The 263,490-nt window shown below is 49.3% G+C and overlaps 36 protein-coding genes across 43 annotated transcripts in view; 19 read left to right on the top strand and 17 right to left on the bottom strand.

Annotated features, from left to right (window-relative positions):
• The window catches only part of LOC128279024 (sodium channel protein 60E-like), a 110,721-nt gene extending 108,266 nt beyond the window's left edge, over window positions 1-2,455 (top strand). The window contains exons 28-32 of the mRNA XM_053017745.1: window positions 1-647; window positions 714-1,013; window positions 1,068-1,375; window positions 1,445-1,600; window positions 2,073-2,455. The exon at window positions 1-647 is cut by the window's left edge and continues 189 nt beyond it. Of these exons, the coding sequence (XP_052873705.1) occupies window positions 1-647; window positions 714-1,013; window positions 1,068-1,375; window positions 1,445-1,600; window positions 2,073-2,455 (1,794 nt within the window). The remainder of the gene's footprint in view (window positions 648-713; window positions 1,014-1,067; window positions 1,376-1,444; window positions 1,601-2,072) is intronic.
• A 6,647-nt stretch (window positions 2,456-9,102) lies between these two features.
• LOC128268432 (peptidyl-prolyl cis-trans isomerase 5) lies at window positions 9,103-11,091 on the bottom strand. Of its 2 annotated transcripts, XM_053005523.1 has the most exons (4): window positions 10,914-11,091; window positions 10,773-10,824; window positions 10,275-10,402; window positions 9,103-9,829 (listed from the first exon to the last, which is right to left on the bottom strand). In XM_053005523.1, exons 2-4 carry the CDS (start codon window positions 10,803-10,805, stop codon window positions 9,427-9,429), a joined length of 564 nt encoding a protein of 187 aa, XP_052861483.1. In that variant the 5' UTR covers window positions 10,806-10,824; window positions 10,914-11,091; the 3' UTR covers window positions 9,103-9,426. The 2 variants fall into 2 exon arrangements, with proteins under 2 accessions (XP_052861483.1, XP_052861482.1); XM_053005522.1 differs by having other exon boundaries at window positions 10,773-11,091.
• Window positions 11,092-13,062: 1,971 nt separating this feature from the next.
• On the top strand, window positions 13,063-13,888 carry LOC128268000 (collagenase-like). The gene has a single exon (XM_053004985.1). The coding sequence runs from the start codon at window positions 13,076-13,078 to the stop codon at window positions 13,847-13,849; it is 774 nt and encodes a 257-aa protein (XP_052860945.1). The 5' UTR covers window positions 13,063-13,075; the 3' UTR covers window positions 13,850-13,888.
• A 1,810-nt stretch (window positions 13,889-15,698) lies between these two features.
• On the bottom strand, window positions 15,699-18,217 carry LOC128279023 (ankyrin repeat and KH domain-containing protein mask). Its single transcript, XM_053017744.1, has 6 exons — window positions 18,111-18,217; window positions 17,922-18,038; window positions 17,658-17,855; window positions 17,390-17,596; window positions 16,460-17,319; window positions 15,699-16,338 (listed from the first exon to the last, which is right to left on the bottom strand). Exons 1-6 carry the CDS (start codon window positions 18,204-18,206, stop codon window positions 15,699-15,701), a joined length of 2,118 nt encoding a protein of 705 aa, XP_052873704.1. The 5' UTR covers window positions 18,207-18,217.
• Window positions 18,218-19,363: 1,146 nt separating this feature from the next.
• LOC128268351 (1-acyl-sn-glycerol-3-phosphate acyltransferase gamma-like) lies at window positions 19,364-26,271 on the top strand. Of its 2 annotated transcripts, none has more exons than XM_053005407.1 (5): window positions 19,364-19,885; window positions 22,683-23,346; window positions 23,418-23,950; window positions 24,030-24,387; window positions 24,465-26,271. In XM_053005407.1, the coding sequence occupies exons 2-5, from the start codon at window positions 23,163-23,165 to the stop codon at window positions 24,614-24,616; spliced, it is 1,227 nt and encodes a 408-aa protein (XP_052861367.1). In that variant the 5' UTR covers window positions 19,364-19,885; window positions 22,683-23,162; the 3' UTR covers window positions 24,617-26,271. The 2 variants fall into 2 exon arrangements, with proteins under 2 accessions (XP_052861367.1, XP_052861368.1); XM_053005408.1 differs by having other exon boundaries at window positions 19,375-19,464.
• Window positions 26,272-37,027: 10,756 nt separating this feature from the next.
• LOC128279022 (hornerin-like) lies at window positions 37,028-44,785 on the bottom strand. The gene is made up of 6 exons (XM_053017743.1): window positions 44,624-44,785; window positions 39,976-42,426; window positions 38,656-39,699; window positions 38,176-38,550; window positions 37,557-38,102; window positions 37,028-37,462 (listed from the first exon to the last, which is right to left on the bottom strand). Exons 1-6 carry the CDS (start codon window positions 44,783-44,785, stop codon window positions 37,028-37,030), a joined length of 5,013 nt encoding a protein of 1,670 aa, XP_052873703.1.
• A 29,423-nt stretch (window positions 44,786-74,208) lies between these two features.
• On the top strand, window positions 74,209-75,931 carry LOC128267713 (carnosine N-methyltransferase). Its single transcript, XM_053004604.1, has 7 exons — window positions 74,209-74,429; window positions 74,521-74,782; window positions 74,859-74,977; window positions 75,052-75,192; window positions 75,263-75,425; window positions 75,482-75,715; window positions 75,784-75,931. Exons 1-7 carry the CDS (start codon window positions 74,296-74,298, stop codon window positions 75,886-75,888), a joined length of 1,158 nt encoding a protein of 385 aa, XP_052860564.1. The 5' UTR covers window positions 74,209-74,295; the 3' UTR covers window positions 75,889-75,931.
• Window positions 75,932-76,193: 262 nt separating this feature from the next.
• Window positions 76,194-77,117, top strand: LOC128267576 (uncharacterized). The gene has a single exon (XM_053004446.1). It carries the CDS (start codon window positions 76,341-76,343, stop codon window positions 76,707-76,709), a length of 369 nt encoding a protein of 122 aa, XP_052860406.1. The 5' UTR covers window positions 76,194-76,340; the 3' UTR covers window positions 76,710-77,117.
• A 780-nt stretch (window positions 77,118-77,897) lies between these two features.
• Window positions 77,898-79,675, top strand: LOC128267310 (CCR4-NOT transcription complex subunit 11). 2 transcript variants are annotated; one of them, XM_053004116.1, is made up of 5 exons: window positions 77,898-77,981; window positions 78,054-78,154; window positions 78,231-78,475; window positions 78,549-79,079; window positions 79,152-79,675. In XM_053004116.1, exons 1-5 carry the CDS (start codon window positions 77,956-77,958, stop codon window positions 79,590-79,592), a joined length of 1,344 nt encoding a protein of 447 aa, XP_052860076.1. In that variant the 5' UTR covers window positions 77,898-77,955; the 3' UTR covers window positions 79,593-79,675. The 2 variants fall into 2 exon arrangements, with proteins under 2 accessions (XP_052860076.1, XP_052860077.1); XM_053004117.1 differs by having other exon boundaries at window positions 77,958-77,981; window positions 78,263-78,475.
• Window positions 79,676-79,758: 83 nt separating this feature from the next.
• LOC128279021 (uncharacterized) lies at window positions 79,759-87,427 on the bottom strand. The gene is made up of 3 exons (XM_053017742.1): window positions 83,404-87,427; window positions 82,559-83,343; window positions 79,759-82,491 (listed from the first exon to the last, which is right to left on the bottom strand). Exons 1-3 carry the CDS (start codon window positions 87,425-87,427, stop codon window positions 81,277-81,279), a joined length of 6,024 nt encoding a protein of 2,007 aa, XP_052873702.1. The 3' UTR covers window positions 79,759-81,276.
• Window positions 87,428-88,801: 1,374 nt separating this feature from the next.
• On the bottom strand, window positions 88,802-90,996 carry LOC128277659 (sideroflexin-2). The gene is made up of 6 exons (XM_053016151.1): window positions 90,841-90,996; window positions 90,084-90,252; window positions 89,850-90,020; window positions 89,430-89,781; window positions 89,223-89,362; window positions 88,802-89,133 (listed from the first exon to the last, which is right to left on the bottom strand). The coding sequence occupies exons 2-6, from the start codon at window positions 90,230-90,232 to the stop codon at window positions 88,977-88,979; spliced, it is 969 nt and encodes a 322-aa protein (XP_052872111.1). The 5' UTR covers window positions 90,233-90,252; window positions 90,841-90,996; the 3' UTR covers window positions 88,802-88,976.
• Window positions 90,997-91,673: 677 nt separating this feature from the next.
• On the top strand, window positions 91,674-106,450 carry LOC128277362 (transcription-associated protein 1). Of its 2 annotated transcripts, none has more exons than XM_053015810.1 (21): window positions 91,674-91,871; window positions 91,957-92,343; window positions 92,407-92,573; window positions 92,643-92,878; window positions 92,943-93,318; window positions 93,379-93,784; window positions 93,860-94,477; window positions 94,556-95,755; window positions 95,832-96,030; window positions 96,108-96,403; window positions 96,476-96,805; window positions 96,871-97,257; window positions 97,337-98,015; window positions 99,179-99,585; window positions 99,709-100,519; window positions 100,616-101,274; window positions 101,344-102,951; window positions 103,555-104,230; window positions 104,369-104,695; window positions 104,777-105,002; window positions 105,088-106,450. In XM_053015810.1, the coding sequence occupies exons 1-21, from the start codon at window positions 91,686-91,688 to the stop codon at window positions 106,448-106,450; spliced, it is 11,544 nt and encodes a 3,847-aa protein (XP_052871770.1). In that variant the 5' UTR covers window positions 91,674-91,685. The 2 variants fall into 2 exon arrangements, with proteins under 2 accessions (XP_052871770.1, XP_052871771.1); XM_053015811.1 differs by having other exon boundaries at window positions 99,179-99,646; window positions 99,989-100,519.
• A 614-nt stretch (window positions 106,451-107,064) lies between these two features.
• On the bottom strand, window positions 107,065-108,443 carry LOC128267230 (dehydrogenase/reductase SDR family protein 7-like). Its single transcript, XM_053004031.1, has 4 exons — window positions 108,237-108,443; window positions 108,014-108,157; window positions 107,488-107,953; window positions 107,065-107,423 (listed from the first exon to the last, which is right to left on the bottom strand). Exons 1-4 carry the CDS (start codon window positions 108,393-108,395, stop codon window positions 107,230-107,232), a joined length of 963 nt encoding a protein of 320 aa, XP_052859991.1. The 5' UTR covers window positions 108,396-108,443; the 3' UTR covers window positions 107,065-107,229.
• A 498-nt stretch (window positions 108,444-108,941) lies between these two features.
• On the top strand, window positions 108,942-112,291 carry LOC128277672 (programmed cell death 6-interacting protein). Its single transcript, XM_053016167.1, has 4 exons — window positions 108,942-109,451; window positions 109,521-110,560; window positions 110,808-111,852; window positions 111,925-112,291. The coding sequence occupies exons 1-4, from the start codon at window positions 109,124-109,126 to the stop codon at window positions 112,056-112,058; spliced, it is 2,547 nt and encodes an 848-aa protein (XP_052872127.1). The 5' UTR covers window positions 108,942-109,123; the 3' UTR covers window positions 112,059-112,291.
• A 636-nt stretch (window positions 112,292-112,927) lies between these two features.
• LOC128267885 (beta-alanine transporter) lies at window positions 112,928-115,180 on the top strand. Its single transcript, XM_053004833.1, has 7 exons — window positions 112,928-113,040; window positions 113,110-113,205; window positions 113,428-113,638; window positions 113,725-113,983; window positions 114,065-114,682; window positions 114,742-114,920; window positions 114,981-115,180. The coding sequence occupies exons 1-7, from the start codon at window positions 112,928-112,930 to the stop codon at window positions 115,170-115,172; spliced, it is 1,668 nt and encodes a 555-aa protein (XP_052860793.1). The 3' UTR covers window positions 115,173-115,180.
• Window positions 115,181-115,385: 205 nt separating this feature from the next.
• Window positions 115,386-116,719, bottom strand: LOC128267388 (synaptobrevin homolog YKT6). Its single transcript, XM_053004213.1, has one exon. The coding sequence runs from the start codon at window positions 116,390-116,392 to the stop codon at window positions 115,790-115,792; it is 603 nt and encodes a 200-aa protein (XP_052860173.1). The 5' UTR covers window positions 116,393-116,719; the 3' UTR covers window positions 115,386-115,789.
• A 164-nt stretch (window positions 116,720-116,883) lies between these two features.
• Window positions 116,884-120,677, bottom strand: LOC128268775 (protein lifeguard 1-like). 3 transcript variants are annotated; one of them, XM_053005987.1, is made up of 6 exons: window positions 120,630-120,677; window positions 120,206-120,246; window positions 119,672-119,793; window positions 118,760-119,133; window positions 118,422-118,670; window positions 116,884-118,344 (listed from the first exon to the last, which is right to left on the bottom strand). In XM_053005987.1, the coding sequence occupies exons 3-6, from the start codon at window positions 119,697-119,699 to the stop codon at window positions 117,985-117,987; spliced, it is 1,011 nt and encodes a 336-aa protein (XP_052861947.1). In that variant the 5' UTR covers window positions 119,700-119,793; window positions 120,206-120,246; window positions 120,630-120,677; the 3' UTR covers window positions 116,884-117,984. The 3 variants fall into 3 exon arrangements, with proteins under 3 accessions (XP_052861947.1, XP_052861949.1, XP_052861948.1); XM_053005989.1 differs by lacking the exon at window positions 119,672-119,793 and having other exon boundaries at window positions 120,630-120,670; XM_053005988.1 differs by lacking the exon at window positions 120,630-120,677 and having other exon boundaries at window positions 120,206-120,311.
• Window positions 120,678-120,854: 177 nt separating this feature from the next.
• On the bottom strand, window positions 120,855-122,452 carry LOC128269314 (protein lifeguard 1-like). The gene is made up of 4 exons (XM_053006749.1): window positions 122,331-122,452; window positions 121,902-122,146; window positions 121,576-121,824; window positions 120,855-121,506 (listed from the first exon to the last, which is right to left on the bottom strand). The coding sequence occupies exons 1-4, from the start codon at window positions 122,335-122,337 to the stop codon at window positions 121,147-121,149; spliced, it is 861 nt and encodes a 286-aa protein (XP_052862709.1). The 5' UTR covers window positions 122,338-122,452; the 3' UTR covers window positions 120,855-121,146.
• Window positions 122,453-123,806: 1,354 nt separating this feature from the next.
• On the top strand, window positions 123,807-130,341 carry LOC128279020 (uncharacterized). The gene is made up of 16 exons (XM_053017740.1): window positions 123,807-124,436; window positions 124,504-124,581; window positions 124,647-124,786; window positions 124,866-126,034; window positions 126,077-126,329; window positions 126,394-126,740; window positions 126,820-127,069; window positions 127,145-127,347; window positions 127,413-127,626; window positions 127,694-127,944; window positions 128,026-128,219; window positions 128,300-128,433; window positions 128,501-128,635; window positions 128,708-129,134; window positions 129,254-129,324; window positions 129,438-130,341. The coding sequence occupies exons 1-16, from the start codon at window positions 123,807-123,809 to the stop codon at window positions 130,339-130,341; spliced, it is 5,400 nt and encodes a 1,799-aa protein (XP_052873700.1).
• A 3,282-nt stretch (window positions 130,342-133,623) lies between these two features.
• Window positions 133,624-149,394, top strand: LOC128276437 (cubilin homolog). Its single transcript, XM_053014901.1, has 16 exons — window positions 133,624-133,703; window positions 134,170-134,451; window positions 134,516-135,197; window positions 135,268-135,498; window positions 135,568-135,966; window positions 136,041-137,634; window positions 138,733-139,982; window positions 140,028-140,175; window positions 140,251-140,594; window positions 140,677-141,037; window positions 141,111-141,443; window positions 141,515-141,705; window positions 142,936-145,999; window positions 146,900-148,212; window positions 148,280-148,360; window positions 148,429-149,394. Exons 1-16 carry the CDS (start codon window positions 133,624-133,626, stop codon window positions 149,302-149,304), a joined length of 11,229 nt encoding a protein of 3,742 aa, XP_052870861.1. The 3' UTR covers window positions 149,305-149,394.
• A 101-nt stretch (window positions 149,395-149,495) lies between these two features.
• On the bottom strand, window positions 149,496-152,252 carry LOC128279019 (uncharacterized). Its single transcript, XM_053017739.1, has 4 exons — window positions 152,010-152,252; window positions 151,582-151,945; window positions 151,054-151,520; window positions 149,496-150,986 (listed from the first exon to the last, which is right to left on the bottom strand). Exons 1-4 carry the CDS (start codon window positions 152,250-152,252, stop codon window positions 149,496-149,498), a joined length of 2,565 nt encoding a protein of 854 aa, XP_052873699.1.
• Window positions 152,253-152,514: 262 nt separating this feature from the next.
• On the top strand, window positions 152,515-153,895 carry LOC128277393 (WD repeat-containing protein 89; the record flags this gene model as incomplete). Its single annotated transcript, XM_053015845.1, has 3 exons — window positions 152,515-153,455; window positions 153,535-153,640; window positions 153,755-153,895. Coding segments are annotated over 3 exons (1,188 nt in total), but the record flags the coding sequence as incomplete, so codon positions are not given.
• Window positions 153,896-153,899: 4 nt separating this feature from the next.
• Window positions 153,900-154,886, top strand: LOC128277394 (calcium and integrin-binding family member 2-like). The gene is made up of 4 exons (XM_053015846.1): window positions 153,900-154,299; window positions 154,369-154,516; window positions 154,573-154,682; window positions 154,746-154,886. The coding sequence occupies exons 1-4, from the start codon at window positions 154,114-154,116 to the stop codon at window positions 154,854-154,856; spliced, it is 555 nt and encodes a 184-aa protein (XP_052871806.1). The 5' UTR covers window positions 153,900-154,113; the 3' UTR covers window positions 154,857-154,886.
• A 1-nt stretch (window position 154,887) lies between these two features.
• On the bottom strand, window positions 154,888-155,917 carry LOC128277392 (small nuclear ribonucleoprotein-associated protein B-like). The gene is made up of 2 exons (XM_053015844.1): window positions 155,783-155,917; window positions 154,888-155,640 (listed from the first exon to the last, which is right to left on the bottom strand). Exons 1-2 carry the CDS (start codon window positions 155,783-155,785, stop codon window positions 155,029-155,031), a joined length of 615 nt encoding a protein of 204 aa, XP_052871804.1. The 5' UTR covers window positions 155,786-155,917; the 3' UTR covers window positions 154,888-155,028.
• Window positions 155,918-156,127: 210 nt separating this feature from the next.
• LOC128267871 (transcription initiation factor TFIID subunit 11) lies at window positions 156,128-156,886 on the bottom strand. The gene is made up of 2 exons (XM_053004820.1): window positions 156,540-156,886; window positions 156,128-156,465 (listed from the first exon to the last, which is right to left on the bottom strand). The coding sequence occupies exons 1-2, from the start codon at window positions 156,848-156,850 to the stop codon at window positions 156,141-156,143; spliced, it is 636 nt and encodes a 211-aa protein (XP_052860780.1). The 5' UTR covers window positions 156,851-156,886; the 3' UTR covers window positions 156,128-156,140.
• A 461-nt stretch (window positions 156,887-157,347) lies between these two features.
• LOC128269090 (serine/threonine-protein kinase tricornered) lies at window positions 157,348-162,706 on the top strand. 2 transcript variants are annotated; one of them, XM_053006443.1, is made up of 5 exons: window positions 157,348-157,372; window positions 158,799-159,359; window positions 159,430-160,067; window positions 160,146-160,309; window positions 160,397-162,706. In XM_053006443.1, the coding sequence occupies exons 2-5, from the start codon at window positions 158,895-158,897 to the stop codon at window positions 160,504-160,506; spliced, it is 1,377 nt and encodes a 458-aa protein (XP_052862403.1). In that variant the 5' UTR covers window positions 157,348-157,372; window positions 158,799-158,894; the 3' UTR covers window positions 160,507-162,706. The 2 variants fall into 2 exon arrangements, with proteins under 2 accessions (XP_052862403.1, XP_052862402.1); XM_053006442.1 differs by having other exon boundaries at window positions 157,369-157,645.
• A 1,433-nt stretch (window positions 162,707-164,139) lies between these two features.
• LOC128277985 (plasma membrane ascorbate-dependent reductase CYBRD1) lies at window positions 164,140-169,421 on the top strand. The gene is made up of 5 exons (XM_053016605.1): window positions 164,140-164,273; window positions 168,069-168,291; window positions 168,350-168,561; window positions 168,627-168,781; window positions 168,858-169,421. The coding sequence occupies exons 2-5, from the start codon at window positions 168,081-168,083 to the stop codon at window positions 169,030-169,032; spliced, it is 753 nt and encodes a 250-aa protein (XP_052872565.1). The 5' UTR covers window positions 164,140-164,273; window positions 168,069-168,080; the 3' UTR covers window positions 169,033-169,421.
• Window positions 169,422-169,626: 205 nt separating this feature from the next.
• On the bottom strand, window positions 169,627-171,087 carry LOC128279018 (uncharacterized). Its single transcript, XM_053017738.1, has 2 exons — window positions 171,017-171,087; window positions 169,627-170,941 (listed from the first exon to the last, which is right to left on the bottom strand). Exons 1-2 carry the CDS (start codon window positions 171,085-171,087, stop codon window positions 169,627-169,629), a joined length of 1,386 nt encoding a protein of 461 aa, XP_052873698.1.
• A 648-nt stretch (window positions 171,088-171,735) lies between these two features.
• LOC128278018 (FMRFamide-related peptides) lies at window positions 171,736-178,223 on the bottom strand. Its single transcript, XM_053016647.1, has 2 exons — window positions 178,088-178,223; window positions 171,736-173,519 (listed from the first exon to the last, which is right to left on the bottom strand). Exons 1-2 carry the CDS (start codon window positions 178,101-178,103, stop codon window positions 172,516-172,518), a joined length of 1,020 nt encoding a protein of 339 aa, XP_052872607.1. The 5' UTR covers window positions 178,104-178,223; the 3' UTR covers window positions 171,736-172,515.
• Window positions 178,224-192,230: 14,007 nt separating this feature from the next.
• Window positions 192,231-195,059, top strand: LOC128279016 (uncharacterized). Its single transcript, XM_053017737.1, has 5 exons — window positions 192,231-192,427; window positions 192,495-192,767; window positions 192,844-192,949; window positions 193,194-193,376; window positions 195,045-195,059. The coding sequence occupies exons 1-5, from the start codon at window positions 192,231-192,233 to the stop codon at window positions 195,057-195,059; spliced, it is 774 nt and encodes a 257-aa protein (XP_052873697.1).
• An 894-nt stretch (window positions 195,060-195,953) lies between these two features.
• Window positions 195,954-204,311, top strand: LOC128267985 (putative fatty acyl-CoA reductase CG5065). The gene is made up of 10 exons (XM_053004967.1): window positions 195,954-196,050; window positions 200,617-200,778; window positions 200,850-200,943; window positions 202,182-202,436; window positions 202,506-202,651; window positions 202,729-203,031; window positions 203,099-203,341; window positions 203,408-203,559; window positions 203,629-203,734; window positions 203,806-204,311. The coding sequence occupies exons 2-10, from the start codon at window positions 200,660-200,662 to the stop codon at window positions 203,906-203,908; spliced, it is 1,521 nt and encodes a 506-aa protein (XP_052860927.1). The 5' UTR covers window positions 195,954-196,050; window positions 200,617-200,659; the 3' UTR covers window positions 203,909-204,311.
• A 157-nt stretch (window positions 204,312-204,468) lies between these two features.
• On the top strand, window positions 204,469-206,368 carry LOC128279015 (uncharacterized). The gene is made up of 7 exons (XM_053017736.1): window positions 204,469-204,754; window positions 204,837-204,966; window positions 205,035-205,481; window positions 205,556-205,750; window positions 205,822-206,020; window positions 206,083-206,169; window positions 206,234-206,368. The coding sequence occupies exons 1-7, from the start codon at window positions 204,469-204,471 to the stop codon at window positions 206,366-206,368; spliced, it is 1,479 nt and encodes a 492-aa protein (XP_052873696.1).
• A 495-nt stretch (window positions 206,369-206,863) lies between these two features.
• On the top strand, window positions 206,864-239,574 carry LOC128268725 (oxysterol-binding protein-related protein 9). Its single transcript, XM_053005920.1, has 16 exons — window positions 206,864-206,971; window positions 226,133-226,261; window positions 226,347-226,455; window positions 226,522-226,637; window positions 226,722-226,805; window positions 226,888-226,938; window positions 227,016-227,127; window positions 227,195-227,275; window positions 229,407-229,503; window positions 235,699-236,291; window positions 236,363-236,470; window positions 236,564-236,738; window positions 236,809-236,944; window positions 237,023-237,240; window positions 237,329-237,434; window positions 237,505-239,574. Exons 1-16 carry the CDS (start codon window positions 206,864-206,866, stop codon window positions 237,592-237,594), a joined length of 2,313 nt encoding a protein of 770 aa, XP_052861880.1. The 3' UTR covers window positions 237,595-239,574.
• Window positions 207,540-212,013, bottom strand: LOC128268728 (elongation of very long chain fatty acids protein 1-like). The gene is made up of 5 exons (XM_053005922.1): window positions 211,519-212,013; window positions 209,425-209,521; window positions 209,146-209,239; window positions 208,816-209,062; window positions 207,540-208,745 (listed from the first exon to the last, which is right to left on the bottom strand). The coding sequence occupies exons 1-5, from the start codon at window positions 211,586-211,588 to the stop codon at window positions 208,435-208,437; spliced, it is 819 nt and encodes a 272-aa protein (XP_052861882.1). The 5' UTR covers window positions 211,589-212,013; the 3' UTR covers window positions 207,540-208,434.
• On the bottom strand, window positions 218,399-220,093 carry LOC128268726 (elongation of very long chain fatty acids protein 4-like). The gene is made up of 4 exons (XM_053005921.1): window positions 219,730-220,093; window positions 219,279-219,616; window positions 219,038-219,177; window positions 218,399-218,970 (listed from the first exon to the last, which is right to left on the bottom strand). Exons 1-4 carry the CDS (start codon window positions 219,924-219,926, stop codon window positions 218,743-218,745), a joined length of 903 nt encoding a protein of 300 aa, XP_052861881.1. The 5' UTR covers window positions 219,927-220,093; the 3' UTR covers window positions 218,399-218,742.
• A 190-nt stretch (window positions 239,575-239,764) lies between the features above and the next one.
• LOC128277555 (probable Ufm1-specific protease 1) lies at window positions 239,765-249,693 on the bottom strand. The gene is made up of 2 exons (XM_053016030.1): window positions 249,186-249,693; window positions 239,765-241,630 (listed from the first exon to the last, which is right to left on the bottom strand). Exons 1-2 carry the CDS (start codon window positions 249,312-249,314, stop codon window positions 241,082-241,084), a joined length of 678 nt encoding a protein of 225 aa, XP_052871990.1. The 5' UTR covers window positions 249,315-249,693; the 3' UTR covers window positions 239,765-241,081.
• Between the last annotated feature and the right edge of the window lie 13,797 nt (window positions 249,694-263,490).

Raw genomic sequence — 263,490 nt, 5'->3', positions numbered from 1 at the left:
CAGCTCCTGTTCCGCCTGATGACGTCGGCCGGGTGGAACGATGTGCTCGAGTCGCTCATGATACAACCGCCCGACTGTGAACTGGCGCTTGACTTCTCCATCAACGGCGATTGCGGTCACCCACTGCTGGCCATCACGTACTTTACCAGCTTCATCATCATCAGCTACATGATCGTGATTAACATGTACATCGCGATCATCCTGGAGAACTTCAACCAGGCGCACCAGGAGGAGGAGATCGGCATCGTCGAGGACGATCTGGAGATGTTCTACATCCGCTGGTCCAAGTACGATCCGCACGCGGGCCAGTTCATTCACTTCAACCAGCTGTCGGACTTTATTGCCTCGCTCGACCCACCGCTCGGGATACCGAAACCGAACTCGGTGGCCCTGGTGTCATTCAATCTGCCCATCTCGAAGGGCAACAAGATCCACTGTCTCGACATCCTGCACGCGCTGGTGAAGCACGTGCTGGGCCACGTGGAGGAGACCGACAACTTCAAGCAACTGCAGGACCAGATGGACCAAAAGTTCAAGAAGCAGTTCCCGACGCGCAAGGAGCTGGAGATCGTGTCGTCCACGCGCATCTGGAAGCGCCAGGAGAAGGCGGCCAAAACCATTCAGACGTCGTGGCGCGAGTATTTGAGGTTAGGAACGCTGGGCGCGTCTAGTGAGCGGTCACTGATCCTTGTCTATTGTACCTCGAATTGTAGGTTAAAGCGCGAACGCGAGCGATCGCCGATGTCGCTGGACGAGGAAAACACTCAGAATTCCAGCCCCGGCGGATGGCAGAGCAAACTGTCGGCCCTGAACTTCCTGCACCTGCAGGTGCACCGTCGTGGAACGGCCACCTCCAGTCGCGCCTCGTCACGCAAATCGTCCCGAGCTTCGGATGCGTCGGACCTGAGTGAACTGGCTGGGCCGTGGCTAAACCTGCCGCTCATGCTGGTGTCCGGTACGAGCGACATGGTGAAGGACGTGAAGCAGCAGCACGCCAACGGGGTCGAGTTGAAGTAAGCAGAATCCGCCCCGTCGTCTGACCCGCATTCACCCGGTTTCTCCCACAGGGACACCACACCGGACATCAAGGGCCAGGGCCGGCGCAAGTCGTTCTACAACTTCCCGTTCTTCCTGCGCCATCAGGATGCGGTCGAAGAATCGGCCACGGCATCACCGCAACCGGTCAAACGGCCGCTCAAGGACAGCGAGACGAACCTATCGCTCAACGGGTCGGTGGACAGTGCCCCGGCACCGGTGCCGCCCCCTGTCACACCCAAGTCCAAGCGGGCCACCAGCTTCGTGAAGAAGAAACCTCCGCTGGAGCGAGGCTTCTCCGCCCAAAGTGCGCTCCGGTTGAATCGCAACGCGGTCGTGCGTAAGTATCCCTGGTAGCGTATCGTCTAAAACTGTGGGACTTACCCCCCGGGCTGGATCCTTCTTTTAGCCGACGACACACTGTCCACGTCGAACGCGGATGTCAGCATTCTGGTCACGGAGCCCTCGCCCGATATTCCGCCGGGCACGGCACCGGGCGAGACCCTTGTCCACGTGCTGGTGCACCGCGAAAGCGAAGAGTATCAGTCGGAGCTGGATGACAAAGGTATGGATGGCAAGGTGACCGACGCCGTGACCCCGCAGGACTCGGCACACAGAGGTTGCGTTATCCAGTTTGGATGCTTCAGCACCCACCACCGCTGTAGATCTGTGTCTCTGTGTGTGTTCCACGCAATTACACTTGTACCTGAATTCCTGGACACCAAAGCCTCCCTTCTACCACGCCCCCCAAGCATCTTACGTGAAAACGAGCACCTTCGGTTTCCGTCTTAAAAATGGTTTCTTTTTTCTTATTTTGTCTCTCCTTTCTCTTTCTCTCGACCCTCTGCCCTGGCTTGCGTTGTGCGTTGTTGTCCCCACGTGTGTGTATTGTCGTGTGTGTTTGTCTCTTGAATGTTAAATGTTCCCCCCCGCACGTTGGCCAGACGAACCAAAGCCGGCCAAGGAGCCCCGGGATCCGTCCCGTGCCGCTGACATCAAGCTTTCACCGGGCACGAACGTTGACTATCAAATTCTAGGTGGCCTTGAGGGGGATCCGCGCCCCGTCGTGACGATCTGCGTCGAAAGCCCGCTGGAGTCGCCGGAGCAGGACATCGGGGCAGCCGCCGAAAAGCCACCGCCGCCGCCGGAGCACTCGGTAGCCATCCCGATCGATCCGGAACCGATCGACGTGAATCTGCCGCGCGATACGAGCAACATCTTTTACGACTACGATGACGACACCCCGGAGGCGTGCCGCGCGGAGAAGTCCGGAGCGGAGAGCACGGCAGCAGCAGCAGTCGTTGAGGTGCCGATTGATTTGGACAAGATCGAGTACGTGGCCTCAACGGAGTCGGCAGCGCCGGGCCACCAAGAAGATGCTCAGCAGTCTTGCGAAACCACGCGACAGGCTTCGAGCTGACCACCGGAGCGGCAGCGTGACGGGGACACCATGACACCGTCGCCACCGGATGCCCCCAACAAACCGACGGCCACCGGCAGTTGACAATCTCCGTTCTGAGTAGCTGTGACCCTACTCTACGCCCGCTGGGTGGGTCACTCTGGTTGGCCGATCTGTTGGCATATCCGGCCCTGGTGTAGCATGTAGTTGAGGTTATGGATCAGCAGATCACTTCTGTATTGCAATTGAGGCTCCTTGGATGAGTGTTTTAGGTTATGTTTGCTAGATTAACTGTGTTGCTGCCCTCTTCCACCTAGCATTTGACACTCGGCGACCGCCACGCCCGATTCTTCATTGGGGCGAGATTAAAATTATATACGACACGATGAGATCGTCCGAATAGGGCGACCACGAACACCTTTGAAAGTACATCCTTACATATCAGTTTGTGATTGACGACACACGCACACACACTATCAGTGATCGGAAGCAAGTTTACGAAACCATTTCGTAATATAGTATATTTTCGTACCGTAATAATTTATTTAAATTGACGATAAGTAGTGACAGACAGTCAGCAGTTATGCAGTTATCAACCAGGTACAACAGGACGACAAAACGAGATAATCAACGAGAAGCAGCAGATCGCAGAGAGAGAGACTATATTTTTTCGGCGCTACGCCATCTTCGATCGTTACTTTCTCCTTCAACTCCAACTCCGGCGCGAGTATTTAGTTAGCTCTGTGATTGTGAAACAATCGAGGAATCGCGGAAGGAATGATGTTATAATAAATAAACAAACACACAAAGAGATATAGGACGTAAGAAGCGAACCATCAATCGAATTTACGGTAGTAACAACCTAACCCCTTTTAGTATCCGCGTCCGTGCTCTTCTTCGGGTGCATTATGATCGGGTTGGGCAGCGCGAACGCAAGAATAGTTATATTGATTGTCTAAATCGTCTCCTATTATTAAACATCTCAATCGGCAGGTAAAGTGAATATTCTAATGCAAAGTTGCGAAGGGTTGCGCGATCGAGGCTGTCTGGGTCTATTGGAAGATTTCGGTGACAACCGATCTGTGTCTGCGGTTCACTTTCAAACAATATGTATCAATCGCCAAAAACTTTCGCTACTACTTTCTACGCCCAGGGCTCATTCTAGTTTCTAGAATGTTCTAGTAATGCCGATAGAAGGGAGCAGGGCTTGCATTCACTAAAGGCTCCCGCTCCCGATAAGTCGTTCACGGTAGTTAAGTTTAAATGATGATGTACAAAGGAACCAACCACCCCCCCAAAAAAAACAAAACCCAAGGAACTGGCGTCAAGGTGAAGGGTTAGGTGAGCAAACGTGTATATAGGGGCCAAAACCCGCTAAACTCCCGAACCAAAGCCCACTTCCTTGACCTGTATGTATACAAAAGAGCTCAGTCAGATTACGGCTGTTTAATGAACAATTACATTCAGTTACACCTGGCGCCAGACCCACAAACCACGGGTACAGGCGCCACGGTTGTACTAGGACCTAAGTGAAGCGTAGCGTTTAAGGAAGTGTGTCTGTGTGTAGAGGACTCTGGAGGAGTGTTTACCAAGGGTACTGGCACCACCGGGAAGCCGGTGTGTGACCGCGTATGCCTCTCCAAATCGCAGCTTCCACTGTTGTTAGATATGATAGACAGAATCTGTAACCGGGTGGAGTCGCCAACGGAGCTGAGCCTCAACAGAGTGTAGGCCTCAGCGGGACTTCGACTTCGAGAGAGGGCGGGACGGACGTGTACAAAAGAGCGTTAGCGTAACGAACAATCTGCGGTTCGCGGATTGCAGGCGCAGTATCGATAGTTAAGTCGGAAACAACATTAAATTAACCACGTTACTCACGTTATGAAACAAGCAACAAGAATACCAAATACTCACGCAGTACACACACACACACACCGGTGGTAGATCGTGAGGAATTTAGAGGGCGTAGAAGGTAGCAACAGAACATGCCCCAGTAACAGTTATCTTTAATGGAGTTCCAAACCAACGTTACCCAAAACAAAAAAAGTATGCTAAACGATTCAGCCACGAAGGCAACAAATGTAAAGCTTCAAACACATTAAGCAAAGTAAGAACGAAAAGACAACAATAATATTATTAAATGAAACAATAATGTTGTTTAAAAATAACTAAGTAGCGCCGTTGGAAAGCTACGACCATGTGGTTCCGCGTTGCACCCGTTGTTCGGTCGGTTAAGTTACTTAAATTTAAATCTGGCCACAGTGCGGCAGGTGTAACAGGAGTAGTGGAGGGCGACCGAGCGTAAAAACCGGAAGCTGCCGGAATGCTGTTGATTGCACATTTTTATTCGACCCAAAACCTAAATATTGAAAATTGAATTGATGATGGAACGTAAACAAAATTCGAACACTACTAAAATACAGCCCAAAAGAAACCTACTCCCGAAACCCCGGTGCAGTTACGTTCGGCCGCGTTGTTCCGTTCCGTAGATGTGGTTTTGTACTTTTGGTTCAACTGATTGTCACGCTTTGTCACGAGCGATCGCGAAAGAAGATCCCCCGGAATGACAAAGTGGTTAAGAGTTATACACCAACAACAGAAAAATAAGCAAACAAACAAACGATTCAAGTGTGAAAGAGAAAGAAAATTCACTACAACGAGCGAGGTGAAAAATTTGTGTACATAGAAAAACGGATAGGGCGCCCCCGAGGGTTCAGACATTTGTAAGGCTAAATTGTAATGCTTCGTAATACGCAGATAGTAATCGAAAAACTACAAATTCGACATTGTAACCCTCACGCACAGCTACCGCTTGCGCCACAGCTGCTACCCACATCAAATCCCCTTTCGTTTTCGGCTTACCTTTCGAACTTCGCGGGGTCCAAGAGGTTCCATCTTCAACACCGCATAACTGACTCCCACTGATCGTCGTCACTACTCCTTTGAGCTGCGCTCGGCACGCCGCACAACTCCTCTTATGCCATTAAAGTGAGATTAAGTCAAACGGTTGATGATCACAGATAACGCAACGAAGCAATAAATGACAATAGCACGTACTACACGGCCCCCCTCCTACACCTCCAACGCGACGACCCGGCGCAGCGTTCGCTGATCTTCGCGTACCTTCCCACACACGTTAAAATGCGCATAATCCCTTCCCTTTGGCCGAGAACGCAATCCGCTTCTTGCACGAAAGATGATTCAATCAGGGAACCGCCACCACCACCGCCACCAACTCGTGCCCGAACAGGCTCCCGTACCAAAGAGCAGAGATTGCACATAACCTCATTTTCCTCGATCCCTCGAGCCACGGGGGCGGCCGCGGGTGTCTCTTACAGCTCTGATTGGCTTCAATTGCCATCCCATACGGAGACGATCTCGAGGCGGGCGCGATCTGCAGAAGCGATCAGACCGCATACACGGCGCACTCGCAGACGCTACCGAAATTGCCTGATTGGGACTGGGACAGGAAGCTCAAATCCCACGCAGCTCGTTTACCGGTGCGCCAAGCGGCTATTAAATCACCTCGGCAAAATGAAAGTAACCTGAAGGCATTTGAATTTTGACCAATTCCTTTCTGCATTTCTGGCATCAATCTGAGCTTTAGAACGTGCGATGCGATGCAATAACATTTAAAAAAGATGCGACAACATTTAAATTTAGATCGCCGGTTCGATAACGGACTGCTTTACGGCCATTGCGAACCGATAGAGTCAATTAAGTGTGTTATTGTAACAAAACTTACCAAGCCTGACACGACTTACGGAACACATTCCGCGTGGTCGGTGAGAAAGAAATCGCTTCCGATCGCTCTCGATCGCACTTTTGCAACGCACGTCAAGTCACATTGTGGTGAATACGTTTGCTTCGACTTCGATCCCTTCGGCCCACAGAAACACGACAAAAATGAATCCTTATTAACTCAATCGAAGCAACCAATAGCGCTGCTGGTAACGGTGAAATGTGCAGTACGCAAGTGTGCGCTAACAAATACTCAATCAACTTAAACGAACCCACGAACGACGAAGGAGGCCCTGTCGAAGGGTATGGTTGTCCCTACTCCCCGAAAGATTGTTAGCAATAAATCGTAGCAACTAGCGAAACAAATAAAGCATGCCTCCAGCAAACGTTCCACAAAATGTGCTTGTACCAAACAACAGTAAATTAAACATGATATCTAGTTATAACAGTATAATACCAAACAGTTGACTAGTTAGCCGTTTAACGCGAGAGAGAAAAAAAAAGTTGCAAAATTAAAATGGACAACCCCAAAAAAATGTTAAAAAAACGAGAAAGAAAACCGAAAAAACTATCGGCGCAAATGGAGCAAACTCGGCGTGTAGTTGTTGAAATAGTTGTAACAATATCGTTCTGTTTTTTCCGCTTGTTATGTAGTTAATAAATTTTTGCAACAATTGATAAGGGCGCGCGCCATTCAAGTAACGCGCGGAGTGGCGCCAATTAGTGAGAACTGGATATCCAGAAACCCGGTGGGACAAGTTGTAGAACCGGGTTGTACGTATTTGAACGAAAGCAAGATAGAATTATGGAGAAACTGTAAAGTTGATGGCATTTGGAGAAGTTTTAAGGAAATACATACAATCAATACGTTTCTCCCATAAGGATTTTTCCCGTTTCTTTCCTTCTCCAGTCTTTTGAAAATTTACTATTTTGTAGGGCTAAACCCCGATTGTAATCGATAGTGTCTATAGGGGTTTAAGACCATGATGGAGGGACGCCGATAAGGATGGTCGCGCCTTCAATCCACAATTCAATTTCGAAACTTACAAAATACGAATTTCTATTATTATGGTCAGCTGAATTCATCCAATTGCCGTTTCTGCGATCTGAGAGTATCAGTAGACTAGTTTAGCGGGATAAGTAGAAACAGTTTTGCAAACATTTTGACATGACCCTTTTTCTCTGCAATCAGTTCTACTTCGTCGTGCAAATAAATTGGGTATCGGAAAATGGCGCCGCTAAAAGGAAGCATTAACATGCAATACAACCCCATGAACAGAATAAGATCCGGAACGCGACCGGACGAAACAACAAACGAGAAAAGAAAGAAATACAAGCAAAAGAAGTGTACGTTTAAACAACAACAACAACAGAAAAGGATAATCTCAAAACGACAAACAATAAATGGGAAACGCAAGCAACAACAAGAACATTAACAATTAGTATATAACATTCACAGCAAAGTAATAATGTAACGAATCACACGTTGAGGCACGATCGGGATGGATCGCACGCCCGATCGGCTGATGGAAACCAATTACAACAGTACTAGATGTAGAAAGTTAGTTAGAATTTTGTTAAATTATATACCTAAGCTCGTCCTCGAAGAACGAACTAATACAAGGTCAAGGAAACAGCATAAAACACACACACACAGAGGAATACAACATACATCCGCATTAAACGAAAAATACGAGAGCAAACGCAAAACTTATAGCACAACACAAACCAAAACCAAACCCCTAAAACAAATAACAAATGAAACTGAGACAAATTATGAAAATTTATAGAAACAGATTTGAAGGTTGTGTAATTATTTAGAAGAAAAACATGAAACAAAATAATTATATTATATATAGATATATATACATATAGCAGAGCAGAACAAAGTGACGAACGTGACGAGAGGATGAGCAAGTAAAAGTATAAAGGAACTATTCTGTAAGAGTTTGCGTAGCTTGAATGACAACGTGAATGCGGATAGAACAGTTTCATAGAAAACCAAACCAAGCCCCATAAATTGGTGTTTTGGGCCGTCAGCAGTTTAAACATCAAAGAACGTGTACATAAAGAGAGTAATAAAACCACAGACTTATTTAAAAGTATAAATGCTTAAACTTGGTTGTTCGCGTCGCAGCACATGCCGTGTTGTGATTTGGGTTGCTAATTAGTTTCGAATTTAAATCCGAAAAGGGCCTCACCGTCCACAGAGGGCGGCGCCCTAGGGGGTTAGTTTCCCGATGGGCGGAAGGTCTAGACAACACGTCGTCGTCGTCACCCAGAAAAGCCCTGACCTAGACCATGCGATAAATGTTTACCAACGCGCTGGGGGTGGAGGACAGCAAACAAGCAGCAGGCGTTGGCTGGGTAACTAGGGCAGCGAACGGTACAGAGCGTTGTTTTTCCGCGCGGAAAATACACCGCGATTCTGTCACATCCGTTCTTCTCGGAGTAGCATAATTAAGCACAAAATGCGTAAAGTGGTAGCTTCACAATGTAGCCCGAATATTAGGGGAGCGGCCAACAATGCTGACAACCAGAGCCATATTGTTTCGCTCTGACAACGACCCGATAGAGTGTGTAGAATCGTTGCACTATTGTTTTATCATTCTTTTGTGGCTTCCATATTCTTTTCACTTCCGATTGCTGGGACCAACATGGTTCTCTTTCATTTTATTACATACACGCTGCGTGGTTTTGTAAGATGGAGCAGATTATTATTAATCACTGCTCGCAAACCGGTGATCGAGCACTGGCTAATGAACGGACCGGTCATCAGTAATTATCGATACGTATGGTCGAGAGAGTCTAGCTTCATCGGCATGATCGGCGTTTAATTAGCTAAAATCCCCAACCGTTTTAAAGTCATCGTTCAGTAATTGTCATCGCTACACGTGAGAATATTATCGCATCCTTCACCGGAAGTGTCTTTTTCATAAAAATACAATCTTCTCTTTTATTTACCGAATATATTGTGTGTTCAGCGTGATATCTTTTGCACATTATCAACCATCATTTCCGTCCTCGTGTTGTCCTTGACGACAGCCTATCGTTCCCGCCGTCGGAAGTCCATTTAAAATGCATTTTTTTTTATCTTCATTCGGACGACGGATGACGGGCCCGACGCAGATGATCTCGGAAAACAGAGGATGAGAGGGCCAAGGATGTGTGCCGATGGTGGCGAATGATGCAAGTACGGAAGAGCCTCCGTGAAAACGAGGCTCGTTCACACAGGTGCGGCGGTGGTTACTTTATTCGGTGGAATCGCTCTTCTCGACGGAAAACGGTTCGTCGACCGGTAGGGAGCCGCTGTCCGCAATGACGACATCGCTCGTCGGCCGATCGCGCCCATCGGTGGCGGTCTTCTCGATCTTACGCACCACATTCATACCCTCCAGCACCTTGCCGAACACGACGTGCCGGCCGTCGAGCCAGCTGGTTTGCTTGACCGTGATGAAAAACTGCGAACCGTTCGTGTCCTTGCCGGCGTTTGCCATCGACAGCCAGCCCGCTCCGTAATGCTTCAGCTTGAAGTTCTCGTCGGCGAAGCGCTCGCCGTAGATCGAGCGACCTCCGGTGCCATCGCCCTTGGTGAAGTCACCGCCCTGGAGCATGAAGTCGCGGATCACGCGATGGAACTTGCTGCCCTTGTATCTGTGTGTGTGTGTGAGGTGTGGAGAGTAAGCAAACACAACGATGATCAGTTAATTGGGATCGGATGGGAAGAACACGCAAACGCAGCCCCCGCAGCTGTTCTTGCGATCAATGGGTTGAGTGGTCGAAAACCGGTTAAGAAAGTGATCGATGGCTCACTGGTCAAATATAAACAAGTAGATAAAACATCCCCAAAGCAAACAGCGAGCTCAAACGGAGAGGCGTGAATGAAATGATAAAAGCTAAAATAAACACCAGCCCTTGAAATGCTATCAATTCGTTCCTTGGGCGTGCACTCAGAAGGCTTACGCAGGGCCTGAGAAAAACATTGCCCCCACCAGATCAACGCATCGCAACGGCGGTTGCACGCTGTACGGAGTGTGATAATTGAATTATGCAAATGACCGGTCGACCACACCAACACTAAGTAACCGTAGCTACTTACCCTTCGCCGACGGTCGTCTTCTCCGCTAGCTCCTTGAAGTTGCGTGTCGTCTTCGGAACGGTTCCCCCGAACAGCCCGATCACGACGCGTCCCTCCGGTTTGCCACCGATCGTGATGTCAAAGAACACCTAACCAAACAAAGAATAATTGATGAAGAGTAAAATTTTGCAAGTCATAGGAGGCCGCCCCAAAATAGGCTACTGTAATCGAATTTGTTTCTGTCCCGACTACTTTGTTAAAAATAAAGCTTAATATTGAGGGGCCCGGTGGTATCAGATCACAAAACAAGCACAATCAAAGCAAGCTCTTTTCGCTAAGAATAGGCAAGCTATCAAGGAATGTGGACACGTAGCCATTTCTATCGTCGGAGATTTCGTAACACGCCGACACGCGAGATAACATATCAGCGGAGAAACAACCACATATGAAATCAACAAAAGTGGAAGCCTTTATCCAGCATAGGAAAAGAAGGCGGCGTGCGGCGTCGTCACCACTTACCTTATCCGTCACTTTTGGTCCATCGCCGGCCATTGCGCTAGCCACCAGAACACTGAAAACAACCAGGAACTTCATTTTATTTTTCCCTTCTACCACCCAATGCTACTATGTTCAGGAACTAGTAAACGAAAAGTACGGCACCGGGAATCAGCTGAGGATACTGGAGAGAAACTTGCGTGATTTTCCGACCCAAGCCCGGCGGACGGTGATCAGCGAATGATGAATCAGTGAATCAGTGAAAGATGCCGAGCGGTCGTCTGCAACACACGCAGTCAGTTCTGGACACGCAGAATAAAGAACGCGTTTTCAACTGGGCACGCGGGAACTGGGAACAAACTGGGAGAAAAATTGTGACATATCGCCAACGAAAATGCGTTCGAAAATGCGTTGTGCGTTTATACTGGGGTAATTGGTTTCAAACCGAGTTTGACATTTTCTTCGAAATTGTAAGTTTTGTTTAATGCCGCCAGAAAAACGCGATTAAAAGCAAAAATAATAATTTTCATTGATCCAATGAATATAGTAACATCAATGTACCATCTGTGCAAATAATAAGACGTACCGAAATGGTGAAAGAATTGAACATGCACATATAAACGAAAAGATTTTCCCGTCTGCTTTGAAAAATAACCTCGTTTGGGTACAAAATATTAATGCACGAAATTTATTAAATTTCAGTTATTCAGATTAAAAGAAGTCCTAAATCCTGCGACTAAATTCAATGTATGCAAACGCCAAGTTAATTTTTCGTACGAATCCTAAAAGAAAATCGATCTTGAATTTGCGGCGAAATATTGCCTACCGTAAATGCCGGCAGAAGGCGCTGCAAAATGTGCGTTTGAAACATTTGAGTTTGAACCGAAAAGGCCTTCCTCGGGCAGTTATCCACAGCAAGATAAAAACGAAAAGAGCTACGATACAATTGAGAATGGTTTAAGTAGTTAGCGTGGAGCAGACATTAGAATATCATATGATAAATAAAGTTCAATAACGTATAGTATAATATACTAAAACTAGTCGAACTTAAGTGTTTTTGCGGGGAGTACTTTCTCATTGCTGCTTGCACCGCAGAAAAAAAGGATTCTTGTACCGAATCTTCACTGGTGATTAAAAGGGGAGTAAGTACAATAATCCTAGACGCAAAAAGCCCTGGATACAGCTTTGTGAAACATGTCCACCGCAACCAAAGCGAAATATTCTTTGCGCAACGGTTATTCTGTGCCTGTGGTGGGATATGAAAGGTGTAGTGTACTTTGAGCTTTAAAAACCTAATGAAATTATTGATGACAAACCCTATCGACAACAATTAATGTGTTTGAAGCATGCTTTGGCCATAAAACGACCAGACAATGACAATGCACGACCCCACATCGCAAAACCGTTCAAAACCTATCTCGAAAATGTCGGATGGGAACTGTTAACGTCCCTCCTGTATTTTCCAGATCTCCAGTTGCTCTTTCGGAATAGTATTTGGTCGGTTACATGAGTAAAGATTTACCAGCACAGCGGTTCACTTCTTATGAAAGTATCGAAAAATATATCTCTCAGTGGATCGCTTCTAAACATGGGAAGCTCTATCGACACGGAATCTGGGAATTGCGCGAAAGATGGGAGAAAGTAGTAGCTAACGACAGACAATACCTTCATTAAAGTAGTCATATGTTTTATTGTTGCAATTAGGCCACAATTGTCGAATAAAAGCGGCATTAATTAATTAAAACTCATAATACTTACCAGTTTAAGCTTCATGCCGCAGTGCAATGAAGGAATTACCGCAACACAAGAAACAGTTGACGGGAATCACTAACCAAAGGGGCTCGATTAGACGATGCCTACATGCCCTACGGGCTGGCCAGAAATTGTGTCGTTGCTAAAAATAGGCTTCAAACCACTCCTGATTATCAGGTGCCATTGAAGAATCGTAGTGAAATTCTCAGAAATCCCGTTAATGAACTGAGCACAAGACCTTGGCAGTGCTACGAGCTCACTTCCGTTTGTATGCTGATTGTAGACACTACATTCAGTGAGCCACTTGAGCCACATTATGGCCAAGTACTTGTACGAATCCAGTAAAACGTGGTAAAACCACCGTTTGTGTCCCACCCATTGGGTCAATGATCAATAAACAAAGCTCTTCATGTGGCGGAATTGTCGAACTCAAGTGTCCCGCACCACGGGTGCTAATCTCCATCCGCAGAAGATCCTGCGTTGGGGACCCTTTACCGAGATAAACTATCAACCGAATATAAAAGCAAGGCGCGCTTGGCGAACCGACAGAACTCAACCACATTACCTGCGTCGAGATGCAACCGTTCGCCTGTATTACCTTGCTGCTGGCCGCACTCGGTCTGGCCCAGGCCGCCCCGGGAGTTCGTGTCGTGAACGGTGAAACAGCAGAGCTGGGTCAGTTTCCGTACCAAGTGCGCCTCACGCTGAATCTGCCGTTTGGCAAGCGTGCCGTTTGTGGCGGAAGCCTGCTCAGCGACGAGTGGGTCCTAACGGCAGCTCACTGTCTGCAGGGCGTTGAATCGGTCGAGGTGCACCTGGGAGCGGTCGATTTTAACGACAACACCGACGACGGCCGACTGGTGCTGGTGTCCGAGAGTTTCTTCCATCACGATCGCTACAACCCGATCTTCGTCGTGAACGACGTCGGACTGGTGCGCCTGCCGGAGAAGGTCCCGTTCAGTGAGCGTGTCCAGCCGGTTCGTCGTGCGACCGGGCAGGAAGACTTTACTGGCCGTCCCGCCGTGCTCAGTGGCTGGGGACTGCAGGAGAACGGGGGCAATGTGGCTGAGAAGCTTCAGTACGCCACGCTGAACGTGATTTCGAACAAGGAGTGCGCCAAAACCTACGGTCCGCTGCTGGTGAAGAAGACTACGCTGTGTGCGCGCGGTGAACAGAAGGAATCGCCCTGCAACGGAGACTCCGGTGGTCCGCTGGTGCTGGTCGACGACAACACGCTGGTCGGTGTGGTTAGCTTTGGGCACGCGACGGGATGCGAACGCGGGCTTCCGGGGGCGTTCGCGCGTGTTACGGCCTTCAACGATTGGATCAACGAGAAAACGGGACTGTAAACGGGCTACAACTAGACTGTGACAAAATCAAATAAATTCGCCAGCAGAAGATTTAGTAGAAAAATTGAAATGCATCCGTTTATTTGCTTACTCGCTAATGTCCCTCCAATGCTTGAAGGCTGTCGGTTCCGCTCCTATGCTATGCACCATGCACTGGCATACCGTGGTGTGGCGGCCACCGTGACACAGTAACCCAGGCACACGATTTTGAGCACTACTCGGAGTCCGTGCCACCGTCACGGTAAGAGAAATCCTATCTTTCCTACTACCACTAGAAGCACGGTATTTACAATGGTTAGTATAGCCGAACAGGTCATCCCGAATTTCTGTACATTTTTTTCACGCCTCGCACGCCAGTTTTATGGGTACCTCGCATATAATTACCAACCAACTGTCTGTTTGTCCATTGCGCAATCCGAACCGTTCTGACGGTTGATAACTGCGGGAACTAAGAATGAGAAGCAGACGGGGACACAGACGGAGAACTAATGGAGCACGTAGCCCCACCGATCGGTCTAGGACCGACGGTATGAAAACTAGGAACGAAAGATTTGCGTGATGAGAATCCTCTGGACTTCTAGTTCGTCAAGTTCGACACTATACATACGTCTTCTTCCCCTTTATTTTTGGGGGGAAAATCATTGCGAAATGCTTATTGTACTTATGAGTCAGTGTGTGTTTATCCTTATATAGCTAGAATTCGCTTGGGTCTAAAAGTAACATTTGCAATCTTAATTCATTTCAAATTTCAGGACTTGCGTAACCTTAGAGCGCGCCGAGAGCGTAGACATTCCTGTCTTCGATCTTTCTACTGTTTTGATTGCTTGTTCTTGTTTCCGTCCCCACGCACTGTTAATTATTATCTTCCTTTTTAAAGTATCTTAAGACAAACGAGCTAATTTTTGTTAGTTGCTAACAATCGAAAGCGGTTATCCCGAACAAGAAACAAATCCAAACAACAAATAGATTGGAAAACAAGTTTTTCTGCCTATTCCCCCATCGTTGTTATCGTTAGTTTTTTTTTTGTTCAATTCTTCATGCACACTTCTAACAAAAAAATTAAATGGCAGAGAAGTTTGCTTTAACATTGCACCACCGGATGTCGACCGGGGGTGCGGAACCGGATGGTGAAAAGGATGATCTTTATCGGCTATCTACATTGCTGTGCTGCCCCCCACGGTTTGTTCTTTTCTAGTTTCTGGTCGTTCCAAGACTGTATACAGTAATATTTGTTTTTATCTCAAAAAGATTTGAGGTACAATGAGGCACCCCGAGGTATGTTCCAGAATAGGTCGCTATTGTTGCACTGGGTAGAATTTTTTTTGTTACATTCACACCGTTGAGAAATGTTGACTTAAGAAAAGGAAGATAAACTATGTTCCGAAATCACACTGGTCACTGGTGGATTGGGTTTGCAAACGCTGTGTGGCAACGTTTGTGTGGGCCAAGCCACGAAAACTGATCATACGGCACACAGCCACGGCACTGAAACGAACAGAAAGATTGCAAAAGAACAAAAACGTTCGACGGAACCAATGCGACCCCCCGGTTCGTTACACTACGAGGTCCGAGGTCGTCCTCGTCCTCTCACTACCGCCTACTAAATTGTACGTTTCTCCGACTCTCGCTTTCTCGGGCTCTCTATCTTTTTGTCTCTCCACCCGGCTACAGCTTGTTTGGAGGTCACCGTTTTAATGTGTAGTCTAAAGGAAGCGCTGTTCGTAATATTATGTGTGTGTGTGTGTGTATGTTAACGGATTTGTTACTGGTTTTTAACTATTTTTCCCCCTTTTTACCATAAGGCCATCAGCGAAACTGTAAATAAATAATCTCAATCGATCGGAATCGATCAGTCGGACCGGATGATCTCGATGAAACTGTTCCCGTTGCTGCTTTGCTGCTTCAGTGTCCGCAGCTCCTTCTCGAGCTTCTCGACACGGGCCCGGTACTCCTCGTTCTGTTTCTGCGAAAGCTCGAACTGCTTCCGCAGATCCTCGATGAGTTTCTTCAGTTCCACCATCTGCCGCTCGAGTACCTCCACTATTAGGCCGGTGGCGTTGTTACTCGTGACGGTGGTGCCGGCGGCAACAGGAACGTGATTGTTTATCGCTATTCGCTGATGTGGCCTACTGACCGTGCGGGTGGTACCGGTTTCCACCGATACGGTCGTATCCTGGGGCAGTTTGGTGGGTAGAGTGGAAATGATCTCCATACCGGTTGCGGTCCGCAGCCGTTTGACGCCGTCGGCCGAGGTAATGATGTGCCGGCTGGGTTGGGCACCACCGACCGTCGAGGACAGTCCGTTGACACCGCTACTCGTGGCAAGCTTGGCTTTCACTAAATCTTCCGAGGCACGAGCGGATATCACGTTCATTCCGGCGGTCGTCGTCAACGGAATCCGTTGACCACTCTTCGTCATGACGTATTTGCCCACCTGTTTCGACGTGGTGCTTGTGCTCAGTATCTGCGGTCGGCCACCGACGGGGATCCTTCGGGAAGAAGGTAAAAAATGATACAAATGTTACATTGTTCAGTTGTGATCAGAAAGCGATCACCAGGCGATCACCAGGCGATCACTTAGTACGGCCAAAAGTGAAGTGAAATATTTACCTCACCGAGGTCGATGGAAGCGCTTTTTTGTACTCTGCCGACGGTGCTCGCTTCATGATGCCAACATCGCCACTACAAATTTGCTTAAACTCCTCCGGAGACAGTACCTTGAGCACCTGGTTCGTCCGGATAGTTGCCGTCGGACCGGCATTCATGACGTGCACCGGTTGCGCCGTCTGCTGGCGCTGTTGCTGGACGTGATGCACCTGTTGATTCTGTGTCGTTGGGTACGAACCGGTGGTCGAAGTGGTTTTTTTGATAATTTTGAGAGTCTTCGGTTTGTTTCCCGTTAAAGTCACCGTGTGCACTGCCGGGGAATGATGGTGCACCTTCGTTGGATGGGTTCGTGGCTGCGACTGTGGCTGTGGCGGCGTAGACGTAATCGATTTCGTCTGGGGTTGCTGCTGAAGGTTTCGCGTTTCGTTGAGCGCAAACTTGCCCGCTTCCGAGAGCACGATCTTACGACCACTCTGGATGGCGGATGTGATAAGGCTGCCGGTATCGTCGGATGGTATCAGTGCGATACCATGTTCCTTCAGCATCTGCAGGGTACCGGAATCGAGATTTTTCGGATCCGTATCGGTGCTCTGCTCCAGGTTCGTCATTGCATCGCTCATACTGTCCTCCCGTTCAATCAAATGGTCCGCATCGTCCCGTGAATCATCGGCACCGTTTTGTTGCTCCGTCAGGCGGCTGCTACTGTCGCTGCTCAGATCCATCGTAATGTTGTCCTCCACATCGTCATCATCGCCACCAACGCCACCGCCAGATTTCGAGTCCACTCCGTCGGCTGGTGGCCCTCGATGTCGCTCTTTGTGCTGCTGCAGCTCGTACATTAAACTATCCGTTGCGTCTTGCACCTATGGCCGTGGGAACAATCGTGTCATGATTCACGAACGACGGCTCGGCACCGTGTTGACGGTTACTTACTCCAACCTGTTCGCTGCTTGCCGCTCGCATCTGATTCGCTAGCAACATCACTTGCCACAGCTCGCCCTGGCCCGACTCCAACGCCAGCTGGATGGGAGTCTTGTCGAACTTTGAGACCACATTCGGATCGGCACCGTTTTGCAGGAGCATCTCGACGATCTTACTGTGCTTCTGATTTACCGCCCAGTGCAGCGCCGTCATTTTGAGCTACAAATAAATGGGTTCATCGTTGAGGCTGATCCAAACGGGTGGCCGCCACGAAACTTACCATATCCTTTGCATCGACTTCACAGTTGTTGCTCAGCAGCAGTTCTACGATTTCGATATGGCCATGAAAAACGGCCAAGTGGAGCGGCGTCCGGTCGACCTTGGTTTTGGAGTCCTTGCTTATACCGGCACGCAGGAGCATCTTGCACGTTTCGACGTGATTGTATCGTGCGGCCAAATGGAGCGGTGTCGTTCCAAGCTGGCGAAAGCAAACGACACATCTTATCTATTCTTTCTATGATCGTTCGTTCGTTCAAATACTCACCCAATCCGCCGTAAATGGTGCCCCGCGACTCATGAGCTCGTGTACCTTTTCTGTACAGCCTACTTTAGCGGCTTGTAGAAGCCCCTTTCCGAGGTCCGTTATCACCGCTTGGAACTTCTACAAGGATACAAGGGAACGTGTGCTACGTGAGAACCAGTAACCGGATCGACAAAGAATCGCCGCACGTACCGCACCACCGGGCGTCAGCTTCTCGATCGATTCCTCCGAATCATTACTCGTTATCATATCCATGCTGAGGTTGCCGAAAAACTTCTCCGCAAACATGATCCTCTTCGTGGCCGCGCGGTATCTCGGGCTGTGGCGTGTTAATGTTTTCCCTCCGTTCGCCGCGGCGATGGGCACCGGGCGGATATCGCGGAATCTTGGCGCGATTCACCGGAAATAAACTAAAGCAAGCTGCAAGAGCGAAAGTCGGAAGAAACCACAAATCAAATCGGTTGCAATGTCGGTGGCTGTGCTGTCCCTTTCTCTCGCTAGACGAGCATCCGCGTTCGATCCGCACGCCAATTCCAGTTTTCCAAAGCCCTAGGGGCTACCCTCTGCGGACCTTTAGAGCCAACTTTCACCGTGGGAGGAAAGAATATACTGCCTCTTCACTTCCCACAGCGGTCCACGGAGCACAGTTTAGCCGGTCCTGAGGAGGGGGGCGGACCGTATTGTGGGGCGCCAGCGAGGTCATTGCGGCCAGCTCCGGGCCAAAACAATGCACCACACGACGATATGGAGGTATTTCCATTGACCATTCCGCCCCACATCGTCAGCGCGGTGGAGTCGGAACTCGGAACGGAAGTGACTTTGGGCTAACTTTTCGGAACATTACCGCACGGGATGCCAGTGGATTCATTGGTGGGGGCCTTCGTCAGGCTCTGGCCAGTGCCAGGAAAGCAACACGCGGGCAAAGAACAACTTGTTTACCACTAAGAAAAAGAATTTCTACGCACAGTTCGCGGTTGGCGTTCATCGAAGATTTTATTTTGTATCCTTCACTGGCGGTGAGCATATTTTGACAGCTAGTGAGTTGGTTGTGAGTTTGATGTGTGAGGTGGCATTCTTTCTCACTTTCGCACTTGCGGCCGGCCGGAATGCGCCTCCTTTTCACTCCTACAGCACAAAATTCGACCAAACGTGCCCAGGGGTTGGGTATCGCTCTGTAGATGGGGAACGGCTTACTTGCCAAAGCAACCGTGTTTACCAGCTGAAGAAACCAGCAACCGAGTCAGAGGCAACTTAGATTAATTTTTTTCCCCCTTACGGAAATATTGGCAAACATTGCACACTACCAACTTCCTACCATTCTCACTTTTTCATGTTACTCGTGGCCATTCGGTAATCCCGTGTCCCGTGAGCACCATTGGGCACACGGAGGATGTCAACGCAACACACCCGATCGGATCTCGTAGTTCGGTCGCACTTATCATCATTCGCTCGTTAATGCTGCTCGGACCGTGATCGTGAGGTGGAAAACGAAAGAAACGGAGAGATTGGGTTTCACCCGACGTTGCTTTTCCGCGAACCGCGTACCGTAAGTGCCAATCCGCCACAGAAAACTGGTTTTCGCGTACGTCCGTGCGCGGATATCCGCGGTCGCATCACGCTCAATCGCTGCCGATGCAATTGTGTTGTAATCCGACTGTCGAGCAAACACCGTCCCACCGTCTCCTCGTGAAGTGTCTGTGCGATAAGTGAGGTGTTAATTCCTAATACTGCTTGTGACGTGCCGGATTGTTGGATGATCGGTTGGGGAATCGACCCTTTCGCACCGGCACGAAAAGGCAAAAGTAATACGGACCTTTTTGAACGAAAGCCCCCGGCACCGCGTGTTTACAGCGCACTTTCCAGCTAAGAAACCGTAACGCACACGGAATCAGAACGGAACGAACACCGCTAGCCGGGAGATTAGCCGAACAGCGAGCTTCAAGGGCACCGATACCGGAAGAGCAACGGTAACACAAAACGGATCCTTCACAGCGGTTGTGTTTACTTATTTTCTTCTCGTTTTTGCGTCGTACCATCTACCGGGGTGTCTACCGGTTGTGCATATTAATCTCCGTGCACAACACGCCCTTCAAGTATAGTTTGATCCGAATTCTCATTAGCTGCACTTGCACTTCCCGATCTGGTGGTCTAATCGGTTTCCGTTCCTTATGCGACGTAGATTACCTGAGCTGCACGCCTTGAGCTGTATGCACTTGTTGCAGTGTTGCGGCATCATAATCAGCCTGTGGAGGGGCTGTGTCCATTGGCCTTTGTCCTGTTCCCGTTACGTCATGCCAACCGGCGGTGGAGACTTCTGAACTTTGAGCGAGTTTCGAGTTCATTCTAGATACTGTTTTCTGTTTTGCGTTTCACACGAGACCAAGCCCGAACCAAAGTTGCTTCGCAAGGTGCCACCCTAAGTGAGGAATACCTATTGAACGGCATCAAGTTTCTCCTCTATTGAACATCACAACCTTCACACAAAGGCATTAACCTGTTGAGCAAAGGTTACTATGTTGTTGTCATGGCGAAAGTAACCGAGGGAAAGGAGTTTGACGGATGATTAGTACACGCAAAAGGCATGCCGTGCCCATCAAAGTACGGCCCCGCTAAGGGACAGTGTATGGATGACAAATCTGTATCGCAATCTTGACAAAGCCAGTCTCGGAATGGGGACAGTGAGCGCTATTTTGAATGATTGATTGATGGACGCCGGACGGATGAGTTTGATCTATCGCCGGAAACGATCATTTTACTGTTTTCTGTGAAACACCTTTTTGTTTAAATCATAACAAAAATACGAAGCATACGCAGCATATCTTGAAATAATAAAGTATTTTCAGCGAAACTAACAGTAAAATCGAATGCCAGCTCTTTTTGAAATTGAATTTTCCAAAGCTATCAACTGATTCGTCACAATGTATGGGGCGCTACCTGGCAGCTGGCCATAAACACTCGGCGGTGCTCGGCGCTGTGAGCCCTTTCCGGTTGGCGTTGATAATCGCTGACAGTCAGCTAACAAACCGATTGCGATACTGTCCACACGGATTCGTCACATTTTTAATGAACCCCCCACCCTATCTGATCGTACCGATACAATCAACTGCGTCGACCGGCAAAGGTTCAAAGTTCCGTACCAGGTGGACTACAGATTACGCGCCCAAATGTCCCGCGGTGCGGTGCACATGGTTGGATCCTTGTTGTGTTTTTATCACTTATCAGGGAGGCGCATCAGAAAAAATTAGATATGATTGCGGTGGTTTTGATCAGTAAATCAGTCTTTTTTGTTTTCAATTTTTTTACCATAATTTGGTGGCAATTGCACGGTTCAGTGCAACCCTCCACTGCGCACGGTTCAGTGAACCACCTAAATGGGTGTACTCTAAAAAGGCAACTACGGGCGATTAAAAGGCTAGGTTGTTTTTTTTTTCAATGGATAGTGTTACTTTAAAAATAGCCTTGCGAAGCTAGTGATCGTATTCTTAGTTTTGCCACTAAACATAGATGACTGCACCGTGGAAAGCGATCGTTCCGTTGTTTGCTCGGATGCTGCAGTGTATCGGTTCTAATCATCAATACCCTCTAACTATTAAATGGTGATTATGCTAAAAAGGATATGCGTCTTTCTTGGATTTAGTGTATATCGTCTATCTGTCTGATATTCTTCGTGCCGTAATTACAGTTAAGAAAAATAATCCGATCGTTCCTAGTCGATAGTTTAACGGCACAAAAAAAATATAACAGCTGGCCACAATAAATTCACCTTTCTGCCCTTGGCCGGTAACTATAACATTACGAGTGATCCGAAAATCACAACCGACACGAAGGCACGGTGAAAGCTATCATCCCTTTCGTGATAAGAAGCATGCCTGGCGTAACGTAAGTCAACGACTGGCCGGACTGGTTCGAGTTTGTTTTTTCGCACACCACTGCTGATTATCAGCACGCGTTTGCCGTAGAACGACCTAGGCCGATTGCCGGGGCAAACAATCAGTTTGCGAGGAAATATTCTGCCAATTGGCTTGAAAGACAAATACAATAATTTTGTGTGAAAAGTGGGATACAATTAACAACATCGCACAGTCTAAAAGTAATCTCTGGGGTCGTATTTTCATCAAACCTTTGGCGTGAACCTTAATCTTTGATCCTTCGCTGCTATCATCATGTTCCTTCGTTTATCATACGCACAAGAGAATTGTTGATACGGTGCCCAACCCGTCTGTAGCCGGTTTAAACCGCGACTGGGGACGAGGAATGTTTTAGATTAACGGTCGTTAATCCCCACCGAACCACGCGTGGTGTCTCGTGACTCGCAGGATGTTAGATTTTTTTGCTTTCTCCTGTTATCACTTTCGTACACCGTGTGATTTCGACCCCCCAACGCTGGTTTCATCTGTCTGCTAACAATGACGTAGGTCGGTAGCTGGATTAGTTTATATCGGTGCAATGCGCGAACTTTGCCCTGAGATTATGTTGAACACTTATCATTATCTTGTCGTGAGGGGTTTATTGTTATCTGATTTTTGTAACTTGTTGCTCGAGTGTGTCGATGAAGCAACGCGCGTGCTAAAAAGGAGAAACAATACGGATAATGGTTAAGTTATGATTTTAGGGATCATTTCTGAGACAACTTCTCATGAAAAGTGTTTCCAAAAATAAATTGGGATCTGAATTATAATCGCCAATTTTGTTATCCTCTTTAAAACGATCATTTGTTCGAACACTTTGTTATTTAATCTCTTTTCGTTTCTGATACATTTTCAGATCTGGAGCCCGCGCTTTGAACTGCCTTAAAACGATGAAAAAACGAGGATAAATCAGAAGACCTAGGCAACCACAGAGTGATTCCGGATTTTGTTTTTATAAACCCTCTTCCCAATGAGTTGTTATCGGGGGTTGACGAAAGCAGAAGGTTACTTACCGTGGCTCAAATTATGATGGTTTAATGTACGGGCGCACAATAGAATACTTGGTAGTTGTTTGTTCACGACACGCGTTAACTGTAGCGATACCGTAGAGCTGTTTGTTTCGCGCTTTAGTTAATCGATTTTGAGTTTTTCATGGTTTAGTAGTGAACCTCGCGTCAGGTTCGCGGTTCTGTTTGCGTCACGCGGCCACAAACACTGACTGCGTTACTCCATCGAAAGCGCAACGGTAGATTCTGTGAGGTGCGGGTTTTCAGTTAGTATAAAAACTAAAATTAAAAAAGGCCGCTGTAATAATAGAAGCACAAATCTCGTTATCATGGCGGGCTTTCTGGGAAGAATGAAACAGTCGACCCTGGTCCATCTTTGTTTCGCGATATCGTTCTTCACCTCCGGGCTAATCATCAACACGATGCAGTGCATACTGTACGTCGGACTGAAGCCATTCAATAAGCGCTTGTACCGAACGATTGGCTATTACCTGTGCTACTCGTTTTACTCGCGTAAGTTGTGGGCCCTCTGTTTACCTCCCCAAGTTCCCTTCATTGACATAGAACCGCTGTTTGTTCTTCAGAGCTCGTGTTTTTGGCCGACTGGTGGTCGGATACGACGCTGAACGTATACATTAGCGACGAGGATATGAAGTACTGTGGCACGGAGCACGTTCTGCTGCTGATGAACCACACGTACGAGGTCGACTGGCTGATCGGATGGATGCTGTGCGAGAAGGTCGGCGTGCTGGGTAATTGTAAGGCGTACGCAAAAAAGGTCATCCAGTATATCCCCACGATCGGTTGGGCGTGGAAGTTTGCCGAGTTTGTGTTTCTCGAGCGATCGTTCGAGAAGGACCGTGAAATCATCGGACGGCAGATCAACGAAATCCTGGACTATCCCGACCCGGTGTGGTTACTACTGAACGCCGAGGGCACCCGCTTCACCGAGTCCAAGCACGCCGCATCGGTAAAGTTCGCCGAAGAGAAGGGTATGGTGCCGCTAAAGCATCACCTCATTCCGCGCACCAAAGGCTTCACGGCCAGCCTGCCGTATCTGCGTGAAAAGTGCCCGTCGACGTTGGACATTCAGCTTGCGATGAGCAAGGACTCGTCGGTAAGGAAGCGTCACGTACTCTGAGAGAGATATAACGGTCGAACGGCTAGTTGCTAATCGTTGTGTCATCGGATTACAGGTTAAACCGACCATTTTCAACATTCTCAACGGTAAGCCGCTGACGGCGCACATGTGTGTTCGCCGTTTTCCCATCAAATCGTTGCCGCAGGACGAAAAAGAGGCAGCCGAATGGATGCAGAATCTGTTCCGCGAGAAGGACCGCATGCAGGACAGCTTCCATCGGACGGGTAGCTTCTTTACCGATTCTGGCATTGCCGAGCGGCCAAAGATAACGCTACAGCGTCGCCCAATGACCCTGCTCAACACGGTGTTCTGGGCGGTGGCCACCCTAACGCCAATGCTCTACTATCTAATGAAGCTGCTGTTTAGCGGAGAGATTCTATACTTTTCGATCGGTGCCGGGATCATTTTTGCGTGTAAGTAGCACCGGGTAGCCCCGCACGGTGAGACTGTTGGGCACTAATTTAGTTTGTTTGTTTACATCTCCACATAGTCTACATGCTGATGGTGAAAGCGATCGGTATGTCGAAGATCAGCAAAGCCTCGTCGTACGGTGGTGGTGCGTTGAAGAAAAATGGCCATGACCAGGACGGAGGCGCGCCGGATGCCACGTCGCTGTCCTCGGAATCGGATAAAATGAAGTAGACCAAAGGAAAAGAAAGGCGCGTCGCGCGAACCTTTGTACTTTTGGCACAGAAAGAACCACAAAACAGGCAACACCCAGGATAAGATGTTTACACTTGAGATCTATTTACACGCGTCACGGATATTAGTTGATTGGAAATGAGATCAAAAGAGGATCAAGAAATACCCCGGTGCGCCCAATCGCCAGGAGCCTAGTAGTTTCCTTTCGAAGAATGCACAAACCTCTAGTGTGTGTGTTGTGGAAAGTGGCACAAATCGAGATGTTGAATTGCTGGATGACGCAGGTCAAACGTCTTTTTGTGGATGATATATACATATACACCGAAACAAATACCAATATATACATATATTTAAAAGGGATTTTGAAGCAAACAGGAGACGCGCTGCACGCACACAGAACAAAGAAGAGGCCAAATGCGCCGATCGAAGTCAGATCGTGAGAAGCTTTTTTTTCTTTCTATGCAGCAAACAAATATTACCGTTGCACGCAGAGCCGCATCGAGGTTCTAGCACCGGTTTGGCGCAATAACGAATACATTATTTTATAACAGTTTATTTATGGCAAAGCGCAAATTAATACTTAGTAGCAAACATGAAAAGCACCTTTTGATGATCTACCCGTGTGGGGGGCTCCTTACGAGAAGAAGGAGCCCGAACTATTACTAAATTTACAGATTTATGAAAAGAGCGGAGAGAAGTTTTGGATTGGACAGTTTTTGGGTGAACTATTAATCGAAACTTAATCGAACACACATACTAAGAATCGAATACGAATGGTTAGGGATCTTTTTTTAAATATATTCGAACCTCTCAAATGCTCGTTTATGTTTTAAAAAGCGTTCAAATTAGGGATCAAATAACCAACAAGAGACACGAGCGCGACTGCCGTCAGTTTCAGTGTGTGTCTTCCTGAAAAGCAATTGAGTGGAAAATTAAACTTTCCATGCCAGTTAGCGTTCTTGGCATCGCGCATCGCACAAAGTTTGTAGCAAAGCTCAATCCATGCCGATGAATAGTGTAGCTCCATCCGTTCCTTATAAGTCGTACAACAGAGAGTTAAACGCTAAATGGAGGGGAAAACGACACTAAAAAAAACTTACTAATCCTCTTCTTCCTGTCCACGAGAAAGCAAAATCCAGAAATTTAACTGACGGAAGCTACGCTCACCTATCTTCCAAAGTGTGGCCCACTTTTGGCGCACCAAATGCAAACCAAAACCCTGTGCGAAGCGCCGTAGGCCCGTAGACTGTGCAAACATGTCACCTTCCGTGTAGCTAGCCACCCTTTCGAAAGGGGGCCCCCTAACCGTAGTGCGTGTCTGTCTCTGCTTTTGCTGGATTCAATCGAGCAAAACTGTTAATGGTTTATCGGAAAGTCCAGAAGCTAGTGTGTTATAGGTTAGTGTGTAAGCACGTGTTTTCTTTCGTTTTGCTTTGGATCGTGTAACATCAATCTGTGTTTCGTCGTGGGTGTCGTTTTAACTTTGTTTCTACGTTACTAATTAGCTACTACTAACCAGTGAGACGCCGGATCCGGAGGGCGTTCCGGTGGGGTTTCGAAGACGACAGTGATCGGTAAACGGATGCACCACCGCCATCACCACCAACTCCTTTACCCTTGATAGAAGTGAATAAAAGCTGTGCAAAAACATAAACTGAAAACTGAAAAACTTGCAGTATTGTTTTGGTTTTCTCATTTATTTATCGCCTTCGTCACGCGAACGCACACTTGTCTGCGTAATCGCGCGCTTCAATTGTGGAATCTTCTTGATTAATGTAATCAAACGTTTTTTTCTTGTTTTTACCAATTAGCTGCTATGTTTTGCGGGTTAGTTTGTTTGGTTTACCACTTTGCTACTTTTACACATCCTCCTCAATGGATCGGCTGCTGTGTATAGGTTTAGACTTGGTTTCGGTTTAGTATTTAGTGCTGTATTGGCCACCCGAAAGCGATCGATCGTTTTCAAAACTCTTTCTAATGTGTCGATCATTTAGCTTTACTCATTATATCAGACAATTTTCTTGTTAACATTCACTTTTCGCGCCCACCTACGTGTGGCGCGGTGGCGCAGTTCGTTGACCCGAGAGGGGTCAAGCTTTTGTTTAGTTTGTTTCATTAGCTCCTTAGTTCGACTACTGTAAGGTTCTTCTACAGACTGGAGAATTGTATCCTACACAACTAAAACTGTCCAGGAGGTCAAACAAAGCTAGTTTTGCCGATCTCTTCTACAGTTCCTACGTGCACTGTTCGCAATCGGATATTGCAACCCCCAATTGGCCCAGTCTTGAACCAGTTGAACGGTTTGGTTTTATATTACATTAATTCTGTCCGGTTTAGCTGAAGAGGTGTAGTTGTACCTCTCGATTGACTAAATGGTTCGTTCGCTACGAGTTTTGATTGTTTTTTCCTTCTGTTTGTATCTGAAAGTTCGTTGCATAGGCCACTCAAAGTAATGAAGTATTAGAAACAGTGTCGCACTATAGCTTGCGCTTCTCTGACAATCACTAAACAATGGTGAGTAAATGTAAAACATTTTGATATCGCATCGGCTCAATCTGTTTGTGTAACACTGTGGTCTAACGTTCTGGGAAGGTTGAGAGAGCAAAAAACATGTTCCATAATGGACCATAATGACTATCCTTAGTCAAGACTTTTCAATTCGGTTGCTTCCAAACCTAAACCATTAACCAAACCGGTTTGGAAAACAATTGCACTGGCCCTTCCATCGTTGCACGGGATAGCGAAACCAGTAAGAACCATTTGTCTTTTAATTTCTGCATTACATCCAGAAAAGGTCCGGAAACACAATTAAATGATCTCTCTTTCTCTCTCCCTCTCTCGCTCTCTTCTTCTCTCTATCTTTCTTTCTCCCTCTCTCTGTACTCAACAACCCGGCGGCCCACATCAACGTGCCACGTGTCGCGATTGCGAATGCAATATTCTAATATTTTGTCGTCTGCCCGGACGTGCTCCGCTGGTTTGTTTCGCATGCCGAATCAGCAATAAATTACAATAATCTTTCAGTAAAAGTACTCAAATGGTGTACGCATTTTGAAACAAATGCTCTCACGATTAATACGTTTGTCTGTTCACATCGGTGCCTGATGGCGAGCAAGGATATAAGCCCGGACACCGTAGTCGCCGGAACACTATTCCGTAGGGTGCACCACGTTTTTTTTTTGTCTAATTTTTTTTGTATCATTTTACCACTTTTACTGCGTTCCGGTTTGCTTTTTACATTCTCACGCAAGGAATTGATAAATTGCATTCAATAAAGTGTTTATCTTTGTTTCGTTTTATTCTTTTTTCTTTAGTTTTAATCCTTCTTCTATTACTTCGGCCGATCGCTCGACATAGTTTTTTTTAAGTATTTGCTTGTTTCTTGAATGTTGATAGTTGTTTAACACATCGAAACAATTCTATAAACAGCTCAAAATATCGTTACCAAGTTTCTAATGACCTTGTTGCGAAACTTTATCCATACTCTTCAATGTTTTGGTGTGCTTAAGTTGGTATACCGGTCCTTCATCTTTTTTTCTCATTTGCAGATCATAAATAATATTTCATTGGGTTGAAAAGTTTACAGAAGACGTAGATTGATAAACGTGTCTTCAGCAGTATTTTTTTTCTTTATCGTCCTTTTTGTTTATCATTATGAATCACCCATCGTGCCAAAAGTTGGAAGCTGCGCTATTTCGGTAATAGTCGACAAAATTCCAGCAATTATACCTAGCAGTAGAGAACCATTAACTATTAGGTGCCCCTTCGCGGGCCCAAACACACCAACGTAACAACGTAACGGACAGAGTATGGAGAACCTATTGACTTGGAAGTTGGAAAAAGGACAGCATCAGGCAAAAAGTTAACAGGCCCATGTCCGTCGGTCGGTTAAGCAAAACGGTTAATTTTAACGACTAGTTGAGATTTTTGTCTGTTTTTAGTAGATAACAGTTGTTTTTGTTTTTAATTTAACTTTGAGACTTACACGTTAGGATGGCTCGCGTTTTGTTAGGTTAGGTTTTTGCTTTAGTTAGAGGGAGTTCAAGATAAGAGCGTAAAAAACATGGAATACAGTGGCGATGTGAGGCAAACGTTTTGTAGTAAAGTACGTGATCAGGAGCACAAAACTTCTTGGGCTCGTGTTAGATAATAATCTCCCGGCACCGTAGTTGCTATGGCAACGCTTCGCAAACGGCTACGCTACTAACTATTGACCATTGCCCTTCGCGGTAAATTACGCATCCCGAGTGCACGCTGTCACGGATTGCGGCGGTGTGCCTCGAAATTCTTCCTCTAAATATACTCATTCTTGTAAATGTTTAAGCTTAAAAATGTAAATATGATAAATATTGATTTAAATTTCGGGATGTTGTTTGTTGCAAGTTGTTTCGTCCCTCCGTCTTCAGCCTCAGCCATTACTACCATTATGTTTCCCCCTTGATTTAGCGAATGTTTGTTGCAATGTTATCTCAATGTTTGCTTCTATTCTTTTACTTCCCTTACACACTGCACAAGAGAATGCGGTTCGTCGTCAAGTATGCAAATTTATTTGTTGTAAAATTTATGTTTTAGTTGTTATTAATGTTTAGTTTGTTTTCTTTTCTTTTTTTCGCTTTCGTTTATTTTAAACGCATTTTCGTACTATTTTGTTTAACAATCATTTCAATTGAATCAAAATCCATTTACGGCTCACGGCAATATAGGGTAGTTAAGCGTGGGAAAGTTTAAATGGTTTTTTCATTTGCTTTCATTTGTTGGTTTTGTTGGTTGGCTGTAATCTGTAACCATTCGTCTTCCTTTTATCTTCATACCTCACGCGCGCGCACACATCTTCCTCCTTTCTCTGTATTGCAATAGTTTTGTTTTACGTTGCTCCATTCACTTCACTTTGTATACAAAATAGCAGGGGAAACTGTAAAAATGTTAACTAATGTTTATTTTTCCTCATCTCGTCTAATATTACGTGTATGCCCTTCGCTGCACTCGATTGCCACACTTTCTCCTGGGCCCGTGGTGTATGATAAATGTTCTCGGAATATATCGTTTCAGGATGCTACCTTTTTGGGGGGGTCATGTTGGGAACTGCAGGTTACTACAGCATTACTCCGTGTTTGCCGCCGTTACTATTGCTACTTGCGTTTCTAGGATCAATCCATTTCCTTGGATTGCTGTGATTTTTGTCAGTTGCACACACACACCTGCCCTTGTTAGCGCGCTCAAGCTAAACACTATACTATTCGCTCACGTGTTACTTCCCACTATATATGTAGTATATTTATTTTTTGTTTATCGTTAAATGTTAATTGTTAGTGTCTGTTTTATAATATTTGCCCTCTACGAGCCCATTTTACTAGTTTCGTACCGTTTATATGATTGGTTGGTTAGCTTGGTTCAACATTTGTAATTTGGGATATTAGGTCCTGTCGTGTGTGTTAGGGGTACATGCACGTGGATATATTTTAGTATGTATAGCTTGAACTTGGTTGTCTTTTTGGCTTCTTTCTTCTGATGTGTGGCCGCCGGTTACATCCTCAGGACAGCGCCTCCTTAACCACTTAAAAAGTATGATGCCACCTTCCATTAAACTGGAGGATCAGCGAATGTTAACTCTAAATTTCACATCACAAGTTCGAAGGAAATAATTTCTCTTTCTACCCACCACTGCTGCTCTACTTGATTTTAGAGAGCTGCACATGGCGGGTTCATTTGGAGCTGCTGTTCAAAGTGATTTCGATTGAAGTTATCCGGAAGAAAGGGCTTCCGAACACTTCGGGACTCCAGTGTTTAGTCGGTCAGTGTAGAGTGTTTGAACGGGGATTAACACTGTACTATCTCACTGTCTCTACTTTACCATGAGGCTGACTTCTTGTGCCCAGAAAATCGTACAGGAATACAGGCAACCAAACGTAAATGTTACTTCACAAATATTACGAACGTTCTTCAAAAATCGGTGTACTCAAGAATTTTATCTTAAAACATGAACCGCGATATAAGGGAATTGTAATAAAGAGACTAACCTCGAAACATATCACAACTGGTTCGGGCATGGCTTTGTGGTAAATCCTTGAAGCACTTCGACAGTATTCTTAATGCTAACACTAATTAGCATACAACACAGGGAACCATAGTGGTGTTTAGCTAAGAGGAACGGGGAAAACAGCGTGCTATCAGCATTGTTAACAAGTGTGCAGCAACAATGAGACCATGGTTGTAGCAGACTAAACACAATCTAACTTGTGGCCAAAATAGGAGACGGCGACTAGGGCTGCTACTTAGTTCGATTGTGTAGTTGCTTGTATTGCAGATTTCTTTTTTTTCTATTTTACTACAAAACACATTAAGCCGTCACCCTACAGTTACATCTGATCTATGAAACAGGTTTGTCGAACAAGTTGATTATTTCGGCGTAAGTTGTATATAGCGCACGTGAAAGTTAACTACAGTATTGAAAAGGCACTTTTACTCTAGTAGCAAAACGGAATACAGGTTGGTTGGTGTGTTGCTGTATGGTTTTGGTATTTTAATGTCGAGTGTTCATAGCATTCTAGAGAGGGCCTTATCATTGGGAGGATTTTCATACACAAAACGATGCCCGTCCCGGGAAAACCGTGGAAAAACGAATGGTAAATGTTCAACTAGTTAGTTATGTAATGAAAGACAATATAAGAAAACTTAACACCTGTGAAGAAATCGCCTGGGGCCATCAGATTGCCTGTAAGCAGCACGTACTTCATTGGTTTCTTTCTAATTCTTCCTACTTTTAGCTAGACACCGTAAATTGTGATATAGTTTGTTCCGTACGCCCCTCTAGCATCTTACAGTGGACAAAGTTGGTCATTTTACTGTTTTGTTGCTTATATTCACCGAGACCACTAGCTTCGCTAACGTTGGCCATACGTTGGTTTTCTTTTTCTGTATCTGTGTTTTTTTTTCTACGCTGTATAGAAAAATTTAACAAAGAACAATAAGTATCAAGCCTATACACTTTACTATGATGTACCATTTGATGTGTGTATGATTAGGTTTAGTTGGTTGAGTTTGTTGCAGTTTCTTTTCCTGTTTCGTTACATTTCTGGTATGTTTCATTATTTTGTTTTTGATCTATTTTCTTTTGCAATTTCCTCTACGCTTATCGCAAACACTTACGATTTAACTATTCGATACGAATGTTGCCGTTGAATGGTTCAAACAAACGGTTAGCCGGGGCCCGGCACGCACGTGGCGTACGCTGTCCAAAACAGAAGTATTTGCTCCAAACCGAAGTTCGATTATTATTCTTCTCTTGTTGTTTTTCAATATATGCTCGATACAAGCAAGATTAAATAACCGTGTTGCTCGCCACGCCTAGTCGCCAATAGACAAGAGTCTGTGTTTTGTCGGCAATTTCTCATAAATTATAAAAAAAACAAAAATAAGCGCCATACACAAAAATGAAAGAACAAAGAAATGTGATATTTAAAAGAAAGCTAGAAAAAATGGAAGAACATAAAGGGAAAATAATAAAACCTAAATAAAAACACAAAACTAAACAATTTCAACACCAGTAGTTCTTGTATTTTCGTCAAATTAATTAATCGGTAAACCAGTTTTGCAGCAAAACGCAAAACTCTGTCGCGTAGCATACCATCAGCATTGTCTTCTTCTTTCCTCTTCCTCAGCCCTATCATTTTGCTATCTCTATGTCTCTCTCTCTCTCATTGCGCCCTTCATTGTCTAGATAAACGATAACAAGAAAAAAACTAATATCGAGATACACGCTACGCTTTTGAAAACGAGATTGTCGCAAGCGTTGGCCAAACATTCTTACTGCAGAAGAATATACCCATCAAGGGGCCAGTAGCGTTTATAAGTTAACCATTTCACAAGATTGAAACAATAGAACGATATAGTATGTATGTATGTGTGTGAATTGAATTAAGAAAAAAGCATAGCAAGCAATAACTGTGTATAAGCGTGACGCAGACGAGAATTTCTCATCGAGTCCGGTAATATATAAACAATTTATCTTTTTTAAGTTATCATATGGTTATAAAACAGTTGATCAACATTAAACGTGAACGGAGAGCATAGAACAAACGGTACAAATGTTTACGCTGTGCTGCAACGAGCAGCATGTATTTGAGCTAACGGATTTTACCGTTTAAGATAAATAGCGAAGCAGAAACAGAAGAAAAACCGTACTAAATTACTATACCGGTAAATACGAACGTAGTAAGCTTGGCGTCAACATTTAATGTTGTTTCAGTAACGTTGCCCATCATCGGGGTTTCACCACTGTGGCTTCATTGGATCGAGCGTGTCAATCTATCAATCGCCATTCGTGTATATTATTTAGAGATGGTAGAGAGAGTCCCGATAAAAAAACCCAAACCAAAAAGAAAAATTAATGAACAAATAGCCATATACGCTACCGATAGCATATGTGAGAGAAAATATGAGAGTATGTATATAGCAACTGGTAACTTACTGCATTAACAAACGTGCAGATTATTAAACGCCGTCGTGCCCCTAACATGGTAAGAGCCAAACATGAAAGTGATGCCCTTGACTGCCAACTTTTGAAACTCAAACTTCGTGCACGCCATTTTTGTGTTTCTTCATGTTATGTGCACGCACTTTTGAAAACGTTGTTCCTACATGCAACGTTTGGTTTTCGTAGGAATTATTACTTGTCTCCAGTCGTTACCTTATACAGTTTCTTAGCCATCATCAAACTTTATATATGGATTTTTTCCTTGTGAATATTAAAAATATAACTATATATATGTTTTTCCATATATGTTTTTATAGATATTTATATATATTTATACATATATATATATGTATGTATATATATATATGTATATTAAATGTTAACTCTGTTTCTTCCATTTACCATCATTTATGCCCTCTTTAGCGCCTGCCATGTATAGGGTTGCATATATATATAAACGGTTTAGGTGTTCTGTGTCATATTTTTGTTTTTTGTTTTTCATTCGCTCGCTTTCGGTCGAGTGCTCGAATTTGTCTGTTTTTTTCTGTGTCTATTTGTGTGTGTGTGTCTGTTTTTGCGCTTTCGCAAAGCGATGATTGTTCGAAAAGATTTGTGGCTTTCGTTTCGCATGCATCATATTCTACGATGCCTTTCCGACGCTTGCGCACCTTCCTTAACTTTGCTAGCAAAAGCCTGCTGTGGTACTCTTTCTACCGAATTTCTACTGACGTACCCTCCTTCTGGTTAGTAAACTACTATTGAAGCTAAATCATCTAAACACTATCTACATCGCTTTATGTGCTGCTGCTGTTGCCATTACTGTCGTATGTCGGTTTTGAATGCTAGTAATCTAGCTGTCGAGTGCACGATCCACACACGGGCAACATCGCCCCATCGTACAGTGCGATTCAATTGTTCTTCTTTAACTATTGCCACTTATGCCATATTTAATTTTATTAACCCCGTTTTTTATATGCTGCTCTTTCTCATCCAATCGTTGCTGGAATCATTAAATTGATTCAAATTGCATGCTCTTATAACAAAAAAAACCACGACGGGATCTGTGGGTCTCCCGACCGAACCGGAAAAAAGGTGTAGCAGACTATGTTGCTATTTTTCCCTGACAATCTCTTTTAACTATAATAAATATAGATATATTTATATATGTTTTTTTTTTGTTTGACGAATGTATACCATTCACGATGAACCCATTGGGTTTAGAAAACAAAATTGCACCACCCTTTCGCGTTCGACAAACCGAACGACTCAATTCGCCACTTGATAGTTGAACATCACCGGTCTAACGGCAAAGGACAGCTTTATAAAAGCCCCAATCGTTCAACTGACCAAAGCGAAACCAACGACGATCGAGCTCATCGACCGCAAAGAGGGTACTGCTATTTTACAGCCTGAAAATGTATAGTAAATGTACGTAGGTCGCCATAATCCAGAACGGAGCCCCTGGTCTGATCATGAAGATTTGTTTTCAAGCTGTCCTCGTAGTATCGTAGCTTTTAAGCATGCCTACGCGAGACTTTTTTATCGCTTCTCCCACGCGCTAATGCAACTATCGTGGGGCCAATCAAGTAGCATGAAAAGGTCTCACAGCGCAGATCGGATCGGCTCGATCACTGTCCCATGACGGTCGTAATGTCTTTCTTGTGTGTACAGTGTGTGTACTTCATTCGCTACTAAATCATTTGTTTCGTTTCGTCATTTGCAATATTGATTCATTTGCATTTTCGCCAGTTGACCACGAAAAATTGTTTCGGGTAGACTCGCCGGCATACGCCCCGTTAAGAAGAAAGAGGTGGGTTTTGGCTATGCGCCCTTCGAAGCGCAGCGTCTTTTTTGTCTCTAGTTCCTTACGTTGTGTAAAACCACAAAATAAGGGAGATGTTAGCGGAAACCCTTACCCTGCGGGTTACCGGATCAAGCTAATGGCGCAATGCAGTGCTTTAGCTAAAGAACCGATGGCGCACCGATCTCTAAAGCGTGGACAGATTGGACGTGTTTGAGTGTATCTGGGTTTACAATTTTACTAATCCTCCTACTAATATAAAAAAAACACACCCGTATCCCATTAGAAAACCAAAAACCATTCGAATCAATTTAAGAAATAGTTTTAAATACGCATTTCTGCGAACGTTCCGCGGCTTGCTCCGTACTTAGTGCGTCGCTGGGACAAAAAAGCGACTAAAAATTAACTAATTATCGATTACAGGCACGCCACTGTAGTACACATAAGAGAGGGGTTTAGTAAATTTTCTAACTTGCGATCTCGAGTAGAGTATTATTTTGCTAAATTGCAACATTCATAAGCAAAAACCCAAACGTTGTTTTGCTAGCAGTGTGGGGCAGGGAGAGGTTTCGCTACCTTTTTACATGCTTTAACTAACTATACGTAAATATAAAAGAGTAACAATATGTTTATCCGTGTTCGTTTGTCTTAACATTCTGTTTTGCTGGCGGTGCATGGGAGTAGGTCGAATGCCACTCTTCGTTAAGCGCATCCGGTGCTTGGCTCTTCGCGTGTGTGATAAAATAGTAATAAAATTATCGATTCCAGACCATGTACTAATCCTACGGCTAAAAGCTTTAGAAGCGATTGATAATATAGTTAAAAAAAGAAAACATTAAACAAACAATGAATGCGGCGACCCGCCGAACGTGATTAAACAACACTATCGTATTATCAGCACAATAATATGTTTTTCTGTGCTCCCTTTGCACGAATCTACAGAAACAACGAAGAGCACACGGTGTAAATGCCCTCTTCGTGTCACAGATGTCACAGTGGCGTCGAATCAACATCATCCCAACCCATTGGGGTCGCCGCTAAAGGTAGTTAAGTTTTAACAATAATAAAACATTCGGTTAATTGAGCTAAAGATAGCTAAATGTTAAATAAGAATGCTTAGCATTGCATCTGGATCATCTCATCGTATCGTTCCCTTCTCGTTTATCTTCGGAGCTCAGGATCAGTTTTCTGCCACCGTTGCAAACCAACATTGACTATGCAAAAAAGACAATCCACCACCGAAAATACACTCGCTATTAACATTCACACAGCACTTGTGTGCGAAAAGCATAGGTTACAAACTCTTAACGCTAAACAACTTATATCAACACTAATATGTCAACCGCTACAGGAAGCGGTACAAGCAGCAGGAAGAGGTATCGTCACGGAGAAAATTCTGGCTGCAGCCGCGGTCTATGGTTTGTGTGGTGCTCCGTATCGATACCCCTCCCTGCCGCGAGACGTTAAAACGAAGCCAAACGTTAGGTGCATTAGTTCGATTCCGCGCGCGTTCGTTTTGTCGCTTAAGTTGCTGCATATCATAAACGTACTAACAAACAAATCGGTTTTTGTACCCTAAACGTTCCCGGAACGTTGTTATACATTTTCTCCGTTCACTTCCTTCTCCGCACCATCAGAGTGCATTTCTCCGAAAGAGCATTTACTAAGAATCTCTAAAACCGCACAGCAGAAGTCGAATGTTTAAACACATTTCCTGTTATTGCGACGTGGCGCACAAATTGTTCCTCTTTTGTTTCGTACGGAAAAACCAAGCGGAGGTTTCAAATTCCTTGTGGAAGGAGCAACTTTACACACCGCCGCTCAGCATAGACGTGAGCCAACGTTTTGCGTAACTACTACAGTATAAATTGAGACGGTTAATAATCGACTGCAGAATAAAGCATAATAATAATAGTAAATAAAAAAACAGTACCCATACAACAATAAGCTGTACTCGACAAACCCATTAACCATTTCGGTGCCGTTAGTTCGATCGCACGTGATCGTATCGGTCAAGGGCTAGGCCCTGTGTATCCCTTCCTCTCTCTCTCTTTCTGCACTACTACTATTGACCGCGCTTTCTACGCTTCGATTAAATCATACAATTCGCCCACAAACCACCTGGCTGCATCCAGCATTATATACCGTTCTCGTCGAGCTGCAGCTCTGTCTCGAGTCTTAGCTCCAACTCGCGCATATCATCCGCAATACCCGCTTCGTACGAATCTTCACAGCTACCGTTGCCCGTGCTGTTGTTACTGCTAACACCGATGTGCGTGCCACCACCGCCATTATCGCAGGCTCCCGCCGAACCACCACCGACGGTGTCTACTACCGCACCGAGCGCTGGCGATGAACCACCTCCCGTCAGTCCCGCCGGTTTCAGGCTGGACAAATCCAGCAGGTTGTTCCACATTGAGGCGGCAGCGACCGTTGTTGGATCGATGTGCAGGTTGAGGCTGCCACCACTGGCCGGTGCCGTCGTACAGGAGGAGGCTGCTGAAGGCGAGGACGATGAGGCCGATGTCACCGACGCTAGCATGACGGTCGTCGGGTTAGTGCGTGGCTGGCCCTACAAGGCATGGGACGATGGGATGAGATGGAGGCAAACAACGATTAGCGAACAACCCTTGAGCGATCGTCGCGCCACAAACCCGAAAACTTACACGAAGATCAGTCAGATCCTTGTATGCGTTGGCTTTGCGTTGCTCCTCGTTGCCTGGGGACGTCGGTTGGCTGCTGGCAGTGGTCGTTACATTCAGCATCTCATGAAGTCGTCCCATTTCACCGTTACCATTGCACCGACCCCCACCATCGTGATGCTGCTGTTGCTGCAGACCAATGCCGAGCGCGGCGTAGCTATGGGGCAGCTGCTGCTGATGATCGCTTGCTACTTCTCCTGGCCCTCTTAGCATACCACCAGCGGCAGACGACGGATTGCCGTACATTGCCTTGCTGCTGCTGCTGCCCATGAAAGTGTCCATCATCGTCTGAAGCTTAAAGGGTGTGCCGCTACCGTTGTTGCACCCAGCGTTACTGCCTTCCACCAGCTCCATTTGATCTCCACCGGTCGATGGTTTGAGACTGGATAGATCGAGCAGATTGTTCCACATGCTGCCCGGTGTCGGTGCGCCCGATGATACCTCCCCGGCGACAATCGACGAAGTTGACAGCATCATTCCCGGTGCTGGTGACTGCATTCCTGACGCCAGCTGTAGAGGAATAAGAATGGGATACTCTGATCTGTTCTAAACTTTGTTCCTCCCCCGGGGGCGATGTATTTACCTTCATGTCGCCAATCTTACGATGCTCGTCGATGTTGGTACGATCGGCAGCGGCAAGTACTGGCGACGAGCAATGGTCCGGCTTGATCGACTCACCGCCGTCCGGGGACGCGTACGGATGCGTTGTGTACGGTCTCATGGCAGGCGAGCTGCCGACGAGCGATTGCAGCAGGAAGCCAGTTTGCTCACCCGGAGCAACCATTGGGCCGGCCGGCGGCTGCAGTGTATCGACACCGCCCGAAGGATCACCGCCACAGCAATCAGCCGATCCCGCACCCGTCGGATGATCATCGTAATCGAGCACCCCCTTCTTCTCCACCGCACGCAGATCGTAGTCGAGCGTGTTGTTGTTCGGTTCCAGTGGCGGCGGGAGTCCCTTTCCACCAACGAGAGCCGACGACGACGCCGGTTGCTGATGCTGCTGCGCTTGCGACGGGTTGCTGCTGTGGTACGGATGATGATGGTGACGGTGATGGTGCGCCGACGACGTCGATGGATGCTTGTGGTGTTGCGCTGTGGCCACGTTGCCACCGGTGGTGGTGCCGGTACTTCCCGTGCCGTGATAGAATGGCGACGAAGCTGCCGAACTGCTGTTGGTTGGCGAATGTTCACCGATCGAAACGGAACTAGCCCACCAGTCGCGCCCCCCGATGCCGGCGGTGGTGCTTCTCGGTGTTCCAGGCGGCCGAGGCGTCAGTCCTAGATCGATACGCTCCGTACCGATCGGATTCATGCGCGAGATCGGGCCGTACTGGGCGGCAGAGCCAAAGTCCTGCTCCGCCACCAGCAGCGCATCATCGTCCGCCAGCAGCGAGTCGGAGCGAATGAACGTGTCCGGTTTAACCGGAATGGTGCCACCGCTGCCGGGTGCGTTCGGTGCCAGACCGAGATCGCTGAAGTGCTGATTGAGAAGTTGCTGCGTGAAGGAAGGCTTCTTGCCCGCCGGCGCTCCATCGAACAGCATCTTCGGGAAAGCGTACCCCGCGTCCGGTGGTGGTGGTGCGCCGCCACCGCCCCGTTGATACTGCAGAGGCATCGGGTGGAAGATACCGCCTGCAGCACCGTTGTTGCGTGACCCCGGACCGGCTCCATTCGAGACCGTTGGATCGCCGGGATAGTGCGCATGAGCTGGTGGTGGTGCTCCCGTCACACCATTACGACCCGCACCCGCAGTATACGCCGACATGGGTCCCGCCGCCGCTGCCGCATGGCTGGCTGGTGGCCCCACCATGCGACCAACGGCACCGTTGTGATGCTTGTCTTTATAATCGGTGCGCGCTGGATGCTGCGGAGGTAGCTTGTGAGGGTGCGGGTGATAGTGTTGACTATGATGATGCATCATAGGTCCAGAACCCGCACCGCTGGCACCGTACTTGGAAACCATCCCCGTGGGAACTCCGTGGGGAGACACCGAGCTGGCAGTCGCTGGCGTGTTGGCGATGGGCGCGCCACCGCCTCCCGGTTGGCCACTCTTGCCGAACGGTGGCGCCATCAGAGGATAGCTTCCCTGCGGCGTTGGCGACGGCTGCGAGTGGGGCGAGGAACCGGACAAATGGGGACCACCGACGATGGGAGGGTGCTGCAGTGACCCACCCGGAGATGATACGGGGGCCGCACCGGCACCTTCCCATCCACCGAAACCTGCTGCTCCGCGGCGTTGCTGCTGCTGATGTTGTTGGCCGCCCTGGTGCAGGCCAGCCTGGTGCTGCTGCTGGTGGTGCTGCTGATGGTGCTGCTGATGGTGATGGTGCGACGACGGGTGGTGATGTTGATCGGTGAGGTGCTTCTCCGAACCGGAAGCTCCGTGGAAGTCCGTTCCGCCATGTTGCGCCATGCTTTGGCCACCGTGGAACGGTGCATGGTGCAAAGAGGTAGCTGGTGGAGGTGGCGGCGGTAGCGGGGGGCCATGATGTTGCTCCAGACCGGAGTGCTGCCCCGGTGCGCCGCTCGGTGGTGGTTGTTGCGGTGCTGTTGGCGGATAACCGGAACCACCGGAAGCGCCCGCCGGGAGATGATGGTGGTGGTGATGGTTACTATTGGCTCCGTAGTGATGGGGAAGCATGCCCGGGTGAGGGGGGCCTCCCAGGTAGCCACTGCTGCCTCCGCTACCACCTCCAGTGGCGGGCCCTCCGCCCGACACCATGTGATGGGGCGGACGGTAACGCATCGAAGCGGCGTTGTGATGGTGCCCAACGCCCTGAGACTGTCCCGGAGGGCCATGGTGAGGTGGACGAGCGAGGTGATAGTTCATTCCGCTGCCTCCTCCCGACGTTCCTCCATGTTGCTGCTGCTGCTGCTGATGACCGTACCCGGTTCGACCGCCGTTCATCGTCGATCCGGATTGATTCGCCGAACCGCCGCCGAGCGCGTGAATGGACACACCACCTCCTCCTCCACCCATATGGTGTCCCGGGCCGTTACTGCCACCACTGGCCCCACTCCCGAGCGGGGTCTTGTCCACCATCCGGTGGTGGTGACCCATCGGTGGTTTTTGATAGCGAACCGGAGACGCTTCCTCACCCGACGAATGGTACCCGTGCGAGGAGGACGAACTCTGATGCATCGCTCCACCACCACCATCGCCACCGTAGTCCATCAGGCGGTCCGATCGCGGTCGGTTAACCGCCGTCGCCGTACCACCGGCCTCTTTTCCGTTCGCCAACGGAGGGCGCAGCGCGGCGCCATGGTTCTTGCGCAACTTCGTCCGGTACTTCTCCAGCTCCTCTTCCGAGTGGGCAAAGGTACAGTTCGGTCCGCGGGGGCACGTGCCGCGGTGGTTCAGGTCGCGGCACAGGCTAATCTTGTAGTTTCGGTTGTGCGCCAGGTGGCCCGCTTCCTGTAGCTTCCGGTTGCCGTGGTGCTGCACAAACTCCACCAGTCCGGCCACGACCCGCTTGACGGCCTGCAGCGCGGCGGAGCACTCCGACCAGCTCGGGATGTGGTTCTCCGCGTTCCAGTCGATCCCGGCCAGGTGCTTCAGGTTGCCCCGGAGCGGCGACAGGTTGGCCGGATCGCCCGTGCGCTGGAGCGCGATGATGAGCTCCTGCACGGACTGTACGAACGACTGCGGTGTCTGCAGCTTATCGTTGATGCTCTGCATGTGCGACTTGTGCGCGGTGTCCCCGTAAAGCAGCGAGGACCACTGATCGGGCGCGATCCGGAGGCCCGCCTCCGTCGCGATCTGCACGATCTGCGCATCGTGCTCGCGCCGCAGGGCGTCGTACGTGCGGAACTCCTCCTTCAGCTGCATCAGCGATGAGTCGCCCTCCCGCTTGGACACCTTGAAGCAACTGGCACGGTACAGCAGCTGCACCACGTGCCCGATGCTCGTCTTGGAGGCCTGCGAAAAGTGCGGCTCCAGGCGCTGCACCACGAACATCACGAGCACCTTCCGCGAGAGGGCCGACCCGTCCTCGAGCGCCAGCAGCACCAGCTTCAGCACCTCTTCCTGCATGGCCGGGCCGAGAAACTGGCAGCCGCGGGCCCGCACCGCCGCCCACAGGTTCGTGCTGAGCTGCTGCGGGTTCTGGTGGTGCAGGATCAGCTCCATGACCGTGCGCTCGCCAAGCGAGCGCGCGGCACGCAGCGACCGTGCCCGGCCCTCGTCCTCGATCAGCTGGCAGTTCACCAGGATCACCAGCTTCCGCTGCATCTGGCGGGACAGCAAACTAGCACCGCCGCCGCCGCCACCATTGCTTCCGCCACTCAGTCCCGCTGTCGAGCTACCGCCACCGCCGCCGCCACTCGTGGCCAGCGACGTCGCCGGGCATGGTTTCAGGTAGAGTGCCAGCTGCTCGATGCAGGACTTGGCAGTCTTGTAGCATTGCAGATCGTCCGCGTTCAAGCTCTGGACACTGGTGGAGCTCAGATCCGGGTCCGCCGCCGGGCCACTCTTGAGGCTGCCCCCCGGGGAAGCGGTACTACAGTTGCTGCTCGCACTACCATCGGAGCTGCTGTTGCTGCTACTACTGCTGGTGCTGCTGCTGCTACTAGCGCTACTGGTGCTGCTGCCATTACTGCTGCTGGTGGTGCTATTGTTTCGGCTCCCACAGACCGCTCCCTGAGAGCTCGCCCCCGGCGATGAGGTGCCACCATTGGCGAGCGCAGCAGCAGCACCAAGCGCAGCACCACCCCCTCCGTTTCCTTTGCTGCCATACGTGGACGACGAGGACGGCGGGACCACCGGAGTGCTGACTAGCTGCAGCAGTGCATTGTTGATCGGTAGATAGTCTAAATCAGTCGATATAACAGTCTGCAAAGAGGGGAAAAATAAGGAAAATTGTAAGTTTACGGTTGCGGTTGACAAAGTGTTTGGAATAAGTGGAACAAAAGTAACAATAATCTCTTTCGATAATTGAGAATACTGGGAAAAACATCGTTCAAAGCGGAGAGCAGAACCAAGTGCTTACAAATAAAAGACGTTCAAAAATGTGGTCCAACAACTAAAAGTACCTCAAAATATAGTGCTTGAATCGAAACATTAATTTTGGGTGTAACATCGAACATGTAACGAATTGGATGTAACATCGTCGTTATGCAAAACATAGTAGACAGAGAAAATTCAAGAAAATCACAGAAAATGCAAGATTGTTTTCCTATTCATTGACCATGCATTGCTCTCATGAGATCTTCATCACAATTAATTCTTTAAGGGCCGTTTACACGTTGCGATATATCGCTGCAATGCCTTGTATCGATTAATCGCAGTGATATATCGCAGCCAAGGTGGAGCGTCTACACGCCACGATGTACCGTTGCGATTTGCAATCGCAGATCTCAGTGTCATGGAAACAGCCATGGAAGAAACACTGTGCTTGTCTGCCTTTGGATTGTGCGTTTCGGTTACAAAGCAAAAAATAGAACGTACCAAGAGTACTAATCGGTCACGGTGGTCAAGGGAATGGCTTTTAAAGCGAGGCAATTATTCTCACGTTAAGCCCCGTTTACACGTAGCGATATATCGCAGCAATGCCTTGTATGAAACCAATTGCCACGATATATCGCTACGTGTAGACAGCAAAAAAGGAACAAATTGCTTGTATACGACCAGATTGGCAGATCAAAAAATTGAATGCGCCGAGCATCAATTTCGGTCCAATCTCCAAACGTCGCTTTTCGTTCTCTCCATAATATTTGCTGGCCTTATATTGGTTCATTCACTAGTTTCAAGAACTAATTGAAATATGTTTCATCCTTTTTAGCACCGTCGAATAGGAAGCAACGACCATTTTAAAACTGGCCAACAATAGTGACTCCATCGTGCTATCGTCGCTTAAAATAAATCGCTAAGCCCTGAAGGCTTTTTCCAGAGAATGTTAAAAAACTAAACGCGACTTTTTAAGCAGAACCAACTCAAAGGTTTGCGCTCAGGTTGATACAGTGTTTCGAAAGCCCAAATTATAACAAATTATACGGTTCACCACGATTGCTTGGCAGTAGCCCATTCGGTCGACCTATTTTTGAGTACATTTTCGATTGTATCTGGTCCTATTTCGGCAATAGCAACTTGAATTTGGGTCTTGAGGTTGTCAATAGTTGCTGCTTTGTTCGCATAAAATAAATATCGATTCTGACTGTCGCTGTATGGCACGTAGCGCCGTCCTGTTGAAAGCAAATGCCGTCCAAGTTCTCAGCTTCAATTTCACCGAAGAACCAATCAGTCAAAATCCGCACCAAACAGTCACTCGTTGGAGGTGCATTGGCTTCTCTTGCACGATATGTGGGGTTTTCGAACCACAATACTGTTTATTAACGTAGCCACCGAGATGGAAATTGCTTCAATGAAATGTGCTTTTGACGAATGAGTTGACGACCTACAACTTTGGAAATAAATGTTTCCTATTTCCAATTTTCTGCAATCAAAATTGTATTTGATACATAAATTGCATGAATTAACCTTTCAAATAAAATTTCAAGCATCGAACAATACTGAGCCGTTTTTTCATAACCAAATGAAAAAGTGCACGCTTGTTTGACTACCCTGATATTTGATATTATGGAACCTTAACATTTACTTTTGTTTTTGTAAGGCCAGTTTCGTTGGCCAGCATAGACACATCTGCGAACGTCGACTCTATCATCAAAATCAACCATAGTTCAACAGATCTGTTTCAGTGCTACAAGATGACTGTCAAAGTGACACGTAATTAACAACCGGAACCGACCGGACACAGTGGTATGAGTAAAAAAGAAGAGACAGTACGGTACTGATCCTTCCGGTAAAAACGTAAAGTAATACAACAAAAAGTTCGAAATTCTTAATATGGAAGAAGATACAAAAAGAATCGACACAACTCTCCAAAATCGTTATGAAAAGCATCAGCGAAAAGGCAACGAAAACTTCAATAAAATTAATTCCATAATCCTTCGGCACAGTAATTGTACCACGAACAGATTGAGATACTTCTGGAACCTGCAATATACAAAAAACCAACCATTCTAGGACTCACCTGATCGAAGGGGCACTGTCTGTGGTGGAGCGTGGCCAGACAGGTGCGACAGATGGTGTGTCCGCACCCTAGACTGATCGGTGGGCGCGAGTTCGCCGCAAACTCGTTGCAGCAAACGGGACAGCTGAGAAACTCTGTCCATTGGGGCGCCTGTATTGGCATTCTGAAACGAAACGGAAACGGAATTCGACGTAAAAATCAGATCACATTTTTATTGGCGACGGTCAAAAAGCGGCGTGAAAGCGGCGAATGGCCGCCAGTCAGCCGGCCATATCACGTAGGTGGTTTGAAGAAATACGTTCCAAAATACGAACGACGCTTAACACGCTGAAACGTGGCGGCCTCGGGTTGGGCCACCGTCGAAAAAAGAGACAAGGTCGTCCACAACCACCAGCGAAAAGCCGGATGCAGTTTAAACCGGATGGGCCGGAACAAATTAAAGCAGACCAGGCCAGGCCGGGACGGTAGGGCTTAAGCAACCGCGCGAGAGAAAGCATCATCTCACGTCGGGCCACGAATGTATGCGTGGCGACTTGCTTGCCCCCGGAAAGCTCAATCTCGACCATCTAAATGTCACGTATGTGTGGTGCGTCGTGTCCGGGTTGTGTAAAAGTGAGCAGCAGTTTGAGCAGACAGTCGAGCTGGCTTGGCTGGTTAAACCGGCCGCCGAAGGATTTGGCAGCGGTGTTTAATACGTATCGCGAAGTACTTCGTGAATGGCAACTGCTGATGGTTGACGTATAATTTTGGCCACGAGTGCAGGGCGCGTGTCTCACTCGATAGCGAACGCAAATTTATATGTTGTTGATTTGGAAGTTGATATTAAGAAGAGAAGGATCCGAAAATGTCACTTGCAGTCGTTGGTGACCTTAAAGCTCGGCTCAGTCAAAAGCGCAAATGTCAGCTTTTGAACATTTGCGTTCCCCTTTAAGTCCTGTACGGGATTGCCGGCGGGGGGAGACAGAGATGTGGTCTGGCCGACTCATCTCGTACCGTGCTATTCACAGTCAGCTACTCCAGCACGATGTTTGAAGTCATTAACCGTGCAGCCAGTCACTTCCAAAAAAATCCGATCTCCTTCACTCACACATGGCGCGATCTTCTTCCCCAGATACATTTTGCAGAAAGTCTTTCTCTCTCTCTGTCTCTCTCTATTCGTAATTCATACCGTCTCGGAGGCGGCCACCAAGGTGTCCGCTCCTTGTCCGCTGTCTATTGGCTCCCTACAAGTCGTGTGCACATAAAATCTACGCCACACTTCATCGCCCAATTTCATTTTCATTTCTCCCACCGATTCGCTTTCTACCAAACGGGAGGTCCGTGCCCGATCGCCCGGCCCCCTCGGGCACTCGGGTGTGCAGCGGAGCCCATGAGACCATGTAGCCCCCCTCCGCGGGCCAATATGCTGTCGATCTCTCGCCAGACCGGACGGCCTTGGGCAGCCACTGGCGATGGGGTAGCTGACTCGTTTTGTGACAATCCGCGCTCTCTAATGTTTCGGTAGCGCGCAATCAGATGGCAGCTCCGGCCTGTGTGGTGGTGGTGGTGGCTGCTGGCGATAATCGAATTTTCTACCCAACACACTTATCGCCGCTGCTTCTGTGAGAAAGCAATAGCCACTGAGATGATTCACTTTCGGCGATGAAGACGTTTGGCACGCCGTTCAAGTAAATAGTAGATGTCGTTAACAACGATCACCTTGGTGCTGAAGACGAGCACCTAGCGAACAAGAATGGATGAAATTTGAAGAGATAAAAAGGCAGAAAACCGAAGGAAACCAAAGACGGACACCAATATAGGCAAACACAACCGCACACCATTCCCCGGGAATCGAGAAAACAACGACCCACACCCAATTTGAATGGAACGTCGGGGTGGGATAGATTTGCGCTAATAATGATGTGCTCTTGCAGCAACGTGACACATTTTCCACCCTCAAAAACCATCAAAGCATGCGGCGGCGGGGCGACACACCAAGCAGACCCCACTCCGCTCTCTCTCGCATGATGAGGGTGATTTTTTCGTGATTAAAAATAGCCCCAACTGCGAGCATCAATGGCGACCGACCGACTGAGGGGCCGCGCGCAGGATGTAGCGGCGGCGTGTGCTACGGTGTTCTACATTCCACACTTCAGAACGAACTGTCGAAGCGCCCGGTGTGTCCCGTCCGGCCCGGACCTTGTTGCGGACGGATCGACCGACCACCATTCACCGATTCACGAACCATTTCGGGGCGGGCGGCCACTTCATTCGCTTCGATCGTGTTACATCAAAAAAAGAAATGTGAGCGCGTGACAAGATGGGACTTTTGGGTTCCATTACTTTCGGAACCATCGAACGCAACAACCACGAAGGACCTTTTCTCCTATGTAACTTTAAAAATGGTGCAATGTTTAGTTAAAAAACATTCCGCTCGCTCAGCGCTCCACTCTATCGGGCAACATTCTACATCTCAATGCCGACTTATATTTTTCACAATACTCGCATCTCGTACGAGATAAAAAACAGACCAAAAGATAGAGACTATCATCGTGGTGCTCCGAGTGTGTGCTTGTGTAAAAATAAAGTCACAGCGAGCCGCCTACCCTAAACAGAGGCCAGTCAACCAACACGACGCCCCACAACCGACCACAAACTTGTAGTAGTAGAGCAAAAAAAATAATAATAACAAAGTAGGATACATTTTTACAAACCTGATTCCACGAGGAGACATTACCAAGCACCTCACAACACACCCCACGCAATAGAGCGGTGTGTCGTTGGACGGCAACAAAGTTGCTATGCTTGCATGACAATCCCAAGCACACACACACACGGCCGTAGGCAAGGGATGTCACCGCACACACTATCGATTGCCTGGTGCGACGAGTGGTTTGAACTCGTTAACATGGCAACACATTAAAAAAAGGAAAAAAGAAAGCTCCTTCTATTGGGAGGTCCACTGGGCCAATGCGAGCTGGGGGGTTGTACAGCGCCACCACCACTGGCGTATGTTTTATGTTGGGGTGCTCATGTTTGGTACTCCGGTTGTTTTTTTAATAATTTGCCATCCGACGGCCCACCCGATGAAAATGGCCATAGAAAAACCGGTCCACCGATGACGACGACGACGACGACGATGTGACAATCCGTCAATAAAACCGGGCTTCTAGGATCGTCGGCAATGCGGCGGGGAGTCGTTGTACTTGTCACGCAGCCCACGATAGTCCACGGCCACCAAAAACTCGTTGTTCTCGTTTATCCTAAACCGAAACCCCCCCCCTGGCGCAGGTTGCTTTGATATTTGCCCAGCACATTCATTTGCTTTCGTTTACTTTATTTCGTGTCCCTTTTTTTATCCCTTTCGAAAGCACAAGGCTGTCTCACTCTCTGTTGGTAACATAACTTCTAATTGTTTGTACATGTTGCCAGTCCACATAATCAAGTCTAGTGCGGAGTGCACACTCTATAGTGAACATGAACTTGGTTCAAATGGCAATTAAACAATCAACATCCAATGTAGCGACCGACAGTGAAACTCACAACAATAGTCCTTTTTGTTATTAGTGTCAACTACAGAAAGTTCAATTAAGAATGCCACTGTGGGCAAAATGCTCCCAAACTAACTTCCAGTCAATACATCAGACTGAATAAAATTCTCAAAATGATCCTTAATTTATACTGGAGAACACCAACGAATCTTGTTCTAAAACTTGCTGGCGCGCATAGACTATCGTTAGAAATTAACAAACTAAAAAAGCCCTAATGAAAAGATGCAATAATTCCACAGATCCGACAATTCGAGAGCTAATTATTTGAAGCTTTTGAAGCTGAATAGTTGTAAGTTGTAGTTAAGTTGTTAAGTAAGAAAAAAATGACTCAATGCCACGTGGCATAACATACAAGTATAATTTAAATAGATTTAAATCGAAACATTTTCATTTCAAAATTTTGAGACCTTGGATTTATCAAATAGCTGCAATCCTAATGTGGAATATCTCTGTACTCTCATGTAATCAAGCATTTTTGTCTAATAAAGAACCAACTTTAAACATTAAAAAAAATTAAGAATGCCAAAGAAGTTTCATTTTCTATTTCAGGAACTCTAACGACGGCATTCGGCGTGTTCTGCATTGCAAACTGCCAACCTGGCCCCTTTTATGTAAAAAATCTAAATTACTCTTTGTGATGGAGTTCTGATGAAAGAAATGCATCGGTAAAGGATAGGAAAAATGCAATTCTTATACCTCTTTCGCTTTGATATTCTTAGGTTACCATTCTTTGGTGTTAAACGAGTTTCAAGGGGTCAACCGGAGTTGGAAAAACGGAAATAATTAAAATACTCCTGACCACAAAAACCAAACGAATGCCTCAAAGCAACAATACGTCCCGCGGCTTGAGGTCGGTCGTCACTTGTTTGGAAAGCTTTTTGCGATCTCTACATTTTGCGTGCCCTTACTTAGGAGGAAAAAGCGGAAAATTAAATCCTACTTTGTGGCGGGCGGGACATTTTATCGCACACACACACACGCAGAGTGCTCACAGCATAAACATGTATATTTATTTGTGAGTTCCATGCAAAAAGGAAACTTCTAATAAAGTGTAGAACCTAACGGGTTCCATACGCGACAGCAGCTCCCAGAGGCGCACATTCTCTTCACGGCCACGGCCAGCTTCGAGCCGTCACAGAACGGCTCGGCCGCTCCTACCGAACGTTTCCGAGCGATGAGTGAAAAATTAAATTAAAGCGTTTGAAGCGAGGCACAGCAATATAGCCAAAAAAGCATCGCCGCCGCCGAAACTAATTACCGAGAGCACGAAAGTTTGCTAACGTCCGCGAGAAGGAAAAAGGGGGCCCCATCATCGTGTGGAGGAAAGCGGCCAAAGTTAGTAATGTTTTCAACCGAACCTGCCAAGCTGGGCGCGGCGGCGGAAGGAAAATGTACGATGGAAAAACTTTTCCCCAACCCGGGGCCAATTAAGGAACCTTAGCGTCCGGACCCTGAAAGGGTCGAGTTATCACTTTCGCGCGAGATGCGCGCTCCATGCCATGGGAAAGAAAATTTGCACACCAGAACCACCGTAACACCGTCGGGCCCCCGGAATGCTAAGGAGTGACCGTTCTTAGTGGCGTGAGCACCGGCAGGGGTTCAGCAAACTTCTACCCACTATCAACCTATCAACTGCTACTGCACCGTTCAAGAAGCACTGCCTAGCACGGAGCACGTGCGGCAATCAAATCGCGAAAAGTGCGCGACACGTGAGCCGCCGAGGGTCCGGAAGCGAGGACCGGAGCCGGCCAGGCCAGGCCAGCGCGCGCAATCGATCGGGAAGAAAAGCTTCATTTTCAATGAACCCAATTTTCCGCACAATTAACTCCGCATCTTCCCGTCTTCTTCCGGCGCAACGGTGTGGTGCAGACTCTTGCTTCTGCACCCGCGGGATGGGGAGACGATTTCCTTCCGGTCTCTCTTTTTTTGTGGCGGAGTCTTTTTCCAGTCCTTCCTTCCGATGCCCTCGAAGAAGCGAAGGTAGCGCGCGCCAGGCGTTTTTGTGCTCGAGTGGCGGAGTGACGCGTGTTAGAAACGCCGTCGGTGCGCGGTTCACCCACGACAAGAATGGCGCGGCTAAAAGTACGGAATGATGAAATGATTAAGAATTCACGTGCTGGCGTTCCCGGCGGTGGCTCATTTGATAGTTTACCGATTATGTATTGTACGTACTTTCTTTCTTCTTCTTGGACCACATCTTTTGATCTATTTAATTTCATTTCACGTCGAATACACTGATGAATAAAGCGAAAGCATCGTGAATAAAGTGAGGAATAAATTTACCTAACACACCTTTGAAATATTGAATTATCGTAGAAAATCTTCGTCGAACTACTTTTTGTGAGACAAAGTGATCAGAGACTTGTAGAGAAATTAACAAAAAGTATTTATTTACTATTTTCTCTTTTTGCCTACATTGTGTTTCTACTTCTCCGGTCGTTTTGGGACAATGTTTGTCCACCGACGCGGGCGCAGTCAGAATCTTACACGCAAGGCGCAAGTTTCAGTGCCTGATTCCACGCCGGCGAGGATGTCCAGTGTTATTATTCATGGGGTTACGACCACAGAAACCCAACGATGCCGGGCCAATGGTCAGGGGCTTTATCAGAAGTTGGCTCTTACCGCACGCAACTTTGGCCCCATAAGATACCAGGTACCAGAGCATTCCATTTTCGGGGGTCTCTCTTGGGGCCGAAGCCCCAGCCTGCCTGCCTCTCATCTTATCGGTGATTGGGTGAATGGAGAAAATTACGATAACACGCACCAGAGACCACCATCGGTAGGGCTAAGTTTGTGTAAGTAATAGATTTTCTCGACAAAACAGCCATCAAATAGGAGCCTTGTACCAATCACCACTTCTTCGATGGAGATCGAATCAATATTTATCATTTTTCCTATTAGAGGTGGTGACCCAACACAGGAAGGCCGTCATGCGTGTTCACGATGAGCTTCTAGTTCCATTGCGACTGTTTGAAATAGTTTTGCCGGCACGGCAAAGTTTGTGGACAAATGTTGGACAGTCCTCTTGTCGGTGGCGAAATTGCATACCCCAAAAGGGCCATACATTACATGCCGAACACAGCTCTTCCGGAGGGAGTTCCCGCTAACGTAAGGGCATATCTGCTTGCATTAGTGTGTGGAACTAACACTTTCCCCGAAAGTGTCTAGGATACACCACAAAGAGTGAGTTGAACGGAGTCGAGTTCCGCCCGGAAGCGGATCTGGCCACAGAACAACAGCGCGCCAGTCAACCCTCGCTACTAGTACTATTATTACGGCATAATGTTTTGCGCGCCACCTCCGGAACTACCCCGGATATGTCCTCTCCTGCCCCGGGGGTTGGTGGTTCTCGCTCTCTCTCTCTCTAATGGACAAAACCTAATCGCTACCGTGAGTGGCAGCAGCGGCGAAGAAGAGTTTATCGGCCAATCTTTGACCGTCTAATGAAAGTGTTTCGCAAAGCAGTGCACATCATAAAACCGGAAGAAGATGGGCTCCGGCGCGTTAACTGCACACCACCACAACCACCACCACACCACCATCATGCCATAGGACTCTACTCTTCTGATCTACGGGCCTCGAATGGGTGCCACCGAAAGGAGCGCCACTGCGAAGGATCCCGTGGGTTGGCCAAACAAATTCCAAACTTTTCCACCCGCCACTTGCTTCCGCCTTCACGTGCCACCCTTCTTGGCCACAGCAGGGCCTCGGTGGGGAGTAGTAGGTGGTTCGATAAGTGTCCACGGTGTCGATCCCAGGATTGGGAGTATCTCAGGCAAGAGAGTGCCGTAATTGTGTCTAAACTAAGGTCACTTCAAATGGTAGCATTCACGCTCATATTTTACAGAAATATTTACACAATTTTGATATGCAGCAATCGGGCCAAAAGTTGCAAAGTGGCAAGAAAGTTTTTAGCAATAAGTTATCAATATCGATATCGATAGTTTTTTTCAGGTAAAAATTTAGTTTCATTGTAAAAAAATATCTTGAAACGGTTCGAAAAACCATGAGCACTTTGTGAATAACCCGCAATATATTGACACGTTTCCTGACCGGGGTTTGGGGGCCGAAAAAGCATCCGGAATCCGGTGTGGTCGGTCGATATGGCCGCTGTTCGCAAGCGACAGCGTGCGCTAACAGCGAGAAGCAGACCAAACTTTCACCTCAAAATTCGTCTCAGCATAAAAGCTACTGCCGGTGGGCGCTATTACTGAATTCCGGAACGGTCCCCGTCACAACCCGCGGCCCCCCCACCAAAAGCAACCAAAAGTGTCCGCCCCAAAAAACACGGTGAAACGCCGCCAGTAAGCACTATTCATCGCGTGTGTCCTTCTCTGCCGCCGGCCCGGGCTTCCGCTTGTGCTTGTGGCTGGTTATGGGGTGTCTTTGGGACTCAGAAAAGTTCTTGCACACCTGGAGCGCCGCCCACGGAGGACCCCACAAATTTGCTCCGAAGTTGCGAACGCAGTTTGGTCCTAAATATTTCCGTGGAGAGCCAATAAAAAACATTTCCGCATGCTGTCGTTGACGCCTCGGAGGGGAAGCATTTTTCACGCAGCTGCCAACATTAAACGGTCCGAACGGTAAAGAACTTCACAAAACAACCAACGGCCAGCCCAGCAGAGGCGCGAGTTTACTGAAGAACAAGTGAAGAATTTATCGTGGCCCAGCAGGAGGCCCAGCGAGAGGGATTGTGAAAAACGGACCAATTTCAAGGCCGGTCCACTGGAAGGTGGTGTGTCTTCAGCTGGATGCAAGATCCTACCAATTCAAAGAATAGGGCCTTATCTTCCGGGGGCTCTCTGAAGCCCGTCGTTTTCTAGGCCGGCTATTACCTGGAGCCGTTTATCTTGGCCGCCGCCTTTGGTTTAGGACTCGGAAAACAACTCACGGAAGTCGGTTGGGTCGGGCTTTCAAAACACAGTTCGGTCACGTAAAGCCCAGCAATAAAACGGAATTTTCCATCAATTCTGGGGCCTCGATTTTCCGGTGATCCAATTTTGGGATTTCCAAGGTTGACAGGCGGGTGCACGCCACAAGCACAGGTGCCCAGCTCGGTTCGCCGGTTGGCCGGTCACTTTGGGGTGTCGATTTTATCGTTGTTAACCAACCCCCGGACGCCATCGACCGGCGAAATTTCGTGTCTGCGGGCTTTATCTGTATCTACACGCGAGGCCGCCGCTACTGTTCCGTTCCGTTTCTGGTGTCCTCCCGATCCAATTCCCAAAAACCCATCCCGTACACTGTGCATAGCAAATATCGAGAGCAAATCAGCAAACTAATTCAAATTCGAAAGCCCCGAGGGCGAGGAAGCAGCATCCTGTCTTTACAAACCTGGAACAGTTTATCTTGGTGCGGTGTGCGCAATCCAGCCACCAAATTACAAAATAACAAAACGCTCAACAAACGCTGCGGTCGTCGAAATCAATCACAAATTGCTCAATGGAGTGCCACGGGAATGGAGAACCGCGGGAGCAAATGGTGGGGAAAAAACAACAACCAACCAACCAACGAAAAAACAACCCCGGAAGCAATTTCCATATTTAGTGTCACAGACGAAAGGGGTTGCTGTTGTTTCAATGTCCCGTAATTGGATCTCCCCGAACACGGAATTGATTTGAATTTCCCAAAGGATCTGTTGATTCGGAATCTTTTGCTTTTCAATTTGTGTTGCTAGTGTTTGTGGCAGAACAATAGGAGCATTTCTTCCACCGCAATCGAGTTTTGTTTTTCAAACTTTGGTAGTTTCTATAAAATCGATTCATGTAGTTTTACTTCTCCCTGTCACGAGATTGATAAAGCAACGGTCATCAAATGCAACGATTATGAAACACGATTTTAATCACGAAAACACTTGTTTATTGCATTAAAAAGAAAAACTCTACTGTATTCAAAGTATGTGACATAGCTAGCTATACATTTTTCCATCATTCTGGCAATTTCTGGGGAAACCACGTCAAAAATTTATTCTTCTTGTGCAGCACCAACTCTTCAAACCATTTTACTACATTTTCGTAAGAACTGAAGGGCCAGGACGTGGCCCAGCGATATGAACAGGTCCTAGCCTGGTCTGGTGAGTAAGCCGCATGTGAAAGTAATTCCCAACGAAATGATTTAATTCTTTCCCTGATCGGTTTTCCATCATGGACGGATGAACCGTTGTCATGCAACAAATATCAATGTGTCAACAAATATCAAAGCTTTCTTTCATCCAAACCATCCTTCAAAAGAGTCTATTAATGTTGGTAGCGTTGCATAGCAACCGTTTGACTTGGTTCAAGTAGCTCATAGTAATTTAAGCCCTTTTGATCCCAGCAAACACAGAGCATTGTTTTCTGTCCATAGTTTTCGTCATAGTCCTTTGGGATTCATCACCAGTCACAACACGATGGATGGAAATGATTTCCTTTTCTGCCTAGCGAGCAGTATTTCATTTGGTTTGGTTTAGCGAGCACCATTTAGTTTTAGACTGAGCGAACTCAGTCCATGTGGACCCCATTTCCCGATCTCCTGAAGCTTTCCCATGGCCTTAGAAAACGAAGGGATATGGCTTCTTGAGCCACAGTCAACTGATCCGCGGGTTGTTGCTGCCTTTTGTGTGTTATCTGCGTCGAAACGTTAGTTGCCGACTAAAACTTGTTTTGTTTATGGTGGAAATCCTTTGCCAGATGTCAAAAGAAGGCAGTGTTTCCTGTAAAGGTAGATGATAAGGGCTAAATTGACAGCTAGAGCAGTAATTGGTAAAATCTTGTTTCATAATTTTACTTCACAATTGTACATCTGATAATCTTCTCGCAAACGAATCAATTTAATTGTACAAAGATTTATATTCACCACGAATGTGCTCTAAATTAGCTCTTGCACATTTTTTATCTTGCTTTTGCTTGCCTATCAATCGGTAATTTTGTAACGTAATGTTTTATTGTAAATACACAACCATTCAACAGTAACTTTCTAACAGTCTGGTCTGTCTAAAAATAGTCCAAGAGTTTAGTCTAATTATACACATAAAATCGATTTCACCTTTACTTTTTCTATATCATTTTTCTATCCATCATTTATTTATTTGTTTCCTTTTCCTATTGGGAACCATTCACTTGCGTTCACCGTTCGTAACGGGTTATCCAAATTCCGGGAACTGACGGACATGATTGCCATCATCGTTACGAAGTGATCCATATTTGGGAACCATTTGCGAGTGATTTATTGGACACTGTCCCGTGGGCCACCCATCGTGATATGCTTCCGCCACCGATATGCAAAACAATGTTGGGCGCTCTATTTGTTTTGAATCACACGGCACATCATCGTTTAAAAAATAACACTCCGTAGGATTTATCGCGCGGAGCTGCCTCTTTGTATCGCCGTCGCCGTCTGGGAAAATCCGTCGTTGGATAACCAAAAGCCGGGCGGACCCCGAAAAGCACGCGCCCCGCACACACGGATTTCGTCTGTCACTGTGGCCGCTGCTCTCCTGCCAAGACGCTTGCCGTCGTGATCGCTTTCACGATGATTGTTTGCCATAAGCGTGTGTTTCGTTTTCATTGGGCTTTTTCTCCCAAGGAACCCACCGCGCCTCTCTGTGGCCCCCGCCACCGTGGAAACTGATTTTCTTTTGACCATTTTTTTCTTCTTTCCGTTGGTCTTTGCTTGAATTTCCTCTTCCACCTCCAGTACGGGACAAAAATGTGCGTTTGTGTTTTTCGCGTTTGGATCGAATCATCATTTCGTAACACCGTAACACACTTTCGTTTCCACGTTCCGCCACCACCACCCCTCAACCCCACGCGCGTCCGCCCGCTGCGGCTGTCTGTTTTACTTCGTGTGGCCGCAATCTTCCGCTCTGTCTGTGTTATGCTTTCGTGTCACGTAATCAGTAACAAACGGCAGCCCCGACGACGACTACCGCTAACCACTTCCCGCCCGGCCCCCAACCTGCGGGGCTGCGGGGTTGTTATAGCTTCTGTGGCAAGGGTTTTTTTTCAGCGGTTTCGGTTTTCCTCGGTCTTCAGGTCTTCTGCGCCACTGGGCGCAGGGTGGTGTGGAATTATGTTCAAAAATTCCATTTCCTACGAATGCCACGAAGGCGCAGGAAGGGAGTGTTCTTTTTCTGTTCCGTATTCCGGTTTCGGTGGGAAAAATAGGGACAAAGTCAAACCTAGGGCGGTTTGATGCCACCACACCACACCGAAAGCACACCGGCGCGCATTGAATGTAAAGGAACATTGTAAAAATTGCGAAACACCCAAAGCTTGAGCAAACACACTAAATGTCACCCGTGCTCCGTGAGCCAACCCGGAGCGAGAGGCAGTGCGAGGTGCGCGCCCGGGTGCGTTTCACATTATCATTTTCTTCCGACGTTTCCCATTCAACGTTTACTTGGCGGTGATGGGGTTTTTCACACCGAACACCGAAAATGGCTTAACAGCAGCGTGGCTCCTCCTTCCGGACCCGGGGCGGTCAAACAAAAAAGAAACCGAAACTATGCCCTCCTTTCTACACGCTATCAAAAATCCTTTGGGTCCGGTTTGCCCAAATGGTGGTCCGAAATTGAATTGGGGCGGGTTGTTTCGGGGGTCCACCATCCATTTCTTGGACTCACGCGGATCGCCGGTCCTGAGAGAACGCATCGCATCTTGTGGACGGACGGAAAATCTCATAAAGTCCCCGGTGGCACTCATTGCTTCGTAAATGAGGCGGCAAGTGATGCCGATCCGTGCGCGGCCAGGGAGAGTGCGGGAAATATCGCATTTTCCGAGGAAAGTGAAAGCATCGGTAGCTGGAAGAAGACAAGGACAGCAAAAGTTGTCATTTTCGTATGATAATGTGGAAACCGGGCGGCCCTTTCGAGGGTTCCTCGTTCCTATAATAATCGAGACATAACCTATAACCGGACGGGCTGGTTCTCGTCCTGCCCGTGAAACCCCTTCGCTTCTTTTCGTTCCTTTTTTATGTTTTTTCTTCGCAGATTCGGTGATCAAAATAGAGCCATTTTCAACCGTAACCGGAGAACCGCCAGTGGTACCGGGACCGAGGACCAGGACCTACAACGTTCCGAGCGATTTAACAACGATCATCATTTCGGTACACATTCCGCCGGCTTCTCGCCGTAAAGCAATTTGCAGTACACAACCTCTGGTCTGTGAGACGGGTGGGTATTTTCCCCCGTTTTCTTCGAACCTTAAACGAAACAAAGAATATTATTAAATTCTCTGAAAGTACCACCGAAACGTACCATACTATTGCACGATGGTGTTCACAGTTGTATAAACATTTCAGTTCCTTAAGAGAGGCAATTAAACGGAACTGTGTGCCTTGTGTTCGGAACAAGCGGGGTGGCACAAACCCAAAGGTGTCCGCACGAAGGGCACGTAGCGGAACGCTAATTAGAAACCGGAAACGATTAACCGGGTACCAAAAGTTCGGCAGCTCAGCCGCCGGGAGTTGGTGTCCCGATACAGGCAACCATCGGCGACCTCACTGATGCCCTCTTTGGCCGGGGGTTAAGTTCCGATTGCGGTCCAGATTTCAGCACTCAATGGCTTCATCCTCTTGACTCGGGCTGGGCTCCCGGTGGGTCTTTAGGGAGGGCCCTACAATTTCCTGGGGTCATTTAATTTGCGGCCAAGTAGCAATTTCATCCGCGAGCTTGACAGAGATAGAGAGAGAAAGAGAAAGAGAAAGAGAGAGCGAAGGTGGCCCCCAAAGCCATTAGGATGCGGTTCAATAAGACACGGGGAGGATAGGTTCGTCGAGGGCCGGCCAACGCGAAAGTGCAAAATTTGAACCGTGTTGTGATGGACAGGCCAAAACGCTCCGAACGCCTCAACTTTGCCGGCGGGGGCCACTGGGAAGCAGTGGAATAATTTTCGAAATTAAATTGAGAAAAAGACGCCCCAACCGGCGGCATTCCGGGGTTTACAGGCGGTGGCCTGATCCGCGTCGTCGGATACGGGAGGGTGTTACTTCATCCAGTAAAGGTAAGTAACTGATGCTAGAAGGGCCAAACACGTAAACGAAAAAGTTATAGAATGTTAAAAGTTAAAGAATGGTCAACAGAGGGTCTTTGACATCGAAGTTCCGGATTTCGCCGTCCACTAACAGTACTAGGTGTGTGCGTTGAGAAACGAACTTTTAAAAAGATGGATGTACCTGCCGATTGGGACTTCCCAGTTTAGCGGTTTATTCATCATTACCTTGTTTTGACATCAGGTAATGGATTTCAGGTCGAAAAAAAAATATTTCGTTTTGCAACCCATCTTTGAAAGGGTTAAACTATGTCAATTTTTGTGCCTGAAAATGAAGTTTTGCGGGGATTATTATTTTTCTGCCCCTGTTGAAGAAAACTACTTCGGAATCGCACCAAATGCTTGTCGAGACTTGTATTTGGAAGATCACAGTGCTTTAAGTGGTTTAAAAAATTCCAAAATGGCGATTTTGACTTTACAAAAAAAGCGTCGAAGGACTCCAAAAAACGGACTTTTTGATGGGACAGAAAGCTGTGGTGTTTCACAAGCTCCTAAAACCTGATGGAAACGTTAATTCCGATCGCTACTGACAACAAATGATCAATTTGAACAATGCATTGATCGAAAAACGACCAAAATGCAATTCCAATGGGGGCGCCTGGTGGCCCGTGGCAACAAGCACCAGGCGCACCAAAAAACAAAACTGTTTCAGGATACTATCAAATCACTTGGATGGGAGCTGCTAACCCTTCCCGCGTTATTCACCAGACTTGGTTCTTTCCGAATACCATTCATTTTCCTCGATGGGACACGTATTGGCTGAACAGCCCATCGTTTTTCTACGAGAAAGTCGAAATGGAATGACTAATTAGTTTACTTAAAAAGTCGAAGAATTCTTTCGCCTGGGAATCCACGATTTAGCAGAGAGATAGGAGAAATGTATAGCTAACGATGGCACATACTTCGAATAAAATAGAAATTTGCATAAAAAATTTATAAACATTTTTTTGTGTGTTAAAAAAGTTCGTTTCTCAACGCACACACCTAGTATTCTCGGCAGCTTTGGTAGCGTTTTTGTTTTTTTTTATAGTGAAAAAGCATCACACGGCGTATTTCCTCAATTTTTTTTACTTATTTTCAAATCGATGGATTTTTTTACACTATCCACGAATCTGGGATCCCTAATTCATAAACGTTAGACACAATCACGTCAGTATGGCTCATATATCGGGCATCTAGTCATCCTGTGGAAACTTTTTGGTACGGCTCAGTGATGAGATGATGAGCGATGATGAGTGATGAGAAATGATAAATAAATGTGATGAGATATAAATGTAGCCATATCTTATCGGATGACAAGATCCATTTGAAAGAGGAAGAACGTATCTTTCAAACTATGTTTCTAACTAATAAATACGGATGCATTGATATGTACTTTGTATTAAAATTTCGTTATGTATCGAACAAACTGTGTACTTTGGTAAGACTCACTTTCTGGCTCACTACGAGCCCACTCATTCGGCATTCAGCAGACATCTCATTTCACTCTCACCAGCTCGCAGCAACCACTGTCCGCCATTTACCCATTGGACAATGGTTGCTGTGATCGAAAGTTGCTATAAGTTAAATCAAAATCGTTCAAACGAAAAAAAAATGTAATTGCAGTCGTCTATTTCTCAAGATAAAATGGACTAAAATTAATTGGCCATTTGCAGTCATTCCCAAGTGCTGCTGCGGCTCCGCGCCAAAAGTTTTCCATTCCACTCCGTTCGACACCATTACACGGCCGGGCCGTGACGGATAGCAGGTGCGCGCTGTTTGCACTAATTATGCGCCACCCAAGAGCCCTCGGAGCATAGTGACAAAACCTCAAAGGCTGGTGCAACACGCGCGTCATGTCATCATTTAAATTTTGAACACGAAAAAGTGACCCCTTCTTCGAAAGGGGGCGCGGGCGCGCACACAAACAATGAACATCGCGCATCGCGCAAGCTAGTGGTGATGGTGGTGGTTGTGCCAGAATAACATCACGGAGCAGCGAAAGGACATGGTACGTCCCAAACATGGGTCCAATCCCCACGGGGGATACGACGCGGAACCGTCCGTTTCCGTTTTGTTCCCCACACGTGTGTGTGTGTTTGAAAAACATGGACCCAAACATTTCGGAACCTACCTTCCCGCGGCAACCGCTACCCGATTCGGGGGCACCGTCAGGCGAGCTATTTTTGTTTTTAATTTTAAGTAAGTGAAAAGTACCGACGGTTTCCGAAAAGTTTTCCCTTAAAACTCGTTATTGTTTCACTGCACACTACAGCCAGACCAGAGAAAAGGTAAAAGCAAATCCAAACGACTTTGTTTCATTTAGTTTTTAATTTTGTTAGCTCCCCAAATAATCACGGCCACACGACACGGTGCACCAACCAGCGAGGCGCTTGCACCGGCCATGGTGAAATTAAATTTTCGTCACAAAACGGGACCCCGGGAAAACACGTGGCCAGATGCATGCACCAATGCCGTATGGCGTGCCGTCCCGCGTGCTGGAACCGATGAAAGGGAAAAATCACAGATCCGGCTGGGGCTGTGCAAGATGAAAATGTTGTTCTCGTTTGCCGACAGGGCGCAGTGCGCCATGCTGCTGCCGCCTGCTTTCGTGACACAGAAAACGGGGGTCTTCTTTATGGCCTCTTCTCTCTGTCCTTCGCTCTGAGGAACACGGTGCGTCCCACGCGGACGACATTCTGCCCGGTGAACGAACGCCCGCCGTTCGTTGAGACACGGTGGCCACAAACTCATCAACTCGCTGCTGCTCGCGCTCGCACAGCACTCGTGTCCGGCCACTAATAAAAACTAAAACTAAAATATAAGCAAGAAAAGATCAAAAAATTAATGAGTCACAGCGCCATTCACAGCAAGCGAGCATTGGGTGGGAAACTTTCTGCAGCACCAATCGTGCCGCAGATGGTGTGTACTCGCCCCGTTCCCTCTTCAGAAAAGCCCTTTTTTAATCATTATTTTATTTTTGGTGAGGTTCAACGAGACAAGCTTGAGCAATTAGAACTACAGTACAATCCATTGTGGGTTGATAAATAAACAAGAGAGTAAAAATAAACCTATTTGAAAATACACAAAATTGAAATGTTGGCAATAAAGGGTACCAATTAAATTGCTACACTCGGATCACCGAATTCGGAATCATTACGTTACGGCATCAAAGTGTTGTTATCCAATTTTACGGACCGTACACTATGCTCAACATACTATAAAAAAACTAAAAATTGTATTTTTATTTCACTTTTATAATCATGCTTTATGCAACCGGGAGACGTGAAACAAATTATTGCCGGTGACGATAAATTGGATCTCGAACAGACCAAACAAACAATTACTAATGTACGTGATGTCGACACGTTTTGAGAAACGTTTGATCGCCAGAAGTCATCAAATAAGATCGAACGTGATGACTTATCAATCGTAACCGCCATCTTTAATTATCAGCAGAGCTCTCAGGATGTTAGGATTTTTATACGCATTATATTTATGTTCCAAAAAGTTGAATTCAGCGAGTTCCAAGACCCTTCGCTGTAAAACCCTTCGTTGGTGTGATGTAACATCGCTAAATTCAAATGTTTAAGTGACCAAGTATGGTGACCCGTTAAACCTATAATTCCAAACCGCACTAATTACCCAAAAATTTAACACCCAAGAATCGTTCTTTTCGCAAACTGCAGGAATATTCAAGACTCTTGTACCACGTCGGGAGTGAACGGTTTGAGCATTGAAATACTAGTGTGTTCAATAAGTTCGTATGGTCGGTAACAAGGGACGCTGCTACGAACCTAATTTTTTTGTTATATTGGTACACTCTTCAAATGAACGTATGTGAAGTTTCATTTCTATCGGTCACTTAGTTTTTTTTACAAGTTATTTAGTGTCGACATGTCACAGTATTTTTTACAATGAAAAAAATCAAGTATCGTCTAGTGATTTAATTTTTATTTTTGAAAGGTTTAAAAGCAAAGGAAAATTTTGAACGAATGTTGAAAGTGTAAAGGACTCTTCGCCTTCAATTAGGGGGTTAAAAGGGGGTTTTCTGAGTTTAAACGTGGTCGTACTAGCTTTCAAGACGATCCATGTCAAAAATGTCGAAAAACAGACACAACACCTGAAATCGTAAAAAAATACAGGAAATCGTATTGGAAAATTGTCGAATCATCGAAACAGATTTAGTATAAGGCCTAAACATCTCATTAAGCAAGGAACAATGCACCAGGTCTCAAGAGCAATTTGAAAATGGCAAAAATCCATGATATAAAGTTCAAGTTGTTGAAGTCCCTATCCAACCTATTTACTAGATTTGGCCCCTAGCGACTTCCATCTATTTTAAGATAAAAAAAATCATGCGTGAAAAGCATTTTTCATCAAATGACGACGTTATAACTGTGGAACTGTGGAAGCGTATTTTAAAGCCTTTTCAGATTCTCACTTCAAGGATGGAATATTATAAATTGGAGCCTCTCCGGAACAAGTGTATTGATAAGGAAGGCCATACTGAAAAATTAAGCATATTTCAAACCATAAAAATATGTTTTCTTATCGACCATACGAACTTATTGAACAGCCTAGTAGTGTAAGTAGCTCGAATGTGTCACAGTCCCAAACCTTATTATTCGCGCTGCGTGCGTGTCGCAAGCATTAGTCGTCACAAATCACACGTGGCCAAACGGAGGGTACCAAAACCCTTCGTGTGTGTATAAATATATTTATTGCTCTCATAAACCCAGTCACACCACTCGATTGGTCTTCTCTGTTAAAACAATCCAGATGATGCCGTAACTGGCCGAGAAAGAGTGAGACGACGACGGCCAAGTCGGAACACTATGCCGCCTGTTGAATGCCTGTGGCTTCTTGGGAGCCAGTTACCAGTTACAGCACTGCACCATCCCAAACAACGACGACGACGACGACGACGGTGGCGAAGATGGCGAATTGCAGCAGGTCAGCTTCCGTGCGCCAGCGCACCAACTGCAGGACGCGCGCTCGTAGTGCAAGGCAAAAGTGCATCCGTCTCGCAACCGGTAATGGTCTGATTACGTGCCAACCTGGCAACGACGTGGTCGCTCCGTCCGTCGCTGGTGGTGTCGGTGGTTCCCGGTAACACTAATTAGTGCCCACGGCACACACGCACTGGTCTCACATATGGGAGGCAGTTGGCCGCTAGCTACTAGAGCTCTCTAGGGTTTTCATTTGTGGTCGTTGGTTATGTGCTGCTTCTGCCCAGCCAGCTCGGAACGCCGGAGGCTCGCTTGGGCTGGGCTTCCGCCAAGATGGTGCGCGAGCGCCCGCCTCCGAATGGGCCTCTAACCACTTTTCATTTCAACGAGTGACAAATGGAGCGTAAAACCTCCTCATGGCGCAACAACAAGGCCCGCTTGCGCCAATATGGATGTGCATCAACGTCGCACACACTGACTCTAGCCCCGGTACTTTCCAGCGACCCAAAGAGCTCGGACCCGTGGTGGTAGCGCATCATCGCCGGTCGCTGCGCTACTGATTGAGCAACGTGGGCTTTTTCGTAAGATAATGTACTATTGAAACTCCTTTTAAAAGATGAGACGAAGGCAAGGGACCGTGTCGATACGAAACAGGTGTCCGAAAAAGGAAATCACTTCATCCATCACATCACGGCAATCGGATTGCACCGAAAGTGATCCTCGGCCACGAGCCGGTCCCCAAAACCTTGTCGAATAGAAAAAAACCAGACCCAACCCTGATGCTTTCCGTAGTTTTAAGGTCGCTCTCTAGAGAGGTCAACAAATTGGCCTGTTGGCGACGACATTTGTGAAATCGTCTCGAGTGCGCCGGGGCTTCTGGCGCCACCGTCGAAAGGTCGTACTCGAAACATTAGTTGCACCTCTTCGCCATGGATACATAAAACTTTTGAAAGTGAGTCCAAATATTACTTTGCTGTCTGCGATTCCACGCCGTTGGCAAGGAAACCTCTGACCTATCGGGAGAAGCCTTGGCACGTGTTGGAGCGCGCCTCGCCAGAAGACCGAGACTCTACCGAGAGAAGGGCCGAGAGTTTGTGCGTAATCGCTTCCGTGTCAGAAACATTCTTCAGGAGAAAAGGCTTCCAAGAAAGATGCCCGCCGGCTGCGCAAAATGATTCGAGGCGTACATTTGAAAAATGTTATGACTAGAAGCCACAGGCAGCCAATGGTAAGGTGTAACAGACCACGTTTTTGTGAAAAAAGGAACCCAAGACAAGTTGTAGTGAAGCAGCCTCTAGTGTACCCTCCAATGGGCAACATTAATCATTTTCGAAAAGGGGAGGCCCTTAAAATGGGGTGCAATTTTGTCTGAAAATAAAGAAAAACTGTGGCGTCAATCGGCTCTCTATTAGTCCTCTAAGCTCACAGTAAATCCACCTTCAGCTCTTAACTTGTTCATTATTTTGATTTATTGCCTACCCCGCAATGCGAATTTCACGGTAATGTAGGTTAAAAACTGCCAAAGTCAGCCAAAGCCAAAGCCGTCCCAAAGCTCAAAAAAGAACTGGCTAGCCTTTTAGCCAAACTTCGTTTCGCCCAATGCGGACATTTTGAAAATAAAAGGAAACTTTCATTAGGAAACTATCGTGAACTAACGAAGTAATTTGTAAAATTGTAAAACGTCAACACAGTTTAATTTCAACAATGTAGGCCTGGGTTTAACGGTATGCTTTTAGATAGTTAGTCCATCTAGCAACCATTGGCAAATTGTGCAACGCAATTCCAAGTACTGACAGTTTTCAAGCTAGACAGTTTCGTATTTTCCAAAAGTCAGGCATTTAAAGCTGTACACAAATCGCGCCACCTTGTTTTACACAACAATTGTGATAAAGTTTCACGCGTTCGCACCATAAACCGTGAGAAAAGTGTGTGGCATCACCTTAAAAGATGATGAAGACGTGAACACAAAACATGCAAAACCATTAAAGCAAACTGGGAAACGGAAGGTAATAAAAGGTTTACTTCTGGGCAGCAATTTGAATGGGGGCCGCGCCACATCAGCATCACCATCTTGCGAAGATCTGCGCCGCCTTCAAAGCGCGTAGGGAGAAAATGTGACAAAAAAAGTCCCACCACCCCTGGCTCTCTTCCGGTGGGCAGTGTCACAGCCACTGTTGGAACACAATTTCAATCACCGTAAAATAGGAAATCAACGGTGGCAAAGCGAACGAGCGAAGAAAATTACCCCACGATCCAGCGGGACGACGAGAGAAAGTAGGAAAAAGAACGAGACGGAAACTCGGTGCCGCCGAGGAAAGCGAACTGCGAATCTGAAGGCGCCGGAGGAATGCCAGCAGAAGAGGTGTGTGTGAGGGAGAGAGAGAAATAGAAAGAGAAAAAGCATGTATGGGAAGGTGGTTGATGAAAGCTTTTACTTCCCCCTATTGTGCAACAACGGCGGACGTCATTTTCACTTTCTCGACCGAAGGCACGGGACGGGGCGAAATAGGGTGGTGGAGCCCGATAAATGAAAGGGTAAGAAAAATGGCAAAGCAGAACGAGAAAGAGATAGAGAGAGAGAGAGAGACAGAGAACGAAAAAGAAAGAGAGAGAGTTAGAAAATTCGGCAAAAGAAATCCTTCCTGCGTTGCGTTGTGCTGCCGACACAAAGATGGCGTCGAATGAAAACGAAACGAGGATCGTGTGGGGCTCTGCTCGAAAGTCTTTATGACGCGTCGCGTCGAGCGCGATCAGCAGCGCGAACCAATCGCAAGCGGCTTCGGCCAATTCCGTGAAGAGATGGATTAAAGGCACGCACCACCGAGACGGAGAGCAAAAAAGAATGGAATTTAGACAGGCCCCCCCTCCGTCGGTCGCGTCTGACACACCAATGGAACCGGAGGATGATGCCGATGATCTAACCTAGAAAATTGGCGATTAAAAGCGCGCAGACGTGCCCGGCCTTGCCATTCGCGCTCTGGCATGCATTTTTTTTGTTGCGTGCCGCTCTTTTTTTTCGTGTTTCAAGGCGATTTTCCCGTTTCATCATGGAGAGGAAAAAGAAAATACCGGAAGCTTTGGACCGACCAGAAAACAATGGAGCATCAAATGGTGGTACAGATGGTGGTTGTTGCACCATTTTGTGCTACCCCGTTGCTAGGATATTTTAAAAATTTGGACGAAGTGTGCTCTGGTGTTTAAAAATTATGTTAAGAAAGAGTCAGCTAATGTCGGCGTACGAATTTCAATGCATTATATAATACAATCATTACCCGATTTATTGTTCGCAGCACATACTGCTGTGGCCAAAAAATATTAGAAACTCGGTTATACCTCAAAAAATATTTTTTTATTCCTCTAAATTTATCTCATAACTATTAAAATAATCCCTACTCTATGCATCTATGTCTACATTGATTGCAATTTTCGAAACGATCTGAAAAATTATGTTTTGGAATAATCTAAAATAAAGCTCCAACGCCTTCTTCGTTTCGGCTCCCATCTCAACTATTTTGACTGTAAAAGGTGTTCACGGAGCGGTTGATGCAAAAACTACCTCGCGAATGGACCGACACAACAATAATCAAAGAAAACTGTCTCCCGTTTCCTGGTTTTAGTCACAGTAGTATTAGTTCCGCTACTCCATACCATTGATTTCTTCTTTGCCCAAGGAATAGTAGATGCAGAATGCAACGAATTGACAGGTATTTACAATTTCTTGAATTAAGCTCGGCCCTCAATCTCCACAGAATACTCGCAGCCAGTGGCAGACAACGGCATCATTGAAACTGACAGTTCCAAGAAGCAGTGCTCAATTCGATTTCGGAAAAATTAAAAATTAGGTTAGATTGCAATTCTATCTCATCAGGAGCAGGTGGAGGTCAGAACCAAGAAACCGAACCGGAACTGGCTGGCTGGCTGGCATACAATTGGCGCGGGAAATGGGCGTTAGCAGGAAACCTCAAAGAAAAACCGATTACCGGCTTATCCGTCTCGGGGGAAATTATCAGCTTCGGGCAGGCATTACTCCGGTGCGCGCTCCGTTGCGCGTCCCGGGGAAAACCAAATTCTTCCTTCGCCCGTCTATCAATTTCAATTTGCAATTATCTCTCCGAGCGATTTCGGAATTCCCATAAATAATTACTCACGACCCAACGACTGTTGTGCGCTCTCGACAGGTCAGAGAAGGGACGACGAGTCCTCTCCCCCACACTCCGGAGCGTGCAAGAACCATTCCCTGCCCCCCCGATCGCCATCCGTGGACCGCAGCCAGAAGCACGCAATTTATCTGCAACTTTTCCACAAACCGTGCCACCGTGGTTCTAGATACAGTCCCGGTTACGGACAGCAAGAATGGATTGTGATGGGTTGCTCGTGGAGACCCTGGCTGGCTGGCGTGTTACTAGAGGGTTGCCTCTACCGGTTCGTTCCATTAATTTGAAGCGATTTAAAGTAAAACCACACTCACAAAAAGGACACGCAACCGCCGGCCGGTCATCAGAGAGGATAGATTTCTTTTCGTTCCCGTTGGCCCCCTATTTATGGTTCCCCGGGGGGAGGCTACAGTGACAAATACACTTCCTTGGAACCTTGGTTCACACGGTGAGCGAGTGAAACGCGACACCAGGGCAACGACGATGAGGAGAGAAAGATTAATCCTAATGTCCTTTCCGGGAGCTCTGTGTCCGTTCGCTTCATCACGCCAAATAACTTTTCATCCCGGTGACCGCAGCCATTTCAGAGTTGTGGAAACAAAAACCCTTCTGTGCCGAAAGTAATTTCCTCTGGTCTTCCTAATTACTGTACAATCGACCTCGTGGCGGGGTAATTCACAGGCAGCTGGGTACGAGTAAGAGCCACAGCACGGAAAAAAACGAAGCATCCTCTCGGTGGTGAGAGGGAAAGTTGCTGATGTCAAAACCGGAAAAAGCCGTGAAAATGAGGCTCGATGGGCGTTGAAAATATGGCAGCTCGGTGTAATCATGCATCACAATGCAAACCACGCCGCTTCGCCCGCAACAACAAGGAGCCCATCCAACCGACGGACGGGGTATCATTTTCATTCCTTATAATTGGGTTCCGTCCGTGGCTGCCGCCCCCCAAAAAGTCCTGGGCATAACAGGCCCGCAGGCCATCGTAAAGGACTCCAACTCCAACTACGTACGGGGCATCTTTTTTCCCATGCGGCCGCATTCTGGGGCCTAAAAAATAGAGAAGACACCGCAGTTAACCGACGGGCATAAAAGTGCGAAGCCGAAGTTTAGTGAGCTGTGCGCGGCCAACCGGGCTTTACGGCGGGCGGATATGACGTGGCGGAGTTTACAGTGGAGTTTAGATGACACCGGCACCCGGAACGAAGGAGTGACTCTCCGAGGAGAATGCACTAACGCCGCGCGCCCACCGTTAATGTGTTCCTCATCATGACTGAAAATGGTTATGTGTGTTGATTATTTTTATGCTGATAGGTGTGTGTGTTCCTCCGTATACGCCGCTGGGTGCGCTGCGTGTTACGTGGGGTTGCTTTTGCCGCCACCCCCCATGGCCCACGGTGCCGTTCTCCACCATCATTATGTGGCTCCACAACATACGGTACAAGGAAGAAGGAACCGAAAGGAGAAGGCTTTAGCCCAGCAGGTATTACAAGATAATACACACCCGGTTGGAAAGGGGGCCGCCAAGTAGGATTTTAGCGGCTGGTGGGCTGCGGATGGATTGTGGCTCAAAAACAACCAGAAACACCGGAAGTTAATCGCATTGTCATGAATAGTAATCGTGGCGCGTGGATTTCGATCGTTGATCGGCCTCCGGCCGGTGAAAAGGGGCGCCATACTAGATTAATACACTTTTTATGACCCATTGCGTGGGGCATTATTAAATGTCAATTTTTAAACCCCTCGCGAGACAACAAAAACCGAAGGACATTCACGGCACGTAATATGTGGTTAAAAATAATTGAATTAACCACAAGCCATAGCGTGCGTCGTACACGGCACAGCAAAAAAAATCGATTCCTCTAATGCCAGAGCGCGGCACGGAAACAACTGGCCAGCAGCGGAAAATCCGGCGTGCCGGTGTGTGGCCTGTTAATTGAAATGGGAATGTATCATCGTCCCATGGTCACACCAGCACTCGCTCGGAGTGTGCTGTGCTGAGTTTTCGCTTTCATTATCATTTTTGTTACGATCTCGGAGTGCTGCATTAGGATAATTTGCATTGTCAACAGTCCACACCACCACCACGAGCAGTCCACCCGGGATGGGAAATTTCCGGAAATGTTTGGATAGCATCGCTTGCAGAGCAGGTTGCTTGGATTATTATTTACCGAACAGATGGCTCACTGGCGACGTACACACACACTAGGATGGTGTGCAGCTCGCACACTTCTTTGCCCGCGCATATGTTTGAATATGTGAACCAAAAGAAAGGCCTGCTCCGTTCGTTTGTCCGTCCGGGGCGGCGAGACGATGGGACATCATTAGAGGCACACGTATATTTGTCTTGCGCATTTAATTGCTTTCTTCATTTTCAAACCATTTGCAAAACCGGGACAGCCAGTGTGTCTGTGCGACGATGCGCCCGGGTGCAAATTGCATTCCAGCAATGACGCACACCTAATGACGTCGGCCAATCGAAAGGACACACCATAACGAACGATCGACGGGACTGCATCATCGGACCCAACTCGGACCTTTTGCGGAACGCACAACCCGGGTGACGTCATAGGGAACGCAGTGTGTTGGGTACGTGTACAAACATGTTCCCACACGTTTGATGTCGGAACCCCAGATTGCTGTCAGGGATAATCATATTTCGCCGTTCGTCACTATAATTACAATTGAAAGCACCACATTTCGATGGCGGACGGAACACTCACCTTGTGTGTTAGCATCCAAACACATCACATTTCCTTCCGCACACATACACACACACGCACACGATACACGTCACGACATCGACAGGGAGAAATGTCGCAGCCTCTCAAGCCACAGCGCCGCGGATGATGCTGCCAGCTGGCATATCGGTGGTTGTCGCCCGGTGCGATGATTCGCGCTGATCGCAGCAACCCGGTCGAGCTCCGGTGATGAGCTGCGAGCGAGCGAGCGAGCGAGCGAAGCGAGATCAGGTGATTTGGTACCGCGCACGGTGAGAGAGTTTGATCAGCTCGCGCTTCGATCAAGTGTGCGGGGCTTTCGCTCCTCCTCCTCTTCACTTGGTACTGAGGGTGACGTTCGCACAGATGACAGCGCGCACTTACACACCCGTCTCACTTGTACCGCGCACTAGCAATCAATCACAGAAGCAGCTTTTCCGGAGACAAACGGGCTGTTTCCTCCTGGAACAGGATCAAAAAGCATAAGCATGGGTGAGATTTTCCCCTCTAAACAACAACCCCTTCCCATTCGACACGGCACGGCGCACACGGGGACCTATCCTTTGGAACCTTGGCTTCCTTTCTTCCCCATTCGATCGCCGCACACTCGCCACCGAGAGCCTACTAAACTTTCCGGTCGTGCGCCGGAACTTTCTCACGTACTTCGATCGCCGCGGCTCGACTCTCTCACTCACTCACTCACTCGTGTCGTTGGCTATCTTTCTCACATACACACACTCGACGCGAGCGCGCCCGCACTAAACCCCAAGTGGGTGCTGGGTGGACTTTTCCCAATCACCGCACCGCGATGTTGTGCTGTGCTGTGTTGATGATACTGTTGGTTGAATAACTACAAAAATTTACCGTCACAACACGGTCGGTTGGCTGTTACCCCTCGCGCCTTGGGGCCGCCGTCCACCTACCACCACTCCACCGCCTGTGCCACCACCGGACTGTGCCTTTCGCTTTTTCTACACCGTTCCGTTCACCGATACCCTTCATCGCCTACTCTGCCACAGCAACCAGCCAGCGGGCAACCACCACTCTCACTGGTTGCTGTTGAATTCGGTGGCCAAAGCTCACTCTTCTACTTTCTTCTCCGCCACCGTAGCCTGCTGATGCGGGGTAGGCTTCTTATTTTGGGAAAAACTAACCCATTTTCCCCACACAGTGCTGCTGGAATGAATGAATGAATGATGACCATTGTGTCGTAGAGTGCTAACGAACCAAACCAAAAAAAAAACAAAGTATGCCTTTTGACCGACAAAAAGGTCTCGTGCCTATAAGAAGGCACGCAACGGAGCTATTTCTTTTGCCTCCATTGCTCGGCGCCTAATCTCGGAGCCCCCCCCGGTGACCGACAGTAAAATCGGTACATTTTTATCACTCTGCCGACACGGGGCCATTAAAAGTACGCACCGAAACGCAGAGCGTGATCGATGCCAAAACCAAAAGGGCAAGTTTTCCCCCGGAAAAGAAGACAACCTATTTCCTATAAATTGACGGCTTCACGGCTGCCACATCCGCGACATGGTTTATCACTCGTCAACGTTTTTTTTTTTTGGTTGGTGGATTTGAAAAGTTACCTCCCGGTTGGCCGCCACTGTGATGCAGCAATTTCAATGCAGCAACACAACACAACGCACACCAAAACGGACACACCACTACCAACAGGCCCGCGGGCGCGCGACACATCATCACCATACCAACAATACTCACGGCCAGCGACGATTGGCAATTCGACGTGCAGGAGCTTTAAAAAATCCTTTTTCCGCCTGCTTAGTCGGAAAATGGTCCCTGGTTCGCACACCGCAGCTCACGAACTCACGGATGGTGAGGAAAATGCCTTAAACATTCATTCATCTATCCAGATGGTCGTCGGGCGATTGAAGCAATAAATTCCTTCCCAATTCCGCTTTACTCAACTACCATCCAAGCAGACCTAAATGTTGCTAATAAAACGCACCACATTAATGGTGACGGCCTAGTGTCCTATGTCTCTGGCGGAAGCTCCTCCAAACCGTCGGAGCCATTATTTTCGGATTCCGTCGAGACAAAAACTATTAGCGCGCGGGGCGGAGAAAATGATTGACGAAATGAGAAACAAGTCTCGCGCCGTGGCGGCCTTTCACCGAACGGGTTTTCCGTTCGGCCTCCACCGTAGCTTTTGCTTTCCTTCGCCCAACTCTCGCACGGGGGGCTAGGCAAAAAGAAAAACACAAATGTCAACCACTGTTGAGCCACGAACCAATAAACACAGGCAAAGCCACTCGCTCGCTCGCTCGCACGCACGCACACACACGCAAGCAAAATTGGCATGTGTAACGTCATCAGCTGTCTCCGCATGACCTTTTCTTCGCCACTTGTGCTGTGCGGAAAGGAGAAAACGGAGACGGAGACAGAGACATTGAACTGCAGAGAAATTGTCCCCGCGAGTGTGTCAATCTGAGCATCGAACCGTGTTTCCGGTTCGTGGCGGAAAAGAAAAGGCAAAAAAGGTACGCACAAAGCGCGGAGCTTAATCGTGAACGTTGAAGTTGAACGGTGACGGATGACAGAAGATGACGTTTGATCACACACGGCAAGACACAGTGGCTCAGGGCAGGAAAACTTGGGGGCAAACGGGCACTCAAACACACCTACAGTGGGGTTTGTGCGTGTGCTGGCACACAATCTTCACCAACCCAAATTCCCCCCACCCACAAAGGAGTCGCGGACGCACCGTAGGTCCTTCTCGCACACTCGCAAAGACGCCGAAAGTGATCGTTTCTACGCAACGCATTTTGCAGTGTCACAACCATTTATACACCCAACGACTGGGCTGATGATGATAAAATGATGATGATGATGATGACCACGGTCATAACAACAACGAAGGCGACGACGACGGTGGTTGTGTGTCGGGCCTTTCACAATGTTGTCCTCGCATGGTTAATCTCGCCGTTCGCTTCCGTGATTGTGGTGGACATTAAAGAGCACTGTCTGCAAAATGATTCATTGGAATTTTTGCAGCCCCATCAGCGGGCAACAATATGGGCAAACTAGCTGAATCTGGACACACACACGCACACACCAGCAGCGGTACTACATCCGGTTTAACTTCTTCAGGTGTTGGCGCAGAGCAGAATAGGGGGGTCGTCACTGGGAGGACTTGTAGGGTGGCGCATTCACACGAAAGGCAACGAAACAACCAAAAACCCACCGAGTTCGAGAAGCATCCGTGCCGACCAGCGACGGTGCGTGCGCGTTTAGATAAGGGAAAACCGTTTTCACGATCGTTACATTCCGTCCACTCGCTCTTGAGCACTTTCGTTCGTGGTTTTCCGTAACAGACTGAACTGCGAAATCAACTGCGAGCTGGCGAGCTGCGGACGAAAGTTTCACTTTTGACAACTCACTTTTCACTTTTGCCCACCGCAACAGCTTGTGCTCACTACTCGCTCACGCTCACACTCGTGAGAAAGTGTGCTCCGACCAGGTGGGGTGGGGTGGAAACTGGGAGCGCAAACAGCCACCTGTGATTGCGTAGTGCTGAAAGGGTGGCGATGGAATTTTAGTAGCAATGTAACACACAACGTAGACGGCAAACCGTGACACTACGATGTGCCATTATGCTAGCTGTGTGCGCAGCAGTTCCGTAGTGCTTTTGGTGGTAAGCTGCGAGTAGAACAAACTGTCAATGCGTGTACGCCGATTGGTCTTTCGCAATGTTTCGCTCGTGGCCAGTGCAATCTCACGGTCGAGTGAGATGAGAACAGTGCTCAAAGCAGGTTCAACAGCTGTCAAACGGAGTGGTTGAGCTAATCTGGACGACAAATGGCTTTTGAAACCGGGGGTCAGATAAGTGCCCGGGAGACTGTTTACGCTCACGCAGCAGTCCCACAGAATAAAGTACTAAATTTTAATTCACCAAAACCCTACAATCACCTACAGCAGTCAACAATTCTAATAAAAATTGTACAGAAAAGGACATTGTTTTGATTGTACGCAGTCTGAGCAACTTTTTGACAATCTGAAAATGTCAAATGTGTGCTCATTCTGTGCAAGTTTTGATTCGGAAAACTGAAAACGACTTACGGCAGCTAAATTCAATGCAATAGAAGCAGCAGTTTCACTTGTGAATTGTTTTGCCAAGAAGGAAAATGGTTTAAACTTTCCTTCCATGTTCAATTGTTTCTTGGGAGCCTGGTCTAGCCGGTTTTCGTTTGTCGTTTGCTGTCAGACCATCACTGCGTGGTTTGTTTTGATCGGCAACCGTGCACATTGCGCTCACGCCACAAACCGGTTGTAACGCGAAACGCAAAGCACCGCCATGGATGATGTCCCTGCGTCGTCCCTCGGAAATGGGGCGGAAGCTGGAACAGCTGACAATGGAGTTGCACTGGACGATATGGAGGAAGAGCGCAAAAACTTCTTCAAAATAATCGCAGCTTTCAAGTACTACAGGTGAGTAGCGTTGCGTGAAGCAGTCACAGTCCCAGCAAGAATCCGCACGTGCATTGAAACGAATGATCACACATCGTTTTTTCCGTTACAGGCATAGTTCGGTGGTCGAGTTGAAGCGTAAAGAAGGCTTCCTGCAAACCCTACCCCAGACACATCAAAGTATGCTGCAGAACTATCAGGAGCATTTGCGAAATCTTAAGTGCTGTATCGACGTTAACGCACAGGTGATCAAGCAGATAATACAGGATGCCAACTGCCTGTTTCAAAATGCGGATCACAACATCGAGCCAGGACTCCCGCAGCCGTCCGATGGGCGTGACGGCGTGAAAATTCGTTATCAAGACTTTCAAAAGGTTGCCTTGTCTTTGTGCTTTGGTCTCTGAAGCGCAGGTTGAACTCGACATTGATTGTATATGGCCACTTCCACAGGTGCAAATTACACTGAAGCAGATATTTCGAGACTGGAGCGAGCACGGCAAACTCGAGCGTGACCAGTGTTACCGGCCGATAGTGGAAGAAATCACAAAATTTTTCGATCCCTCCAAATAGTAAGCTTGTCATTTTCGTCTTATAATCGCTCATATATGACAAATTTATTTACTGTTTTCATCACGCCGTGTAGCGAGCTTTCCAAGGTGAAAATCCTCGTGCCAGGTGCCGGCCTCGGGCGACTGATCTACGAACTTGCCTGTCAGGGGTTTTACTGCGAAGGCAACGAGTTCTCTCTATTCATGTTGATCGCATCGAACTTTGTTCTAAACAGGTTAGTCCCGACCGTCAATGTTTGGTTGGACTGTACCAAACTGTCTCCGATTCTTTAAACCCTTTCGCAGGTGCGTAATTGAAAAGCAGTGTACAATCTACCCATGGGTTCACCAGTTTGTGAACAACCTTAGCCTGGAGCATCAGCTGGAACCAGTTTCGTTCCCTGATGTCAGCCCAACCAAGTTTCCACCAAAAGGCACGATGAATATGGTGGCAGGTGACTTTTTGCAGGTAAGAGACTGGTCCGGTTAGGTTCGGCATGCTTAACATCTGACCTTTTCCCACAGGTTTACCGCGATGAGGACTACTGGGACTGTATAGCGACGTGCTTTTTCATCGATTGCGCCAACAACATCATCGAGTTTGTGGAGGTGATTAAGAAAATCCTGAAACCGGGCGGCATCTGGGTGAACCTTGGTCCGTTGCTGTACCACTTCTCGGATGTGCCACACGAAGGTAGCATAGAGCCGTCGTATGAGGATTTGTTACAGATTATACGCTCTCTTGGTTTTACCATCCTGGTGAGTGCAACCCGTTCCTTGTTGTACCCCCTTGTAGCTCTGTTAGTAACCATGAATGGAAATTGCAGAAAAATGAAACGGATATCGTGACCACCTACTCCCAAAACCCCAATTCAATGCACCAAAGCCATTACAACAGCATCTATTTGGTGTGCCAGAAGCCCATCAATTGACCAGAGTCGCACATTTTGCGCACCGTTTTTTCGCAGGGTTTTACAAAATATATAGACAAATATAAATATTCCTTGTGTTTTTGTCATGCTGGTTATTGTTGTTTCGCGCCAGAAAACGGCGAAAATTGGGAAGACGAATGAGACGTGATAAGTAACGATAACCGAGCACTCGAGCAGTTGGCTCCATTCGAGCAGTTCATCTCTCCGTTTATCTCTCTCTCTTTGCTCTCTCTCGTGGCAGCTGTCAAGCGCGCCCTGACGACGGCAGAAAACTCTCTTTCTGCACCTTGCCGTTGAATCACGCTTTTTATTGATCCACGAACTCCAGCTGAAGAACTGTGCATTCGTAACAGCCGAACGACTCCAGCGAGACTTGGTGTGAAAGTAACGGACCTCGTAGCCACGCTTCAGATTTCTAATTTTGGAACAGTTGCTTCCCCGTCGGAAACGTTATGTCGTCTAACTTCAACGTAGGTGTGGCCGCCGAGGCTAAACCGTCAAGCCGCGTGCTGAAGCCTCCGGGCGGTGGCCATTCCGACATTTTTGGTGAGTCTAACGTGCGACATAACCCGCCGCGGCCGAAAAACAACCAGCAGAATTCATCCAACATGAACGCTGTCATGGGCACTACGGATCCCAACGAATCGTTCGATTCCAAACCCGGGGCAAGTCCAGCAGCAATGGGCCAGAATGGGCCTCACTCAGCGTCCAACGGCAGCAGTGGAGGCGCGTCTGCGGCGGACACGGCCAAGCAGCAGGCATCGTCCGACAACCAGCGGGTACGTGTGCCTCCGGGAGGCCATTCGGCTGGCTTCTGGTGATTTCTTTCGCCTACCGCTTCCGCCAGCCTGTCCGCTCCCTTCATCCGGGAGTACAAGGGAACCAAACACTGCGTGTGTGACGACGAAAGTGGCCCATCAGTCGCCCGATCTCTAACCCTGTCTGACTGTCTCGATTTACGTGCGTAGAGCGGGCTATGGAGGGCGCAGCTAGCAGCATTTGTTTATTACCTCGTGTACCTTCTGTTTCTGACGCTCGATAGCTTTTTACCATCTACCTACTCTTAGGCTCCCTTGCGTTCGAACGGACGCCGTGAGCTAGCTATACTGCCAAAAACGAACAACACAAAGCCCCTATCCTTCAATTGTATTTGCTTGCGGTATTATTACTTCCAAAGTGTGGCCCGCGCGCCGTATCTTAACACAAATAATGGAACAAAATAAATTATACACCAGCTTACTGACTCGCGTTAAATTGGTTTTCCGAAATGTGGTGGTGTAGGAAAAGAAAGTAAAAGAGAGGGTTGGTTTACCGAAGGGTTCGGCAATTGGAAACCATTTTCCGTTGTGTCGGTTGCTACATCGCAGTAAACGTAGCACGCAAACAAGCTGTCGCTAGAAATTAAGGGTTTGTTTGCACAAATCATGCAGTAACTAGGCGTTGCGCAAAGAAAATTCGTATTTAACGATCTTTCTGTGTTCCGCCTTTGCCCTGCCCTTGCCCCTTCTGCCGACAACCTAGCGATTCGCTATACTCATCGACGGAATTGCTACAATACAATAAGATAAGGTAAAGTTTCCGTGCTCATTTAGCTCTTCTTTCTGAGTTTCATTGCTCACTACAGAAACGGGTGGTTACTGTGATAAATTAAAATGAAATTATCTTGGAAAGTAGCGTCCCACTGTGGGTAATTTGTATGAGATGGACGGACATATTTGATTTTAGAAAAAATCTACAAACTTTTCGACGTTTTTGTTCTCTTTGCATGTGTTTTGAATATTTGACATTTTCATATGAAAGAAGGATCCATTACCTTTCAAATGATGTATAATGCAGATACATTGCTAAAACTTTCGGATTCGGAAATTCGGAAAATCCTCATTTTTTAAAGCTGGTTTATGACCTCCTTTTCCCCATAGTGCGTCCATTTGGAGTTTATAACTGTGCTGTCAAATTGATACGAATTGTTTTCTTCTGCACCATCTGCCATTCGTTGTTCCGCTTCGCGGTTCACCGTATCCCGGATCGAAAGCAGGCACGTTTACGGATGCAGCATCGTCAACGGCGATGGCCAGCATCCGGGAGCTGTACGAGTGAGTACGACGACCCAAGCAAGCGGTGATAGTTGCCCTCAACCCCACTTAAACATCTCGTCCTCGCCACAGCTTGCTGTTCTCGTCTCTGAAGAACATTGAAAATCAAACGTTCGAAACGTTGTCGGCGATCGTTCAGAAGCGATTCATCAACCCGGCCACTTGGTTCCAAGGTAACTGAGCCAGAGGCTGCTACGAGCTGCGTTCCCAAAGATTCAAAGATTTAATGCCAATTTCGCTCGACAATAGTCGGATCAACGCTTGCTTTGCTGCTCCTGCAGGACGATATAGGGCTGCCCGTGCACCGGTTGGCTGCAATCTACGTGCTGCACGATATCCGCCGGAAGGAGCAACCAGAATCACCGTTCTACCTGTTTCTAGCCCGCTTCCTCGACCCACTAGGAGCCTCACCTACTGCGCCGCCCATCACAAATCCAGCTCGATCGATTGAACTAAAGTTTATTCACCTGCTGCTCTCGAATGGAGATCCAGAGGTGGGCCAGTGCGCCGGAGAGGAAACTATAAGAGCCACGCAATTTACTGTACCACGTGTCGTTTGATTTGTAGATCGAGAAAAAATCTGCCCGCATGTTCTATCAGCTTCACATCAACCATCCAGCTATCGGACCGGCCGAGTACGGTTTCATCAAAGCGAAGGTGACCGAAAAACTGAAGGAACTGCCGCTGACGGTGCGTTCCAACATCTTGAACGTAATTCCCGCCTTAACGATGATGCCGGGCCGCGAGCAGACACATAAAAATCACACCGGTGCCGCCATGGAGGAGCTGTTCACCGACATGATACTCCATCCAGCTAATCCGCTCACGAACGCACTGGCGCCGACATTTATGTCGGTTGCTCCCCCGCTGCTGTCGTGTGAGGACGAGCTAATATGGCTCGATCTCGGGAGTCCTTCGTACCACAAGCCGGTCTACAATAGCTGCAGCGATGCGGAACCCACGCCTGACAAGTGTCTCCGTACGCTGCTGATGCAATCGTTCCGCCAGGCGCTCAGCATTGCCGATCAGCAGACGTTGCAGAACGAGTTGGAAAAGGACACCCAGCAGACGCATCTTACGTGTGTTACCCCGGAAAAGGTCAGTAGCGACGGTTGAAGCGACGGGCACTCTTGTTTTTGCTTCCGACTAAAACCCACCGACTCTTCGCAGCTTCCCAATCTGATCGAGTACAATCCGCTGATCGCAATCGAGATTCTGATGAAAATGCTGAAAACGCGACACATTAACGCGTATCTGGACGAAATCGTCGGCATGGAGCTCTCGCTGCACTCGATGGAGGTGGTGAACCGCCTGACGACGTCCGTCGATCTCCCGGCACAATTTGTGCACCTCTACATCGTCAACAGCATTGCGACCTGCTCGACGATCAAGGATAAGTACATGCAGAACCGGTTGGTGCGGCTGGTGTGCGTGTTTCTGCAGAGTTTGATACGGAACAAAATCATCGACGTGAAACAGCTGTACATCGAGATCGAAGCGTTCTGTATCGAGTTTAGCCGAATCCGAGAAGCGGCCGCTCTCTACCGGTTACTGAAACAGCTCGAGCAGGACCAGGGTACGAGCGGTGCACAAACGCAAAAGGACGTTTGAATGGTTGCTTGTGAGGGCACTTAGAATACTTACGATTGGCCAATTCTGCACTTTAAGAACAGATCCATTGGTTGAACCAATAAAACGGGGAACGGAAAAGCAACTTTGCACACGTTGTTGGATTATTTTTTCACACATTTATTTACACACATATTGGTGGTTTTGTGGTTTGATTTGTTTCCTCCCGTTGTTTTAGGTTTAAACTGCTGAATGGCCTATATCTGTTTGCTTAAATTGCACGCTGCTTAAATGTTCGCAAAACACATCCGCCGAATCCGGCGGAACAACTAAAACGCAGGGTTCACAAGAAACGTCCTCCTTTCCCCTGTCGGATTTGCAGCAAACCAGCCGAAAAAGGATGTCAATTCGTTCGGCTGTGTCCTGCGGTGAATGCCGCCGGTTCCTTCCTAACTGTGGCTACGGCCACGGTTTCGTTCTCTCTTCGCGCCATACGCTCCAAAGCAAACTTCTTTCACCATCAACCGCGGCTCCAGGCTTTGGTTTAGTTGTGAATATCGTCGCGCGTAAGATCATCGTGCGCAGTCCTCCCCTCCGATCGCCGGACAACAAGCCACCCTGCCTGCCAGTGTGCGTATCTCATCGATGGCGATTTGTGGTTTTAGTTGTCTCTAGGACCTCCCTAGCCATCGTTTTAGTGTGTCTCTGGCCGTCACGGACGTGGTTCGGTGTGTCGGTTTGAGTTTCTTTTTTTACTAAAATTTAAATATTCTTTCGGTACCCTGCTGCTGCTGCTCAACCACCGTGTAGTAATATTATTTTATCCCATTTAAAAAAGAAAACGAAAAACCAGCCTTGTTCCAATTTTCTAAGGTTTTTAGGTAATATATATGATATATGTATGTAAAGGTATAGGTGTAAATGTATAGGTATATCTATATAGTATATGCTCCATCTAGTTATGCAATAATTTAGTTATGGGTTTTCTTTAGGGTTCATATTCCTGCTCGGGGACAAACAAACATGACAAACATGCCACACATACAATGCCCAACACACATACAGCAGTGACATTCATAAACGTAAAATCGTGTCTCGCATAGTTCGTCATCGTTTCTTGTGTTAATAAGTTGTGTAAAATCCTATCAGAACTTTGCTAGTATTCCCTTGTTTAGTTTTTTGTTTGTTGGTTTGTTTGTTGGTTTGTTTGTTTTGTTGCTCTTCTGCTGTGGAACTCGAAGGTTTCACGTTGTCTTGGTTGTTGTGTTTGCGCGCTGTGTTTATCGTGTGTATTTTCTTCTTCTAATTATGATTTACGCAAGTGTTTTGTTCAATCCTCTGCTACTTCAAATGGTGTCGTCCACTTTCTCCATCGGCCCGCGCGTCTTGTTGAACTACAAAAATTCCAAATCCATGCTCAGGTGTTTGTTACGCTTAAACTGTTCGAGAGTTGTTTGCTCAGATCAATCATATCTTTCATTTTCTTTTCCTTACTCAATTGTTTGTTGTTACTGCTTATCTTTCGCTTATTTGTTTAACCATTTCCTTTCTACTTCTTTCTTTGGTATTCCTTCTCGACAGTATCGCTTTTGCCACCTAATAACACTCAAACACACACTACACTAGAGATTGTTTACTTGCACGTTCCCAAAAACCGCCCGAACCACCATTACTGCTAGACTTTGTACCGTTCAACCTGCACCTGTCCCTTAATTGCTTTCCTGGCTTAAGCTGGCTCTTCGCGCGTCAACTTCTCCAAGTACAGACACAGCGCCCGATGGATCAGCTCGTACTGTTCCGAGTTCTGCACCATGCCCCCCCGTTGTAGTCGTAGATTGCACACGATGCCTAGTATGTCGACTTGGCCAGACTCGCGCTGCAAGCTACCACCGCCACCGCCACAACGACGTCCACTCGGTACCGGTGGCAGTGGGATTGACTTTTCGAGCTCAGACTCTTCCTCTGAGTGGATGGCATCGGTAGTGTCCTGAACCGCTTGTGCCGGCGCCGGCACATCATCCGAAGGGTTTCTGGTCTTTTCTGGCGCTAGCTGAACTTCCTGTTCGATTTCGGAACCGTCCGCGATCGGGAGTACTGGTGACAGCAGTGCTTCCGGCTGGTGCTGCTTGTGGACGTTCCTACGGTGGGCGAGCACTGAAAGGCGTAACTGGCGCAACCCATTCAAGATGGCAATCAGACAGCCGGTCCTGCCGATACCGGCGGAACAGTGGATGATCGGCAACACCACACCGGGGGCCACTGAATCCCCCTTGCCGACGCACGGTGTTTCCGGTGGATCCGCTCGCGGAAGAGCATCGTCCGAATGCGTCCGTGTGTGCTCCGTAGTCCCCAGGACATCAAGGCTTAGGTCCAGCAGCACATTAATATCGTTCGGTGACCGATGGTCGGGCCAATCGGGAAACCAGTAGTGTTGAGCCCGAAAGTGGCTCAGTTCAAAGTCAGCCAATCCCTCTTCGCCCTCTTCTTCGGCAGCGGCATCTTTCGTCCTCGGGCAGCAGCGCAACCCGCGGGTCACTGCCAGTGTCCGCACCGTGTAACCGTTCCGCTGCTCGATGCCAATGTTTTGCACGAGAAAAAAGCAGCTCGTACACCGGACTCGAACCTTCGCCGAACGGGCGGTGGTGTCGGCCGCCGCAATATCACCCCTTGCCTCGAGCACACCGCTTACGTCAACATCGGCCGTACAGCCAAACGCCAGCCAGTCGGCCTCGTCCTGCGGGAAATAGATGGCACACTTTTGGCGCCCGTTTTCGACAAAGTTGGTCAACATAACGATCTTTTGCTCGAGCCTCGGAGGACAACCCTCGGCCGTGGCCGCCGTTCGAACAATGTTCTGATGGACCATCAGCCAGAACTCGTAGATTGTGTTTGGCAGTGGGCCCTGCGTCGCTATGTAGCTGTTGTTGGCATAGTCGGGGCCCTGTAAAATATTTAATCGAGATTAAAGCAAAGGATAAATTATGTTCCCCCGATCGCTTGACCTGTACCTTGATGAAGTTGGCATTGATGTACGGTTCACCGGCAATCGAAGCGGCCCGCTCCGGCTCCAGTATTACGCGCGAGTGTTCGTTCGGAAGAATGGTTTTGTAGCGATTTTTGGCCTGCGATCCAAACACGAGTGGCTTCTCCTGGTAGTTGGTTGGCAGGTCCCAGAACTCTTGGTGTATCTTCAGCACCATCTTTTTGTGTTCTTCATCGTACGACTCGTCATCGCACACCGGCGGATGGTGCAGGCTGTCGCTGTGCATCAGCATCATCTTGGTGCCGGTGCCACACCGATCTTCTACGCCCTCTGCGACCATCTGCTCTTTCGTTTGATCTTTCGAGGTGCGCCGATTGTCCTTCGCTGCCGTCACCATCTTGCGGTAGGTTTTGGTAAAAAAGTTGTGCAATTTGCGCAGGTACGCGATCGTCAGCACGTTCGAGGCGTTCTGCAGGAACTGTATGTTCGCCAGGTAGATCTTAAAGTCTTCGCTCGTCGTCTGCGGGCTGAGCGGTTTGGTAGAAATGTTGCGTATGTTCGAGTTGCTGATGCTCAGGTTGCCAGTCTTCACGATCAGCCCATTTGCATCGCAGCAACCATCGCCAGCCCGGCCGTCGGCACCGCCGCCAGCAGCGCAGCAACAGCAGCAACAACAGCAACAGGATGTGGTGCCCAGCGCGGACAGATTGTTGGCCGACGAGGCTGACGTCACGAGCGACGGGTCTTTGTGGAAGAGTGCACGGTGGGTCGAAAGTTTGTTTTGCTGCTGCTTAAAGTTTTCTGAAGAACCTGCGAGAAACGAAATTAGGCACGGGGAGGCACAAAGTAGGCAACGCCAAGAAATCTTACCATAAAGATGACGTTCATCGTACGATGACTGGCAGCACCGTTGATAGCTTCCGGTGGCCATCAGTTTCGCTTCGCGATGGGCCTGTGGCTGCTGCAGCGACAGACAATGCTCACGCGTGTTAATGTTGTGCAAACTGTCCGAGCTGCGGAACTTTCTTTGCCGATACTCGTTACCACCGCGCGGGCATCCCCGGAGACCGCCATCCACCTGATCCTGATCGCCACAGGGACTGGTGGCATTGCATTCCATCGAGTTCCCCTGTGACGCCGCCACCGTGAGCCGTCCGATTCTTTCTTCTCCTGCGCCTTCGGGTCCCGCCTTCGCTCCGCCATCCGTTTCGTGTATTCCCCCATCAACGCTGGCCGCCAGTCCACCCCTTCCACCCAGCACCCGATGGTGGCCATGCTGGCCGTGATGCTGGCTATTGTGGCATTGCTGATGCTGATGATGCTGATGGTGGTGGTGATGGTGATTATGATGATGATGGTTATGATGATGATCTCCGTCTCCATGGTGACCGGTGGCAGCACCCGTACAATCCAGCTCATCCTCTTCCAGCATCATGCCGCCTCCGCCTGCTTCGTTCTGCGTGTGCGTCGTGAGCAAACTGTTCAAGCTGCAGATGGAACCGCGTAAATTACAGTTCGAAACGGACAATGTCCGCTGGTGCACATTGATCAGCGTGAGACTGGCGTTCGAGTTGCGCCTCTCGAGTAGACTCTTTTTCGACCCCGCAGGCCGCACGAGGGACGATGCTACTGGCTGCTGCTGCTGCCCGGTGGCCATTCCGCCGGCACCGGGTGCCGGCCCTCCCAATGCCCCGTGTACCGTCATGTGCGTCGTGTTGAGTGAGTTATGGCTGCTGAAGCGATTCAAACCGAACGTGGAACCACCACCGACGACCCCGGTGCGCAGATTCAGCGTGAGACTCGTGTTGGATCCGCGTCGTTGCAGGAGATTCTTTTTGTTGCCGTTAGTTGCATGGCTGTTGTTGCTGTTGTTGTTGTTGTTGTTATGGGTAGCGTTAGGTAGGGCCGTACTTTGACCTCCCTGAGGCGATGCTTGATGGCATTGGACGCGCACCGCACCACCGCCAGTAGCGGCCGTCGATGAGTCGGGATACTGCTGATAGAGCTGCGACTGGGAGTGGGCTTGGTGAAGGTTTTTGTACGATCCCCGGTGAAGGCTACAGTTCGAGCCGGTCAAATCGACACTGCCGCCCCGGTGATAGATGTCCAGATTGAGCGTTAGACTGTGATTGGAACCACGTCTCTGCAGTATGCTTGCCGATCGGCCCGTCGTGGTGCTGGCCGTGCTGGCCGCTTTGCTACCCCCTGTTTCCTCCTCGTCATTTGCTCCACTCTTCGTTCCACCAACGATCGGTGATTTGTCCTTCCGAGCGATCGTCGCCGGTGTTGGCGGTGGTGGCGGTGCACCTCCTGGGCCCGGCCCGTCGTACGCTGCTTTCATCAGCTTTGATTGTCCACTTGGGTAGTGCTGCTGTTGCTGTTGCTGGTGGTGATGATGGTACTGATGATAGTGATGATTGACCGCCGTCCGGTACTGGTATCGTTTCGGTGTGGTTGGCACGGATGCGGAAGAAACACGACGGGGCTGCAATTGTCCTTGGTGCTGCGCCGGTTGCTGCTGAAAGTGACCGTGGGCACCGTGTCCTTGCTGCTGCTGGTACTGCGGCTGCTGTGACTGCTGCTGCTGCTGCGAGTAGGTTAGTGTGGTGCCCGGGCCACCGCCGCCGCAGGTCGATTGGGCGATACTCATGATGCTGAGCCCTGCACTGCAGCTCACCGAACCGGCCCCGGCACCGACCCCGTACGGTACGGAGATCTTAACCTTCGAGTCGGAGTCGAGGGAACTGGCTTTCTGCTTCGACTGGGACAGAGTGGGAGTTTTCGGCGCCGTTGGTAGGGCCGGAGGACGTGCGCGACTATGATTGGTGCTGTTATTGTTATTGTCCTCAAACTCTTCCCCATCCTCGTCGTACTCGTCATCCGTTTCGTCGTCGTCGCCGTAGTCGAAGTACTCGAAGTAAAACTGTTCATTGCTTTCCAGCTCCGGCCGCTGCTGGTGCTGGTGGTGCGAGACGGCCGCCAGGACCGCTGAAGGTTGGTGTTGGTGGTGGGTCGGAACCATGGCCGGATTGGAAACGGACGTCGTGACCGAGCGGGACACCATCGTCGCTGTCGCCGTTTCCACCATCGATCCCGTGGATTGGGAACCGATCGCGAGGGGTAGCGCACCGGAAGGACCGGAACCTCCGCCTCCGAGCGGAGGTATGTTTAGTCGAAGATTTAAAATGTTCCGCACACGCTTCGTCCGTGGCCACCCGTCACCGTCAGTCTCATAGTTGTTGCTTTCGTCACCATCGTCCTCCTCGTCGTCCAGTACGCAATCGAACCGAGTGGTTCCACCGGTTCCGCCCCGTTGCTGAGCCATCCCCACCAGTTCCTGGACCGGGATGGTGGAGGTAAGATTTTCCTCCACCAACCGGGCACCCTCCGAGTCGAGGGAAATGGACTTGAGGCGCACGCGACGGTTTGCCATCGGAGCACAGATCCGTGAAGTGGTGCGTCCCTCCGGAGGGGCCACTGGTTCATCGGTAGCAGCCGCTGGCTCTTCCCCTGCCTGCCCTTTTTCCTGTTCCGGTGGTTCGACCGATGGTGGTGCTGGTACCGGTGGATGGGTGGATAATTTGGGCGGAGGCGCCACTACCGTACTGTCGTCCCGCTCGGCAGGATCACTGAACGCATCGACGGCCGGTGGCGTCGACGATGATCCGTCGTCGTCGATCGCCGGTTTCGGGTGAAGCGTGGTGCGCGGGGTGGGCGTAAAATCGTCCACATCCGGAAACCGGAAGTACGTGGCCGTTTGCACCGTGAACGAGTGAATCGAACGGGGAGAGAAGCCAAACCGTGCCGCAGCCATCGATTCCGAGGCCGACAGCGGACCACCGGGGCCACCGGTGCCACCCGTTTTCGTGGGGGTCGCATTATTGTCGGTGGTCGTGCCGGTGGAAATCGATGACGCCGACGACGGAGTCAGCAGCTGAATGAAGGCCGTTGGCGAAGCCGTCGGTGGTCCGCTGCTGGCGAGCGATATCTCCGCCACCGGTTGGCGCTTCAGCACGTTCACCGTCGGCCGCTGGTTGCTTGGATGGTGTTGCGAAAGCGCATCGCACGTCGACTGTGGCTGCAGGCAATTTTCTTTATCATCGCCAACTAGGCTCGCGGTCGGGACGGGTGACGGAAGTTGATTCGTAGACTCGAGCGTCGTGCCCAGCGCACTCATGGTCACCGCTTCCGGTGGAGGATGTTGTTTCCGCTGGACGACAGTCGTCGCAACCGTTCCGTGTCCGTGCTTATCCGAGAGGTTGCTCAACGGTTGCTCGATTCGAGGTCGATTCGTCAAAGGAGGCGTCGGGCTATTCGTCGGCTCGTACGTTTCGCAACCGCCCTTCACCGTCACGCACGTCACCGAAACGGGTTTCACTGTCTCTATCAGCACGATCGGTGGCCCTTTGCACTGTGGCGGCGGTGCCTTAGTTCTACTTTCACCCCCCTTCACAGCCGCAGAACGCTCGCAGCCTCGTTCGGCGGGTTGTGCGCGTAATGTTTGAAACTTTGTTCGCAAACTGATCACTAACACGACAAACACCACCGCACCGATCACGGCCACGGCCACCAGGCCCGCAAGCAGCACAATATCGGTAACCTCCGTCAGCCCGTACCAAGGGACGCGCGTTACACTGCCGGCCGCGCCGCCAAGCAGCTGCTGCTGAACCGGGTGTTGCGGTTCGTCGGCCAGATCACCGTGCTGCGGCTCCCCGGCGGGTGATTCCGCCCGCACCGGAAGCAAACCACGGCCGTGCGGGTCGTACAAACTATCGTACGCGGTCGTGGGCGATGCCAAGCCAGCGGACAAGTGGCACACGTTTAGCGCGAGCAGCAGAAGCGCCACTGTCGAGAGAGAACCGTCGCGTTGTCGACACGAGCGAACATTCAGCATTTTCTTTACCGCAGTCGCACCGGAAGCGATCGAAAGGCGGAAAAAACGGGCGATCGATCGAAGGTGAGGCTACAAGGTGAGGATGGAACAAGCGACGCAGCGAAGCGAACGGTCGGTGACGGCAAGTGCGATCCTGGAATGAGACATAGATGCTCTAAGATGAAGGGGCCATTGGTGGGCATCCCCCCGATCAGCCACTGCTTACCATCTTGGATGGATTTGTCGAGAAAGCTGAACGGATGAAAAACGGTCATCGCTAATGAGTGATCGTGAGGGTCAGCTAGAGAGTAACGGCGGCGGCGGCGCTGTGTTGTTTGTTCACCCAATCGATTAGACCCCGTGCCGTGACGCTTGAGGACAAACACGCACTTTGGTGGCCACACAACGCCTTCTTCGACCTTTACCCCACTCTCTAAACGTGCAACATCCCGTGCAAGGTCGGTCGTTTGTTTGTAGCGAAAACACAGATGGCAAGTCGCGTTTGTGCAATCCGTTAAGGTCCTACGGTTTTTTGTTTTGTCTCTAGAAGATGGCCCCAGGCGGGCGGACACACGTACGGAACAGCTCTCACGAACTCTCCGGGGTGGGAGCGATACGTTGCTGCCTTTTCTGCCCGGACCCTCCCGGACTATTACGTCGCAACACTGTCAACCCGGAACAGGTTCACAGCTTGTTCACCATTTTCATCGTTCGCCAGATTGTCAGTAGCGGCTGCTCTAGAGGATTGCATTAAAATGTTTTCATCTTCCTCTACCATTCACCATCAATTCTAGCTTTGACAAGACACCAAACTGATGATGGAGGAACATCGCAGTTTCTTCGACGGGCTCACCAAACGCGTCTCGCTTACTGTGATCAGCGTAAGTCACGGCAAACTCGCGAATTGTTGCACAAACTGCGAACTGCGCCACAGCACTCTACGGTTTGTTTAAAAAGCCAGCACGACCATATTATTGCCAGAAGAAGTGATCTAAACGAATGTACCAAGTGGGCACAACACAATGCATATGTCAAAGTAAAGAATATTTTTCCACAGCAGCTCGTGTCTCGCTCACGCGCGAGAGACTTCTTGCGCGATTCTCTCTTCACGAGCTGTCTCTCGCTTGCTCCGTCGTACTTCAATTGCGGTTGACTTCATCACAAACCGCACTCTCTCGCCTGCTCTTGGGAGAGATATCCTTTTAAAGCGAAAAACATATGCGACCTCTTCCTTCTCGCTCACGCAGGAAAAACATTGTTCCGTCAGATTGCAGCATGTTGTTCGTGTCTGGAAGATGATTCTGTTCGTGTCGCAGGATTAACGTGACACCGAGAACTCGTCTATTCAAATAAACAGAAACCGCACAAAAATTCGAAAACACGCAACTTAACACACTACCGAACGGTGCCGTCAGTTTATTGTATTCTTTTTTGCATCACACACGCCCCGTTTTGCTGCCGTGGGATATATGAGAACCTTAAGAACTAGCACACTAGAGTCCATAGTGCTTTGTGCGTGCACCTGGCAAAGCAAATCACAACGCTACACGTAGTGCCGCGGCGGTCGGCTTTACAGTCCCTTGTTGAAATACACTACCGCCGGTAGCTGGTCGTGTTTTTTGCGCATATCGGCGTAAAAGTCCGGCTCGAGCAGCTCCATCAGACGCGTGTTCAGTTCGGCTTTCTGCGGAAACAGTGAGCAAGCAACGGGCACCATAACGGTTAGGCTGGAAAGGTTAAAAAGAAAAATTAGTGATTAAAAACAGAGTTAAATTGAAACCTCAGTGAGTAAAACAGTTCATCGCGCAACACTTACAAACAACCGACAACCATGACCTGGAATGGTGCGTGAAGAACCGCGAGCCTTTTGAATGTGTGATATTGCTCCAATCGCTCCATGATCACCGGCAAAATCAGCATCCCGGGTGCACACATGGCAATGCGCGAGAAAATAACCTGCCGGGGAGTGGAAGAGAGTCCATTACTTCCATTCGTTTAGCCCAGCACATCGGCGGGACGGTACTTGTGCGATTCCTTTGCCAGCGGCAACCCTGCTGGCACCGACGACATTGCCATTTTCGTCTTCGATGCTAATACCGTGCAGCAATTCGTTTTGACGCATCAACGGGATGTTGATGCAGTTGGCGGCCGCCACCGCCACAAACGGAACGTAACGTTGAAACAGCGGACTGGCACGCTTCTGCAGGTAGCCTTTGTAGCCAACGGCAGCCACCAGAGCGGAAGTTGTCGCAGATGCATACGCAACCACCAGTTGCGTGGTCGAGAGGTCCGAATTTGCGTTACGGTTCGTATAATTGACCAGTGCGTTGAACGATTGATTGACCCACTGCCAGAAGACCACTCCCGTCGTTGTCCTGGAAAGAAATGAAATCGTCTAACTTTGTGTAACTTGCCGGACGAAGGGTAAAAAAATGCCGCTTACTTGTACCACTGCAGCATGGCACCCGTTATGGCCATACCACCCGGCATTTGAAAGCTCATGCGCCCGAACACGTTCTGCTTTTCGCCACTGTCCGGATGGAATGCACTCTCGTACAGCTTTTTCGCATAGTGTATTTGCTCAATCGTTGTGTTCTGTGGCGTAGTGCCAGCTCTGCAACGGGAACATAACTCGTTACTTTCACCAGGCGCTGGGGGGGTCATTTAAGTTACTTACTTGATGCTCTGGTACAGTTCTTTCGCTCGGTCAAGCTCATCGTCAGTAGCGAAACATGTGCGTGGGTCAGTTATCCAGAAATAATGCTTCAGGCGCCCGGAAAACGTGTTCAAATCCCACAGTGGTTGAACAATATCTATATTGGACATGGCTGAGCGCGGCTAGGGAACTACGCAAGCGATTATAGGAAATATTTGTAAACAACCATCAGTTCATAGTCCACGGTCAGTTCCATAGTTTGCATTCCTATTACATAATTGCGTGAATGTGATCGTCGAAGGACCCACTGTTTAAAACAAAGTACAGAAAATTTAGCGCCGCCATTGGAAACGTTCGATTCCATTTTTCCTTTTTTTAAAAACACTTCTAACGCGTTTCTCAGCAACCAGTGCGAGGCGAGCTAAGAATGGAATTTTCGGACAATCTAGTATTCGATTGTTACGTTCTTTCTCGGCTCTTGGCAATCCTATTGCCAATCGGCATGTACTAACTAGGAACGCAAAACCTACTGCCTGCAAAGATATGAATTTTCTCTGCCCTCGCGTGACTGATTTAATATTTAAAAAAACCCACCCCGCATTACATGCCACGGAATGGATTAACAAAATTCGTAAACTCATCCAAACCGATTTCAGCTTACAGAACTGTAACCAAAACCCATTTCAGGGGTACCAACTAGGAATCACTAAACAATGTAATGCGCGAGAGCATCCCCACAGCAATGAGAAGTACGAATTATTTTGATGAAATTGCTTACTTTGTATGCTTCTAGTAACGTTGCGTGTGGAAACTGATGTCCTATTTAATTAGAAACTGTGTGAAAAGCTCGAGATTTGCGGTTCCGCAGTGAAAATTTGCAAAGTACCAACTTTGCTTCGGCAGTGAAGTGAAGAAAACTGAATCAAGTTGTCAATGGGCCGGCACACGCAACTATGAGGAGAGCGCAAAACGAAGACTTTCTCTCTCTCTCTCAGCAGAACAATTGGTTTGTAGAAGAAGAAAAAGTGCCTTTAGCGTGTGAAGGGAAGTGGGGTACGAGGGGTTTGTTTTGTTTATTTGACGCTCTACATGCCAAGGTTGCTAGAGCGTGGGTACCGTATTTTCGGAAACGCGCGGCTTGGCCCTTTTGCTCACCTTTGCCGGTAGCCACCTTAACGCACTATACTGTCAAATGCCGTCTGACATTTTCACTCTAAACGACGCTTCGGAAAGTATAGGTAGTTTTAACTTGGAAAAAACGGAAAATAAGCGAATTATTTGCTGTTGCAATCGGTAATTTATGGTGTAAGCAGTCTCCGTGCAGTGCGGTGCACAAAATAAGCGCCTTTTGGGTGTCCTAATTTACAAGGTTCTTGTCTTTTGCAGCTAAAAACTAGCCAGCCAGGGCGGCGCAGCCACCACCCGGCAGGCGTGTCAGAAGCATAGGGGAAGGAAGTGTGCTCGTTCCTCGTGAAGCGGATGTGTTATTTTGGTGGATCCGTTCCAAGAACTTAGACTGACCGCACAATGGCCGCCAATCATCCACCGACAACGACCGCACAAGCGGCGGTTTCGCCGAATGTTGACCCAACACAGATGGGCCACTTCCGGAGCTTCGTCAACATGCTCGCAGACTCCGGTGCCAAGGATGAGTTCAAGCTGAAGGCGGCCCAGGAATTGAGCGAACACTTCGAGCTCATTACACAGTGCAGTAGCTACCAAAGCTTTCTCGATCTGGCGATGCGCGTGTTTTTGAAAGTTTTGCAGGACAACGAGCCCATGTTTATCACCGAATTCAGTATGCAGCAGGTACGCACGGGTGTGGCCGCCGGGTGTGGCCCATATCTTATGCTTCGTTGAGCAAACAACACATTCGTTGCTTTACTTATGATAGGTTCGCAAGTTGATACTGGAGATGATCCACCGATTGCCACACTCGGAGCACGTGCGTCAGTACGTGAAACCGATCATTGTGCTGATCATCAAGTTGCTGCACACGGAAAACGAGGAGAACGTGCTCGTTTGTTTGCGCATCCTGATCGACATCATCAAACAGTACCGTCCGCAGTTTCAGACGGAAATTCTAGACTTCCTCTCGTATCTGAAGAAGATCTACACCGATCTGCCCAAGCACATGCCGGTGATGCTGGAACCGAGACAATCGATAAAGCTGAAAGATCTAAAGGACCTTAACTTGGAAAGCTTGTTGCCAGATATCTTTACCCTGACGCCGCTGCAGGTGGAGAAGAAATTGCCCGATGGCAAAACGACCACCGCGTCGGTAGGTGCAGTTGACTCAGACGGTGAATTCGTTAACGCAACTCGTTCCTCCCGTTCCTTTCAGTATAACCTGATTCCCAAGGGAATCAACTCACTGAAGGTGCTGCAAGAGCTGCCCATCATTGTGGTGCTGATGTATCAAATTTACAAACAAAACCTACACCAGGAAGTGGCCGATTTTGTGCCGTTGGTCATGAACACCATTAGCCTGCAGCCAACCAGTGCACACAAGTAAGAGTGGCTACGGAAATGCAACGGCGACTGCGATCATTCATATCTTTTCGCCATTCATTTTTGCAGAGCTTCCCCCGGTTTCAACAAGGAAATTTATGTCGACTTTATGGGAGCACAGATTAAAACGCTCACCTTTTCCGCGTACATAATGCGCCTGTTTCCCGATAACGTGCAAACGCACGCCAGCACCATGGTGAAGGGAATGATCAACCTGTTGGAGAACTGTCCGAAGGAGGTGGCCAGTTTGCGAAAGGAACTGCTTGTCGCATCACGGCACATCCTGCAGACGGAGTTTCGAAATCGTACGATCGCACGGACTACTCGATGTCGCCAAACTGTTTGTTGAAGCAAATATTCCCATTTCAGACTTCGTACCTACCATTGAGAAGCTGTTCGACGACGATGTGCTGTTGGGGAAGGGCTGGACGACGTACGAAAATCTGCGACCGCTGGCGTACTCAACGCTGGCCGACCTGGTGCACCACATCCGGCAGCATCTGAGTCTGCAGGCCCTCTCGAAGGCGGTACACTTGTTCGCGAAAAATATTCACGACGAATCGCTCCCAACCAGCATTCAGACGATGTCGTGCAAGCTGTTACTTAACCTGGTGGAATGCATCCGGCTGAAGAGCGACGTGGAGCCGGTGGCCTCGCGTGAGCTGCTCATCATGATGCTGCGCGTGTTTACGAACAAGTTTCAAACCATATCCAAGCAGCAGTTGCCCCAACTGATGCAGAAATGGTAAGTGGCCTGCTATGTTTCCAATGAGTGATACTAACGCGTAGTGTGCTCTGTGTGCAGGAAAGCGAAACCAACGGAAGATTTGTTGACCGGAAGTTCCGATAGTACCGATGTGGCAGGACAGCGAGCGACGAGTATCGGTCTGCCGGCCCCGAGTAATCTAAATGTATCCGAGTATCGCAGCTTGATCAAGACGCTAGTTTGTGGTGTCAAAACGATCACATGGGGCTGCCCGGCAACGAAACCGCAGACCGAGCACCAGAGCCCGGCCAAGCTGTTCAATCCGAGCGAAATACTGATCTTTATCGATTTGTTCCACTGGGCACTAGAAGCGCTCGATATTTACACCATCAACATTCCGGCACCGGGTATGGCCGTCCCGCAGCCCCAGCCCGTTCAGAAGCAAACCCTGCAAATGCCTCGTTCGAAGGAGGAAAAGGAAGTCCTGGAACACTTCAGCGGTGTGGTAAGCGCCACCAGCTGCAAGACTGAAGGTGGAACCCCTCCCGTTTTAACCGCGAAAACATTTTCTCCGTTTCAGTTCCTCACGATGGATCCACAAAATTTTCAGGAAATATTCGCCTCCACGATCGATTTTATGGTCGATCGATTGTACAAAAACAACACCCTCCAGGTGATTGCCAATTCGTTCCTTGCCAACCCCAAAACGTCACCCCTGTTCGCGACCGTACTGGTGGAGTACCTGCTGGAGCGCATGGAAGAGATGGGCGTGAACATCGATCGCTCCAACTTGTATCTGCGGCTGTTCAAGCTCGTGTTCGGTAGCGTCAGTTTGTTTGCGGCCGAAAATGAGCACATGCTGCGTCCGCATCTGCACAACATTGTGAACCGCTCGATGGAGCTCGCAATGACGGCGAAAGAACCGTACAATTACTTCCTGCTGCTGCGCGCCCTATTTCGCTCGATCGGTGGAGGATCGCACGATCTTTTGTATCAGGAATTTTTACCCCTTCTGCCGAATCTACTCGAAGGTTTAAATCGCCTGCAGAGTGGCTTCCACAAGCAGTACATGAAGGATCTGTTCGTTGAGCTGTGCTTGACGGTGCCGGTGCGACTGTCCTCACTGCTACCCTATCTGCCGATGCTAATGGATCCACTCGTGTCCGCGCTGAATGGTTCACCGACGCTCATCAGTCAGGTAAGGTCTCAGCTGTCGATAAATTTTCATTCGATAGAATAATCGACCGTCGTTTTCTCTCTCCCGTCACACTCTCAGGGTCTCCGCACACTGGAACTGTGTGTCGACAATCTACAGCCAGACTTCCTGTACGATCACATCCAACCGGTACGGGCCGATCTGATGCAGGCCCTGTGGCGCACGCTGCGCACACAGGACAACGCGGCGATCGTGGCGTTCCGGGTGCTGGGCAAGTTTGGCGGCGGTAACCGCAAGATGATGATCGAGCCGCAGAAACTTCGCTACCAAGAGAACGATCTGACCGCACCGGCGGTCGTTGCGTACTTCCAGGATCACCGCAACCCGATCAACTTCGCCGTGGACCGAGTGATCGAGACGGCTTTTAATGCACTCAAATCGAGTGCAACCGAACCGTTCTACTGGCACCAGAGCTGGGAGGTGATCCACTGCTATCTGGCGGCTTCCATCACGCTCGATGACGATAAGTACACGCTGCAGAAGCTCTTCATGCACCCCAGCTTCACCGAAAACAACGTTCAGTGTGCACCGTCGTCCAACTACATTACGGTGGATAAGCGGGCACGGGCCACGACACAGACGGCGCTCACCAGTATGGTCGTGGCGGCTGCTACGAAAGAGCTACGTCAATCCGTCCTGCCCACCATGGTGGCCGTTGTGCGGCACTACACGATGGTGGCGATCGCTCAGCAAGCTGGCCCGTTTCCGTTGCACAAGCACTTCCCGCTCGCCAGTGGCGGTATGGATCCGCTGGTGCTGATCGATGCGCTGGCCGAAATAATGGGCCACGAAGAGAAGGAACTGTGCAAACCGGGCACCCTGGCGATGGGGCTCATCCTTGAGACGGCCACCAACATTATGGGCTCGAAGGAGCGCGCCTGTCGGTTGCCGCTGATGAACTATCTGGGCGAAAAGATGGCCGCCCTCTGCTACGAACGGCCCTGGTACGCGAAGATGGGCGGTTGTATTGCGCTCAAGTTTCTCTACCAAAACATGGCCCTCCGGTGGCTGTATCAGCATATGTTCGTGTTCCTCAAGGCGTTCATGTTCATCATCATGGATCTGACGGGCGAGGTATCGAGCGGTGCGATCGATATGGCACGCACCAATCTGGAGAAAATGTTGCGCATCTGCATGATGCCGCTCGAGAAGGAGTGTAAAAACGAGGAACTGCTGGTGACGCAAAAGAAAGCCACATACGACGTGATTCACGAGCTCGTCCGACAGGTGACCAGCCCGCATACGTTGGTGCGCGAAACGGTAAGGACCTAACCTACGCGGTAGTAACTATCTTTTCGAACTAATCCTTCATTGCTTCGTTTTGTCTCAAAACTAGGCAATGGCATCGTTGCGATTAATTGCCGAGCTGCAGGAGAAAACGGTAACGGAAGTGATGAATCCGCACCGCGAGGTGCTGGTCGATATGATTCCACCCAAGAAACATCTGTTGCGTCACCAGCCGGCCAGTGCGCAGATCGGTTTGATGGACGGAAACACCTTCTGTACCACACTGGAGCCTCGTCTGTTTACGATCGGTAAGTAGATCGTGACGAGGGAGGTGAGTTAATATCAACCGCGGAAACCTTACGATCGTTTGTTCTCCCGTCGATAGATCTCAACATTTTGACGCACAAAGTATTCTACCACGAAGTACTGACCCTCTCGGACGCGGACGATAACACCCTGAACAAGCTCGAGTGCTTCAAGACGGTCACGAACTTGGTGCCGTTGCGCAAGAGTGCCCTGAATGCGCTGGCCGCCTGTCACTACATCCAGAACGGCAGCTGCCGGGAGAAAATTTTCCAGATTCTGTTCAAGGGGCTCGAGAAGAACAACGTCGAGCTGCAGGAAGCCGCTTACCAGTGCATGAAGAACTTCCTCCAAGGATGCTCGGTCAGCAAGGAAACGGTTAGTGGCAAACGGCGCGAAGATGCGACCATGGTGCGGCGGCGGCTAAATCTCTGTTCTCTCGTTTCGTAGATCCACACCTTCATACGGCCGATGCTGCTGCTGCTCGGTGACTATCGTAATCTCACGCTCAGCGGCACGCGTCGCCTGTCGTACCTGACGCAACTGTTCCCGGCCATGTTCAACGAGAAGCTGTGCGATTCGCTGCTCCAAATACTGAAGAAGATGCTGGAGGTGACGATCACCACGAACAAGGGCAACTTTTTGGCTGCCTCCAAGACGAGCGAAATGGAGAAGAAAATCGTCACGATCCTCGGCATCTTCCACCAGATACCGGCCGCATCGCCCAAATTCATCGAGCACCTATGCAAACTGATCCTTCAGACAGAGAAGAGCTTAATGGTGAATGCGCGCGCCCCGCGATACGGAATCGCCCCTTTTTTAACCGGCTTTTTCGTTTTCCGTAGATCGAACCATCCTCACCGTACCGGCCTGCGTTGCTGAAGTTTTTGCTACGCTACCCGAAGGAAACGATTGACCTGCTGCTGACCGATGTCGTCATGAAGGATGCCCAGTGGAACCGGTTCACCATCTTCCTGCTGCGCCACAAAGAAGGCGCTCCGTTCCGGAATGCGGCCCAGCTGAAGGGATCCCGGCTGATGCAGCACATTCTGCTCAACTCGGAATCGGCATCGGCCACCAATCCAGGCAAACCGTATGAGGAGCGCTACGAGGCGCAACATCAGGCGGTCCTGATCGTGCACCTGCTGGTCGAGCACGAGGGAGCGTGGATCACGGGTCAGACGGAAATTATTACAGCGCTCAAGAACATCTGGCAGAAGGATCTTTACAAGGTATGGGGAATCGAAATTGCGCGATACGCGTTCCGCCGAATGAATATAAGATTTTTGTTTTTGATTCGTTTCGTTGCAGACTTGCCAAACGGTGGTGGTGTGCGATCTGTGGCACCTGATCGCCAAGATTCTGATCCAGTACTTCTCGTACAACACCAGCGAGATTCAGCTGCTCTTCCAGCTGCTGCGGGCCCTCTGTTTGCGCTTCGTGCCCGATTTCCAGTTCTTGCGCGATTTCCTCCAGAACACCGTCTGCCAGAGCTACACGGTCGAGTGGAAACGGAAAGCGTTCTTCCAGTTCGTCGAAGTGTTCACGACCGGCGACATGGCGCAGGATCTGAAGGCGAAGATTTTGACGGCGATCATCATACCGAGCTTCGCGATAAGCTTCGAGAAGGGTGAAGGCAATCGGTTGGTGGGCGCTCCGCCGGCACCGTACCAGGAAGACGACTGCAACGTGGTGTCGGTGTTCATCAACAAAGTGATCGATCCGGACAAACCGTTTGCGAACGAAGATTGCGTGAGGATTGCGCTGCTGCAGTTTGCCTGTCTGCTGGTGGAGAAAGCATCGCCCCATATCCACGACGGAGATGCGAACAACAAGCGTGAAGGGAACAAACTGCGGCGGCTGATGACGTTCGCGTGGCCCTGCCTGCTGCCGAAGAACTGTGTCGATCCTTCCGCACGGTACCACGGTCACCTGCTGCTGAGTCACATCATTGCCCGGCTGGCTATTCACAAGCGGATCGTTCTGCAAGGTAAGGTTCCTTCAAGGCTCAGGCTCCTTCATTCTTTCATATTAAGTCTAGGAGTTAATTTGTGCGGTTTTTTGGACATTTGTGACCTAACTACAATAACAAAACGTATGACTACCTTAATCAAAGTATTGGCCGTCGTTAGCTACTACTTTCTGCCATCTTTTAGGTAGTTCCTCGATTCTGTGTCGATAAAATTCCTCATCTTTATCTGTTAAATTTTTTCTGTTCTCGAGTAAGCGACAAACTAAAACCTTTTTTGTAGAACCTGCTTTATTACACCGTAATCTGATAGTAGAATGAGGAGGAGCTCAAAAATTATAAGTCTTTCTTTCTCCACTGTCTGTCGCGAACTGCCGTTTCTCGCTTTTCCATCTTATCTAAGGATACTAGATGTGCGTGCGTCGTTCTAGCTGTAGTTTCTAATAAGGTTCGCCAGGTGCGCTGGTGTCGGCGGCTAGGACGTACCATGATATTCATTTTTACGCAACATTATCAGTGATCCACTTAGAGACCCATTTTTCAATACTTTTAAAAGTAGTGAACCGCTGTGCTGCCAAATCGTTACTCATGCAACGGAACAAATACTCGTCCGAAAGAGCAACATCTGGAGAATACAACGGGAGGGTTCACAGCTGCCATCAGACATTTTCGAGATAGGTTTTGACCTGTTTTGGGATGTTGGGTCGAGCGTTGTCATTTTGAAAAATAAGCTTATCATGTCTTTTATCCCATTCTCGTCATTTTATGGCCATAGCTTTGCTTCGAATGCATCAATTGTTGTTGATGGGAATGTCCTTCAATAATTTAATTAAGTTTTAAAAGCTCAAAGTACACTACACCTTTCATATCCCACCAAAGGCACAGTATAACCGTTGCGCAATGAATATTTCACTTTGGTTGCGGTGGACATGGTTTACCAAGCTGTATCCAGGCCTTTTTGGGTTTAGAATTCTAGTAATAACACCCCTTTTCATCATCAGTGACGAATCGGTACAAGAATCCTTGTTTTCTGCCGTGCAGGCAGTAATGAAAAAGTACTCCTCGCAAAAACGCTTTATCAGGAACAAAACTTGACATGACAAACAATTTGATTGTACACCGTCTATTGCACGAATTAACTCATAGATCTAATACCATCCGTTTGCCCGCAACTTCGTTTGCAGTGTTTCACTCGCTCCTGAAAGCGCACGCCGTCGAAGCCCGGAAGGTGGTGCAACAAGCACTCGAAGTGCTAACGCCGGCGATGCCACTGCGCATGGAAGACGGCAACACGATGCTCACACACTGGACAAAGAAGATCATCGTCGAGGAGGGTCACACTATGCAGCAGTTGTACCACATCCTGCAGCTGATCGTACGCCACTACAAAGTGTACTACCCGGTCCGCCACCATCTGGTGCAGCAGATGATCAACTCGATGCAGCGGCTCGGCTTTGCCGTCAACACGTCCTCCGAGTACCGGCGTCTGTCGATCGATCTGGCCGATGTCATCATTAAGTGGGAAATGCAGCACACCCGCGACGAAACGGAAGAGTCCACCGGAGCAATCGGAACCAGCGGGACTACGGCGGCGACCGGTGGTGGTGCTGACGGTGCTGCCGTTAGAAGAGCCGACGAAGAAACCGTTCCTGATCGTGTTGCCGGCTTTGCGGTGGATGAATGCGGTGCCGATGGGGGGACAAACAAACCACAGCCAAGTGGCGCCGTCAAGCGAACCGCTTCCGGGTTGGACGATGAAGCATCCGGATCGGTCAAGAAAAAGCTAACGATCGGTGGTGACAGCGATCCGCAGGCATCGGCGGCCGCTGGCACGACGTCCTCGACGTTTGCGGCAAAGGTCGATGGGCCCGGTCGTCCGATTGATCGCGCCCAGTACGATACGGTGCTTAACTTTCTGTTCCGAATGGCGTGCCAGTTCAATGACGTTACACCCGGTACGCCCGGAATCGTCACGGCCGCCGACAATCCTTCGCGCCGCTGCATGGCCCTCGTCAAGCTGGCGATCAAACCGGACGTGCCGGTCGATCTGAAGGTTGTGTGGTTGGACAAGATCTTCCTGAGCGTCGAAAACCAACAGGCCAACATTGGCAACATCTGCACGGCGCTCGAACTGCTCACGTTCTTGCTGGGCGTGCTGAAGAAGGAACAGATACTGAACGTACTGCGACCGCTACAGCGTGGTCTGTCGGCATGTGTCACTTGCTCCAACACACGGGTCATCAAACTGATGCACGGACTGCTGTCCCGGTTGATGGCAATCTTCCCGACCGATGCCCAGCACAAGTGTGACGAACTGGAAACCCTGTACAGCACCATTTCGCGCATGATCTACGAAGGGTTGGCAACGTACGAGAAGAGCCCACAGGCCAATCCGTCCACACTGTTCGGAACGCTCATGACGCTGAAGGCGGCCTGCAGCAACAATCCGGGCTACATCGATCGGTTGATTACACCGTTCATGCGGTTGCTCAATCGACTGACGAAGGAACACCTGACCGGGTTCGGTGGAACACTCGGCGGCAGTGCTGGCGCGGCTGCCATTAGCTCCGCGGTGGCCGGAGCTGGAGCTGGAGCCGGTGGTGGTGGTGGTAGTGTCACAGCCGGAATGTCGCTCGTCGACGTGGCCAACACGAACACGATCGCACTGGAGCTGTTGGTGGTTTCGTTGGATTTAGTTAAAAACCGGGTCGTGGTGATGAGCGTCGAGATGCGCAAAATGTTTATCGGTGCCATTCTGGTGGGGCTGATCGAGAAGAGCAACGACGCGAAGGTGATCAAGGCGATCGTGAAGATCATAGAGGAGTGGATGAAGAGCAACAAAAACACCCCGGTCACGGTGCAGCAAGCACCGACACTGCGCGAGAAGTCCATCCTGCTGGTCAAGCTGATGCAGTACGTGGAGAAGCGCTTCGCCGACGATGCCGAGCTGAACGGTCAGTTCCTCGAACTGGTCAACTACATCTACCGGGACGAGGTGCTGAAGGTGACGGAACTGACCTCGAAGCTGGAGGCTGCCTTTGTGGCTGGTCTGCGCTGCCCGAATCCACACATCCGTGCCCAGTTCTTCGAAGTGTTCGACGGTTCGATGCGCCGCCGGCTGCACGATCGGCTGCTGTACGTGATCTGTTCGCACGCCTGGGACTCGATCGGGCAGCACTACTGGATCAAGCAGTGCATCGAGCTGCTCATTCTGACGGCCAACACCAACACGCAGATCCAGAACAGTGTGGAAGCTCACCTGCTACCGAGCATTTCATCGGTAAGTTTCTGTTTTTGCCAGCTCTAGCCGCACATTACGCCTAAATGATCGCGTTTTTCTGCTTGTCAGGTAATAAACTTCGCCGATCCGGAAGAGCGCAAAAACTTTGTCATCTACACGACGATCCAGAACGAGTCGACCGATGCGTTCGATCCGATCGAAGACAAGGAAGATGCGTTCGATATGGACATGAGCGTGGATTCGAACATTTCACGGCACGAAGAAAGCGAACGCCCGGTAGCGAACCGGCAGGCGGCACTTGCCAAGCTCATCAGTCGCCAGGCGGACTTTATGGAAGCGAGCCGGAAGGTGCGCACCGAGCAACTGCTCGTTGCGGCCGCCCAGCTGTGTCACATGGACACGCAGCTGGCCGAGAAGGTGTGGCTCGATATGTTCCCGAAGTTGTGGGAACTTCTCGACGCGACCCAACAGCAGTCGCTCGATCGCGAGATCATTCCCTTCCTGTCGTCCGGGACGCACATCATCCAGAAGGACTGCAGTCCGACGGCACTGCACACGTTCATTGAGGCGCTTGCCCAGTGCCGGCCACCGGTCTATCTGCCACCGCAACTGATGGCGTACCTCGGGAAGGCACACAATCTGTGGCACCGAATGACGCTGATGCTCGAGTCGCTGGCTGCCGATTGGCCGAACGTGAAAGATCAGTTGCCAGAGTGTGTCGATCAGGACGACGGAGGAACGCGCGACTGTTCGATCGTGCGCGAACCACTGTCGCAGATGTACTCGGCGCTCCACGAGGAGGATCTGTGGGCCGGGCTGTGGCAAAAGTACGCCAAGTATGCGGAGACGAGCCGTGCGATTGCCCACGAGCAGATGGGGTATTTTGAGGAGGCGCAAAGCATTTACGATTCGGCCATGTCACGCTTCAAGCAGGACCTGAACAGTGGCCAAACGCCAACGGACATGAACAGTGAGATACTGCTGTGGGAGAACCATTGGATTCGGTGCGCGAAGGAGCTGAATCAGTGGGACATTCTGATGGACTACGGGCAGCTGTGTCGCGATAAGAACACGTACCTCATCATGGACAGTGCGTGGCGCGTGCCGGACTGGGGCCTGATGAAGCAGGTGCTCCTGAAGGTGGAACAATCCTGTCCGAAGCAGGTCGGATACAAGATCAATCTGTACCGCGGCTATCTGGCGATCCTGAATCAGGAGGACCCACAGCACACGGCCAGTGCAACGGTCGAGCGGTACGTGGAGCTCGCCTCGGGCTACTGTATGCGCGAATGGCGTCGCCTACCGCCGATCGTTTCGCACATCCACCTGCCGATACTGCAGGCCTCGCAGCAGATTATGGAACTGCAGGAGGCGAGCCAAATCCATCAGGGCTTGCTGCAGAACCGGACGACCTCGCTGCACGACATGAAGGCGATCGTGAAAACGTGGCGCAACCGGCTGCCCGTGATCGCGGACGATCTGTCGCACTGGAGTGACATCTTTACGTGGCGCCAGCACCACTACCAGATCATCACGTCGCACCTGGAGCAGCAGAACGAACCGAATGCCCCGTGCATGATCGGAGCGCACGCGTCCGCCCAGACCATCATCCACTTCGGCAAGATTGCGCGCAAACAGAACCTGACGAGCGTGTGCCAGGATTCGCTGTCCCGGATCTACACCATCCCGTCGGTCCCGATCGTCGACTGCTTCCAGGTGGGTTCGCGTTGCATTGTCAGCACTCTGGCTAGCATTTTTTTCTACCACTCTCTTCTCGAAAGGAACGTCGCGCGAAAAGGGCGCACATTGAAAAGAAAAAGGGAAGCATCGAAAGTCGTTAGTATGTTTGCTGCTGAACACCTCCCCGTGCGGGAACTGTTATTGATACTGTGTTTTTTCTATATATTTGTTTTATTTCAAGCGTTCCTTCCAAGCGGTTGGATTCTGAAATCTGAACTCGAACTCGACGAGGAAGCTTTTTCTTTCCCGCCTGACGCGCCCGCACCCGTCGCCCGCCGTTGGTCGGAAAGAAAAAGTTTCTTCATCAAGCGATCGTTCAAGCGGCTTTACTAATGACTGTCTTGTCTTGCGACCTCATGTTAAGATGCGGATGCGATGTGGCCTTGGCACCGAAGCGAACTTTGGTGCGGACGTTTTGAGCAGATCTTTAACAATCTATCGTTGACTATTGACATACGCTATGTTTGCTCTTTGAAATTCCGATCGCTACTAACCCTCTCAGCTGTCCCCCCAAAGGAAGAGGATGCTGGAAACATGAGGTCTCATGTTTTCATATCCTCTCCCGTTGTTGAATTGCAGAAAATCCGGCAGCAGGTCAAGTGCTGCCTGCAGACGGCATCCGTCACGAGCCGGGCCGAGCTGACCGAGGCGCTCGATGTGATCGAGCCGACGAATCTGGACTACTTCACCAAAGAGATGACGGCCGAATTTTACGCCCTCAAAGGGCTGCTGCTGGCCCAAACGGGACGCTCGGAGGAAGCGAACAAAGCGTTCAGCGCGGCCACCCAGCTGCACGATACGCTCATCAAGGCGTGGGCCTTCTGGGGCGAGTACCTGGAGCACATCTTCACCCGAGACTACCGCCAGATTCACCTCGGCGTGTCGGCCGTCACGTGCTTCTTGCACGCGTGCCGCAACCAAAACGAAAGCAAATCGCGCAAATACCTGGCCAAGGTGCTCTGGTTGCTGTCGTACGATGACGACAAGTCGTCGCTGCTGAACGCGCTCGACAAGTATGCGGTCGGTGTGCCACCCGGTCAGTGGGTACCGTGGATTCCGCAGCTTCTCTGTAGCTTGGTGCAGTACGAGGGCAACGTCATCATGAACCTGCTCAGTCAGGTCGGCCGTATGTTCCCGCAGGCAGTCTACTTCCCGATACGCACCCTGTACCTCACGCTGAAGATCGAGCAACGGGAGCGCTACAAAAGCCTCGAACAAACCTCGACCGTGCAGGCCGCACAGCTAAAGAGCGAGAGTGGCACTTCGGTCGGAACTCCTACGGTCGCAACTGTTAATGGAACCGCCGCAGCACCGCCCGTCTCGGTCAAGCTAGAGCCGCAAGATGGAGGGCCCGCAACGGCAGCCCCGGCGGCCACACCGGCAGCACCAACAGCCGCCAGCACCAGCACCGGGGCTGCGGGCGGAACGTCCACCACGACACCAATCCGTGCCACACCGCCAATGTGGCGCTGTTCTAAGATTATGCACCTCCAGCGTGACATCCACCCGACGGTGCTCAGCTCGCTCGAGGGTATCATCGATCAGATGGTGTGGTTCCGGGAGAACTGGTACGAAGAGGTGCTCCGACAGCTACGCCAAGGGCTGACCAAGTGCTACGTGATCGCGTTCGACAATCGGGGAGCGGTCAACGAGACAACGATCACGCAACACACGCTAAACTTTATCAAAAAGCTCGTCTCAACGTTCGGAATCGGAATAGGTACGCGGTGCGGTGCTCACGCGGTTGGCTGGTGGCCAAAAATGGTGCCCCTTTAACCGGTGCTTTGTTTCCCCCTTTTAGAAAACATCTCCAGCTCCGTGTCGGGAACGTTTGCTTCGGCGGCCTCGGAGTCGCTTGCCCGGCGCGCCCAAGCCACCGTGCAGGATCCGGTGTTCCAGAAGATGAAGGGACAGTTTACGAGCGATTTCGATTTCTCCCAACCCGGTGCCATCAAGCTGCACAATCTCATCATGAAGCTGAAGGTGTGGATCAAAATCCTGGTGGCGAAAACGAAACCCTTGCCCAAGTAAGTCACGAGCGGCGGCGGCGGCGGCGCGTCCTGGTCCTCTTGAATCTCGTAACCGATCACCGATTTCGTATTTCATTCGCAGATCATTCCTCATCGAAGAAAAGTGTCGCTTTTTGTCCAACTTTAGCCAAAAGACGGCCGAGGTGGAACTGCCCGGTGAGCTGCTGTTGCCGAAGAGCTCGCACTACCACATCCGCATCGCCCGGTTTATGCCACGGGTGGACATTGTGCAGAAGCACAATACGGCCGCCCGGCGGCTGTACATCCGCGGGACGAACGGGAAAATCTACCCGTACCTGGTGGTCAACGATGCGGGCATTGCGGATGCACGGCGCGAAGAGCGTTTGCTGCAGTTGCTCCGAATGCTAAACTCGTATTTGGTAAAACGGAAGGAAACGTCGCGTCGTTTCCTCTACCTGACCGTACCACGGGTCGTGGCCGTTTCCCCACAGATGCGACTGGTCGAAGACAATCCGGCCAGCGTATCGTTGCTCGAGGTGTACAAATCGTGCTGCACCAAGCTTAACATGGAGCACGACGCACCGATTACGCGGTACTACGAGCGGCTGGCCAAGATACAGGCCCGCGGATCACCGACCAATCACGTCATACTGCGCGACATTCTGAAGGAGACGCAATCGCAGATGGTCCCCCGGACACTGCTGAAGGACTGGGCGTTCCGTACGTTCCCGTCGGCCACCGATTACTGGCAGTTCCGGAAGATGTTTACGCTGCAGCTATCGCTTTCGTGTCTGCTCGAGTACGCGCTCTGTCTGACGCGCCTCAATCCGGACATGATCTATCTGCACCAGGATTCTGGGCTGATGAACGTATCGTACTTCCGGTTCGAGATGGACGACAGCACGGGGCTGCTGGACGTGAACCGCCCCGTTCCGTTCCGTCTGACGCCCAACATTGCCGAGTTTGTGTCACCGGTTGGTGTGGCAGGACCACTGACGGCGTCCGCAGTTGCAACCGCCCGTTGCTTCATCCAGCCCAGCTTCAAGCTGACCACCATTCTGAAGGCGATCTTGAAGGATGAAATCATTGCCTTCCACAAGAAGCGCCTAATCGACGAGAAGGTTCTCGACCAAAACAGTCAGTCCTCTCAGGCCAGCGGAAGTGCATCCTCTTCGAGCGCATCGGCTGCCAGTAGTGGAGGAGCTGGTGCCGCCACCGCCGCCACAACGGCTACAGGAGGGACAGGAGCGGCCACTGCCACTCCGTCGTCACAACCCACCGACCAAGACAACGGAGCGATCGATATCGATGCCGAAACGATCATCACGACGGTGAACAAGGCGGTCAGCAACATTATGGGCCGCCTGAACAATCTGTCGCGCATCGACAGTGGCGAAGCGAACCGCATGAGCACGTTCGTGCACGTGGCCACCAATCCGGACAATCTCTGTCTGATGGATCCGGCGTGGCATCCGTGGTTGTAAGCTCTGTTCTGAGGGTGGTACATTCAGAACACCATGTACAGGACGGTCGAAACGGAGAGTAGCTATTAAGTAACAGCAAATGAACAATAAATTACTCAGCTTGAATGCATCCTTTCCTTTCGTAAACCATGTTTTCCCATTAGAGACTAATAAAGAAGCACCAGGGGATTTTTGGGGTCTCGGTCTGAGAGGAAAGAAGGCCCAAATTATCGGCGCATTAACGGCGCTCTGGTGTCTCGAGGAGCGTAAAGGTGCAGGGTTCCTGCCTGTTGCACCTACCTGTCTAGTCAGTTAATGTGTTGTTTAGGGTACCTTTACTGGCCTTTCGACGGTTTGTTACTTTTGGCTAATATCGCTTGCTGGCTTATCTGGGGAATTATCCCTCCGGGCTCTTATCAATAGATATGTTGGGCGAATACTGATGAAATAATGACTATTCGTTACCGGCCAGTGCTGCGTAATGATGAATGGCCGTATGTAGTATGTTTTATCAGCTATCGATTACTCTTGACCTCTGGCTGATTATTGTTTCTTTCGATTTGTACGTCACTCTGTGGGGCGCTTGGTATTGGAGGGCTTTTAATGACTATTTATTTTCGTCGACATCTAGTAAGCGAGGACAACACCGTATAGCCTGCTGAGCTTATCGTAACTCATACGTAACCCGCACTAAAGTATAAAAAGATAACCTCAAAAATAGCACCTAAAAACCAAAGGACCCTTTGGAAGCGAATTGGAACAGAATGTATTGTATTTTTACGTCTGTTTGACGACGCCTTTTAAGCGGTCAATTTTTCGGCGCGCTTCCTCATCACCCAAAAGTAAACGGACGGCAGCAGATGCCGTAACCAGTACGCCGCTCTCGGTGCGATCGGGGCCATTACGACATCTTTCTCGTCGCGTGTGATCGCTTTCACAATGTTCTTGGCCGTGCTTTCCGCCGTAGCTCCGGCAGCCGTTGCAGCGTCCATTTCTGAAAGGGAATGGCACCGTTAGCCTCCTCGGATGCAGCTGGATCCAATGTTCTGGATACTTACTGCCATAGGGCGTTCCGGATCCCGTGAGGGCGTTCACCGACATGGCCGTTTTGATGTAACCGGGCGAAATGAGCGTCACTTTGATGTTATCCTTTGCCACTTCGGCCCGCAAGCTATCGCAGAACGCTTGCAGGGCGTGCTTCGATGCACAGTACGACGAACGATGTGGAATCGCAAACTTTCCCTGCACACTCGAGATACTAACGATGCGCCCTTCCTTGCGGGCCACCATAGACGGAAGGCACGCCTTCGTCATAGCGACGGTACCGAAATAGTTGACGAGCATGATTCTTATGTCGACGTCGATGGCCGTTGAGAGGGCATCCCCACGCACGCTGACCCCACCATTGTTGACCAGTACATCGATTGCACCGTGAATCTCGAGCACTTCCTGCACCTTGCCGGCAATACTGTTTAGATCGGACAGATCGAGCGGTAGTATGATCGGAGGATGAGTTGGCACGGTCTGCAAACAGAAAATACGTTAGGAACTGTGGAGCGTACGTACGTGTCCCCCTACACATACCGTGTGTATCGCGAGCAAATCCTTACGAACCCGTTCCAGTTCCTCTTTGCGGCGGGCCGCTAACACCACCTTACATCCGGCCAGGAAGAAACTGTGTGCCAATGCTTCTCCCAGCCCGGAGCTTGCCCCCGTTATCAGAACAACCTGCAGACAAGGTGAGAAGACAAGGAGATTAAGATTTTGCAACTGCTTGGTCATATTCAAATATGATCCACGCGTTTACCTTCCCATTCAAGCTACGAGTGTTCCGTTTCTCCCGCAGCATGGCGAGAATTCGAAACAACAAACAGGGTATCGCTATCGGCAGACAAAGCGTCGTTAGCACCCAACCGTACAGTGAACCACTGGACCGCTCCTCCATGCTGGTGCTGGTGCTCTTCATTATACCTGCGGGGGACAACTGAAACACGCACCGAATGCACTATCGTTATCTCGGTGGTCGCCGATCTGCCGATTACGGAACGGGCGTGTGTTTACCCTCGCGTGATGTTTACCTGTCAGGGTCGCACATCAGCTGTCCCCGTATTCTCCTTTTAGGGAATACTTTCAAACCAAGAGCTCGAAAGGCTGCGGGCACCGGGAAAAATAGGGAATTTCCCGGAGCGCCTCGAAATTAACAGGCTTTTCCTTTAATCGGTGCGGTAACCATAACAACCACCAATTCACCCGCCACGCAGCAGAAGCGTCTAAAGAACCTAAATTAGAGAAAAGCGTGGAACGAAAGTTAAATAAATTATTTAAACGCTCTTATTTTGGTTCAGAAACTTTAAATTTCGGCCGCCAATTTGTGACATCCATATGCTTCTAGAAACCTTGGCAGCCATTGGTACCTGGAAAGCACTGTGGCTCGTTGTTGTTGTCTGACGGAACGTTCGGCCGTTCGCAGTCGTAGATGAATCATACCGCTGATTAGTAATAAACGGGAAAAGCTTGATCGTACGCGACCGAGCACAGCAAATACAGTTCTGCGCTAGTGTTCCCCGTTACATAGCACACAGCACTGGTGGCGAAAATTAATAGCTCGATTCGAACGGTGCATTGCAAAGAGAATCTCCCCCCGGAAGTTCCTGTGGTCCGTTTTTTGTCCCCACTGTCTACGCACACGCAGTGATGGAGCTTCTCTCCGTGCCGCTAAAGAAGCCGTCGGAGGTGGACATTGCGAAGCCACTGAAAACGCTCATCCAGAGCAACTATCGGAATTTGGAAGCGGACAAACTGAACGCCATCAATGAGGCGGTGTCGGAGCTGAACCAGCTGCGGAATTCGGCCGTCTGGAAGGTGTTCGAGCGACAGGAGACCGGACTCGAGGTAAACTATCGCTATTACGATCAGTTGTGCGCACTCGAGTCGAAAATACCGGTCCAGGAGCTGCAGGTGCCATTCAAATGGAAAGACGCGTTCGACAAGGGCACGATCTTCGGTGGACGCATTAGTCTGAGTAAGTAGTCCGCAGTAGGCCGGATCGGGATCGTCGAAACGCAAAGTGACCCACCCCATCTCCCCGCAGCGCTAACTTCGATCGCGTACGAGCGTACTTGCGTACTGTTTAACATCGCGGCGCTGCAAAGCTGTGTGGCCAGTGGGCAGGGTAGCGACAACGACGAGGGGCTGAAGATGGCAGCGAAGCTGTTCCAGCAAAGTGCGGGCATTTTTTCGTTCCTTAAAACCCTCGCATCGGCCACCATTCAGGGTGAACCCACACCGGACCTGTCGCAGGACTGTCTGACGGCACTCGGCAATCTGATGCTGGCACAGGCGCAAGAAATTTTCGTCATCAAAGCCATCAAAGACAACATGAAGGAACTGGTGGTGGCCAAGCTGTGCGCCCAGTGCGAGGAACTGTTCTCGGAGACGCTCCGTTCGATGCAACGCGACAGTGTGCGGGCGCTGTGGGAGAAGGACTGGATTCCGCATGTGGCCGGAAGGCAGGCCGCCATGCACGCGCTTACTATGCTCTACCACAGCATGGTTTCGAAGGCAAACAAAGCGTTCGGCGAGGAGATTAGTCGGTTGCAGAAATCGGTCGAACTGTTCCGAACGGCACAGTCGCGAGCCTCGAAACCGACGCTCTTCCAAGACTACGCCACGCGGGCCCAGAAAGCTCTGGCCGATGCGAAGAAAGATAACGATTTTATCTACAACGAAATCATTCCCGACATTAGCAACCTGCCCGGGCCGGGCAAGGCACCGCTCGCCAAGGTGCTGCCGATGCCGGCGCATCTGAGTAGCGACGGATTTACCGACATCTTCGGTGGCCTTGTTCCGGTCGCCGTGAACCAAGCGTTGGCCGCATGTGAAGGGCGCAAAGCGGAGATGGTGAACGGAGAGATTATGCGGCTCCGCGAGGCCACTACTGCCATGAACGGGATGTTGTCGAGCTTGAATCTTCCGGCGATCATCGAAGTGACCGCTTCCGGTGCCAGTTTGCCACCGTCGCTGCAGGAGAAGGCGGCGGCGGTACGCGAAAAGGGTGGCATCGAGCAGCTGAAGGGCGTCATCGACCGGTTGCCGGAGTTGTTTACGCGCAATAAGGAAATTCTCGACGAGGTACAGTAAACAAAGAAATCGATAACAAAAACGATCGTTTATTTTGTGTTTGGCATTCGCATACATATTTTTATTTCATCATGTTGGCTTTGAGTTGCTCATTTGCATTTGGTTTATGCTTTGGGATTGGGATCTATTACCTGCGTTGGCTCTCTCTGCAATTGTTCACATTACGCAGAAAAAATATGACAAACAAAATGCGAGATGATTGACGGGTTATATTTTGACCTCTCTCTTCTGCGTGCAGGCCTTCCGCATTCTGGATGAAGAGCGCGACTCGGACAACCAACTGAGGGCGCAGTTCAAGGATCGTTGGACGCGCACCCCTTCCGAGAAGCTGACCGCAACGTTTCGCGCCAACGGGGACAAGTATCGCACCATCATCAATAATGCCACGGCTGCGGACAAGGTGATACGCGAAAAGTTTGCCACCCACAGACACGGTCTCGAGTTGCTCTCGATGACCGCCGATCAGTTGGCGAAAGAAATACCGTCACCGACCGGGGGCAATGCGGCCCAGGCGTCCAACTCATCGGCCGCCCAAAAGCTCCGCACCCTCATGGAAGCGGTCGAGACGCTGAAAGCCGAACGCGAGGTTATCGAGTCGGAGCTGAAAACGTTGACGATCGATTTGAAGGATCGTTTCCTGGGTGCGCTTGCGAAGGAGGGTGTCATCAACGAGCCGGCGATTTCGCTGTCCGAAATTGGTAAAGTGATCGGACCGCTACAGGAGCAGGTCGGCGAAAATCTGGCCCGCCAGCAAACCCTGGCCAGCGACATTCAGTTGGCGCATGAAAAGTTCACCGCCGAATCGGGCGTTTCGACGGATCAACGCGATCGCACACTGTCGGAACTCGCAGCCGCCTATGACGTTTTCACCGAGCTGCACGGTTACCTAAAGGAAGGGGAGACATTCTACAACGGGCTGACCGAGATATTGCTCGTGTTTCAAAGCAAAATCAGCGATTTCTGTTTCGCACGCAAAACGGAGAAGGAAGAACTGATGAAGGATTTGACCCACGAATCGAGCCGTCAGGCACCGGTGGCCGTTACCCCCCTTATTCCTACGCACCACACATCGACCACTGCGAGCGCCGAACCGGCAGCTTCGACTGCCAGTGCCCCTATCGGGGCACCGCCCGTAGCAGCAGCCGCTCCGTATCCGCAACAAATCGGAGGCATGCCGATGGCGAACGTCTACGGAGGCACAATGGGCCCCGGATTCACCGGTTACGTGCCACCACCGATGCCACAGGGCTTTAATCCCTACGGAACGCTTCCCTACCCGAACAGTCAGTAGCAGAGCCGAGTCTTAAGTAGTTATAAAACATTGCGCTTAAACTTTATGTTTTATTTTCCCCCAGGCTACACCGGGTTTCCTCCGGGTGGAATGATGCCACCGGCGTACTATGGTACCTACCCGGGAGCGTACGGCGGGGCTCCTCAACATCAACAACCGGGCGCACCGAACCCTAACAATCCCGGTATGGGATGGTAATCAGGTGGGGCGGTTTGCTGAGATTTCCAAATGACCAGCGTACTATTTAAGATGGCATACCCCCAACCGGGCGCATCCGAAAATGCACAGCGGTTCCTTCCTGTTCACGAATCCGTTGAAGCTACACAAACAGTAATATATGCTTTCAGTTGCAGAACGCTACGTTGGATATACATCTGAAGTGCATTATGAATTCCTTTCGTATTTTTTCCTTCTCGTGACTGTTTCTTGTTTCCCGGAAATATATCATATTTTTTAACACTATTGTTTAGTATTATTTATTGTCATTTGAACGAACAGAGCTGACATAAGCCGTATGATGTGATGTAGTGTAATGAATATAAAAGGCAGAGGAACAAAACAAATGGACACATTGAAGAAAGATACCGAGGTTTAGTTTTACTTTAAGTCTATCGCAACTGAACTCTGATTTATATGAAACACTACTTGACAAAACTATACACGACTACAACTAGTTCACTCTGCTGCATCACATCAGTCCCAGTGGAACCTATCGCACCGCCACCAGCCCCAACTAATATGGAGTAGAAATGCCCGATGGACGGAACTCTTAGACGATGCTGTACGCACAACGATCCGTACCGGAATGAATGGGACCCATTTATGTTGCGCTACTAATCCGGGTTTTAGGTTACTCGAATTAGCTCATCATCCGCCGGCGGTTGGATTGATTAGCATAGATTAGCCCAGATTTAAATAGTGATAACATATTCAATTGGTTTCGTTGGAATGGAAAAAAACGGAAAATACAACGGTCTTTGGTCGGTCTGGATGGTATCGGTTGGCAAGCTGACTGGCAGTGCCATCGTGGTACCGCTGGACTCCGTACCGATCAAATCTAACGGATTATGGATTTCGATTCCATTCTGGAACTGTGTGACGGTTTCGGTGCGTACCAGAAAATTATCATCGGTGTGCTTCTGTTTCCGGCCACGTTTCCCTGTGCTTTCCACGCTTACAGGTCGGGTGAAGGGAGTCGTTTCGAGTTTACGAACCAATAGTCTAATTTTTCCTATTCGTGTACACACAGTCAGTTGTTCTTGGCCGCCAAACCCAACCACTGGTGCCGGGTGCCGGAACTGGAAGAGGTAGCGAGTAATGTAACGGAACTGGCCAAAAACGTAAGGTATGAATCTGTGCCATAATGCCCAGTGTTGGCGGTAAAGGCTTAGCGGTTTTAACAAGTATGAAACAAAAATCTCGCGTTAACGCCACATTGCGTCGGTAGACATTAAAGGCAGTGCGCATTAAATTAATCAATCAACGTTAATCGCGCTTTTAAGCGACATCAATTTTCTCATTACGATCATAATAATAATCTGTCCCCGTTGTTTTTCCCTGGTGGAAGCATACCGTACCACCGGTCGGGCCAGGATATCATCGAATACGCAAAATGTTCGATGTACGCTCGCAACTATACCGAAACGGCCCGCTTCTTTGTGGGCGAAGGTCAGAACACCACGTTCGGCAACGACGAAGGAGCATCAAACGAGCTGGTCCCGTGCCAGCACGGTTGGAACTATGATCAAACCATCTTCAAGTCAACGGTCGTAACGGAGGTGAGCGGCAGCCCTCGAATATAATGAAATATGAGCGTTTCAGCCGCAACTAGTACAATTAATTTTGATTCGATTCCAAACATCAGTGGGACCTAGTGTGTGATCGTGACTTCGATACCACGATGGCGCTGATGGTGTTTGGAGTGGCGGGACTGGTCGGTAATCTTGGATTCGGGTACATGCAGGACTACTGGGGCCGCAAGCTATCGTTCTACATCTGTCTGCTGGTGCAGATAACGGCCGGTGCCCTCGGATCCGTGGTGTGGAGCTTCCCCTCTTGGCTCGTATCGCGCGTGGTGGTCGGCCTCACCGTACCGGCGATCCTGTCCAGTCCTTACATGTTGGGTGCGTTCGTTTAAATTCAAAAGTTCAATCCTTCGGAAAGCCAAACTAAAAAACCCTTTACCTTCTGTCTCGCCAATCTAGCAATCGAACTGGTTGAACCGAAGCGCCGTAACTTTTGTACGATCATCTCAAACATTGCGTACTCGGTGGGACTCGTGCTGCTGTCGGTGATCGTATACTACGAACGTGAATGGCGCTCGCTATCGATGGCCGTATCCTTGCCCCTGTTGGTGCTGTTTGGCTTTTACTTCCTCATTCCGGAATCGCCCCGCTGGCTGGCGGCGAGACGACAGTACCGGAAAGCGCAGCAATTATTGCTCAAAATGGCGCGAGTTAACGGAAGGACGGTCGATCGACAGTTGCTCGATGATCGGTTGAAGGCCCTGTCGGTGGAACATTGCGGGGACGAAGCACCAGAAATCGGGCTACGCCATCTGTTTGCCAAACCCCAGATGCGACGCAAAACCACGTTCGTGGCGTTCATTTGGCTCACGAACACGAGTGTCTACGTGGGGCTAAGCTACTACGCGCCGGCCCTCGGTGGGGACGAGATATTCAACTTCTTTCTCGCCGGTCTGGTCGAGCTGCCGACGTACATTGTGCTGTGGCCGAGCCTGAACCTATTCGGGCGCCGTGGAGTGCTCTTCACAACGATGGTGATCGGTGGAATCGCTTGTGCCCTCACGATCGTCCCGCAAGGTTTGTGTGACCGCACTGCTCTTGCCCTTGATTGTTTATCCTCTTTTCCACCTGCGTAGGACGAAACACGACACTGCTGCTGTACTGCATCGGCAAGATGGGAGTATCGTCCGCGTTCGTTGTCGTACCACTGACTGCGTCGGAACTGTACCCGACGGTCGTTCGCGGACTTGGCATGAGCTTTTGCTCGGTGGTCGGCATGCTGGGCCCGATCTTCATTCCCTTGATGAACTATACGGTAAGTGGTGGAAGCTGGCTTTCGTGGAACACCGTATTGACCGTTCATTACCGTTCACAGGGTAAGGAAAACGTGGCCATTCCGCTGGTTATCATGGGACTCGCATTAACGGCCGGCGGGATCGCCAGCCTGTTTCTACCGGAAACGAAAAACATGCCACTACCGCAGACACTGGCCGATGGTGAGAAAATTACACTGACCAACCCCTTCTACGGGCCGTTTCATCGACGAAAACGCCCAGTTGGCCAGTGAAGAGTTTGCCGATGGTGCTCGGGCAGATCACAGTCGTGCGCGACCCTCAAAATCGAGCCTATTTTTGTGGAACACCTAGTTAATAGTTTCATAAATAAAAATTGTAATAAAAGAATACAAAATTTCCAACAATATTTTCGAATATTTGCTACAATGAGAGACGATTTAGATGCAGTGGAACCATGGCCTTTAGCACAATGTTGTTTTGCAGTTTTATTGATTCTCACATAATCGGTAGGATTACCACGTATTTTTTACATATCTTATTCCATTATTATTGTTATTAGTATTATGTTAGAACGGGCAGAGCATTATTAGCAGCAACTTAAAGTTTTGCACTCACATGTTGGATGAACTGTCGTTCGCACAGAAACCGATGGATCGGAGCAACTAAGGGCGGACGACGAGCCCCCATATACGGTGGAACGCAAGCGTACATTTTGTGTTTACTGCTTGGTGTCGTGAAATCCTCTAGGCGCGTGTGGTACTGAGCATACCCGCGACGTTGCGCAATATACGTGCCCAGCTTCATGGCGAAACATTCACGCGATTGCCATTAATCGATCCGAGGTGAAGGTGGGTTTTACATGGAGCGGGCAACTGTTGCGAGCACTTTCTTATGCAAAACTACAGCAAGAATTGGTCTTTTTCGCCGTCTTGTAGAACGCTTTGCTCTGTATTGAAAGCGATTCGGATTTGTCCACCAAGTCGTCCAGCTTCTCACCGCGATCCAGTACCGCCTCGATCGTGTTGCGCAAAATGATCTTTGTTTCGTCCAAATCCTCCTGCATCTTAGTTAGTGCGTCCGCTTCGCGTGGGTCCTGATATTTGGCAAGCGTTGCAGGCAGCGTACCGAAGGGGATGGCCGACTCGTTCGGGGCGACGGCCCACTGATCCGAGCCAACCTTGGCCGAAAACTCATCCAGCACCTTCGTGAGCAACGTGTGCGCGACACGCTGCGGATATTCGTGGTCAGCTATGAGCACCGCTCCGAGATTGTCGGCTCGCACGTATACGTGACACATGTAAACATCCTGCTTCACCGACTGCCTGGTGGCCGCTTGCGTTCGCTCTACGAGCGTTTTGCTGGCGAAAGTACAAAACTCTTGAACTGAGCCACGCTGGAAAAAGGAAACACTCTGCAGATCGAACGCTGACTTCAGAAGCCGGGCTTCGGAAGGGGCCTTATAGAAAACACAGAGCGCGTAGAGCTTCACCATCTTCTCGACTCGGTGTTAGGCAATATTTCTTTGGAATGTAGCGACGGAACTCGTTTCAGCAAACTAATGACGATTCCAAACCACGTCACAATCTTTATTGGTAACTTTCTCAAGAGTATCCTCGTTCTTTCCTGTCGACCAAACAAAGGCAATCTTTATTGTCGTCGTCACTAAACGCCTTTCGTGGGTGGTATTTTGGCTAGTGTCTTTTACTAACATACGACAACAATTTTCCAGCCCCAAAGGCAAACACACTTTGTTATGTTCTGATTTTTTTGACAGTTTTGTCGAGCAATGACAGCTCAGCGAACGGCGGCTGAGCGGCTATTCAGAGGCGGCTATGATCGCATGGAGATACTTTTTCGATGTTTTGCTTTCTTCAGAGTGCATCGCAGAAAATGATAAAGCGCGGGCTTCGTAGAGAATTTAAAGTACAGCATGCTTACTACACCGGGAGAAGAGCAGGATATTCAGGCTTCCTTCGAGGGGTCCTTCATTCATTCGTGTAAAGGGATTTCTTTATTTTTCGGGCATTAGAACAATTGATCAATGTTTGTTCAACTGCTTTTGTAATTGGTGCACTGCTCTGAACAACACATTTTTTTGTTGGCGCTTTATATTGGGATTTGGTAAATATTATATACATCATGCGGTAGCTTTATGGACAGTGGAACAAGAAGAAAAAATTTAGCAAACACTCGTATAGATTAGTCTGTCCGCCTATCATACATCGTGCATCTTGCGCACGATGGCCATCGTAATCGCTACATTTACATGCCCTGATATCGGCTTGACGACCGTACGTTAAGCTTAGCTTATCAACAAGAGCAAAGTGCCTACCGCTTGTAGGAGGTTTGTATTTAAGCATCTTACTTCTTTTTTACCATTTACATCGTGCCTTATCGCATTCGTTGTGAACGAATGTCTCACAAACTATTATTGTTCGTTGTGGTCCATTACAAAGCACGCCGTTCTCAGCTGATTGGGGTATTAATTGATTGAAAAGACTATAATTCAAACACCGGGGCTTGTGTACATTGGTAATTAATAACAAATAGCAAGTAGAGTAGGTAAGAGTAGCCTCGGTGTGCCATTGCTTCTTTGGAGCGGGTGGATAGGTGGAACATTTCAATATTACATTAACTCGCACAGTATTTCAGGCGCGTTCCCTTTGGCCAAGCGTACTCCGGTCAGCAGCTGATGTCGGTAACACACAAATCGATAACGAGAACAAGGATATCGTACTGCAGCACACACTCCATTTAATTAAACCTTTTATGGCTGATTATTTTCATTCTGAATTGGCCGCCATCACTCGAGAACAGCGCTTCTTCAGCTAATAGTATTAATCGGAATTAAATTATTACACCTATACTAGGCGCTGCGATGGTTTGGTTAAGCGCAAGCCGCAAAAGCGTCGCGCGTTTGATAAAACTATTAAATACCACACCACACACACGGTTCTTGTTTAGTCTGCTTCTTTTGGTCATCTATTTGGAATGGAGTTTTGAGATGAATTTGCAGGAGCAAAATACGACAGAACAATAGGTAAGATCAAGAAAAGAGAACAAGAGAAACGGTCGGACAATGCCTTAATCGCGTGTCGCACCGATAATCGTGAGGATGTAGAGGAAAATGTTGACAATGTCGATGTACAGATTCAGTGCCGCAAAAATGTACTCTTCCGGACTGATCGAGTACTTATGTTCACCGCCCATCATTAGTTGCGTATCGTAGACGAGATAGATCGAGAAAAGGAGCGCCCCGGCCGACGCGTACACGAGCGAAATCGTTTTACCCGGGATAAATATGGCAATCAACCCGAACAGCATCAGGATTAGGACCGCCACGAACAGGATGCCACCCATCACGGTGAAGTCCCACTTGGTTTGGAACGCAAACAGTGTCAAGCCGAGACAGACGGCAGCCGTTATTCCTACTGCCATTATCACCTGCAGGACGGAAACGACAAACAGAGCTGTATTGGTAAATCAATTCGTGCTGGGGGGAAATCGCCGATCCGGCCTACCTCATTGGACTTGAAATTGGCAGCGGTTACAGCGAGCATAAATCCTTGGGACGCCGTGTAAACTATCAGCAGTATAAAGTTCATCGGCGCTTTTCGGCGTACTTCTCCGCAGCAAGCCAATGTGATCAGGGCCACGATCATCACACCCAAGGCAATCCAAAACATTTCCGGGTGACGCTTTACCCATAGTTGAGTCGGCTCATGAAACAGGAACAGCGAAATCAAGCCAGCAGTGAGCAGCAGTTGCAACTGTTCGGACGAATTGGGAGCAGAAAAAATGTAAACTTCGTGAGCATAAAATTAGTTTTTGAACTCGGTGGACTAGGGGGGAAACATACCGTCAGAATGGAGTAAACCTTGCGGATGAAGCCACGCCGGATGGACTGGTCGTTGAAGTCGAACCCCTTGACGCTTTCGGCGTCGTACGCCGAACCGTATCCGGTCGACATTGGTGGTGGCTGGACGAAACCCGGCTGCGGTGGATAGCCCTGTTGCGGCGGGTAGGCCGGATTGAAACCGGGCCCTTGAGGGGGGTAGCCTCCCTGAGGTGGATATCCGGATTGTGGTGGGTAGCCTCCCTGTGGCGGATAGCCGGGTTGCTGCGGCGGGTAGCCGGGTTGCTGTGGCGGATAGCCGGGTTGCTGCGGCGGATAGTTGGGATTGAATCCGGGCTGTTGCGGGTATTGATTACCGTAGTACGGTTGATTCGGATCTGCAAAACACGAACAGCAAGGCTTGTTATAACTTTCATCTAATCTCTAACGATTTGATAAAGTAATTAGTGAACGCTTAACCGTGAAGATCAAGGGGCCATCTGTTTGGAAACACTAAGACGAAACATCTACTTCATGCAATTGGAACCTATTAACGATTAACGAGTGGGACCTTTTTTCGGGAAAACTGAGACCCCTTTCACGTCTTTAAAATGAATAAAAAATCTTAAAAAAAAATTGATTAGTGAGGAAAATTTCACAATACAAGTTAAATAATTGGTTGATTCCAATGCAAAAAAAGACCCTTTTTTGATACTGATGCCTGTAGTAAAGTAATGGTGTTAGAAATTAATAAAGCGATCGTTATGTGGTTTGTATTCTGCGTCAAACGATCGAACACTGTTTTAATATTTTACGATTACAAGACTAGGTTGTTAGTTGTTAATTGGTGTGGTAGTATTGTTGAATAGCTTGTCAATATTCCGTACTTAATGCATGAATCATGCAAATAAGTTTTTATATTAAAAGAAAGAAAACCTTGATAATATCCTCCTTGGTAAGCCATTTTAATATTCTATGCGCGGAAGTATCGACGAAAGTGAGAAAGAAACGTGCGGTCGCACCGTAGGGCTAGATGGTGCAGTGGACTCAACAACAACCTGATAATAAGAGAGAAAAGATAAAACAAGAATGAACATTTTTGGCTTCTTCGGTCAGTCAATTGAGCTTGCGGTGGTTCTCAGGTGCCGCAGCACATCCGCGAACAAACGAACTGAGCCGCCGCGAACAAAATAAGACATTAACGTTTCGCGACTGAAGAAGGGTGCAGCAATTAGAGGAGCAAAAAAAATACACACGCGCAGTAGGCCGGCTTAACACGTTGGGTGATCGAAAATTCTAGACTGCTGCGATCTTCGGTAACTTATATCTAGAACGTTACACAGCTTTCACTTCAGCAATTGCGTTTCGTGGAACCGAGTTCAAGGCAAACCGCAACCAAATTCACATGCAGTGCAGTGCTAACGGAAGTAGGCGAATTTATCACTCGTACTCGACGGTCACGCTACTCACCTTGCATTATCTTGGATTTGCACGATGTACACAGATAATCGCTGTAATGATGAAATGAAGAGAACACTTTGTAACCATCTCCTCTCTTCTACCCTTGGCAAAAAATGTCGTAAAATTCGTGCAACCCCATCGCCCACTTCGTTTCTGATGCAACCAGCACTAGCGCGAAAATGAAAACAATTCATCAAGCGGTATTTAAATAGAGGGGAAAAAAAAACAAACGAAACCTTGCATCGATTGACCACATAAGTATGACTCATACCACCTGGTACGGTACCTAGCGCTCAACCCACCGACAAGCTTTGCGTGTGTGACGTAGTATTGATAACGAAATTCTTCACTGCTTATCGTGACGAAAAAGCCGGCAGTGTCGAAGAACTCCGAAACCCTTATCAAATCAAACTGGTTCAATTCTTCCGCTTACCTTTTTTTCAAAACACAAGCAACCTCAGAGAACCGTGACGACTGATTCTTAGAACTGAACTGAAAGATTTGAAGTGTTTTTGCAGCTGCTGTCAAACCGCACAAGGTTGCTAGAAGCTGACGGCGATGTGCATCGCAGGGCTGCACACAATTCTCAATCCACAAATCAATTCCATTAGCGACTTTGTTAAATAAAAAGACAAAGTCATGGTAAGACATACTTTATTCGTTTGTTTCTGACACACAACATTTAGTTTTCCTTTTAGTAATTTAAGGTATATACTTTGCATTCCATGAAACCCATTATCGATCAACCCATTATTGATAATAATAATCAACAAAACAGATGTACGAGTCATGTAAAAACTTAGGTTACAGTTGTCCACACGCGTGTAAACTTATGAGGGAGCGCGTAAAGTGGTTACTGGGCGGTATAAGTAAATGCTGCAGAAACCACCTTGGGGCCAAACGTGAATGGAGCTACAACGCAAAAGAATAGTGTCTTCACACACTGTCCATTAGTTCCTTGATGCACCAATAATGGAGAGGATGTGCAGGAAAATGTTAATCACATCGAGGTACAGATTGAGCGCGGCAAAAACGTACTCTTCCGGGCTAATCGAATACTTGTGATCGCCACCGAGCATAATCTGCGTATCGTAGACGAGATAGATCGAGAAGAGCAGCGCCCCGGCCGACGCGTACACGATCGTAATGGTTTTACCGGGGAAAAACATGGCAATGATGCCGAACAGCATCAGGATCAGGACCGCCACGAACAGAATACCACCCATCATTGTGAAGTCCCACTTGGTTTGGAACGCAAACAAAGTTAACCCGAGACAGACGGCTGCCGTGATTCCGAAGGCCAGCATTACCTAGGTGTGTAGCAAACAAAAACAGAGTAAGAAACAATGGCAACTTCATTTGCTCGATCGATTGGCTACCTCCGAGGAACTGTAGTTGGCAGTGATCACGCACACGAGAAACGATTCAGCGAAGGTAAAGAGACCCAGAAATACGAAGTTCATCGGGGCTTTGCGCCGAAGATCGCCGCAGCAAGCGATGGCAATGAGTGCGCCAATCATAACCGCAAACGCGATCCAGTACATACCGGGATGCTGTTGCACCCACAGTCGTGAGGGCTTGTGGTTCAGCACCCATGCCACAAACACGAACGTGATCGAAAGTTGGACCTGCGGCAGTGGACACGAACGGGAAAATAGTACTAATTAAATAAAGGTGGCGGAACTTTTGATTCGCTGCTACTCACCGTCAAAATGGAATACACTTTCCGAATGAATCCCCGGCGAATCGACTGGTCGCTGAAATCGAATCCCTTCGCCGTTCCCGACTCGGGGTCATACGGCGGGTATCCGGCCGGTTCTGGTGGGGGCACAAATGCGCTCGGGTGGAAGCCCGGTTGCATTCCCGGTTGGGGTGCAAATCCCACATTATACCCACCAGCTGGTTGTTGCTGCTGGTACGGTGGGCCACCAAAAAACTGCTGCTGGTCACCTGCGGAAGCAAATGAACGACGTAAACACAGTGCAAACAGGAACAAATTGCAGAGGGTGATTCCCACAGTACTGCGATCTTATGGGGCGAAACGTTGCCACTTCATGTCCAAGTGAAAACCATTGGAATCATGGTTTTGCACGATGCGCAGTAAACAACAAAGACCGGCATTCAGAGCACTTACTTTGCATGATGCGGTGGCCGGAAAGCTTTTCGGGAAGGATCAAGTTGAAATTAAACTAATGACTAATTTTGCAAACTTTACGCGTAGCAGATGTACAAACACCAGGGAGCGCAATACCAAGCTTGTAATGGGCTGTCATTCTGGGAATCCCAGAAAGTTGCTATAAACTTGGTGTGTGACATCACGGTTGCTACAGATGTAGTATTTCCAAGTTTTCCTGCGAACAAAAACAGTAGGAGCGAAACAAATTTAAGTGTGCCAAAATATTGACTGATGTTTTTTGAAAATCGTTTCTCCATTGAAATGCGAAGTAGGAGTTGTAATTAAATGATTTCGATACACGATATCATATCGTGTCCTTGTGGTAGTCCAGACACAATGCGTGCCACCCCCCAACGGTAGTCCAGTACAACTCAAAACACCTGATTTGTGTATTGTCCTTTCCGATCCTGGCGGCACGATAACATTGCCGACGCACATGCGCAAGGACGGAGGACTATAGGTATTTGTGAGCAATTAATGTTTTGAAGTAAGACGCTGGCCGAGCAGCCCACATAGTAGTTACTTGTCATTTTTACAGCCCCAGCAACGGGAGCAGCAAGGCTCAGCCCCCAGCGTGCCAGGGAGCAGTTTCAGCCTTTGCGCTGGGTTTGGTGCGTTTTGGCTGGGCTGCAGAAAAAATCGCCTACTCCTCATCGCACACACGCGGAGCGCAAGGGTTGTCGCGGCAAAGTGCACCGTTTTTGCGCCATTTTCGCGCGACCGTTGGGACGCGGCTGCCACCGGATCAGATAGCCTCGAATTATGAGCCTCGAACTGACCCTGGCGGCATATGGCACCAGCGTTACTCGGTGAGTAGTACTACAAAAAGCAATGCAGTGCAAAATGGGCGCAACTATACTGTCTCAACAAGTTTTCGTTCGTTCGCGGATCAGAGTAGTCCGTCGTCTTGACGGAGTTGATCTGTAGACTCCTAGGCGGTTCAATGGTCCGTTTTTATGCGTCCAATTAGGCCCTAAGGGCAACTAATTGCCCCATACAAGTACAAATCTGTACAAATCCTGCATATCGTCCCTCGATACTCGCGCGCTAGACGAGCTACACACTGATTTGCGAGTAATGATTATATAATCAGCAACGAGACCGTACGTTTGTGTGCGTGCAGACAAGGATATCAAGAATGCGTGCGTGTGCACGTTGTTGCAGAAGTTTGTTGTTTTTCCTTTTTTAAGCACAATAATTATTATGTCACTCGTGTTCTTTTGTTCTGGACTAACGACAGTCGAATCATTTGCCACCATTTGCAGAACGAAATTCAGCGACGCTTACCTTTGGCGCAACAGACTGGATGAGCAGATGAATGTATAAACGGCTTGCGGCGTGCTTGAATTGAACACATCCGTGTGCGTATACGTGGCGGGGTGCGGGGCCTCTGCTGGACATCCTGGGCCGACGGTACGAGACGAGGCGCAAACGATGGAACTCAAAAGGATAGCCGTGGGGCGCCTCCTGTGCGCACCAATCTCCCTGGCGGCGGTTTGGACGTTTCTACTTGTGCAGCTCGCGCCGGTAGTGACGGGGGAGCGCGGTGAAGTGGCTTCGCGCGTAGACGACGGTGCCACGCTGGTTCGTGGGCACCAAGCCGATAACCATTACGCCGGCTTCCCCGACTCGTCCGAGATGGCCGCTGCGGCGGCGATGTTGAAGGGTGGACAACATTCGGCCTCGTTCTCGGTGGACGACGGTTCACAGCCCGTCTTTCCGGAACGGCCCGATGCGGTGTACTTTGCGGTGGCCGTCAACGGGGGCGCCAAGCTGTGGGGCCGTACGCTGGCCCGCACCCTGATCGACATGGGTCCCCCGTTCGGTAATCCGCAGGGCCCGCCACTGAGACCGATCTACATCGATCTGCCCGACAACGGGCGGTTCTCCTCCAAGCTGCTGGCGGGCGCGTGTGATGCAATCGATGGAATGCCGCTGGCCGGAATGGTGATCGTAGGCGACAGTCCTGCTGCTAAATCGTTAGCTCTCGCCGGGAACTCGATGAAGGTGCCGGTACTGTGGGCGAAGGGCGGAATAGCGTCACTACACAACTCTTACGATGAGGTAAACCGCGGCCGACTGGCAAAAATGTGAGTGCTTTCGATCTAATGTGACCGGTAATTACTTTTAGCTATCAACCAAATTACAAGCAATACTACAGCCATCCTCTAGGGAAATTTTTGAGGCCATCCGAGCAACCCTTTTACAAGTGAGTTTGTGCCGCGTTTTCTGTCCCATGTGTGAAGCGTGTGACCGATGACTTTCGCTCCTCAGGTTCATTGGCACTCGTACCATATTCTCTGCGATGTCGACACTTTCGTCTTAATCAGTGGTAAAAAGGGATCGGCCCTGCGACAGAAGCCGCTCAGTCCCATTATTCTAACGCTTCCAACGGACCACGATCTTATCTATAAGTACGCCAGCGCGTCAGCTCGTCCTAAAGCTGAAGCTGATCTTCGTTTACCATGAATTTCGATTCGCTTCTTTTCGCAGAAAACTTGCCTATATTTCACGCTCTACCAATGGCGTTGTGTTGGTGCTGTCCAACCTGAAGGTGGCTCGACTGATCATGGCCGAAGCACAGCGCATGAAGATGCTGAACGGCCACTTCGTGTGGCTCTGGATGGACACGACATCGGCGACCGAGTTCTACGAGTCGGGTCAGTACGATCCCAACAGCAAGCAGCCGCTGGACAATGCTGGACTAACGGTTGGCGGGCTCGGAGGACGGTCCGAATTGGAGACAGACTTTTACGATACGTTCGACCTGCGCCAGCAGTCACACCTGGCCGATCTGGTGGAGCGTAGGATGGAATTTGAGGACTTTGAGTCGCGGCTGCGCAAGAACAGGACCCGTGGCCAGCACATCGATGGCCACACGGTCCGGTTTGGGAGCGCCGCGTTGACCAACACCCATCAACACCTAACCAACGGTGACCCTGGAGAAATGTCCCGGAACGTCCCGCATGGGAAGGGCCGAAAGCAAGAGAAGCTCAAAGGTGACCGGGAGAAGTATGCGCCACTGACCACTAACAACAACACCGGAACTGTGGTGAATGCTGCCCGCCGGAAGCAACTCTTCGATGAAGACCTGTTCATCGACGAGTCGGAGGAAGCTGACGATTTCTCCGAAGAGCGGGCCCTGCCGCTGCTAGCGACGGATGATCCGCTGGAACCTACCGAGACCGACGGTGGTGACGGTGGCCAGGATTTGAAGCTGAAGCGCAGTAGCGTCTATTTGAAGCCCCGCAATTCGTCCGGCCACGTACTGTATCACCATAACCAGGACTTTCCGGTGGGACTGTTGGCGCTGCGGCCGATCAAGATGAAAATCGATCGCCACTTTATCCGGGCGGCCGTACGCCTGTTTGCGGCAACGTGGGCCAAAGTCGAGCGCGAGGAACTGCCGGTACCGGGAGCCAAAGGAAGTCGTGGCATGAGTTACACCGGTTCGGGAAGTATCGGTGGCAGGGGGATGCCCGACACGTCGAAAGGCCAGCGGGGAGGTGGTGGCCGTCCAGTGCCACAGAAGCGATCTGCACCGCCGGTGGGCGAAACGGGTCATATTTTAACATTTCCAGTTAACAGTGCAAACGATACACAACAACGTGTTCAGGAGACTAGTGTAGTGGGGCAAACGACGGTGCCAGCCACGACGACGGGTGCGGCCCCGACGATGACCGAATCACCACAACAGGATACAGCAACGCCCGAAACGATCGATATTATTTCGCCTATAAGCAATAGTAGTTCAAATTTACGTGATGTCCGTAGTACAAATAGTTCTAGAGCCAAGCGGCAAAGCACCTGGTGGTCGGCGACCTCGAATCAGAAGTACGGCACCGAGCGGGCCGGTGGCGATCGTGGCCGATCACGTGGAGGAGCTACCCGGTACAAGGGTGGCTGTATGGGGTCGATCAATCGAGTGGAACAGGCGAAGGCGTTCAATTTTGCCAGGTAAGCAAGTGGTGGACTGCGGATTCGTCTCCGACAGTAACGAGCCCGGTTGTTCTCGTGACAGAAACCTGCAAGCGAACGCACGGCAAGCACTGTCAGGATTTCCGATCGCGAGCGGATACATCGAAAAGTCCCTCGTTAGCCACTTTGAAATACTGAACCTGGTGCCGACGGCAAGACAATCATCAAAATCCGATCCACCACCGGCCGCGGCGGGGCCAATTGAGAGCGAGAGTGGGAGGTACTCTGGCCGGGCCGGTGGCAATACTTCCAGCAGCACGGCAACAGCGACCAGGACCGGGGCAACAGCTGGGACGAGTGGAACCAAGTGGCGCCGAGTGGGGCTGATCACGGGACGATCGGTACACCTCGATACGATCATATGGCCGGGTGGTGACGTCACTGTTTCCGGTACGGTCTTTGGCAGGGACATACAATTGTGGAAATGTGCTTAACGACCACCACAAACTCTACCGCGTCTTCCGTCTAGGGCTTGCGGGGAAAGCGAAAACCATGTTCCGCGTGGTCGTCTCTGTGGCGCCACCGTTCGTGATGGAGTCACCGGTCAACGAGGAAGGCCGGTGCCTGCGGGGTCTGGTGTGCTACAAACTGTTCACCACCGGGCGCCACAATCTGACGCTGATGTTTAACGAAATCGAGCGACGCAATCGTCTGCGTGAAATCGATCCATCCGCTCACCTCTACAACGAGAAGGACCAGCAAACGGACCATCTGTACCGGTGAGTGGTGCAACGTGGAGACGTAGTGACGGAGCCGAACTACAAGTGCTGCTATTCTATTATACGATTCCGCAGTAAACGATGCTGTTACGGCCTATCGATGGATTTGCTGCAGAAGCTGGCGTCGGAAATAAACTTCGATTTCCATCTGTACATCGTACACGATGGATTGTTTGGGCGACGGATTCCCAACGTCGACGACAAAGCGTCACTACCACGGCCACCGGACATTCGAAAGTCTCCGCCAGTGGTGGTCGAATCGAAGTCAAAGTTTGATGGTAAGGCGTGCGGTAACCTCTTCCCTTCATTCTCGTAACTAATGACGATATCTATCCTCCGGCAGCTCAATCGGGCCGAAGTCTGAAGCGGGGCTCGAAGCTCAAGCTGTCGCAAACTGGGGACGGCAGAAACGCAAGCACCGAGCACCGTCCACCGAACTATCCGTTCCAGTACTCACCGGCACCACCGGCTCGTACACCACAGCAGTGGAATGGCGTGATCGGTGATCTCGTGTCAGGCACGGCGGATCTTTCCTTTGCTCCACTAAGTGTTTCCAAGTGAGTGGCGGCACTATAGGCACTGTGGTCTGGGCGACATTAGCATAATCGATGGTCTTTCTAACAGGGCGCGTTCGGAGGTGATCGACTTTACGATCCCATACTTTCACGGCGGTGTCTCCCTGTTAGCGTCACCGGAAGCGGCCACCGATATACCGCTGCTGGCGTTTCTACTTCCCTTCTCGCCGGAGCTTTGGATAGCCATCTTTACCTCGCTCAACGTGACGGCCGTCGCGGTTGCCATCTACGAGTGGTTGAGCCCGTTCGGTTTGAATCCTTGGGGTCGGCAGCGGAGCAAAAATTTTAGCATGTCTTCCGGTAAGAAGCAAATCAGCCTCGGACAGACGGAAATCGGATAATCGGTCGCCTTTTCTCATACCACCACCACCACCTTTCCAGCGCTGTGGGTGATGTGGGGCTTGCTGTGCGGCCATTTGGTCGCGTTCAAGGCACCGAAATCGTGGCCCAACAAGTTTCTCATCAACGTGTGGGGAGGCTTTAGCGTCATATTCATCGCGTCCTACACTGCGAACATTGCGGCACTGATTGCGGGTCTCTTATTCCACAACGAGGCCAAGTACTACGAAATGTCGGTACGTTGAGTTCGTTGAGTTGAGTGCCCGAACGCTTAGGGCACTGGTTCCCTAATGGCATTTCTTTTTCGATTGCACAGATGTTAACACAGCGCGTCGGGTCGCCCATGGCAACCGCAGCCGAATCGTACGTGCAGCACAACGACAAGCGGCTTTGGGAGCACATGAAAAAGTATCAACTCCAAAGCATCGACGAAGGGATCGCCCGGTTGAAGTAAGGGCACCGCAAGAAGGGCCTGTAGCGATGTGTAACTCGGGATTCATTTGTTCCGTCCCCGCAGGAACCGCACGATCGATCTGTTGATGTGTGATACACCGATTTTGGACTACTATCGGGGTACGGACCAGAGCTGCTCGCTGCAGCGAATAGGCGACAACTATATCGAGGACTCGTATGCGATCGGCATGTCGAAGGGGTCAGTCAGCCACCGTACCGTGAGGTACCGCCTTTTTTTTTTCACACCTGTCCTACACACGCTGCATTTCAGCTTTCCGTTGAAGAAAACGATGTCCACGCTTATCTCGAAGTACTCGCACGATGGCTACCTCGACATACTGACGGCGAAATGGTACGGCGATTTGCCCTGCTTCAAGCTGGACCGAGAGATGGCCCAGCCGACACCGCTCGGTGTGACGGCCGTGGCCGGCGTCTTTCTGCTGCTCGGCGTCGGCATGGTGCTGGGCGTGCTGATACTGATCATTGAGCACGTGTTCTACAAGTACACGCTCCCGATACTGCGCCACCAGCCGAAGGACACGATCTGGAAGAGCCGCAACATTATGTTCTTCAGCCAGAAGCTGTATCGGTTCATCAACTGCGTGGAGCTGGTGTCACCGCATCACGCGGCCAAGGAGCTGGTCCACACGATTCGCCAGGGCCAGATTACGAGCCTCTTCCAGAAGAGCGTCAAACGGGTAATGTACCGGGGTACCGGGTGGGATTTGCCGCGCCCTTCCACGTGACCGCCGCATTTTCTAATACTGTACCGTCTCTGTTTGCCCCCTCCCGTTTTGCCGCTCCCGTTGCGACCCAGAAGGAGGATGAGCAGAGGCGCCGGCGCAAGAGCAAGGCGCAGTTCTTCGAGATGATCCAGGAAATACGAAGGTAAGCAGCGAGATGGTACCCGCGGGTGCTGGCACCTGGCCCTTGTCTTGATGTTGTCAATGTGTGTGTTTTAAAAGCTGTACTTTGAAACGTAGAAACATGAAACTCAACAGGGTGCAGTTGGATACGGATGCGGACGCGTCGCTGTCGGCGACGTCGGAGAGTACCTCGCAGGCCCTGCTCCCGGATGCACAGCCAGCGCACGGTGCGGCACGAGGCGCGCTTTCCGGTGCCAGCCGGCGTACCAGCCCCGGCAGAGTGCGGGCCACGTTCGGGTTTGGTAAACGGGACGGTAGCCACAGCAAGAGCTCCTCGTTCGGGTCCTCGTTGAACGTGCGCCGGTTCAGCACCGATAGCATCATAAGCGAGCGGCTCGGGACGATCGGGCGGCGGTTGAGTCGCGATGCGGCCACCAGCTCTCCGCCGGACCTGTCGCACCACTTCGAAACGTTCGGCAAGGGTACGGGTACGGGCCACGAGCCGTCCAAGTTCGATACGTACTCGGGGAAGAACAATCGCAAGGAAACGATTTCCGTGTTCAAGTGTGACACGTTCAATGGGAAGCTGGAGTCGGGCGGCACGGACACGGTGGACGGTGGCAAACCGGTCCAGCCGGAAGTGGAAGAGAAACCGGCCCTGCCGGTGAAGACGAAGAAACGGTCACGCCGGTCACCGCTGAACCTAGAGCTGTACGAATCGAGCCGCCGGCGGCTCATTCCGATCAGCGAGCGAGTGGCGCACGGTTTGGCACCGCCGTTCCTCGAGGCCGACAACGGTAGTGCGCTGTTGCGCGACAAGCTTCACGAGGAACTGCGCCTCAAGTACGGACAGACGCGATGGAAAACGCCATCGTCGGCAGCGGTGGCGTCGGCGTCTGGCGGTGGAATGGAAGGCAGGGCACCCATTCCTGTGCCTAGTGACGTACCCGTCCGACCCGACCGACCCGACCGGAGCAACGACGGCGGCGGTGACGCAGGCCATCCGGAACCTAACCGTCGCGCCAGCCGACGGAAGTAACGTACGATAACGGCAGCATTTAAAGGATAAACACCAAACATTTTCATCTGGAACAGGGGCGGGGTGGACGACCTGCCATCCGGGTCCGGAGTTAATGTACCACGAATAGAATACTAGAGCGCAGTAGAGTGGCAAAGCCCCGTTCGCCAACGATGTAGCAGTACGAACCTGTAGAGAAGAAACCTGTGGTGAAGTGGCATCGGACCGGCGCTGGTCGGCCTACACAGAATACAGTGGCTCGTTCCCTGTATTGGGTTCCATTGTTTCGCACTCACAATTGTTTTGGTTGTGGAAAATAATTAAACATTCGATCCGGTTTTCAGATTATTCCCTTCGTAAGGGTGTTCTTTCGGAATGGAACGAAGCCAAAAGTGTGCAAGTGCGTGTGTGTACGTGCGTTCGTTGATACGTGAGGTACGTGAGGTATGTTAATATTTATTTTTTATTATTCTAATCAATTTTATGTCGAAAGCCCGATCCCCGGTACACCAATGCGCAATGTGGAAATTCGATAATTGGTGGGAAGTGTCAAGCAAAAGATATAACTAAGTAGCCGTTGCGAGTCATTCGTCCGCTTCCTCAACTCGACGCGCTTGCGTCGGTAAGTGGCTAAAGGAATAAAGTGAAAAATCCTAGAAATTTTGTGGTCCAATTTCCAAAAAAAGCAATTAAAATACTCCTCAAGCGGTACTTCTTGTGTCTGGAATAACAGTGAGACGCTGTTCACCACTATACGTACGTTTGTTAACTGTAAGATTTGGCCCAACATTCGACAAATACTAAAAGAAGCGTTAGCAGCAGACGATTGGAGTACTATTAAAGCGCGTGTTAATATAAAAAACACCAGCAAAAAAGCTATAACTTCTGTCACGTCTTTGGTACGCAACATTTTCGTCCACTTCGGGCTATTCGGGCGCTTTCAAATATCTGCACCCCCTCTCGTGCAAGCCCCGCAGCCCCCCGATCGATGTTTTATGTAAACCTTTTCAGCTTTCCTATTTTGTTGTACTTTTTCACCTAAAGTCCATCAAATGAAACTGGGACGCCTCTGGCATAATTGGGAGCGAAGAGCGAAGAAGAAAACAACTAACAAATGAAATGCCGTACACTAACATCAAAACATGGTCTGAGTACTATATAGTTCTTCATATTAGATGAATGAGTAGCAAAACAAAAGCAACATAACACTTATAGAGAAATAGCTTTAAGGTGCGCGGTTAGATGTTTAAACAAGCGGGCACAAGAGACGAAAAGGGAAATAATAACAAAAACTACTACTGCTACTAGAGAACCGTGATTGAGTAACACTTAGTTAAAGAGGGCGAAGTAGAGAGTGCATCGTGCGCCAATGTGTGTCACTTAGACTGGCAAACAACTCATTTTCCTATCACACTTGGGGCGTTAATAAGCAGAAGAAGCGAAGCGAAGGGACGCTAAACAAGGACCGGTTTGAAGTAGGAGTCCTTTGATTGACACTATCGGTTGATGGATTGTACTTTAATTCCAACATCTTGGTCTAATAAGTCTAAAGTACCGTTGCCAGCGGAAGGCGCTACGGGGCCGTACGGAAACAAGTTGTACAAAATGGATTTACAATTTTGAAATGTGAACAATGAAACAGTAACACACACAAACACACACACACATCGGTAAACTCTTGTACATCTTAAGACACGCTAACGTGAACACACGAACGAATCCAACAAAACTCTAAAACGCCAAAATAATATTACAAAAACGAATCTGGAAAATGTAATGCTGTCTATTTAAAACGTAATGTCGTGTGGGCCGAAATGAGGCAACCCCCAATTTAGGAGTAACTGACACGTGAGGGAAAAGATTTTTGGATATTTTCGGACCGGAACGAATGACGGGGCGCAGTAAATGAAACGGACAAACTAACAAATGTCAAACTCCACCAAAGTAGCCGATGCTGGAGGTACAGTAAAAAGGGGTATTTAGATATACAGCAAACGCATAGAATCTTATGAATACTGACTAGTTCATTCGGTAGGCACACTTCACACGCCACCTCCCTTCTTAGCTGTGTTGTTTTCTCTGTCCGTGCCAAGAAGTACTACCTAGACACCTGCACATGGATATGTTACTGAAAAGGGCCAACCTTATTACTTGGCTTCATTGGAGAAAAAAATTTCGTACGAATCCTACACACAAAAGGACTAAATTCTAGTAACCTTTGGTTTAAAATGACATGCAGCGGTGATGGCGATGAAACGATTTACGAAAATTCTTTCCCAAGCGTTGGCCCTTCCGGTGACTGTGAAGTGTTCATTGTAAAGAGATTATCTCTGCCGATTTTCGTTCCTTACCCGAGCACTTTTAAACCACGAATTAAATGAAGGGCGTAAGTACGGTGTCTTAATATAGTTCCATCTTCCTACAGCAACACACTCGCACAAAGTAGCGAATCTCTTAGCTGAATCCTGATTGTTAATCTTTTCCAAGAAGAGATGTTTGTTTTTGGGACTTGGACGGGATTGCGGAAGTTTGGACGTTAGCGGTAGCACGGTGTGGTTTTGAAGTGAGATAAAAGAGCAAATCTTTTCTATATTCCCCCGAAACTGTGGGTTGGTTGTTGCGTTTGCGTTTTAGCACAAAGTTTTCAAATGTAATGTTTCAGATGATGCACACAAAACACCTAAAAAGTCTCCTCTAGCAAGAGCAAAACGGTAGTGTTCTATATTTACCATGAAGAAACGAAAAACAAACAAAACAAAACTAGTTTAATTCAAGCGACCGAAGATCGAATCTATAGACAAATAGATGCACACCTACACGTAAACTCCATAGTATATATATATATACATTATATATATTTGTAGATAAGACACTGTTAACTTACCAATAAATTCGGAAACGTCCATTAAACCATACACCGTTACTGGAAGATTGTTTTTTATGACAGTGTTTAAAATTAGATCAATTTACAGAATGCAGGAAAGGAACGGCTTTTTGCTACACCAAAAATCACAACGAACTGAGCGCTATCACTGAGCGTTACACGACACCAAATTCCTGATCCTCCTGCCGAAGTATTGATTTCAAGGGGGTGTTTTACTATGGGAAGAACTAACCGATAAGGTGGCAGATCCTCGGTATCGGATCCTCTCGTTGGGGTATAAAAAGGGGCCACAGACCGCTGCCGAGCTCAGTCGTTCTCGTTCCGGGAACAAAAGTGAATCCTGAAAAAGAAGTGCAAAAGTGAAGTGAAATATGGTGCAACAGTAGTGAACAACGGAAAAACTGTGGCTCTGTGACAAAATGTGTCTTAAGCTATGTTGGTGGACGGCCGTTGTGCTGATTGGACTGTTTGAGGGCGCTGTCGGAGGTTTCGAAGATCAGTAAGTGTGATGGAAGGCACGTAGATCCGTGATGCACGGTTGATTTAGGAAGAGGTCTAATTTATTACACAAAGTTTTTAAAAACATCAGAAATACTTTCAGCACAGTATCGGACCAGTAAAATAGTTGGTAGAAGCAAATGCATCTGCATCAAAAATGCATCTTTGATGAAATGGTAGACAATCTTTTGTGAAAAGTTCTGAAAGAATTTCGCTTACTTTTTTCGATCGTACTAACTACTAACTTTGTAGCATAATGTACTAAAGAGGGCCGTTCGGAAAAGTAGGCGTATATCGCGTTATCGCGCGTGCGCCATGTGACGCCTCCTTACCGGCCCAAAGCACGGCTTATCTTAGACCGGCCGGCTAGCCAGTCCCAAAAACATGATCATTTGGCTATAGAACAGTACTAATAAATTGTAGTAAAAAGTCAACAGATGTTAAAGGTGACCCTTATTTGCCGACAGGGCGAAAATTCTCGCCAGCAATGGTCACATCATATTTGAGTCCGCCACGGACAGGAACATCACCTTCCACATGAAGGGCAGCGGACACTTGAACATCGGAGGCCTTAGCGTGGAGTACGTGTTGCGCGCGCTGTCGAAGATACTGATCGATGGGCGGTCCGCCGACGGCCAGGCACAGTTCCTAGCGCCCGGTAGTAGCATCGCGGAGCAGGTCCAAATGCTGACCACGTACGTCGGAGGCCCTTTCGGACTGATCAAGCGCGTGGAAATGCTGGAACAGGAGTAAGTGCTCGGCGCTCCGTAGTCCGCTCCGTGAGGGTAAACTTGGTGGTTCCCTTTTCCCCAGATCTTCGACACGCAACGCCACCCAAATGCACCCTCGCATCGGAGCCCTGTCGCGGCGTATCAAGGCGGTGGAAACGAAGCTGGAGGCACTGCAGAGCAGCCTGCGGACCGATCACTGCCGGAGCGGACCGTGCCAGAATGGGGGCACCTGCCTCAGTCTGTACGATTCCTTCGTTTGCCTGTGCCCGGCCAACTGGGAAGGGCAAACGTGCACGACGGACGTGAACGAGTGTGCCCAGTTCGCCGGGACCGACCTGGGCTGCCAGAATGGGGCGACCTGCCACAATCAGCACGGTGGCTACTCGTGTATCTGCGCCGACGGCTGGCGGGGCATTCACTGCAACAGCCGGACCCAGGACTGCGCCACGGCGGGCGTCGAGCTGTGCGGCCACGGGACGTGCGTACAGTCGAAGGATGGCTACCGGTGTATCTGTAACCAGGGCTGGAAGACGAACGGCGTTACGCCGGCCTGTGCCGTGGATGTGGATGAGTGTAGCGAGTCGAAGCCGCACTGCTCGAAGGACCCGGAAGTCAGCTGCATCAACCTGCCCGGTTCGTTCGTGTGTGGCGTCTGCCCGGCGGGCTACACGGGGAACGGGTTCTACTGCGTGGACATTAACGAGTGTGAAACGAACAACGGCGGGTGCAGCACTGCACCGTCCGTTCCGTGCATCAACACCCGGGTACGTCGGGCCGATGGATCCAATGAAATGTTATGTGCGTAACACGTTCCTAAATCTGATGTTCTAACAGGGATCGTATCGGTGCGGTGGCTGTCCGGTGGGCTACGCCGGTGACGGAAGGACATGCCTAGCACAAGGTTCGCGGTGTACTCCGGGGCTTTGCCACCCGATGGCAAGGTGCGTTGACTATGGCAGTGCCGTACCGAACTGTGTCTGTCTGCCGGGATACACTGGGTCCGGATTTGGACTGTCCGGCTGTTACCGTTCAACAGCGAACCCGTGCGCCAGTGGCCCTTGCAGGGTAAGCCCCCAACCTCTACTAACCTACGAAGGGCCATAATTTCCTGTTCCATCAATTGTCCTGTTTCAGAATGGTGGTACCTGTGTGAAAACGGATGCCCAAAACTATAGCTGCATCTGTCCACCGGGCTCAAAGCCCCCGTACTGTATGCGAACGGCATCGCCGTGTGAATCCAATCCGTGCCTGAACGGGGGGACTTGTGCCCCGTTGATCAATCGGTTCGTTTGTAGCTGCCCCGCTGGCTATACCGGGCCCCGGTGTCAAATCGTGAGCCGCACGTGTGGCGGAGTTCGGTACGCGTCGAGCGGGACCCTGCGGTATCCGGAAACGAACGGGACCTACAGTCACAATGCCCGCTGTGCCTGGTTGCTCAAAACCAACGAGACACAGGTGCTGAATGTCACCTTTACGCAGTTTAACCTCGAAAATCCCGTCAGCAACGGGGAGTGCAAGTACGATTGGCTACAGGTACGGGAAGATTCGTAGTTACCAGTGGCGGTTGCTAGGGGAACTTGATCGAACTGTTGTTGGCACTGTTTCAGATTCACGACGGGCGCACGTCGGCCGCCCAGATCATCGGGAGGTTCTGCGGCAACCAGCTGCCAAACCGTGGCCAGCTGCTGTCCACGCACAACATGCTGTACCTGTGGTTCCGCTCCGACAACTCGAGCGCGCACGATGGGTTCGAGCTGAGCTGGGAAAGCATTGATCCGGTGTGCGGTGGCACCCTAGCGGTGACCAGCCACGGAATCATCTCGTCACCCGGCATACCTGGCAACTACCCACCGAATCGGGACTGTAAGTGGTACCTGACGGCACCGCCGGGGCGCCGGCTTCAGTTCAACTTCTTCGCCATGAATATTGAAGCGCACGAGAACTGTAACTACGACTTTGTGCAGATCACTGACGGAGTGCGCGAGGAAGGGGCCCTGCTGGCGAAGTACTGCAACTCGTCGCACCCGGCCCCGCTGACGACACCGGGTAACGAGGCAACGGTTTACTTCCACAGCGACGAGGACGGTAACGACTCCGGGTTCCTGATCAGCTACGCCAGCGTCGAGGGGATACCGGGGTGCGGTGGCACGTACACGCAGCGTGACGGTACGATCCGCTCACCGCTCTCACCGACGGACCCGTCCGTGTACCCGAACAATCTGAACTGTGAATATCTCATCAAACTGCCGGTCGGCAGCCGGGTGGACATTACGTTCACTAAGTTCCACCTCGAGCAGAGCGAATCGTGCAAATTCGACTATCTGGAGATATTTGACGGGAGCACCACGAACGATCCATCGCTCGGGAAGTTCTGCGGTGACCGGATACCGCCAGGTTATACCTCGTCGGGCAACACGCTGCTGCTCCAGTTCCACACCGACTGGTCGGCCCCGAATCCGGGCTTCAGTATCAACTACCGGGTCAAGTGCGGTGGCACGTTTACCGAACCCGGCACGGAACTGATGTCCCCATCCTACCCGATGATGTACACGGCCAACCAGCAGTGCGATTATGTGGTGCACGCACCGCTCGGGAAGGCCATCGCGTTCGATTTTACCGATTTCGACATCGAAAGGAACAGCTATCCCCAGTGCGAGCTGGATTACGTCGAGCTGTACGATGGCCTGGTGCCGACAAACGAAACGGTGCTCGGGCGTTATTGTAGCACCAAGAGCCCGCCGAGGGTGCTCTCGAGCAAGAATGTCCTGCTGGTGCGCTTCGTCTCCGATGGATCCGTCGGAGGGCGCGGGTTCCGGGGGAACTTTTCGTTCTTCGACGTCAGTTGCGGTGGAGTGCTGACGCGCGAGGACAGCATCATTCGGTCGCCCATGATCGCTGAAACGGGCAGCTACCAGCACGAGGCGCGCTGCGAGTGGATCATCGTGGCCCCGGCCGGCCACGCCGTGCAGCTCACGTGGAATAGCTTCGACATCGAGCAGAGCGGTGCCTGCGTGTACGACTACGTCGAGGTTTTCGACAACTCGTCGCTCGCCAGTAGCCTCGTGGGGCGCTACTGTGGGTCGCAGAAACCGCCGGCCGTCACCAGTACCGGCTCGATGATCACCATACGCTTCGTCTCCGATACGTCGCGGTCGAACGAAGGCTTCAGTCTCGCCTTCACCTTTATCGACGTGGAAAAGTGTAAGTACGAGGGGCGATCAAAAAGTTTTGCGAAATTTCCGCGGGCTACGTACCAGATATGGACTTTTTTCAAAGAAATCAAACGTTTATTATTTTGGAATGAAAAATTCGTGAATACAGCGCGGCGGAATAACAGATCCGAGCCAAGTGTTTTGATAGTATCCTGAACCTGTTTTGCTTTGGCTGCCATGGAGGCGCCAGGTTTAGTGGCCATTGTGCCCCACCTGGCGCCTCCATTTTAAACAAGAGGGAGGGTTTTTTCAATGAATTCATGGTTCAAATTGATCATTCATTGTCAGTAGCGATCTTAATTAACGTTTTCATCAAGTTTCAAGAGCTTGTGATGCATCACACCTTTCTGGCGCCATCAGAAAGTTCGTTTTTGGAGTCCTCCGACGCTCTTTCTTTGTTTAGTCAAAATCGCCATTTTGAAATTTTTAAACCACTTAAAGCACTGCGATTCTGAAGCAGTTGTCTTCAAGAGGTAGTACAAAAATAATAATTCCCGCAAAACGTCATTTTCAGGCACAAAAGTGGACATTGTCTAACCCTTTCAAAGATCGGTTGCAAACTAAAATAATTGTTTTTTCGACCTGAAATCCTTTGCTTGATGTCAACACAAGCTAATATTGCCAAACAACCTGATTGAGGAGGACAAAATTGACAGGTAGACCCATACGTTTAAAAGTCCGTTTTTATAGGTATACATATCCGATTTTCGAATTTTTTTGTGGCGTTAGGTTGCTACACATGTTAGTGACTTATGGTGAAAAGTTCGGCCATTTTGAGTTATCAGTCAATTTTTGACAGCCTTTTTGCTTGGACAAGATTTAGCTCATCGACGATTGTTGTGTGCTCCAAAAGTAATTGACTACGAAGCGTTGGGTTTGGGTTTTGGAAAAAGGAACAAAAAAACAGGAAAAAGTCACAGGAACAAAAAAACAGGAAAGTAACCTAACGCCACAAAAAAATTGGATATACGTAGCCCGCGGAAATTCCAATGTCGCAAAACTTTTTGGTCAGTCCTCGTATGCCTCAAGGCGTAGGCATCCCGGCCGCAAGTTGCCTCACCGCACTTATCAAACGTTCTTTTTGCAGCTTGCGGGGGCAACTACTTCGCAACAAGCGGTATCATCCGGTCACCCGGGTGGCCCAAGAACTACATGTCCAACAAGGCGTGCGAGTGGACCATCACGGTGCCGATGGGCCTACAGATACAGCTGCTGGTGCGCTCGTTCACGCTGGAGAAACACCGAACGTGCCGCTTCGACGGGCTAACGCTACGGAACGGCGGCACGGAGAATGCGCCCCTGATCGGCACCTACTGTGGGGAGGACAACTTTAACGGTACGATCTCGTTCGGCCACCAGCTGTACTTGCGCTTCTTCTCGGACAGTTCGCGCAACTACCAGGGTTTCGTGATCGAGTGGGACGCCGCCACGACCGGGTGCGGCGGGGTGCTGACATCCCCGCGCGGGTCCATCATTTCGCCCAACTACCCGCTGCCGTACGGGCAGAATGCGCGCTGCGTGTGGCGCATCTCGGCCAGCGAGGGCTCGGCCATCCACATCGTGTTCATCGATCTCGATATGGAGAGCCACAAGAGCTGCCAGTACGACTATGTGGACATCTACGATGGGTTCGACATGAGCGGCCAGCAGATGGGCCGCTTCTGTACGGCCGAAACGGATCCGCTGGTGTTGGACACGGTCACGAACCACGCGCTCATACGGATGCGATCGGACGACACCAACCAGGGGCGAGGCTTTCAGATTAAGTACAACGTCATCTGTCGGCGCAACATTACCGTTGGGTACGGGGGGGTGATTGAGTCCCCGAACTTCCCCAACCCGTACCTACCGTCGATGGACTGCCAGTGGACGGTGACGGTGCCGCGCGGCAATCGGATTATGCTAGAGTTCTCGCACTTCGATCTGGAATCGATCCAGCAGGGCACCAGTACCAACTCGAGCCAACGGTGCCCGTTCGATTACCTGGAACTGCGCGAGATCGGTGCCGGAGACCTGCCCGTGACGCGGCGGTACTGCGCATCGAAACCACCGGCCATCACCAGCCAGGGCAACACGATCGACGTGATCTTCCACACGGACAACAGCGGCGAACAGAATGGGTTCCGCCTGGAGTGGGCCATCAGTGGTTGCGGGGGGCAGTTGAGTAAACCGTACGGATACTTCTCGACTCCGAACTATCCACAACCGTACCCGAAGGAAACCGAGTGCCACTGGCTGATCGTGACGGATCCGGGCAAGCTGATCGAGGTGACGGTGGACGATTTCCACATGGAAACGAATGACAACTGCCGGTTCGATGGCCTGATGCTGTCGAACGTTGCGCAACCGCAACGCAGCCTCAGCACAACCGCAACGGTGCAGGACAACAGCCTCATCGCCGCCATCTGCCACGAGCAGCAGGAACCGATCCGGATCGTGAGTTCCACCCATCAGCTGGCGGCCAAGTTTTACAGCGACAGCTCCTTCTCGTACAAAGGATTCCGAGCCACGTACCGTTCGGTTAATGCGGGTAAGGGACCGGGACCGGGATCGCGGGTGGGACCTCGTTGACGCGCCTGTCTTTTGCTTTTCGCCCCCCACACAGCTTGCGGTGGCCGGATCACGCTCCACCAAGGGTTCATCAGCTCGCCCAACTACCCGTCCAACTATCCGACCAACGCGTCCTGCGAGTGGCTCATCAAAACCGACGCTTCGCACACGCTCCTCCTGACGATCACCGATTTGGCCATCGAACGGTCAGCGAACTGCACAAACGATGCCCTGCAGGTTTACGACGGTAGTGTCCGGGCGGCCGATAAGCTGCTGCTGGTGGTTTGCGGTACGGAATCGAACACGACGACCGTCACGAGTACCGCACACGAGATGCTGCTGACGTTCACCTCCAACGAGATGTACGAAGCGAAAGGTTTCCGGGCCAACTTTGCCACGGTGAGGATGCACCGGTGGGGGGTTTAGGGGAACGGTTTCGGTTAATGGTCCGCTTTTCACTTTTCTCCGCATCCGACCCCAGAGCTGTGGCTCGCGGATCGTGGTGAAACAGCCGGGCAACATTCTGCTCAACAAGGCACACAAAATTTCCTCCGAAAACTGTACCTGGATACTGGTGGCACCGCAGGAATCACAGCACGTCACGCTGACCATCGCCCACATGACGCTGATGGATGCGGATGAGTACTGTTACGCGACGTTGAAAGTCCACGACGGTGACACCAGCGACGGACCCGTTCGGTTCGAAGCCTGCGGTCACAAGATTCCCCCGGCGATCGTGAGCCACGGTAACGCACTGACGGTTACGATCAGCTCGATGGACATTTATCTGTCGCGGATCGACAATCTGTTCGTGGAGATCACCTACACCACGCTGGACAATGGTAACCGTTTGGGGAAGACTAAGGGGGGAACGTCAATGACGCCTGCATTAATGCCTTTGACGTTTGCGACCAGCTTGCGGTGGCCGTTTGGGATCGCTCATGGGTGAGTTTGCATCGCCTAACTACCCGGACTCGTATCCGACCGGCGTGGAGTGTGTCTGGGAGGTGGCGGCCTCGGCCGGGAACAAGATATCGCTCTACATCAAAGAGCTGGACATTGAGTCGTCCGATGATTGCAACGGAGACTACCTGGAGATCCGGGAGCGCAATTCGGCTGGCCGGCTGCTGGGGGATTTCTGTGGCACCGCCGTTCCGACGAACCTGACGGCTGCCAGCAGCCTGTGGATCAAGTTCCGCTCGACCGACGCCGGTGTGGCGAAAGGATTTTTGGTCGAGTATTCGTACGGTAAGGTGGCGGCGGAGTCGAGGACCCCGTTGAGGCCATTTTTTAATTCCCAACAATCCTACGATTCCTAGACACGTTGAGTGAGATTTCCGGAACGAGTGGCACGATAACGTCTCCGCTGTACCCGCGCAGCTACTCCCGGTCGGAGAGTATCGGTTGGCGTGTGACGGTGGACATGGGATCCGTGGTAGCGATCAGCTTCAACCGGTTCGCGGTCGATCGGGCAAGCGATACCGTGAGCATGTGCGATGGATCACTGACGGTAAGTGAAGACTGTCCCATTTAGAATCGGGAACAATTGAACTAGCTCTATCTCGGGGTTGGCTTGACTTAGGAAACATGTCAAGGTGTCAAAATGAAGGTATTTTACTATACTTTGAGAGAAAAATTTTAGAGATTCGTCGTCGGATGAAATCGCGAACTTTCTTTGAAATGCCCGCCTTCATTTTCTGCACAATTTTCTGGTCCACCTCAGCGGCCAATTTGCTCCAATTTCTGGCCATCTCTACAGCATCACGCATCACCTTTCCAATCTTCTTCGACTTCAACTTTGATTATTGCCCAATAATTCTCGATTGGGCGGAGTTCAGGGCAATTTTCTTAACCTTAACCGATCCTTTGCGATGAAATCCACCTTATTGTCACGGTACCATTGAACTAGCTGCTTGCAAAATCAGGCCAAAACTTAATCGGACCTTTGTGAGACTTAATCAATGATATTACTCGCTTTTTGAGACACTCTTCCTTGTACAGCGTTGAGTTCATCGTCATGTTAGTGATTAAAACCTTGGTTTCGGTCCACAGGTGCAGATTCCTTGCCAGATCATTAGTTTCCGTGCAAATTTATTGGCGAATACAAATTTGAACTTGGAGGGGACATCCCTCCGTGCCGTGGCGAGATAAAATTTTGGTCCAGGAAGCTGTCCAAAATCCATTTTCATGTATGTTTCGTCGTCCATAAGCAAACATCCTTTTTACCTCGTCAGAACCTTCTTGGATGCTTACATGCAAGGAAAGAACAGCAGCTCCTTCGTAGACAGATCTTCTGGACAGTACTTCTGCTGACACCATATTTTTGTGCAATATCCCGAACCGAAAGTCCAGGATGTGCCTTGATTGATCTCAAAACTTTCCAGTTTAGCTGCCGGTGGTATGTTCCACTACGATGTCTACTCTGAATCTTTCGGTCTACGGTATTGCGTTTCCGGAAACGTTAAAGCACAGCATATACAGTTGATTTTGCAAATTTTAGTGTTTTTGCGATTTTTAAAGCTATTGGAGACCACGCAGAAAACACGTCTATGCACATTCAAGGGAACTAGAAGAATGACTTTATTACACACATCATAGGTTACTTAGTTTTACCGAATCGCGGATTACTATTCCAATAAAAGCAGACCGACGTGAGTGTGCAGAATTAGTTTTCTTCATTCGATTTCCATTGAGCGTAACTTTCTGTTAGAAGACATACAACTTTTCCCGATTCTTCCAGATCTACGACGGTTATGATGATGCCGCGACGGTTCTGCTCTCATCCTGTGGCTACGTAAAACCGGACCCACTAACATCGACCTCGAACGTGGTCTACATTGTACTGGACCACTCGGACGTGATGGAATCGTCCACGTTTTCCCTCAACTGGCAGCAGAAGGTGGCGACCGGTGCCGAGGCGTACCCGGCGAGCGACGAACTGTTCTGTGAGGGCCACTCGGTCATAGCGCTCAACGATACCGACACGGTGTACAACGTGTCATCGCCCGGCTACCCGACCGGCTACAAGTCCGGCCTGAACTGTAGCTGGATCTTCCAGTCGACCATCCCGACGTACCACCCGTTCCTGTCGTTCGATTTCGTCGACCTGGAAGAAACGAGCGACTGCTTGGCGGACTACGTAGAAGTGTCCAGCTCGAGCGATCTGGCGACGTGGAAACTGCTCGGCAAAATCTGTACCTACGGTTACCGGGTGGCACGCAACTTCCACGGAGCGCCCCATCTGCGGCTCGAGTTTCGCACGGATTACTACCTCAACCGGACCGGCTTCACGGGCACGGTGCAACTGCGCTGTGGTGGTTTCCTGACCGATCCGAACGGTATCATCACACAGCCACAGGCCAGCGTGAAGGTGGGTCAGTCGATCGAACTGCTGGATGTGTGCAGCTGGAACATTAGTGTCCGGGCCGGGCGCCAGATAGAGTTCAAGTTTCAGCAGATCAACATCAGCGCCCCGGCGGGTCTGAACGCGCGTGAAGGATCGGTGTCAATCATGAACGGGATCGACGAGTACGCACCGATGCTGGCCGCCTACAGTGGGACTGACATTCCGTCCAGCATCCGGACCGCCAGCAACCGGGCACTTGTGCGCTTCCGGCCAAGCATCGGTGGGGCCAGTTCCACGTTCCGCCTGCTGTACCGTGAAGTTGGCGTCGAGTGTGGTGGTAGCACCGTCCTCAACAGTCAGTACAACTCGACGCTTATCAAGAGCCCAAACTATCCGGATCCGCCTTCACCGCACAGCGAGTGCACCTGGACCGTAATGGCCCCGGCCGGGGAGCTACTGCGCCTGCAGTTTGTCGATGGCGTTCCCTTTAACCGACTGACCAGCTGCAACCTGGAGTACGTGCAGGTGCGCGAAGGGCTTACGTCGGCCGCCCGGGAACTGCTGCACTCGTGCAGTGGCGATCTAACGCGTCCCCTCGTGACCACTACGAATGCGCTGCTGGTGAAGTACTTTAACGATCGGTCCGAAACGAGCAATTCGAAGTTCCAGGTGCGCGTCACGCTGACCAAGTGTGGCGCATCCGTGCGCGGTGCCCGGGGAACGGTAATGTCGAAGAACTATCCCCTTCCCGGCGGCTACCCGACTCCGGCCGTGTGTGAGTATCGCATCCTGGAGTCGGCTCACGGTTCACTCAGCCTAACGTTCGAAGATCTGCACCTGCCGGTCAGTGAGAACTGTAGCGCGAACGATAACGTGCGGCTGTACGCGGTGGCACCGGGTGCGAACGAAACGCGCATCGACCTGGGTACGTTCTGTGGCTCGATACCGCCCCCCGCGATCAACAGTCCGATCCCGAACGTGCTGATTGTGTTCACCTCGTTCCGTCCGAACACGGTCTACCGGGGCTTCAAGTTGAACTATGCACTCAACTACAGCCGCTGCAGTCGATCGATCAGTGCGGGCTCGGGTGAACTCACCAGCCCGGGGTACGGGTCCGAGGTGACCCCGTTTGCGTTCTGCGAGTGGCGCATCACCGTGCCAGAGGGTCGCCGGGTGAAGGTCGAATTCGAGGATCTCGACCTGGACTCAAACCTGCAGCTGGTCGGTTGGTACCAGCGGCTGTCGTTCTACGATGGCCACACATATAGCGCGCGCATCAAGATGATCGCCGCCAACACCGATCAGGCGGCCCCACTGTACTCCAGCGGGAACCGGATGTTGATCCAGTACCTATCGAAGGTGTCAACCGGTCGGAGAGGTTTCAAGCTGCGGTTCTCCAGCGACGAACCGACGCTCTGCGACGGTGATCTCAACACGCCCGAGGGTACGATCGAAACACCGGTCAACGTGAGCACGATGGTGTGCGCGTACCGACGGACCGAGCCACTGTCGCTCGATCCGGACCAACCGGACCGGGGCACGCTGGCGATGAACTTCCGCGAAATCTTTGCCGGACCGTTCGAGCGGATGTGCATCGAGGTGATGGCCACCGCGGGGCTAATGGGCGCCCAGCAGGTCGTTAAGCGATTCTGTAGCAACAGCACCTCGTCGCAGATGCTCCTGTCGCCGTTCGCGAACACCGTCATCAACGTGGTACGGAACTCGTACCTTAGCCAGGTGTCGTTCAAGATGGACTACCGGGTGCACCAGTGCGGCGGGCGGTTCGGTCCGTCAACGGAGAGCATTAGTCGACCACGCGGCCCATTCGGCGATCAGCTGCACTGTGCCTGGTTCGTGTCCTATCCCGAGCAAACACTGATCGACGTCCGGGTGGCTAGCTTCCGGTTGGAGCTGCCCTGCGACCAAGAGTATCTGCTCGTCTACAATGGCCCGTCACCGGCGAGCCCACTGATCGGGCGCTACTGTAAGGACGATCCGGCCGTCGGGTCATTTGCTACGCACAAACACTTGCTGTTTGTGGAGTATCACACGGCACTGTACAACGCGAGCGGCGACTTCGAGCTACGGTTGACACCGAAAACGTACGGCTGTGGTGGTACGATCCACCCGGGCACCCCGATCGTGTCCGTGCCGGTAACGAGCGGGAAGTACCTGCCGAATCAGGAGTGCGTTTGGGTGCTGCGTGCGAGCGAGGGTCAGCACGTGGGCGTTAGCTTCGTGAACCGGTTCAGCCTGGAGAAGAGTGCCAACTGCACGAAGGATTACGTGGAACTGTTTGATCTGGTACGCGGGGACTGGGTGAGCCTGGGGCGCGTCTGTGGTAAAGAAACACCCGGGCCGTTCAACGCAACCGGCACGACGATGAAGGTGGTCTTCCGCAGTGACAACGCCACCGAATCGGACGGGTTCACCATCCGCTGGGAGTCGAACTGTGGAGGTAAGCTTCGGTCGCCGGATAAGGAATTTAGGCGATGCGGTGATGCTGGTAGAAGTTTATCAGAAAGTATTCCGATTTGGGTATATAATCCAGTTCTTCTGAGGAAATTTAATAGTTTACGTTCTTGATTGGGATGGTTGGAGAGGAATTGGCGGTATGTTTTGGTCTATTTTACAAATTGATCTTTCTGAGGAGTAGCCATAGCAACCCAGAAGAATGTGGGTTACTGTGATGGTGACTCTGCAGAACTGACATAAAGGCGGACTGGATTTGTCTATTAGGAATGAGTTTGCTAGTCTAGTGTGGCCTATCCTCAGCCGAGATAGGCCATCCAGCCAAGGGAGAATGGAAGTTTTAATGTATCTGAGGGAGCGGAGGCATTTGTTCCATTCTCGTTGCCAGTGGCAATGGCAATGTTTTCGGACATTATATTGGAAGTATCTTCTTCTTCTTATTTGGCTCTACAACCGCTGCGCGGTCTTGGCCTGCACCAGAGACAATGTTAATCTCTGGTGCTCTCTCTAACATTTCATTTTTACGGGCGGGATTGTTAGCCCCGCGCCAACCCCCCTGTCACGCCGGTATCGGGAATCGAAACCATGGCCGGTTGAGTGACAACCGATCCCGGGATTCGAAACCCAGGCCAGCTGCGTGACAGCGAAGAGCACTACCGACTGCTCTATCAGCGGGGGTCATTGGAAGTATACCTTCGAGAATTAGGTGCTATTTGCATTGGATTGGTTAGGAGTCTGGCTTGGTTAGCGAGGTTGTCGGATTTTCGATTGATTCCTGATCCCCACTAGTGTACCTCTCAGCTGCTATAGCGAGGGCTATTGCTTCGGCTGAAACAATGGAAGTCGATCAACTGTATCTGAGTGGAGTAACGCGGTCTCATTTTAGGCATTTTCTACGCCGAGGCGCAGCCGAACATCATCGTTAGTCCGAACTATCCCGAGAAGTACAACAGTTTGCAGGTGTGCAACTATACGTTCCTGTCGAACACCACCGATGGCGGTATCGAGTTCAGCTTCCTAGACTTCGAACTGGAGGACACGCTGCTCACGTCGGTCTGTGCGTACGATAATGTGACGATCTACCGCAAGATGGAGTACGCCGAGCCGTTGACTTGGGAGAAGATCGGGACCTACTGTCGCAAGAACGCTCCGACTCGGTTCCGCGTGAAGGATCGCGCCGTGATCGTGCTGCGTACCGATCGGTACATACAGGCGCGTGGCTTTAAGCTCGAGTATCGCGCCGATTCGTGCGGGGGCAACATCTCCAGCACGCGCCGGATCCACAGCCCCGAAAGTATGCCCAACGACGGAACGTTCCGGCCGGCACAGGTCTGCCGGTGGTACATTACGATCCCGCCCGGTATGAAGGTGACGGTGCGGTTCGAAGTCCTTGACATCGAGCACACCGACGGGTGCTACTTTAACACGGTCGAAGTGTTTAAGGGACTGGACGCGAATCAGGACAACCGGTTGGCGTTGCTGTGCGGCAACCTGACGGGGCACGCACCGGTCGTACCGATCACCGGCAGTCACGGGTTGGTGGCTTACAAAACGGAATCCTTCACTACGTCGACTGCCAGCATGTCCGCCCTGATCCTCTTCACGCCCGACTGTGACAAACAGATAACGCTCGATGCGCAGTCACCACGCTACAACTTGAACGTGCTGGGTAGTGGTAACGATCACGTGCAGGACTGCCACTACATATTCGAGGCACCGGCCGGTTACACGGTCCAGGTTACGTTCGCACAGTTCCACGTCGGAACGGCACGGCGTAACGTGAGCGAGTGTTCGGACGATTTCGTCGAACTGCGCGATGGTGGTAGCGTATTTTCGGAGCTAATCGGCCGCTTCTGTGGCTCACAAACTCCGGCGGTGCAGCGCTGCTTCGGGACAACGTTATACCTGCGCTACACAACCGATTCGGCGCTAAAGGGGACGCTCTTTGAGGCCACCGTCCAGATGATACCGTCACTGTGCGGTCCGATGGTGCGTAATATTACGGGAGGTGCTGAGTTGACGCTAAACACACCCAACTACGGGCCGAACGGTAACTATCCACCGAACGTGAAGTGTATGTGGGTGCTGGAGGTACCGGCCGGGAAGCAGATCGAGCTGCAGTTTGTACAGATGGATCTGCAGAGCTACGATGAAACGGACCGGGAGTGTAAGGACTACATTGGCATCCGGGATTCATCGGTAAGCACGAGCGGAAAGTCTGTAGCGGCCAATCGAGCTTTTAGTAACTCTATCATTTCTTCGTTAGCTCAAATCGATCATCTACGAAGGGTTCGGCAATGCGCTGATCTTTAATGGAGGAAGTTCCCCGAAAGCAAGCTTCTATCATGTACGTTCCGGGCAAGCATTCTGCATGGCCAACGACTGTTGAATGTGTTATGTTCCTATTTTTCTCAGGGCACCCGCTATCCGACGGCCTATCACATGTACTGTGGAACCAACTATCTGCCGAGCGCGTTCATCTCCATCACGAACCGTGTCTACGTGACGTTCCAGAGTGACTCGTCGGTCGAACGCAGGGGCGTTTCGATGCGTGTGCGTGAGACGAACACCTGCGGCAAGAACTACACGAGCTTGCAGGGCCGCATCCTGCAGAACGAGGTGTCGAAGACGGACCGGTGCACCATCACGATCCAGGTGCCCCAGAACTACACGATCGCACTGTACTTTAACAATTTTTACCTGTACAACGTCGAGTGTGATAAGCATGCGCTCAAAGTGTACGACGGAGAACGGCTGATCCGTGAGTACTGCAACTTTGTCACACCGAACCCGGTCTTTAGTACGGGCAACGAGCTCCGGATCGTGGCGGAGGCAACGAATAAGGACTTTGTGTCGCTACTGCTCGACGCAACGTATGTCGCGACCGACGAGGGCCAGGGTTGCGGTGGCGAACTGTTCAACTACGGTGGCATCTTCACCAGTCCGCTGTACCCGTCGAACAATAGAACGCGCATGGAGTGTCTGTGGACAGTGAGCGTGCCCAACAATCTGGTGGTGGCGCTGCGCTTCGAAGTGTTCGATCTCGGCAGTAAATCATCGTGCGCTACGGACTACTTGCAGATTCTGGACCGTGAGGGACCGGACGGGGGACCGTCTTCGGACGAAGCAAAGGTCGTACGCCAGCACTGCGGAGGCGATAAGCCGGCCAACTACATCAGTGCCAATAGCGTGCTTCAGGTGCGCTACAAGAAAACGCTCAACTTTGCCGGCGTTGGCTGGATGATCAAGTTTATGGGCATCGAGCGGGGCGTGGGACTGAATGATTACTGAGACCCGACGGCATGAGACCCAGTATATAACCGTAACGTATGTGCCCAAATTTAGGTACCTGTGGGACATAATAAATAAAATTATACTGAATATTACTCCAAAATCGCATTAAGAGCTGTAGTGTTTTACTTCTATTCTATTCTGGTCATGTTTTGTACAGTATTTACATTCACTACTCGAACGGATCATCGTTAGCTCTCCAGAATGTTGGTCACCGCTGAGACGATCTTTTTTAATCGCTCCTTATCGGCCACCTCTAGCCGGTGAGTTCGCAATAGTTGCCCCAGCTCTGTGGTCTGCACTTCCAGCTGGTCAATGAATCGAGTAGCCTTTGCGCGGGCATCGTTCGGCTCAACCTTTCGGCGCTTGGGAGACAAGTTGGCAACGCGCATGTCGTCGCCGTCTTCGTCCGGAAACAGTTGATCTATTTGGTCGTTTATCAGTTGCGTTAGATTGCCCGATGAGTCGGTTTCCTGTCGGGTGCGCGAATCTTTACAGCGGTGCCGAACTGCAATGCATTGTTCTGGGGAATTGCAGATTGCCGACGGGACAGGTCGAGGATCATCTTTGCTCAGAGAGAGCAGCTGAGATTGCAGGGATGGTGTTCTGGCAATCAACTGTACTGCCACAGGGTGGCGTCTGTCGTTCAGGATTCGCAACAAACAGAACGCTTGTGCGTTGATGAATGGCTCATTGTCATTTAGCAAGCTACTCAGGGCGTCTGCAGCATCCGGTAGTGTGTCGGTTCGTTTGAGTAGTTTCAAAATTTGATATTTTATGAAAACACTCGCACTGGAGAGGTTGCAACCCCGGAATGTGTTTGCCGATAGCTGGTGCCGATTTCCTTGCATGCATTCCAAGATATTGCCCTGTGCGGTGCCAGATTTGGTTAAAATGTTCGACCAGTCGATTTGTTTGCCGAACTGTTGCCGCACACACTCCCCGAGCGCGCCATCGGTGCCCGTATTGTCTGCAATCCGTATCAAGTGTAACATTTCGTAGAACCTTTTCACACTCCTGGGTTGCTGCGTCGCGGTCTGCAGGCGCTTGGCGATGCCATCAACAAAACGTTGCTTGTGATGGACGTTCACCTCATCCGGCAACCGTACCGTTGCCCACAGTCGATCATTAGCACAATCCGAAACGGGGCGGGTGGAAAGAATGTTCTCCTTCATTGCCATCGGAAGAAAGGTGAACAAATTGCGCAACACTGCGGCCACATACACCTGCTCCGGTTTGGTGCAGAAAATGGCGTACTGGCCGTTAATTGCCTCCCAGAAGGTGAAGTAAGCGAACATTAACTGGGTCGAATGGCAACGCACAAACGCTGACCACAGATCGATACCGAACAGTCCGGTATAGTAGTGCTCCTGGAGGATCATGCGAACCATCGATTCTTCGATTGCTTTCTGAACCACCCGGTTCCCCCATCGGGTACCCGTTACTGTAAGCACCGCACACCGCACCAGAAGCTGCTGATAAAGGTTCTCATTGGCCAGGAACAGATTGTCGGAGCGTTTCAGAAGCGTACACACTTGCCGGAGCAAGTTACCGCGGACACAGTACAGCGTTAGTAGGTTTATGTCGTTCGAATTGCTGTTGATCTGTTCGATGACGTGCATCGTCAGGACGTAGAACGAGTGAATATCGTCCACCGTTTGGCACTCGTATTGCGCCAGAGCCTAGGAAGTTGGCGAAAAAAGATCATTAATAAAACTGCACCATTTCACACAATGCGACACAATGTACCTTGGCAAAGGACTCGCATCGGATTGAATTTTCCACGACTTTTATGTAACCGACGTGGAGATACTGATCAATGCCTGCTGCCAGTTCGCGGGCAACCGTACTCGAACGAAGGCACGTTTTGATGCGAAGCAGCGTGGTGATGATTGCCAAGAAACCATCCAAGGATGCGTGCTGCTTCGAAAGCGACAGTAGCTTCGACATTGCACGCAAGAAGAATTCGTTCAGCTTTAGCGTTGCCTGCAGCTCTTTGGGCGGCTTTTTTGTGGCGCATAGCTCCAAAAACGAAGCCTGAAGGCCGGCGTTCAGAGTCAGCACGAGCTGGCCCAGCCAGTCGGACCGGTTTTTGGTTAAACATTGCTCAACATGCTTGGTGCACAGCTTTGTTATGCTTTTCCACACGTCACCGGCCAGCTGCATGCGACCGATGCGACTTATTTCATTGGCCACGGCCGCCATCAGAGTGCAAACTGAAAAGGATGTTATCAGGATGGGATGTATATGCGAGATGTTGCGCACGCAGTGTCTTACCCTTTTCGAAACATTCAAACTGCCTATCCTGATCCAGCTTCCGAAAATAACTGTTGGTTGCACCTTCCGGGCACACTAGTTCTAGAAATAGCGTCAGAATTTTTTTGCAACCACTGTTCAGGCTTTTCATCGCGTCCAGCAACTGCGTGTCCTGTGTCGTCGACGTGTACTTCGATCGTATGATCGTGTAGCATCGTAGAAGATACTCCGGGAAAATAACAAGCGAGCGGTACAATTGGACTGTGTTTGCGTGGCTTGCTATGTATTCTAACAGATTTTGCAGCATCGCCATCAACCGTTGAAGCAGTGCATGATTCTCGGCGAAAAAACAGGACAATGCACTCGAAAGGAGCTCACTTTGGAACTGAAACAGATAGCGTAAATTATATTATTGGTTTCCATCATGCCCAAGCCATGCGCATACGCACTTTATCCAAAAAGTGAACCAATTCGGCCAGAACGGGGACAGAGATTTGCTCTTCGAACTGCTCCGGTTCAAAGTGGTGGATAGCGTTGGTAAACAGGAACTCGTACAATTCGACATCACTTTCTTGGCGCCGGAGTCCGCTGAGTGTAACTTGTGCAATTTTACTCAACGGAACGGTGCGCACCTCCGCACCAAGCAGCAACAAATCACTTGCACTATTTACTATCACTTTGGCCTGGCCCATTGCTCTGCATTGGCTACGATTCATTTAGCAACCGCTTCAAATCCGATTTCGCCGCCTTCTGGGCAACCATAACAACGCGTGTGTTGACAAAAGCGCGCCCAACGACGACGCAGCTGTCAAAACGGGAGCCGGCTTTGCAAACGCACGTGCCCCGTGTTTTTGCTGTTGCTTCGTGCAATTAGTTTCGATTACCATGAAATCGTTTGAAGGTTTGTTGTTAAAATAACACGCGTACGCATTTGCTAACCGTTTCACTGTTTCAGCTGATCTACAAAGTTCGGATGAAGAGAGTCCGGTTCCAGACTCGGATACGTGTTCCGGCAAGGAATTGAGTGAATTGTTTAACATTAACGCAGCACCTTGCGCGGATGTGGCCGCCTCACTGAAAAGGACCTGCGGATTGCATCTGTCGCAATCGTACGATTCCACAAAGCTAGCCGTGGGTCTGTCGCGGAAAACTCTCCAACTGTACGATGTACGCGAGAACGGCGAAATCCACCTGGCCAATGGTACGCTCGGCCAGTTCGAAAGTGGCATTCGGGGGGTACGATTTTTCAACGGAGACCCGCACTCGCTGCTTTGCTGCACGGAAAGTGGGGATGTTTTTCTGTACGATGTTCGCACCGGGACTGGACCGGTGCACCGCTTCGAGGACACGTCGGAGGGTGGCAAGAAAACGATGACCTGCTGCGATATTAACCAAAACGATCGTGTGCTGTGCGCCTCGAGTGAGGTGCAGAAAAATGGCGACACGTTTCTGCTGTTTTTCGACGTCCGCCAGCGAAAGTACCTGCGGTGTTACTGGGAGTGCCACAGTGACGACATCACGAATGTACGGTTTCACCCGACCAACCCGGACCTCGTGGCAAGCGGCAGCGTGGATGGGCTGGTGAATGTATTCAACATTTCACACCCGACCGAGGACGACGCGTTAAAGTATTGCTTCAACGTCGAAACGGCGATCAATTCGATCGCCTGGCACGCCGATCCGACCGGGGGTCGTGATGTGATTGCCTGCGTGACAACGACAAACGACCTGCACCTGTACGATGTAGAGAGCCAGGACTGTGTGGCAATGTTTGATCGCGGAAGCATTACGCAGGCTATGCGTCGAACGTCGTCCATCGATTGCAACGTAGTCGGAACGCACAACTACGGCAATGGTAGCTTTTTCGTCCTAGCTGGTTCCAACTACAACAAAGGGTGAGCATTGGCGCAAGCACTGTACCTGCGGGCAGTGCACGTATAAGATAATGAAATGAGCAAACATCTCCATTTGCAGCACCGATTGTCTGCGAACACTAAGGTACGACAATAAAACACTTCTACCGGATCGATCGTTTGGCGGCAACAAACAGATAGTTCGTGCCAGTGTTTACAATGAAAAGGTATACGATCTTTTTCCCTGCCCCTCCACGCTCTGTCCTTATCGGCAGAGTGATGTGGCGCGTTATCTTTCGCTATCACTAGATTGTTAACGGTCTCTTCCTCCCATCAAACAGGAACGGTATCTTATTGTGACGGGTGAATGCGGGTTGCTTACCCTGTGGAAGTGCGACGAGGAACCAGAAGCGGCTGTAACTAGCGCCAGTAAGGGGTTCAAGCAAAAGCTTCACGTTAGTCATCGATCTAAGCCTTACTGAGCCGGGATGCGTCGAACTTTGAGGGGTCCCCCAATAAAGTGTTTCGTCTCAAATGGTTGCACGTGTTTCTCTTCTTCGTTCCATTGGCCACAGTAATCGGTTCTAAGCGTGATGGTGTATTGATTGATTCTAATTGATTTGGAGCCGAAAAGTTGATTGAATACGATTGATGCGCTCATTCGGTTCTGGCGTAGATTTTTGCATTCTACGTTTCGGTCATGGGAGCCAAAAGCAGCTGCATAACTGCCGGACAGCTCGAAGAGTATGCCGAACTCACCTATCTTACTAAATCAGAAATTATCTACGTGCTGCAAAAACTGGTAGCCCTCGACCAGACCGACAGCTTTTCACTTTCTACTCGATTTCCCGAGCGAGACATCGTTGAACTGTTCCCGCAGCTAAAGGTAAGTCAGGAACAGTGGGAGGGACACAAGAAAAGAAAATCGTCCTCAAATATGTTACGACCTTCGCAGCATAATCCTTTTCGCGACCGTTTGTTGCACGTGTTTTCGTCGGAAAACGATGGCCAGTTCTCGTTTGAGGATCTGCTCGATATGTTTAGCGTGTTGTCGCCAGCGTGCCCTCTGCGGGTGAAGGCCACCTGGGCGTTTCAGCTTTATGGTCAGTAGAAGGAAGAGACATATCAAAGGGTAATAAACTTAAGGTTCGCTTTGCAGACTTTGATAACGACAATTTGATCACGAAAGAGGACATTCTGGTGCTGTGTGATCGACTAACGAAACAGGAGCAGCTGGAGCAGGTGGAAAAAGCGAGTATCGCGGATGTGGTAAGTGAGCCGGTTTATGCGGCGTATTAAACGAGTGATGGCGAACTTCCACTCCCTTTTCAGTTATTTAAAGAGATGGACCTTCAGAACAATGGTAACTTGGGAGAGTTCGAATTCGTCCATGCAATATGCAAAATGCCCGAATTTCAGCACACATTCTCATGCCGGTTATAGAATAAAAAGCGAAACCGATTGTTGTTGAAGTGTTTTGGAACTCATCTCTTTTATTCGGTACATTTACATAATGTAGACATCGGAGAGTCTAATCGGAGAGGTGTTTTTCAAGTGCAATGTGGCGGAAAAACTATAAAACTACGCATTGACGGATAATGAAGAAAGAAATGCTTTAGTATGGTCTCGGAGGCGGTCCGCCACGCATCATACCCGGCGGCGGGCCTCGCATTGGTGGTGGAGCACCACGCGCCATGCCCGCCATCGGGTTCATGCCGGCTCCCGGCATCATGCCCGGTGGCGGACCACCGGGAATCATGGGGCGCATCTGTGGCGGGGCCGACACTTGTTGCCCCCGGCCAACCGGTGCCATGTGCTGCTGTGATGGTCCACCAACGCCTCGAACCGGTCCCTGCAGCCCAGCCGGCACACCCGCAACGTTCGCCGGCATACCACGGCCGGTTACACGCCCCATACCGGGACCGCCGGCACCGCCCGGTATCGGAACGCGCGGTAGCCCTTCTTCTGGCGGCGGGGGACCTTCAATTGTGAGTGAAACGATATTTCCGCCACGGAGCAACACGAACCCAAGCACACGTTTCTCTTCGCGCTCTGGCAGTTTGTTGTTTTTCGGCTTGATCTTGCGGAACTCTTCGCAGTCCCCGAGGATGAGGTTCATGTGTTTGTCGAAGGCTTTGAACGTGCCGATGAAGGTACGCGAGTCCTGCAGTACGATTCGCACCCTGTAGTTCAGGAGCTGAATCATTTTATTGTTCTTGCCGATCGTCTACATAGGAGAGACAGGTACAATGGTGTTTGATTACTTTGCAAAGAGTACACACATCTCTGCAGGACGCCATAACCTGCGATGCGCGGCCAGCGTCCCGTAGTACAACATTATTCATCGATCCTGTCGCAAGGGAACTTACCATGTTGGCAAAATGTTACACTTTGAACACACGTGGAAAAAATATATTTGATTTATGTACTTTTCAGCACGGAATTGGGTACAATATCGGGTTTTTCTTTAATGCAAAGTTAGCCGCATCAAGGATGCGATTGAGCGTTTACAAAATCGGCATCTGACAGCGGACAGCAAGCAAAAGAGAATTTCGATGGCGCCCTCGAAGAAAAGGGAATGCCCAAGGTTACCATAGAAACATCCGCAGATGTGTGACTGTAGACGGTCGCACAAAGTACAAAGTGTCATCCACGTGGAAAACGAACTGTGAAATGATTTAAAAGACAAGTTAATCCTACACGTATTTATTACATTCAAACGTAGCCTTAGTTTAGTTTAAAAAATTGCCGATGTCCTCGTCCATTCGGAATCTGGTTTTTGTTGCGCAGCCGACGAACGGCTTCGCGCAGATACTTCGGTTGGATAGCACCTCCACTTTCACCGGTCTGTTCCATCACATCGAGCGCTTCTTCTACCACCTCGCCGACAAACACCTTCGCAATTCCGGACATCGCAATGACCACATTCTGCGACACGGAACACCCGGTGATCGTTTGCATCAGGCGCTTTACGGCAGCCTTCGGAAATGCTGCGCGGCGATACATTTCGTACCGATCGAGCTGTTCCTCCGTGAAGTTTGAAACAAGAACCCTAGAAAGGATTTGTGCCAATCGGCCAGTTAGCCACATCGGTTCGCGATTTCAGTGCACCACCATCGAACTTACTGCATCTTTTCGCGTTCCTCTTCCTCGATCTCGCGTTTGCTTTTGCTTTCCTTGCGCTTCTCCCGCTCCCGATCCTTGAGCTCCTTCAGGATGATACTGCTGTCGTGGCCCATTTCGGGCAGTATTATATCTTCAAACTCCGTTTTCAGCGTGCCGATCGATTTACTCTCGTTGCCCGACGATTCGCGTCTGCTGGTGCGGGGTGTAGGTTCGAAAAAATCGTCCTCCGACGAAAGCAGCGACTGCAGATCCTTCTTGTTGTCCGGTGCCATATTATCGTCGGAACTGCTCGGCTCAAGAATGTTTTCCATTGTAACGGTGGCGAAACAATGCTCTGCAGAAAGGAAACTTAATAACCACAGGTCGGTACAGGAGCAAAATGATGGTTTGTTTACGTTTGGGCGAGCCCTCGGATTGCTCCGAACGTCAAAGAACGTCGTTGCCCAAGGTTTGTAATGGTGAATCTTCGGTATTTCTCCTGCAATGAGCGTTGGAGCCACAGTGCAATTAGTCTTTCGTTTAGTAAAGCGAATGATTAATTACAATAATGGAATGCTATCGATTTGCTGGCAGTAATATGGGCATATTCAATTTGTGAACATTTCTTTTTAGTGATCTTGTCTGTCCCGTGTTGTCAAAACGCAAAGCCATAGTCGACACAGTCGCAGGTGAGTTGGGACGAAGTAGGCCATCCCGTTCTACCCCTAGCGATCCGTGGCGTCACGGGGTGACTGTGACGTACAAACACGTAGATTCGCGCAACCCACCAACCTGGGTTCGACCGTGACGGACGGTGGTTGGGATTTCGTACAAAGAGATTGCAGCATTCGGTTGTACGTAAATACTTTTCTCCTTCAGAACCAGAGCGAATTAGAGTCGCGCTATCCCGTTAGGGCAGTGGTGAGCTGTTTGTGCTGGGCCTTCTGGTGCTGCTCGTGCTGCCGTTGCCTCTGCCTGCCTGCCTACCAGCCAGCTAATCAGCCAGCCAGCCAGTCGGCCAGATAATCAGCCTTCGTCAGCATTACATTACTATTGTGCCAGTTTCGAAGAGTTTTGCGTGAAATCGTGAGAATTGCTCGAATCCACTCGCATCCAGAACCTAACAGGTGAAAAACGGGGGAAAGTACACATGTACCGTGGCGTAACGAAAAGCGCCATCCATATACTACGCTGTAGAAAAAAGTTCTTGCATAATAATAATAACGCGAGACATTTTGCCACCTTCAGATGGCCTCCCCCCTTTCCATATAGAAAGGTGCTCGCGCGTGCTAAACGTCGGAGCAACGGAATTGCGCTATTGCTTCGTACATACGTCAATTGGTAAATGTGTGTTTGTGTGTGCTCTACTGTTTCGTGGAACATTTCGCATGTTGGTCAACAAGAGTCCGTACGGCGAGAGGTACACGGTGCGGGGTACGGTCACAGAAGACAGGAAGACATGAGAGGTCGTGTGAAAAATCAATCGCTCAGCTGCAACCCGTACGGCGGCGGCGGCGGACGGGATTCCAGCAGGCCATGAGAAGCCCCCCTTCTACACTCTTGTTGTTGCTTTGTGTTACATAAAGTTACACACACAGCCACACAGGTGCACACACACACACTTCCACTTCGCTTCCAGAGGCACGTCCGCGGTGCAGCAGTCCATGTCAATCCGAGAAGCTCCCTTCGTTGACCCCTTTCTAAGCGGCCCCGCAAACGCCGTCAGTGCTCCAATCCGGGCGCATGTTCTACATTTTCCACGCGCCACTGAAACAGAGCAACCGCATCGCTTTTCCGCTTCATTGGTTCGGCAAGAGCAAAGGTTGGACGAAACATAACAGGAAATTTCAGAGTACATACTCGATGGGGAGGACACATCACACCATGCCAACACGGGCCACCTATTGTGGTGGTTTGTTCTAATTGATTTTCGATTCTCTTCGTGATGCTTTGTGTCCTTGGTCGCTGCAGTGGCTTCTTCTCCAGGCATTGACGAAGCATGCTTGGATCGGGCTCGGGAAGTGAATCCGTATCCGGTTCAACCATAAGTGGCACAACTTCAGAAAGTAGGCACACAAGAAAGAATGCATAAACAAACAGAAGATCCGATGGTGAGAGGTGAGGCGACTCGGTCTTCGGGGTCTCTTATGTTTCCTTCTTTTTTCATCTTCTCTTCGTTGGGAACTGTCGGGAAGGTCGGTTTTCACTTTTGCCCTATACAGTCACCAGGGAAAATGATGCTCAGCAAATTGACATTTCCTCGTTACCCCTCCTTGGCAGGTCCGAAGGGTGGCACGGAACAGTTTTACGGGCCGGCCGGAAGGCGCAGAAGAAGGAGGCGTGACGGCGCACGGTGTGGCCACGGCAATCGCAGCGATGACGGCGACCGACAACACGGTCCGCTTTAGCGATCACACGCTCGACAAGGCGACCAAGGCGAAGGTGACGCTCGAGAACTACTACAGCAACCTGATCACACAGCATGGCGAGCGCAAGCAGCGGCAGGCGAAGCTGGAAGCGTCACTGAAGGACGAAACGTTGTCTGAGTCGCAGCGGCAAGAGAAGCGCCAGCAGCACGCGCAAAAGGAGACGGAATTTTTGCGCCTCAAACGATCGCGGCTCGGCGTGGAAGACTTTGAGGCACTGAAAGTGATTGGCCGCGGTGCGTTCGGTGAGGTGCGGTTGGTGCAAAAGAAGGACACGGGCCATGTGTACGCGATGAAGGTGCTCCGGAAGGCCGACATGCTGGAGAAGGAGCAGGTGGCACACGTGCGGGCCGAACGGGACGTTCTCGTGGAGGCCGACCATCAGTGGGTCGTGAAGATGTACTACAGTTTTCAGGTTCGTGCGGGCCGGGGACACGGAGCTGCCGACGGAGGAGCGCGCGACTGATATCTGGTTTGCTTCGCAGGATTCGGTCAATCTTTACCTGATTATGGAATTCCTTCCTGGCGGTGACATGATGACGCTGCTGATGAAGAAGGACACCCTGTCGGAGGAGTGCACACAGTTCTACATCGTCGAGACGGCACTGGCGATCGATTCGATTCATCGGCTGGGTTTCATACATCGGGACATCAAGCCCGATAACCTGCTGCTCGACGCACGCGGCCACCTAAAGCTGTCCGATTTTGGGCTGTGCACGGGCCTGAAGAAATCGCACCGCACTGACTTCTACCGCGATTTGTCGCAGGCAAAACCGTCCGACTTTATTGGTACATGCGCCAGCCCGATGGATTCGAAGAGGCGAGCGGAAAGCTGGAAGCGGAACCGGCGGGCACTGGCGTACAGTACGGTCGGTACGCCCGACTACATAGCGCCGGAAGTGTTCCTGCAGACGGGATACGGGCCGGCCTGCGACTGGTGGTCGCTCGGTGTGATCATGTACGAGATGCTGATGGGCTACCCGCCGTTCTGTTCGGACAACCCGCAGGACACGTACCGGAAGGTGATGAATTGGCGTGAAACGCTCATCTTTCCCCCGGAAACGCCCATCTCGGAGGAAGCCCGTGATACGATAGTCAAGTTTTGCTGCGAAGCTGAACGACGGTACGTAACGGGACGGGCTGGTTGTGGCCAACTGACTGTGACTGAAGTTTGCCGTATTCGTTTGTTCCGTCCTTACAGACTCGGTTCGCAGCGTGGAATTGAGGACCTGAAGCTGGTGCAATTCTTCCGCGGTGTCGACTGGGAGCACACACGAGAGCGACCTGCGGCGATCCCGGTCGAGGTGCGCTCGATTGATGACACCTCGAACTTTGACGACTTTCCGGACGTTGCGCTCGAGATTCGTAAGTATCATTTGTTGGATAGCACGGTGATCTCGAACACCATTCTTACTTTGTTCGTAACCCATGACACGTGCCTTCCCGTTGCAGCCGCCCATCCACAGCCGGAAGGCGAGGTGCTCAAGGATTGGGTGTTTATCAACTACACCTTCCGGCGTTTCGAAAGTCTCACGCAGCGTGGAACGCCAACGAAAAAGTGAACCATCGCAGCGAAAGCGTGCAAGAGGAGGCAGCGGCAAGTACGTGATCAAAATGGGGCATCATCATCATCGGAATGGAAGCGGAGAAGGAAAGGACGTCCGGATCGTTAGGCGCGTATGCTTTAATTGCTGGGGGTTAACGAAGGGTTTCATTCTTGTGGAATGATGCGATGCGGTTAAAGCGTACGATCGAGCCACACACATACACACCCGACTGCAAATTGAAGAATATGGCAACTTAAAGAGAATTCTATACTGAACAAAACAAAAAAAAAGCAAAAGGCTAAGGCCCCTTACGTTCGTTATTACGCACTGTTCGATGGAAACAGCTCCGGCGCTGTGACGAGTGCAATAACGGTTTGGCAACAAATATCACTCCAAGAAGGACTAAATCATACGAAATAGGTAAACTACATTGAACATGCGGGAACACGGGGTGGAATGTTGTGTGGCGAGGTTGTGGCCCGAAGAGACGATGTTAAACAAGTTAAAATAAGAAACGGAACACATAGCAAACGGTGGAGAAAAATTAGATTGTGGTCGCAGTAGGCGGACCACCACCACCATGGAAACCTCAGAACAAAATCGTATCGCGGTCGCGGTGATGAAGCAGATGAAACAGTTGTCCTTCTTTTCGTTTTTAAAGCTCTTTAGTTAATTTTTAATTCATTATTTTACGCGCACTAACGCTTCCATCAAAACTCAAAACTAGGTTTTTAATTTTTTATAGATAAAGTGAGCAACTATTTGTTCTTCCTCGTCGTGTACCAAGTACTCTTCTCTGCGTTAGTGTGTTGTTAGTGTACCGTAAGAATAGTCGTGTATCCTTAGCAGTACGAAAATCCAAAGCTTGCTGTGTGCGTCTAATTTTTTCCAGGCTGCTTCGTCGTCTCGATAGAAAGATCTCCAGCCGACCGTCCAACGACAAGGAAAGAAAAATAGAAAGAGAGCGAGGGAGAGAGATATATACAGAGAGAGAGAGAGAGAGAGAGAAGCATGAAAAGGGTGAAGAAACCGATCAAACGCGTTTGAGAAACGGTTTCCTGCGGATTTAGGTGAAAATAGGGAAGCATCAATTTCTGTTTCTAATTGTTAAGCCTTCTTTGTTAAGTTATTATTGTTTTAGGTGAATTTGCGAAAACTGCCCACACTAACACAACATTCACAATTGCGCCTTCGGATCATTGATGTCCTCACTTTGAGTCCCCGCCGCCCGCCGATATATGAACCCTGTTTGTCCAGCCAGATCGATGGTGTATTGTGTGAAAATTGAAGAAGCGACGGATTCGTCCATCGTACGTTCCGTTCTCCGTTCTTGCCTGTGGTCCGTTACTCCTCGCGCCTTTCGGTGGCGTCACGCTTCGGAATCGCGCCGACACCGGAGATGACGATAAAGATGAGAGCCGATAGTATTAACTAGGATATCGTAATGCGTAATGTATTGTATTGTATTGCATTGTTTTCTTTTTAAATTAATTAAAAATTATTATTCGTTCGTAAGGAATGCTGTAGTAGTGCCCGGCAAGTGGGTTTCCCCGTTTTGCGATTATCTTACTCTACTTCTCCCTATAAAATTAAGCCACCAACAGCCACAATCGTGTGGTAATGGCCGCAGCCTTCGACCAGGGACGCTTGGAACAGGCTGGCTCTATACTGTAAATACTGGTACTATTACCCATGGCGCCTGTCACCCAGAACACTGTGCATTGCCATTACTAGTACGTGCGCGCCTTTGGCGCTCGTCTTGTGTTGTGTCTTGATTTTTCTCGCCAGATTATGAACTAGACTTTCTGCTTAGTTGTATTTCCTTATTTCCCACACACTTCCCCCACATGGTCGGCAATAAATCCAAACAAATGCGCTTCAAACTTATCACTTTTGCGTTCCTTTATCACTTCGACCTGATTACAATATGAGAAATGTAAACATCTATTTGTTGTTTTTTATTGAACCTTAAGCGTCACATTACAGTGTTCCTTTAATCCAGTTGCATCATTGTCTAATCTGTCAATACTCAATACACTTCCCCCAGACACCTCCGTTCCCCCGTACAGTGTACGATCAGCTGTTTCTCACTTTATCGCTTGATGCAGTGGTCTCAAACACGCGGCCCACGAAATTGTTCGGTGCGGCCCGCGGTCACGTCCGCGGAGTACATAATTACGTTATACCAGTCAGAATAGTAAAGTCACAAAAAAATGTTCTTATCGGTTCAGCTACCGGCACATAAATGACCGATACGATTTATTTCAAATCCAAACCCAATCAAAGTGCGTAGAATTTAATGAAAAAACGTTTTCTTTATGTGGTGCCGCCCGGTGACTAACTGTTGCTTTCCACTGCGGCCCCCATGCTAATATGAGTTTGAGACCACTGGCTTAAAAGATCAGCCAATCAGCCATACAGATGGCGAACGAAAGGTCGCCGAAGCAGTTAACAACTGGTCGAAAGGCAGAGCCATTAACTGCAGGATTGTAATCTGTAGGGTGCGCCGATTGTGAATCTTGCTTTCAAAACATTTCGTGGCATCCGGATGAAATGTGGTGTTGACAAAAAACCAGCAACAAATTAAGTGTACAGCAATTGTTCTGACAATTGAAATAAATGGAATCGTGAGTGTCGTTGGAGCTGAAATCGCAAAATTACTTTTTGCATCTGAATTGAATTTTTTTAATAAGAATGAATTTAAACAAATACTATTCAAGAACCGGCCGAACATTGATGCCAACCTAACGTGTAGCACGCGAGATACGGTGGACTAGGCGTCGGAACAGGAACATCTCCATATCGAGGATTGGCCCCCGATGATATATCAAAAGGAAAATTTCGGAAAAATAAATCAAATTCGTCAACATCATCATCATCGCACCGTCGGAAGCGCTCTCGCGTTTGCGCATTAGCTGGCCACGAAGAAGTAGTGTAGTAGCTGTGAGGTTCGGACTTGTGAATGGCGGAAAAATTTCTCCCTCCCATATGCTGCGTTCGGGAAACTCATCTGCTCACGCCAACCAGTTGCTGGGCTCGGCGATGTTGTCCGCACAGCTTTCGGTTGGCCACCCCGGTTCCATTCAGATGCGTTCGTGAGCAGTTCCTTTGGACTTTGGGTGGACCAAGATGGCCAAAATTGAAGAAAGAGTCCCCTTCGAGTAATATTTTACATCGGCAAATGACAAATAATTCTCGATTTCAATCATATTTTTTCTCCAACCGTTATTGTTCGTATTGTGCAAACCGATTCTGAGCTGAGAAAGATTAGGAATTGATTGTCCTGCACCGACTGTAGCGTAGAATAACACATAACGCGTGCATTTGTGCAACGTTCAGCAAAATACTGGTGGCCAGCAACTTCGATTCCGAAGCAAATTCCTCATAGTGCACTGACTGTTCCGATGTATAGTGACCGATTCTGATCTCTCTCTCTCTCTATGTTTTGTAGGGTCAATCTCTCTCGACAAACACCGAGGGGAAGCTTTTTTGCCGCTCTCCACCCTCCATTACAACCGGAACGGGGTGGCACAGCTAACGGTGCTGGCGGCCGGCCATACGCCAATCGAGCGCCAGTTGCGTACGGTTCGCGTTCGTGGTCTCGCGTTTATCACGGCTCTCCGGACGATCTTCTGTACCCTTCGGGCCCTCGGAAAATAGGCCTACGTCCCAGGCTCTGCTTGGTCAAGTTTTGGTGGCCAGTGAATAGTGCACCCAAGGAGGAAAGTGTGTGAACCGGTTCTAGTGGACAACTTTCATACTACCTCCCACGAAAAGAGCAGGTGTGTTGTGTTTTCAGACGAGCTTTTCCAGCGCTTTTCCTCATGCAGTCCCAGAAACGGTGAAGGGAAGCGATTTTTTCTCGTCAACATAAACTGAACCCGCTGGGTCCGCGTGTGCAGTGAAGCAAGCAACAGTTGGATTGGGGAAGGTTGGCCCACTTGGTGCGGAACCCTTTTCGCGGTTGGCCAACAGGTTCCCGCAAATTGTGCGCCACTTTAAGTGACCTTCAAACAGTAACAGCTGTTACGGGTGACTATTTACAAGATAAAGCCGGACGGAATTCGCGGTCGCGCTCCTCATATCGGTGAAGCACGTTCTGTGAAGCGTCTGGTTGTACAATTGGTCCCATCTGATGACTTCCACGATTTGTGTGTGCCTCCACATATGGTGGCCAACAATTTTCCCGGACGTGGCCCCGGACGGGGGAACGAGCATATGGCAATTGTCGCCACAACGGGGGCGCCACTGTGCGTGCCGTGCCGTGAGAGTTTTTTGCTGCCGCGTGCCACTTTGCGCAATTATACTTTCAAATGTTGGCCCTATGCTGAGCAGAGAGTAGCGGAAGGTCACCATCTATGGCGTACCGGACGCCGTGAGTGAGGCTTCGATAAGTGGTAAAAACTCGAAGAAAACGATGCTGAATGTTGTCGTCTATGCTCACAAAGCGTGGCACAATTACAATCACAATTACAGTGAGGCGGCTAACGAGCGAAATTTCAGCCTCTCGAAACCGCGGCCCATGCCGTGGAGAGGTCGTGAAAATTTGCCTCCCAAATGGCAATGCCCCGAGAGCGCGGGGCGTGTTTCGGGAAAGCTCGGCTCACGAACGCTGCTTTGTATCCCGTGGGTTGTACGCGGGGATTTTATCTCGCGTTGGCCAGCTGTAGCTTGCTGGGCCACAGAGTAAACAGGCAATAGATCTGTCTAGGTTGTCCGAGCCGGTTGTTGACTGATGAATACAAAATCCATAGGGTACATTAAGACGGAAATTACTATGTATGGGATACAAGAATTTGGTACATTTTAATTACTGCATGTTAAAGCTACAAATTTTATTAGATCTAGGTGTTAATTCGTGCGGTTTTTATTCAATATTTATAACCTAATTACAACAACATAACGTATAACTAACTTATTGAAAGTATTGCCCGTCGTTTGCGACGACTTTCTCCCATCTTTCGGGTAATTCCTCGATTCCGTGTCGATAGAACTTCTTATCCTTATCAGCGATCCAGTCAGAGACCCATTTTTCTATACCTTCAAAAGTAGTGAACCGCTGTGCTGCCAAATCGTTGCTCATGCAACGGAACAGATAGTAGTCCGAAGGAGCAACATCTGGTGAATACAGCGGGGGGTTAATAGTTCCCATCCGACATTTTTGAGATAGGTTTTGACCGGTTTTGCGATGTGGGGTCGAGTTTTGTCTTTTTGAAAAATCAGCTTATCATGTCTTTTATCCCATTTCCGTCGTTTTATGGCCAAAGCTTTACTTCAAATGCATTAATTGTGGTTTATGGGGTTATCCTTCAACAATTTAATAAGGTTTTAAAAGCTCAAAGTATACCACACCTTTCATATCCCACCATATGCACAGCATAACCTTTGCGCAAGGAATATTTTGCTTTAGTTGCGGTGGCCCTGGTTCACCAAGCTGTATCCAGGGTTTTTTGCGTTCAGGATTCTTGTAATAACTCTCCTTATCATCACCAGTGACGATTCGATACAAGAACCCCTTTTGCTGCCGTGCAAGCAGTAATGTAAAAGTACTCCCCGCAAAAGTACTCTACAAGGAACAAAACTTGACATGTTTAAATGTTTATAAAAGGTGTTGTTTACACTTTAGCAAAAAAACCTATTCTGCGTTAGATGCGTAAGGACAGTAGCTGTCAAACACATATTTCATTTCAAAAATATTCGTTATACTTAGTGAGCAGTGCCATGTATTGTAAAACCGCACGAATTAACACCTAGACCTAATAAAACAAATTTATTTGTTTTTTGGATTTTTATTATTCAATTTATTTTACTTTTCTGATGGCGGATAGCATGTGAGCGTTTCATGCTCCATCGTTTCAGCCACAGAGCTGACAGAGTGACGGGCTTTATTTTTATAATTTTACAAGCAGATCGAGACATTTTCCAAGGATTGTTCAGACCAAAAGAGACAACCTTTTTCCAGCAATGTCAACAGCGGCCACACTCGTAGCATGAAACACTCTGTACCATCGCACCACTCTACGCGTCATCTCGAGCTGCGGGCAAAAGTTCTGAGAGCGCATTCCTGGGCGGGATGGCGGGCCACCGAGATACGAACCTGGGAACCTTTTACTTTCGTGCCATTCCTACGTGCCGACAGCGTCGTAATGGGTGAACCGGGAACCATAACTCTAACGACCAGAACGTGGCCAGAAGAAGTGACTGCCGGGATGGAGAAAATCGATAGAAAGAGTGCTCCAGTTAGGGCTACTGGCCGCACCGGGCGAGTTTATAGTAATTAAATTCGCGTAAAGAGTATTGCGCGCGAGCATTTCTGGCATTTCTGGGGTCGGATGAGGAATTTTAGCGTAGAAATCTGCTACGCTTCTTACAAGCGCGTTGGAAGGTGAAATTTCCCATTCTCCTATTCGCTGTTTGAATTATTTCAATAATTGAACAAGATTTTACTATTCCGCCTACTAAACATGGTGGCGATATTCGAACCGATTGGAACCGTCTAAAGCACTGTCCGCAATGTCATGACGTCACACGAAGTGAATACTCACAATGCGTGTGGCTTTCTCGCGTTCGGACGGAAAGCGATTTTGATGCCAATTTTCCAGTCCAATCTTAGCTGAAGGACCCGCCTCAGCCCGTTCGCAAAACATTTCCACACATGGCGCAAAAGGCCGAAAAGTCAACGCACGTTTTTGGGGTTTGTTCGCCCAAGGACGATTCGTGGCCGCCGCGGATCGATCGTAAAGACTTGATCCGCAACGCGATGATCTGCCGCCACCGCAATTCGGCACTCCATAACGGCGAAACATCAATCGGACCCAACTCAGCGGCTCTGTGCAACTCCGGAAATACGTCACCCCCGGCCGAACACGCGTCGAATGACACGGATCGCCACGCCTAAGCTACGCCGTGACCGTGACACCGCGCGATCCGGCCCACACGCGTTGATTCGCGAAGGCCGTTTTCTAAAAAAAAGCAGATCAATTAACGCCCGAAGCGGAAATGGGTTTGGTTTTACTCTTGCTTTTCGCAGAAAGTCGAAAGCAATAAATCCGTATCAATAAATGTAGTCATTCCACTTCAGCGCGGCCTCGTCTCTGAAGTAGGATGCGATGGCCACAGCCACTGAAGTGGGTGAGGTCGAGTCACACGAGTGTGAAATCAAAGCCTCGCCGGGTTTACACGTTGCCGGATCTCTGGTGCGCTTATCTTTAAGGCCGCGAAAGAGGAGGTTTTGTGAACACATCGCGATTGGTACACAAAACTTGGTTAGTAATAGGATTGTTTAGCAGCCTATCTTCTTGGTGATATAAGCTACAACTTCTCTAGAATTTGATTTGCGGGTGAGTAATGCAACAGGCCTGTCCCTTATTAAAGGGCTAGCCGTAGCCGCAACGAATAAGCGGTGACGCATACTGTGAGCCCTGTAGGCACCAATTACCCGGCCACAATCGAGCTATCGATCGTGCATAATCAACACTTCGTACTACTCGCGGTGCTGTTCCCATCGAATAATCCTTCAAATGCATTTAAATACTCAACCCCTTTTAATGCATTTCTGACACCGGTATGCTCCTCAGTTCCGCAGCACGATGGATAACAGCCCACCGCCGCCGTCAGCCCTCAACAATTTCCGCGTCCTGTATCTGGTGACGCAACTGGTCGGAATCACGATCATCATTCTGGTGAGCAGCTGGATCGGCATTCACCTGAACGGGCTCGGCTGGACGTCCAATCCGGCGATCCAATTCAATTGGCATCCTCTGCTCATGTCGGTGGGCATGATTTTCCTGTACGGCAACTGTAAGTCACCGGACTGGTGGAATGTTGGCCCTCTCTTAATTCGCTCGCCGTCTTTCAGCTATCCTAATCTACCGTGGGTTCCGTTACGCACGCAAAAAGCCACTGAAGATCACGCACGCATCGATCCATGGGGCCGCCTTCGTTTTTACCGTCGTGGCACTGGTTGCCGTTTTCGATTCGCACAATCTGGCCACCCCGAGACCGATACCGAACATGTACACGCTTCACTCTTGGGTTGGCCTCTCGGCGGTCCTACTTTTCTCGCTACAGGTAAGATCATCGGGTGGTGTAATCGTTGTCACAGCCTCTGACATCAACTTCCAACTTCCACACAGTACGTTTTCGGGTTCGCGGCGTACCTATTCCCGGGGGTCCGTGAGCAACTGCGCGCATCGTACATGCCGGTGCACGTGTTCTTCGGCGTTGCCGGATTCGTGATGGCCATTGCCGCTTCCCTGTTGGGCTTGCTGGAAAAAGCCATCTTCACCATGTAAGTCCCTCGATTCGATTCAAGACTCCTCATCCGGTTCGAAGATTCCTGAAAACGTTCCTATATTTTATTGCAGTCCCAACTACGCCGCACTACCACCGCAGGCCGTACTGATCAACACGATCGGGCTGCTTTACATCGTGTACGGTGGGCTGGTAGTGTTTCTGGTCACGGAACGACAATACAAGCGGCATCCGCTCCCCGAGGATGTGATGCTCCTAACGCACAGCTCCAGCACCGGCACATCGTAAGCGCTGAGTTCGCGGAAAGGCGGACGGATCTCACCGGGAAGGTCGTCTATGAAGGGTAGTGCTACTTAGGTTTGTCTCATGGTCGCCGCATTTTGCCAGGGTCACAGCGATACTGCCCCGTGTTGCTCCCCGTAATCTATTGAGTGTGTGTACTATTGTTGTATCATTGTACCTATAAGCGTTTAGCGTAGTTTAATGCCTTTCTGTATATAATATCTGCGGTGCACGGCTTACGCCTAACGCAGTGGTGGCATGTCTCAGAGAAATGCTATCCTTAGGCGCTTCAAGAACGATGCTCACTATGAAGCTTAAAGTATTAGATTTTGCCGCTTCAAGTACGTCTACCCATAAGTATGTCCAATAAAGTCTTTATCTATCTACACGAAACAGACTGGGTACTCCCAGAGTAAAGCCCAAGAGATCGTCGGCGACGATTGGGCTCATAGAGTTTATTGTAATTAATAGGCTTAAGCTTTTATTAACCCATACTCGACGCGACACACTCGGATGCGGTTTCTACGTTTATCCCAGCATTGCTACGTGATACTCGTGCCGTGGTTTAGAGTTACCTCCTCTGTGGCACCGGAAGCTGTTTTAATCGCACCGATCTTCGGCCGCTCGGTAGATGGTGTCAAACGCTTGTCTGGCCAACCGCAACTGTGACGCAGAGTACAGAGCGGGATGGTACAGATTGCTGGGCGTAACGGCGCTGCCTGCCGGAATGGTAAGTTCTTCTTGGTCAAGGGAATCTCTATCGTCGCTAGCGGAGGGAACTGCGAGGTTGGCTTCAGCAGGGTCCACACGTAGTGACACCACGTGAATGCGGTGATCAGGAAAAATGCCCAACTCGAACAGATACTCGTAGAGCGTATGCGAAGCATTCGATAGCGCGTTGGTCATGTGCAGGAAACATGCGCGGTTCCTGAGCTTTCCCGGGTGCTCCTGCAGTGAGCTGTACCTGTGTGGGCTGAACCAATGGATGAAGTTCCCCCGGGACCACAGGACAAAACAACAATCGAGTGCTACGATCAGCAGTGCCGTCCAGGATGGCAGAAGATAGTTGATCGCCTCTTCGAAGTGATTTCGTTGGCGATGGTCAAATTTGGAGTCCCAGCGATACAGATGATAACCACCGAAAGAAAACTGTGTGCCGTTCGTGGTGCCAAGAAAGGCGAATATTGGTTCAGCTATTCTGGAGGTGTTTCGTCCCCGTTTAAAGCAAGCGTTCAGTAGTTTGTTGTCCCAGGAACTGGGTCTAGTTCGATCGTTCTGCTGTAGCACGTGAAACGCCACTTCTAGGGATCGTTTCAAACATGGGCGCGCCAGATAGATGTTACCGTGCAGCAGTGCATCCAGCGGTCCGGTCAGTTGCATTCCTACGGTGGTTTTCATTTTCCAAACGATCTTTACAGTATCGCCATCGTCGATCGAGTGCAAGATGACGTTCGAGAGAAGGAACTTCGTGCGCTCGGTGAAGCTGTACGATTCCTGCACGAAGCTAAGCATCGACCGGAGGGAGCTGAAGAACATCAAGGTCGGTAAACCTGCCAGTTGCGTGGTGTAGAAGTAGCATCCGGTCAGCAAGCGACGGACCAGAAAGTGGCTGGCGCCACACTTCCAGATGGCCGCTTTCCCACGTTTGATCCGTTCCAACGCCTGGAGTATGGTGGGCCGGGAAGGTTCGCCTCGTTCCTGCACCGAACCGAAGCGTCCTTTGATCAGGGCGTTTGTGAGACGGATGTTGTAGGTTCTATTTTTCCATCGGATCGGCATTTCTGACACCAACTCGGACAAAGCGATGGCCGTCTCTAGCTGCACAATCTCTGCGAAGGTGGCCACAGTCCACTTGGTGGGTGATTTTAAGATGGTGTAGAGATACGCGGATATGAGATGCTTCAAGATTTCATCCCTAAAATGAAATCAGAGTTGTAAGTGGTCTCGTATATTGAATATTCGACATCGTTTTAAATTTGGTATTAGCAACCTTTCTTGATGCAGACGTTCATATGGGGATGTTCCTTTCAAGATGCCAACCTGTTCCGACGAGCAGCCCATCGGTTTGTGTGCGAAATTTGCTTGAGTTTTTCGATTTGTTTCATTTTTTTCTGGAAAAAGTTTTTTGTTTGATCAACGAACGGATATTGAACATGCCGAGAAAATGCATACCTTTCTGTCGCAGTACGTTAACCTGAATTTGATTGCTCTGTTTCGTCTTTCTTTCGGTTGTTGACCCGTCTGGCAACGGTTCACTTGCACTGTTTCCGTGATGAGTCATAATTTAGCTCTATTTTTACAATTTGTTCGTAACAAGAATTTTGAACTGATCCGTAGCGACGACAGCTACACTCGCAAATACAAGATAGCCAAAGACTACTGAGACGAACGATGAATTCACAATGTTCCACAGAGCATAAAAGATCCCAACGGTTTCGTTTGAATATTTACATTTGAAATATTTCAGTTGCGGTGAAAACTTTCAGGCACGCTTAGATTTGACCTAAAATTCAAAATGTTCGTTTGGGGGCCTTGAACGAAAAACGTCTAAAGCATATTCCTGCGGAAAACGGTGATGGAAATCTTTGCCTATTTCTTTCCGTTGTGGGGAAACAATCAACCGAAAATTTACCCCGGATTGTACAGCCTACAAAACCAACAGATCAGCGGTCAATAAAGTTGCCAATGAAGAGTAAAATCAGTTGATTACTTTATTTTTTACATTTTCCAAGTTGTGAGACCTTTAACACGCACGCACACAGTTGCTCGGACTACAACGACTATGATCATCATCCGTTTTAATGTACACAGCAAGCGATCGCTCGGTCCGCCTGATCCGCCGCTCCAGAAGAAAGTTCACGCTCCCGCTGGTTTTGTCTTTAGTTTTCTCCCCTAGATGTTTAATGATTTATAATTTATATTTGTATGTATATCTGTATATATTTTGAGTTTTTTTTCTTCTTTTTGCTGTTTTCTCTCATCCCCACATTAATACGACATTCTTGCTGGGAGCATTTTATGCACGAACAGGGTGCTAGAGAAGCTTTGTAGAGAGTTTTGGCATCTTGCTTGCTTTGGCTTCATTCAACGAACATTATGAAACGTTACCCAATAAAAATGGCGACAAGGAGAGAGTTAATTGAAACTTCGATCAGTGGGTTTGTTAGCTCTTCGATTTGATTCTTTTCGTGCGAGGAAGAAGTTAGGTTTTTCGTTCGCAATAAAAGTGCAAAATGAGAACGTATTGTTGATACCAGCCTTTGAGGATAGTTTCGTCGTTGGTGGGCGCTCCATCGACGCCTCCCCATCGAGGACGGCCGCCACCAAGGATTGCCTTCGTTAGGTTGTGTATTATCCTGAATGTTTTTTTTCTATCAACAATACGCCATTTTGCACCGTGAAACGCTTTGCGGTTCGAGCGCGACAGCACGGTTCGGAATCCTATGTCCTGTTTTGCCTTCGGAGTTGTGCCTTCCGTCGGGATGCTTACTACTTTTCGACGACGAAAAGCGGGAGCCGGTCGTCAGGGGCCGATTCGGTTTCACTCTCCACCAGCGCGTCCTGCAGGAGCATCCGGTCGTCCTGTGGCTGCAGCTTTTCGAGTAGCTCTAGCAGATTGACTGGTAACGGGTCGTGCCTTGCCACGGTGGGGTTCACGGCACCACCACTTCCCTCGACCGCAGTTTCGTTCGGTGGCCGATCGGACCGTCCGAAGCGCATCAGATTGCTGGCCCGCCCGAAGCGCATCATATTCGGCCCAGCACGGACGGTCCGCGGGCCGGGTTCGTCGCTTCGGCGGCCGAAACGCATTAAGTTCCCTCGGCCGAAGCGCAGGTAACCGGATCCGGAAGCCGCCGAGCGGCGTTTCCCAAAACGCATCAGGTTTTTCGGTGAGTCACGCCGATAGTAGACCACCTGCTTCGGTTTAAGCTGTTCGCCGGAGTCGGACATCATCACACCGCCTCCAAGCAGCTCCTCAGAGTTTCCGGCGTTGCGTTTGACCGTCGGTTGCTGCTGCCCTTCGTCGCTCTCCCGCTGCTCCAGCTGTTCCGTCGACGTGGCGTACTCTTTGCTCAGTTCGGTCTCCTCATCGCGCGCTTCCGGCGTACGGCCAAAGCGCAGAAAGTTCCGATCGGGACGCCCGAAGCGCATCAGATTTGATCCGGCTCGTCCGAAGCGCATAAAGTTCTTGTCCAGCGCACTACGGCGACGCGTTTGGATGTCCGCCTTGGCACTCCGCTTGACGGCCATCGGCCACAGCCAGTCGCCGACCAACTCGGATGAGTCGCCCGACCAGGACAGCTCGCCATCGTTCGGCGGGCCACGGGCTACCAGTGATGGCCACAGATCGGTGCCAGCAGCAAGGGAACCAGGGGCCGACCGAGGGTTGGCCCGCCGGGAGTCGAGATCGGCACGGGCAAAATGGTGACACGATTGGCACACGGCGATGGCGAGCACGAGATACAGCTTCATTGTGGCGCTTGTGTTGATTTCTGGAAATACAGAGAAAGGTGCAGAACATTGGAATTAAAAGGGTCAGCTTGTCTGTTCCTTACTGATTTCTACAAAAGCTCGGTTTGCGACCAAGTGAAGTATTATTATTTGGTGTGTCGGGTCGTTCATATTGTTTAAAAAGTACATCTAATTTTGTTTTTTTTCCATATAAATCCGAAAAAAACGGTCCATGATCGCAGTACAATTACACACAATTCAAACTAAGCAGCTTTTTTTAAGTTGCGAAATTAACAGTAGTTCGGTTAAAGTGGCGTAAATTACGGCGCAGTTTCAAGTATAATATAAAAGTAATCACAACAAAATTACATAGATTAATTAATACCAGTAAAAGCGTACTGTCAATCATTTTTTAATTCAACTTGACAATTCAATGAAAAATCTCAGCTGAATTTAAATGGCCTGCCTGTCAATCGCCAAAAATGTTTTCAGCGCTTACGAGAAGCAGCATTTAATATTTATAATCCAAGCTCGCTTTGTTATTTTGTTTTAATTTAAGACAATAGCAGAATGCCTTCCCCGTCTATTGTAAGTCCGTATGAAAAAATACCACCAAAAAGTCAAAATGGTACACTCGGAAAATGTCTCACTTCCGGATAGCCATTCTGTCGGCACCGGATCTCATCAGCACCACCACCACCGTAGACAGGAAGTGAGCAGGAATTCAGAGGCCAAAGGAAGTGGAGAAGATAAATATGAATTTAATTATGTGTGCCCGACGATTCTCCTCCCGCTTCTGCCTTCTGCAATCGTCGTCCGCCGAATTATTCTTGCGATTGTTTCGGACTTTTCTCCACCTTTTTTAGGGCCACAATCGCCACATTTTGGGTTATGACGTGGTACTTTCTAAACCACCACCTCCACTCGAGGAAGACAATTGTTGAACTTTGAGTACATGTTAATGAATGGACCAGCCTAGACCGGGAAGCGGGATGAAACGGCGCTGCTATTTTGGGAGGTAGATCACTAATCTTTTTTTTTCTCTATGACTTTGCTTTGCTTTGGTGCGTGAGTATGTTGAGAAATTTTACAATTTAGCAGCACAATTCAGGTTAACTCCACTTGCTTCAGAGAATCAGAATGAAACTTGAGTAATTGGCAAAAACACGAATGGGTTGAGCATTTGATTAAGGACTTTGTTGGAAAATATAGAAGGATGTCTCAAATCGTGTGCTCTAAATTATTTTCCCAACGTTACAGATCTTGGAATTTAAATAATCATGAATTTTACGACTGTAAATAAAACCGAATATCCTAAATGGCTACCGTAGGCACAAAAAGGAACGTGTCCATCGTTTTGAAATAATTGAAAATTTTGTAGCTAATTAAGCAATTCCTTCGACTACTGCCTTCGCCGAAGGTAATATGAGTAAGTAGTTACTCCAATGACACGTATCGAATGGATTTCTATTTTTTGAAGCCTATCCAACCTCACTAAAAACCATATCACGTTGGATGTCATTGGAGAAAATAATTGCCCCAGCATAAATCAGTGGCCGTTCGTACGAAAAGGCGTCGGAGGTTTGCTAAAGTATCTGCAATTAAAAGTTATGCTGGTGCCGGATAGTATCAGGATCAGGATAATAATTTGTCGTCTGATGAATCACTCTATGGCACAGAAGTTATACGGTAAAATTACTCTAATGATTATCAACTTTGATTGTAGTTTTTCCTAGCCGTTGTAGTGAGAGAGTACTGGGCCACTTGAGACACGCGTAACTGAAACACTCGGCGGACCAGGAGGATTAAAATCTAAATTACCAACCGCACAACTCTGGCCCGGATCAGACCAGACCACAAAACGGATGGACGGAACCAACAAACACCTGACACATTTCGGATGGCTCTGTATTCCCTTTTTTGTGCGGTCCATCTCACGTGAGCCTTTCAAGAACGAGTAACAAGTGGTTTCTCTGTTGATAAACGCGCCCTGGCCGAGGCACTTTCTGTGGTTTGCATTTTGGATCCGGTCGGCACTGGTCAGGTTATTTTTCGCCGAATGCATCATAAAAAAGTCCGACCTGGGCGATGGTTCGCTTTTCGGTTGGTGCCGGATTCGCATTTCGCACTACTTCTCCCATTTCTGCCTCGATTTCGGCGACTGACGTTCGATGCATTGAATAGCAGCAAATTTTTTTGCGACCATTTTGATGCTATTTCGGTGCACAATCAGCAGATGGCCTCGAGGTACGCACCGGCAATCGATGCTAGAAAACGGCCGCTTCGACCGTTTCGCAGATTTGTTTTGTGCCGAATGTGGGAGGCCGCAAAAAAGACCACCTTCATGTGGTGGTCGATGGCTGGACATTTTGTGTAATTAGATATTTGTCTTAGAAAGACACTCAGTCTCTGTTTGCGAGTTTTTTGTTCGCTTTTTCTTCGTATCGCACGCAGCGAAAAGGACGATTTTTATTGATTGAAACTAGTTCTGGTGCGTTTCGGAACCGCCGGCAAAAGAAACCAGAACGCTTCAAGTGACCGTGAACGCTAGGGGGCGGTAAAGTTATGTCCCGTCCAGTCCACTGGTGGGGCTGTTTCCTGCAGCGTGCCTTTGGCGGAAACAAACAGGAAACAAGTGCAACATATTTAAGAAAACTTTATCTAGCCCCGGTTCCTGGCGCTTCATGCAGCTGCAGTCGTTTTCGCTTTTCGTTCGAGATAAAGCATATTTTTTCACGCTTCCTTCAGTGGACCGTGGGCCGTTCGTGGCAATTCTTGATACAAGAAAAGTCGGTGAAAATCGAATCGGTGCCGCCGTTTTCTCATGGCCAATGAATAGATGAACTTTGAAGGTGAACACATATCCTGCGAAGTCCATTTGCAGCAAGTGTATGTCTTTCCTAATATTAGCTCAAGGTTGTCTTGGTTTTTCGAAGAAAAACTGTAAGTGAAAAGTTGGACTAAAGTAAAAATAACATCGAGGAGTGACAATTTCAATAGACTATAAGATCATCTTGTGCTTTGTATCGTAAAAACGAATAGCTTTGTGCAAATTATTAGTTGTAACAATAAAGAATAGTATTTGGATAGTAAATTAGGAATCCTGCAAAAGTTAAACTCCACAGGCGAGAAACGTTTTAATTTTGCAACGCTCAATATAACACGGACAGGCCGTAGTGTCGAGAAGAAGTATAAAGGATCATTTTTTTTTTGTTTTGTAATAAGGTTATTTTCAAATTCCTTTTTGCCAATTAAGACCACATATAAGACATAGCGCTGACAAGGTTGAACAACAGCTCTATTTCCAGTGTCGTACATTTCAATGAACTTCTTAAGTGAAGTAGTTAACAATGTTTAAGATCTATCGACACAGTTTTATCAAAAACATTTATATTAAATAAAACAATAAAAATATAATACTTTGAGAGTTGAGCACACAACACACACAAGCACACAACCGTTCCAAGAAGTAGTGGAACTGGAGGAATCAGCGTTCCACTTCGTACGGTTTTGATCATTGTTGTGCAGATGAGATGAGCTTCGCGACAGAAACCGTCCCAACAGTGTTCTCAAAAAGCATGCGTTTTGAAGGAAGTCTTATGCAAAAATTTGGAAAACCTATTAGTAGATTTGCTTCTTTTTCTAACTACAATTTGCTCCAAGCAAAGAATCGCAACCGAATACTATCAAACTAATGAGAGGATAGTCAATTCTTAAAGTTCCCTCTCTAATGCCTTCCAAACATATTGTTACGCATATGTCACGCATGCTTTTAACATTCACCGTACATCACAAATCGCACAGAACGTTGCCAATCCGTCGATTATGCAAATCCTTTGCCGAATGCCAAAAAAGCACTACACAAGGAAGCCTCGCTTGGTCCGTTTTATTACACACCAACGTCTTTGCCGGTCGAACTGCACGCCAAGAACGTCTCCAAAATTGTGTGTGCGTGCGTCACTCGTTTGGCCGTGATTGTAATGGGTCTGGGCGAAACCAAAAACAAAAAAAATCGCCCAACTTTCTCCTGACACTGTGGCGTCAGAGTGTCCAGAGAGCAGCGCGGCAGCTACGCGGAAGCAAAGCCAGGATGCACCGCAACGGCATGGCGTTTGCCAACCGGGCGCTCAATCAATAAATCATTCAGCAATAAGGTGGACCCAGAAACCCAGGATCCGTCGGGGTCGAGTGTGGTGTGTGTCTGGTTTTCTTCGAGCCGCTCGGGTGTGTGAATACCGCAAAAAATACTAGAGCGGAACGCCATAAAAGCGGCAGCAACGTGCCTTCCTTCCTGAAAGCCACACCAACTGCATCTTCGGTCCGAGCAAGTCCTGCGTGACGCAATCTTCCCAGTCCGGTGCGTATTTTTGGCACACACGGCCCGAGGCACACGCGAAATCAAGCGAAAGAGGGAACCAGGGACTCGCATAATCACTCGCAGACGCACGGCCAGATTTGTCCTAATTTTTTGAGTAAACACGCGCACCGGGAGGGAGCCCGTTACATCGTTCGCTCCTCGCAAAATTAGCACTCCGGGGTTGGGTTGTGAAAATTTGTCAATTGCCAATTATGTGGCTCGACTTCTCTATCCCGGGCGGACGACATTTACCAGCACGTGGGAACATTTCGCACGATCCTCAGATTACAGCAGCGGCTACGGCTACGGCGTTTGACCGTTGTTCAGCGTGGACGACGGACGAACATTTGTCACTCGTGTCTCACTCACGCGCTCCGCACGAGCCCGACGGGATCACTGCTAAGCCAAACATGACGGTTTGGCCCGTTTCGTTTACTGGTTTTTTTTTTCTGCCGGATTCCACTCTGGCCCGCTTCAAACGACACTTTGCCGAACTACTTTACAGCTCGTAACTCGGACTCTCAGACGCCGGAAATTGAGTCGTAAAAAAGCCAAACCGTGGCGAAGATGGTGAGGGCCAAACAAACAAAAAACACGATGCACTTTCACAAGCACGCGCTTCACTTCCGGTCCGTTTCACTTGTGTCTGTATTTGAAACAGTTTCCGTTTCCGGCGCGACAGGCAGCTACGATGGAGACGCCAAGTCTACCGACGCCGGTCGTCTGGCAGCGTGCTGCCGTTTTTGAGTTACGCTTTCACCGAACGGCTCCACCGCGTTGAACTGCGTCTTTCTCGCTCGCCCGTTGTCCTTATTTGGGGCCCTAGGATGTGCCTCCTGGCAGGCCTTGTGCGCACTCGTGTGCTCTTCCGGACGGCTACTGAAAGCGCCACGGTGCCCACCGTGGCTTTTTAACATCCGCCGGCTTCGGGAGCTGCGTGCTATACGCACACAGCCACTCACGCACGCAACCAGTTCGCCAGGACCCGAAACGTCATCGGCGGTTTCGTCCTATCTCGGGTGGCTCGGGTGTGTGGGACGATATGGTGGTAGCGAAAGCTTCGCGATTTTTTTTATCTTGCGCCTTGCGGTCTGGCCGATGGTTTGGCCGTCCTGTTTCGGTTCACACGAGCGAAGGACATCGGCGTGCGGTACGCGTGTGTGTGTGTAGGTTGGAAAGCACTGTTTTGGTGATTCTTGCACCGTTCGGTACTCCGATCCGTGATCCTGTTTTGTTGATCGTACGTTGGCCTGTTTTCTACATTCGACACGCAAGCGATCGTTCTCAATAAATTATTGGGTGAAATTGAGAGTTTTTGTTTAAGTTAATTGTCACTAGAGAGACGGATCTAACAAAACTAAAATATAACCTCTATGTAATCGACGAAAGTTCTATTATAAATGTTCCTTCAAAAATTTCTTTGCGCAATATAATACATTATATTTCCTATTATTATAGAAGACATAGTTCTCTTTCTTATCGTATAGTTACTGAATAAACCAAGGTTTTGAAAATATTTGATAAAATTGTAAAATAGTGTAGAAAGCAGGCACAGTTGTTTCCTTAAAATTTGACCGTTGGTCACTCACATTTGTACAATAAAAATCTCCTATTGATAGGTCCGTTCCTTTAATATTAAAAATTAAACACATCCTTATTCGTAAATTATCAACAGAGCTCAGGATGTCCTTCAGGTGCCATCTTGTTACTTCTGAGCTCGGTAGGTAGGTCAGCCAGTAATTTCGTGACTAGTTAGGATAAGCAGTTCTCTGCCTAGCGAAGAAATATAAATTGCACGCCCTCGGTGCCCTGCGTTACATGTTTTTAATTCGCGATTGCCAAAGAAAACGCTGTTGGAAAAAGTGTCGCAGTGTGTGGGAGTGTGTGTGGGGCAAGTGGCGCAGTGTGTATGAAACGGGTGTAATAAAAAGCGAACGCGGGCCAACGCGGATGAGATCAGAATCGACCGAATGTGCGTTGTGGACTTTTCGGTACGCCCACCACCAGCACCAGGGTTGCATTTTGTGGCGCCTTGCCGCAAGGAGACAATAATGCAATAGGGGTCCCGTCTGCCCGAGGAAAAGCTGTTTGCCGTACGGTTCGGGAGGATCGGGATCGGCATTGGCAATAAAAATGGGATTTGGCTTCTGCTCCTGCCAAACGGTCGTCCGCAAATGGGTCATTGTAAAAACTATGAAGCCGGCGAGCCAGGATAGTTCCAATCGTTGTGTGGTGTCGATAATCGAATCTTATTGATGCCGCATAAAAGGACCACAGCGGGACGGACAGAATTTATTTGCTTTAAATGAATGTAAACTAATTTTCCATTTGGTACTTTTAGAGGTCATTTTAATTAATCCTTATCTTTTGCGTTTTAAATTAAAAACGCCACAAAAACCGTTTCGTGGTGTCCAAAGCGGAAGATTAACAGCATCCAGCTAAGGATAGTTTTATGGCCCCGATAGTCCCTTAAAAGCATCCGAGCCACAGGAAAAACAACGTACATTGTTTAGACACGATGAAGAATCAACATAAAACTCATTCTCATCCACTCTTAACCACACCGGCCCATCCGAATATGATGGGCTCGAGAGAGCCCGTTAAGGTCGAAAAAAAAAAAACGCCGCCCAGTATCAGTGGATTCGGTGGATCTTTATGCCTCTATCGCGCTAGTGGCCAAGATCGGTGTGTCATGAGAGAAACTTCAACTGAATCACCGAAACAAGAGTGAAAAAACCCGCCACTCGTCTAGTCGTTGAGTCATTGAAATGGGTGATTTTTTACTTTCATTTGCTCATTTTTCATGTCCCAGCCGGGCTCACTATTACTGTCGGTGGTGGTAGTGGCGGCTGGGGCGTGAGTGTTCGTCTCGCGTAAGAAGCCGGAGACGGAAGGACGAAAAAAGTGCCCCGGGACCACAACACAAAAGCAGAACGTTTCTCGGCGGAAGAATGCCACTTCCGAGCGCTGCGACCGAGAAACCAAATTAATAACAAGCCAGCCCGCCAGAAGGAACAACAAACAGTGGCCACATTCAATGAAGGAATTATGAGACGGTAATCACACACACACACAGAGTGGCAAGTTAATACAGTAAAATAAACCAACAAACCGCCCGGTCCTGATTGTCCGTGGGCGAATGTGATATTTTTGGTCGGGGCAAGTTATTCCTTTTTTTCTTCGGTTCCAGTCTTGATCGGTTTCAAGGTCTAAACATGGACGCAAAAAGTTCCGTTGGGGTTTTGTCCACCAAACATCCGCAGCGTCCGAAGTGGAGGAAAGTGGGGCCCAGCATGGAAAACGCTTGGGTCAAAGCATTGTAAACTACTAAAACTATGAAAATCAATTATTGAACCGGCTAACCGACTGGCCGAAAACAAAAAGGGGTCTTTTTAATCTGCTACAAGGATGGTCTGGCTTAGCGGTTCCCATCATCCTGCGGTTACGGTCACGGCTGTCCCTTGGTCAGCTGGGTCAGTGTGTAAAGAATCGTAGGTCACTACGGACGCAGCCTAACCCGTAGGGGTTAGTTTGCCTTCCATCAGCTTCCTCCGGCAGCCAATTTATCTGTGGCCAGCTTCCCTTCGGTGAGCGTCGACCTTCGGCGGATCAGCCGAATATCCTTTGCCGAAGGATACGGATGCAAAAAAACACACGAGCGGTTAACGGTTGGCTGTTTCGATCCTGATAAGCTGCCAGTAAACCGTGTGTGAACGGCAGAGCTGGAAATCTAATAACTATCATGAATTCTTTCACGCTTCGGCATCCTTTGGTGTGTTCTGTTCTAATTTTAGTTGCCAAGAAAGCGATACGTTCTCGTTTTGATATATGAAACACTGTGAGAACAATGTGCGTACGTCATGGATCATCATCGTCATCGTGTGTTAGTGTTGAGCGGCGAGCATATTTTTAATGTTTGTTCTTCACACGTTATGTTACCACTTGAAGCACCCCGTTTATTATATTTCAACATATCGTAGATATATTTTACATTTTTTGTATAAAAACTATATGTAAAACATGTATAACAAAATTGATTAGTTTCACTCAGCGCTGATGATTCTAGCTCGATGAACTAAATAAATATAATGAAAAAGGCCGGAAATAGGTCGCAGCGCTCCCAGCAACGGGTGAGTTTGTTTTTTTGTGTGTGTTTGGATCATCCTCTCCCTAGATCAAGTCAGGTGTTGGAGATAATGGATGGTGGCGAATTTGTTTGCTACGTCGCCGTGTTGTCGTGGCTTTTGGCGTCACACACCGATCCATCATCGGTAAAAATCTTGTGTTTCATTTTGTTTTAATTAAAACGTTTCCATCGTGTCCTTTTTCTGTGTCGTCCCAGGGGGCGATCCCGAGCATCCTCCATGTGCGGTTACAGTGAAGGGGCATAATTTAATGGTGCGTTGATATCTGGCATCTAATCTAGCAACCCGCACAATTGCGATGCAGACGACAAAGAATCGACAGCGATGGGGCGATCTAGTCGCCATGGACAGAGTTTGATCGAACCCTAACAATGAACTAACATTTCGAGAAGTAACTTCTTTTAGCACTTTGTTGCTAAAATACAAAATTTCCATGTAGATTTAATTGGACATCAAAATGGCGCTCGTTAGTTGGTGCAGCCCACAGCACTGTAGCAGGGTCCGGAGTTCAGCACGTCATCACACCTGTTTCGCCAGCCAAGCCAGCACCATATCGGGCAGCATCGGGCGCAAAGGTACCGTTCATTAGTTAAATTCTCTAAGGATGTCCCTCGAATGGAGTCGGCCCGGCGCTCGGCCGAACGGCTCCTCTCGAGTGGTGTCACGTCGGTTCGGTGGGCGAGTAATGTTTCCAAAATTTATGTCCCACGAAAAGTGAGCTCCAGCCGGCCAGCCTGGGCTGTTGGCGCTGGGTTCGGTCTCTCCGGGCCCGTAATTTGTGGAAGGGTCATCAGTGTTGCGTTGGGTTGTGTTAGACAAAAAAATAAACCACCGCCCTGTAAAATGCAACAGGTATTCCGGTTGTTCCGGACCTGTTTCCGGTTTTGTTTGGCAAAGCGCGATTGGTCGCCCAATGACGCAACTGCTTGGCCTGCCGCGCCAGAAGCACACACGGTCCTGTGCGTAGTCTGCGTTGAAGTAGTTCGCGTTCAACGGGCGCACACATTTGCAACAAATTGAGTTTTCAATAAAATTTACGACACGCGGCCGGGTCGGGGCCAGAGCTGGCGTGGTAATGGCCCACTCCAAGGTTGGGTGATTGGGGATGTTGCGTTCTTCTTCCTCAAGTCTGAAATATTAGTAAACTGCTCATTTTCGCCGAGCATTATCCAACCACAAAATAGTAACGTGAGCCGGAAGCAGATTCGGTTCCTGGGGTGCTCCTGTTGCTGCTGCTGAATGTGGCACATACCAAAACAGCTACAACGGTGCGCTTCATTAGCCATTGTGTCGGAACCTCAATTCAGCTACACGGCGTCGTTAGAAGTGGGTGTTGTTTTTTGCAAACGTACACCCTGTCTTCCTTAGCATCCGGTCCTGGATGTAAGGAATCCTTCGGTTTTAAAATATCTAGAACAGCAAGGTGTTCCACCGCACGAGCCACCGTCAAGGTATCGTCTATGAAAGTAATGTTTTGTTTAAGTTCCTCCCTGGAATCCTTTCTCTCTTTAAATGTTGAGATGTAGATGCAATTTAAGTAATTTAAATCAATATTTTTGAAAGGAAAGCTTAAAAAGGATTTTTAAAACGAAATATAAAATAAAATTAAATAAATACTAGTTTGACGTGTTGAGAAATGCTTTAAGAACCGTGTGGGTTAAAACCATCCTCATAATTGTTCTGAAATCAATGCACATTGCGTCACGCTTCTTACGTTTCCCAGAAAAGGACACTCGCATCTTCGGAATCACCGGTCGCTTCTTCTGCGGAAAACCCTCGCAATTCACCTACGACACCGAAAGTACTCAGCAATGATTGACAAGATACATGGTACGCCCGCGGGCGTCATGTGCGGTCCTAATCACACTAATTGCATTGTTGATCTGTTATGGCGAGTACGTGTGATGTTGAATAGATTGTGTGCTCATCGAGTTACGGCCAGGACGTCGTCACCACATACACATTACTTTCAATAACGCACTAGTGCCCGGGGACCATAAGAAGCCATCGTGCGCGTGGTGGTGATGTTGCTCCTGTCCTGTTTGGCAGTTTTCAGCCGAGGACGCCGCTCAGCGCACCAATGATCGATGATATGGTAGTCAACGCCAAGCAATTGCCATTAATGAAGCGCGCAATGGCAAGTGAAGCCGTCCTGGTGGACAGATGGTCCGTTTCCGTTTTTTTTCCCTCCCTAGTGCCAGACACTTTTGAAGTTGTTGTCCTTTTGCTGCTGTGGGAGACACACGGCAAGGCAAACCCATGCAGCAGCAGTGTGTACGAGTGGGATTTATTTTATGGATAATATTTCGGCACTTACACCGAAAGCGGCCTTCGGGGAGCTTTTAGTCGAAGTGTGCGCGGCGTGCGGCAATGGCGACGAAAGGCGAACAATTCGGATTAGGCGAGCGATGCTGCTGGATGCTGGGCTTCGTTGCTTTCCGTTCGATTTGTGTCACGTTTGAAGGAATGAAAGCACACATCGGAAAAGCGTGTGGGTGAATGGATAATGTTGGGTTTTCGCCTGATTATTGAAATTTATTAAAATTGTTATCGAATTTGCGGGCAGGCAGTTTAGGACTTTCATTTTTGCAAGCAAGGATTACAATAGAGGAGCCAGATTTATGAGTGAGGGAATATATAAAGGAACTGTGGCTGAGAAACTAACTGTGGGCTTTTCTGTGGTACTTGCCACAGATTCCGCGACGACGCGGAAACGCTTTTACCAGTACGTAATCCAGCACTCCAGCACCGGAAACGGGGCAAAGTGCATACTATTTTTTATAATCGAACAAGTCATAGAAAAAATATTCACCCCAAATGGAGGCGGAAGTGTTCCGTGTTTCGTGAAATTGAATACACAAGCGCGAAAAAAAGAAACGGAAACCACACAATGGTTGGTTACAATAAAATAAAATAGTGGCCTACGATCATCCTTCTCGGGGCAATTGTCGGATAAGAAGCCGGGTTTCCTGTTGTACTCCAACCAGGCGCGGGAAACTCGGGTTATGGTGGGAAAAGAAAAGGCATTCCCTTTTGGTGGTCCCTTTTGGAGGAGCCTTTCCAAAAACCTAACCTCAACCAGCAGCTCGCAGGAGCCGCATAATGGCAGAGCATGAAAGAAGCAGAGCAGAAAAAAAGCGAAGCATAGTTGGATGGTATTTAATAGAGATTTACTTCGCCACCGTACAGCGAGTGGTAATAGAGAAGCTTCCATTGTAGCCGTGTGTCTCGCGCTATTGTGTTTGTCTTGGCCCGTGGCGTTGGATTGTGCGTTTTACGGCGAAGGACTAAAGTGCCAACCAGCCAGCCACCGGCGGAAGCCTTCGGACGGGAACTGGATGCCTTAGCTGCGTACTATAAACTGCGTAGGTATGTTGGGCTCGCGGGTAAATTCAATTAAGGGGTTTCACATTTCATTCTCACGCTTTTTTCCATTTTCCTATGAATTTCCGTTGTAAAACAGTGCTGACCACATGCACCATGCTCTGCTCACGAGAATCTCCGTACAAAACCATGCGAAATGATTCAGCTTGGAGGCTGCTCTAGGATCTCCCACCAAATGATGGTGCACCATTCCCGACGAGAACGGATCTCGGTCTCGCACCTCACGCACTGAGGTGACACTTTCTATTAGCGACTTAACTTTTTTTGGCAGAGGCTTTTGACGCCTTACCAAAAATGACCATCAGCCAAACCCGCCAGGGTACTTCCGGATGCGGATTTTCCGAAATTGCGAAAAAACACTTTTCGGCAGCTCGAAATGGGAACAAAAATTAGATCAAACTGCCAACGAGCTTAGTGCCCGTGGACGATGGGCTGGTATATGAAAGTCCCGACAAAACCTTCGGCCGCTCGCTACGTTGACCTGCGCCAGTAGCGAGCGGGCAAGATTAACTGGCGTGCGCCATCTTGATTACGATTATTCGCTATTATCCGTCCAACGGTCGGGAATGTGTAGCCCTAAGGGTGTACACGAAAGCGCTTTCGGGAACTTGCCAAACTAAATTATTAACAATCTGCAGCCCGGTTTTGCAAATTGTTGCGCTAAACTTGAAGCGCCCCCCAAAGAGAAAGAAAGAGAGACCGCGAGAAGCTTTTGCTTGGCAAGGCATTGAAAGGGAAGGCAAAAAAAAACTGTCGCTAACACACTTATCGCTAACGTAAAGCTGCTTTACGCGGATTTCGCGGTGCACTTTTTACGGTGGGTTCTCGTGTGGGGGGCACGGCGGATAAAAGAAAACAGAGAGGCGAACCTAATCAAACGTTAGACGGCGCAGCACGCGCCATCCACCGGAACCTGTTGCGGAGACCTTGGCCAGGCATGCTACGCGTACCGCCGTTGGATGGATGGGTTCAGTATTTCACCGACCGACCGGCTCATGTGTGCCCGACGGACGTCAGTTTGATGATGAGAAGGAAAAACTTTACCGTTCTTGCCAAAGATTCGATTTGCGCTGTGCTACGGGCCCAAAGCTTCTGCCCAGTTTCTCATGCTGGGCAAAAAGCCGGCATCCAGCGAAACGATTATTAAGTTGTGGCGCACTTGCTGCCTTGCGGCCGAGGGTTTGCGGGCCGCCAGAAGGGGAGCGAAATCCTTCCACTCAGGTCTGGTGTGGTTGTAGAATCATGAATGAACGATTTCAGCCACAGATTAGCATCGCACACGCAAAGTTGTTAATTCTCTCATCATGTGGCGGGAGCATCGTGAATGTTGTTTGAACGTTCTTGTTGCTTTTGACGATTTTTTAAATTGTTTATATAGAACATTGTTGCTACACAGTTCATGGCAAAGGCAAAAAGTATGTAGGGCAACAGTTCCTTCAATAAAGAGTGCAGTGAGTGCTTCAGAAGATTTTAAATTCAAGTACCTATTATTAAAATCAATTAAATAACAACTTTCACTGGTACAGCTTGCTTCCAAAAGTGTTTATGACGAAGCAAGGACAGTTTTGAAAAATGTGTTTGAGGCTTCAGTTCACTGGGATGTCTAGTTTCTTCTGCAAAGCCATTTTGGTAACCTTTAATTGATTAAAATAATAACTTAAAAATATCATTAAAACAAGACCATCACACCGTTACAAAACATAAAATTTAAAGTTTAAACATAAACAGTGCTGGATTTGTTTGGAGAATCGTCGGGGAGAATTGTTGGGGTCGACGCTTGGACTTGATATTCACAAGATACTTAAAACGTTGGTCAAGGCGCAAGGTTAGAAATGTCCACGAAAGTGACAGCCTCTGCTGGATAATTTTATTTTCGCGGCAACGATGTCAATTGTGCGTTGACTATGCCGTAGCATTTTATGGAGGCCCCGCTAAGTGCTGCCATGAGCACATCTAGCAGCCATTGCACAACACATAGCAGTTAGCCTTCCGATCGTTAGCCTACGCAGCGCCTACTATTGCAAGTAACTTCTGCTTAACCTCACAAACGAAAGGGGGCTTTATAGCGTAACTATGCTTAAATCTTGTTTATCGTTTTCTGCACTATAAAAATCGTCCATCACAGGTGAGTATTAGTATTTATTTCGTTTACACGAATTACACTATGTTACTCTGCACGGTGCGCCGCAACATGGCCGAGCGTGTGTTTGTGTGGCGAGGGCATAAATGAAAAGTTTTTGATCCCCGACTTCGCGCGCCATTTCCTTGCGCTTGTTGGCGTGTTGCAGAAACCTTAGGTCTTTTTATGCTCGACGTGAGTCACTCCGGCCTTCGGAGTACGGTGAGGCGAACTTTTCACTTTTCGTGCTACAACCTCCGGACATTATGATGCTCTTAGGTCCAGCCGTGGAATCAGTTGAACAAGTAACTTTGCCTTTTGGTGCCGCACTTGGGGCAGTCTTTGCTCCTGGTCGGGCAGGCCACAAGGACACCTTCCCAATTACAGTAACACTGTACCACGCACGTTCGATGTGACCCGGATATCGGACCAAACGTTGGTGTCCGCTGCGGCCGGAACGTTCCCGTTTTCCAGTCGATTGTCAGGAGTCAAGATGCCGGCCCGGGTTCGGGCGCACTTTGTCTTTCGACTTTCCCGAGACCGAGAGGCTGCTGCAACTGCAGAACACGTGTGACTGTGTGTGTGGATGAGATTTATAATTTTATTGTAAAGTTTCAAGTACACCACCGTCGTGTGGGTTTTTCCACCGTTTGGGATGTGTTTTATCACTGCGCTCGAAGGACATCGACGGCCGGCACTGGGCTGCACCTTGTCGCCCCAAGATTTAAGACACCCGCGGGGATCACTACACGAGGTGCATAATATGCTTAGAGTGCAGAAAGAGCATTTTTGGTGCCACCAGTGGCCCAGGTAAGTGTAGCACAAGCATAAGTTTCCAACCTTCACCGGGCAAGCATAAGCCGCTGCCAAAGTAGCGCCCAACTGAGGCCAATTCATTGTATTGGCAACCTTTTCTTTTCGCTTGCGCTGGCGTGCCGTTGCAAAGTTTCGGCATAAGGCTGGGTCCGAGGGTAGCCTTGGATGCGCCCACCAGTTGGCCGGCATTTGATTGGTGTTGCGCGTTGCACATTCTACCGGTAGCTGTAGTTTACGATTGTTTCCGGTTAATTATTGTTGTTGGTTTGTTGGGCAAGTGAAATGTTTTGTGAATCGAGGTTCACTACTGTCGATCGATTTCAGATCATGATATCGATCATCACTACGATACACTTACGAATAATGATTCGAATTCATCTATAAGGCTCTGCTCTGCTATTGATCATGTTTCAAAACGTCCTCTGGGACGCAGATTTGTCAAAAATGTATGCAACAGATTGTAGGTATGGAACCATTACGGTTCGAACGACGCCAACGTTCTATAACAATTTCATCTTCCTGACGCGTTCTTCGTTTGGACGTTTTTCGCCGAAAATTCGATCCACATCATTTCATGCCCACCTTCACCATCGTTTTGATGACTTGTGGGTAATCCCTCAAGCCCGGAAGACCACTGCGGGAAAACCATTTTGAGACCATTCGATGAGCACAACAACCTACGTTCTGGAGGGTATCCTGGAGGACCAATTAAATTCTTGTTTTGTGCGATTGGAAATAATCTTGGTACTAGATGTGTTGTGTCGGAATTCGGAAGATTAAAAAAATATGGTTTTAAATAAATAAACCGGATACTCTTAGAATTTAAACTATTCTTAGAAGCATAATGTTTATTTGGTACCCTTCTTTTCTCTGTGAAGCATTACCCGCAGTATGTGGTCTAGGTTATTGCCTGTTTACGACACACCCTATGCATAACGCGGATGTTCGCCCGCCAAAAGCAATGTGCTTGAGCCGTACCATACGATGCCTTTTTAATGCGCATATCCGCCACAATAAAAAGTATACTCTAAAAAGTCGGCACCCTCACGAGCAGGGCACTGAATGAGGGTGATTTGCAATAGAATTGCGCTTAATAAAACTCTCGAGCCCGCTATCGTTAACGAGTGGCAACTCCAGCAAGTTGAAGCTGGAGTTGTTCCGCGAATACTTTGTGTCACCCCGGAAAAACCTGAAAACTGAATTGCGAAACACGACCGTTGGCGCGGGCACACGTCGAAACCGTGGATTGGGTTTATGTCACCCGAGCTTGGGGTTAAACTTTGGCACCACTTACCAGAGACCACTACTATCGTCCTTGAAGCAATCCACAACACACAGACACAGATCACTCTCTCACTAAAAGTACTGTCGATTGTAAAATTACATCGCCGAACGCAACGACACTAACTGCCTTCTAGTGCACCGCGTTATGCGTTACGCGCATCGCATAACGCTTCTAGGTTACGGTCGGCTGCGCCAACTATCCTAACGCAACTACTCACAGCGAACTTCTGAATCGTTTGCGGTCATTTCCGAACGATTTTATAAAGCGGAAAAGCCGGAAGCTGGCCGGAATGTGATTGACGTTTTGGTGTGTCCGAAATTGTGGGCCCTGTCGAAAAATTAAACCTAACCTAACCTAACGGTCTACGGCCGTCGAAGCCCTGCGAATATGATGCCTGACACACTCGCGTTAGCGGCCATTTCTTCACGCCAAGATGTGCGGGCGTCCAAGACACCATCTATCATTGTTATCGGAACCGTTATCAATAATAATGGCACGCCGGGCCGGGCTCCTGCCTTCCGGGTTTCGCATAATCCTGGGTTCCGCCTGTAAACTGAGGCCGGCTCGGCGAAGAAACCATCGCCGCCGCCGCCCTTGGTGGGTTGTAATTAAAGTAGTTAATTTTAATTTTTCTCTAACCACGTAAACACACACACACGCGCACGAGAGTCGCCCCCTGGGAGCACAAAAAGGGACAACAAATTGTTGGCCACCGGACACCGGACGCTTTGGCAGGTTTGGTGGTCGGGAGGTTGGCACTTACGCGCCTCGGCCCGGAGTGATTTATCCGGTTCCGGTAAGACGATCCAGTGTGGGACAGCAAATAAATCCACAGCAGCCCGACAGGGGGCCGATCACTTGCCGGTGGTGACCTTTGGTGCCACCCGGGTGACCGGCCGGCCAATCCGGCTGACTGAAGTTGGGTTTGCGGTCCTTGCGGCTTCTCCCTGTCCACTTTTGAGGACGGGCTAGGGCTAAGCGTGCTTGACGACACGTTGTGACCTAACGAGAATCTTCGCACCAGGCAGAGGCCATCGCCACACCACTAGACTGTACCCCGTTCCCTGGAGGGCACAAGCACGCCCGTTCGGTCATTGAATGTGGTCAGTGAGCTTTTTTCTGTCGGATATCTTCTTAAAGCGGCACGTCGTGGCATTGTTGCTCGCCAGGCTCACACGGCCGGGGCTGTTTAGCTGGCCGCGTGCGCCCTAAAAGCGAAAGGACATCCTTGGCCAAGTGCCGGGCCTGTTGACACGTTCCTGGATTCGGTGGATACACGTCCTCTGGAAAAGTGTGTGTTCCAGCCTCGTTGGCCGTACGAGTCCCTGTCCGGACGACAGGGGCTGAGTGTTCATTATCTGGAACATGGCATAATGATGACAGGCAACAGGATGTTCCATCAAAACGTGCGGCCAACGGATGCTGTGGAGGGGCACTCTCCAACGAATTTAATCGTCTGATGGTTCCGTACTCGCCGTGGGGATGACGTTCGGTGCATCTGGGTCTAAATTAATCGTCATTATGGGTTATGTTTAGCCAACACCAGGTGCTGCGTGTGGGATAGCTTCGTCCGACTACCGGCCAAGGTTGTGCCAGAAGTCGTAATGAGAATCTTGTGCATAGCTAACGATATTCCACACAAAAAAGGCAGGTAGGTTCAATAAATGGCTGGACTAATGGTTAGTTATGAGCGTGGCGCCCGAAGCAGCAAGACCACCGTTACTAGCGTTCCGCCGTTTAGCTCTCCAACCATCCAAGAGATTAGATGGTTGCTGCTGCTCTCGCTAGCTAGCCTCCAGACTCGGTGCATCGCCTCCGGTTTCATTCCCAATTCTTTTCCACGCCATCAGTAGAACGTCAAAGAAGTGGACCAGACCACGGACCTTAACGCTGTCAATCGTTGCGACCTCCAACGCTGAGCCCTACTCAGTAGCTGGTAGCGTGTAAATGCTTCCGAATGATTGATGTTTGGCGTGACTTGGGGTCGTGGGTAATTACGGACGATTATGCACCCGGGCTTAGCATGCATTTTCGATTAGCACACGCCGTTCCACATGGTGCCCTCAGAAGCCGCAGCATAGTGGCGGAATGCTATTGTCCCTTTCACCAAACTATGAGATTTACTTACTGAAACACCCTCTCGGATATTTAAAGTTTAATGCAAAAGTAACAAGGGGAAAAACGAAGCATATGAAGGATTTTTTATTTTTATTGCCTACATTTAGGCGTTATTGATAGAAAGGCCAGTTAAACCGGTAAGTTAGACAGAAAAGTAAATTATTCTTTTGAGAGTTTCAAATTACGGTTTTGTTTATTATTGTTTAGTTTATTATATTTTTACTTTCTCATACGTACAGTACGAGTTGTCATGAGTTTTGGAACCTAATTTTGAGTTCATTTGCAGGCTACTCCCACCGTACGTTAATTGTGTCATGTTTTACAAGCTTGTTTCCCGGGGAACTCAGCAATATCCGTGCTGATGTATTTTCAATCCAAAATGCGTTTTACTTATATTAGTTTGTCGATGACGCTACTACGTCATTAGGTGTCCTGCAGGCCATGGAGTTGCTTCGTACTTTTGCGTCTGAATCCTCGATCCACGGACTGTCACACCTGGTCCGGGGCGGAACCCACTGGCTGGAGAAGATGTTCTGGCTGGCCGTACTCCTGTTTTCGGTCGTCTACTCGGTCAACCTGTGCCACACGCACTGGGAGCGCTTCCGCGACAACGCCACCGTGCTGAACGTGGAAACGGACTATCTGAGCTGGCAGTTTCGGCCACCAGCGGCCACCGTTTGCTTTGATCACGTGACCGAGGCAACGCTGGCCCAGCTCGTCTCGAGGTTCGTAATCGGTGCTGCTGTTGGGTAAACCGGGGAACGAACGGTGACGAAATGTTTCGCGTTACAGATACTGGAAAGTGACCACGAATCATAGCCATTACCGGTACTATCGCCAATTTCTGCTCACGGTCAATCGGGCTCGGTACGACAATTTGTGGTCCTTCGAACCGTTCGCGAACGACTCGACGCTCGAAGGCAACGTCAGTTTGATCGATTTGGTGCGGGAGCTGCACCAACCGTGGACACCGCCCGGGAAATCGTTCGCCCCGGTCCTTACGGAGGTGGGCATCTGTTACTCGTCGACCGCTCTGTACTACCTACAGAGCCCGGACGTCGAAGGGTAGGCATCGAAGCATTCTCCGACCGTGGCGATTGTTGCACTGTGTCTCTCTTTCCATTGGTCGGAACTGTCTTAGGCCGCCAACGGAGTACTTGCGGGCAAGGGCCGACCGTTGCAGCACGCTGGATGTTTGCCGAGCGATGGTCGCCTTGAGCCACAGCGACGCCACCCGGAACGATGTAGTAAGTGGTTGCAGCGCACAGAACAATTTGTCACAACCCAACCCAACGAACCATAATGCATTTTAAGCGAAGCGTGTTGGTATGTGCCGAAACAGATTGAAAACTCTTGCATCACTCAAAAGCATGTTCTTCTGGCGGAGTTGTTGCTTTCAAGTTTAATTTTTCTACTACAAAACAATTTTCGAGTGTAAACGAATTGTGAGGGAATCTGAGGGAATATGAAATTGGTGATATTCTTTTCCAGTACATCCACATAGAGGAGGACGTAATGACGGGCGACAGCCCTATCCACTATCTCCTCGGCGAGCACCACATCGTAAGCTCGGTCCTGTCGGTGGAGCAGATTGTCGCGTCCAAGGCCGTAAAGCAGCTATCCAGCCGACGGCGCAAGTGTCGCCTACCGACCGAAGGCCTACAATATTTTGACGTAAGTTTTCTCCCTCAAACGAACCCCATCAGCTATAGATTCCTGATAGCCAGGGGGTCCTTAGGTTTACACGATGAATTTGTGTCGCATCGATTGTCGCATTGAGGCCGCCCTTCGTCTCTGCGAGTGCGTTCCGTTCTTCTACAACGTCGGTACGTAATTGCCAGCGGAAGAAACTAGAACCGTACCGTCTAATTAGCAAATTGTTTGGTCAACTTTTTCGGGCTAATCGGCACCAAAGGGAAACCCTTCTGCCGGCCGGCTGGCCTGTACTGCTTGGGGATTCACTTCGAAAGCTGGTACCCGACGGACAACTGCAGCTGTACGCCCCTGTGTGAGTCCGTCTCCTATCGGCAGGTCTCGTTTAAGCGAAAGGTAATTGGGTAACGAGCAGTTCCGGTTCAGTAGCCTGCCGTCATTAGATTGTGTTGCTGTCATGTCAACAGGTGATGGAACAGGCGAGCAGCAAACTTGAAACGCAAATCATTTACCCGCGCATGAGGATGAAGCGTGACGTCCTGTTCGATATCAGCAACTTAATCGGTTAGTTGGAACCAAGGCCCGGCGGGGTTGTGTTCTTTAATAACAATGTCCCTTTCGGCCCAACAGTTTCATTCGGTGGCTGCGCAGCACTTTTTCTCGGCTGCAGTTTCATCAGCTTCGTGGAGATTGCATTTTTCGTCTTGGAATATCTTCTCAAACGGATCTCTGCGTGCCGCCGGCAGCGAGCGTCGCGGGACATTGTACGGGAATTCGTACCGGAAGCCATGAGGTCATAAAAATCCTTTCTTCAATTCGTATCCTTTGCTGTGACCCTGAGGATCTTATCGATGATCCCTTTGGGGGAACGGTATGATGTTTTTGGTAAATCGATTAGCTTAAGTGGATGATGCAGTAAAATGAATCGATTAAAGGTTCTGATAAATAAAATATTCTTAAATCTCCCGCCAATTTCACAACATTATAATTCAAACAGATAAAAGAAAAATAGCTTACAAACATAAGAACATAGTTCGGATTACTCTTCTAGTTATTTAAGAAATTTACTCCATTTTCTCCGAAACATGATTCACTCGGTTCCGTTCGTTCCGCTTCAGTTGCTCCAGATTTATGCTCCTCGGTGCTCACAGTCGTAAACATTGCCCCCCGTGCTAACGCCCCACCAAACAATGCTGGGGTAGTCCGAGAAGTCAAAAAGTGTGCACGCATCATTAGCGCTATTCATAGCTCATCATTGAGGCGTTTTCGGTTCGAGGGGGGCGGCCAAAGCCCAGGCTATCAGTTCGACGACCGAGGCAGATCCCACCCAGAACCCGGAGACCGGTTTCGCAACCGGAGCTTCTTCGCAAGAGACCAACCCGCAATGGCTTCGATAATATCGCGCCTTATCGCGTTGATGTTTCGGGTCGTTCCACGGGTTCTGGGTTTGTCGTGGTGGCCCGATTAAGACGGAGATCGATTTTCAATCATTGAACCGGCCCGAAAGGAATCTCCGAATATTCTGCGCGCTGCCGGCCGCCGGTTTCATCTGGTGAGCTGTTGTTGTTGTCGGTTGGCCGTACACTATCCGGTTTTGTGGATTCCTGCGGTGTGTAGAAGTGTGTGGGGAAACCATTTTACATGTTTAAGAGACGGCCATTTTTCTCCTTTTTTTTGTTTGCGTTCCAGAATGAAGATGGTTAATAGCGGTTTAGTTTAAAGTTACTCATTCACAAATGTGAGACGCAAAGATTCGGAATCCGGAGAAGCTAAAAATTTCGGGTGAGAAGCAATCTTTTTTTATTTACTGCCATAATTTAACGTTATTTAAAACTACTTTAAGTATAACATCCGGTACAGTTTTAATAAAATTAAATACTAAAAAAGTATTTCAAATAATCAAAGAACAAAGATGTCAGCAGCAGCGTCACGAAGGGTCCAAAATGGGGAGTTTGGCCAAAATAGACTACTTTGTGGTGGTCAATCTCTGAGGTTGTCTGCGCTCCGTCTGCTGTCTGGAGGCCGGCAAATCTGCAAGATCAGCCCGCGGCACACCTGTCTCATCCGCGATGTTACGCCATCAAGCGATCTTCTCACGATGGCGATCTCGCGAGTGAGAAACCGCGGATCATCGCAAAAGCTCGGCGCTCTCTCTTGCCCTCGAAGAAGCCCTCGCTACTGCGAGAAGCGCCTGCAGAAACAAATTAGATACGCGCAAACTGAATCACTGCGCAGAACGACGCAGGTTGCTTTCGTGAAAGAGTCTCACCGGGGATTGCTTCACCATTTGCAGAGGGCGCAAAGCAGGCGTCGTCAAGCGGCGGCGGCGGTGTGTTTTCCACCAACATCGTTACCACCATTACCATCGTCATCGTCATTGCAATGACCGACCGCGAGACCGCGAGGTATTCCGCGGCCATAGCGCCGTAGTGTGCGTGCGTGCGAACACGATTTCCACCGAAACATTGCGAGAGCAGAATCTGCTGGCCCGGTTTGTTTTTTGAGGTGGGGATCCTGAGAAAAGCCATGTCGGCCGGCCGAAGCTCTAGGTCGTTAGAGGTAGGCACAGATCGGGCCAGGCTTTAGTTGATCGGTAGATTCGACGCTGAGCGGTTCGGCTTTTTCGGTGGTGAACGGTGGCTTAACGGTGCTTAGATTGCGTTGCGTGAGCGAGTACTGCAGCGGGCCCCGAGAAGTAAGTTTCGCAATCGCCTCCACTTGGCAGGAGTTCTGGAGGGTGCACCCAGGTGCACCCAGAAACACGTTTGACTGGAGAGAAGTGTTGGAAATTGTGCAACACGGTGTGCGGGTTGAAAGTGACACTAGAAACGCGGCGTAGTTGGTAAGGCTCAGGCTGAGTCTGAGGGCGATCGTTCCCTGGAGGGCCACAGAAGCCCGATCACGACCCGATCGACTGCGGGGCGGTGTCTTCACACCAATTTTCGGTAAACTTCGACCCCATTTTGTACGCCAGTGCCAAGTTCGGTCGGTGCCAAGGTAGGTTCGGCGCGAAACAGCGTCAGCCCAGCACGGTTTCGCCATCGCACGGTCTGCAAATAAGCCATTCCATCGATCAGCAGCGGCAATAGGAGCGGGCGCGTACAGCATCTTCAGTCTGCAGGCTGCGGCTGGTGAAGGTTACCTGGCTGGCTGGCCTGGTCTGTGCGTCGTCGTCGGGGTGATCGATGTCATCATCGCGCCATGCGAGGGGCACATGTCTCGACGGGGAAAAGTAATGAGAGAGGCGAAGTAGACCGACCGTCGCAACCAAATCTTGCACCTCGCTCCTTGGAACGTTGTGCACCGCCGTTCGCCGTACGCATAACCAGTTTTTGAGTTTGTTTATTTGAGCAATCGACCCACCAGCTCACGCGGTGCGCGGGAAATTAAAGAACCACGAACTACACGACCCCAATCCCAGGTGTCGAGGTGCCCACCTGATCAGCGAAGTTCGAGAGAATGGAGCTGGAGTCTAACACGAATGCAGCCCACATGCAAATGCGACTTGCATCGCGAGCCCGGTGCAATGCTGCACCTTAACGTGTGTGGTTTCACGAGAGGTACCAGAAGATGTCGGAACCCCCTGCGCCACCGGAATGTTATGCTCTTGGGCTTGGGAAGCAGGTTGCTTGGGTGCGTGAAGGACCGCACGGTCTTGCCTAACCGGGTGGACTTTCGGCGATGCACGGTGCCGTTAGACGGTGCACTTTCAAACCGCCCAGCTATGCAGCCCAGGCCGAGGAAGTGAAATCTTGTTCTTGGCAATGCTCTTTCAACACACCGCACAGGGCTGCCACCGCGCAACGCCGCGCATTAGACTTTCGCCCTTTCGACGTCTGGCCCGTTGGCGTCTTGCAATACGCAGCTCCTAATGATCGTGGAAGCGCGGTTTCTGTGACCTTTACACGTTCATCGGTTCGACTTGTGACTAATTTAACGGTGTCTGCACAGGGCACAACGTCTTTTGGTCAGGCTTTTCGATTTGCAGACGAGCCTAATGGCCGGTGTCGGTGACTTTAATCGTTCGGCGATCGATAGTCCGGTCCGGGCCGACGTCTTGACTTCCTGGTGTGACTAACCGGGATGTTAGACGTGTGCGCCGTATTTTTATGTATTGATTTCTTTTTTCGGTTGACTTCCTGCTTATTTTATATCCTGTTTTATTTGTTTTTGTTTGCTCACCAGTCAAAAGCCTTAAACAGTCTTTCGGCAGTTAAGCCTTTATCTGCACAGCTTTAGCCGAAGGCTATCTCAGCTCCTGGACTGCGTTTAGAAAGCCACCAAACCTTGAACTCTGTCGCTCCGATTAGCAAGCAACCTTTGTGACTGTGCGTTTCCTACGTTTTAAATAGTTTGAAGTCTTTTGGATGTTTTGATGGATCTAAAAGAGCTGCCCTTGTAACACTCCTTGGCCGGTGTCTTTCCATCACGGCTCTGGAATCATCCCACCTCGGATGTTGGCCATGGATGCTAATGTTGGTGACCGATTTTGATGTTCCACTGGCCTTCAAGACCCTGCAAGCAAATGGAGAAGACTAACTGATTATCATCATTATCGACTCACCCTATCACGCTCACCTTCGACGGCGATAGACGAAGATTGATTAAGGTGTATACCAGTATTTAGTATCAGCCTGGTCCTAACAAGTGTGACTCCTTCTGGTGTCTGCCATGTGCGGGGGGCTCTTTTATGGTCTCCTAAGCTGTGGTATAAAACAATTTGTTACGATTGTTAGTTTCACTCTAAAAGTAAATTGTTTTCCCCCGCGTGGGCCCACCGCTGCCGGCGGAAATGCCTCAAAACCGTGTGGCCCAATCGTCGTAACCATCGCATCGCTGAGTCAATATCTCGACGCAATACTCGGCGCGGTGAGGGCAAACCTTTGTGCGGAGAAGGAGAAAATTAAAAAATATTAGCCCTGGCCCGAAACGCGGAGCTCCGCACTTAATTAACAGATTTGGTGGGTTCGTTGTCTGCTGTCGTTCGCCGGGAGCCTGGAGCGCGCTCGAAGACAGATCGTGTGATCTACTTCGGCGGCGGCGGCGGCGGAACCTTGAAAGCGGCGCTGATCGAAGGAGCGCGATACCCTACCGGGTGTGATCATTCGACATTGACCTTGGGGGGCGCTCACGCGCGCGCCGTCAACGAATCTCCGCCAAACGTCACTGACACTTGCGCCACACGAAACACGTTTGACGGTCGATCGCGTCTCTTAGCGATTAGGTTCGCACCAGACGGGCGGTTACAACATTTCGGTTTTCGAAAATCTGAGTCTGAGTTCCGTCCGTAGTGGATGGCACGCGAAATATTGGATAATGAGCTTACTCGATTGGGGCGGACGTAGAAGCGTGAATCGAAGGTCCGATAGATATTACGTCAGTTAAGTTAGTGGAGCCGCACGGTGGGAGTGCCACTCCTTCTGTCACATCCTAATAAATTGGATGAAGTTTGTCGTTCGTAAATTTCTCTTCATTACCGGCAGGGGCCAAAGTATCCGCTTACCGTGGGTTTCTCATTTTGAAGCGCACCGGAAAGTGGGTCTCTCTGACCTGACGTGGGCGTCCGTTTCACGGCAAGCTGGGCTTGGATTCCTTTACCCTTGCCAATCCTCACACGTGTTACAGCCCAGATGCGCTCAATGTCTTTCTTCGCCCATGCCAACGATCAAAACATTCTGCAGTGAATAAATTTACATACGTCGATCCGGTCCAGTTACCTAAAATTAGGTACATGAATTTTATCACTCGAATTAACCTTCAACAAGGAGCTACTACAACGCAGTGTCTGCTGGCAAAGAATTTAAATCAATATCTCTCAAGGGTCGCGATCTCTGACGGACTAGAGTCCTTCACGGGGCTCCTCGGCTACGGTATTTCGGTGGTAAACATGCAAATAAGGAACGGGAACGGGCTTAGCCTAATTAACATCAAGCAGAGACGAATCTAACGTCAAGACGTTAGCATTCATTTATCAGCCACCAAAGGGGCAACATAAACCTTTCGCCTTCTATGGCCTTGCTCTGGCACGCCGTGAGTGTGTCACGAAGACTACGCGAAGGTCATCACCGACGCGCCGACCCACTGAAACGAATAGCTCTTCCAGTGCAGCGGCAGCAGCTTCCAACGTCCGTGAAGGATAAGGTTCGGTTTTCTTAGGAGCATTTACGGAGCCGCTAGTTGGAAGTAACTGATGGCGACGCTGCTAGTGGTTCGATAGTGATACCACACGCCCTCAAGGATAGCCTGTCCCCGATCTGCCCCGGCCAATAAACGGTGTCACGTTCTTGCGTTTGCGGCTTAACACGGTCAGTAACTGCGTTCCGAAACGGAATCGACAGCCACAGTGTTCTTTGGAATGTTTGCTTTAAATCGGCACTGGCCGTTCAACCGGCCGTGGCCAACGCTTCGTTGAATCGATGTCAGAGATCGTATTGATGTCAGTTAATTATGGGGGCCTTAGCGGGCTTCGTTTGGCATCCACCATCGATCAAGTTATGAATTAAAAATCGATCAATGTAGCGATCCGTTGCTACAACTAATTCGAGTGGAACCGCCAGACTTGTAGTCGTTGCTTGCGGGTAGATTCGTATTTTTTGTTGAAATCTCATTAGGTGATTGTGATTAGCGACTGAAAAATATTACTAAATTAAAGATATTACTACAAAGTACTATACATCAAAGGCAAAGGCAAGACAAACAAGCCGATCACTGATGATTGCCGGTAAAACTATTTGAACATATCATAGAATGAGAAGTGACAAGTGAAATCGTAAATTGCGAGTAAATCGCCAACGATGGCGACAACGACGGCGGTAGTGACCCTAACCCAATGCAAATTAATCCACTAGATTAACACTAGCTATTGTAGTTCGCAAATTGAAGTTAAAGTTCGTGGTGTTCCTGCGGCTGATGATGGTGGTGCGCGTAATTAAGCGAACCGTTTGCGGCTGTCAATTATGCAATCGACCACGACTCCGGGTCTCTATGATTGTTGAAAGTGAATTAATTAATGGCCTGGTGATAATTAATGCTTCCACGTCCGCTGAAGCAGCTTCCGCCGTTTCGTGACTTCGTGCTTGTGATGAGGTGTAGAACGTACCTTTCGATGCGGGGGTCAAATCACTGTACTTACCGCGATCGTGTTAACGATCGACAGATTAAGGATTGTTTGTTTTGTGGCAAAGTTCCGGTGGATGGTTTGGTGTTTTTTTTTCAAACAATGTTCTAATTGTGTGACCCTACTTCTCATTTGCTCACTCAGCGTCTCTCCGGTTGAGCGTACCGTGAAAACCAGAAGCCACGACATGGACGTCGACATGAACGACGGAAAGGATCGCATTGCGCCGATGTTCAAGGGTCGGCACGTGCTGATCACGGGCGGCACGGGATTCCTGGGCAAGGCGTTAATCGAGAAGTTGCTCCGGTAAGTATGGGCCTCGCTGATGGCGGATGTTGAACGACCATTTTGTCACCATCGCAACGCTCTCGCTACAGATGCTGCCCGGAGATCGGCCAGATCTACTTGCTGGTCCGGGCGAAGAAGGGCAAAGCGCCCCGGCAACGCTTGGAGGACGTCTTCGCCAATCCGGTAAGCCTGCGCGACCTGCTAATCAAATTGAGGACAAGGATGTGCGACGACATCGTACGAGCTGGTGGGCCAGTGGGCCACGTGAAGCATAAAAGGAGCTCCGGCCCCGGCCCCGCAGATGCTAACCAGCAACGTCATAGGCTTGCACTCCCTCTCTCTCTCGGTTTTACTATCGTGTGGCGTCGGCACTTGAAAAGCTCTGTGTCGACGGCACAGGTTGCCTCGGACATGGCATGGGTTGGTCCGCGTAAAAAACCAACCTTGGGTTGCCCAATCGCGGCTCGACGCATTCACGGATCTCGCAGCTCGGTGTTTGAATCGTTCATTTGAGCTTTCGATGAAGCAACCGGCGGTCGGTGGTAGTCATTAGCACACGCCCGAAGCATTGCGCACACGAGAGCGCATCGAGAGTGGTGTAAAGTGGCGCACGTCCGAATGTTGTCTGTTACATCTTTTGAGATACACCGGTTTTTGTGTGTTTTACTTCTATTTTTCCATAACCACCTAACCTCATTCTCGTAAAGTAAAGACGTCCGCCATTACACGCCCTGCGAGTGGGTCAAATTGCACATCCTGTCATGGTAGGGCTTTAATGGCCGTAAAGGTAACCGGCATCAATCTGCCAGTAGAATATATTACCGGCCAGTTTTAACAGTGCGGTGATCAGTCTAATCGAATGGCCCCGGGTGTCGCATAATCATGTGAAGCACTAAGTGGCGCCCGATGGCTCGTGACACCGCCGGATGAGGCACTTTCTCCGTTATAGGTGATTATGTGATTAATCTTGCGTTTATGTAAGCGCACAGATGTTGTAATGGCTCAGTGATGGGTTTATCATGCAGTAGGCGATACTTTTCCAATACACTATTTTTGTGACAGCAATGAATCTAGTAGTCATACGGTGTCGCTGAGGTTTCATTCCTTAACGTGTTGCTTTGGAAACGTTAATGAAAAACTGAAACACTATTGGCAAGTTCGAACGGGCATTTTGTCTAGATTCAGCTTTACAATAATACGTTGAAAGTAAGATTTAAATTAGCAATAAGGTATACTATTCGAAAGTGGCCACTCCGTCAGAAGAACCCACAAGCAAAATGATTTATCTTTTAAAAAATACCTCAAACGAACTTTTGATTTGGCCTTCTTGATATCGACGCTCCCAATTAACGACTTTTACGGCGGATTTAAAAACTTGATGCGAATTTAATGCCCCACATGGCCCCCGTTTCGCTCCGCAGCTATTCGACACGGTCAAAGGCATCCGCGGCCTGGATGCGTTGCTGAGCCAGTGCACCGTGGTTGGGGGCGATGTGACGGAACCGGACCTGGCCCTTTCGCCCGAAGACCGGAACCTGCTGACGGACAACATATCGATCGTGTACCACTGCGCCGCCACGATCCGCTTCGACGAGACGCTGAAGAAGGCGGTCATGCTCAACACCCGCGGCACCAAGCTGATGATCGATCTGGCGAAGCAATGCAAACAGCTGGAAGTGAGTGTTGCCCGAGTGAGCCCGTTACGCCCGGTGGCTAACGATCGCGGATTGTCTGATCTTTCACAGATGTTCGGATACGTGTCCACCTCGTACTGCCATCTGAACGAGAAGCTGCTGCTCGAGAAACCGTACGCACCGCCGGCCGATCCGCACAAGGTGATCAAAGCGGTCGAATGGCTCGAGGAAAGCGTCGTCGATGGTATGACCAAAAAGTGAGTATCATATCCGGGGCAAGGTCTCAGCTTGTGGTCTCCTTCTTAATGGTTGGTTTCCACTGTTCGTGTTGCAGAATTTTGGGTGATTGTCCCAACACCTACGCCTACACCAAAGCTCTGGCCGAAGCACTAGTGATAGAGTCGATGAGCGAGATTCCGGCCGTCATCTTCCGTCCCTCGATCGTGATCCCGACCTGGCGCGAACCGATTCCCGGGTGGACGGACAACATCAACGGCCCGGTGGGTCTGCTGATCGGTGCCGGAAAGGGTGTGATCCGTTCGATGTACTGCAACTCGGACGGCTATGGGGACTATCTGCCCGTGGACTTTGCCGTCAGTGCGATGTGCGTGTGCACCTGGAACTACGTTGGCCGAAAGTAAGTCTGTGACGTGGAGAGTAAACTGGGCCGGATCGTTCCTAAGGCCTGCCCTACTATTTTCCAGGGATCATGCTCGCAACATCTACCATCTGGTGAGCTCGGCAGAGATTAAGGTCTCCTGGGAGGGCATCATCGAGCGCGGCAAGTGGATCGTGTCGAACAAGATCCCACTGAACGGTGTCCTGTGGTACCCGGGTGGGTCGATGAAGCGCACACGATGGGAGCACAATCTGTCCGCGTTCTTCTTCCACTGGATACCGGCGTTTCTGATCGACTGCCTACTGTACTGCTTCGGATACAAACCAATGTAGGCCGTGGAACCGTCTCTGGTGGAGCGAGCGATCGCTAATTCTTGTCCGCTCCCTAATTCCAGACTGTGGAGAATACATCAGCGTATCGCCAAGGGTTTTGAAGTGTTTGAGTACTACGCCAACAATCAGTGGGACTTTGACAATGCCACCATCCTGTACCTGCGAACGATCATCAACGAGGAGGAGAAGGTTAAATTCAAAATCGATGCCGGAGGTAATGGAGGTCTTCCGTTTGGTGGCTTTACTTCTCCCAAATAACACACTGTTCCCGACTTCCCGACAGGTGTCGAGATACAGGAGTACTTTGAAAACTGTATACGAGCCGCCCGGTGGTACATCCTGAAGGAGACGGACGACACGATTCCGGCCGCTAGGCGCCACATGAGAGTGTAAGTATTCGGCGATTCGGCCCTGCGTCGTGACGATTTCTTTACCAGTACCATCTCTGCTCTCCCAACAGTATGTGGTGGGTCGACAAGATATGCAAAACAATAATCTACGGTGGGCTCATCTACTACATCGGAAAGGCGCTCTACTCGCTACTGTTTGCGTCCGTGTTCTAAGCTCCGCCGGGCTGGATGTACCTTACCTGACTAGATCCTGAACCCCTTGACCGCGTGGCCCGCAGTTGGGGGCAGTTCGGTATTAATTAAGCGCAATTAATTCTTAGATTCCATCACGCCACTGCCGCTACTCACGGTGCGATTCGGCGGTCAGTTTGTTGATTGTTTTTCACTCTCTTCCGATTGGTTCTGATCTTTGGCCGGCATCTAAAGAGACACCGTTTCCGACCATCGTCCGATGGATTAGCCCATTTGCCGTTCCGGTTTAATTTTTGTTTTCGTTTACTTAGTGTCCGGGTGTAGTGCTGTAAGTGTTTAACTGTGGTTCACGTATAGACTAAGATGCCACCGCCGGACGCGGCGGCAACGATTATTAATAAACCACTAAATCATTTGATTTTTATCACCAAACCAATCGGCGTTACCGATCTTGGATCAATTACGGAATGGATGTGACCCTGGTAAGAGGTCAACCATCGGCGTGCTGCTTAATTATTGCATCCGAAACAGTTGACCAGTGAGGGTGTCCTTTAGTCGTGGTGAACTCCGAACGCCGCACGATGAGCAACGCGGACAGTAAGCCAACGGAGAGTACGTTCTGTCAGATTATGAAGCCCATCTACTACGTATCGAAGTTGACCGGGTTGTGGCCACAGTCTTTTATCCAGTCGTCGCCCGGTGTAACGGTGCTCGACATTGGCTACGTCATTTTTATCTACGCCCTGTTTGGGTACCTCATCGCCATCAACATGAGCACGAAGCTGTGGGACTACTACATGACACCGTTTGGGTCGGAAATCCTTCGGTACGGATTGCAGACTCATCTAGTGAATGGGCTGTGTCTTGGTAAGCCGTCGGAGTGGCCGGGATACCTCTCTCTCGCGGGCGCTTTTGAGGCTAATGCGTTGTGGTGTTTAATTTGTTCTAGGTGTACTAATAATCACCACAAACGTTGTACAGTACCGAAGAAAGTGGGAATACATGAGCTTGCTGGACGCAATAACGAAGGTAGTCGAACAGGAGTTTCACGTCAAAAGTCCTGTGAGAGTTGTGCAACTGTAAGGGACATAAGCAGTCACTAAAAGCTGCGAGTTAACTAATTTTAGATTAATTCTATCATCTCCAGTTTCATAGCGTTCATTATATTTTGGGAAAACGCGTACCTCTGGTTGGTGTTGAGTGGTTACTACTTTTTGATAGACAGAACTTTAAACATAAGAACCAGCTATCTCTACACTTCTTACTACGTAATGAACGTCTCCATGCTGGCTCTCATCAACGAGTATACTTATTTGATTGTACACATCCGTCGGCTCATGACGATTGTAAACAGGCTGCTGAAGCAGTTACTGTTGAACGATGCCGAAAGTGAGCTGATTCTACTCGACAAGGGTCGCAAAACCAAAACGCCAACCATCGCGTACGATGAGATTTTTACAATTTACGGACAAATCGGAAAGGACTTTGTGAACGGTGGAATCCAAACGAAACCAAACAAGGCAACAAAGACCTTCGTGGTGCCTCCGGCGTCGGCAGGATTCAACAAACTCTCGGCGACTACCGTTTATAACACGTAGGACCTACTTGGCTGTGTGCAACGGGCAATGACTTCTGACGTGTCTTTATATGTTTCTTCGCCTTCCCCAGCTTTGTCACTCAGCTGAAGATCGACAGCGAGTCCAGCATGGATTCGATACTAAAATCGCTGAACCGCCTTTCCGTACTGCACTATCACCTGTGCGATGCGATCCGGCTGGTCAATCGCATATCGTCGCTCCCGATGATGCTACAGTTCGGGGCTATGTTTGTGTTTCTAGTATTTGGCCTATTCACCATCTACAAGTGCGTACCCCGGTCAAAGTGTTTGCGGATCGATGCGCGTTTGCGCTCACTAATTTTTCCACCTTCACCAGAGCATTCAACTCCGGAACGTGGGCATTCAAAATTATGGCCGTGGCTAACGCTTCGTGGATTGCGTTCTACTTGGTGGGAATTTTGACCGTCATTACGGCCACCTCGGCGGCCACGACAGCGGGCCGCGCTACGGGCGATATTATCCACCAGATTATACGAAAGCATCAGAACCACTTCACGAGCGACGTAATCGAGAGGGTAAGTTCTGGTGATCGAGGATTTGATCGACCTCTTATCTCCCTGTTGTGATTACGTTTTAGCTTTCCACAATGTCACTGCAAATAAAAATGCGCGAAATGTCCTTCTCCTGCGGCTTATTCCAGTTCGATTGGCAACTGTTTAGCTCGGTAGGTCTAATGGTGCCTAGAATGGCACAAATCGATAAATATTTAACCGAAACACGATATGCAGATACTTTCAGCTTGCGCAATGTACCTCGTGTTTCTGATTCAGTTCGACGTGACACCCCCGCTTGGGCTATCATCGGGCAATCTAACCTTGCCGTCCATCGAAATACTCAACATTCCGACTGGCGACGGTGAATAGTCACGAAAACAAGCACCTGATTTGTACTAATGTACTCTGCACGATGGCATAAATATTTTCTGTAATAGAGTGACGCAAACCTTACACAAATAAAGCTTTCGGCAAAATGGCAAAATATTACCGGGTAACGAATTTGCGCACTTTCACGGGCACAGCATTTAAAAAAAGGCAAGCTTTGACAGCTCATCGGTTTAGATGCCATTCGGTTTTAGATGCCCTTTCGCCTCTGACAGTTCGCCTGTCAAACGCTTCGTCGGTCTGTATCGGTTTGGTCCCGTGAAATTTGTTGTTTTGCTTGCGAATTCGTGCCTGTTGTTTCGTGCCGTTTCTCTGTGCACACCCGTGACGTTACGTGGCCCGTGGTGAATCAATTGGTGTGCCCGTTCGTGCGTTTCGTGATCTCCGTGGAACGGCCCCTAACGGAGTGATTCAGTGTGCGAGTGTTCCCCTCAACCAGCCTCCGAGCAGAAGGTTCCGTTCCGGGCGACCGACACAATGGCGATGCTGGAGGGAACACTGTCCAAATGGACGAACGTGATGAAGGGTTGGCAATATCGTTGGTTCGTTCTGGACGAGTACGCCGGGCTGCTGTCGTATTACACCGTAAGTTGCACCGATTACTAAGTAACCCACCAAGAAGCGAGGACAGAAGAGAACCGTGTTGCAAGGCAACATCACACCTTTTCCATGCACGATGGAAACCGGCAAAGCGAGTGTTTCGAGGGTTTTCCGTTCCAACCGGCACCACTTATTGATGAATATTCTATTTTAGACATGAATAAGCAGAACTTCGAAATAGCCCTAGAAATGGACCCTCGTAGTCCGAACCCGCTGTTGCCCTACCGAATTATCTTATCGCCAGCTGATTCCGAGAATGTAAACGAATCCGCGCGACCAGACCTCTGGATCGACCAGACCTCTGGAGGTATATGCTGGCGGGGCCAGTGCGAAAACGAAGACCTACACGCACTATCTAGAGCGCGCGAGTCCGCCTGTCGGTTCTTCGATCCCACGGCCCGTCGTATTGGGTTCTTTTTTTTTCAGAAAGTTTCACGAAACTTTCATCGGATAAACCGTTCCAGGAGCTTCCGAATTCCGATGGCGCTTGTGGGCTTATAGTTTAACCGTGAAAGGTGCATATTCAGTCAATTGCACAAATCATCACTATCTTTTATTGTTGCATTTCAGTGGTTCAGTTTTATCCCGGTAACCAGAGCTACTTTGTAAATCGCTGAACGGTTGGTGTGTGTTAAAATCGTTACGGGTCGTCATCAGCGTGGTTCTGGTGATCGATTTCCTGCATCGTACGATAAGAAACCGTAACTACACTTGGTAAACGAGATAAGCATTCAGCCCATGCTAGGGATGATACCGATTAACCGATGTACAGTGGCAGTGGTACACGGTCTACGAATCTTCCTTCCGATTCTGCATTCTTCGCTTCATTCTTTCTCTTATCTTTTGAGCTCATTTCGCTACCAACCCGGCGACATGTATTTGCCGTGCTCTCTGTACACCGCTTTATTCAGGTTATGCGAAGACACATGCACTAGCCCCCTGGCCGCCTGCCGGGCGGGGGGTTGTATGGTTCGTAGAGCGAGCAGTGACGAACTCTGTCGCACGGCCGTACACGGTCAGCGGACACACTCCTGTGGCTCTGTGACATGCAAAAATAAATATTTACCACTAAGAAAATCACTTTCACGCCGCCCTTTTGCCGGGCGTTGCACACGCGGCATTGGCAAAACTGCAAGAGGGCTGTGCGGAAGTTGGCAAATGAAAATTCCACCGTTGGCAAAAGGTGATAGGGGGACCGCAGAAGGAGTGAGAGAAAACAGAAAATAAACAATCTTTACAAAAGTACTAAAGCTCCGTGTTTGGCGTGTGCACCGGGAGCGATGGTTGTGCCGTGTAGTGGTGTGTTTGTTGTAACCTTTTACTTTCTAATAACCGAAAGCCCATGTGTTCCCGTCCCGTCCAGAGTCCCGTCCCGCCGTGCCCCCGTCCTCGTTTTCTTAATGCACCGGATCCTGCGGCTGCAAGAAAACGGTCCTGCTTTCCCTTCTTCAGTGCGCCTTTAGCTTCCGTGCCTTTCGGATGTACGTCTGGATGTAGAAGTTCGTGAACAGACTGATCAGGATGACGAGATTGACGGCGTGGAGCATGTAGATCGTTTTGTTGGCCGCACACGTCGGCTGAAGGGCGGCCCGGACGTGCACCAGCATCGTGACGAGCTGCGCCAGCTGTATGATGGTGATGGCGGGCTTTATGCGGCCCGTGAGCGGCTGGCAGGCTTTGAACGACGACAGAAAGTAGTACGAGTACATAATGATATGCACGATCGAGTTGAGCACCATGATGGACATCTCCTGGTACGCTGCAGGTTGAAAAAAGGACTCATCAGAGAACGGTCGCTGGTGGCGCTGGGATCGAATCTGTTCGCTTACACAAACTCAGCTTCAGGCTCCACCAGACGATGAGGAAGGTACTGATGTGATGGTACACGTGTAGCGCCGACACCTGGTTCTGCTTTTTGCGCAACACGAAAAACACCGTCTCGATGAACTCAACCAACCGGAGGCACATCGCGAGCCACCCATAGTACACCGCATCCAGACCGTGCTCGTACGCCGTCACCGGCAGCTTGGGTGTGCATCTACCGATGAACCGGAACTTGAACCCTACCTTGATGTACTGGGTGGGGCCGGAGGAGAGAGAGAAAATGTAGTAAACTTTCAAAACCGTGCGCAACCGGGGCCCCTTCGGTTGGTACTCACATTCAGTACCAGGAAGGTGCATGCAAACACTTGGAAAATATTGTACGCCGCGATGATCCAGCGCAGATTGTATGGTTTCCGATTTTCCATATAGCTGCCAGGGTCGCGAATCGTGAAACGGATAGATGTGATTCATTTTAAATAAGGATTGGCCCTTAGCTTGAGTGTCGCGCTAAGTGTATTCCGAGCAGGTTTCCCCCGATCATCCCCGAATGGATTCGGGGATCGGGATCGTATCAGACCGCGCACCATCCCACCCCACCCCGCTGGTCACCTTACCTTGGGCCGTATTTGTAGATGAAGTAGAGGTATATGGCAATCAGAATGGTGCTCGGTACTGGCGATGCCATCAAAGGGTACTCGTCGATGTGTTCCTCTGCGCGGCATCCCGATCAAGTGACGAAGCCGGACGGTCGGCCGGAAAGATAGAGCAGCGAAATCGAGAGACAAAGAACGGTATGAGAGTGAGACGTAACAGCGCAGACGAAAACGAAAATGCGCTGAGCCGCGAAAGCGATTTAAAATTCATCGATGACGCCAACCGACGTCTGAGGCTACTACAGATAGTTCCTGCGCCGATCGCTTCCTGCACCATCGCCCGTTGCGGTTTGTTTTTTGCTTCGATGCCACTCATTAGTGTGGCCGACTGGCGAAGAGACGCCGTGCGTCGAGCTATTGACCGGGGCGGCGTATCGGGTTTCGACTGGTACGGTTAGAATTTTAATCAATGCACGCACGTGCTTCACCGGTTTTGGGTGGTGGGCCGTCCCGCCGCCAGCCAGCCAGACTCGATCGATCGTTATTCATTATTCATTTGTCACATTTCTAGCTGCTGTGGAAATATAGTAGCGCCTTCAGCCCCGGGCGCGGGTCCTCGCTGGTTATGACAAATGATGTCAAAAAGTCGAAACATTAAACGCGGTCGGCTGACGCGAAATGGTCTTCGGAGAAAAGGAGCTTTTTTCCACCTGCAGTGAGTCACTGAATGTAATTTTGCATCAGCAATAAGGCAGCCCAAAAAAGGGACTATTTAAAGGCCACTGGTGACCGTCGGGGTTGCATTTGAATGAAATTTGCAGTCCATTAAGAGTGGGTTGGTGATGTTTTTTGACATACATCCCACTTGTTAATCTTAAGCCTAACTACTAAGGTGCACTCGAAGCCACGCATTATTCGCCGTCGACCCGATTGGGGTGCGACCCTGCGACATCAGACTGGACAAAAAAGGGATCATACTCTTCGTTATCCTTGGAACTTAAGCATCTGTCAGGTGGGCCGTTAGTACCGACTAGGGTCATTACTTCGAGGTTCGAGTGGTTCGAGGAGGAGCACTTACGCGTTGTTGTACTAGTAAACAGCGCCTGTGACGAAGTTGACGCTGGCTTTTTGCACCTCGACGTTTTAAACTATGTCCACAAAATGTACGATCGTTCCCTTGACCCTCGGGGGGACAGGCACACATTTTTTGCTTGTTCCCACGAAACATTCTAGGGAGCTCAGATCGTAAATTCTTTACACTTCTTCGCCAGCCTAGTGACAGATTCCGACCCATTAACGAATGGCACAAAAAGAAGCCCTGCGACACCTTTTTTCTTTCTAAAAAAAATATTTTATGTTGTGCGCGAGTGGTGCGCATAATTTAATTCTCACATCGTTCGCCGAATAGAAACTTTTCGATGGCGAACCCAGCACGAGATCGGCATACCTAAGTGATCCGATTTTAATGACGTTATTTGAACTGCGACGGCGCGATCGCGTACCAAAACGACGTCAATCAAACGATACCTTTCGTTTGCCAATAAATCTTAATATGCTTCCTTTTGCCGTTCTGGTGCTTCTGCGAACATCTGTTCGGCGCGATTCATTTGCATTCATTTGGTGCACTCGCGGGCGTGCTTAGCAACGCTGTCTTCCCGGTCTCTGTCGGTCAAGAATCGGCTACGGTTGCGTCATCATCACAGTCGTCTGTTCTACTTTCTTTGCACAAAGTCCAAAACCCCCGGACTGCTTTCACGTGTCGCGAGTGGCACGAAGAAGGAAGAGGGTTTATGCTGAATAGCACGCATCACACACAGGGAGCTGCCCGCCAACTCGGACGGTCCGAACACTGTATCATATTCGTTGCCCATTTTCTAGCGGGTGCCGTCTGCGGGGCCCGTGGCCACTTTTTCTTACTGGCGTTGTTTTGTGTCACTTGGCTTGCGGTGGCCACGGGCGCATGTTGCCGTCGAGGAGGAAAAGTTTTGCCAGGTTAAAGGTAAACACACTTGGAATCGGTGGCACACTGTACATACTCCCCGAGGCGTGAGCAAAATATGGAACCAATGTCCGTGTGTGTGTGTGTGTGTGGGAAAGTTTGTAGATTCCACTTACCGACACCCTTGACGTTGAACAGATCGTAGATCGTAAAGTCGGTAAGATTCATCTGCTGAAGGAAATCCATGGTGCAGAACTTCGGGAGGATTTGATCCTGTCTCGATCGATCGCTGACAGACAAGCACCCGACACGACACCCCGTAGCAGCGGGTTATGGAATCAGTTCCTTTGCAGAATCGAGAGTATCACAGTTGTTCGTTATGAAGGGGCCAAGCAGTTGTAAACCAACAAATCCCCTTCGCTTTCGTTCGATCGCACGATTACACAAGACACACTTATTTTTGGACAGGACGTAACAACACAGTTTTGGGGCAGTTCGATGCGTAGGGCGCACCTCGTCCTGCGTTGTCTGTTGCGTGTGACCAGCGCCCGGACGTGTCGGGGAGATACTGCGGTGGCCACACTTTCGCTCCACGAAGCCTTAAGTGTCTCTCTTAAGCTTGAGCCCGGCAGCGATCCCGAGGCGATGATCGTGTGTACCACATCCACGCGCGATACTGGCCACCGTGGAACTGCGGAGCGCGCGAAGGGGCTCCGATCGAATGCAGACGCGTGCGACACCAGGCCACAGCGGGTCTCTGTAGCGCGTGTGCCGGACTGTCGCGCAACAATACGGCGCGAACTCGGCGCCACGCGGCCACCACTTTCTCATGATGTTGAATTTTAAGTTTTTACCTTTCTTTTAGACCCTTGCGTAAAGCAAGTGCATGGTTCGCGCGAGTGCGGCCCCACCCGCGATGACCCGTGTGGCTCCACCGAAGCAGGGCGAGCCGATTTTCGGTAATTGCATGGGCCCGGCGGTGCGCGATGCAACGCGTTGAGAGTCGAGAGATCCTCGAAAAAATAAAGCAGTGATTCCGGTTCGGCGAGCTCGAGGAAGAAACATATGTCCAGTGGCCGGTATTTTCACTTTTCAAACCTGAGCGGAGAAATTTACGGTCGATAAGGAAGAAAAAGGAAACAGCAACGGGTACTAGAAAACCGAAAAACAAATGAAACAAGAGAATACCGAAACCTCGGAAACCGGCCATCGGCAAGAGTACCAGAGTTTTTGGTGGCCCTGCAGCCGCCGATCGGGGCCTTTTGCAATTCGCCAGGGAGGCTTACATTTAAATTTTTCCATAATTAAGATAGCAACGAGAGGGGATTTTCATTGCTTTCCGTCCACCCTTGTGTGTATTGCAGGCCAGACCCTATGCTAGCATTCGTCTCGATCGCAGTCGCCTTTTTGGCTGAATCGATTTTTGCATAATATGTGCTGTTTTGCATAAGATATGGGGTGTATGTTTTGGTAACCAGCTTTATCGCTCGGCGACCGGATTGGGGATTGGATAAGAGCCTCATTTCATCCAGCGAGAACAGTCTCGCTCGCGAAACACACCACAGGTGCTGCGCGGAGGGTAAAAGGGTTGTTCTGATTGGCGAAATGGTTTGGCTCTTTTCTAAACCAATTAGTCAGACGGCCGGGCGGCGGTTGCTAGGATTAATAGTTTTGCGGAGAGCATTTGCCAAAGTCGCATATCGAATGAGGGGTGCTTGGATCGGCCACCGCAGACTCACCATAAGCACTGTGCGCCCTTGCGGACCCGAAGGTTACCGTCTGTCTGGCACTCATTTCCGTCGCTTATCGCGCCCACGGCGGCGGCAGGACAATCTTCTATCGGGGGGCGACGGGTAATTGTCCAGCTTTCGAATGGTGTGAAGAAATCTCCCAAACTCTCACCAAGGTCATGCATGAACGCGCTACCGCGTGTGGTGGTGGTCGGTGCGCTAACCAATCCAAAACGGCATAGACCACCTGCTAACGGGGCCGTCCGTCGGCGCCCAAGAAGCCCCGGCCTTCCCGGGGGCCATAAAAGCGTTGGCGTTTTAAAATTTCATTTTTCCTATTTATTCAAATAAGTATGTCATTTGCATTTCCCCAACGCAAAACCGTTCCTTCCGCATTCGGCGCGAACGCGAACTCTGGTGCGCCTCGGGTGCCGTACGTGGAATGTGCGTCCCTTTTAACCTTCTCCGTTGGCGGATGGCACGAGGACGAAGAATAGCGAACGGCGGTGGCGGCGGCGGCGGCGGCGTGTTGTGTCGTTAATTTTCTGTAGAAAATCCTAATTTAGCACTTCGCGTGTTTCGCATTAAACATTGACAACACTGACGGTTGCTCGTGTGTCCCTGTGTTGATGTTTCGGCCGATCGTTCCGGTGGTAGGTCTTTTCAGTATATTTATTTTTGTGTTGCTTCCGATATGTCTTCCGAATCTGGCCGTGCGAAATGCAAAGTTGTGGGAGCCGAGACCCCGCATGGCTCGAAACGTGATATCGTGATATGCACACTCATTTAAGTCAAGCCGACACCGACCCCGTTATCAATCTCTTAACTCCCCTTTCGGGATTCGCCGAGATTGGCGGGGTCGGTCTTAGCAACCGATCAATGGGATCGTTGCCAACCTGGATTATGTTGCGAAATATGTTGCCGGCCGGCTGACTTTCAATCGGTTTTTTTACTTCCCGCTCGTTCCTGGACCCGGGTTGGTTCCCGAACACGAACGCGCAGTTGCTCGGTTCGTTTTTTGGAGCTCTTATTGGGAGAAGTTCTTACGTAAAGAAATGTACTACAATAATTCGACTCGATCGGTTGTGACTCTTCAGGACGCTGGGTCGGTTGCTAGGCATTAATCTCGTATGCGCAAGATCAACCTAAAAGAGAAACTCCCGAAAAAGAGGTGTATTCTATGTGGTGGAGCAAACGAAAGACTCAACCGCTAGGCAACGAACCCTTTCAAAAATATTGCGAAAAAGTAGGCTTCGATTTTGGGGCCACCGATAGAATGTGCGTGAAGTGACTAATGATTTCGAAAATCCAACGTTTGATGTAATCACTAACAAGCAACCTCCAGCGCGCCCGGGTTGTAGTAAACGTTTCGTGACCATTTTCACGATTCGCGAAGGACAATCATATTTTTGTTCGAATTTGATATTGATTTCCAAATATTGCAGGTAACGTTCCACGGTTGGGTAGACAGCAAGTGGATCAGCTTAATCAAGCATCACCCCCACGTGTACCAATATCCCGCGTGAGAACGGTTCTACGGCTCCGAACGCGGATTCTCACACTCGGTTCTCTCCTTGGTTTTTCGCCAAAATCATTTCCCACGTGCGACATCGGTTTTTGTGTGCCTTCGTTGCCTCAATCATATCACGAACTGGAACGAACTTGACCTATACACTCCGTATCGAACTGGCCGGGGGGGGCAATGTTGTCTCATATCCGCCTCGGCCGACCGAAGGGCACCGATAATGAGCCGCAGCAGCAGCAGCGTCCCCAGCATGGCGAATGTTTGTGGGAAAAAATGACATCGCGCATTGCACACGGCTGCCATTCGAAGTGGTCCGGTGCACTGAAAACCTAGCGAAGGGCTGGCTCGGGTCGCTACTACACCCAAAAAATACACAGCGCCGAAAATAACGAGCCCGCGAAGCACCGAATACGCGCCACGACGGAATGCGGTGCGACGTCGTCGTAACATTCGAAAATCGGTCTTCAACGTTACGTTTACAGTGTGCCTCCCTTGGTGTGGTTTTGGTGTGGCTTTTCCTTTTTTCCGCCAAAACCGGGGTGGGTCCTCTCTTTCTCTCTCGCTTTCTCACTCGGTAACACAGGATAAATTGTAATGCGCTCCCCCCCCCTGGAGCGCCATCTCGTTCGCTCGCGGCCATATTATCGAATGTGACACACGCACCGCAGGTTGGTGGCGGGTTTTTTTTAGCCTTTCGCTGGCCCGGGCCGAATAAATGTGCTTAAAAATAAAAACCCATATCCACCGGTCATAACATGAACCACCGAAGGGTGTCGGAGTTTTCGGAAGAGAGATGCCGAGCGATCCGATGCTCAGAGTTCCCGTGCGTACACAGTCGGCAGCCGGGTGTTCCAGTCGGGTGATTGAGAAACAAAATTATATCAACATTTGGACGGACTTTTCTTTCGAAATTTTCGTTAATCAACGTCCGGCGAAAAGGGATCGGAAAAGTCGGAGGCGGATGAAAGTGAAGTGACGTCCGGCGTTTCGAACCACCCACCATGCGGGTGCGGGTGAAAGTGGACCACACGGTGGCCCCCGCTTCACATCGACCGATTGCCGCGAAGGAGCCCTACGCGAAGGTTAGGGTCGGTCGCCCGGTTAGGAAACCCTTTTTTGCGACACCCTTCCGTTTGTCGTTGTTTATTTTTCTTTTGGCGTTTCAGTGATTGATCCGATCTTCTTCCATCACTTCGTCAACCGCGAGAGTGGGAGGGCCCTCGGAATCGGCCATGGAAAACTCCAACTCCCTTGAAGGTGGTTGGCACATCCTTCGTGCCAAGAGTGTAGAGTTCGCGGCCGTTTTCCATTCTTTTGTTCGGCGGGGCTCCGTTCCGGTTCCGAAAGCCATTGGGCAGCGCACAAGCGGAAAATGGAAAAATTAGACGGAGCGCCGAGAGGAAACCACTGACAGAACCGATCGATTAATTATTGCTTCTTCGTTACGCCGCCCCAACGCCGTTGAGGCCACTGTTACCACACGACCCAAGAAAACGTTCGCGCACTCTCGCCGGCAGATAATGTTCTATCGGCCGTGCGCCGGGAAAATGGTCCCCAAGCTATCGATTTTCTCCCGGGCTTTAGTACGCGTTACGCCGCCGCCGCCGGAGACGCAAACATTAAGGTGTTGCGTACCGTGTGGGCCCCGGAACTGCCAGCACAGGATCGCGATCGCGATCAAATACCCGTGCCCGGAGCGCGCAGTGTCAATAATTACAAAATCGAAGCCGCCTCAAAGGGACACAAACATTAAATAACACTCCCAGCTCCGTTGGCTGGCGGCTTGTGTTCCGCTCCGGGCGGCGCTGTGGCCGGGCAAATATTAATTCCTCGTTTTTTAAAGCGCCCAATTCTACGCCGCCGTCCGCGATAATCGATTCGTCTTCCTGCTTTGCTGTTGTCATTACACATTGAAATGATTTTGTGAACTTATGAACGTCCATTATTGATTGTACGTCATTCAAATGAAGCACCGTGGAGAAAAAAGGTCCCACGCAGAATAATCATAAGTGTCGTTTAGTCGAGTTGCGTTGCGCATTAAGAGTGGCGTCAATCGCACGTGGCGGCGGCGCAAGAACTTGACGGTTGGAGGTGCAGTAATTAAAACAGTAATTAAGAACATTGTCGCTGCGACGGACGGAAGACGGTACGCACCAGTCTGGTCTGCTGGTGCGTCATTTCGAACCGTGGCCAATGCTACACCGTGTTTTAATCCCGCTCGTCGGCGGACGCCTCGGGGCGGGATGACGCAAGCCCCACCGGAGCCCATCTCCCGGGGAAAGATGCACCGCCGCCGATCACGTGCGCCTCTTGCGTGTTCAAAAATTTGGCTGATTGGCGCTCGAGCTTTTCGTCTCGGGTATCATCGAACCGGAAAAGGCCAACCCGCGATCTGTGTGGACCTTTTTAGACCTTGGCGTCACCTCCAAAGATGAGTTATATAGTCATCACCCATTTTTTTGGCTCCCCGACTCCGACCGATTTGAAGTGCTCTTTATGAATATGTTTATAATCTCCTCCCGGGGAAATCCGACGTTGGAGTTACAAATAAATTTCATTCACTGCCGGATCTTCAAGTGCCGGTGGTCTAAGAAGGCCGTCCGACAGTAGAAAACAACTTTTATAGTCTAGCTTGGTTAGTTTGGGCGACATTTTCAACGGGTTTCCCTGTTTTTTTTTGCTTTTTACCTATAGTACTTTGCCTGCGCCACCACCGACCTTGTTTACTCGCGGCCCCGTTTAAGTAAGGACTTGGGCGTAGGGAAAAAACGAACAAATCTTAGCGATGGCGGCCACAGCGGCGATGCGTTAGGGTCAACTTGTTGGCCCGGCACCGAGAACGAAGGAAGGTGCCGGTGTGCGTTGATTTCATTGAAGGTCAATGTACTGATTCTGGGCTTCATTTTGCGCCATGAGCAGCAGATCCTTATTTCAGATCCGTTTCTCTCAAACGTTTAGGCTTCATACGTCATAGGCTTCATCCGTCATAGGCTTCGTTTAGGATTTTATTATTTTATTGTGCTTTATTTCTTGATCGCAGCAAGCCATGACGATCCCGACGTGTTGTGGATGCCTCAGCCTGTGGGCCTGTGGGCCCTAGGAGAGGGTTGTGCAAATTTAACAACAACTCTGACACGATTTTTGCATAACCGAGCCCGAGACGAGATCTATTGTGTGCGGTGCGGTGCGGTGCGCCGCGCAAATTAGGTCAAATGGCTGTTGGCCGTTTTGATGGGCGGCGATTAGCTTTTCCCCAAAAATACATCAAACGCGCGCCTCGGTTACGTCTCTCGTCAGTGGCGCGCGCGCCCCACGAACGGCACAGGCTGCGCGTCCAGCGCGCGGCCCCCCCAGGAGGCCCCGCGGCCCATGCATTTATGTAACACTTTTAATCACTTTCTCTGGGCCCGGGTCCGGCGGAGGAAAGCTATTGTTGTAAATTTTTCACCATCCAACCACCATCTGTGTGTGAAAAGTCCGCGGTTGTGTCTATATGCTGCCGGGGCCGTTGGTTTGGTTGGCGCGAAACGAAAGCTAGGTTTTTTTGGGGTGGGTTGTGGTCCTTTTTATGCGCTCAATTATAACTAGCGAGCCGGTTCGGGCCAAATAAAAATTACAATTACTAAACAGCTGGGAGGCGGCGTGCCCGACACGTGACCATGCGATCATCGTCTCTCCTTTTTGGCGGGAGTAACTGTCATCGGTTTCGGACTTTCGGACTTTCGGATGTTCGGACGCCCGAGAAGAGTGGCGACTAATGAGAGACGCGTTCGTCGTCTAGGAGCTTTCCACTAACCCTACTGAATGTTTGACTTTATTTTCACCGTTCCACTTGCTGGGTGGTTTGTTTTCGATTTTCATCTCTGGTCGCCGCTGTGTGTGTTTGTTCATAACCATATAAATATATCGCGTTGCGTGTGTGGCGTTGCGTCTGCACGGATGCGCATTCCGTAGATTGCGATGGGGGATTGGAAGCGGGAGAGCAGGACTATAATTTAGTATGTTATCCTCTCAAGATCACTGCGCCCAGGCGCCCACGTATCACTGATCACTGTCCCGCGCTCCCCACTGATCGCCGCACATCCTTCCGGCACCAATTAGATTGTGTGTACCACTGGAGGGGGACTGGAGGCGCCCTCAGCCGCCTAGGCCAGCTTTTTGCTGTTCCGCTTGCTCCGGCTCAGGCCCCCGTCGGTGTAGCAGACGCCGAGCGTTTGGCTGATGGCGGTGCGATACGTTTTGTAGTAGAAGTTGACGAACATCGAGATCAGCACCACCATGTAGGGCATGTAGAGCAGGATGTGGGTCCGAGGTATGCCGCACCCGCTGCGCATTGCAAACAAGATGTTCAGCAGGATGCTCACGAGCTGAATCTGCAAGGACATGCCCGCCACATTAGTGCCCGCAGGGGATAAAAAGGAGAGGCGCGCGATCACTTACGATCTGGATCGAGGTGATGTATCGCTTCAGTTTGCTCAACTTGAACGGCACGTACTCTGGGATGACGGCCATCAGGTAGTACGAGTACATGCACATGTGCACCATCGAGTTGACGATGATCGTGTAGGTGAGCATACTTCCTGTGGCGAATGGAGAAGGAACAGAGAGATAGAGAGAGAGAGAGTCTTTTGAGTGTCTCGCTTCAGGAACCTCGCAGGCGCATTTGGTGTGTGTGTACTACCTCCGACATATTTGGCAAATATCCACGCCAGGAGGTACGTGAAGACGTGATGGTAGACGTGCAGGAAGGAGATCTGGTTGCGCTTTTTGCGCAGCGCAAACATGACCGTCTCGGTGAGCTCGATCGTCTTGACGACGTAGTTGAGGTACGCGGCGACCAAGAACCCGATCGCGTCCTTACCCTCGGAGTAGTCGACCAGCTCGCACGCATACAGGTAGCGGAAGGTCCAGCCGTGGCGCACGAGCTGCCGGATCAGGCAGTAGCACACCACCACCTGAAACGCGTTGTAGCCCACCATCACCCTGCGCAGATCGTACGGTTTGCGATCACGCATATGACTGTGTGCCAGGTGGAGATATGGAGTGTTACGCCCAAAACAAGCGAAAAATGGCGAAACCGCCGACGCGTGTGCGATTCACCGCACGCACCAGACCGGCCGGGCGGTACTTACTTGGGTATCCAGTAGAACACGAGCAGGAAGTAGACGGCCAGCACCGCGAGCGGCCAGAGCGGGCTGTACAGGAACGGGAAACGCTCCGAGCGCTTATCGCTCAGATCGTCCACCAGAAAGGTGTACCAGTGGTCGAGCTGCTGCTGGAACCCCTCCAAACTGCCGGCACCCCCTTGGGTACTGTTGTCAAAGTCCATACTGTGTGGTGCGTGTGTGTGTGTCTCAAGAACGTGACAGAACCCGCAGAACCCAGAACGATGTTGGCCGGTTGGCGTTCGGGCGCGCACTGCCACCGATCGCTGACAAAAACGGACTTGGCGTCACCCAACAACAACGGCGACTCTGCTCTAGTGACGTGCTCCGACACCCGAGTACGCCGGACTACTGACTCGTCGACGGCGGCGGTCGGGGGATCCGGCCACTAACGGAACGGACCGCCGAGTCCGCGGCGTGTGGCGAAGTAGCAGCCCAAACAATAAAAAAAAACAATCGTTGCGGGTCGCGCGACGGTGTCGCGTGACGTCGCACGAGCTCTAGCGAAGGGTTTAATCGGCTGATCGCGACAAGACGATCGTTGGCGAACCCATTAAAAGACTCCATTTGCCGCGAGGGGGGGTTCGATTGAACGCTGTCCTGCGTTTCGTTAGCTGCGACTCTGCTGAGTCGGATGTTTGTCTCTCGGAGGCATCACTTTCTCGTTCGAGGTTCGAGGCTTTGGACGATCCGATGACCTTGAATCTAGGAGACTTTGTTACGGGGGATGAAATAAAATGGAAAAGATGTTCCTTCTAGGCAACAATGTGCCGCGAAGATTTGCATTAGCGTGATTTGGTATCGATAAACACATAACTCAATTCTGACAACATGCAGCTACTTTTCAGTGGCGTGTGTGCGCATCTCCTTCGAACTGCCTGGGCCTTGTTTACACAGCTCACAGTAATTGGGGAAATGATTGGGGAGCTATGCACGCAAAAAATTTATTTGCATTCCAAGAGCCATCGGGATGGCCATCGTCGTCATCCGGAAGTGTGCTTAATTTCGCTTTAATTCTGGTTTAAATTAGCTGCCATTTTACGACCATTTTATTTGCATATGGCCATTTAATTTCGGTTCGATTTGTGGCTTGTCGCAGAAGATGGCAAATCATTCGCTTCCGGATCGGCGTCCGGAAAACACACGATGGGCAAGTAAATATACATGTGGCCCCCTATTTGGTTGAACGTACTTTTGTTCTTTTCGGAATGTTATTCTGTGGATGGAGAACGAGAATGGCGTCGATCTTTTTGTGAGTGTGATTGTTATTTAGCATTAAAATCAATAATTTTTTTACCGTAAAAAATGGCAGTTAATTTCTCCAAGATGACGCTCCAAACGATTTAGCGGTCCAAAAAAGCAATTGTGTAGGGTTCGTTCTATGATTATTGGTAGTGCGTACAGTGAGACAAGAATGGTTCCGAAGTTCAACGTGCTTCCTCAATGACTCATTGGAAGCTTGGGGCCATGTGGTTGGTCATGTGAAAACCTATAAAAGAAAAAAAACGTCCTTCACTTTATTTTGAGCAGCGTACAAACATGACGTACATCACATAACATGCTGTTACTAAATGTAATTCATTCTTTGTTTACAAGCCATTTAGTATCGACGTGTCGCAGTATTTTTTACAATGAAAAAAATCAAGTATCGTGTAGTGATTGAATTTTGATTTTTGGAAGAAACGAATGTTAGAAAGTGTGTAAGGAATCTTCGTCTTCAATTAGTACATTAAAAAGGGAGGTTTCTGGGTTTGAACGTCGCCGTACAACACTTTAAGACGATCCATGTCAAACACGCCCACAACAGACCTAACTGCTGAAATCATAGAAAAAATATAGGATATCGTATTGGAAAATCGTCAAATCACTGAAAGAGATTTTTAGTATAAGGCCTAGCCATCGCATTGACCAGTATAACCAATATTTTGACTGAAGTATTGGGTTTCAGAAAGCTGTTTGCAAAATGGGTGCCGCATTCGCTAAAAATGGAAAAAACGCATTCGAATGCAACTTTCTCGGCAACATTTTAAGCTTTTTCGAAAGGACAAAGTGGATTTTGTGCATTGAATCATCACTATGGATGAGGCTTGGGTCTATCACTATGATCCTGAATCAAAACAAGAGGCTAAAGAGTGGTATGAACCCTGTTATTCGGCTCCGAAACGAGTTCGTGTCCAGAAATTGCCAAAAACCGTGTTAGCATCCGTTTTGTGGGATGCGAATGTAATTTTGCTAGCGGATTACTTGCAAACTGTTAAAACAATACATTTTGATTATTGTTGTAACCTTTTAGACAATACATTTTGATTATTGTTGTAATCAAACTGAAAGCGGAAATTTGTGAGAAAAGACCCGGTTTGAAGAGAAAAAACATCCTCTTTTATCAGGGCAATACACCCGGTCACAAGAATATTTTGAAAATGGCAAAAATCCATGAATTAAAGTTCGAATTGTTGGAGTATCCACCGTAGTTACCAGATTTTGGTCCCTAGCGACTTCCGTCTGTATTCAAACCCAACAAAAATGATGACATCATAACAGCTGCGGAAGCGGTTTTTGAAGACCATCCAGTTTCCCACTTCAGGGATGGAATTTATAAATTGGAGTCTCCTTGGAACAAGCGTATTGATTTTCAGAAGCTGATAAAGTGTATTTCAAACCATAGAAAAGTTTTTTTCTTATCTAGGCTCCGAATTTAATGAGCAACCTAGTATATTGTTAATAAAATGAACTGTAATTATAACTTCTGTCTCACGTTCAGAATAACAACATCAATTAGCGAAATTGTGACGATGAAATTCGACAAACCTTCCAAATCTCAGGAGGCCGTTAATTTAAAATTCGAAATCGTTGCATAAGGTCGCACGCAAGCGCGGAAGGCATTGTGCGGTATGTTGTGTGCAATGTGTCTGAAAATGTTGGTTTTGTAGAAAGCATTTAAACTGTTGATGCTTTATAATTGTTAATTATAAAGGTTATCAATTTCGTTACTTAACGGCCATAACGGGTGGTAGCTCGGCCATAACGGTGCGAATGTTTTTATTGCGTAGTCCCGCAAGAAAAAGTACGACGATGTCAAATCGTATGATCTTGGTGGCCAATTGACATCACCAAACCATATCTTCAATTACAGGCCGAAGAATATTTTTCTATTATTTGGCGGTATCGCTCGGAATTGACTTTAGTGGTCCTCCCTCTCTTCAATCAATTCAGAGTTTTCCGTGCACCAGATACGGCAACTTTGCTTGTTTTAGTAGCCGCCAAGTACAAAAGGTGCCGATAGGGCACTGTAGTGTATTTTGTAGTAAGGTTTAAAACTTTTAACACGTTGCGATTCATTTTCTAAAATGACACACAATCAACTAAAAGTTTGCCACTTGGATTGCCAGATATATTCGAAAACTGTAAAATGCCAGCCCTGTGATTTCGAAACTTAATACAACAAATAATATACAAATGATACAAAAAAACTTTAGTGTCATTTTAACAGATGAGCAAAGATGATTTATAATTTTCAAATTTATTTATTTATTTTTCTGTTTGTTTTAATTGCAAACTATGATTACCCTACGATCAATGATTGTATCAATAACAAGGAAATGTAGATTTTTTTTCTTTCTCACCAAATGTTCTACTGAGCTGCTATCGTTGCATTTAAAACCTTTATCATATCGCCCTAACTAGCATTTAGATAAAATTGTTACTTTGATTCAGTTGCAATTTCAATTGATTTTCAATTTCGTTATTAGCTTCTACGCTTAGCGCATCCTAAGTTTTAAAACCATTTGCATAATGCATTCTAGAAAAGAAACGATCAACTACTGTCATAACAAGTAATGTACGTCGTTTCCACAACCTTTTGCACAACGTAAGAACCATTCTAATTCCAATCACATCCACAGATTAAAGCTTTCTCTCTTCGTTTTCCCTGACCGACCAATCGGGTCCAATCGGAGACAGTTTTCTCCGCCCTTGACAGACGGCCAGCCGAAACCAATCGATTTCGTTTCGCCGAACACTAGCAAAATAAGTGGCCCTCAACGCTGCCGCAGCAGCAACGGATCGCAAACCTGACCGTGAAACGGGGCCGACGCCGTCCGTCGCGCCAGCCGGCTAGTGAGCCAATCGTTTCTTGTCGGACTTCGGTCTGTTGCTGTAGGATTTTTTGTAAAAATCACAAAATAGATACGTCAGGATGAGGATGTTCGGTATGTACATGGCCAGGAACGGGTGCGATATTTTGCAGCTTGGATTGAGGCCAAACAAATTGTTCGCCATGATCAGACAGAACTGGACCTGCAAAAAACCAAGGAAACCCGGAATGAATTCTTAGCGTTCTGGCGTTTCTCGAGTCTGTTAGCTTACCAGTTGAATTTTGGTAATGTACTTTTTGTACTTTGCCACCAGAAACTTGAAGACCGGTACATCGTAGGCCGACATGAAGTAGTACGAGTACATGATTACATGAACGATGCAGTTTGCCACAATCGAGAAGGTCAGCATGCCACCTGCAAAGAAAAGGATCCATCTTGGAGTGAGCAACATCTTGGCGGGGACTTGGCACCCCCGCCACGGGTACGACCAATCGTTACCTCCGATGTACTTAGTGTAAATGTACGCTATCACGAACGTGCTGATGTGGTGGTACACGTGCAGAAGTGTCACCTGGTTCTGTTTCTTGCGCAACACGAAAAGCACCGTTTCGAGCAGCTCGAACAGCTTCACCATCATCAGGTACCAAGTGGTTTCGACCATAAGCACTGCCTTCGGGTTGTTCGGCGAGTAGTCCGTCTCCACGCATTTGTAGAAAAAGTACGGTCGCCAACCTGCCTTGACCAACTGCAAAGGTTAAAGCCCCGGTAGGGCAGGTTAGGAAACTGGTTGACCCTTGCAAATTGAGGATAAAGGCTCGAGGGGTTCGAGAGCTTTTCTTACACGCGCTATCAGGAACACACAGTACAGGACCTGGAACAGGTTGTAGGCGCCCATGAAGCTTTTCAGCTGATAAGCTTCCCGGTTTCGCATGAATCTGCCGTTTAGTGAGGTTCGAATAGACGAATATTAGGAGCCCCATTAGATCGATTCGGATGTAGTTACCTTGGCACTATGTAGTAGACCAGCGCTAGATAGCAGACAATGATGGCGGCGATCGGTACCGGTGATCCGGCCAGAAACCATTCCCTAGTTCGTTGGTCTACCAAACAGTCCGGAGAGTTCATTGATTAGCAACTGACCAACTCGTTATCGTTTCTACCCGCTTAGACAACATTCTGAAGCTTACCGGCATTTTCATAGATATAATACTGGTACAAATCCATGCTGTTGATAAGGCCGCCTTTACGGTAAATCGGTACAAGGACACGTCAGGAAGACACACGCATGCACTGCGAATGTTTTATTAACGCGTTGTTCCACCAACGTTAAGCAGTAACAAGATGTCCAAGACTAGGGCCAAGGAGCTCGACCGGCTACTAGTGGTCTCTATTTCACTTTTTCTTCCACCAACACTGTTCTGTCGTCTCGTTCTCTTTCGCTCTTCACACGCCACGTGTTACGCGTGTCCGCACATCAGGTTCACTGAAATGCTGTGCTGGTACTGAGTGCCAACGAGAAACATGCGCCCCGTTATAAAGCATATTATTTGGATACCGCTGCATGTTTTTCATAGCGTCGTGGACCCGTCGCCACGGTTCTGCCGACGGGGAAGCCATCACACAGAGAGCACCGAGCGTGCTGGACATTCTCCTTACTCTGGGAGAAAACGTTTTCACTGGTCAAGTTCCAGGAACCAAACGAAACATTTCTCCACTTTACATTTGGACTTTAGACTTAGATTTTACTTTTCTGTAATTCCCTATCAATCGCCCTTAGAAGCTACTCGATGGAAGGCAACAACTTTACTGCGGTGGGTTTTGGCAGGACTTCTGTGGCCTTGTTTTGTGCGTGTTGCGACTTACGTGTAGAGGCTAATTAACACCGACGTTGGACGACAAAAAGTTTATGATCGTGGATTAATTAAGAGATCCGAACAAAAACAAACCACGCGCCAACCTCCATGGTTGGCGGTGACTTCGGCACTCGAACTCAGTTGCAACCGAAGCCCAGTCCGAGCCGAGATAACTCGGCTAAACACCCGTACGGGTCATCCTTGTGTTAAGTTCCACGAAATTAGCGGAAGCTACTTGCGTCAGCAGCATAAACCCATCAACATGCGCTGGATTCCAGCAAATCCAGTGTCCTGGACTGGAGCGGTGTGTCAGAGGCCTCTTGTGGTTTCAATAATAAATGACCTTCGTGTTGCTGGTGCCGGGTTAAACGGACTTTCGGACGATTAATTTTCCCAATGTTTTCTCTTTGCTCTCCATTTTAGTCGAAAGAGAAGATGATGAAAGGCGTCCGGCGGGGGTGCGTGCGGCTCAAGGGTGCGATCATCGGTATAGACGATCAGGATGTCAACACGTTCACGATCACAGTCGATCACAAAACCTTTCACTTTCAGGTAAGTAACCGCTGGTCGATTTTTCTAGTGTCCGGCCGGTGTTAATTTTGTTTTGTTCTCTCGCCCAAAAATCGATCGAGATTAGGCGCGCGATGCCGACGAACGCGAAAAGTGGGTTCGTCGCCTGGAGGACACGATACTGCGGCACGCAAACCGCGGCCGGGCACTGTGGGACAGCCAGTATGGTGCCAGTGGTGTACTAAGTGTCAGTGCAGGAGGTTCTGGATCCGGTTCCGCTGCTGGTGGCGCTGCTACCGGAGCCATGGGTGTGGGCACGGGTGGCGCAAGTGCACGACGCTCCAACAACTTGGTACTGTTCGACCGGAAGGTGACCGAGGCGGACGCATTTCTGCAGCTGATGATAGAACAGACAACGGTGAGCGAGGACGAACGAGCAGTTTCGAGGTGAAGGACGTCTTCAGCACAGTATCCTTCTGTTTTTTTTGTTTCCTGTCGACAGAAAATTGATGCAAGACTGGAAGCGCTCGGCGAGGACGACGCGGAGGAAGCGAGCTGTCTGAAGACCATCAACGAACACGCGAATGTAAGTTGTGTGCCGCTCGTTGGCGCTTATAATTTGTCGATAATTCGCCTCTTTTTTCGCCCGCCAACACCACCACCATTAGGCCATGCTGGACAATATCAAGCACTCGATAGTTTTGCTGCAAATCACTAAGGTAAGCGCTACAAACGCTTGATGCGCGTCTCCGTCTTGGGCCGGGTCTTCTAATGGCACTCGTTTTTTTATCGACAGAACACGGCAAACCCCATCAATGGTATCTATCAGGGGCCAGTGTCCAGTAAGTCGGAGACAGAGACTGAAACCAGTGACTCAGGTAATACTCCTTTACCCTATGTACCCACTCCGATTAGGACTTCCTCTGACGCTCAACGATGCCTTCACCTCAGGTCTTGCCACGGTGGGCGTGCTTTCTTCGTCACTGGCCACCGACATCGAGGTTGCGGACGAGTGCAGAGAAAGTGTGCGTCGCGCCAACATTGCTTCTATCAGCGGTAAGTACGCAGGCGGGCCAAGAGAATGGCAAAGTACGCACTTTGATCAACACTGTTCGCCGCCAACCCTGCACGCACCTCGCCACGCCGCAAAGTGACCCGCTAATTACATTTAACGTGGTCTTCCACTCCAGATGTATCACTGCGCTTAACTATTTTTTGTAGGTTAGCGTTGGGCTGTTTTAAACGGTTGTTACAACATAATTATAGCACCATCCCAGAGATTTTGTTTGGAGTTCGATTTGGATGGAATAGCCATAGTTTTGGCTCATTTGTTTGGCAACAGAACCGCGACACACGCAAGGAGTTTGTTGTCTGGGGTTTCGATTTACCAAACTTGTGCTTCGAAAAATCGATTCCCGAAAGCATCCTCAGCTGACCAAAGGATGGTGGGTCCTACCGTTTGGTCAGCGGCGCTTGATAGGGCGCGCTGGAAAAACCTCTCCAAAAAAAGACCTCTCACGGACACGGTACGGTTATATGAACGTGCGCATTTGTTTTTTGTTTTTTTTACATCGACCCGGCCCAGCTGGTTTGGTGGTGGCCACCGCTAAGCGCGCCCGACACTGACACACATTTCGAGCAGCACCACGCCATCGCTATGATGTGATTTAGAATATTATGTTTTATTTTTTATTTATTTTTTCGCCAAACACACCCGCCGCAACGGGAAACCGCACCGCGACGAACACCAAACACCGGGTTGTTTTTTTTTGCCGTTCGCGGACCCTTCGCTTTCGACGGTTTCGACCGCAGCGCGACATTCGCGATATGCGACCGGCAAGGAATTGGAGTACGTGTAATGATGACAGCCTACACTCGGCGCACAGTTACGGGCAGGAAAGCAGGAAAAACATAAGCTCGACTGCTACCAGCCTTCGGCCTCGAGAACAGACTGTAGTGACTCCCGGTTTTATTGCCGCACTCCGGCAGGCAGGTTCGTGTGTCGTGGCCGCCGTATCTGTTTTGGTGCGGTATCGGTTCGGGTTTCCCTCTCTCTCTCTCTCTCCCTCTCTCTGTTGGTACTTGATTTTCCGAGCCGCTCCTTCTCTTTCGCTGACACACACTGTGAAAGTGACCCCCCGAAGTCCTACGAAGTCGTCCGTGTGCTCTGCTCCACACTGCGTGCGTTCTCAGAAATCACGTGGCTATCGATTTATTTTCGCAAAACACTGCAGAACATTATAAAACCTTCGTCTCGTGTGGGGCGACCCGAATGAGAGAGGGTGAGTCCGAAGGGCCGAATGAGAGCGAATCGACTAAGGCCAAGCCTCGGAAAGCGAGAGACAAAGTGAGGGGTTTTCCGATAGGTTCGAAACGCGCCGCGTCAGGCACTACGTACGCGAGACCGGCAATTAATGATAGTATTGTATCCTGTTCCGGCGCGCACGGACACACAATCCAAAGCACGAGGACGTAACGGCGCGAGACACGGCACGCTTGTCACGCTTCCGCGTTTACTCCCGCGGTACCCGCAGTAACCGATTTGTAGCGGCGGAACGCAGAAATACAAGGGGCCAGCAGAAGTCAGCAAAAGCACCATCCGGCGTGTAGTAGTGTAGTACGCAGGAGGCGGTTGAAAGGTGGTCAATGGAGTGCGTCGTGGAGTACTGCAAAGAATACGATGCTTCCTAGCGCCCGTGTCGGCAGATCCTGTTAGTGTCCCTTTCGTGCACATAAGGCAGCGAAACGTTCTTCCTGAAACTTCGGTCGTAGTTCTAGAAAGCGGTGTTAGCGGGTAGTGTCAGTTGAGAAGGGACGGATGCTGAGCCGAGGCTGAAACAAAGGTTCCTGAAGGTTGAAGCACGGATAAGGAAACGACACATTGCGCGGGTTTTTTTGGCGGGGGCAAGTAAAGACGTCCCACGGAGTGCGTATCCCGTGAGCCGCGTCTTCGTGAGCAACAGTGAACAGACGCTCGTGCGTTAGGCGGGTTCCAAGCACACACACACAAGTAAAAAGTTGGAGTGTACATGCGTCGTGGTGTGCGGCATCTTGGCGGCGCTGGTCCTAGTGTTACTGCTTGTCCTCGCACGCCATGCACTGACGGCCAAGCGGCAGCGGCGACGGCGACGAAGGCGCCGTACAAGCATCGTCATGATAACCGAACCGATCCATACCTTCTCCACAGTGCCGGAAACGTCCTACTCGAGCTCCGAAGGCGAAGACGACTTCTTCGACGCAAACGATGACCCGTTCAGCTCTAGCCAATTAAACACCCCGACAAGGTAAGTTGGCGTGCCAGCACGATCTGTCGTTAGGCCACCGGTAGTGGAATTCCCATCCAAATAAGTCTTTCGCCCCCCGGGGGGGACGCTCTCTCTTTCTCTGGCGAGTCCTTTCTCGCTGCTGATGCTGTGGGGTTGTGATTATGGTGAGCAAAGCTCACACTCGAAACCGACACTCCTGGAATCATATTGCGCCATCCGAACGCTGAGTTCGGCAATCGGCCACATTTCGGGTGCGGGAACCGACGCTTTTCTTACTCCGACTTTCGTCTTGCGTTGCAGCTGATCAGGGGCCCCTTACCTGTTTATTGTTTTTAGAATCGGGGGCCCTTCCGAACGGTGAGCTAGTCGGGATTCATTACAGCCGCCTGTTAAATTATCCAGAACGTAATTCGTGAGGTCATGCTTCGTGTGCCAAATTGTAAACCAAAGGATGACCGTTGTAAAGGGCGCTCGATCCCTACGTTCCTGGGCCCATTAGCTTATACAGTTTAATTGAAATGGAGGACATTGTGATGCATTTGGAACGTCCGAATGGGTACAGCACATCGCCTCCGTTGATAGTTGCCAAATGCCAAACGAATTATTGAATCACAGCAACCATGTTTAGCACGTACGCGATAGCCATTCTTCGAAAAGAAGGTATTAATGATTATATTTTCAGAAATAGAACGTTTATCGAAAGGCGATCACAATCCATCCATGGAGCCACCATACATTCGCAACGCCAATTTTGTGCATTATTGCATTCGCTGCTTCCGTCCGCGGACACAAAATCATCGCGCGTCCTTGTCGAATCGATTTGTGAACTGGTAAAAGCCCCTCCCCAGGCGCTGTGGTATAAACAATTTATAGACTCCCACATTTCAGAGCTTCCGGAGTGATTGGTGGGGTCGTTCATCGTTGACCTCATTTTATTTATTGGTCTCGTAAGCAGTGGTTAGCGCTTAGGTTGTGTGATCGGTTTAAAATCATTGCTTCCGCTCTGTATGCTGTCAAATGCTCTGTAGGATTCGACTTCAACTTCAATGATTCAACCAACTGACGGTCTAGTGGCCTGCCCGAGCGCCATATGCGTTTGGGGATGACCGATTAAAGAAAGGTCGTGAGACGAGTTTCAAAATTGCAATTTTCCACCGTCGGCGGCAAAACTGAATGAAAAATTAAACACATTCATTATGCTCGCGAAAGGATTTACTCGTGTCGGACACGAAGATTGTAGAACGCCACGGGCGAAAGAGAAACAGAGAGCGAGAGAGCGAATGTGAATCAATCGGCGAGAGTGTGGAAAACTGCAGCAAAATGGGGGAGAACTGGTGGCCCCATTCTTCCCGTTGTGGTGGGCCAAAGAATCTTTTTCGCGTTTTGCTTCAATCTTTCGAAAGTGCTTCATACAGTTGTTTGTTTGAAGTGTGCGTTTGGCTGCAAGCAAATGTCACCTTTTATTTTCATTCTCTTTCGAGGTAAGGCAGCGAGAGACCCGCGTTCGGCTCACGGTCTCTCTCTCTCGTGGAAAACCGATCGCGAAAAGCGGCAATGATGCTAACCCGTCCTCGCGTGTCGACCGGCGGCGGTGGCGGCGCTACTGCTGCGTGCACGCCGTCACGAACCCGACGACGACGCCAGGCGGACGTCAGACGATAGTTTGGCGTGCGGTTGGACGGTCGCGGCCCGAGTTCGTCGGAATCCTCGGACAGCGAGCGTGTGTGCCGTGTGCTCGGTTTCCGATTCCGACACTTTTACTAGACCGGAGAAAAATCAATGTCTTCCAAAACAGGGACTCCCTGGTGCCCGGTGGTGACCAAAAGTAATTCCTAGTTCTGTGGGTTCCCTTGCACACGGCGCTTAGCGGATTATCGATAGAGAAAAACAACAGGGAAAAGGCAACCAGCAGAAAGAGAGAGAACACACACACTTTGTTTATGACTGACTGGGGTGTCTCTCTGCTACTACAGTGCTGGGCAGAAGAAAAGTGATATTCTACAGTGTATCGAAACACATTTTGGCACAGTGATACGGGGGGGGATAGGGCCGTTTGCCTTCGTGCGCATCCCGTGACGGAAAACTCATCGTGCCAGTGCCCAAAGTGACAAAAAAAAAAAAAAAAGAAAAAGAACCCGAAACTTGACCGAGACCAAAAACCAAAAACGAACCCGAGAATTTGCCTTTTACCACGGAACGCCAATCGCGCTCAAAACTATGCTTCGAGCTACCGGGCAGTTCCGTCGCGGCGGCGGCAGCACAAACTTCGCCTCAGTCGCCCCATGCTCGTTGTGAACCGTGTACTCAGAAGCGAACTCCCTCCCCGTCAGGGTCGGCAGTCCGCAACAGAGAGATATATAGACAACTACTACATAGTGTGTGGTTTCATGTTTTTGCTCGCACGAAGAGGAAGGTCTCGCACTTACATACGTACATCCGCTATCGATTAGCTGCGATTTGTGCTTGCCCGAAAGGATTGGGTGGCATTTTTTCACTTCGGAGAAAATGCGCCGAGACAGCCAAGTTGTTCGATTGGGATAGACAAAAACAATACGCAAAACAGGCCGATCAGAAAACAAGGGGGCCAACGCCACAAAAAAGATCCGAAAAAAGGCGCGCACCCAAAACAAAACCACCCAATTGTGTCGGGTTTCTGGCGAACCGCAGACCTCGACCGACCGAACCAATCAAAGCATGCCAATTAAAAGCCGCTTCCAGCCGCGAAACACGTCGTCCTTGATGATCGTAATGGCGGGCGATGCCGAGATAAGGATGCGGCCACGGTGGTAAACCCAGCTGGTGTTTATTAAAATGTGATAAGTGGAAAGTAAGCAATATTAAGGCAGCAGGAAGTACTGTGCTGCTGTGCTGTGATCATCGTGTGAAATCAACCGAAAAGCAACCGAGAACATATTCAACCCGTGGCGTAGAAAATTGAGTCCTCCGACGACCCACGAGACGCACAGACAGTGCGAGACGAGACGCAGGCAAAATGTTCAAATCGTTGGCGGAGAGATTTTCCTTTCGCCGTACCAGCTCCGTGGCCATCGAGAGGTATATAAGAGTGCCAATTATCACAACCGCGGTGCCGTGCCGCGTTCGCGGGGAAGGTTGAAATGAATCGGAAAATGTCACCGACAATAATCATCACCATCATTGTCATCATCACAGCGAACCAGTGGCAGCGAATTTTCTTCGAGTTTCGAGTTCACAATAGTTTTTCTTTCTTTGGAAAGCGCGGGGAGGTTCGAGAGAACAGTGTGCCGTCAGAAGTGAGGTTATACGTTGCTTGTTTGACCACCTCAAGAACCGAGACCAGAATCGTTTGCCAATTTTCAGCAAACGACACGATGGTGCGTTGTGAATTCCATCTATTCTCTCTCTCTCTCTTGCTATCTTCCGCTCTCTGTCTCGCTGTTTGCGTATCTATCGGAGGTTGCACGGTATTTTTACTGTGGAAACGACAGTGTGACGCCATAAACTTCCGCCCCAGCACCACCGACCGCCCGATGGGGGTCCTTTTTTGCATCCCTCGGCTCAGAGGACACACACACATAATCACACACGACGATATAGAGAACGGACGGTGGCGAAAAGCATGTTTAATGAAAACACGACCCCAAACCACACGCGACCTAAACGCAACGCACCGTTTTGCTGAGCGGAGAAGGAACGAGACAGGGTTAGACAGTCTGGTGGTCAGCTGGTTCGGGTGGTGTATTTATAGCACCCCCGCTTCGCAACTGGCCAGAGCATAGTCAGCATAAGGCATTGCCTGCCCTTGCGGCGGGTGCCCGAAGAATTGCTTCCCCATTTTTCCCACATCGTCATCGTCGTGTGGATTAAGTTATTATGATACACACACTCTCTCCCTCACTCTTGCTCGGTTTTCCGTCCGAGTTTTGCTTTCCCGCTCCACCGGTGGCACGTGTAAGGAACGCTCTGGAGTGGCCCCATCCGCCCTCGTGCCCTCGTGCCCTCGTGTGTGCTCTGGGTTTTTCATATGTTTACAATCTCCTGCGCGGCCAGTGTGTGTTGTGCTCTGGAACGAGAAGCGAAATTTTACGACACACACGTCCACTCGACCGCGTGGAGCCTTTTATTGTTCTACTCTGCCATCAACGGAACAGCGGCAAACAGTGGCTGGGTTTGTGGTGTTCCTGCTGGTGCTGCTTCACGTGGTTCAACACGGCTCTGCAGAACACTATTGCTTTGGTTTGGACTATTGTTTCGCACTCCTCGCGCCGTTAACCGTTTTGGGTGATAATTTAAAACATTTTTCTTTAAAACATAGCACATTAAATCTTGAAAAACATGTTTATATTTTCTTGAATTTACTTATATTTTCTTGGAGAATGTATTTTATATTGTGTTGTTAAAATCGTATCAGAAGATTATATTAGATTGGAGTCAGAAAGCACGGAAACATCAGCAAAATGACTACACGGAGATGGAATTAGGCCACTGAAACAACAAAAAAAAACAAATTTGATAAGCTCTCAAAGAAAAATTATCGTAGCAAAAAAAAACTATATAAACCCTTTCCTTAACACTTTGTCCATGCCTATTTAAAAGTACAAGGTGTTCCATTACGATCTAGAGATTGAAATGTCAAATAACTCCGCCGTTTTTTAGTCGATTTTTACAAATGAGCAAAATTTTTAAACGGTATATGATGCCATTGGAGAACTGTACGAAATTGAATATTGTACTGAGGTAAAAGAGGAATGATCAATAAATTAAGCATTATCAGGTGTTGTTAACCTAGAATAAGTACAAATGCTAAAAAAGAAATTGTCTCAAGCGTCGAGAAAACGAACTGTTCCTGGCATTCAATCGCTTGAAACTGTCGAGATATTCTGCGATAAAACTTCGTCCATGTTGCAATATTTTTAGTGTAGCAATTTTTTGCCAATAATACGTGCCAATAATATTTTGCCGTAATACGTGGTTAACAAGAAGTCAAAGACCGCCTTTGCCGCGACTTATACTCAAACTTACGAAATCAAACAATTGTGGAACAAACATTTAATTTATGTGTGTACCTTTCGCTTCGTAACATTCGCGACAACAGCCCCTTTCGTGGTGGTGGGTTGGTAATTGCTTTACGTTCTTCGTCTAGTTAGGTGGCCCCACAGATGACAACCAGGCCTCGTCGAGGCCGTACACGAATGCGGAGACCACCGAAACCAGCCAAGCGCAAGATATTGATTTTCTTCCCAACCGCGTGCCATGGGAAGCTATGCTGCTATGCTGTCTTCTCGCAGCATAAGGCCGCAGCAGTGCGCCTTTTCATTGATGTCATTTGTTTTGCAAACATTTCACGTACGCCGCGTGGCTTTTCGGGGGCCTTTCCCGTGATGGTCTACGTCTTCGATTCTTTCGTTGGCCGTTTGCCTGCTCCACGCAGCACGCGCGCTTCCGTGTGTAATGGAGTTTCAGGGTTAAAGGGGCTATCGCTCTTTTGGCTCGAAACTGCTAACCACCAGCCATACCACCGAAAGCGGCACCCATTTTACCTTCAGCTGTTCTGAAGCTCCTCCGCCGGGGATCGCATTGCAGACGGAAACCGTGCGGCGGAGGTCGTTACAAATGGTTCGCTGTTTCACCTCCCAGTTCCACCGTGTCGACCGCTTCCTCGGCCACCCGGATGTTTCGCTTTCGCGAAAGGACGACCAAGAAGTTTGCGCCTTCCGATGCAATGCAGATTTTCTTCTTGCGCTGTTCCGGTTTGCCTCTTAGTTGGCCAACGGTGGTACGAAGGATTTGTTGCCCCTTTTTCGTTTCGTTTGTCGACTTCGATCGGTGCCGTGATTTATTTAATGCTTTGGCGTTAGAAATATTAAACCCACGAGCCAGCTGCAGGGGTGGTCTTCATGTTTTTCGCGAAACTTTTCTGTTTTCCTGGCACCGGACGAGAGCGCTGCACGCGCTGGAATCATAATCCCCGGTTAAACTGTCAGGGTCATGGAAAAGTTTTTGAAAGGTATTGCACAGGCTCTCGGAGTTGAAACATTTCAAAGTTAGGCACCTTTCTTTTTGTGGTGAAATTAGTATACGAAACAAATTTGGTCCATTTCATCCATTCCGTTCGAACGGAACACACGAAACATCATGTTTCAATTACAATAACTGTTATGAATAGTAGCAATACGGTAATAATTATCGCAAATGAATGACTGATTAAATGACTGTTTTTATTTCGTGTATTAGCAACACTCGAACACTATCCGAGCACACTGCCCGCTTGTCGGTGGAGGACAACTATGTTACGGCGGAGGACAACACCAGCGGTGCCGGATCGCTCAAGAAGCAGGACAGCATCCTCGAACCGACATCCATATCATCGAGCGGCGGCACCACGTCCGGCCATGATGGCGGGCTGCATCGTGGTGCCCGCAAGTCGTACGACTCAAAGTCCCTACCGATCCGCACCGACGGTAGCCTCGATTACGATGCCTTATACGAAGACGAGTCCGACAACGATCTGTCGATGGAGTCACACGGGTCCGTTGTCACGCACTTGCTTTCGCAGGTGAAGATCGGTATGGACCTGACGAAGGTGGTGCTGCCAACGTTCATTCTCGAGCGCCGCTCGCTGCTGGAGATGTACGCCGACTACTTCGCCCATCCGGATCTGTTTCTGCGGATAGCGGACCAGAGTGATGTCCGCGAACGGATGATACAGGTCGTCCGATGGTACCTGAGCGCGTACCACGCCGGGCGGAAGAGCTCCGTAGCGAAGAAGCCGTATAATCCGATCTTGGGCGAAATATTCCAATGCCACTGGGATACTCCAGAGTTGCGTGAGTATCCGGATCTCAACGGACCGGCAGCATGGTCAGTCGGAAGTCACACCGCCTATTTTTCTTCGCAGCAACTGGCGATGAGGCGTCAAACGTGGAGGTACAGGATGGGCCAGTGCCGTGGTGCCGCAGGGACCAGCTAACGTTCATAGCCGAACAGGTGTCGCACCATCCTCCAAGTAAGCCCACGCATTGAGCGAAGTTTAGTAAAGCATTAGATTAATAATATCACCGTACACATTTGACCGAACCGATTTATATCCATTTTCCAGTATCAGCGTTTTATGCTGAGCACTACAATAAGAAGATCAGCTTCTCGGCGCACGTGTGGACAAAGTCAAAGTTTCTCGGTCTCTCGATAGGCGTCCACAACATTGGCCAAGGCACGGTGACGCTGTGCGATCTCAACGAAGAGTATATCGTGACGTTTCCCAACGGTTACGGACGGTAAGGCCTTCTCTCATTTAGTAATCCCAGTATTGCGATCGCTGTAAACGTTGTTTTCCGCTTAATGCAGGTCCATCTTGACGATACCGTGGATCGAGCTTGGTGGTACGGTAACCATCACTTGCCCGCAGTCGGGATACCGGGCGGATATCGACTTTCTTACGAAACCGTTCTACGGTGGGAAAAAGAACCGAATACAGGGCGAAGTATGGATGGCGCGCGGAGATATGTACTCCTTATCTGTGCAACAGGCTTCTCAAACCCCGCGTTTTTATCCTCCCCAGATCTACGGTCCCAATGATAAAAAGTCTTTCCTCAGCATTAGCGGCGAATGGAGCGGCCTAATGGAGTACAAATTCAACGACGGCAGCAAACCATCCAAGTTCGAAACGTTCGTCGATGTAAATAGCATACCGATCTACAAGAAGAAGGTACGCCCGGTTGGCGAACAGCAGGAGAACGAATCGCGCAAGGTGTGGCGCGAGGTTACCGCCGGTTTGAAGTGAGTAGAGCAGTAAACTTTTGCCGCGTGAAGTAAATGTTTATCCCCGGGCTAAACGTGTGTCTTCGTGCTTCTCGTTCCTTTCCAGAATGAATGACATCGAAAAGGCAACGAATGCAAAGTTCCAGGTTGAGCAGAAGCAGCGGGAAGAGGCGAAGGAGCGCAAGGAAACGTTTGGCGAGTGGGAATTAAAGGTAATCAATTGTATAACATTTCGCCATTATGTACACCAAAGAGTGTATTCTTACTTTCTTCCAATTGTAGTACTTTAAGGGCGTAAACGGAGAATCCTGGATCTACTCGAACCCACTGCTGCATAGGTTAACGCTGGAGAAACGGGATAGCAAAAGATAGCAATCGAACGAATATGATACCACCAACAATGGTACTAGTAGGTAAGGAATCTCCGTATTTGAAGTTATATATACATATATCTATATACAAAAACTCATTACACACGCAAATGTTGTACAAGAAGCGAGTAAGGGCAGGCGAAAAAGATAGTGATAACAGATAATGGTGGCGAGTTCGATCGTCGTCAGCTCAAGTTGATCGTCCGACAGGGGTCGATCGGTGAGAAAATAACGCACGCACGAGAGAGATGTACGAAATGTTGATTCCTCTTCGTCGAAATATCTTTCCAACTCCTCTAGAAAGTACTACTTTCCTAACATGCTCCTCAGAAGTAGTTGCATTTCCATCCGTTTTTCGTTATTGTCGTTTTGTTTCCGTGACCGGGAATGCGCTCTTCTGATAACTCTGTTGGCAAGACCATCACACGATTCCATCGTAAGGTAAAGGGGCGTGAGGTACGGCGTATTGCGGTCTTTTAACCCATTTTCATTAAAGCTCTAGCGTCCACTCTTTGCTCATCGTTGAACGTATCTCTGTGGGAAAGTTCTTAGAACCTTCGGGGACGTCAGGTTACTAGCGATGTGAATGAAAACCGGCGACGATGGTGTTGAAAATCTCAGTTTTTAGTCTAATGCTGTTATGTAGAAGAAATCAAACAATGTGATATGCACAAATAACATAAAAAGCAACCAAACCCAAGCAAAAAGCAAAAAAACAATGCTTTCTCCTCGGGCGTACGAAACCGTATCCAGTTTGGCCCACCTCGTTCGGAAAAAGGTGGAGAAATGTCAAGAGGGTAAAAGTCAATCAACAAATGGTCTCACCACAACCACACGTCGTCCGTTTGACACGGTGGCACACCGGAAGGATGCGAAGGAACAACTAAAAACGATACCTAAGATTACCATGCATTCAAAATATGAAAAAGATTACAGGTTTTCTAGAACCTGGCATAAGCAAGCAAATAAGAACATACAGAACGAAACAATACATGTTAACAACAACAATATTTTCTATTGAAAATTACTAAAAAAAAGGAGAACAACAGAAGAGTTGAAAGCAAATCCGTTTTTACTTGTCGAACGTACAACCGTTGCATGTTTCGTTGTTTCTTCATTTCGGGCAAAGATTGCACAACCATCCACGCCGAGGGGTAAAATTAAGGCACGAAACCAACATTGTTATCGTCGTGAGTAGCAAACAGATGTACATTTATAAAACTCTACTACCTGCCTACATTTTTTGTCCCACTTCTCGCGTGGTGCAGTACACAGCGCGTGTAGGGCACACACGGAGATGGAAATTATTAAACAAACAAACCAACACATGTTACAACACCTAACGCTAGCGCTTGTTAGAGATGGCGGAAACTGGTGGGGAAAAATAAAACGATGATGGTGCATCGGCAACGAAAAACAGGCATTCAACAGGTCCACAACACACGCAGATACTAGCCGCAAATCGTTAACGAAAATTAGTAAACGTAAAAGTTTAAAAAGAGAACGCACTATTCTAACCAAGAAGTTATGCAACGGCACACGTCGGAGTTATCATTCTTAGCTAACACAGACCGTTGCTGTAATAATACACAAAGGACACACACACACACAAACGCAACCATGTTCTCTTTCCACGCGCGCCAACATACGCCAATGCCAACATCCTCAAAGCACATTGTTAAAGTTAGCAACAATTGTGTAATATCAGCATACTCTCACGATTACATTTGATAAACTATGGACGCTCCGCCGAAGGCAGGAGAGGTCGCCCTAGTGGTCACTAGAAATCAGGTAAAAACACTAAACCTAACAAAGCATGAAAAGAACATAAAGCTCTCACGCAGAGTGTGGCCGTACTCGATCGACGAGCTACAAACAGCATTATTATAATTTAATCAAAATATGTCCAACACGAAACTAGTTACGACAAACCACACACCACTCTTAGAAACACACACACACATAGTTTTAAATTGAAACTTTATACACTTCCTTCCTGGTTAAACAAAGGGAAATAAAGTCCATGCAAGATGCCAGATTAAATTATACACCAAGCGCGCGATCATTTCTTGGGTAGACAATTGAGAACACATTTTCAGCCTAAAACAGTTCCATAACTCGGATTCGGACAGTTGCGTAAGTGGAAACAAATTGCGCGGTTCCAGTAAATACTTTCTTTTCTTTATTCTCGCCGCTGGGGTTCGTTCACATTTTAAAATCTATAAATACATAACAACAAAAATAATCCACAATGCTTCCATTTTTGCGGTTGCCATAACTACGCTACTATCTTTGATCGTGTTAATGTTTGTTTAAATATTAGAATCGTCGGATTAGAAATCCAATGGCGGCAATGGGTCCGAGGCCGGTCCATTCGCCGTGGCAGCGTTCTTTTACTAGCGGCTTAAGGAGAAGACACAACCGATAAGAACGCAACGAGAAACTTCAACACACTAACCGGATTTTTAAAGGGGGACTTTTGTTTGTTTGCAACGTTTACCTTTACCAGCGCGTTTAAATTAGTATTTAACATAATTGTACCATTGCCTATCTTCACGAGAAATCTGCCTTTGGGATGAAAGAAAACAAATCGACACCGACCGCCGACCAGCGTATAGATATTGGCAGTGGTTGAGTTCGTAAGCATCGCAAAGTTCAGCTTTTCAGCTGTTTCAAATTAAATGGGGCCTTTAATCGAGCTACAAAAAATACAAAGGCACAGTACACAGATGAGTGTAAACGGTAGTTAACGGAAACGATAATTAAGAAACTTAGTCCGGGAAGCCTGATCAGAAAGCTTATTTTACCACTGTTCCGTCCGAATGACACCGCGAATTCCATTGGCAAGGGGGGAACGAAGGGTGGTGCGACACTCTAATTGCCTAACTTTCGAGATTATATTTCATTAGCAATTTTGCTACGTTGCTCGTTTCGAATTTGTCTATTTGGTTCCCAATCAACACATTTTCTACTATACACTAAAGGAAGTCCCCCACACGAACGACAGGATGATATCCACTTGTCCCACTGGTGGTCGCTATGCCAAACCGAACGTTTTGGTCCCACATGAACGCGTGTTCGGGAGGAAGTGGAAGTATATGTGGCCCTAGAGGCTGCGCGTTGTGACTTGGGGGGGTTTGAATTTTTGGACCGGCCCCAAAACTCACGAGATATGCTGACGATGACGAGCACGACGACCTGTGCTTGTGCTGGAGATACGTTCGGCCACAGAACCTGGTTCGTTTGTTTTGATTACATAGAAAATCGCATTTTACGTTGCTTACATTTACACGCTATACTAGAGTGTCCTGTCGTTCGTTCGCAGGTAAGGGTTTGTTTGACGCTTCGCGTCCTCGCTTCGCTTCCGGAAAGCTTCTCCGACCGGGGTTTGTTTTACGATACATTGAGAGATGGCAACAAAACACTATTGTCCAATTTTGTCCACTACAAAAGTCCTGTATTACTCGACGCACCTCGACGACACCGGCCTACGCGGCCGGATCGCGGCCCTTGAGCATCGGCAGGCACAGATTGTAGAACGAGCTGTCGACAAAGTCTTCCACCTTTTGCCACTTGACGTACTGCTTCGTGTACAGTTCCTCTTTCGTTTGGATTTTGCCAGCGTAGTGCGGATCTACCACAAGCAGGTACACGTCCTGGTCGACGCTCACGTGGATCCCGGCGATACCCTTGGAGGCCGCATCCATGTCGCCGCCCATCATGATCAGGCCACCGTACTGCTCGAAGTAGTCCCGCAGCGTATCGGCATGTTTGGCGATCGTGTCGCTCCGGGCAATGTGCAGCACCTTGCAGGATACATCGTATAGCGTGTCGATGACGTAGATCGCCTCAAGCGTTCCGATCCACTCGCGCGACCCAAAGAACCGCTCCGGTTTATCCTTGATCTCGACCAGCGTCTGCTGGATGGTGGGGATGTTCGGCACGTCGCAGCCGCTGGTCGCCGTCCTTGCCGAGCCACCACTCTGGATGATCCACGAGCAGATCGACTGCAGTGTCCGGTAGCCGCAGCCCCAACCCTGTCGGATTCGGAGGTAATAAAAAAGAAACGCAAACGAAATCAATAAACTCATCCATTCGGAGCAATAAAATGAGGAAAACCAACGGAATACATTGCGCGCCGCCGGATACTTGTTCCATTTGTTGCCCGTCTCGGTTCGGAGACGCAAAACATGAGAGTGAACCATAAATGTAGCCCCAACGTCGTCACCTTCGTTTGGCAGTTACGGCCACGATAATAAACTACCCGGTGCCGTATTTGTCCACCTCGGGCCTCGACTGCGGTAGCGCGCGTATGGAAGGTAAACAAATTACTCATCGATCGATGTGTTGCAATGACGCGACACACTTTCTGGTCGAGTGGTGCAATTTTCCCGAATTCACTAGAAAAAAAACCACGAGTTTGTTCTTCAATTTGATTGATGAATCGCAGCGTAGATTATGAGATCTTTCTCTTTTTTGACAGAAGTAAGGAACCCCGGTCCATGGCTCGTGAAAACGGCTAAATCAGCACTCTCTTCTTCGCTGATCCGCGGAAACTCGGTTGGAGAATGGAAACATCGAAACGAAAAACTCCAAATCGATCGAACGATGACGTAAGAGAGCACTGCGTTCCACCGGCGGAATTGGCGGTTGGCAGGAAAATTGATCCGACCGACGACCGGCGGACGCGGATGTTTATGCTCACTCGAGTCCCCCACCCCGAAAACCTGCCGATGATGCTGCTGCTGCCGCCGCCGGATGGATGCTGCTGGTGAATGGTTTTGTGGCAAAATATTTTCCTCCCGCCCAGCGACGACGAACCGACGGGCCGGAGGATGATCATTTTTCATCACTTCGACCGACCGACCGTGTGTTTAACAACGTCAGCGCCGCCGCCAATATTGAGCCGAAAACCTCGAGACCGAAGTTGTTGATCGGGCCGTGCTCCTCCGTCGTCGTCGTCGTCGTTTCTATTTAAAGGGTTTCCGATGGGAAACATCCCTTCGCCGACGGGCGTTTGCGGTCAATTATGAACTCACCACCCCGGTTGGCAAGGGGGGGTTTAAGCCTGCCCTCACCCGGCCCGGCTTCTGCTTCAATTGTTCTGCGAGGCATAAAATGCGGAATTAATGGCGCAGAATTATGAACGTGAAAGCGCGCGCGTATGGGGTTTGCGCTGAAATATGACGACTGCATCGGGTTGTAATTTACTTGACAGGAATAGGCGGCTAATGGTTTCAAGTTAACTCACCAATGGCCTATACTATTAAGGCCTCGATAGAAGGGGAATAGCTTTAAATTTAAAGGTTACTTTTACTGCTTACTGTTTATGATCTGTTGGAATTTCTATTGTTTGCTGAAACCCGAATTATTGGGCAGAAGAAACCTTTATATAATTAAGTTGAATTGCATAACTTTATTGCGGAAATAATGGATCAGCCATCTCAGCTTAGCCTTGCCTCGCGTGTTATTGTCCAACATAATTGTCACTTTCGTAGCATCGAGAATCTTCTCCCATTGGTCATGAAACGCCATTATGCGGTGAGAATGTAATTGTCTCGACCGACGTTGGCTCAAAGACCATCAGTGAGCCACTCTTCTTTGGAGATACCGACACAGTTAACGGCCAGAGACATCGGTTGGCACTCATCGTGTGTTTGAGTAGCCGCCAATCCGCCCGTAAAAGGTTCCTGAAAGACTTCAGAATTCACCAAGAACGTGTGGCACACACCATACTGTAAGCCAAACAATAGACTTCACAATATTAATGGAAAGCTTTCGCGATTTGTGCTGTCGTTGTGTTTTCGATTCAAGCCTGTACCATAAACAGTTTGAAGACTATAAACATCCCCGTAGACCTTCTTATTGGACCCGAAATAGTAGTGATGTCATCTGAGGTGATAAAGTAGTTAGATTACCAACAGTTCTAAAGTACTTCACCAATGCTAAGGTTCACACTTGCTACACCTAGGCAACCGGGGGTGGAATTCAGGGGTCCAATTGGAAGACCTACCGCCGGAGGGGCGGATGACAAACACGATTCGGCCCCCCACACTTTCCTGTCCGGTACGCCGCGTGTATCGGCGCAAACGATTTTCGTACGTTTATTGTCTTGCCAGGTGCCATTTAAGTCGTGGGGTGGTACCGTCTCGCGGGTGGTAAGTGGGCCGTGCTGTATCGCTTACAGGTTTCTGCAGCTGCACTTGTACTCCCTCGCCGGGCCGTTGGGCACGGAGTTACCCAATGCACGATCGTCGCAATGATCGATGGGGCCGGATGGATGGATGGAACAAGGCCTCGGCCTCGAAATTACAGGTTGCCGGAGGTTGCACCGAGGTACTTGCAGCGGCCTCATCATTACCACGGTCCAGTAAACAATTTTCCCATCCATCGAAAACGGGGCTTCGATCTTGACGTTTCAGCTACTGCTTATCGATCAAGAGATTCCATTCGGTTCCCTCCCCAGGGCCAGTTAGTGGCGAGAATGCAAACGGCGATGGATCCAACACCTTGGATTTCCCGTTTAGTGCTCGACACGCAAAGAGGCGCCATAAACAACAATGCGCAGTCAGACGATCACGTCGATCGCAGAGAGTGTCGCTAAGGTGCTCTTTCGTCTGGGAAGGGCCTGCAAATGTTTCCGCTGGATATTCCTCCTCCGATTTTGTTTGTGCGCGTCATCCTTAAACGTCCGCTTAAACGACCAATTATGCAGCTCAGCTTCATCCACCACCCCCGATGCACGATGCACATTATTGCACGTTGCAGCTTTGTGCGTCGCCGTTGTGCGCGGGAGACCGTCGTGCGTCACCGGAATTCGCTTCACGTCTGCATTCTTTGAATCGGCCTCCACATAGGGCGGCATTGTAAGTAGCGCAGAAAAAAACACCAGATCCGACGGCTACTTCCGCTTCGCCGCGCAGCTCCAGACTGTGGCAGGTCGACCGACTAAACGACAATAATTAACTAATTATTTACGTTGATTCACCACGTCGCGCCACGGACGTTCCGGTCGTTCCGCGAATGTTAGATGATGCCGCGAACGGCGGCTACGTCGTCGGCGACGGCAGACTTTAGTTCGATTTTGAAACGAAAAAGACCAACGAAAAGAAACAGGGGCACTTTTCGTGGTCACGCAAACGCTCCCGGAGGCGGAAGTCGCCCGAATTCCAAACCGGAGAGTAACCGAGAACCGAAAACGGTCTGAATCAAGCAGAATAAAAGACGCCAAGATTTAATGCGTCTACCAACAAAGTGGAAACAGATTCGCCCCCTGTCTCGTCTCTAGTCTTGAGACAAGCTGGCGTGTGAATTCGCACAGCTGACGCAGATGTCACGGCTTGAGATAGGCTTTAGGGGCCCCCTTAGGGAACAGTCCAGATTGATGCGTGGGAAGCGTGTCCATTGCGTACTAAGATGTTCCCCGATAATCTCCGCCAACACCATCTGTGACCGATGGACCAAAGAATGTTGTGCCCTGTCGTTGTGGCGCACACCATTTAACGACCTTCTTCATTGTGCAGGCAGATAAATCTTCCGCTGCAATCTGTCCCAGAGCATTGGACAGTTGGACCGAGCGGGGACTCATGTTACGTGCAGCCAGCCAACGCAATTGCACGTAACCTAGCCGAGGCTGTTTGAAAATCATTTATTTGAATAAATCGTTAGACAGGCGAGCCGAGCCAAAGCTAGTGATTTACACCATCGCTCTAAAGAAGCGTGTGTCTCGGTGGTTGTGACTATCCCGAGAGTCCAGAACGGACGGACCGTTGTAGATCCGCAACGCGCGATCCGGTGCCCGTTTTATGGGCGCAATGAAGTGTCGTCTCCAAACGGCACATGAGTCACGAAAGAGGGCGCCAGTAAAAATTAATTGAATTCTGAGTAAACAAACGAGTGATTCGACCTCATAATTTAACTGTCAGCTCAGAATTTAAGGTCGCAAATTTTGCTGGGTATTTTTTAACTCCGCAACACTTTTAACTGATTAAACTATGTAATAGATGACTTTGCATTAAAGAATTAAAATGTTTAATGATCGGCTAAGTTATTTTATAAAATCATCAAAAAGAAAAACCATATCGACTCTGGGAACTGTCAACATCCTTCTCATTAGTCTCAGAAGGCTATAGTCGACCAGCAACAAACTACTACCAACTCTTGTCGGGCTGCTTGGATGGAATGCTTTTGCTCATCGTTCCTTAAACAAAACTATGATTTTTCGATGTTTTTGGCCACATACACGCGTTTTCGATTATTCTGCGGAAAATCCACCGACACATACCAATGTTTATAATTTTTATCATCCATTGCATATTAATCTCAACCAATCAGTGTTAATATGGCCTTCCAAAAATGCTGTTGATTTATGCATACCGCTTACACCATCCATCATGCGCGGCTCATCGCAGATCGGGACCGGTTCGGGTTGCCTTACGGACCGCGATCGGTTACATTGGTGGTGACACTCGACAAAAACAAACACCTCCGTCGAACGGGAGGCGCCCGGATCACAGATCTTGGCCTACGCACGCACGGTTCCGCTTGACGCGACACATTGCGTTGTGACGATTTGACGAGCATTACCAGAGCTGCCAGAATCTTCCGCCCATCGGGTTGAATGGCCAGCACCGGAAAACGATGATTGCGATGGGCACGGCTAGATGGCGAGGGTCACGCCGTAAGGGATGCGTTTCAATCTAAAGCTAAAATAAACCCGACGACGACTACGACGATGACGACGGGGCAGGCCACAGACCAATCTGTGCCACCGAGACGGAACTGGAGCGCGCAGTGTTTGTGGTGTTTTGTTTGTTTCCTTCAAACACCAAATGACATACCCGCGGGTGAAACACGATCACAACGGTGCCCGAAAACCGATATTCTCGAGACGCACCGTTGGCCCAAGGACGTCCCCGCGTTGTCCCCGAAACTGGAGACGGCCGTGGCGATGTTCCAGAAATCTATAACAGCAGCCGGCCAGGGGGTCTCCACCAGTGCGTGACAAATTCGTTACCGGACGCGAAGAATGTAAACCTTGGCTTTAACAACCTTTGCGTAAATGGCACATACCTTACCCGGCTCTGCCGACCGGCGTGACAGATTGGAAAATAATGTCCCCACCAGCCAGCCGCGGAAGTAAAGTTGCGACTAAATTGATTCGCTGGCCCTTCGCTGGCCAGATGAATAATGCAAACGGCGGAACCCGGGCCGGGAAAACAAGCGCGATCAAGCGTTCGCGATCCGAATCGAATTTCTCAGTGCGCAATGCACACGCCATGCCATTGGTCGCGACAGGAAGTGGCGCAACCCGCTCGGCTGAAGCCGCTTTTGTGCAAGATTGAGGGTTGTGTGTTCTCGGCGACTAAAATGCGTCACGAAGGGATGGGGCGGGAGAGCGCCATTTTCTAGGACGCAATTGCACTGTCGTCACGCACGCGACCGATGGAGCCGAGACCTTAAGACATTTTAATATTAATTGCACGCCAATCGTACGGGTCTCAGCAAAATGGGCCCATATTATTTGTAGCCCGGAATGATTGCTCCCGGTTTCTCTCCAGTGGGGTTGATCGAAGAAAATGAACGCAACGCACTGTTGGAAATCTTGGTGGACTCAGCCAAGGACTATCCGGTTCAAGCTATTCTGGAGAAGCACCAAACGGTTAATGCGTCTCTATGGAAACACCAAATTACACTTCTCAGAACATTGTGCTCCTGGAATAAATTCTGAAAAGATGTTTGCTTTGATCAATCTCGTTATTATACATTAACCTTCAAGTTTTTTGTAACATTCATATCCATCAAATGGGCTCCATTATCCATCAGTTTTATCGATATTCGACTTGCTAATAAACGTTTTCACTACATTTCGCTAATATCCAACAACGTTATAAAATAATTCTAGTTCATTCTTTCTCGTTTGGGAACGCTAGAAAACAGATGTCGGACTGCCGATAGCCATGTGGTGACTATGATCTGCTCTAAAAAAGCATTCAGAGGAAAAACAAACCGGACAAGAATCGCCAAATCCGGGAGGGTGTCCCCCACAAACCATTACGGAGGCCCTCGCACGCTATTAATACCCCTCCTGAAAAGCGATTCGGACATTATTTCATCATCGACACGTAACTCGTTCATCACCCATCGTTCAACCTTTAATCTAATCGACACACGCGTGAAATACATACACACCCGGGGGGGCGACCTTCACATATCGCCGATCGGGGTGCGAAATCAATCGCAAGTGGCCTCGAAAACGGCCACACTTTTTCCTACAAGGTTCGGGCCCACCGGAATCCACCGGCCCCCGCCCGGGTGAAGGTTCCGCCGGCCCCCGTGGGTTGTATAAATTCTCTGAACCTGACCTGATGGTCTCTAGCGATCGCAAATTTGTTGAAACAAATTGTTTGGAACAGATTGCGTGCGCGGGTCATAACTTTCGCCCACCCCCGAGCGGCACCGGGGTTTTCCTTACTTTTCTGTCCATTTGTTTGTTATTGGGGCGTTTTGCGGGGTGTGTGTGTGCGTGTGTCGACAAGTGTGGCCGTAAATGTAACTTGTGACCACCGCGTTTTTTTTCGTGGTCCGTATATGTTTTCGCTCGTGGGGTTTCTCTTTTTTGGCAAACCAGCAGACAGGAAAATGCACAGATTCACGCTCCGAGTCGAATATGAAATAATCTTTATTTTTGTTCCTTCCCCGAGAGACAGAGAGAGGAAGCGCACTCTCCGCGCTCTCGCGTGGCACTGCACTTGGTGCAGCTGACATTGGGCATTTCGACGGGAATGGACGGAAAAACGGGACCAGGCCAACCGGGGACACGATGGAAACGAGGGCACCGATGATGCCCCACTAACCGGATCACAACCGGGAAACGATGAACTTTCGGCTCGATTTTTTCGATTTTTGCTCCTTACGATTTCCGGTGCAGTGCACCGAACGAATCAGGATGCGACCCAGAAAAGCGGGTCCACCGAAAGGGGTTTCGCAATCACCCAATGGATGTTTGCCACCCCAACCGAAACGCGGTCTTATGCGGAGGTTGGTGCGGAGGCGGGAAAACAAATGACTACACCGAGAGCGCCGGCGGTGTTTGTCCCTCCGGCCGCCCGGGATACAATGGGCCGGTTGGGCAGAAAAATCGCGCCAATCAGCAAAGCGGCCGAAGGAAAAATCCCCGATTCTATTAATAGGAAAATCCAAACACTGGGCAAACCGGGGGGAAACCAAAATCCCATCTGCCAATGGAACGTGGAACGGCCAGCAGGAGTAACTGGCCATCGGATGAAGAAAACTGCACTTAAGCCCCCGCGTCCACACACGCAGAGTGCTGTGGGCCGAAATGAAAACAACGGACCACAAGTGAGTGGGAAACAATAAATGACGACGCGGGGACACAGTGACGGACCAACTTTCCTCCTCGACGACCTCGACGACGATTTCAATGAACCGTTCCGGCCCCGCGGGCGGTCGTGTGGGAACTAATTTTGAGCCGCACTGTGCCCATGCATGGCGCGCGCCCCTTAAGGAGTTGTACCACCTCCCGGAAGTGTTATGGAAAAAGGCAAAAACTAGAGCACGCCTCCCACTTACCATGTCCTGGAAGCCGTCGCAGCCGTAGTGATAGTAGTGGTAGTTGCCCCGCATCAGGTACGTGTTTCCGTCGGGTTTCGGCGGTTCCAGGTTGCTGTGCACGTTCAGCAGCAGGCTTTTCTCCTCCATCGTTGCGTTGCGTTGGGCGCAAGGACAGTGCGAAAGCTAAAAATCGACACACGCACGGCACAAACTGCTCTTCTCAAGGACCCCGCTTTTTTTGCTTTCGGGACTCACTCACGGCACGTTCTCCCACAGGTTTTGGAAGGGCGGAGCGCGCCCTATACTAAATGACGCAAATACGCAAGACGCGCGGCCTCTCAGCTGTTGTGTGTTGCTGATTTGTTTGCCTCGCCTTTGTGCGTCGATCGAAACTTTCTTCCGTATACACGGTAGCACAAACACAAAACACTGATGGCCACTAGGCCCCCCGATTACTCTGGCCACACACGTTTTTCACGTTTCACGCACGATGCGCGCTCTCGCGCGGTTCCGCAGCAAATGAATTTCTCTCTCGCGTTCTCACTCTCGCGGAGTCCATTCCGAGAAACAAGTTGTTGTTTTGAATTGTTGTTTCCTTGTAGTGGTTTGTAGTGGTTTCTTCGCACCCCCAAAGCGTCTTTGTTCCTTCATGTTGGTTATGGGCGATACAGAATATTTTTCTTTTACGTAATTACGTGATTGGGAACTGTAAAACTATAATTGTAAAACTTTGCAAAATTAGAACCCCAAAATCTTGTTTTTGTTCGCGCAAAAGCAAAACAAAGCGCGTTGACGTTTAAGGATTGATAGAGTAGAATGGTCCCTTAAACCGCAGAACGTTTATGGAATTTGACAAACTTGCTCACTTTTTCGTTCGAATACTCATTCTCACTCTTCTCACTTTGGAGAAAAATCGTCTCACTTCCGCCCGAAGTAAACACGAATTCGACCCGAACGAGACCCGATTCGACCCAAACAACCCGAAGTGAGCATATGAGTGAGCGATAGCGCCTCACGCTCACGAAGGCTTTCTCACTCGGCGGCGGGAACTGACAACCTTACTTTCGAAATATTTGAAATTGCGGTTGATAAAGTGCGGTGATTTTTTTTCTAATGATCTTATTTCTTATTATTTAAGTTTATTTGTGTAATTGTTTATAAGTTAAAGAAAGTTTATTTGACCTTGCTGCAATCAATTTTCAATTGTGAATCTCAATAAATCGTTGTTTCTTGGTAGAACATCCAGAATGGGCAACCTAAAACATTATTAGCCTTAATCCTGTCCATAGGTGGTTGCAAGAAGCTAATCTGCCAGGGTGAATTGCAATAAAAGTTCCACTAGTGGGCAAAAAACAAAATTGCAGAGGAGGAAAAAGTTTGCTGCTCAAAATCGTTCTTGGGAAGGTACTGAGGTAGGCAGCACCATGAATGCACTAGAGTATCAATTAATCATGGAAGACGTTATGCTGCGTTATACTGAAGAAAACATGCGACTGAGATGGGTCTTTCAACAAAAAAAGGATCCCAAGCATACGTCATAGCTTATGAAATCGTGGTTTGATGGCAATAATCAGCGCAATAGGTTTTTCGTCGGTAGTTTTCATCCAAACACATTTACAAAACAGCGCACGGGTAAAAATTGCATCTACAACTTTCCCTACAATTCTGTCACCGTGGTAATGCGTGCCCGGTGGCAATAATGTTCCGATATACCGGTCAAATTCCGTCGTATGCTGTATGCTGTCCAATGCTGTATTTAACATAATGATATCCTCCAGCTCGACCAACGGGAGGGCCGGAAGATCATGGTGCCGCGGGGCGCAGGTTTCAGGCTCTGTTGTCAGGCACGCGTTTTCCACCTGCACTTCTACTTCCGTATCCGAGTCCGAGTCCGACTCGTCCTCCGGCATCACCGGTGCAGGACCAAGGTGAACGGGGCTGCCTAGCAGTATCCGGATAGGACCGGAGCGTTTGCACTTGGCCGTTACGCGCTGTTGGTCAATCATTTACAATTAACATTAAGGTTATCACAATTGCATTTATAGGCTTCACCAAACCTTCATAGTTAAGTATTTGGAACGAACGGCCGTCGAGGGTTCTTTAGGTAAGTCATAGGCAAACCGAACCATATCATCGATGCTCGGGGATCTTTCCCCCTTTTCTGCCATCATTTCTTGAAGCTTTCTGAAACTCCCAATCACTTCTGCTTTCTTTGTCCCCATCGCCAGGGCCACATTACACCAAGCTTCATCAGTTCCATGTCCCCTGTAAGTTGAATCACACAAACAGGGATGTTTCGCGATTGCTTCCACCAAAAACACGTAATCCATTTTTGCAATTTAAAGGACGCGCACAATCAACAACGTTAGCCTCCAAAATTAACGGTTTTACTCCACCCGCAATACTAGGTTGTTCAATAAGTTCTTTGCTTCGATAAGAAAAACACAATTTTATGGTTTGAAATACACTTTTTTATTCAGTATGGCCTTCCGGGACATCAATACACTTGTTTCAACGAGACTCCAATTTATAAATTCCATAAATGTTTGCCATTTTCAAAATGTTCCCTCTGGTATCGAACCGCAAAACTTAACGAACAACCCAATTTAAACACCCTTGCACGCATACACACGTACGAACCGACGTGTCTCGACGTGTCGCCAGCGTTGTGTTGGTGCAAACCAGGCCAGGGTCAGGTTTTTAATTCAGGTTCGAAAGTTCAAAGTGAGGATCGAGTTAGTTGGTTCTGTCAGAAAATTAAAAAAAATTAAATGTCAAAAATTCAGCGTGCGGTTGGTTGTGTTTCGTCGTTCGGTCCCTAATTTCGCTTTTCGCAGCGATTTAAAAACGGTGCACACTCGGATTCAGAACCATTTCACGGTAAAGGGCAAAGTATACGTTTTTCCGTTCATTTGGACGTGTTTGTAGGTGATCGTTTCGTCGGTAGGATGCTGCTTGAAGTGGTAACCCATTGTCGATAGTTGATAACGCGGTTAGCATTATCATAGTGATGTGTTATTGTGAGAACGGTAGGATTGTTGAAGGATTAAAGGACGCTATTTGTTTGTCCGGTTTCCATCCTCGACGGTAGAGCACCGTGTGCGCGTATATCGGTTCCAGAAAGGCTTTTCTTGTTCCCCAGCGAAAATCGCAGCGATACGCAGCTGCTCGGGCAGGGACAAGAAAGGTAAGGAAAAGGGGAATTGTGCAGTGCGCCACGACGCCTTGCGATGCCGATTTTCGCCGTGCCGGCAGATGCGAAAAAAGTGTTCTCTCTCACACGTTAGCGTCGTTAATGGAAGGTTGTGTGCAGCATCACACGAAGAAGTGAGCAGCGGCCGGCGGCCAGTGAGTTATGACCGACGAGCACCCGTTCTATGGCCGTATGATTTGATGCAATCGAAAAAGTTGGAACGAAAACTAAAACATAAAGTCCATCTTCCTGTGCAATACAATGTCCGAAATCAAGAATGGTTGGTTCTGATGGCCGCGCGGTGAGCGTGACCGACGGGGCGAGTGAAAAGTGAGCGATGGCGGCGGATGGCGGCGCTAATGCATCCATTGCCCCCCGTGTGTGGTAAAATACGATTCCCAGGCAGTCTCACCTGTGGACGAAAGAATCAATTTTCCGATCAAAGAACGCTGTGAAGGAAACCAGGAGTCAAAAGTAGCCCCAAAATAGGTTGATTGCACAAACCATCACCAGAGGCGCAAGAAAAAGGTGCAAAGAACGACGCATCGACCCTTTGTGTGTGGGTGCCTACGTGCGTGTGTTTGTGTGTGTGTGTGCGTTGCATAGCCAACAACGAAAAGGGCCAAACATGGTACAAAATTCGAGTGTGTCGACGCAAACGCACACACACAGAGAGTTGTGTTCGTCCTGTGGGTCGTGAGATGTGAAGGATAATACACGGAAGAAGGAAGCGGTGCGAGTGAGTGTGTGTGCGTGGAGAACGAGCCAAAAACAGCACACACCAACGAAGCTTGGCCATTGTGTCGACACGAACACTAGCGTAGCTGCAGGACGAACTCTTGCACGACTTTCCCAGGAAGGATCTTTCATCCGGCGTGAGAAAGTGAGACTTTGCGAGAACGAATCACCGCGAAATCATCGTTCGCCATCATCATCATCGTGCAATTGACGGATAATGACGCTCCGTCTGTGTGTGTGTCAGTGAAAAGCCACAACAAAGTTCGAGCGAGTGAGAGGAAAGCGGACGGAAAATGAAAAGGTAAAACATTTGAGTGCTTTGCGGTTCTGTTTCAGGCACAGCCTCCTCCTCAGCCTTGCAATTTCATTACCATTTTTCCACAAACACACGCACACACACAGATACTGCTGCCACTTTTATGAGGCATCCTTCTCACTCAGCAAAGGATGACCATGAAAAACGGGACTCCTCGTCGGTGAGGCTGCGTATCTCGTGAGTGCGTATAATCACTGCCTTTTGCGTAAAAGTGTGGAAAAATGAGCGCGTGTTGGTGATAAATTACCGATAATCGATGGGGTGCCAGCTTCCGTGGCGCCGGTTTGCGGGGAGCGCCATTTATCACAATCGGCAAATGTGACGCCTTGAACGGGAGGGATGAAACGGATTTCGCACACGTTCAACGATCAAAGGGGATGCGAAACTCACGACGATGTGTCCGTCGTTGTACTCGTGCCGAGCTGCCCTCATTTGGTGCGTTCCGTTCCGAATGTTGTTTCCCGGCAACAACAATGGGCAGCAGAGACGGCCTACTGGACACAGCCCACTGTGATCACCAATTTTGGGAGGTTATTTCAGAGCGAAAGAGACAGGCAAAAGGTTGCTGGGGTTAAGTGGAAAGAGCTCGTACCAACGATTTGTCAAAAATAAATCGAACTCCACCGCCTTCTCGATCGCGTTACACTAAATTTACTCTTCTCACTGTCCGTACCGCGGTTCTATTGTCCGGTTGCGCGATGTTCCTCATCCGGACTCTTGTTCCCGTTAGTTGTTGCAGGGACGGACCGGAAAAAAAATACCGGGAAAGCCAACCTTGTGCCAGCCCGGCCAGAAAGGGTTGGTTCTCTTTGTGCACATTTTTCCGGTTCACACGGAATGAAAAGCGGTATGCAGAACCGGTACCGAAATTTCGATCGAATGACAATAAAGAAAAGGGGAAAAAACAACGAAAAACACAGCGCGAGCATAAAAAGTGGGGTTCGCTCACCAAAACTCAACTCGAAATGAGAGAGAACCCTTCCAAAAGCCACGCGGAGCCACGATTTCAATCTATTTTTAGTGGCTCCAAAGGATTCCACCGTAAACCCGCCGTTTCGCAATTTCAGTGAACCGTTTTTCATCACACAGGCGTGTGTCACGCCGATGAGCGGCGACACGCAACGCTATGTTGCTGAGCCTTGAGCCAATTACGTTAACTAATCCCCCGGGGCAACGCTCCAAAGTAATCCGCACGGTCCCCCTCGTCGGGTGTGTGAGGTGAGAACGTTCCTAAGCGACCCCTTCAGAGGCCAGAGCGACGAATCCTTTGCGGGCATCCGGTTTTTTTGTTGCCATTTCTAAGCACTCAATCTTTGGCGCAGCAGCGTCCATCATAATAATCTGAATTGCGGACAGGAAACTTAATTAACATATTAATTGTGCATAGTTTTTATGAAAAGCTTTCGAAACTCGTATTTAGAGGTAGTCGTTCTCTGAGTCGTTCATTTCCTTATCATTGTAAATTAGCTAAACAAACCATAGAGCGTAGCAGCAGCAGAGTTCAGTAAACACAGTGATAAGGAGCTGCCGTCAGAAAGTGGCACGGCAAGTTGTGTGCGCCATCGTCGTGACGTGGAAAAAGGTTACAAGTAACCAGCTTCCCTATCGGTCCGCGGGTCGCGTTCCGTCCCCGTTCCGAAGCCAATGGTTTCACGGTCGTTTAGCGGGACCCGATCGATCCATTCGAACGGCCATCCGCAACATATCGAAGCCTTTTCCGCTCGCAGCCTTTTGAAGCGTTTGATTAAAAGCCATTTCGGATCGTTCGAGGCCAGACGTGCCCGGCCAGGCGCCTGGCCATGCTGCGCCGTTGATGCTGTGTTACTGTGATGCTTGGCCCAACCCCCACCCAGTCCTGTCCTGTCTGCCGTATGCAGAGATGATGCGAAGCTAATGTGCACCGACGGGGCGCGCTCGGGCGAAGATATTCATAACACCACCCACCCACCAACCGCCCTCGTAGTCATGCCGCGCGCAATTATGCCGCGTTCCGCATTAAAAGCTCATTTCCTTCGTGTGTGTGCCCGAAGGGAGCCGGTCAGCCAGACAGCCCGGCCCTACAACGGGACCTGAACGGGGGACGCGGCAGACGCGCGGGGGTACACTTGGTCATGGTCCAGAAACGAGACCCAACTACACCACCACAGCCCATCCCTTAGGGCGGATCCTCGCCAAACGGTCTCGGGGGGGCAAAATGCATGAAAGGATCGCCTTTGTCGTACGGGGACGGGATTTATGCTACCGTTTGATGAACGTTTTCCCCACCCGGACGGATTAAACCCGTTTCCGAGCCGAACGGGAGAGAAACGGGCCGCTTGTAAAATAATAATCAACCGCCGAGAACCGCCGCCACCGCCGTGGGTAGCAATCTTTCGTCAGCGTTAAGTTATTTATTAAGTCGAGCGAACTAGACGGGGGCTAGCAAACGGCCCCAGTTACCCGGGCCGCTAATCGTGCAACACTCGTGAAGAAAGATTACTTGTGCTAAGTTGAGTCGAACGTCTAAATGGGCCGTGGCGATCACGGGTTTTCGAACGGAGAGCGATCACCGCGCGGATCTTCTTCGATGCGCTATTCTAGGAGAATTGCGGAGATTTGTGCCCTGTCATTATTCGATCACTAATTGTCACATCTGTCTAGATAGATGTGTAGCCCGCAAAGCCTTTTTTCTTATTATATGATCTGTTAAATTTATTCACTCTCGAGTAAGCGACAAAACCAAAAAACCTTTTTTTGTAGAACTTCTTTTATTACACCGTAATCTGATAGTAGAATCAGGAGGAGCCAAAATTATAAGTCTTTCTTTCTCCACTGTTTGTCGCGAAATGCCCGTTTCTCGTTTTTCCATCTTCTCTAAGGATACTAGATGTGCGTGCGTCGTTCTAGCTAAAGTTTCTAAAAGGGTCCGCCAGGTGCGCTGGTACCGGCGGCTAGGACGTACCATGATATTAATTTTTACGCACCATGATACTTTTCTACTTTTATATTTATACTTTTCTTCTTTTCTTTCACCATGATACTTTTCTACTCCATTGATATGTTTTATAGCTCTATATGTATCCTTTGTCCGATCCGTTCTGGAAGCTAACTGCGTTCTATGTTCCCCCAGCACTGTTTTCTGGAATAACAAGTTTGAAGCCGTTCATCGTAAATTTACTAGGGTTGCTCTTAGGTCGTTTTCCCGTACCGTGTCCTTTCATCTTGACTACAAAACTCGATGTTTACTGTTAGGACTGCAACCACTTAGTTTTAGGCACAAAGTGGCCCAAAGTGTATTTGTCGCTAAGTTGCTGAAAGGTGATATAGACGCCGTGGAGCTATTGGCCCGTATCAATATATACGCTCCTTCCAGACCAATAAGAAATCGGGACTTTCTTGCACCACAACCGGCTAGACACTCTGACAATACTCCAATGACGAATGTTATGCGTAGTTTCAATAGCCATTACAACTTATTTGACTTCAATATGTCAGTTACTAACTTTAAAGACAATGTGATCATGTGCGCTCCTAGTTTATAAGCACTTAATGTTAAGGCCACGCACTGGGCCAAACATTTTTACCTGAAATAAATATCTGGTGTGTTAGTTGAAATGGTTAGAGTTTTTTCGATGAAGAAATCACATAATTTTCAGGAGAATCTCTATATATTTCTATGCTGTAGATTTCGCCCATCTTTCAGGCAAATTCTGGATTCTTTTCCAAGAAAACTGTTTTATTTTGTTTCGTCGAAAACCATTCGTCTACCCATTTTTCGACATCTTCAAAATCATCGAATTGTTGCTGGGCAAGTGCTCAGTGTCCAATTGAAGCCAAAAGGCAATAATTTGACGGGGCCAGATCTGGTGAATATAGCCGGATGCGATAACGTTTCACATTTAAGGGTTTTTATTGCGCTATTCACGGCTTTAGCGATACGCTCCGGTGCGTTGTCGTGCTGTAATATAACATGGTTTCTGACCCGTTCCGATCCGTCCTACTGGTTTTTAACGATGTTAAATTGCAGCTTGGGACATATTCACTGTTTCTGCCAATAGTGGTTGGTTCATCTTCGAACCTTTTTACTCCACCAGGATGTTCATTATCTTTCAGATTGAAATAAACATGAAAAGTAATGTATTTTAAACACTTTTTGATTGCAAACAAAAAAACAAAAGTGGCGACTGGCGCGAATGTCCTTTTTCGGAGCAAAACTCTTTTTTTTTCTCCTTAGAAGAACGGACCGGGCCGTATTTTTGACAAAACTCTTTAATACGTTAACAATTTTTTTAACGTCACATCTAAAATATAAACCGGACAATTGCATCTTACACTCCTGGTAATGTTTTGAAAATCACTTTTTCCTTAAAAACGCTTTCGTGACCTACCACAATCCAACTCGAGTACAGCACGCAGAGTCAAGTATTAGCATGTCTCGATCAAACATCGATCAATTTACAGTCTTTTTTTGCAATAATTCTCTTGGCAACCCTAAGGATCTATTCTGGTATAAAACAATCATAAATATTAAGCCATTTTGTGATAGAATGTAAATTTCTCAAACAATTGCCAAAATACGCTGGACAATTTTTCTTTGCCTTCGAAAATTACTTCCAAAAATAACATTTTCAAGGGAAGGCCTGAGCAACAAAATAAGATAGCTTCGAGTTCAATGACCGTCAGATCTCACTCGCCATACCGCCCACCATGCAAGGCTAGGCTCTTCAGTAATCCAGACTAAATAGATCCACCATTGATGACCACCGTTTTGGGAAGAAGTCGCCGGAGGTTTGCCTTCCTTTTACCACACGCATGCCTTGGAAGAAGGAGCGCGTCTTGCGTTTAGAAACGCCGTTTTCGCCAAACGCCAAAAACTCAACGTCACTTCGGTGTGTCGGGCGATGTCGGGAGACCCACGAGAAAAGCGGGCCAATGAAGGGCAGTCCCGAAGGGCCGATGAAAGCGCACCAATTAGGGGCGCGCTGCGATGCATAGCCACACCGCGCGCCACGCCACGAGTAGCCCACGAATCCATCATCCGGTGCATCGATGCATCCTGCGGCGCGTGCGGCGCCTTGCAGCGGCAGGGCAAAAACGGAGATGAGCCACAAAATTAAAGGCGGCCAAAAATAATTGCCACACGATTCTTCACCACCGATTCTAGGGCGGGCGGGCGCGCTCTCTCGACCTCGACCGGTTCGACCGCACGCACAGGATGCGCTCGCGATGGTGGGCCTTTCAACGCCACGCGGATCACCACGCCGGAGATTACGCGGCGTTTCGTTAATGAAGCCGTCAAAAAACGTAGCTCAAGTTGCGTTTAGCGCGCGGCTTTGCGCTCTTCGCTTACTTTTCCGAAAGTTGGTCAACGATTGTGAAACTGCGGTGCGCTCCGGGTGCTCCGGTTCCAAATCAGTGCACCTCGGTGGCTCGGTGAGCTTAAAATGCACTTCACAAAATGAGCAGCAGCCGCAAGTGAAGGATAGCGAAAGGAAATTGCGCTAAAACAGAAAAAAATTATAATGATATGATGACTTTATGACACGCGCGGCGAGGTTTCTGGGAAAAATCGGCCAAACAGACTGCCCGTCGTGTCCGTGTGGGGTCGATTAAGAAAAAGCGTCCCCACCCGGTGCATGCTTTGGTAAATTTTCGCACTTTTCTTTTCGGCTCTGGTGCCTTCGATCGGCACGATAAACGGGCACTTAAAGCTGGCCAAGGCCTGGCCAATTCTTCGAGTCCCGATTATCAGTTTAAGAGGTTTTCCCGGCGCGCAAGAAGGAGGAAAAGTTTTCCAACAGATCGCCAAGAAAGTTAAGAGTCCGCGCTGTCCGCGTCTTCCCCCTTTTTTGAAGGACATCTCGCTCGATGACACTCGACAACCGTGTGCCACTCTTCGGTCGGATCGTTTTTCTGTGGCGCGCGCACGGCGGTGTAAAATGTCCACTCGCCGCTGTGGATCCGGAGTGGCCGCCGTGTTCCGCACCCGTGACCACGCCGCGCACACCGCGCATTTTCCGTTCCAATCTGATTGCTATCTGTTTTTATGGCAAACATCGCTTCACTTCTTCGGCCCTCCGATGATGATGATGATGACTCTGATAGGATGACCACTCTGCGTCGCGTCGCGCCGGTTTGGTGTGGACCCTATCTGATTGATAAATTCACCATGCCAGGGAAAAACATATGCTGGCGGCCCCGGCAGTCACGTGTTTGGCGACCTCGCGAGGGCCTGCGTCTTATGTTTTAACCATTTCTATGTCTTTCGAACGATTTCAAACTTCTGTCCGCGACTCGCGAGGCCTTCCCCTTTCCCGTTTCGTTCGTGGGTTTCTTCCATTGTTTACGGAGGCTATTTGTTTTAATTTTCGGTTCACCTTAGTGTTCAACACTGTGGCCGCCGTCGCCACCCAAGCGACCTTCTTACGGTCGGTTGATGATTCGCGAACGGCGCGCGACTCGAATTTAGATTCGTTGTGAGCGCAATGTCCGTTTTTCAGATTTCGGAATTACTTTTTACCCCTTTTCGTCTCTTGTTTTTGGGATTCCGTTTGCCAACCACACTGTTCTCGTGTTGTGTGTGACCTGTGACACGGTTTTACCGCCGTTTCTGGTTTTGCTGCTGCTCTTGTTTTTCTCTTTCGATTTAATTTCTCTGTCATCCGCGCACCGTGACCGCGAGGGCGAATGCCAATCTGTTTATTAGGCCGTGCTCCCATTTGTCACGTTTTTTGTTGGGGTTTTGTTTTTGGGTCGGGTCCTCTTTTCTGGTTCTTTTCTCGATTGGCTTTCTCCCAATTTCGCTCGTAATACTATTTGTTTTACCCATTTTACTTTACGTAATGCGTTTTTTTGAAGTTTTGGTATATTTTCTGATATTTCCTTCTAATAATAACAATCATTTAAATACTGCCAGTTTAATAATTTGCGTTTTAGGTTTTTGGAGAGCTAAGGTCATTATAAATAAATTTGCAGCGATTGTTGATGTTAAACATTTTAAACAAGTCGTGGCTAGTTCCGACTGAATTGATCGGTCGAGTTCATCTTCACAGGAGTCCTCTTTCGAATGCTGGAAAATCGATTAAATCGGTTCTAGGGGGGATACAAAGACCGAAGAATTCAAGGAATAATTGATCCTTTTCCAAAAAAGAATAACAATCACGGATAATACATAACGCTCCGTGTCGACGACGAGCGTTACTGACTACTTTATCAACGGGGTCTTACTACATTGCAATTATTCACTGCGATGATTAAATTTAAGCAATAAAATTGATTCATGATACGCACGGTTCATAGTGTTTCAAAATTTAATCGCCAACAACACATAAAAACCGGCAAATCGGACAGAAAAGCTTCCTTCCGAATGGGGTTCCGGCTGAAACGCTGAAACTCACACAAATCTCCTCGAGGGCTTCAAGCGGCACCACCGCGTGGCAGCATAGCCCAGAAAGCGGTCAATGATCGCGGGGGGATGCGATGCCAAAGCATAGTAGTGTTTCTTTTACTGTTAGTACCGTCCGAATGTCTACCCGGGTTTGGCCAGAGGGCCCCCAGCCCAGTCGAGTCGAGCGAAAGATGAAAGCAACGCCCCAGCGAAAGGGGGGAACCGTTTGCTGTTTCGATTTTATCTCACCGGGCCGACATTTTTTGCATCATTTTCTTGCGCTAAATCTTTGTCCCCTTGCACTTTGCGGAACCGCTGCCAACACACACACACATAATTTCCCCCCCGCCGTTTTCCTTTGATTCTCCGGTTTCCCGGTTGGTTCGGAACGGAGGCACAACTGCATCTTGTTGCATTTTGTTGCTCCGTTGTGCTGTGTGCATTCACGTGGCCGCCGCCGCGGGCTAGACGGCAGGTAATTGAAGACGAGATTGCGATCCGTCTGGGGCGGCCGGTGCGGAGACGACGTGACATCAATTGAAGTTCTCATTTCGCGCCACGGAGTCAGGTGAAAGCAAGTCGATGACGGGCCAACGGCGGAAATTTGAAGAAGTTGCATATCACTTACCCCAACAGGGCGGGCGGAGCGGCGAGGTCTCAGTTTGCCGTTGAGATCGCGGCCGTCCGGATCATTTGGTTACATTATGTGGGGTTTCATGTGAAATTGTCGTAAGTTTCGAATACGAGATTATTAGCTCCACCGCCACTAGCTGTGTTTACTTTTCCGGGCCCGGTTTCTCCGGAAAACGAGTGCAGTTTATGTTTCTTCACCTCTCGGGCGCTCTCTTCATTGTCTGTCGCCCCCCGATGGGTGTCCGCGTAAACATTAAATAAAAGATGCCAACCGGTCGCGCAGGATCCATAAACCGCGTTGTGGCCATCCCCGAGGGAGGTGGGCAGAGCTGCCCGACGACACGTGTCCCGTGTGGGGTTGAGAAAGGTTGCATCCTGTCAGCGCAACGTACGACACCTTTATTTACTTCTCGTACTCTGTCGCTTCCGTTCAGTTATTTTTCTCTCTCTCTCTCTTTCTCTCTTTCTGAATACGATGTCAATGACATTCCCGGGCCGCGGGACTTGGGCTTCCCGCGTGGGGCTCGCTCGCCGGCGATGGTCCATATTTGAGCAGCTTTTCCCGCCGTTTTTTATGGGCTTGTCCAGCGGTTTGTTTGTTTATCAGACCGTCATACAGCAAACGCGGCCACAGGGGCAGCAACAGAGAGAGCGAGAGAGCGAGATAAAGATGGGCTTGGCTAGGTGCACACATACGGGCTGGGGACGTGTGTGAAACTCACGTGTGTTGAATCACGTGTCCTCGAAGACGTTGCTGCTTCTCGCGTTGTTTGACCATTTTCTGTCTGCGAAGACGTTTTGTGCGAATGAAAAAAAGTGTTAATTCCAACATTTGGTCGCCCTTTTCCAATGGTCGACGTTAGGCGCCAATTGAGGCGGAAGAAAATCGCGAAAAGTAAAAGCAGTTAGAACATTTGCAATTTTTTGTTTCGTTTTTGAATGGCCTTTGAATTTATTTTATTTTAAATCAATCATAACCAAGTTTCTATTCAATATTATTTTCTCTAACATTTCTTCTTTTTGGTGGCTACTTCATGATCTATTGCGAACGAGACGTCCACATACTGATATTTTTTAAATTTTTAATAGATTTAGATAGTTTTTATCAGCAACTAGCCGTTAATTTAGATTAATTCCGCTCGTTATGATGAATTTTTCGGCTATCAGTCAGTTGCATGAATTTTGCCATCGATGTTCCCAGGATCTATATTTCCTTGAAGATTTCGTTCATTTATTTTGTTCGAGTATTGAGCGATCGTACTACATTCACGAAAATTCTTTGCTGAAATATTTCTTTTCCAACGAGTCCCTATTTAATGGACTCAAATCACCTAAAAATGGGGAAAATATGATTACAAATAGTTTCGAGTTTAAAAAAAAGGCCGACACTTTATTAGTAGATCAATGTCTACCTGAGCCACTCTATTCAACTCCACCAGTCAGAGCGCATTACCGGAAGCTGTAAAGTACAATCAGCGATCCAAACCTGCGGAATTAGCGATGCCCAGCGAGAGTCGTTTAAACGAGATCAACTAATTTCGGGCCCATCTCGGAGTGCGCCGGGGTAATTCCCACCAACCCACCCAGCGTCGAACGATGAATTATGCAGATTGACGGTGTCCTAATTCCTGCGTTATGTTTTCGGTGCATTAATATTACCGTGCACGGGGCCGAATCATCAGTTGAAGGCACCGTGAGGCATCAGCATCACCTTTTCTGCCGTCTGCCCGAGCAGCTTCGAGGTTAATTATCGTCTCGTTGCTGGTCGCGCAACGATTTCTCACCTCCCAATTCCAGTGCTGCTGCCATTTGTTCGTGGAAACGCGGTTATGCAATGGCCGGGCGGGGCGAGCGCTGCCAGTCCGGGCCAGGCCGGGAAGGGATTTCGGTAGAAATCCGCATCGCCGTGCGACGGAGGGCGTTTGTGTTTACATTTACACCGATTTCCTGGCCGCTTCTCTGGTTTTCTTCGAGCTCTGACGAGCGCCTTGAAGACTCGCGGAGCGCGATCGCGCTACTCGGCGGGGGAAAAGCGGTACCGTTTTAGTTTTCACCGGCCGACGTGCCCTTCCTCAAA

The sequence above is a fragment of the Anopheles cruzii genome, chromosome 2 (genome assembly GCF_943734635.1).
Source record: "Anopheles cruzii chromosome 2, idAnoCruzAS_RS32_06, whole genome shotgun sequence".
NCBI lineage: Eukaryota > Metazoa > Arthropoda > Insecta > Diptera > Culicidae > Anopheles > Anopheles cruzii.
This window is presented reverse-complemented; position numbering and strand designations above follow the sequence as displayed.

What these genes read in the sequence shown, in the direction of transcription:
- LOC128279016 (XM_053017737.1), top strand. Translation starts at nt 192,231, where the DNA reads ATGTTCTGGCTGGCCGTACTCCTGTTTTCGGTCGTCTACTCGGTCAAC. An exon ending in CTGGCCCAGCTCGTCTCGAG is followed by an intron (nt 192,428 to 192,494) that starts GTTCGTAATCGG and finishes TTCGCGTTACAG; the next exon opens with ATACTGGAAAGTGACCACGA. An exon ending in ACGCCACCCGGAACGATGTA is followed by an intron (nt 192,950 to 193,193) that starts GTAAGTGGTTGC and finishes ATTCTTTTCCAG; the next exon opens with TACATCCACATAGAGGAGGA.
- LOC128267310 (XM_053004116.1), top strand. Translation starts at nt 77,956, where the DNA reads ATGGCCAGCATCCGGGAGCTGTACGA. An exon ending in AGCATCCGGGAGCTGTACGA is followed by an intron (nt 77,982 to 78,053) that starts GTGAGTACGACG and finishes TCCTCGCCACAG; the next exon opens with CTTGCTGTTCTCGTCTCTGA. An exon ending in TCTCGAATGGAGATCCAGAG is followed by an intron (nt 78,476 to 78,548) that starts GTGGGCCAGTGC and finishes TTTGATTTGTAG; the next exon opens with ATCGAGAAAAAATCTGCCCG.
- LOC128268726 (XM_053005921.1), bottom strand. Translation starts at nt 219,926, where the DNA reads ATGGACTTTGACAACAGTACCCAAGGGGGTGCCGGCAGTTTGGAGGGG. An exon ending in ATTTGCCAAATATGTCGGAG is followed by an intron (nt 219,178 to 219,278) that starts GTAGTACACACA and finishes CATTCGCCACAG; the next exon opens with GAAGTATGCTCACCTACACG. An exon ending in ACATCACCTCGATCCAGATC is followed by an intron (nt 218,971 to 219,037) that starts GTAAGTGATCGC and finishes ATGTCCTTGCAG; the next exon opens with ATTCAGCTCGTGAGCATCCT.
- LOC128277362 (XM_053015810.1), top strand. Translation starts at nt 91,686, where the DNA reads ATGCTCGCAGACTCCGGTGCCAAGGATGAGTTCAAGCTGAAGGCGGCC. An exon ending in GCTCGGTCAGCAAGGAAACG is followed by an intron (nt 96,404 to 96,475) that starts GTTAGTGGCAAA and finishes CTCGTTTCGTAG; the next exon opens with ATCCACACCTTCATACGGCC. An exon ending in CAAGCGGATCGTTCTGCAAG is followed by an intron (nt 98,016 to 99,178) that starts GTAAGGTTCCTT and finishes CTTCGTTTGCAG; the next exon opens with TGTTTCACTCGCTCCTGAAA.
- LOC128269314 (XM_053006749.1), bottom strand. An exon ending in AAGTGTATTCCATTTTGACG is followed by an intron (nt 121,825 to 121,901) that starts GTGAGTAGCAGC and finishes CCACTGCCGCAG; the next exon opens with GTCCAACTTTCGATCACGTT. An exon ending in CCAACTACAGTTCCTCGGAG is followed by an intron (nt 121,507 to 121,575) that starts GTAGCCAATCGA and finishes CTACACACCTAG; the next exon opens with GTAATGCTGGCCTTCGGAAT.
- LOC128279015 (XM_053017736.1), top strand. Translation starts at nt 204,469, where the DNA reads ATGAGCAACGCGGACAGTAAGCCAACGGAGAGTACGTTCTGTCAGATT. An exon ending in AGTGAATGGGCTGTGTCTTG is followed by an intron (nt 204,755 to 204,836) that starts GTAAGCCGTCGG and finishes AATTTGTTCTAG; the next exon opens with GTGTACTAATAATCACCACA. An exon ending in CGAGCGACGTAATCGAGAGG is followed by an intron (nt 206,021 to 206,082) that starts GTAAGTTCTGGT and finishes ATTACGTTTTAG; the next exon opens with CTTTCCACAATGTCACTGCA.
- LOC128267388 (XM_053004213.1), bottom strand. Translation starts at nt 116,392, where the DNA reads ATGGTGAAGCTCTACGCGCTCTGTGTTTTCTATAAGGCCCCTTCCGAA.
- LOC128277672 (XM_053016167.1), top strand. Translation starts at nt 109,124, where the DNA reads ATGGAGCTTCTCTCCGTGCCGCTAAAGAAGCCGTCGGAGGTGGACATT. An exon ending in ATAAGGAAATTCTCGACGAG is followed by an intron (nt 110,561 to 110,807) that starts GTACAGTAAACA and finishes TTCTGCGTGCAG; the next exon opens with GCCTTCCGCATTCTGGATGA. An exon ending in AACGCTTCCCTACCCGAACA is followed by an intron (nt 111,853 to 111,924) that starts GTCAGTAGCAGA and finishes ATTTTCCCCCAG; the next exon opens with GCTACACCGGGTTTCCTCCG.
- LOC128277659 (XM_053016151.1), bottom strand. Translation starts at nt 90,232, where the DNA reads ATGTCCAATATAGATATTGTTCAACCACTGTGGGATTTGAACACGTTT. An exon ending in GCCATGCTGCAGTGGTACAA is followed by an intron (nt 89,782 to 89,849) that starts GTAAGCGGCATT and finishes ATTTCTTTCCAG; the next exon opens with GACAACGACGGGAGTGGTCT. An exon ending in GTCATGGTTGTCGGTTGTTT is followed by an intron (nt 89,134 to 89,222) that starts GTAAGTGTTGCG and finishes TAACCTTTCCAG; the next exon opens with CCTAACCGTTATGGTGCCCG.
- LOC128277555 (XM_053016030.1), bottom strand. Translation starts at nt 249,314, where the DNA reads ATGGAGGAGAAAAGCCTGCTGCTGAACGTGCACAGCAACCTGGAACCG. An exon ending in GCGACGGCTTCCAGGACATG is followed by an intron (nt 241,631 to 249,185) that starts GTAAGTGGGAGG and finishes CGAATCCGACAG; the next exon opens with GGTTGGGGCTGCGGCTACCG.
- LOC128277394 (XM_053015846.1), top strand. Translation starts at nt 154,114, where the DNA reads ATGGGAGCCAAAAGCAGCTGCATAACTGCCGGACAGCTCGAAGAGTAT. An exon ending in AACTGTTCCCGCAGCTAAAG is followed by an intron (nt 154,300 to 154,368) that starts GTAAGTCAGGAA and finishes CGACCTTCGCAG; the next exon opens with CATAATCCTTTTCGCGACCG. An exon ending in CTGGGCGTTTCAGCTTTATG is followed by an intron (nt 154,517 to 154,572) that starts GTCAGTAGAAGG and finishes TTCGCTTTGCAG; the next exon opens with ACTTTGATAACGACAATTTG.
- LOC128268775 (XM_053005987.1), bottom strand. Translation starts at nt 119,699, where the DNA reads ATGGCTTACCAAGGAGGATATTATCAAG. An exon ending in CCAAGGAGGATATTATCAAG is followed by an intron (nt 119,134 to 119,671) that starts GTTTTCTTTCTT and finishes CGTGTTTTGCAG; the next exon opens with ATCCGAATCAACCGTACTAC. An exon ending in AGGTTTACTCCATTCTGACG is followed by an intron (nt 118,671 to 118,759) that starts GTATGTTTCCCC and finishes TCGTCCGAACAG; the next exon opens with TTGCAACTGCTGCTCACTGC.
- LOC128279022 (XM_053017743.1), bottom strand. Translation starts at nt 44,785, where the DNA reads ATGCCAATACAGGCGCCCCAATGGACAGAGTTTCTCAGCTGTCCCGTT. An exon ending in GACAGTGCCCCTTCGATCAG is followed by an intron (nt 42,427 to 44,623) that starts GTGAGTCCTAGA and finishes CCCTCTTTGCAG; the next exon opens with ACTGTTATATCGACTGATTT. An exon ending in GCGGAACGGACTTCCACGGA is followed by an intron (nt 39,700 to 39,975) that starts GCTTCCGGTTCG and finishes CCCCACTCGCAG; the next exon opens with CCGTCGCCAACGCCGCAGGG.
- LOC128279020 (XM_053017740.1), top strand. Translation starts at nt 123,807, where the DNA reads ATGGAACTCAAAAGGATAGCCGTGGGGCGCCTCCTGTGCGCACCAATC. An exon ending in TACACAACTCTTACGATGAG is followed by an intron (nt 124,437 to 124,503) that starts GTAAACCGCGGC and finishes AATTACTTTTAG; the next exon opens with CTATCAACCAAATTACAAGC. An exon ending in CCAAGTACTACGAAATGTCG is followed by an intron (nt 128,220 to 128,299) that starts GTACGTTGAGTT and finishes TCGATTGCACAG; the next exon opens with ATGTTAACACAGCGCGTCGG.
- LOC128279019 (XM_053017739.1), bottom strand. Translation starts at nt 152,252, where the DNA reads ATGGGCCAGGCCAAAGTGATAGTAAATAGTGCAAGTGATTTGTTGCTG. An exon ending in GTTTGAATGTTTCGAAAAGG is followed by an intron (nt 151,521 to 151,581) that starts GTAAGACACTGC and finishes CATCCTTTTCAG; the next exon opens with TTTGCACTCTGATGGCGGCC. An exon ending in GATGCGAGTCCTTTGCCAAG is followed by an intron (nt 150,987 to 151,053) that starts GTACATTGTGTC and finishes CCAACTTCCTAG; the next exon opens with GCTCTGGCGCAATACGAGTG.
- LOC128268432 (XM_053005522.1), bottom strand. Translation starts at nt 10,847, where the DNA reads ATGAAGTTCCTGGTTGTTTTCAGTGTTCTGGTGGCTAGCGCAATGGCC. An exon ending in GACCAAAAGTGACGGATAAG is followed by an intron (nt 10,403 to 10,772) that starts GTAAGTGGTGAC and finishes TTGTTTGGTTAG; the next exon opens with GTGTTCTTTGACATCACGAT. An exon ending in AAGACGACCGTCGGCGAAGG is followed by an intron (nt 9,830 to 10,274) that starts GTAAGTAGCTAC and finishes ACACACACACAG; the next exon opens with ATACAAGGGCAGCAAGTTCC.
- LOC128268351 (XM_053005407.1), top strand. Translation starts at nt 23,163, where the DNA reads ATGGCGGGCTTTCTGGGAAGAATGAAACAGTCGACCCTGGTCCATCTT. An exon ending in GTGCTACTCGTTTTACTCGC is followed by an intron (nt 23,347 to 23,417) that starts GTAAGTTGTGGG and finishes TTTGTTCTTCAG; the next exon opens with AGCTCGTGTTTTTGGCCGAC. An exon ending in TGCCGGGATCATTTTTGCGT is followed by an intron (nt 24,388 to 24,464) that starts GTAAGTAGCACC and finishes ATCTCCACATAG; the next exon opens with TCTACATGCTGATGGTGAAA.
- LOC128279018 (XM_053017738.1), bottom strand. Translation starts at nt 171,087, where the DNA reads ATGGGCTGCTCGTCGGAACAGGTTGGCATCTTGAAAGGAACATCCCCA. An exon ending in GAACGTCTGCATCAAGAAAG is followed by an intron (nt 170,942 to 171,016) that starts GTTGCTAATACC and finishes ATTTCATTTTAG; the next exon opens with GGATGAAATCTTGAAGCATC.
- LOC128277985 (XM_053016605.1), top strand. Translation starts at nt 168,081, where the DNA reads ATGGATAACAGCCCACCGCCGCCGTCAGCCCTCAACAATTTCCGCGTC. An exon ending in TCCTACTTTTCTCGCTACAG is followed by an intron (nt 168,562 to 168,626) that starts GTAAGATCATCG and finishes ACTTCCACACAG; the next exon opens with TACGTTTTCGGGTTCGCGGC. An exon ending in GAAAAAGCCATCTTCACCAT is followed by an intron (nt 168,782 to 168,857) that starts GTAAGTCCCTCG and finishes ATTTTATTGCAG; the next exon opens with TCCCAACTACGCCGCACTAC.
- LOC128268000 (XM_053004985.1), top strand. Translation starts at nt 13,076, where the DNA reads ATGCAACCGTTCGCCTGTATTACCTTGCTGCTGGCCGCACTCGGTCTG.
- LOC128267985 (XM_053004967.1), top strand. Translation starts at nt 200,660, where the DNA reads ATGGACGTCGACATGAACGACGGAAAGGATCGCATTGCGCCGATGTTC. An exon ending in TGGAACTACGTTGGCCGAAA is followed by an intron (nt 203,032 to 203,098) that starts GTAAGTCTGTGA and finishes ACTATTTTCCAG; the next exon opens with GGATCATGCTCGCAACATCT. An exon ending in ATTCAAAATCGATGCCGGAG is followed by an intron (nt 203,560 to 203,628) that starts GTAATGGAGGTC and finishes ACTTCCCGACAG; the next exon opens with GTGTCGAGATACAGGAGTAC.
- LOC128276437 (XM_053014901.1), top strand. Translation starts at nt 133,624, where the DNA reads ATGTGTCTTAAGCTATGTTGGTGGACGGCCGTTGTGCTGATTGGACTG. An exon ending in GCAAGTACGATTGGCTACAG is followed by an intron (nt 135,967 to 136,040) that starts GTACGGGAAGAT and finishes GCACTGTTTCAG; the next exon opens with ATTCACGACGGGCGCACGTC. An exon ending in TGTGCGATGGATCACTGACG is followed by an intron (nt 141,706 to 142,935) that starts GTAAGTGAAGAC and finishes CGATTCTTCCAG; the next exon opens with ATCTACGACGGTTATGATGA.
- LOC128267576 (XM_053004446.1), top strand. Translation starts at nt 76,341, where the DNA reads ATGTCGTCTAACTTCAACGTAGGTGTGGCCGCCGAGGCTAAACCGTCA.
- LOC128267871 (XM_053004820.1), bottom strand. Translation starts at nt 156,850, where the DNA reads ATGGAAAACATTCTTGAGCCGAGCAGTTCCGACGATAATATGGCACCG. An exon ending in GAGGAACGCGAAAAGATGCA is followed by an intron (nt 156,466 to 156,539) that starts GTAAGTTCGATG and finishes AATCCTTTCTAG; the next exon opens with GGTTCTTGTTTCAAACTTCA.
- LOC128269090 (XM_053006443.1), top strand. Translation starts at nt 158,895, where the DNA reads ATGACGGCGACCGACAACACGGTCCGCTTTAGCGATCACACGCTCGAC. An exon ending in AGATGTACTACAGTTTTCAG is followed by an intron (nt 159,360 to 159,429) that starts GTTCGTGCGGGC and finishes TTTGCTTCGCAG; the next exon opens with GATTCGGTCAATCTTTACCT. An exon ending in TGCTGCGAAGCTGAACGACG is followed by an intron (nt 160,068 to 160,145) that starts GTACGTAACGGG and finishes CCGTCCTTACAG; the next exon opens with ACTCGGTTCGCAGCGTGGAA.
- LOC128267230 (XM_053004031.1), bottom strand. Translation starts at nt 108,395, where the DNA reads ATGAAGAGCACCAGCACCAGCATGGAGGAGCGGTCCAGTGGTTCACTG. An exon ending in CTCGTAGCTTGAATGGGAAG is followed by an intron (nt 108,158 to 108,236) that starts GTAAACGCGTGG and finishes CCTTGTCTGCAG; the next exon opens with GTTGTTCTGATAACGGGGGC. An exon ending in ATCCGGAACGCCCTATGGCA is followed by an intron (nt 107,424 to 107,487) that starts GTAAGTATCCAG and finishes ATTCCCTTTCAG; the next exon opens with AAATGGACGCTGCAACGGCT.
- LOC128267885 (XM_053004833.1), top strand. Translation starts at nt 112,928, where the DNA reads ATGGATTTCGATTCCATTCTGGAACTGTGTGACGGTTTCGGTGCGTAC. An exon ending in TGTGCTTTCCACGCTTACAG is followed by an intron (nt 113,041 to 113,109) that starts GTCGGGTGAAGG and finishes GTGTACACACAG; the next exon opens with TCAGTTGTTCTTGGCCGCCA. An exon ending in GTCCAGTCCTTACATGTTGG is followed by an intron (nt 113,984 to 114,064) that starts GTGCGTTCGTTT and finishes TCGCCAATCTAG; the next exon opens with CAATCGAACTGGTTGAACCG.
- LOC128267713 (XM_053004604.1), top strand. Translation starts at nt 74,296, where the DNA reads ATGGATGATGTCCCTGCGTCGTCCCTCGGAAATGGGGCGGAAGCTGGA. An exon ending in TGGCAGGTGACTTTTTGCAG is followed by an intron (nt 75,426 to 75,481) that starts GTAAGAGACTGG and finishes CTTTTCCCACAG; the next exon opens with GTTTACCGCGATGAGGACTA. An exon ending in CTCTTGGTTTTACCATCCTG is followed by an intron (nt 75,716 to 75,783) that starts GTGAGTGCAACC and finishes TGGAAATTGCAG; the next exon opens with AAAAATGAAACGGATATCGT.
- LOC128279023 (XM_053017744.1), bottom strand. Translation starts at nt 18,206, where the DNA reads ATGTTTGCGGAGAAGTTTTTCGGCAACCTCAGCATGGATATGATAACG. An exon ending in AAGTCGATGCAAAGGATATG is followed by an intron (nt 17,597 to 17,657) that starts GTAAGTTTCGTG and finishes ATTTATTTGTAG; the next exon opens with CTCAAAATGACGGCGCTGCA. An exon ending in CTTCCATCGACCTCGGTGAG is followed by an intron (nt 16,339 to 16,459) that starts GTAAATATTTCA and finishes TTCTTCCCGAAG; the next exon opens with GATCCCCGTCGGTGGCCGAC.
- LOC128279021 (XM_053017742.1), bottom strand. Translation starts at nt 87,427, where the DNA reads ATGCTGAATGTTCGCTCGTGTCGACAACGCGACGGTTCTCTCTCGACA. An exon ending in CGATGAACGTCATCTTTATG is followed by an intron (nt 83,344 to 83,403) that starts GTAAGATTTCTT and finishes CGTTTCTCGCAG; the next exon opens with GTTCTTCAGAAAACTTTAAG. An exon ending in TCAATGCCAACTTCATCAAG is followed by an intron (nt 82,492 to 82,558) that starts GTACAGGTCAAG and finishes AATATTTTACAG; the next exon opens with GGCCCCGACTATGCCAACAA.
- LOC128268728 (XM_053005922.1), bottom strand. Translation starts at nt 211,588, where the DNA reads ATGGATTTCCTTCAGCAGATGAATCTTACCGACTTTACGATCTACGAT. An exon ending in ATCTACAAATACGGCCCAAG is followed by an intron (nt 209,240 to 209,424) that starts GTAAGGTGACCA and finishes CGACCCTGGCAG; the next exon opens with CTATATGGAAAATCGGAAAC. An exon ending in GCACCTTCCTGGTACTGAAT is followed by an intron (nt 209,063 to 209,145) that starts GTGAGTACCAAC and finishes GGCCCCACCCAG; the next exon opens with TACATCAAGGTAGGGTTCAA.
- LOC128268725 (XM_053005920.1), top strand. Translation starts at nt 206,864, where the DNA reads ATGGCGATGCTGGAGGGAACACTGTCCAAATGGACGAACGTGATGAAG. An exon ending in CAATTAAACACCCCGACAAG is followed by an intron (nt 229,504 to 235,698) that starts GTAAGTTGGCGT and finishes TTCGTGTATTAG; the next exon opens with CAACACTCGAACACTATCCG. An exon ending in TTGGCGAGTGGGAATTAAAG is followed by an intron (nt 237,435 to 237,504) that starts GTAATCAATTGT and finishes TTCCAATTGTAG; the next exon opens with TACTTTAAGGGCGTAAACGG.